At 40.7% G+C, this 288,358-nt stretch overlaps 2 protein-coding genes across 9 annotated transcripts; one reads left to right on the top strand and one right to left on the bottom strand.

Annotated features, from left to right (window-relative positions):
- Nucleotides 1-7,985: 7,985 nt before the first annotated feature.
- fam161a (FAM161 centrosomal protein A) lies at nucleotides 7,986-89,844 on the top strand. Of its 6 annotated transcripts, none has more exons than XM_039738042.1 (8): nucleotides 8,955-9,407; nucleotides 24,652-24,908; nucleotides 29,517-30,701; nucleotides 37,854-38,021; nucleotides 38,518-38,617; nucleotides 46,002-46,138; nucleotides 51,800-52,002; nucleotides 57,012-57,672. In XM_039738042.1, the coding sequence occupies exons 1-8, from the start codon at nucleotides 9,243-9,245 to the stop codon at nucleotides 57,071-57,073; spliced, it is 2,277 nt and encodes a 758-aa protein (XP_039593976.1). In that variant the 5' UTR covers nucleotides 8,955-9,242; the 3' UTR covers nucleotides 57,074-57,672. The 6 variants fall into 6 exon arrangements, 5 of the variants coding, with proteins under 5 accessions (XP_039593975.1, XP_039593976.1, XP_039593972.1 ...); XR_005630841.1 differs by lacking the exon at nucleotides 37,854-38,021 and adding an exon at nucleotides 89,822-89,844 and having other exon boundaries at nucleotides 8,956-9,407; nucleotides 57,012-57,131; XM_039738041.1 differs by lacking the exons at nucleotides 8,955-9,407; nucleotides 37,854-38,021 and adding an exon at nucleotides 7,986-8,036.
- Nucleotides 42,574-206,595, bottom strand: si:ch211-63b16.4 (kinesin heavy chain). Of its 3 annotated transcripts, XM_039738035.1 has the most exons (24): nucleotides 206,543-206,595; nucleotides 203,495-203,589; nucleotides 178,641-178,747; nucleotides 178,494-178,555; nucleotides 166,819-166,902; nucleotides 158,147-158,297; nucleotides 155,075-155,148; nucleotides 153,465-153,582; nucleotides 138,809-138,892; nucleotides 133,776-133,810; nucleotides 124,933-124,956; nucleotides 124,732-124,839; nucleotides 120,346-120,425; nucleotides 109,727-109,883; nucleotides 101,583-101,666; nucleotides 96,612-97,103; nucleotides 86,831-86,965; nucleotides 83,862-84,053; nucleotides 81,796-81,891; nucleotides 69,524-69,571; nucleotides 66,225-66,411; nucleotides 58,985-59,078; nucleotides 57,794-57,927; nucleotides 42,574-42,842 (listed from the first exon to the last, which is right to left on the bottom strand). In XM_039738035.1, exons 2-23 carry the CDS (start codon nucleotides 203,506-203,508, stop codon nucleotides 57,795-57,797), a joined length of 2,559 nt encoding a protein of 852 aa, XP_039593969.1. In that variant the 5' UTR covers nucleotides 203,509-203,589; nucleotides 206,543-206,595; the 3' UTR covers nucleotides 42,574-42,842; nucleotide 57,794. The 3 variants fall into 3 exon arrangements, with proteins under 3 accessions (XP_039593969.1, XP_039593970.1, XP_039593971.1); XM_039738036.1 differs by lacking the exon at nucleotides 42,574-42,842 and having other exon boundaries at nucleotides 57,684-57,927; nucleotides 86,831-86,962; XM_039738037.1 differs by lacking the exons at nucleotides 42,574-42,842; nucleotides 96,612-97,103 and having other exon boundaries at nucleotides 57,684-57,927.
- Nucleotides 206,596-288,358: the final 81,763 nt, after the last annotated feature.

Below are 288,358 nucleotides of genomic sequence, written 5' to 3' on the forward strand. Positions count from 1 at the left end.
ACCAGAGACATGAATGTCACTGCCAGGGTAAGTAAACCTCTCGACAAGGTCGACACTCTCTCTGCAAACAGACACACTGCTGATGGCTGTGCCCAAGAGGTTATTAAAGGCCTGGATCTTGGTTTTTATCCAGGACATTCGCTAGCCCCTTACACTCAGACTCTTCATTCAATCTCTTCGAGAGGCCCAATCAGAGTCTCCATTGACTCCACAAAGATCACAGCATCATTAGCAAAGTCAAGATCCGTGAATCTTTCTTTACCAACAGATACCCCACGACCTTGCACAACACTCGGTCCATCCAAGCATTTAACAGACTAGGAGCAAAAACACACCCCTGATGAACCCCAGAGTCAACTGGGGGAAAAAACACAGTTCTGCCTTCACTCTGCACAGCACTCGCAGTACCAATGTACAGGCCGGCCATGATATCCAGCAACCTTGAGGGGATCCTGCAATCCCTAAAGATGTCCCACAGGGTAGCTCGATCAACTGAGTCAAACGCTTTATGAAAATTGGGAAAGGCTGCAAAGAAACTCTACCGGTATTTGCGTTCATGAGAACCCTCCGTGCCAGGATTCAGTTGATGGTTGATGACGACAAGTCCTGTTTCCTAGTCAGTTGGTATGATGCCAGTCTCCCAAATGGAAGCAAAGATTGCTTGCAATGCCAGGAGGACAGCCTTACCACCACCCTGGAGAAGTTCACCCCGGATACCACAGATCCCTGCAGCCTTCCCTACCCTCTGCTGGTTCACCACCTGGGTGGATCACAGCTAATTGGAGGATCAGCCTCAAAAACCGCGGACCCAGAGATATCCAACGTCTTAGCCGGAGGATCAGCTTTGAACAGCTGCCCAAAGTACCCAGCCCAGCGGGTCACAGCCACAGTAATACAAAATATTGTGGAAATGCGTCTTAAAAACAGTTAATTAATTACAATTTGAATCTTCATACTCTAAAAACTGTGCATCAAAGCACCATAATTTGTTAAATGAACTAATATTACTTAAAGCCTACAAACTGTGAGGATGTAACGACACGTTAACAGTTCATTTAAACAAAAGACAGCAGAAAGATGGTCGTTCTAAAAGGCATAACTTTATATTTTGGGGCTTACGCCTCAAACAGAGTAAAACTGCAGACCGTAATACCTCTGGTGTCAGACACGGAACGGCCATAGCGTCAGACAGGAAAACGAAGAAGTGCTTTGGCTGGGCGACACACCACTCCCACAATACTATCCACCTGCAGAGCCACAGCACCATACGTCACCGCAGTTGTAGACCCGGAAGTGACGTCTCTGTCGTTTCAGGACTGACTTTGTAAAATTACTTTTGGAAGGTTTCGGCAAAGCCTGGAAAGTAACGTCGGGTCAAAAGACCCGTTCAGAAACCAAATAATACGCATCATTGTGAAGTTCAGAGGGTTTCTGCCATCACGTCGTGTCATATATCAAACTAAACAATACGAATCGTTTCTGTGAAATACAGCATTAACATTTACATTGTGTTCGGGTCTGTGGGAACCATTTAACATGTCGACAAAATTAAAATCATCAAGATCTGTGTTAATTAAAAATAGTTTAAGTATACAGTATAATTATAATGTTTACACCACTTTAGAGTTTAGTAAAACGTTAATAATGAAAGTGATTACGTTTTTTAAAATGTACTATACATGTGTGCAATATTGTTCTTAACCAATTTAGAATAAACATTTAAGCCAATCTCATATTTTTGAACATGTGAAGAAAACGGCAATACATATTCTTCACTGAATTATGCTATATATTAATTGCCTTATATAGAACTGCTCTAGTTTTTGTCACTTATTATTATAAATGATGGGCCATCAAAAGAAAAATACTACTAAGAACACAATTTATATAGCACCCGGCCCAAAATTCAGAGAGAACAACAAGACCGATATAACATTGAAGATATTAATACCTTCACTAAATAAAGATAAATACAGGATATACAAAACCTTCAAATAGAATAAAAGACAATAATGCAGACTGAAATACGACATATAATACTACAAAAAATTCAAACCCTGAGTACCTGGACAGATAAAGGGAGTAAACTGAAAGAAGGGGCAGAATGTCAGGTCTGTTTAATGTCCTCCTAAACAAATGAAGTGAGTCAGCCGATGTGATTCATTTTGGGAGGTCAGTCCACAGTCTGGATGCTGTATGAAGCTGAAGGCCCTGCTGTCACCCACAGAGTGCAGGTTAGTGTGGGGGGCACAGAATGAGAGGACCTTAGTGGGCAGGTCAAGAACAGAATTTGATATTCAGTCCTGTAAGACACCAGGAGCAGTGAAGGTGCAGCAGGATGGCAGGATGGTGGTCCGTGTCAGGATTCACGCAGTTGGCTTTTGAATCAGTGATATAAGATTATATGATTATAATATTAAGATAACTTAATTATTACATTATAAATTAAGGCATGAGGGTTGCCCTGGACATGACATAAGCTACATAGGGTCTGATAATGGGTCCAAGGATTTCATCCCGATACCTAATGGCAGCCAAGGTGCCATTGTCTAGCCTGTTGTCCCTCCATGGATGTGCCTCCCCAGACCATCACTGACCCACCACCAAAGCGGTCATGCTGAACAATGTTACAGGCAGCATAACGTTCTCCACGGCTTCTCCAGACGCTTTCACGTCTGTCACATGTGCTCAGGGTGAACCTGCTCTCATCTGTGAAAAGCCAATTCTGGTATTCTATGGCAAATGCCAATCAAGCTCCACGGGGCCCACAAGAGAACGTCGGGCCCTCAGGCCACCCTCATGAGGTCTGTTTCTTTTTGTCAGAGGTCAGAGACATTCGCACCAGTGGCCTGCCTGTGGGAGGTCATTTTGTAGGCTCTGGCAGTGCTCATTCTGTTCCTCTGGTCCTGCTGATGGGTTAATCGACCATCTACTGCCCTGTCCAGCTCTCCTAGAGTAACTAACTGCCTGTCTCCTGGAATCTCTTCCATGGCCCCGAGACTGTGCTGGGAGACACAGCAAACCTTCTGGCAATGACACGTATTGATGTGCCTGCCATCCTGAAGAAGTTGGACTACCTGTGCCAGCTCTGTAGGGTCCACCTCATGCTACCAGTAGTGACACTGACCATAGCAAATGCAAAACGAGTGACAAAACAGATGACGAGGGAAAAATGTCAGTGGCCTCCCTCCACCTGTTAAACCATTCATTCCTGTTTTGGGGGTCATCTCATTGTTGAGCCCCCCACTAGTGCACCAAAGCAGCTGAAACTGATGAACAATCCCCTCTGCTACTTCACTGACCAGGTCGATAACCCACAAGTGTCACTGACTTGATGCTGTACTCCCATTTTTTTAATGTACTATTGTGGCTTTCTAAGTCACTACATAAATTACTGAAATACACTCAATGATAGTTTTCGATAGCCCCACACTTCAGTCCTTCACAAATGCAGTAGTTTACGAACATTGTATTTTAATTTTTCTTTGAGAAGCATGAAAAAATAATGGTGTTGAATCTCAACTTACGATTACACTTTTGCTACGTATGTACTATTGAGGGACTTTTTTTTAATTAGGTGGTCACTTTATTTTAACAAGCAATGTAAATAACCTGTTTACTCTTTACCCTCAGATCACATTCTATTTGTTTATCAAGCAGAACTGATTTTTTTTTTTTCATTTTCTACACAATATTGTAACAGTTCACACAATGAGACACACAAACACACTCGCTATTCAAACACACTGCAGGTGCCATGTGGATTGGACTGTTGAATTGACACAATGGCTGTAGATGTGGGGGTCTTTGGCACATGTCGTCCCAGTTTACCCTGCTCCTCTCCTCCTCCCTGTTCCAGTCTCAGTTCAAGGTTGTCCAGGTGGCAAAAGTATTTTTTTCTGAGATGTTCAATATGTTGAAAAAATTGCCTGTGGCCAGCATCCAGCGTAATCTGTATATATAAAGGAGAGTTGGGATCCGAGAGACTGTGTTTGTGTGTTTGTGGAGGGATGAAGAGTTAAGGCGGGTAGGGGAGTCACGTGATCATCTCCCCTCCCATTCACGTCATTTCATTCATTTTTAAATCATTTCGCTCTAGTGATGGGAAGTTCGGATCATTTTACTAACTCGGATCTTTGAGTCTCGTTCAGCAAAATGAACGAATCATTTTTCGAGTCATTTCGTTCAATTCTGTTTCCGGCTCAGACTGCATACTAGGTTAAGCTTATGGGGCTGTCACGTGATGAACGAACGACTCAAACCCGAAGACTCGAGAGATGAACTAATCAATTCTGTTTCCAGCTCAGACTGAGTTGGTTAAGCTTATGGGGCTGTCACGTGATGAACGAACGACTCGAAAACCCAAGACTCAAACAGGTGAATCAATTCCAATACAGAAACTATAGGAAGTTGCGCAAATGCGCATGCGCGACTGAACGAATCACTCCCATGAGACGACTCGTTCTTCCCGAGTCACATTAAAGATTCGTTCAAAGGAAGTTCGGATCATTTTACCGACTCGGACCTTTGAGTCTCGTTCAGCAAAATGAACGAATCATTTTTCGAGTCATTTCGTTCAATTCTGTTTCCGGCTCAGAATGCGTAGGTTAAGCTTATGGGGCTGTCACAAGATGAACGAACGACTCGAACCCGAAGACTCGAGAGATGAACTAGTCAATTCTGTTTCCGGCTCAGACTGAGTTGGTTAAGCTTATAGGGCTGCCACGTGATGAACAAACGACTCGAAAAACCCGAAAACTCGAAACAGGTGAATCAATTCCAATACAGAAACTATTAGGAAGTTGCGCAACTGAACGAATCACTCCCACGAGACGACTCGTTCTTCCCGAATCACATTAAAGATTCGTTCAAAATCGACCCATCACTAATTTCGCTCCGAGCTGAGCTCTGCAGCTGACGTGGTCTTGCCGTTCTTTTTCCTTAGTGTTTAGTCCTTTCTCCTTTACTAATTTGCTGTTTAGTACACGCGGTACTTACACAGTCACTTATAAAAAGGGAGAAATCTCCGTGCAAGAAACGGATATTGAAACTACCTTGAAAGACATGCAATCAATGAGGCCATTAAACGGATCCCAAGATAGGTCTTCTAGGTTGGAAAAAAAAAAGGGCTTGGCTGCCAAAACCAGCGCAACAAGAAACGACTTCTACGTTAGAAAAAAAACGATTCGCTGACAAAATCAGGCAGTTAAACGAATCTAAAGAAGACAGGATTTCAAGATTTTCAAAAGGACGACTGGCTGCCGAAACCAGGCGGTTAAAAGAATCTGAAAAAGACAGGACGTCTAGATTGGTAAAACCACGATCCGCTGCCGAAACTAGCCGGTTAAACGTGCAGCGAAGCGCGCCAGGTCTGCTAGTGTTTTGTCTAAATTCTCCACTCCTCTTTTTGTAGCATTATAGTCCATTATCATTTCTGGCCATGGAATCTCCTATCCCTATGCAGGTCACATTGTGCACCAAGGATGTGTCATTTGTTTAGACAAACGTGAAGGTCTTCCATGGCCTATTCTGTGTGGCCAGCAGTTGAGGTGGGAGTTCTGGCTTATTTGTTCTTATTGTGCTAAGCATTGTTACCTTCCCCTCGAGGAGCTACTGTCCCGGTTTGTGTAAAAGTAAGTTATTGCATATGGCGTTGTGGCCATGCAGCTTATGTCATGTCCAGGGCAACCCTTGTGCCTTAGTTTCTCGCAGGAGTTCCTCCATCTGACTTCCCCTTGTTAATAAAATGAAATCCTCTGCTCTTCCCCTTGAGCAAGTTATTTGTAGCTTATCTTTTTATGCAGATGATGCTTAGATCTATTTCAGTGTTAAAAGTGCCTCAGTGAAAGTAAATTAAAACCTGAACAGAGAAAAACTGTTTAAAATTAAACTGCAACATAACTGAACTCCTGCAAAGTGGCACTAAAGTGTAACTTAAGAAAACAAACTCCTCTTCAGCCATTCTGGGTGATGATCTCATCTTTTACTGCAAAGAATCTCGGTGTCACTTTGAATCCTCCGTTTCTTCTTTCACCCATGTAAGCCACATTAAGAAACTTCCACCAGTGCCACATTCCTTATGTTTGCTCATTCCTCTCCTTTTCTAAGGCTGAGAATCTTGTCCCTGCTTTTATCACATCCCGCATTGATTATTGTAAGTCACTACTGGCAGCTGCCCCTTCAGATCTTCTATCACAGCTCCAGCTGTTTCAAAACTCAACTGTAAGAGTCCTACCTGACACGGACCACCACCAAAAGCGAGAACATCCCAGCCATCCTGCTGCACCTTCACTGCTCCCTGGGTCTTACAGGACTGAATATCAAATTCTGTTCTTGAACTGCCCACTAAGGTCCTCTCATTCTGTGCCCCCCACACTAACCTGCACTCTGTGGGTGACAGCAGGGCCTTCAGTTCATATAGCGTCCAGAATGAATCACATCAGCTGACTCACTTCATTTGTTTAGGAGGACATTAAACAGACCTGACATTCTGCCCCTTCTTTCAGTTTACTCCCTTTATCTGTCCAGGTACTGAGGGTTTGAATTTTTAGCCCAATTTATGCTATTTGTTCAAGATTTTTTGTAGTATTATATGTTGTATTTCAGTCTGCATTATTGTCTTTTATTCTGTTTTAATATTTTGCATATCCTGTATTTATCTTTATTTAGTGAAGATATGATTTGTGTCCTGCGGTGGGTTGGCACCCTGCCCAGGATTGGTTCCTGCCTTGCGCCCTGTGTTGGCTGGGATTGGCTCCAGCAGACCCCCGTGACCCTGTGTTCGGATTCAGCGGGTTGGAAAATGGATGGATGGATGGATGATTTGCAGCCAATGTTATATCGGTCCTGTTGTTCTTTCTGAATTCTGGGCATAGGAAGGGTGCTATATACAGTGCTCAGCATAAATGAGTACACCCCACTACATTTGTCAGAAAACCTTTAGTTTCCTTTCAGTATCAACATTTTCTATGAGATACTGTACTACAAAATACTCCCACAAACGTCGGCCATTGATTACAAACAAGATTTGTTAATTTGCACACACAAAAAAGTGATTTTCCTAACAAATTCATTCAAGCCCATGTTGAAAAACTGAGTACACCCCAATTGTAGTCTTAGGAGAAAAGCCACACTTAAGACTACAAAATTCCAATTAACAGGCATTCAACCACAGGTGAGTCTAATGATTCATTTAAGAGGTGCCCAGCAGACAGGTGACTATACTTAACAAAGAAAAGCCCTTCCCAATCATGCTGTCAGCAATGGCTCCACATGGAAGAGAAATGTCAAAACATCTGAGAAAGGAAATCATTACTTTACACAAAAAAGGTGAGGGCTACAAGAAGATCAGCAAAGCATTAGATATCAGTCAAAATACTGTAGCAAAAGTGATCCAAAAATTTAAGAAAGATGTAAGTGCGCGTGGAGTTTGCATGTTCTCCCCGTGTCTGCGTGGGTTTCCTCCCACAATCCAAAGACATGCAGGTTAGGTGGATTGGCAATTCTAAATTGGCCCTAGTGTGTGCTGGGTGTGTTGGGTGTGTTTGTGTGTGTCTTGTGGTGGGTTGGCACCCTGCCCAGGATTGCTTCCTGCCTTGTGCCATGTGTTGGCTGGGATTGGCTCCAGCAGACCCCGTGCCCCTGTATTCGGATTCAGCGGGTTAGAAAATGGATGGATGGAAGTGCAACCATCTTACAGAGACGTCCAGGCCGTCCACGGAAGTTAACATCTCAACAGGAGCGTCTTCTGATGAGAAGGGTTGAAGAAAACCGCCATGCAAGTTCACTGCAGTTAGCTAAAGCAGTAGAAAGCCAAACTGGAGTGACCGTTTCCCGTGACACCATACGGCGCACACTGCTGAGGAATGGCATGCATGGGTATCGTCCATGAAGGAAGCCTCTCCTAAAGCCCATGCAAAAAAAAAAGCACGCCTAGAATTTGCTAGGGCCTATGCTGAAAAAGACAGTCTGGAGTGATGAGACAAAGATCACTGTTTTTGGAACTAATGGTTTCAAAACTGTATGGCGTCGTAAAGGTGAGGATTTCAAAGAAAAATGCATGATGCCTACAGTGAAACGGCACAAAAGATGGTATGTGAGACTTAAGATGTATCGTGTCATTACGATCGGGAATATCCGACGCTTGAATATAAAAGCACCACGAATGCGTCTGTATGTCGGCATTTTGCTTCACCACACGGTAGGATCTGTCACATGTAAATAGTTCCCGAACGTAATGATACGATACATTTTAAAAGTCTCACATACCATCTTTTGTGTCGTCTTTTTTATTTTTGCAACTTAACAACAGCGCCATAATGTATAGCGCTGTATTTGAGCCACTAAAAAAAAATAAAGGACATGGTGAAAACGTGTATTTTGTGATTAAAGTGGAAATTTCGGCTTTAATCTCGAAATGTTCACTTTAACCTCGTAGTTTACTTTATCATTAAAGCAGACCGTCGTAAACGTCATCCCAGTTTTTAATCGCTACGAGCTACTTGGACCTGACAGCAGCGGCAAGCAGCAATAGATCACCACACAGAACAAATTAAATTATTGATATTCCAACTCTCTGCACATTTAAAATCTTTAGATGTGTACTTGATGCTACGTTCATTATGTGAAAGCGTAATTCACACGTGTAAAATGCAAGTTTGTCGTAAAGTATTGCAATTTATTTTTTAGCGATGTCAATCCATAAGCAGGCGCCTACATCAGCCTAATCAACCGTCGCGATCAATAGAATCGGTCAGTCACACCCAACACGCCTCACATCCAAAATATTTAATTCTATTGTCATTTAGCGTTAACATCGAACTTCTTGTTTTCGCATCAGTCACTTTACTCCGTAGTTAAAAGTTTTTTAACCGAGCTTTTTAGCGAGAAGTGGTGCTTCACAGCGAATCCACACAGTGTTTTTATAAAACTAGAGAAAACGTTCACCATTCATTGCTTCGTGCGTCATGGGAAAGCGTTCGGCTTCTGTCATCAATTTGTTCTTCATCATTTCCACACACTTGCAAGAACCGTAAACGACCAGCTCGTGTCGTTGCGGTAGGGCTTTTATTTTGAAACACGCCCTTGTCCATACGACGGGAAGTGGTGCTTTCGTGTTGCTTATTGTTGCCAGTGGTTTCGAACTGACGCTTCACTCCGGCCTGGGTGTGTCCAAACGGAGGTGTGTTCTGAATCTGTTCATTCATTCGACTTTCCGTTGACTACGGCAGTGGTCGACTGAAATGGATGATTTACACCGGACTAGCGTACTGGTCACCTCCTGCTTCAAAACTCCGGTTCACCCACAAACAAAAACGCCGGTTGCTCTGTACGAGCGGAAGAAAGTCTGCAAAGCATGTAGCTGCTTCCAGGAGTCGCTGCATGACATGCGGGGTCACGAGAAAGAGGTACGTGCATCTGTCTACTCGGTAGCTTTAGAGCAGCAAGTGTTCCTCGTGTGATATCTCGTTTTAGTGCGATAGAAGACGCCTGCCTAACGACGCTAAACTTCTGTTGGAGGTATGGTGACACGCGCCACCAAATAACAAGTTGGTCAAACCTGATAATCAACGAATATAACATGACCTACAAGACTGTAAACACCCGTTAGCGATCTCCATTTTATGAATTCGGGAAAATCTGCCGACGAGCACTTTCTTAGAGAAACCGACCCGCTCAGCAAGAAAGCCTTCAGTCAGTCAGTCAGGGCTGGGGCCAGAAATAGTCGTCGATGCAAAGCTGAATGTAACTCAGATGAGGGACTGAGGCATCCAGACAGCAACGGTTTAAAGGATACTTTGGGGTTTTATCCCAGTTGTTTACTTTATTGTTTCTTAAAAATGTATTTTAATTCCAGGCCTTGATTTACTTTGAACAGATTTGGAAAGCAAATAACTTAGCTGTAGAATCCAAACAATTTTAAATGAAGAATCTTTTCTTTTATCTACAAAATACTCAATTTTTAGCTTCCAAGGTAATCTTGTGACAATGTAAGCTAAAGGATTTTTTCAGTAATTTTCAACAATAGCTTTATTTCTGAACACCCTGCTTGTCAGTACAGGATCCTCCTGATCATTAAGCATGTTTGGGTCTGGCCTGGAACAGTTAGGAACTTTTTGGGTTGTTCCTGGAAGCAAGTATTTGGGAGTTGATTCCAATGGCTGCCAACTGAGCAAACTTCAGACTTCTAGAGCTTAAGGTTAGGGTTGTGTGAGGGTTGCCTAGCTTCAATAACAACTGTCCCTTAAGTCAGCTCCAGGTACTTGGAGCTCCAGGGTGGATGGTGTACACTGAAGAGATATCAGACTCGCTTGAAGAGGTGTTGGTGAAGCCTGCAGGGGATGCTTACATTGTGGTCTGTGTATAAATCCCTGTGCCCCAGGACAGTAATGGGGATACTGTGCTGTCCTTCAGATGAGAAGTAAAATCGAGGTTCTGCCCTGTAGGCATAAAAGATCTGTGGGCATCTTTCAAAAAGAGTAGGGTGTTTGCCCAGTGGCCTGGCTAAATTGCCTACTTGTCTCTGGTCATTCTGGCCCCCCTAATCATTCCTTGTCACTAACTGCCTGTCTCTCACTGCCTTATAGCTAATGTGTGGTGCGCATACAGGCACATAAATGGCTGCTGTCATATCATCCAGGTGATTGAATCACATTCATGGGGGTTAAAGTGGTGAAACCTGTGAAAAATCTTTTGGTGAAAATAGGCTCAAATGGTGTAGATCTGCATGCTAGACAAATGAGTGAGAGATTATCAAAATGAATATAGAGACATAAAACAGCTTTAAATATTATTCAGAAATACCATAGATAAACAAAACAAAAAGTAGCTAAAATAAATGGAAGTGAACTATATCGCTATATCCTAACTACAGGGTTACATGGGTCTGCTGGAGCCAATCCCAGCCAACAATAGGGTGCAAGGCAGGAAACAAACCCCGGGCAGGGTGCCAGCCCACCACAGGACACACACACACACACACACTAGTGACAATTTAGAATCGCCAATGCACCTAACCTGCATGTCTTTAGACTGTCGGAGGAAACCCACGCAAACATGGGGAGAACATGCAAACCCCACACAGGGAGGACCCAGAAAGCCAACCCGGGTCTCCTAACTGCAAGGTGGCAGCGCTACCCACTGCGCCACCGTGCCGCTCCGCAATGCAAAATGACTTTGAAAATAACATGCTTCGTCCCAGAAAAGTTTATAATAGGGTAATCTATTACACTAATATACTAAAATACACTAAAATGCTAACTTGTTCACCTACTGTTTTCAGCTCTCATGGACAGCAGGCTTCTTTGAATCACACGTTTGTGTGTGCTTTTATATGACAGACAATAATGAATATTTCTGGACTGTAAGTTTTCAAATATGTTCTTTGGCCATTCAGAGAAGATACTGACTAAGCAATTCCTATTTAGAACTATAACACACTGTACTCTCTTCTATTGTCTTTGCGCATGGCTTTTTTTTTTTTTTTTAAACACTGTTAATGTAAGAATAAAGCTGCACACAAACGTCACTCTGACAAGTTAGAAAGATTTTGAGAGTTTGTGGCTAATACATGTAAAGAATTTTACTCTGTTCACATGACTACTGCTGCTACAATCTGAAATTACAGGTAGTGTAGCAGGGCAGGAGTTGCAACTTTTCAATGCATAAATACTAATAAAAGGAGACTAATGTGGGTTATACTCTATTTTAATGTCCCTTTTATACACTGAGCACCATTTATCTCAAGATTGGTTATAACTGCAATAAACCCATATGAGCCATTTTTTAGTAAAGATGTGTTTAAATTGATTTTTTTATGTTATGTTAATGTTTGCCTAAATATATTGGAGCATTGACAATGGACGGTTCTATTATAAACCCCACAAGCTAATCTGTTAATGGAATATTCGGGTCTTGTTCAGAAAGCGGACGCCACTTGAGACGGCATTCCCCTAAACCAAACACTAACCTTAAGGTCAATAAAATAGGTCCCTGATGTTAAGTCACTATTTTAGGGCTAAAATGATAACAGAAATGTGAAACCTACTTATACCTAATCTTAATTATTGTGAAACAACCAAGTGGTGTCCACTTTCTTAACAAGAGCCAAATATTCTAATTACTTCTATAAAATAGTCCCAGTTTATGATCTACCTTGTAGTTGATAAGGCATGGAGAGTAAACTGTTTCAAACCGAACATACTAATTGTATTAAGTGAAGCCTATTCAAGTTTGCCATAAAGCAGCGGTCCTCAACTCCAGTTCTGGAGGGCACCAGTGGCTATAGGTTTTCATTCTAACCCTTAATTAGTGCACTATTCTTGCTGCTAATTAACTTCTTTTGCATTAATTTTAAATGACTTGTTTTTTTAAGATTTGTTGCCCTGAATTTCTTCGCCGTTCCTCTGAATTGCTTCATTTGTTTCCTTAAAAGGCACCCAAACAGAAATAAAATGTGAAGTGAGTGAGCCAACAGAAGACCAACGAAGTCAGGGCCTCAAACTCCAACCAATTTCACTCCAGCCAGTTGCCTAATTAGGCTCTGATTCTTGTCGTTAATTAAACCCGTTCTTTAATTCCATGGCTTGTTGCTGCTCTCATTGTGAAATTGTGAAAATCAACAATTTCAGAAATATATGCTAAGAGCTTTGTTAAAATGTTTTGAGGACCTGAGCGGATCAGCATTCCTGAGACCTTCACCTTTCTTTATTTCCAGATATTGTATGATCAACACAGTTTGCTGGTCATATTTTGGTTAATTTCGTATCTCATTCTTGTTTGGCTGCTAATTAAGGAAAAAGAAACAATTAAGGGGTTTGAGTCTTTAAGAGCAAGTCACATAAAAGTAATTCAAAACCAGTTAATTAGCAGGAAAAACAGGTCATTAATTAAGAAAAAAGTTAGAATGAACACCTGCGGCCACTGGGGCCCTCCAGGACAGGAGTTGGAGACCCCTGCCATAGAGAAATCAATCAACTTTTAAGTATTGAAAGTAACTGAAGTTTAACAAGAAAAAGCTACGATTGTAGAAGAAACCCTTTTTCTCTTTGTGCCTTTTATTCTGTGTGTGCAGTAACGTTTTTGTGATTTGTTCCTTTTTATGTTTGCACTAAATTTTTAAAACTAACTTTATTGTGCTGAGAAATGTCTTTTGTTATGCGTTTGACTCAAGCTGAATGCTACCTTGCTAACTCGGGAGCTGCTCGAGTTTTGGGAATGTGGAAAAGACGCAGCTACAAAATATAAAACATGAGCGCTCTGATAGAGGTACACAATTAGATCTGTTCACTGACTTATGGGTATTCTGTTCCATATGGCCCTTTAGCCAAACCCAGCCTCTTAATAGGCTTTGCTCACTAGCTAAGAAGATGTGGAGATACTATTTTTACACTTGCATAACCTCTTAGTATTATTGTATAAGTCACAGATGGCAGACTCAATTTTGAGGGGGTCTTCACTTTTCTCATTAATGATGGGGTTGCCTAAGATTTGCAACAAAATGTTTTATATATTTGTTCCAAGATGAAAATACTTTTTACATTTTTACACTGTATTTGCTTTCCATTTTCCCGTCTTTAATTAGTAATTTCAAGCAAATGTTTTAATTTCTTATATTAGTATTTAAAAATGTTTAACCTTGAAGATGTTTATTATATGATATTTTAAAGGCTTTTGTTATTTTATCTTGTTAGTATTGAAGTTAATCTTTTAAGAAGGTAATTTTAAGAAAGCTACTATGCATACATACAATTTATTATTTGGTAAAAAAAAAAAAAATGCATAAACACCAGGGGCCTCATGCATAATGCCGTGCGTAGAATTCGCACTATAACATGACGTAAGCACAAAAGCCGAAATGTGCTTACGCACAGAAAAATCCAGATGCAGGAATCTCTGTGTTCGTCAACTTCCGCGTTCTTCCGCTACATAAATTCCGGTCAGCGTGAAAAGTAACGCTTGTGCACGTGCCTTCTGTCCTGCCCCAACTCCTTCCAGAATTACGCCTCTTTGAATATGCAAATCAATATAAATAGCCCTTAAGCTCAACATTCTGTGAAAAGACAATGGGAAAAGCAAGAGGGGAAAATGGAACAATTTCAGCGAATACCAAGTGGAGGCAAAGAAAAACGTACTATTTGTTGGTTTAAACAGTGGTATAAACAAGAAAAGGAGGCTGATCGAGTGACAGCGCGTCGGAGAAACTCGAAAGCTCAAGTTCACAAAGTCGCACAGTGCTCGAAATAAAAAAAGTTGTCAGATATCAAAGTCGCCGTGAAAAGGCGAGTCATAGCCCACCGTCTTAGTGTCATATGAAAGATTATTAGGGTACAGAGAAAAAAAAAATGGCGCACAGTGGGGAAAAAATACGAAATGCCAACTTCAATCTCGACATTTCCACTTTAATCACGTAGTTTATTTTGTCATTAAAAGGCGTGTCGTAGCCCACTGTTAGAGTGTCGTATGAAGGCTTATTAGGGTACAGAGAAAAGAAAAAAAATAGGGACACAGTGGGGAAAAAAGCTTGAAATGTCAACTTTAATCTCAAAATTTCCACTTTAATCGCATAGTTTATTTTGTCATTAAAGTAGAACATCATAAACTTCATCTTAAAATCATTTACCTAGTTTCTCAAATCCCATCGTAACTAAGTTAGCACGTTAAATGCTTTGTTTTGTATTTGATCTTCTATGTGTTCAGTGTGTGTGTGTGTGTGTGTGTGTGTGTGTGTGTGAATCACTGCGTTCTTCTTAAACCGATTTTCTTCCTCCGACAGGACACAGAATCCATTACATTTGTGATATTACAGCTCTCTGAATAACTAAAATACTGAGATGTATACGTGATATTTTCATGATGATAGAAGTTAAAGCACGTTATTAAACATGGGACCACGGTGGCGCAGTGATTGTGCGCGACCTTCGATGAAATAATTTATTGCAGCAGTACTTCGGGATGGTTCTAGGCTCGTGGCGGCCCTGGGCAAAGAAAGAATCGGTGGCTCCTTCGCCCACCAATATCAATATGGTATTTTATGCACGCCGGATGGCCACGTTTGTTGCAGACACTGCATAGCCGCCTCGTGCTCTTGACACAAGCGTTTAACTTTTGTCAAAATTTGCCGCTGCGTTTTTAGCTGTGTTGTTGTTTTCTCTTTCTGTTTTATACTCAATATATATTGAGGTGGCGGCCCTGTGCAGGTGCACAGTTTGCACATGCCTAAGGCCGCCCCTGCAGTACTTTGTCTTTCAAACGTACTAACCTCCAATTCCTGTCCTTCCTTTTCTTTCTTCAAGTAACCGATCGCCAGACAATCAGCTCTGTAATGGACGTTTAGCCATCTGCAAGGTTATAATGCCCATTCTTCAAAACTTTTAAGGAACATTGAAATATCTTCGTATAACATGTTTAATTATTCTATCCTTCACGCCAGTCCCAGTGAAGCATACGGTGCAAGGCAGAAACAATCGTAAGTGGAGCGCCAGATCCTTGATAGCGTAGCAACACCGTGTCCTTTAATTATTAACAATATAGATTATTTCAATGAAGTTAAAGTTTTATCTGTATAATATAATAAACATAATTTGCTGCATTTCATCTTAACAATGATATTGTCAGCATATGTAAATGCACTCTTTATAAAGTGGCTCAGGTTGTGCAATATTGTAACTGTTGTGCAAGTTTACAGTGAGGTGATTGTACTTATAAGTACAGACAGTTCTACAAGGAGCAGTTTGTCATATGAGAGCAGTTCAAATAGGACGCATGGCAGAGGCAGCGTGTGCTTGATGCTGTGTACCGATAATTCTCTTTCCGATCAGCTTCTCCGAGTGGTGCAGTGAGAGTAATATGGAAAAAGATGATCCACAGCTGAAAGAAGAAAAAGAAGGTGCAGTGCGAGTAACAACACTAAAGCAACTATGGTGTTTAGAATAGTTTGACCATTTCGTGGACCATTATATTGTTATAGGTTAATTACAATCGGATGCATTAAACTAATAAACAATATGCGGTTTATTTCAGTGTATTTATAAAGCCGTGTCAGGAAAAGAAAGGATAACCACACAGGAACAGTAGCACTGCTTTGACACCGGGTGCCGCCAGTCTGCAAAACCGAGCGGAGAACTTGCGTACGACAGGGTATGAGGTACCATGGAAATGTGCGTGGCTTTACGCCAGGTTTAGGTTTTATACATCGCGATTTGAACGTGGAAATGTTTGTATGCAACATTTCTGTGCGTATGCACTGTTTATACATGAGGCCCCAGGTAATATCTGGCATGTCAGTAATTTTAAAATATTTTGTGGGTGGTCAATAGGTTAAAGAAAGAGGCCTTTAATGTAGCAGGGGGATGTCTTCATTTGGATAAAAGAAAAATGTTGTCCTTTTTTCACTGAGAGGAACTGGCCACCCAAAAGGGTAGTGGCGGCAGCAGCAGCAGCTGAAAGGTGTATGGGGAAGTTGTAATGTGTTAAACCTTGAATACATTTTGTGTGTCCTCAAAGTTCAGGATTACCATTTAGTGACTTGAGTAGAACAAACTGGATGTTGTCCAGGTGTTCTTGACAAGGGTGGGGGAAACTTCAGCTCTGAAGTTTATCAAAATGGAAGGAGTGCTAGGAAGAACTTATTAACGGGGCACACTGCATCCTCCAAGAAAGCAGTACTGTAAGCATTAATTGTTTTTTGTTGTCTTCTCTGTGGCCAAGGTCACGCAGTGTTTGCAAGTATATACAAAAGTGAGTTGGTTGTGGTGACTCATAGAGATAAGCTGATAATGGCACTGATGGTTGTAGGGTTCTCTTGTTTCTAGGGCTTATAATTTTAAGTGGGACACTGTACTGCAATTTTATTGCGATACTTTTGTCACAATATGATACAGTTGCTTTAAAAAAAAATAGTGTAAAAAAGTAAATAATAGTTTTATTTCGATATTTCAAATGTAGTAAAAACTGTGGTGCCCGGCCGGGACGCCCAGGAGGACGAGAGGAGGGCTTGTGCCTCCTCCACACCGCGAGGGGGCGTCCGTCCTGGTTTTGTTGGGAGCCACGGGTCGAGGGCATGGAAGCCCTACCCTGTAGGGGCCCGTGGTTACCGCCAGGCGGCGCCCCGATGCCAGTTTATCCCATGCAGTCGCCGGCCGGAGCTGGAGCCCGGCCGGGACGCCTTGGAGGACAAGAGGAGGGCGAGTGCCTCCTCCAGACAGAGTGGGGGCGTCCGTCCTGGTTAGGCAGGGGGCCTCGGGTACAGGGCATGGAAGCCCAGCCCTGTAGGGACCCGTGGCCACCGCCAGGCGGCACCCCAGGGCCTAATTATCCCGGGAGCCCGGCACTTCCGCCACACCAGGAAGTGCCGGGGGGAGGACTTTGTGTGGCGCCCGGAGAGCTGCCAGGAAGGCAGCCAACACTTCCGCCACGCTGGGGCGTGGCCAAGGAACGGATGCCGGAAACACCTGGGGCTCATCCGGGGCATTATTTAAGGGGCCACCTCCCTCCAGTCAGTTGGTGGAAGTCGGGAGGAAGCAGACAGAGCTGGAGAGAGGACAGGAGGCGGCCAGAGGAAAGGCACAGTGACTGTGGGCCCTGGACTTTTGGGGGATTCGGTGCTGAAGGCACTGGGGTTGTGTGAGTGCACGTGACATTTATATAATTGTATATATTGTTAATAAACAGTGTGTGGTGCAAAATATGTCGTCCGTCTGTCTGTGCTGGGGCCAGCGTTCACAAAACATTACACCATCCATCCATTATCCAGCCATTCAATTCCAAATCAAAGCATTAACACATTTTATTAAGTCTGCATTATTTTTTACAGGAAGCAAAGAAAATGAATATTAATCAGTCAAAAATAGCAATGTAGACATTTTTGTCTTCAAGCTGAAGTTCTCTTCAAGTTACTGTGAATTTTTGGGGTTTGCTTCAGAAACTGCATTTTTAATGGGCTGACCACTCTGTTATCTCAATCTTTTTAGTCAGAAACCAAGATGTTGCCTGCTCACTCTTGTGTTTGGGGTCTTTGTCTTATTGAAACACCCATTTTGGGGGGCATTTCCTCTTTGGTATATGGCAACATAAATAATCTCTTTTAGTATTTTGATGTACAGTATTCAAATTGATCCATGATCTCTTGTATATAATAAATAGGCCCAATACCATAGTATGGAAAAACATCCCCATACCATGATTTTTGCACCACCATTCTTTACAGTGTTCTGTGGCTTGAGTTCAGTACCCTGGTGGATGTCTGACATACTATTCATGACCACTAGACCCGAAAAGAACAATTCTACTCCCATCAGTCCACAGAATGTTGCTCCATTTCCCTTTGGGCCAATCAATGTGTTCTTTGGCAAATTTTAACTGATTCTGCAAAGGCCATTATTTATTTTTTTTTACAACAATGGTGCTTTATGGGGTGTTCTTGATCATAGCTCAGCTTTGATCAAACGTCTTCTGACTGTAACAGTACTTACAGGTTATTTCAGATCATTTTAGAGTAGTTGCTCATTTTCTTCTGTGTTTTGGGTTTTTGTTGCCATTCTAAAATATTTAAGATCATTTTAGCAGACTGTCCTGTAATTTGCTGAACTTCTTTTTACATTCTCCCCTCTACAATCAACTTTTTATTCAACTTACTTACGTTGTGCATCTGAACAATGTTTGGAATGGCCAATTTTACTTAGTAATTCAGAAGGAAATATAACAATGTGTAAAATATTTACTCCCCTTCTTCTTTAATAAAGGACAATTAGTGACACTTGTTACTTTCACAGAATGAATGAATTCTGTAATTAAACTGCACACTGCTATTATTTTGAACATAAATGAGTCAGTTCCTCAGAACAAGCAGTGTGCATGTCATGACAGTTGGGTCTGTTGTCTTCTGTTACACTACTGTGTCTACAAGTAAATTATTTTCCATGCAGAAATATCACTACTACTACCTTTCAGACAGCCTTGGACTCACAATCCCTCCTAACCCATTAACAGCTGTGTTTGGGGTTCTTCCAGAGGGGCTTAAAGTGGAGAAGGACAAACAAACTGTGATTGCATTTACTACACTCTTGGCACGCAGACTTATTCTGATAAACTGGAAGAACCCAAACTCTCCTCTTTTAAGTCAGTGGGAAACTGATGTGTCATACTATTTGAAATTGGAAAAAATCAAATACTCAGAGGATCCGTACAGACTTTTTTCAAAACATGGCAGGATCTAATCAGTAATATTTTAAAATAATCTCATAAAGCACAGAGAATTTATTAATTTAGGTATGGTTACAAGCCTTAAATTTCACGCCGTTTGCCTTGCGCTCTCTCTCTCTCTCAGTGGTGGGGATCGATTTGTCCTTAACTTAATTTTTCTTTTTGTAAAAACTTGATTGATTTGAATGGATTGCAATAAAATTAATAAAAAAAAAGAAATATCACTACTACTAACAACAATGGTTCATCAGGTCACTGGTGTTTGCACTGCTGTTTTTTGAACACATATATTGTATTGTGTGTATATATACTGAAGTTTGTAATTTAAGTCTATAACACAATTTATTATTTTTTCTGTTTTTGAAGTTTACACGTTTAAGCATAAATATGTCCGCTTATTATATCTCAGAACAGTTCTTGACTTAATTCATCCCATTTGAAATCCATTTCCACATTTAAAAAGTTTTTATGTGTCTTCTTGTTTTCACAGTAAGAATGCAAATACTCTGGTACAGTAGACAACACACACATCTTCTGACCAGATTCCTGGTCTAATAAATGTTTAAGTTTGTAGTAGGGCTGTCAGGAAATTATTGGGATTGGAATGTTTCATGTTTAAAATACATTTTTTGCATATATTTGTATTTAAATGCCTGAAGTTGTACATACCTCTAAATCGCTAAGGTGTTTTTTTTTTTTCTTTCTAACAGTTAAGCTTTAATATATAAATAAAATTTGCTAACAACTATTAATTCTGATATACTGATAAAGCTTTTATGTTGTCCATTTTAGGAACAATATCCAGTTGTGCTCCACATTTTGTTAATTCTTCTTTTACAGTCTTTAACCTTTTTTTTTTGTACAGTGCATCCCAGACTTTCATTTTATGCGCAGTCAAATTTTAACAAATCCGGACACTTACACAGGTGGATTTTATAGCCAAATGTGAAGAGTACTAGCTACAGATGTTTATCTTTGATTATATTAAAAAAAAAATGAAAAAGCAATGCTTGGAAATGCCATGCGTTGTGTGAAACTGTTACTTCTCGTCATATTATGGGGACTTCCATTGAACGTGGACAGTGCTTTTTGTATCAGAATTTCTACAGGGTTTGTAAATGAAGCCCCAGTTGTGGCCATGTAGACGCGAGGTGTAATGTTATGTCAGTTTCTCGAGGATCAAACTTCTTTAGCCTCTCCTGGAAAGTACTGTACATGCAGCTTTGCATGAATGTAACCTCTTAAGAGACCTTGTCCATTGTCCTGGATGTGGAATAGAATACAGAAGCTCTGAACTGCACAGTGAAAAAAACTATGGGATAGCCCTTATCTCCTACGTATGGGATGCTTGCACGTATGTCCCTGATGTATTAAAAAATTTCAAAAGTGCGCTTTGGGGCCATCTAATTACGCCATTACTAAGGCTACAGTGCTACAGTTTGTCGCTTCCAGTTGTGTGGTGATATAAAAAGCAGACCGGGGGTCTTTTATTTATTAAAGGAATGTGGTCTCGATGGTTGGAGATGAGTTTAACTGCAGCCTACCCAGGTAATGCTCACAATGTCAGTCCCAAAATGCCCATCACATGCCCTGTGGCACTGTGGTTAAGATTAGGGTTGTGGGAGGGTTATCTGACCCTAAGCGTTTAGGGACGTACTTTATGTTTACAGGTATCCATCTACACACTCGTTTGGAGCCCCTGGGGGTGGGTGGGTATGGTGCTTTTTTTTTTTTTCTTCCTAGGAAGCCATTTGGTGCATACAACTTACTATCCCGTGCCCACCACTTACCTTAGGCTGCTCACCAGGTACTTTAAGGTTGCATTAGCTAATACTGCGTGTGCTCCGCATGCATTCAGATCAGCACCACATACCATTACACATACATCATTTTCTGGAAACGGGACATATCACTAAATGGTTTGAGGTTTTCCTCACACAATTACATTCCACAGAAGTGGATATTAGCAAATTTATAAAAGCAGGTTATACATTTAAGCCCAGGTCATTGGGGCCATGAAGCAGCAGCACTTAATACCTGCACGAATTTATAGTAAGAGATAATAACATTAGTTAGCTAACTACTCACTTACTAGCTCACTGACAGCTTCCTATTAGCGCAAGTTACAAAAGGAGTTCATATTTCACATATTGATTGCATGTGCAGTTTGCCCAGTCCAATGCGGGTATACTAATTTAATTCTCTGGTAAACTAGGCACACTTGAATCCCTCATCTACACCTGTGTGATTTGACATGCATCTAAAGAGTTAAATTCAATTCCCACTGTGTTCAGACATATCCTAGTCAAATCCACTGGCAAACCAGGCACACTAGGTCATCCGTTGCACTGTGCAAAACGAGCTGTGATATGTAAAGGGTGTAGCAGAGAGCTAAAATCATGTTGCGGCTGTTTTTATCACGTTTTTTGCACGATGAATCCCTAAGTTAAATTGCAAGTGATGCTTAATCTCAGATCACAGTACTCTGTTTCAGAAAAAAATATAATAGTTTTGTTTTCCAGAAGTGAATCACTATAATGTGGAGCATTTGAAATACCTGTGTGTCTTGCTGTTGGACCAGTATCAAATCATAAACTTGTATTGTAGAATTACCTGGATGGGTTGGGTAGTCAGTTGGAATGTGTTAACCAGACTATAACTGTGACCTGTGGCCATAATCAGCAAAATGAAAAGAAATAAACGCTTGAAATATATCACTCTTTGTGTAATGAATCTATATAATAGGAGTTTCATGTTTTGAATTGCATTTTTGAAATTAACTTTTTGATGATATTCTTATTATTGAGATGCACCTGTACTCTATGAAACTTTTGACCATTCCTCCATGAAAAATGAATTCTTTTGCTAGGTTTTGTGTGTTGTCTTGCATATACTTCCCGTCTCAAATCCCCCCACAATGTTTCAATGGGATTTAACTCGGAGCTTTGACTGGCCATTTTATTGCCCTTAATTTCTCCTTGCGTCATTACTTGGCAGATTTGCTAGTGTGCTTTGAATCATTATCGCCATGAAAGGTCCATTACCAATTCAATTCCCAGCATTCAGACAGATGGCCTCACATTCTCTTCAAAACTCGGTCCGATTATGATGCTGATTGCATTGTTAACTCTTAACTGCAAGCTGTCCAGACCCTGAGGCAGCAAGGCAACCCTAAACCATATCATTTCTACCGCTATGTCCACTCTAAACTAACATACTTAAAATGGCATAAAAGATAGTATAATCAGATGAAACGTTGTAATATCTACTTGCATCTGATTTTAAAAGACCTAAAATAGCACTTCCTGAAACACTGTTGTAAAACTAGCCAATGTTATGAATGTGCTCTTCAGGGTCACCAAGTTGTCATGTAGAGGGTGTAAGGCGTTGGGTCATGAAAGCCAGTGGCTCACCCAACATCCTGCTTTCTGGCACAGCCTTCAGGCTCATCCTTGGGACACAACCATCCTTCCTGATCAAGTTAAGTTTTTTGGCATCTCCTGCTCTTCTGCTACTGGTCCAAAATACCACTGCAAAAAAAGGGCAAACTAGCAACAACAAATTGACATGCAGGTGAGTGTGGTCCTTTTTGCGTATGTCAGACCTGTTTATATAGGGCAGGCAAATCCAGTTTCTGTACAGGTAAACTCCCAGGTCCTTAAACACCAGCCTTGCCTGAAATTCTGCTTTGTATAAAATGAGTGATTTATTCAGACCTCTCCTGTGTGGGTAAAGTTTGTAGAGATTTCTTCTAATTATGAATAAGCATGGCTGGTTATCAGGTGTAATTCAAATAAGAGATTAACAAATGTTGACAAATAAACATATTAAAAAGAATCTTAGTTCAACTCATGGAAAACAAAAGTGAAGGTCTGCCAGCCTTCTGCTATGACGGGCCCTGCGCCTGTTCCTTTCTTTAGTATGTTGTAGCAGCAATGGTCCAGTGTACTACTGAAAGACAAAAGGGGCGATGCCAATGTAGTTCCTCAGCATTACGTGAGATGCCTTATTTCCACTCCGCAGTGATAGCTATTTTATACTTACAATTAATCAAAAATCAATCTTCATTATTATCTCTCGATTGACCACAAGCAAGCAGATGCTAGTCAGCCTTTGATGAAAGCAGCAATTTCAGTACTCTTGCTCACTCTGGGCTGACTGCAACATTAAACTGATGTTGCTCACTAAATACCAGGTCTGCTGCATTTTGTTCGCATCCAGGAATCTTGCGCTGCTTTTAAAACTTGCTTACAATAAAATGTTGTCTCTCATGTCTAGTAAATGCCTAAGATGCTGATGTATTAAATTGTGCTCTAGCTCCACTACTGCTGGTTCTTATTCTCATGTCTCAAGTTTGTCTACCAACATAGGCCAATTAACCATTACAGCTTCGCTTCTTCTTTCTTTTTTTTTTTTCTTCCTCTTAAATTTAAATGCAATTATACTAATGTAAATTTTGAAAGCAGTTGGGCTCACAAACCATTTTGGTGCATTATTGATTGATTCATTTCAGCCTAAGTACTATTGTTAAATTGCTGGAAATCTAAATGATTTTTGACATGAAGGTGACTCCTCAACACAGGTAAACAATGAGGGAAAGCATCATTTTTACAGTTACTTATTAATACTTTGCAGTCATGCCTTTCTGAAACTGTCATTTAGATAGATAGATAGATAGATACTTTATTAATCCCAAGGGGAAATTCACATAATCCAGCAGCAGTATACTGATACAAAGAAACAATATTAAATTAAATAGTAATAAAAATGAAAAAAAAATTTAAATAAAATTAACGTTCGCATTTACTCCCCCGGGTGGAATTGAAGAGTCGCATAGTGTGGGGGAGGAACAATCTCCTCAGTCTGTCAGTGGAGCAGGACGGTGACAAAAGTCTGTCACTGAAGCTACTCCTCTGCCTGGAGATGACACTGTTAAGTGGATGCAGTGGATTCTTCATGATTGACAGGAGTTTGCTTAATGCCCGTCGCTCTGCTACAGATGTTAAACTGTCCAACTTTACTCCTAAAATAGAGCCTGCCTTCTTAACAAGTTTGTCCAGGCGTGAGGCGTCTTTCATCTTTATGCTGCCACCCCAGCACACCACCGCGTAGAAGAGGGCACTCGCCACAACCGTCTGGTAGAACATCTGCAGCATCTTACTGCAGATGTTGAAGGATGCCAACCTTCTCAGAAAGTATAGTCGGCTCTGACCTTTCTTACACAGAGCATCAGTATTGGCAGTCCAGTCCAATTTGTCATCCAGCTGCACTCCCAGATATTTAAAGGTCTGCACCCTCTGCACACAGTCACCTCTGATGATCACGGGGTCCATGAGGGGCCTGGGCCTCCTAAAATCCACCACCAGCTCCTTGGTCTTGCTGGTGTTTAAATTGGTGTTAATTTACATCTGTATGAAAGTCTTTCTTCATTCTCCATTTTTTTTTTTTCAGAATAAATGTCAGCATTATTTGGATGGAGAAGATTCAAAGAACTACCTCGCATCATCAAAAAATTACAGGCCGGTTCAAAGTCATTTAGATATAAGAAAAATGTTGATCTCCAATGAAGAGTATTACAGGAAACTGGAAGAGCTTAAAAATGCCCATTTAGACACAATGGCTCAGCTTGAAGGCATGTACAAAACTAAACTGAAGTTGAGAGAAGAGGAGCAGGACAGTGATACCGATGAAGCAGAATTAAATTACAGGTACTGTGTACATAGCTATTATTCTGCAGCTGATTTTCTGACATGGTTTCAGATAAATCAGTTTGTTGTTATGTCTGTTGTAATGGTAAGATGCCCTTGTGCCATGTCTGTACACCAAGAATGGTGCCCTGTGATCTCCGTCAGTTTGTTTATAGTCTAAGTAATGCACACAAGTGGATAAATATGAACACAAAGATACATTCACACTGCTGCTCAATTCAAATGTTTTCATTCTAATGTGTCATAGATCTGTCTTTTTAGAGAAGTGTTAACAGCAAAGAACACATGAAATTCAGATTGGAATGAACTGATGCAGATATGTACCCTAGGTTGCCTTCTCGGGGCAGGAGTATCCCTTTATGCTTTATCGGCATAAGTCCTGGAGGACCACAGTTTCAAATGATTTTTTCCCCTTTTTTATTCAAGTAAAGGCCAATTGTTTCTTGTTTGGTGAATTGTATTATCTGATTTTTACAGCTTTGTTGTTTTTTTTTTCCTCTTCTAGATATTACTTTTTCAGTAGCATCCTTAGGGTATTTTGCGGCACAGAGCAGATTAGTCATTCTTAACTTTGAAGAAAACTCGATAAGAAGTATCTTATTAAAATATATTTAGTTCTGAACATTCTGTTGTTTATGTGAGCCGTTGGGTTTCCTAACCATTTTCGTTTAATTGGTGAAGTTGGTTAAGAAAATAAGCAAAGAGATACTAAGAGCAGAATTGAGTGAATATTCTGGATTTTGACAAATAACTAAAACAAATCTTAAGGTATATTTTGTTAGCAGCAGTAATTAGTTTCTAATTAAGAAATTGGCTGAAATGGAAACTTGCATCCACTGTGGCCCTATATATTATAAGTAAAAACCACAGGTTTACCATGACTGGACTGTGCTGTATTTCACTTTTTTTTTTTTTTTTTTTATTTATTAATTTTATTACAATCAATACATAGCAATCACGTTTTTACAAAAAAAAAAAAAGAATTATGCTAAGAACAGATCGATCCCCACCCTTGAGAGAGAGAGCAAGCCAAACGGTGTAAAATTTAAGGCTTTTAAAAATACCTAAATCAACAAATTCTCTGTGCTTTATAAAATCATTTCAAAATATTACTGATTAGATCCTGCCATGTTTTGAAAAAAGTCTGCACAGATCCTCTGAGTATTTGATTTTTTCCAATTTTAAATAATATAACACATCAGTTTCCCACTGACTTAAAAGAGGAGAGTTTGGGTTCTTCCAGTTTATCAGAATAAGTCTGCGTGCCAACAGTGTAGTGAATGCCATCACAATTTGTTTGTCCTTCTCCACTTTAAGCCCCTCTGGAAGAACCCCAAACACAGCTGTTAATGGGTTAGGAGGGATTGTGAGTCCAAGACTGTCTGAGAGGTAATTAAACATTTTTGTCCAGAATAATGTTAATTTGGAGCAGGCCCAGAACATGTGACCTAGTGAGGCTGGAGCTAATTTGCAGCGTTCACAGGTTGGATCATGTCCTGGAAACATTTTGGAGAGTTTTAGTCAAGACAGATGTGCTCGATATATAATTTTGAGTTGTATAATTGTATGCTTTGCGCATATGGAGCTCGAGTGAATTCTCTGCATTGCTACTTTCCACTCCTTTTCTGATATATTAATTGAGAGATCATTCTCCCAGTGTCCTCTTGGATCTTTGAAAGGAAGGGATTGTAAAAGGATTTTATATATTGTAGAGATGGAGTCTAACTCCTTGAAATTGAGCAATAATTTTTCCAGCGTGGATGAGGGTGCAAGATGAGGAAAATCTGGAAGGTTCTGTTTAACAAAGTTCCTGATTTGAAGATAGTGAAAGAATGTATTTCACTCTTATGGTTCCTCTTACATCACTGAGTCATTTCAGCCGGCTGAATGATCTGGTTGGTCAGACAGTTTCTGAGCTTCCAGTTTTTATCAGGGTAACTCAGTCTTGATTCTTCCCAGCTGAGGACCTGTATGCAGCCTCCTAATGGTCTGGAGGGTAATGTCGGGCATCCTGCAATTTCCCCGCCGATTTGACATTGAAAAGGGCAATATGGTTTGAAGTCTTATTACTTAGGATCATATACCACTGATGTCATTGTGGAGATAATGAGACTCAAGAGCCTTCTGTGACCAGTTCTGGTTAGATAGTCCAGCATATTTAGAGAAAGTTGGGTTGGCTCCCTCCTAATTGTCTCTCCATTTCTTTCGGGAAAGAAGTGTTTTAAGGACATACCATACCTTTTACGTGGTTTTACTACACCTGTTTATGCTCCTTTTCCCACATTATCATGTAGATTTACATTCCCTAAGCCAATGCAGGTTCCATGTCACTTGCCAAGCTCCTGTACCACTCTGGTAACCTCTTGCTAATGGTGCAATTTATCATAATATATTGGATTTTATTTTCAAGTAATTTTCACCAGTGGTAGGCTGATTTCAAGGGCATCTGGATGGTAGGGTTTCCTCAATAACTTTGGAACATAATGTTTTCATTTGTATTATTTTTTAGCCAGTTATTAAAGTTACATTTAACATAATCATTTATTTAGATATTATATTATTGATTTAGAAATTTAATGTTTTTTGCCAAAAGTAGCAATGCAGGCAGTCTCTACATTGAATTCACAACCCTCTCCAGATGTGCCCACCCACACCTCCACTGTTATGCTGTCTGGAGCTCACAAGCTTGACTGGAAGTATGATCATCTTAGTAACCAACGTTAAAAGCATTTTCATATTGCTTAATTTAAAATATTGAAGCCAAATTCTGGGTTTCAGAGATGAAAGGCAAGACAAACTTAAATGAGACAAGAAAGGGCAACAGTTATCCACTTAAAGTTTCTTAAAAGAAAGGTCAGCTTATTAACATTTTTCCATTTATTGTGCCAGTGAAGCCGTTTACAGGGTCGTCCACTCTTAAGTCAGCAACTAAAACATCATAAAACTCTTAATTAGAACCAGTTTGAATAAGCCATGCAGGCATAGCCTTATTATTAAGGAATGTGTTACTCCAGACACTCTGGCAAATCACATCACTTCCACAATCAGCTTTTTTGTAATTTTGAATTGTTACTTTATCTTCATTAGTAAAACTTATAGCCGCAGCCTATTCACAATGAAGTTTGTGACTGTTTTTTTTTTTTTTCTTTTCCTATTCTACAATCCCGCTTTTGTGATCAGGTGTACTCTAATATCCTAAAAGTATTGTTCTGCATTTGATCCTGTTGTCTATTATATGCTAAGTTGTTCTCATTAATGCAAATGGAATCTAACTTTCATCATTCAGATTTTCCTTTTATTACTGTGATAGTTTAAAGAGCCTCTTTAGTGTCAGTAATGCATGTTTAGCTACCTCCAACAGAATGCAATGTCACACAATTACTTGCATGGTTGCCGACTTGACACATTATGTCGCATTGTTTTAGCCACCTTTTTTATAATTTTGCTGAATGTATAAAGGAGACAAAAATGTTTATTCATTGACTGCTGGCTCCACTCAACTGGCATCCTGGACTAAAAGGTTACGAAGTTGGGGTTCACGCAATCTGTCTACTTGCACCATTTGCTTTTTTTTTTTTTTTAAACTAAGCAATGGTATCATTTAGGGACTTTCAGGGCTTTAGCCCTTGACCTTTGATAGCCCACCCATCCTTCCTCCCACTTGTGTAAAACTCCACCGACTCTTAGACTGCAAGAAACTCCTCCATCTATTATCAGCAACATTCTCAGAAGGGGGCTATGCCCCTAATAAACACTAAAGTGACATGCCTGAAACTAACCATCCTACACTTCTTGTGATTTCTTCAAAATATTTTGCTTTGTATCATTGATTAATTTTGTACTTTTTTGGTAAACACTTAAACTCATTTTACTGTTTTAAGTTGCTTTGAAAATGTCTGCTAACTAAATCTTGTAATGAGAATTAAACAGGTGCAACATTTAGTATATTCAGTTACTTAATTTGTGAGACACAAACACTGGCATCAGTCACTACCTTATTTTATGGAAAAAAAAATGACTTCTGGCCTCAAGTAGCAAAAAGACACTTGGCTGGGGAAAAATAAAATGACTGCATTAGATTGCTTAAGTAATTCTGAGCAATTTTTGTTGGGGCTTCATATGTGCATTATCATCAGTAATTCACATGCACACATTTTATTTTTGATCACGTCACTTAGTATAGACACAAAAAGGGGTTTTCAGTTATCTTGTTGATTCAGTGGGCCTCTCATAAAGTGATATTACTAGCCCAGCACACCAAAGCATAGAAAATTATACTAGCCTCTACAGTATTATAGAAGAAGCCATTGCACAGAGTTGGTTTGGTTAAGGTGGTGACCCTTATATATAATACCAAAATCTCTAGCAACACAACAACCTTGAAAGGAAGATTGTACTGCGGAAATAGGACAGTCCCATCTCAATTTTTTGGATAAGTAGTGTCCTCTAATATTGTAGATTTTGTGTGGACCGCACCTTTCACATGAGCTTAGAAATGTGAGGCTTCATAAACCTATTGTGCACATCTTTTTTTGGTTTAGTGTTCACATTTATTTAATTTTTTGAAGTTGTGCAAGCTGTCAACACTTTTTTTTCTATTTTTATTAGTAGGCAGGAGTGGAAGACTCAAAACCACATAACCATTTGTGAGAAGAATTATTTGGACAATGAAACCCACTACAGCCATTGCTCAAGTTACTCAGATGTCTCAGATGTTGTTGTCATAGACATTGAGGCAGAAAACAATGAGAAAGGAGTTCTTCTGTCTCCAAGGGAACATATAAAAAGCATGTGGGATGACTTTTCTATACATGACTATATAGCACATGAAAAATTGAGAGCACAGCTTTCTCCAAAAAGACATAAAATGAAAGGAAAGTCAAAAGAATGGAGCCCAGCAGTCACCGTTCCCGAGCCTTTTCAGATGACTATCAGGGAAGAGAAGAAGAAGAAGAAAAACATCAAATCTAGGTCTGAGATTGAATTGGAGAACTTCATGTTGAAGAAACAAATGGAGGAAGTGATGGAGTGTCAGAAGAAATTTAAGGCAAACCCAGTGCCTGCCCATGTGTTTTTACCATTGTATGAAGAACTCACAGAAAGGAATGAGGAGCGGAGACAGTTTGTGAAGGAGAGAAGTAAGGAACTTTTGTTGGCCTCACAAAAACCTTTCACTTTTATTGAAAGAGAGGCAAAAAAGAAGGAAACAAGAAAAACACAGTTAAAAGTCTTGATGGTTAAAAAGAAAAAAAGCACATTTAAAGCAAAGCCTGTTCCAAAATCAATTTATGATTCGACTTTTAATGATCGATTAGAGGAGGAAGAACTTTATCGAGAAATTAGGATGCAAATGAGAGCACAGGAGCTGTTGTACAGCTCCTCTTTACCAAAAAATATGGTTAATCAGCTGACTTCAAAGAAGAGAAAAGTTAAAGGAGGAGAAAATGAAAAGGAATTTGAATTTCAACCAAAAATAACAGCAGATGTCCCAGATTTTGAGGCAAAATACAGAAAGTTCCAAAAACAGATGATGAAAATGAAGGACATTAAACCAGTCACTGTGTGTGAGCCCTTTAAGCTAAGAACATCAATGATTCAGTCCAATCGGGAGAAGATTCTTGCAGATATAGAAGCTGAGGAAAGTAAGCGGGGGGATTCTCGTTGGCCTTACATCACCTCAACCAAACAAACAAAGCTGGAATACAGCAGTACAAACTCCTCCTTGTGTGGCAGTCAAGAACTGTGTCCTGCTAAAGCTACTGAAACATGCAGAAGGCGCCAGGAAGCAATAAGGTACTGGAAAATGAAATGCTTTGTAATAATACTTTTTACATTTGTTTTACTGCTGTTTTGAAAGTCATGTCTGAAGTTATCATTTCCTTTGGAAACATGGTCTTATTTTTAAGAATCTATTACAGTCAGAAGGATGTCAGCTTTGGTTGCATCTGTAAAGGAAGATGGAGTCAAGAAGTAAAAGATGACTTGCAGCAATGTCAAAGGCTGAGCTGGGATTTAAAACAAAATCCTCCAGGTTTCTTTTTCCTGCTTATCCTGGGTCATCTGACTTTGTCACTTTTTAGTAGTTATAGCATAAAGGTATACATTTTCAAAGAAAATTTAATTCCCTTATTGTGTTGTTCATTCAATAAGTTAATTATTTTTATTAAGGAAAACACTCTGTTTAAAAGTATAACTTTCATGAAGTGTGCTTTTTAGGTACCAATTTTCAAAGGTTTCTGCTTTATGGTTTTTAGCAGTGTAGTGCCATGGTTAAGACTTAATACTTCAAACCCTGAGGTTGTGGGTTCAAATCGCACTACTGACACTGTGTGACCCTGAGCAAGTCACTTCACCTGCCTGTACTCTAATTGGGGGGGGATAAAAAAAGAAATGCAACCAATTATATCTCAAATGTTGTAAGTCTTTTTGGATAAAAGTTTCGGCCAAATAAGTACAGTGGAACCTCGGTTTACAACCAAAAAGTTCGCCAAACTTTTGCCTCAGTTCACGACCGCACACTCGGTATACGAATAAGCCAGTTTCCCTTTCGGTTTGTGCGTGCTGATGATTTCCGCACGTTTTGCATTGTTCTTCGTCAGACGTGCATGCTTGCATATGCGTGCATGATTTCGCTGCGAACTGTTTGTGCTCTATTTAATTTCCCTTCCGGTTCGTGCACGCTGATTACTGTATTTAAGCACGTGTTGAGCCGCTCCCTGTTCATTGTTCTCATTCAGACGTGCGTGCTCTATCTGTGATCTCTTTGTGCTCTACAATATTTCGTGCGCTTTTGCAGTTAACTATGGCTTCTAAGCAAGTGAAGAGTGGTGAGAAGAAAGTTTTGCAGAAAATTGAAATCGAAGTAAAGAAAGAAATTATTGAAAAGTATTGAGCGTGGCATTCGTGTTACTGATCTTGCCGCTGAGTACAAGAAGTCAAAACCTACGATTTCGACTATTCTAGAGCAGAAAGAATCTAGCAGCTGTTGTTGCAATAGGAGTTACAGCGTTAACCAGGCAGAGACCTCAAGTGCTGGAAGAGGTGGAAAAACTGTTTACCAGTTTACTCATTTACCAATTTGAAAACCCTCGTGCTTTCAAGCAGCACAATGTAATCAAAGCCAGACTGCCAGTAATGTGGAGGGCAAACACGAAGGGTTGGGTCACAAGGACTTTGTTTTTGGAATGGCTGCATGAGGCTTTTGCTCCCACCAGCTAAATGGCTAAAAACACCAGAAACCCAAGAAATCACATGAGAGAAAACACCTGAAGGAAAACATTCCTCCATCGTGGAGTCAGACTCTCCCTCAAAACTGTAAGCTCCTCTCCACCCAGTTCCTCCTCACTTCATGCCAGAACTCGACTCATGCAAGGTTAGTTTTCTTGGGGGTTTGTTAGTTTTTGTATTACGGATTTTTCAAATGTTCATTTTTCGATTCGTAGCATGAATTGTTGCGGTGTTACTTTTTCACTTTTTTCAAATGTTCATTTTTTCCCCCTGTACTTAAAACTCATTAAAAAAGTGTTTATACAGCGATTGGTTGCAAGGCTATAGCGCGAACTCCTGTAATGTTATTTTCTTGGTTGCTTGTGGTTGGTTTTTAAATAAATGTCGGATTTGTTCAAATGTTCCTAAACCGCCCCCGGTGCTTAAAACTCATTAAAATAAGGTGTTTATACAGCGATAGGCTTGCAAGGCTATAGCACGAACTGCTGTAATGTTACAGAGAGCGCTTACAGAGAGAGAGAGAGAGGTGCTTAGAGAGAGAGAGAGAGAGAGAGAGAGGGTGCTGCTGCTGAGAGAGAGAGAGAGAGAGAGAGAGAGAGGGGGAGAAGGTGCGTGCCTCTGAGAGAGAGAGGAGAAGGTGCGAGCTGCTGAGAGAGAGAGAGAGAGAGAGAGAGAGAGAGGGTGCGTGCTGCTGAGAGAGAGAGAGAGAGGGTGCCTGCTGCTGAGAGAGAGCGAGCCAGCGCCTGCAGCTGAGTAGGGAGCATGGGTGCTTTGTGTCAGTTTAATTCAATATTTTTACATTAGTTTACTATTACACTGTGCATTCTATGGTGTAATTAACTATATTTGTGCTCAATCTTTAAAAAAAAATATATTTACATTCAGTTTGTACGGTCTGGAACGGATTAATTGTATTTACATACAGTCCTATGGGGGAAATTGATTCGGGGTTGGAAAATGGATGGATGGATGGATGGTTTGGAACGAATTATGGTCGTGAACCGAGGATCCACTGTACATATAAATGAATTGACAGTTCTAAATTGGCCCTGTTGGTTTGTGCAAGAATGGGCCCAATGATGAACTTTTGTTCCATCCAGAGTTGCCTATTGTTGCCGGGATAAGTTCTCCAACTCTGACACCCTGAACTCTGGACTAACTGTGTTTTAGAAATGGCCTACTGCATACATTTATAAACAAACCGATGATAAAAGTATGTCTTTGGCAGAACTTGAATTTTTCAGTTGATTACTAATGCCCATGCTTTTTGACAGCTACAGCAAATCTTCTAAAAGGAATTAGTTTAAATCACCTCAAAACAAAGAAGACGAATTGCTGAAAATCACTTCAATGCAGAATGTAGTAAACACTAACCTGATTTCAAAAAATACAGAAAAGGCTAGCTCCACTAGGCATTAGTAAAAGAGATCTGACTAATTACACAGGAAAACAATTTTTTTATTAATTATTTTGATTCCTGCACACTTCTTGGTGATCATGAAAGAGACCTTTAAGCCAAACACAAATATAATTTCAGATTGACTATCACTTAGGCATTTGGAGAACCATGAAGTTAAATAACTTTTATTGAATTTAGAGTTTGTAATCACTTAATGATTCTTACACATTGCATTAGAACTAAAATGTTTTGCTGCTGATTTTTGTTTCTGCTCTGCATCTGATGCTTCTTGTTTGAGTGTCCAACAATAGTCAATCAGCATTGATGGATTCCACTTGCCCTGATTCCACTTCATTGTAATCTCCTTGTGAAAACTTTCACTATGTTCCTCACTGACTGCATCAAAATTAGAAGGGAAGAAATTCAAGTGTGAATGGTGAAAATAATTTTTAGTGGCATATTGCACTTTATGGTTTTGTATGCTTGAAGCATGTTGTCATAAAACTGGATGTAGTTTGCAAAACAATTCTCATTTACATCCTTGAATGCCTTCCATGCAATTTCTACCCACCTTACTGAGCAGATCTTCAAACTGCTCATCATTAATGCTTTGTCTGATTTGTGGACCAACAAGAATGCCTTTGTTAATCCTGACGTAAGTTATTTGTTGTAACGCCTGTCTCTTTCACTTTCCTTGTTCATTGCTTTTACAAAATATTTCACTAATTCAAGATTTTATAAAAAGGATGCTTGAGAACCACTTGAATTGCCAAGTGGTTTATGTTCCGTTCTTTTCTTCCCGTTGACCAAATGCGTAGGCAGCGGCCAGTTCTTTTCAATGAAATGACAATCTTTAGCTTGGCTGTCCCATTTGCAAATGAAAAAGGACTTGGTATATCCGAGCTGCATTCCTTGTAGAGGTGCCACTTCCTCTACCTTTTAGATTAACACCGATGTTGTAGTTGTTGTATTTTTAATGTATACTTCTACTATAAAAAGAAATCACAAAAATAGGCAATTGCAGTATGTCATAGGAATATTTTTAAGGGAGATTTTTGTGATCAGCTGGTCAAAATCCATGAGATATACCCAAAAGTGTTCAGGAAATAAAATGTTCTTAAAAGTGTTTGTGCATGTAAACCCATCTGCATGGCAGTGTGTGTTGACTCTCTTTGAAGCGAGCAACCTTCTCTGCTAATCCCACAAAGACGTGATTTTTTGCGCACGTAGTTGTCAGATTTCTCCATTGATTGAAGTATAAATTAGTCTTGACTGAAAACACAGTGCATTTCAAGTTTTTATATTAAAATTTGAAGTTTGTAGATTGGTAATCATTTTTTTTTTAATCAATAATTCATATTCATCCATCTCTAGTGAAAACGAGGTGCACCCATACACTTAATAAACATAACAAAATATGCTGTTTTAGTGGTATTACCACAGCTCGGTGGCTAGCAGTCGCAGCTCCGTTGCTCCCAGTTTGATTCAGGGCCTAATTGGATCCTCTTAGCATCCTTGTGGATTATTTTTTTAGTTTCTTCCCACTTCCCAAATAAATTCTCAGACCAGTTTGAGGGTGCATGATTTTGTCCTGCAGTGGGCTGGTGTCCAGTATGAGGCCAATTCCTGTCTTCCACTTAATTCTACTTGAATTTGTCACCGCTGACTGTTAATATTTTAAATGAGTTGATTAAATAATACAAGATTAATTTTTATTACTGCGGTAGGCTGGCGCCCTGCCTGGGATTTGTTCCTGCCTTGTGCCCTATGTTGGCTGGGATTGGCTCCAACAGACCCCCATGACCCTGTGTTGGGATATAGCGGGTTGGATAATGACTGGCTGAATAATTTTTATTACTAGGGGGCTTTGCCCTCTGCTTGCTTCGCTCACCAACCCCCTCGCCTGTACTACATGCCAGCCACTTTGCATCTCTGCCACTCACGTGTGTGGATTTCATTTTCACTAAACGACAAATCTTTTAATTCTCATGGATGCGCCTCTTCATTGGGAAGAAACACTACTTTCCCCCGATGGCAACACGAATTAGACGATCTACAAATCTACAAAGATTTGGGGAGGCATTGAATTGAATAGCAGTGTTTATTGTTAAATACAAAATGCAACACTCTCAGCAACATTTGAACAAATATGCAAAGTCTGTCAAGAGTGTCACCTTGAAAACATAAGTCACCACACTTGACTTTTATGATTATTCTGTGGCATTTACCTTTTAAACAGAAAATTAAAAACTGTGTTGTTTTTATTTTTTTTTTTTTTGCCTGCCTTTTGGATGTGGCCTGGTAATCTCACATCATTTCAGTAGCCTGTAAATAGTGGGTTAAAAAACGAGCTATATTAAGTATGTTAAGTTAATAAACACAGTGAAAATGGTCTCTCTATTGTATAAAAAAAGTCCTGCGATGAGACGAGACTTTTTTGAAGAGATTTTTTTCCAAGTCCTGTCCTCCTCTCAACCATATTCAACCACGCACATGGTCCTTTCACCTCTCATTCGGGTGAATGCTTTTGACAGACACAGTTCCTGCTCTCTTAGCTTTTATAAATTTTTATGTTTTCCTCACTCTAAGTTCCCAATTAAAGAAGACGTATTGTGTCACGAAGGGTTATCAACAGAAAAAATGAGTACACGGATAATCCTAGCACTGAGAGACGATAAAGTCAAACAAATTAACGCCAAAAATGTCAATCGGTTACACGGCAAATTGGTTAAATTCGTGTCAACAGACTTTGCTGAAACAGTTGGTGGTGATTGTGCGGAAGATGAAAACATCAATTTACAATATCCCGAAGAATATCTACAACCGTTAACACCATCCGGTCTTCCATTGGCTGAATTACTGTAGAAAGAAGGATGTATCCATGAAAGGTAATATAGTAAATCTTCCACGGATAACATTAGACAACAAAGGAGATCTTGATATGCCATTTGTAGTAAAACGTTAACAGTTTCCAATTAGAATAACTTTTGCAAAGACAATTAAATCTCACAGCCAAACATTCGAAAAAGTCATTCTATTTAATAGAGAGAAAGAAACGAAATTCAATCACGGGTGGTTATACGTTGTGTTGTTACAATGAAAGTCCAAACACATAATCAAAATTCAATGCAATATTGATGAAAATTTAATTCAAGAAATTGTTTTTACTGAAGTTTTACAGTTAAAGTGTAAGTTTAAAAAGTATTTGCATGTTAAATTCAAAACCAAACGGAACAAAATCGTATTACGCAACGAATAACTCTTAACGCAACATGAAACATAATTTTCTTTCAATTTATTACGTTTGACTGTTTTTTATAATGGTTAATTACTCGCTGTAATGTAAAATTGTTCTATTATGCATATGTAATAATTCCCATGAAAATAAAAATCTGTTTAAATTGCACATCCACTTCCCCATACGTGAGCGACAGAACTGCAAAGAGGCTAGCGTAGGCCTAGGGGTTGGCAAATGAAGCGAGTAGGGGACAAAGCACTCTATTAAATACTAATGTTCGGCTTTGGCAGGGACCCCATAACATCTCCATCTTGGCATACGCAAGCTTCTAGAGATGAGCAAACATTATTGTATTTTACAATGTGTCCATTCTTCCCAAAAAAGATTTTTGTAAGTCTGGAAATGAATGGTAACATCATAGTGCTGTATGCAGTACCTGAGGATATCTCAAATGTTTTATTTGAAAAATAATGTTATAAAATCCTAATGCATGTGCTGCATTTTGGGGACTTTGGGGCACTGCAACTGCCTTAAATTTGTTGTTTGGCGCCTGTCAAAAAATACACATCTGAGAGGACAAAAGTGGCACCCGCAGTGGTGGGATTGAGGTGTGCAGAGACGAATAGAAGTAAAAGGCCATCACTGGTAGTGACATTGTGGTTTTATGTTTCATTTGCGATTCTGTAGGAAATGCCCAAAATGAACTGTTATGTATAATCCTCCTATGACACGCACATTAAGTGGCATACATTTTGTTTAATTATTTTTTGTAAGTCCGATGTTTCTTGCACTGAAATGTATTGCCAGGGCTGTGATAGTTTTATAAGTGTGTGTCGTATTATGGCTTTAAAAATAAAGGCTTCTTCTTTTAGCCTTAGAACAGGGAATTGAAATCATGTGACCCAATGTGTTTGATGTGTAATAATTAAAATTGTCAAACTTAGAAATTCTCCTTTTGCATTTCCATCCTCAGTCCTAAGACACACATCCTCCTTCCTACACCTCCCATTGTTCCCTTCACTGCCCTGCACACTTTTCTCCACTAAGACGCTTTGAGCACTAGGCTTGTCTTTTTAATCAGGAACTCGCTTGAAGAGAAGAAAAAGTTGGAGGATGAAGAAAATAAGTGGAGAGCAAAGCGGAAACAGAGAATGAAAATGCTGCAGAAAATTATTGCAAAACGTGCTCAAGCCAATGACCCCCTTCAGAGTCTGGCTCGGATATCTGAGTTAAAAGTAAAGCAGTTCAGGTACAATGGACATCAAAAGTAGTTTGTAGATATTGAACATTTTCACTGCATAACAATGGTACAGAACTTAGATGAGCTAAAGTCCTTGGACGTGGATGTTAATGTACTGAAGACAGCAGCAGAGTAACTAATTGATTGCAGTGTTTAGAGAAGTATGAAGGGCTTTGTTTTGAATTCTAGGATCATTGCACAGTGCTTAAAGTTTCAGTGTGAAGGCTGACCGTATCAGTTTTAATCGATGACACGCGAGGGTGTGTTTTGACATTTTTATTTTACACTTAGATATTGAAAGGACCACCTTTAACTTTCACAGGTAGCGTATGCATTTATAAATTCTATTTTTGCAAACTGGCCTTCAAGCTAATTTATGTGAATTATGTAGTTTACATTACTGCTACAAATAGTTTCAAGTGTGTAAATTGTAAGGAATGTTTTGGTATACTGAGCATTTGGATTAACTTAAACACAAGTTTCATTTGATCTTTTTTATTTTAAGGAAACAAGAAAGACAGAGAAGAAAAGAGTATCTGGAGGAATTAAAAGAAATACAAGAGCGAGTGAAGGAAAGGCCATTATTGCTGGAACAAGTTGCTAAGGTACACCTTGTGTCATAATTATATTAAAATTTAAAATAGCAACATCAATAATTTATTTGAATGACAAGGTAACAAACTTACCCAAGTAAAAATGAACTAATAGATCAAAGTAAAAAGAGTAAATGGGCAGTTTGAGATGAGAAGTTTAAGAGGTGACATGATTTAAGTTTTTAAAATCATGAAAGGTTCAACGGAATCCAGTCTTTTACTTTAAAATGAGTCCAACATGAATGGACACAGTTGGAAACTTGCTAAGGGTAGATTTTGAATAGGTATTAGGATATTTTTCTTAACACAGAGAACCACAGACACAAGAAATAAATTCACATGTAGTGTGGTCGATTTGATGTTATTTTGATGAAATGACATGGATAGTATTGGCAAACTTTGTTGGGCTGAATGGCCTTTTATCATCAAACTTTTTATAATGATCTAATGACCAAGGTCAACACAGTTGGCACCGAGTGTGGCTACTGATAAAGCATTCACCAAGAATGTCCGAAATGGTGTGAAGAACCCACTACAGCCCTCAGAGGATAACATTATTCAGGCAGATTGATATGAGGCAGGCAGTGATGACCGGTAATCCAAGGAGGTTTGTAGGTCACTAGATGAGCTTTAAATGCAATACCATATCACACAGTAGGCCAGTATAGTTGAGCCAGAAGTCTGACCGCAGCATTTTGACCACCTTGTAATCTGTTGATGCTTCTAACAGGAAGGACATTGATAAATGAATTGCATTAACCCAATCAAGAGCTGATGAAGGATTGGCAGAGTAAGGCTGAACGAATCTCTCAAAGGGAGGAATCTTTGGAGGCTAGCAGAGTTCCTTTAGTGGTAGGAAGACCTCCTGCCTGCTTCACAGAAGTGATCTGCTAAAACTCTTGGATATCCTACAGAACTGTTGGGCAGATGGCTGTGGATGATGGTAAAAAGTATGCAGGACATGAAATCTAGTGAAAAGGAGACGAGCTGGAAATCCCTGTAGAGGCTTTGTTTTAATGGTATTCTGCTGTAAGACGCTGGCGAACATCCGTAGTCGGAGGTCATTAAAGTAGGCCATGAGCTAAATTTAATGTGATGAGTTTTCAAAGTCACCTTCTTACAGAACTGGGCATCAATTGCAAAAAAAAAGGAACCTTAAGTTGTAACACAAGAGAGAGGAGAGGTTGCAGTGAGCTAATTTCCCAAAATTCACATACCACATATATCCAGAGAGGTAAGAGCACACCCAAGAAAAGCGTGGCCTAGCAGACTAACCTGTGGCATGTAATGTATACGCTGAATTGTTTTAGAGGGAATGGTTACCTTTAGAGAAATAGGCTCATTTTAAGTTTTTTTTATGTGTCATTAAGCTGACATCTACTTCAAAAAGGACTACTGGATCCATTAGAAGCAGGGGGACATATCAGACAGATTTGGTTTGACACTGAATAAATTTCCTACAGCCGCAGCCTTATCGAAGTCAATTCAATTTTTTTTAAAGCGCTATAGCAATTTCTCAAGCAAGATAAAATTACAAACTTTATGAACACATAAAATACACACAGCAAAGCAAATATTATTTTTAGATATGACCTGTTGATAATGGGGGTTGTTAGCGGGGCAAAAACACACCAGTCATCAGCATCCCTGGAGAAAGTAAACACTTGGAATGTCCGTGATTAGCTACAGTTGAAGGATTTGACAGTTATGTTCCTGCAGGTATCTAGGCCAACAACAGTTACTCCTGTAAGATCATGGCTAATGGAGTTTACTTATTTCTAGGGTTTGGTAAGGCCCAGATGTTAGTTTATGTCCTGATGTGTTGATCCACAGTACTGAAAGACAATGTACCTCCTACATCACTTGAATTTTATACAAGATAATAATGGATATGAAAATGATTTAGGATAGAAGTACTGCGTTTTAGGTTTACGTTTTCTGTGCTGTGCTTAAGCATTAACTTTAGATTTATTATATAATTTTTATCTTCTGCATTAGTTTCAGGCAAGAAATATCAAATTTCATACTAATTGTTTTTATTAATTTTATTTCAAGAAAGTAACAGTATACAATCTAACAGATTAATATTGTAGAGTGTATGCAACAACCAATAACTCAAAGTCGATCTTGGAAAAAAACAGAAAATTTTAAAAGGAGAAACAAAAAAAAAGAAGTCAACTTCCCGCAGAGAGACAAAGAGAGGAGAGCCAGGAGCAGAGAACCCCATATATGAATGCTTATTCTGAATTTTTTTAAACAAGTTTTGCCATGTTTAAAAGTTTTTAAACAGATCAATTTCAAATAATATAGAACATCATTTACCCAGAATTATAAAATGTGGGTTGGGATTCTTCCAGTTAAGCAAGATAAATCTTATGTGTAGTTAGTGTGGTATAGGCTGTTACAATCGGTGTGTCTTCGTCCACTTTAAGTCCATCTGGGAGTACACCAAACACAGCTGTTAATGGGCTAAAAGTGACTGTGACACTGAGGCTGTTTGATAAGCGTTCAGAGATGTTTGACCAAAATTATGTTTGTTTGGTGCACTCCCAAAACCTACCCCAGTGATGCTGGAGCTTGATGGGAGAGCTTGTAGGTTGGATCTTGCCCTGGATACATTTTGGACAATTTTATCCAAAATAAATTTTAGTTGATGAAAGATTTTAAGTTGAATTATTGAGTGCATATTAGGCTAGAGCGTATTCTATGAATGACTGAATCCCACTCATTTTCTGAGATGTTAATTGAAAGGTCCTTTTCCCAGATGGGTGGGTGATCTGGAAAATTGTTTAGGTTTTTTAACAACATTTCTAATTTGAACAAAGTGGAAAAATTGTGTTGCTGAAAAGTTAAATTTGAAGCGTGATTGTTCAGAAGATGCAAATACACTATCTATATACTGCTCTCAAAGTGTTAATCCTGGACATTTTCCAAAGATTAAATACTGTGTAGGTTGAAGAAGGCTGAAAAAGGTTATCGTGTAGAGGAGAAATAGATAAACATTTCTCTGCCTCGAAGTGTGTCCTGCATTGGTTCCATATTCTGAGTGATTGGTGAATGGCTCAATTATTGGTATATTGATGAAAGTTCGTATTTACTGGGGCACAGATTTAAGACAAGTGTATATATAGGCTTTGTATACTTATATGCACATGCTTGTATACTTGCACATAATCTTTGATATATAAGTATATGAAAATACTTTATAATTCCAGTTGCTTTTCATTACACCATAGAAGGGGAAAATTACAAGATAAAGTCTATAGATACTCAATGTGTAGTATATTCTTTATATAGTGTATCTTGCAGACCTATAAATATCTGGGAGTGCAGCTAGATGACAAATTGGACTGGACTGCCAATACTGATGCTCTGTGTAAGAAAGGTCAAAGCCGACAATACTTTCTTAGAAGGTTGGCGTCCTTCAACATCTGCAATAAGATGCTGCAGATGTTCTACCAGACTGTTGTGGCGAGTGCCCTCTTCTACGCGGTGGTGTGCTGGGGAGGCAGCATAAAGATGAAAGACGCCTCACGCCTGGACAAACTTGTTAAGAAGGCAGGCTCTATTGTAGGAGTAAAGTTGGACAGTTTAACATCTGTGGCAGAGCGACAGGCACTGAGCAAACTCCTGTCAATCATGAAGAATCCATTGCATCCACTTAACAGGATCATCTCCAGACAGAGGAGTAGCTTCACTGACAGACTGAGGAGATCGTTCCTCCCCCACACTATGCGACTCTTCAATTTCACCCGGGGGAGTAAATGCTAACATTATTCAAAGTTATTGTCTGCTTTTACATGCATTTTTATTACTATTTAATATTGTTTTTTTGTATCGGTATACTGCTGCTGGATTATGTAAATTTCCCCTTGGGATTAATAAAGTATCTATCTATCTATGTATCTATCTTGCAAAATCTATTCCAGTTAAACAAACATTTTTTTTTTTTCTTGTTCTTCTTCTACTTTGGTTACTATTACTACTAGGTTTATTTTATCTAGACAGTACCACTATATGATATTTCAATTTAATCCTTTGCGACACCGCTGCTGGGTTTTTCTTTTTGTTTTGGTTGTGTCCTGTTTTCTTGGCATGTCAGAGGACTGGACTCTGAAGTGTGGTCTAGCCTCACTTGGAGGTGGGAATGAGAGCATCCATCTATCCATCCATCCATCCATCCATCCCTACAATTGTAGGTCGGGACATCCATAATAAGCTCCGTACCAATAATACCCTGTAATAATCATAGGAAATCAGTGTTAAAACTGAATTCTAAAATAACACACTACTTTTACTTAAAATTACAAAATGTTGCCAAAAATTCAGAAGTAGTGTTTCTCAGACCAACCTTTGTAAGTTGCAATGTTAAAAGCCTCGGTCATAATCTAAACAAAAAAAAAAAAAAAGTATTCTCCCACCTCACAGATCTTAAGGCTAAGACAGTATTTTTATAGGAAACTTGCATAGTAAGTAAGGACCAGTCTTGACTGCAAAGAAGCTGGATTGGCCAAACTTTTAATTCCAGCTATATAAAGAAAACCAGAGGTGTGGGAATTTTAATGCATAAAGCAGTTCCATTTGTAACATCAGATGTAGTATCTGATCCTGAATGGTGCTATGTTATGGGATGGGCAAGTTAATGAATTCTAAAGCAATTTTGATAAATATATATTCACCTAATGTGGATGCCTAAATATGTTTGGAGATTTTATCCAAAACATATTTGAACCTATTCCCCTATATGGGCATTCATAAAATTATAATGGCTGGAGATATTAATTGTGTTTTAAATCTAGAGGTGGATAGATCATCAACTACAGTCAGGTCAGGTTGGGGAACATGCACTGGTATAGCGCATTGCCGCACCCACCACATGATGAAACAGCTTGGGATCCTGGTTGTCCACTCCCCAGGCAGACACCCGGTTCAGTCGCACCTGCCGGAAATGACCGTCTATCTGCACCAGCCAGGTGTTATCTGGGGCATCCCCTTGGCCTGGTCCAGCCATTCGCATCTTTAGCAGTGGAGGACCCTGTAAGCCTGATCACCCACAGGGAATCGCACCACCTGGCCATAGTGCTGTAACTGACGCTCCCTCACAGTGCAGGTAATGCATCTCATTTGGGACTCCATGAGCAACTGCTCATTCGACTCAGTGTCAAACCAGTGGTACCCAAGGATTCTCTGAAGAGACACGGTACCAAAGGAGTCCAGTCTTAGTCTCAGGTGACTGGATAGCGTCCACGTCATGCAACAAAACAGGAAGCACCAGGCTTCTAGGAACTTGGACCTTCATCCTTCTGCATAGATATCAGGAGACCCACAAACCCCCTTTCCAGCGACCTCATCAGCCCCCATGCTCTTTCAATCCATCTACTGACTTCATAGGAAGAGTCACCAGAGACATGAATGTCACTACCGTGGTAAGTAAATTTCTTTACAAGGTCAACCGTATCTGCAGAAAGACTACAGTGACAATAACATCTAATACTACAAAGGCAATCACACAGTTGGTAATGGATCAGAATTTATCAGACCCATGGAGATTCTTAAATCCAAATTCAAAAGAATATTTCTCCTCCTCACTGTTACATCATAATTACTCAAGAACTGATTATTTCTTCATCAACAATAATTTATTGCCTACTGTCAAATCTTGAAAGCACAATACTATTATCTATGTTCATGCTCCTCTTGTCTTGGAGCTTGAATCTTAATGCCCTACACACTCCCCTCGTAACTGGTATCTTTGCTGAGTTTACAGTTTTTCTGCAAACAGAACAATCATTTTTCTGAGATCCTGTGAGGTTTCCGCAGGAATACTTTGGGAAACTTTGAATGTGTTTTTTCTCTCTCTCTCATAAAAATAAGAGACTGTGAAGGCATCAGAGTTAATCAGTGAGATTTCCAGAATAGAGCATGAATACACCAGGGGCCTCATGTATAAATGGTGCGTACGTACAAAAATGTTGCACGCGCCCGTTTCCACGCTCACATCCCGATATATAAAAACTAAACTTGGCATAAAGCCACGCACATTCTCACGGCAGCACAGTCCCTTGCGTACACACATTTTCTGCTCAGTTTTGCAAACAATACTACTGTTCCTGTGTGGTTTCCCTTTCTTTTTTTAGATTCACACCTCTGACATGGCTTTATCAAATACGCTGAAATTAACTGCAAATCGTTTATAAATTTAAGCCATCTGATTGTAATCAACCTGTAACAATATAATGGCCAATGGAATGGCCAAACTATTTCAAATACCTTAACTTCTTTATCATTGTTACTCTCAGTGAACCACTCAGAGTATTTTAATCCACTGTATCTGAGCGTCGAATATGTACACGGAATGCCTGCAGCCAACAGTGAAGCACAGGAGATATTTCTGTAGGTTTGGGCTGCATTCTTGCAAATGGATTTGGTGATCTGTCAGTGCTGAGGAGTAAAAGCAGATCCTGTGATTCACACAGTATCATCAAGGAGGAGTCTGATCAGTCACAGTTTCATTCTGCAGCAGGACAATACTGTAACTCCAAACACAGGGCCAAGGTCATAAAGAACTCTTTGACAAAAAGGAGTTCTGTAACAGTTTTGGAGCCCTGATCTCAACATTGAGTCTGTCTAGAATTACCTGGAGAGACTGAAGAAGCACGACGGCCAAAGTCTGCCGACAGTGTGGCCAGTTCTCTAAAGACGTGCCAAGCCAAACTGCATGACATTGTGTCCATGAGAAATGGTCCAGTCATAAAGGAAAATTTGATTGTGTTTATAGTAATTGTTTTGATATTGGAAAGGTTTCATTATTTTTGAAAGTGTCTTCAGTTTACAAAGTTTTTTTTTTGTGTGCCTTAGACTTTGGCGCAGTACTGTATGTGAAAGGACCAACATTTAGAGATTTAGAGTAGCATCATGAAATGAATAATATTTCAATTCATCTTGTGTTTAAAAGCGTGGTACAGTGGTTAGTGCTGCCTCACAGCTCCACAGCCATGTGTTTGAAGCCTAAGCAGAGTCCCTGCGTGATTGAAGTCCGCACATTTCTTCCACATTTGTGTGACTCTTACTCTTGAATCCCATAGACGTGCAGAAAAGTGAAATGGCAACTCTGAGTTGGCCTGGTGTGTGCGTGCATGTGTGTGTGTGCCCAGCAGTGGACTGGCAGAGAGGCCAGAAATAGGATTTGCCTTTTGCCCAGTGCTGCAAGGAGAAGCACTGACACTGCACGCCCTTTAACTTGTTGACTGGGTAAGAAAATGGATGGATTTTTTTTAATTTGATAAAAATGTTATGTAGAGTATGTATTTCTGTATTTTTTCTGGTTTCCATTATTAAAACACGAGTCTTTAATTATAATATTACAGTATTTTTCTAATTTTTTTTATATCAACAGAGGAATGCTACAATGGCAGCAGAGAAACACTACGCAGAAACCCTAAAACATCACGGACTAAGCGAGGATTTCCTCCACAGTAAAGTGGCGAGAGTACTCAAGGTGTTTAATGATTCGCTGATGGAGCACGAACAAAGGTAACTTCCAATTGTGGGCAAAGTAAAGTGACATATGCAGTATGATAGATGAGCAAAACTTTTTCCAGTTGAGCACAATAAGATGTCATCTGTTTGTATGTCCATTGATAAGACATCAGAACAGTTGTAGGACAGACGTTAAAGGAATACACCAACCAAAAATTATATTTTATATGGAACTTTCCCTATGTAGTTTATATTGATGGCAAAGAAAAAATGTTTGATTTCATATTTTCATGAAGAACAGTGAATATGACGTTTCTTATAGAGCAGGGCCAGTGGTAATGCATGTGAAGAGTTAACTGTACCTCTTTTGCACAACTTAGGGATCAGTGATAAACTTTTTAGTCTTGCGTTGTAAAGCACACAATTTCTTTGAAGATGTTGCCAAACAATATTCTCTCAGCCAATGTCTTTAGTGAATGCCACTTTTGATCAGCAAAATTCTGCAAAGCATTTTTTTGTAGGGAATATGCAGTGTTTGACAGTGACCTTGTTTGCCAAATATTTTCTTGGCAATTCATCTCGGGCTGGCTTAAACAAATATTTTTTTTTTCCTAGTGCCCCATGATTGCTAATGAGGCCAGCTTGACATCATAGAACTGTAGTAGCCATGCGCAAAACTTTCACACAGGCCTATTGAGCTCATTCCTGTCACAACCCAATCAGTACTCCAGCCACATTTTCATCTCGTATGTGTTTGAACAAAAAAAAAACAAACTTGGTGTTTTTAAGTTGAGGGGTATATTGAGGATGCAAGGAGTAGAGCTGGCGAAGGCGAGTGAGTTTAAATACTTGGGATCAACAGTACAGAGTAATGGGGATTGTGGAAGAGAGGTGAAGAAGAGAGTGCAGGCAGGGTGGAGCGGGTGGAGAAGAGAGTCAGGAGTGATTTGTGACAGACGAGTATCAGCAAGAGTGAAAGGGAAGGTCTACAGGATGGTAGTGAGACCAGCTATGTTATATGGGCTGGAGACTGTGGTACTGACCAGAAAGCAGGAGACAGAGCTGGAGGTGACAGAGTTAAAGATGCTAAGATTTGCATTGGGTGTGACAGGATTAGAAATGAGGACATTAGAGGGTCAGCTCAAGTTGGATGGTTGGGAGACAAAGTCAGAGAGGCGAGATTGCGTTGGTTTGGACATGTGCAGAGGAGAGATGCTGGGTATATTGGGAGAAGGATGCTAAGGATAGAGCTGCCAAGTAAGAGGAAAAGAGGAAGGCCTAAGCGAAGGTTTATGGATGTAGTAAGAGAGGACATGCAGGTGATAGGTGTGACCGAAAGATATGGAAGAAGTTGATCCACTGTGGCAACCCCTAACGGGAGCAGAAAGGAGTGGAAAGAAGATGATTAGCTCAGTGTTTCTCAGCCACTGGGTTGCAGCGCACTTTTAGATCACAGGTTGCCACCAGTGGGTTGTGGGTTGCCATCGAGTTGATTTGCGATTGGTCTCCTAAGCGATCGACAGTGCTGCATGATACATTTCCCCTGCTCTTCCAATTGTGCTCATTTCACCAAGTGGGAACAACCATTGCGACCCCTGCTCTGCCGATTGCACTCATTTTCACTAATGGGGCTGTTTGCATTGGCTTGCCAGTGGGTCGTCAATGAATTTTAAAAAGCAACAGTGAGAATATTATGATTACTTCCACTGGATAGATGCCCAGCTACAATCTCAAAATGAGCTTTAAAGGACCAAATTCTCATGTTAGAATGGACCCCATTAAATAATAATAACGAAAGATTTATCTATACTAATAAAAGGCAAAGCCCTCACGGACTGACTCAGTGACTGACTCTCTGACTGACTCACTGACTCATCACTAATTCTCCAAGTTCCCGTGTGGGTAGAAGGCTGACATTTGTCAGGCTCATTCCTTACAGCTTACTTACAAAAGTTAGGCAGGTTTCATTTCTATTTTTCTCCATATAATGTAATGGAGTTGAGCTGGATGGCCGTGGGGGGCGGAGTTTCGTGTGACATCATCACGCCTCCCACGTAATCACGTGAACTGACTATCAACGCAGTACGTAGAAAACCAGGAAGAGCTCCAAAAATTGCTGAAGAAAACATGCATTATATAATTGAGAAGGCAGGGAAACAATAAGAAGCGAGCGACTGACATTTACAACCATATTCATGAGTGCTGCTACTTCGGAAGCAAAGCACGGTGTAAACTTAAAGTTTAAATTAATTTCATAGACAGGCTGCCGCTGGTGTTTGTCATGCCCACGGGTAATGCGGGATACAAGTTTAATGAGAGGACGCAGGATATAAACGAGAGTTTTGATCACTTTGTAACTAAGTTAAAATTGCAGGTGAAGGGCTGTGCTTATGCAAATGTATTCCTGGCATCACCGTTATATCCCCTGATCTCCCATTTCAATTGAAATGCCTCAAATTTCCAGTAAGGCTCTGCTTCGCGATGACAATTAAGTCTCAGGGACACACCCTACAAAAGGTTGCCATTGATTTGAGGCAACATTGCTTTCCTCCTGGACAAAACTATACGTTGCCTTCTCAAAAGTTATATATATATATACAGTATATATTTATACACCCGATCTACATACTGTCAAATAAACGAACCACACACCCTAGCGCAACATGAGAGGCTTCGCCTTTAGTGCTGACATCTGAGGTTCGATTCGCGAGAGTAGGTGCAGTGCGTGTGTACTGCCTGATGAGCCCATCAGGCAGTTGGATTTAGTCTTTAAATTTCTATGGTGAAGAAAAATTTATGCAATGATGATTAAATTTAACTTTCATTCCTACTAAACATATTTCTGTCGACCAAATAAAAATTACTTATATTTAAAATTTAAATAGAACTTCAACAAATATGATAGTTCATAATACCCACGCAGCACTAAGTGCACGTAAGATTAGGAGTCATCCGTTTTAACAAACAGCGTATTGCACTGATACGAAATAGCCTGCCCATTTAATTATTTAGGAATGGATAAATAGATTAGGATTTTGTACAAATAATGTTTTAAATTTTTCTTCCTCAATGGATTCTGGCACCCCCAGCAACAGCTGCTCGCACCCCAAAGGAGGGAGATATATATATAATACACTGCTCACAAAAATTAAAGGAACACTTTAAAGAAACACATTAGATACATCAGATCTCAATATGAAGTTGGATATCTATACAAATAACGACAGGGCAAAATGTCTTAGGAACAAAAGGATGCCAAGTCTTTTAATGGAAATAAAAGTTTTCTGCCTACAGAGGGCTCAATTGTGTAGACACCCTAAAATCAGAGTGAAATGAAGATGTGGCAGGCTAGTTCATTTTTTCAAAAATTTAATTTCTGCTACTCAAAATGCTTTTCAGTATCTTGTGTGGCCCCCACGAGCTTGTATGCATGCTTGACAACGTCGGGGCATGCTACCAATGAGACGACGGATGGTGTCTTGTGGCATTTCCTCCCAGATCTGTATGAGGGCATCCCTGAGCTGTTGTACAGTCTGAGGAGCAACCTGGCGGCGCCTAATGGACCGAAACATAATGTCCCACAGATGTTCTATTGGGTTTAAGTCAGGGGATCGTAAAGGCCATTCAATTGTTTCAATTCCTTCATCCTCCAGGTACTGCCTGCATACTCTTGCCACATGAGGCCGGGCATTGTCGTGCATTAGGAGGAAACCAGGACCTACTGCACCAGCGTAGGGTCTGACAATGGGTCCAAGGATTTCATCCTGATACCTAATGGCAGTGAAGATGCTGTTGTCTAGCCTGTAGAGGTCTGTGAGTCGCTCCATGGATATGCCTCCAAGATCATCACTGACCCACCACCAAACCAGTCATGCTAAACGATGTTACAGGCAGCATAATATTCTTCACGGCTTCTCCTGACCCTTTCACTTCTGTCACGTGCTCAGGGTGAACCTGCTCTCATCTGTGAAAAGCACAGGACGCCAGTGGTGGACCTGCCAATTCTGGTATTCTATGGCAAATGCCAATTGAGCTCCCGGTGCTGTGCAGTGAGCACAGGGTGCAGTAGACATTTGGGCCCTCAGGCAACCCTCATGAAGTCTGTTTCTGATTGTTTGGTCAGAGACATTCACACCAGTGGCCTACTGGAGGTCATTTTGTAGGGCTCTGGCAGTGCTCATCCTGTTCCTCCTTGCCCAAAGGAGCAGATACTGGTCCTGCTGATGGGTTATGGACCTTCTATGGCCCTCTCCAGCTCTCCTAGAGTAACTGCTTGTCTCCTAGAATCTCCTCCATGCCCTTGAGACTGTGCAGGGAGACACAGCAAACCTTCTGGCAATGACACGTATTGATGTGCCATCCTGGAGAAGTTGGACTACCTGTGCAACCTCTGTAGGGTCCAGGTATCGCCTCATGCTACCAGTAGTGACACTGACTGTAGCCAAATGCAAAACTAGTGAAGAAACAGTCAGAAAAGATGAGGAGGGAAAAATGTCAGTGGCCTCCACCTGTTAAACCATTCCTGTTTTGGGGGTCATCTCCATTGTTGCCCCTCTAGTGCATCTGTTGTTAATTTCATTAACACCACAGCAGCTGAAACTGATTAACAACCCCCTCTGCTACTTAACTGACCAGATTAATATCCCATAAGTTTCATTGACTTTATGCTATACTCTGATTAAAAAGTGTTCCTTTAATTCTTTTGAGCAGTATATATAGATAGATAAATGTTTCCGTTTCTTTTTCATAACTTCTTTAACATACTACTTCTCCGCTGCGAAGCGCGGGTATTCTGCTAGTTACTATTTATAAAGCGTTTATTTCTTAATGGAAGAAAAAAGTGCAGAGCACCTGCACAGGTACATGGGACGCTATATCCGGTGCTGCCACTTCTACCAATGGAATAAGCCAGTCCCACACTGTCGATTTGTTACATGGCCAAAGTGTGCCCCAAGATTGGAACTCTGTGAGCGCAGTGATCAATATTTAATTTACTTAATGCAGTTTTGAGGCAGTTTGTTGTATTTTGTCTCTGCTTATTGTTCCATCTGTGTCTTTTGTTTGAGGCACAATAGCGCAGTAATTAGCATTGCTGCCTTACAGATCAGATCACGTTTATTGGTGCAATAGCTGGTCCAGCATAGTTAGCAGATGCTTCCCTAGCCCTTGGGGGCAATTTTGACCATTGAGCCATTATATTTACTCAAAACTAGCTTGGCACTTCCTTCCAAATTGATTTCAACGCATTTTGCCGAGTTTGGTGAAGTTCCCGACAGTTCTGTCATTTCACTGAACTCCTAGTGATGCGAACTCTGCAGGGGACACTCCTCACTAGTGAACCCCATTCCCAAAAGTGCTGAACAGTAATGTGTACTTGTTTGGAGCTGTAGTTTGGTTAGGTGGCTAATGCGGTGTGAAGCTGTGAGTCAGAGCTGGGGAGTGACCTGCTCTGAGGTTTACAGCTCATCTTCTTACTCACAAGGCCATACTGTCTACATGTTTCTTTTTTAAATGAATGTTTTAGTTTTGAAACGCACTGTGCTTTAATTATTTGTCATTCCGGATTATACACAAACTTCACTGCTCGCATAGTTAGTTAGCCACTGAGTTTGCAGCTTCATAACAAAATGTTGGGTATCTTCTGTATCTTAAGATTACAGGAAAAATACAGTGCAACGTGAACAGTCAAATCCTATGCTTTTTTTTTTCCCCTAGTTTCCCCAAAGATTCATCCAAAGAGATCCCTGAAGCTTATGTGTACACAGAATATCCAGATGATTATGAAGATTTTGATGAAAATGATGATAAAGAAATCAATCATAAAGTGCTACATCACAGTGAAAACGATGACAGTGAAAGAGAAGATGCCATTATAGATCACTACAAAGAAAGTGATAATGATGATCCTCAATATGACAGTTAAGTTTCACCTCAATTCACCAATGATATATATGTTTACTGTTGATTCCAAGTGTCATCTTTCATTTGATGTCAGTCTATTCTAAAATGGCAGGTCCTCTACTTCAGTTGGATGACACCTTTCTGTTGATACGGACTGGTCTTTCCTCATCAGTCATGCGTCTTTATCACTTCCTTTAAATAATAAACTGATGGTAATAGTAAGACGTGAAATGTAAACCTACTGCAAATTTTGTTTTATTGATATTAATGCTGTACTAAGGATCAGTAGACTCGCCAATAAACAACTAGATAACATTTTTATAGTATTGCTGCACATTTATTCCAGTGAAATTAACAAAACTTTTTATATTTATATATAAAAAAAAGACCTTGCTATTGTAACTACTGAATGTCAGGTCAGTAAAAGATTAATGTTGCCCTGCTACACAATTGTTGCTAACTGTAGTTTGTTGTTGTCACTGTGCATATAAAACTGAGCCAGCGATAAAATAATATGTGATGGTTCAGTTTAGGTACTGCAGAAATGCAGTCAATTTACTCTTCTGTAACAAAACCTAAAGAAAGGCTTCATTGGGTCTTCGTAACACTTTTTTTTTTAAATAATTTTATTGTAATCATTCCATACAAATCGATCAATTTTTACAAAAAGTAGGATTGAGAACAAGTCGACCCCCACCCCTGAGAGAGAGAGAGCCTGGCCAATGGGGTAAAACGTAAGGCTTCTAAACAGACCTAAATTGATGAGTTTGATAAGCCACTAGAGATGAATGGAGAAGAAAAAGAAATGCAGAAATAATTGCTTCCTCTGTGCTTTAAGAGCTTATTCTAAAATATTACTGATCAGATCCTCTAACTGAATATTTGATTTTTTTCCAATTTCAAATAATATAAAACATTGGTTTCCCACTGACTTAAAAGAGGAGAGTTTGGATTCTTCCAGTTTAGCAGAATAAGTCTGCGTGCCAAAAGAGTAGTAAATGCAATCACAGTTTGTTTGTCCTTCTCCACTTTAAACCCATCTGGAAGAACACCAAACACAGCTGTTAATGGGTTAGGAGGGATTGTGACACCAAGGCTGTCCTGAAAGGCACTTAAAAATTTTTGTCCAGAATGACGTTAATTTGGTGCAGGCCCAAGTGAGGCTGGGACTTGATTGCAGCGTTCGCAGGTTGCGTCCTGCCCTTGAAACATTTTGGAGAGTTTTAGTCGAGACAGATGTGCTCGATATATAATTCTGAGTTGTATAATTGTTTGCTTTGCACATATGGAGCTCGAGTGAATTCTCTGCATTGCTACCACTCCTTTTCTGATATATTGAGTAAGAGATCTTTTTCCCAGTGTCCTCCTGGATCTTTGAAAGGGAAGGACTGTAAAATTATTTTATATATTGTAGAGATGGTGTCTAAGTCCTTGAAATTGAGCAATATTTTTCCAGCATGGATGAGGGTGCAAGATGAGGAAAATCTGGAAGGTTCTGTTTAACAAAGTTTCTAATTTGAAGATAGTGAAAGAAATGTGTAGCTGGAATGTTAAATTTGGAATGTAATTGTTCATAGGATGCAAAGACGTTGTCTATATAAAGATCTCTAAGCAAGTTAATCCCAAATCTTTTCCAGATATTAAAAACTGCATATGTTTGTGAAGGTTGAAAGAGGTGGTTCTCATTCAAAGGTGCCACAGATAAAAGATTCTCCATCTTAAAATGCTTTCTACATTGATTCCATATTCTGAGTGAGTGAAGCACAATTGGGTTATTAGTATATTGTAGATAACTTGCATTTATTACGGCACAAAGCAGGAAATATAAAGAAGTACTGCAGGATTTTACTTCTATTGCGGACAAGGCCTGTGTATGTTCATCTATTTGTGTCCAGGTTCTTATCGCCTGTATGTTTGCTGCCAAGTAATAAAACTGAAAGTTGGGTAGTGCCATGCCACCTTCTAAAATATAACATTAGACTGGTCACATATATTTGTGGAGTGTGGCACATTGACATGACTTACGGAGGATACACAGGCCTTATACTAAATACATGATTATATCAAGAGAAACGTCCCAGTTGAGCCGCCTCAGACCCTCCAAAGTGATGTTTTGTTAGGTGGTCACTTTGCAGAGATGGTAAAACACTTTAGGGTTGCTTAGCAAGTGTTATGAAGACCCAAAGATCTTACTATAAGAGTAAACGAATAATAGATGCATTTTTGCAGTACCTAAAATAAAGTATTAACAAATCGTAATATATAAAACAAAGCAGACTGTAATTTGTTTAAAATTGTAAATCAGTTTTGTTAAAGGTCTTGAAAAGGATCAAATGGAAATAAATTTCACATTTATGAGTATAGCACCAAGGCACGAGCGAGTTCAGGGCATAAAAAGTGTTTTTGTTGATTTACCAGATAATTCTTTTATCTATAATCTGTTTCTTGTAAAATGTATTTTTATATTTTATTTTGGACTTTAAACACCTGAAGTCATGACTGTAAATGTTTAAAATTGAAAGATATATTTGTTCAAACATGGAAATGATTTTAATAATTTATTGTGTAAAATATTATACATGTTGGGTAAGTGTGCTTTTTCTGTATGTGTGTTTGAACATTAGAAATAAACTCCTTTGTCAATTAAAGTTTGTTTTGCATTGAAGTTGATGATCCCAGTATTCTTCAATATGTACAGACTCATGCCAACTGTAAACAGACTGAATAATGAGTTCTCAAAAAATGACTGGATTGGTGATTTTGAATTATTTTTTACGAAGCTGCTGTATTAATAACTATCTATCTACAGTATTTATCTACACTGTCAGCTATTGAATTATCTAAAGATTACTTAACATGCCTTGCTCTTTTCAAAAATCTAAGCAATTGGAACACAGGAACCCTGATTTGTAATAATTCATACAAATATTCTAACTATTTTCATAATATAAAGGCTAATATAATATGAAAAAATATGACCTCTCAGAAAAATACTTCTGGCTTGCAGTCAGTTGAAATAAGATATTTACGTCAGGCCGTCTGCTTCCCAGCACTCTGTGCTCCTTGAATTGCTGTCCTCAATTTTTCATTGCTGGATAGCTTGTGATTTTTGGAAATGTTTCATGTGCTTACAAAAAGCAGTAAATAAAATACTTTGTTGTAAAAAAAATCTGATAATACATGACGATCTTTATAGAAATGTAGGACATGAGATTGTCTGTCTGAGAACACTGAACTGCAACAAATTTAATCCAGGCAAAGTCATCCTGCCATGCTTTGTATTGATTTAGGTGGGATAGATCAATTTCTGAAACTGGAAATTCTTTATCACAAACCATGTCTGTGAAATATCAGAATATTTGAAAAATGCATTGTATTAAATTAAGTTATGTTTGTTTTATGGCACAAATATTTTCCGTTCAAAATGTTCTTTGAAGTATTTGTTGATTAGAAAAATGTCAGTTTTCCTCGTTCTTAGCGTGATCTGAAGTAGAAGCGACCCAAAATCAAGTATTTCCTAAACATTTTTTGCTCTTGATCAGTAATTTTTCCTCACTTCCTATTCCTTCAAAATGGACAGGTGTGTACACTTGGAAGGTTGGAAAGGTGCCTTTTCATTGTGCAGAAAAACTAGGGTGTTGTACCGTGTTAGCCATTAGGAATGTAGTGAAAAGCCAAGCAAAATGACCCCTTTAATTGGCTAACTAAAAAGATTACAATATGCAACTCCGGGCTCCTTCTTCAGGCAAGATGATTAGGGCCCTGAGGTTAAAACAGATTTATTACTTGGGTCCCTAAGGTTAAGGTCTGGTTGTGTTTTGAGTTTTTTAGATTGTCTTGCCCTTCCCTTTACCCTTCCCTTAACCCCACTATACTGAGGCCCTGAGGTTAAGGTTTCCCTTTTGTATGTATTAACTTTTTAGATTGTGTTGTTTTCCCTTTTTCCTGTATGATGTTGTCTGTCTGTTGATCTGATGTAGTTGCAAAAGCCCTAATTTTAACTTGCAGAAGGGTATCAGAAGATTATTTATCAGGCCCATTATCTCCTTGTAATTTTATTGAAAAAAGATTACCTTATTAACTTTTATGTACATCTTGCCTGAAGAAGGGGGCCCAAGTTGCCATGAAAGCTTGCATATTGTAATCTTTTTAGTTAGCCAATAAAAGGGGTCATTTTGCTTGACTTCTCACTATTGTGCAGAAGGGTAAGAGTTGCAGTTTAAATGGATTTTGCAGAAATGTTGAAGGACAGGCTTGATCCATCCATTGTCTTGACGAGGTAAAAGGGAAGCTAAACAGAAAAGGAATTCATAGCCTTCCTTTATTGTGCCACAGTTTTACTGGGAATATAAAGGTCGAAAACTGGGAGGAACTTCTCTCCACCTAGCTTGGGTGAAACATCCATTTTCATACACTCCAAAACACCGAGAACAGGTGAGCAGTCTCCTCTGAGCATGGGTAGAGGTTCCATCGAGACATTGGTCAGATGTAGAGACTTGATGGAAAGTGGAGTGAATGGATGTTAGCAGACATCTGTCGGACATTTCACTGTGAAACACCTTCACAGGATTAGAAGGAAGCAATCTGCCAAGTGGCTACTTTTTGTAAGAAATAACTCCCATTTGTGAAGAACGGCTAAAATATTTAACAGGAGTTAAAAACTGTTCATCATCGTTCTTGGCTTGCGATCTGCACTTTGTAATGTTCAAATTTCATGGGCTAGCATTAATAAAGCCTGAACATACCGAAAATAAAGCTCATTTGAAAGGGCTGCTTCCAATAAAACTGAGCACTCCTGCTTTTACTTATTTAACTTTTGTACAGGGTGGCACATGATAAAAGTTGCCCCGTGTATGGTGAAGAGGCCCACCCTGGTCTTAGTAGCTGTATATGATGTCCAGTGAAGCCCGCAGACCATCCCACTAGAGGTTTGTTTTTTTTGTTGAGCTATTTATTTAAATGTATTTATTATTTGATTGATTGAACACTTGAGATACAATTGATTGCATTTGTTTTGTTTTTCCAGGTGAATCACGGGCAGGTGACGTGACTTGTTCAATGTATCACAGTGTTGGGAGCAGGATTTGAAGCCTAAGTCAAAGCTTAAACCACTACACCTTGGATAAAGGTGTTGTCCAAATACTAGGTAATAATATTGAACCACAGTTGATTTGTTGTTTGTTTTCTGCACATTTGCTAAAGTTTAGCTGTGTAATCATCTGGAAGGAGGTTTTCACAAGTCAACACTGTAGTTTTCACAAACAGACAGGCTGAGGCCTTCTTTCATGTACACGTTATTTCGAGTAGAGCTTTGCATCTTTCCCTGTGGATCATTTTTGGCACATGCTTGCTTTTTTTTTCTTGTGGTCAGTAACATATAATTTAATAATGTACACTACCATTACAATTGAAAAGTTACTAACATCTGTTATTCTCTGATTACATACTAAACCTCTTAAAAGCTGTGATACTGAGACCGGCCACTGTCTTGTGCATGCCCTGTGTCACCTATCAGACTTGTGTGTGCTGAGAGTGAGGCTAAGATACACGAGGGCTGTGCTCGCCCCTCACTAAAACACAACCAATAAAAGTCCCCAGTGGGTGCCTACTGGTTCAGTGCTACTGGCCTGACGAATGCTGACATCTGAGATCAGCACATGGGCAGATTTTGAACACTTAAATCCAGGTTTCTATAAATTCATTGTTAATGTGATTTAGAATTTTCTCTCATAGTTCCTTTATTCTACTTACTAATGTAAAATACCTTTTTAGACCTGTATATGTATAAAAACAGAACAAATGTGACACCTTAGTCTGTGTCTTCCAGCCTCATGCCACACTTCTTTAACGTTCTTTTGATATGCGGCACGGCTTCTTCAACAAACCATTTTCTAGTGAACATAATGACCATCATGTCCAGGAGCAGGGTGTGTTCCCTTTTTCTGTTAAAAAAAAGAATAAAAATAATGTAGTACAACTGAGTACACACTGTGTGGCCACCAGTGGGCGCTCCATCTCCCCTAACAGCCAACACAACACAGGCCCTAGAAACAAGTCTCAAACAAACAGATTTTATTATGGGAAACTCTTATCGAAAGCTTTTCCCACACCACAGCCACAATACAGTAAATACGAAACACACAGCAAGAATGTCATCTCTTTCTCTTTCTCTCTGCCTCCCACGCTTCTCTCAGCAAGCTTCGTCTTCCACGCTCCCATAATTGTGGCACGGGAGCACTTCAGGTTTGGCTGGAGCCCGACAAGCTAGGGCTCGTTATTCCCCACAGGATCCAAAAGGGCTAAACTAAAGAACTCCAATTCCCATGAAGCCCTGTGGGAATCTGTGGCACTGCTGCAACCCAGGTGGGCTGCCACTTGGCTCATCCTGGGGAGACAATGCCCTGTGCATGATATCTCCCCTGGTACTTCCATTGTGAGGGTGTCCTGGCTGTGGAGGGGTCCCAGCCGTCCCTCAGAATGGTTACCTTTTGAATTATTTAAAACAAATCCCTAGATTTTCCAGCCATATTGTTTCACGTAGCGTTTCCACCAGACATACATCACCAACTGTGCTTAGGTACCCCCCTGGTCATAAAGATGATCAGTGCTGCACTGGGTCGGTTTCTGTCTAACAAACATGTCCATCCATTTATCTCTCTGTTCAGTGAACCACTTTATCTGGGAGCTGTAGCTAGGGGCACAAGCCCACCACCAATCTTAGACAGGCTATTAATCCATTACCAATCTCACTTGGCACTCTAATAACCCAATTTAGGTCTTATGGTTGTCGGGCAAGGGTCCTAGGATGAAATACACATGTACTGCACATACAACAGAGAGAACATGCAACCTCCGAACTCTAGCCATGACTTGCAGTCCATGCAGTCAGTGTCGCCAGTGCTTACAGCTGTGCCACTATGCTTGTATTTTCTTTACTAGATATCAAGATAAGCAGGAGCAGCTATGTATTTTTTCAACTGTATTTTAATGTTCTCTTACACTTGTTTAAGCATGTCCTTCATCTTCATTATTTCATAATCTCTTACGAAATGTGCCTCCGTGCTTTCAGACTGCAGAGTAGAAGGACTTTCTACTGTAAGAAAGAAAAAAGGAATAAGGAGTAAAACAAGTAGTAAAAAACAAACAAATGGCTACTTCACACAAAGCTTTACCCTCACTTCAAGCTTTTCTTTAATCTTAGCTGTGGCAGTTGGTTTTCTAACAGGAGTTACACTGGCATCATATTACACGTGTTGGAGGCAGAGGAGATGTCAAACATCACAAGTGCAGTCTTGTCGTTTGAGGTTGTAAAATTACATAATTAGACATTGCATAAATTAAACTACTGCGCAATGCTTTTCCAACACAGTTTGACACTTCCATAGTATCACAAGTTCTTCCTGATTTCTGATAGCCACTAACATGCTGCCCGACAGAGTTGGCACGGAAGGATGCCTTTACAGGACAAGCGAGTTCAGCTGCAATCTCTGCCCTTTTTTCCCCCCAATGCATCAAGCCTTTCTTCTGCTTGTAAGGCCCAAAAACCGCTGCATTTCTTATTTCCTCATAGCTGCAGTCTGTGCATTGTCTGGCCAGTGCTCATTGGTTCTTCACTTGCGCATGCACGCGGCGGTCACTGCTACGACTTAAGACAAACTCGGACCTGTTTGATTATGAGGGGGCGAGTTGCAGACTCTTGGACTGAGTTGCTGGGGATGTCAGACTACATGACAGCTAAAGTTACATAAATGAAGAAATGAAGCCTGTGACTGAAAATGCAGCAAAGTTTAAGGAGGATGAACTGGGACAAGCTTTTAAGTGTGGAGATGGTTGAGGAGCAGTAGAACAGGTTTAAAAATGTTTTACTTATAATCCAGGATAGGTATATCCCAAAATTTAGTGGGTAAGATGGTAAAAAAGAAGATGTAAAGGAAAAAACAATTTATATAAAGTGTGTGAGACTGATAATTGCAAAGTGAAATGGAGGACGTTTGAGAGCATGAGGGCAGCCATCAAGAAAGATATTAGGGAAATTAAAAAGCAATTAGAGAGGAATATAGAAGATAAGATGACCCAAAGATATTCTTTCAGTATTTTAGTAGTACTAGGGGGCTCCGCCCCCTGCTCGCTTCGCTTGCCCACCCCTGGGTTTCGTTTACCAGATATGCAAATTGACACTAGAATTACCAGAGCCTGCAAAAAAACTCGTAATTCCGTCCCACCTTAAACTGCTTCTTAAATCCCTTCACACCTCTCCGCCAGCGCCCTTTGTCTTCTAAATGTGCTGATAAAGAGAAGCTTGGAGCAGCCGGCTATTCCATCCCCACCAATTTAGAACGTGCACGAACTTCTCTCAGCTCATGCCTTGATTGAGTATCTGGGAGTGAAGTGGAGTTTTAGAGTGGAAATAATAGATCGTTGTTTGGAACACACGCATTTCATGTCTGTTCCGTTTCTACAGTAATCTGTGTCAACACATTGTTAAAACAGAAACTTTTTTATATTCTAGTAGTAGATGACAAAATGTAGGCATAAACTATATAATGTATGAAGCCTGAAGTCCAAATAGCAAAGAAACATTTTCACAAGAATAACACAATTGCACTTTTATTCAAAATATAACTGCAGAAACCAAAAGCCGCCTTAACATGCGACATTGACAGCACTTTATCGTAACTGCCTCCGTGGTTCAAGAGACTCAGCCCTGGCTTGGGAATCAAGAGGTCGAGTTCGATCCTGCCCTCCGTTTTGAGAAGTAAACTGCTCTTAGTCTTACTGTTTTAGAATAAAAGCATACATTTGATTTCAGTCTGTAACAGCCGGTGCAATTTATGATCCTTGTAAAGGTTAGCTTTTTTTTTTTATTCACTTTTCATTCTCTCAGTCGCGTTCAGAATCAATCCATACAACCCCATCTGACACGGCTGTTTTCACTAAAGACGCTATAGCTCTGCAGTGTACCACGATGCATACTAACGCCAAACCCACCCCACCCCACATCCCCGGGTTCTGACACACAAACGCTGGCTTAAGCTGCCTTCTTCGATCTCACCGTCACTTGCTTTTCTTTTTATTCAGTTTTATTGAGTGTTCCTGCCAGTCCCCGCATGTTGCTGTATGCTGTTTCTTTTGTACTCCAGGACATGCAGAGGAAAGAATGGTAAAGACCAGTAACTTCGGCGCTATATGCAATCATCAGACACTCCCCATCTGCCCGTGTCGTTCAAACACAGGAACATATATTGGTGTAAAAGTATAACAAAAGTGCACTTTTATTCAAGTGCACTTTTTCCATCGCCTTTTCCTGTAAGAAGCAATGTACACACTTCTCTCTATGCTGTGGTTTCTATTACACACCTGAAAGAAAGAGACAATATATGTGAAAATATAATCGCACTAATGCAATATTATTTGAAAACGAACAGCGTCAGATCGGGTGTGAATTTATGCAGGAACTGGAAATTCTCTGATGCGGGACCTTCCCCCAGGGAAGAAAGTACAGTGTCAGGTGCTCATTCAGTGTAATAGAAACCATAGCACAGAGAGGTGTGTACACGGCAACAAGTACACGTCGTGAAATGTAGGAAGGACGGTCCTTGGGTGTGTGGGAACTGTTAATATTTGAATGTGATGATTTTATATAGCACGGAATGAAAATCTGCACTTCTTAGCATTGCACCATGCAAGCTGTCGATCAATCGCCTACTGTAACTTGCTTTCTTTTTCTTGGTTATACAGGTAGTTTTGAATAAAAGTGCACTTGTTTTGTTTGCGAAATGAAGTGTCTGCGTGCACTTTTCGTGGCATTACACGTGTATTTTTGAGCATGCCCGCTTGAGCAGTATAAAAGTATTGAAAAGTATAACAAAACAACGGGCAGATGGGGAGTGTCTGATGATTGCATATAGCGCCGAACTTACTGCTCTTTACTATTCTCTCCTCTGCATGCCCTGGAGTACAAAAGAAACAGAATACAGGCGCTATAGCTCTGTGTTGTACCACGATGCATACTAACGCCCCACCGGTTCTGACACACAGACGCTGGCGAAGCTGCCTTCTTCGTATCTCACCGTCACTTGATTTTCTTTTTATTCAGTTTTATTGAGTGTTCCTGCCAGTCCCGCATGTTGCTGTATGCTGGATATTTTCACATGTATTGTCTCTTTCTTTCAGGTGTGTAATAGAAACCACAGCATAGAGAGAAGTGTGTACATTGCTTCTTACAGGAAAAGGCGATGGAAAAAGTGCACTTGAATAAAAGTGCACTTTTGTTATACTTTTACACCAATATATGTTCCTGTGTTTGAACGACACGGGCAGATGGGGAGTGTCTGATGATTGCATATAGCGCCGAAGTTACTGGTCTTTACCATTCTTTCCTCTGCATGTCCTGGAGTACAAAAGAAACAGCATACAGCAACATGCGGGACTGGCAGGAACACTCAATAAAACTGAATAAAAAGAAAAGCAAGTGACGGCGAGATACGAAGAAGGCAGCTTCGCCAGCGTTTGTGTGTCAGAACCCGGGGGGTTGGGGGGGGTGTAGGGCGTTAGTATGCATCGTGGTACACTGCAGAGCTATAGCGCGTCTTTAGTGAAAACAGCCGTGTCAGATGGGGTTGTATGGATTGATTCTGAACGCGACTGAGAGAATGAAAAGTGAATAAAAAAAAAAAGCTAACCTTTACAAGGATCATAAATTGCACCGGCTGTTACAGACTGAAATCAAATGTATGCTTTTATTCTAAAACAGTAAGACTAAGAGCAGTTTACTTCTCAAAACGGAGGGGTGCAGGATCGAACTCGTGACCTCTTGATTCCCAAGCGGGGGCTGAGTCTATTGAACCACGGAGGCAGTTACAATAAACTGCTGTCAATGTCGCATGTTAAGGCGGCTTTTTGTTTCTGCAGTTATATTTTTGAATAAAAGCGCAATTGTGTTATTCTTGTGAAAATGTTTCTTTGCTATTTGGACTTCAGGCTTCATACATTATATAGTTTATGCCTACATTTTGTCATCTACTACTAGAATATAAAAAACGTTTCTGTTTTAACAATGTGTTGACACAGATTACTGTAGAAACGGAACAGACATGAAATGCGTGTTTTCCAAACAACGATCTATTATTTCCACTCTAAAACTCCACTTCACTCCCAGATACTCAATCAAGGCATGAGCTGAGAGAAGTTCGTGCACGTTCTAAATTGGTGGGGGGATGGAATAGCCGGCTGCTCCAAGCTTCTCTTTATCAGCACATTTAGAAGACAAAGGGCGCTGGCAGAGAGGTGTGAAGGGATTTAAGAAGCGATTTAAGGTGGGACGGAATTACGAGTTTTTTCGTAGGCTCTGGTAATTCTAGTGTTAAAGAGATTGTTATTTTCATGGGAACTGTTACATATGCTTTATTTTCACTTTTACTTTAAAATTTTTGTAAAAACAATACTTGTCCTTTATTTCCGGCCCCAGGCGTGGTTAAATATTTCTCTCAGGACTTATAATGCTGCTTGTGTTGTGAAGGGGCGGGGCTGAAAGCACGCTAAAGAATTGCAGTCGGATCATTTGCTGGCTTGTTGCTGCTGGGAAGCTATGTTTTCTGCTTGTCGTGCATTGCGTCGATCATTTCAAAGCCTGTACAGCAGCTTTCCTTTTGCCACTTCAGGTCTCTGCTGCTTGCATAAATGGGGGGGTTTGGGTTTTGGTTCGGGTCGGGGCTGAACGCACGCTAAGGAGAAGCGGTCGGATCATCTGCTGGCTTCCTGCTGCTGCTGCTGCTGGTAAGCACGTGTTCTACTTGTCACTTCTTGTTTTAAGCACATGATATCTGTCTGCCAAAAGCATTCCAACAACTGCTTGGTTAGATGTCCGTGAACATGTTTTAAATGTTTTCTCACTGCCTTGTCTTGAGGGGTGACGTCAAATTGTCTTTGCGTGATGTTAAAGTGTCTCTCACAGGACGTCAAATTGTCTTCCAAGAAGATCACGTCTCATCTCCCTAGTCTCCCTGCCAGGATTTTTTTTTTTTATAATAGAGAGAAAAGAACAGTCAAGGAGGAGGTAAAGTGCATCGGGAATAGTAAAGGGGAATTAAAAAATACAGACCGTGAATACAGCTAATACTATAACAGTGTGTTTTTCTGAGGTCCTTCTGAGGAAGTAGATAACATCCCAGTGGTAACAGGGACTGCTAAAGAGCTACCAAGTGCTTTTGAAATTGTGGAGGGAGAAGTACTGCTCTGATTAAATAGGCTAAAATCAAACCGTTCACCAGGACCAGACAATATTTATCCTTGAGTTCTTAAGGTTAATGAGTACATACAGTATATAAACCCTGCAGCAAATGTTCTCAAAGCAAACAGGCCTTGCTGTATAATTTTAAGGTAAAGAGTGGGGTGAGTCAGTAAAAGAAAGATATGATGAAACGAGAAAATATTTATAGGAAGAATATCCATCCATCCATTTTCCAACCCGCTGAATCCAAACACAGGGTCACGGGGGGGTCTACTGGAGCCAATCCCAGCCAACACAGGGCACAAGGCAGGAACAAACCCCAGGCAGGGTGCACACACACACACACTAGGGCCAATTTAGAATCTCCAATCCACCTAACCTGCATGTCTTTGGACTGTGGGAGGAAACCGGAGCGCCCGGAGGAAACCCACGCAGACACGGGGAGAACATGCAAACTCCACGCAGGGAGGACCCGGGAGGTGAACCCGGTTCTCCTAACTGCGAGGCAGCAGCGCTATTACTGTGCCACCGTGCTGCCCATATGGAAGAATAGGATTTAGAAATGTAAAACATTTTTAACCAGAGAACTGAAACCAAGTGGCCAAACCAAAACCTACGCTTGTAGGTACCTGGGGCATTTCCGTCTTAGAAGAGATAGCAGGAATCTTGAGTGAAGCCCATACACAACATTTATAACGAGTGACTTTTAATTGATGTATTGAATAGGGAGATCCCGCTTGAAGATCAACTTCCTAAGTATTTAAATTGTTTAGCTATAGAAACTGATAAATGGGAAGAGCATTGCTAACAGGGCTGATTTAAGAGCAGTGGGCCTGACTTAGGCCATACATTTAACAGCCAGAGAGGTTCAGAAAGAGTTAACAGATGCTCCAAATTTTGGGGAGTACAGATGGGGTGCTTCCAAAGAACAGTGCAATGTCATCAGTGTACAGGAGTATTTTATGCCAACATTGGAACATTAATTACAGGTATTGTAATATTAATGTATAACAAGCAGCTTTCTTTATTTGGAAAGGCCCAGATCCATTAGAGTTAGTGAGAATCACTGCCATGGGTACTGAATACAATGTATTCACCATATTATGAAATATTTTCCCATAGCCTGCTGTAAGCTCTAGCTGCTATAAATATTCCCAATTCATATTGGATTTCTTACGTATCTAATGATTAGAGGGATATTTGTCAAGATGCAGTTGTGGGCAGTGTCAGTCAAATAGAACAGATGGCTGACATTGTCTGCAAATATTTGAGAAAAAATAAAAACCAATTTGATCTTGTTGCATAATTTTAGTAATAGTTGACCATAATTGTAATGATAACACTTTTGCTAATAATTTTGTATTTATATTTATCAAGGAAGCAGGCCAATAATTTGAGCACTCAGTCAGATGTTTGTCCTGTTTCAAAAAGCCAAATGATCAAAGTGAAGTTAATTGCTGAATTTAATATACAGTAGTTGAAGTAATTGCCATATTTTACATCTTCTGTAAATATACAGATGCTCATTGAGCCCAGAATGCAGAAAAAAGTTCGGAAGGTAACACATCTGGACCTGGAGATTTCCCAGAAGTCACAGACTCCAAGGCCTATGGGTTGGCTGGTTATTGTTGTATGTGTATTTTTTTCTGGCCCTTCTCATTTAGAAAGTTTTAAATGCTGCTACATGATTAACTTTTACCAATGCAATGTTCATAATTTGCTATAAAAAAGGGTGTTTGGGTGAGAGACGGGTGACCATCAAGCAACCAGCGTAGCAAGAGCATTTTGAAACTATCAATATTCTCAACCACTAAGCACGAGCATCCATAAGCACCTCTGCATTTCACCATAAAACTCCTCACGTATCAGGAGAAGGTGTTTATTAAGATATTTACATTTATGTGCTAAATTATATTTTCATATTTTTCTACCACAATGGCTACTCTACCATTTTTTTTTTACAATTGTTATTAACATTACAAGTGAAATAAGTGTAAATTATAGGCAAACCTGATTTCTTCCTTGATGCTGCAGGTCCTTGGTCCTGTGAAATCAGCAACATCTCGGCATCTTTGGGGTGTCCTGAGAATGGCAGCGGGTGGCCAGGGAGGAACTGACAGCTGGAACACTTCTGAGAGCACAGCTGCTGTTCCAGCACACATATCCTTGCCAAAAGGGCATCATTTGCCGTTTTTAGCTATTTAAACACACAAGCAATTGAATAAATGAGTCAAAATGAAAATATTCAATAGTAAAATATTCTTTGAAATTAGTTGCTCCTACATCTGTCTGAATTGTCTTTTTTTCTGTCTGGAGGAACTTGGATCTAAACATTCTGCCACCAGCAACAGAATTGTATCCATTGATTTATTTTTTTTTTTACTGAACCCACAAAATCAAATGTAATGGTCGCTGCGGTGTCACAGTCTGTCCCTGCCAGCAAGTAGGTAGTGGAGGACACCCTGGTGCACAGGGTATCAGTTTGATTCTGATATCTGATGTATTTTTTTGTGGCATTTCAATATTCTTCCTTCGTTCATGGCAATTTCCACAAGACACCTCACTTTCATTAAGCTGTCAAACTCCCAAAAAAAAAACTGTCTTATGCAATTTACAAAAATGGATGGATGAGGCTCTGTGTTAAAGGGATCCCTGTGTATGTCCTGACATTGCCACCATCACCTAAAGTGGTACTTCAAAGAGACTGTGCAAGCAAGTACATATTCCCATCAGGTGGCCTGTATTAAGTTTTTCTTATGATGGCTTTATTTAAAGTATTTCTGGATTAACGCTGGGTATAAATATCAAAAATGTCATGGCAACTCCCAACTATCTGTTTTTTTTCTAACTCGCTTATCCAGTTCAGCAGCTTTAGGAAAACATGATCAACCCTGGACCCAGTGACGTAGCACAAAATTTGTATGCCCCCCTGCAACAGTGGATGTTGGAACGTCACACCTCCAACCTCCCTTTTTTTTAAGAGTCTAAATTAAATTAAACCTATACTGTGCATGGTCAGTCTATTGCAATTCAAGGGGAAAACAGCTGTGTTGTTACTAATAATTGAACATTTTCAGCCTCAGAGTATTTTTATGTACTTGTTTCTATTCAAATACCACATCTTGTTACTTCTACGTGCGTCTGGAGCTGGTGGGTTTCTAGGCACATCTTTATTAATAGGCCCAGGAGAATAAGGAGAAGAAGCCCTGTTCTGTCCAGCTCACCACAATAATACACTCACTTGGCATGATCTGCTCTGGTGAGTATCTGGAGCTCCCACCTCCACTGGTGACAAACATTTTTGGCGGTTTGGTAGTGGCTTGTGGTGCCAAGTTCTGCTTAGCGTGATCTTTCAGTGCCAATTAGATGTTTTCTTTTTCTTGCCATCATGGACCTCCTCATTCTGCGTATTTACATGCGCTTCAATAACCTGATTATTCACAGAAATCTCGTTTCAAGAATGCTATGTAAATCCTTATTCCTATTAGAGAAAAAGGGTTATATAAGCCTCTGAGAAACCTGATCAACAGAGGTAGATTTCTCAACCAATAATCCGATTATGTGTTGATGTAAACCCTTAACCAGATTACTGTTAAGGACTGTCTGCGCATGTGTTTGCTTCACACACACACACACTTTCAACCAAGGGTAGAAGTGGCCACAAAATACATTTAAAGAGGCAAGTGTTCAGGTGATCAGGTAATCACATTATTGCTTCTAATGATTGAATATTTCAGAAATTGCTAAATATATGTTGATGAGCTGAACATACGGTGCGAAGCTCAGCAATACATTAAAACTAATGTACATTAAGTACTGTAACAAGTAAAATAACGCATATCTTATTGAATTAAAAATACCTGTGTTGTTATTATTCCAGCAGCACTGGGAGTAAGGAAAAGAACTTCAAGGGCACAATTGCACAGTCAAGCAGAAAAGTGTTTGCTATGTGCAATCCACCAGCAGAAACCTATAAGTAAACTGGTAATTTGACTAAACATATTTATAAAACACAAGAAAATTACCACAAATATCATGCTTGTTTTTGAATTCATGTTGTAGTTACAGTAAATGATGTTGGAGCGTTATGCCAAAGAAGCATTCATGAGGATTTCTTGCGCATGTAAATGTGAATTATTAAGAAACCATGTTGCTCCCTTACCTGTGTTATTCACCTTAACTCAACAATGTGTGTGGACGTAAGCGCACGGATTGTCTACTAGCTAACCTATGCAGACTTTTGGTATTGTTGTGCCCACCCGTGTTTTGCCTGTGACATCAAACAGCACTTCAGTCCAGTTTCTTTCTGTTTTATTTAGTCTAAAAATGCACAAAATATTTAATTCTACCCTCTCTGTGGATTGCATTTTGTTTTGTTATTTTTTTCTTGATTTTTTTAAATAGTTATTTGTTTGACTAAATAGAATGCCTTTGCAATGATTCTGGTTTATATATTGTCAGACATACAATTGTATGGTGTACCTTACAAGTACGGTCAGGTCAGGTTGGGGAGTATGCGCTAGTACAGCACGTTGCTGCACCCACCCTATGACGACAGCTCGGGATCCTGGTTAGCAGCTCTCCAGGCAGACATGCAGTCCAGTCCCACCTCTGGGAATGACCATCTATCTGCCACAGCCAGGTGTTACATGGGCATCCCCTTGGCCTGCTCCAGCTGCTCGGGTCCTCAACAGTGAGGATCCAATGAGCGGAATCATCCTCGGGGAATCGTGCCACACGGCTGTAATTTCATATGACATTGTGGCCGACAACCAGGGACCTTGCCCCACCAGGACGCATGGAGCAGTGAAGGAACGGGAAAGGGCCAATATATTCCCCTAGACACAAGAGGACAGCCCCCCTGGATTCCGTCAGGGCCACGCATACAGAGCTGGGAAGATCATCCCTGTGGGTGTCCGTGGCCGCCGCCATGGTGTGGCTGGATGGTTCCTGAGCCACCAAACCAGGAAGGGCTGCCAGAAGATCATCAGGGAGCACCTGGAGCACATCTGGGTGTGCCATAAAAGGGGCCGCCTCACTCCATTCGGGGAGCCGGAGTCGGGTGGAAGAGGACGAAGCTTGCGAATGAGGAGTTGGAGGCGGCAGAGAGAAGAAGGAAGTCTAAAGGACTGTTATTTGTGATTGATGCACTGTTGTTGTGTTGTGCAGGTGCAGAGAAGAATAAAACGTGTGTATTTTGGGACATTCTGTGTCTGCCCGTTTGTGTCTGGGTATATATAGATATAGATATATAATTCTTAACAGAAGTTAGACTTGTGTAGTGAAGTCAATATTTGAGTGCCTCTTACCATGTCTCTTAAATTCCTAGCATCTTCCATGTCCATGAAAAGGCGTTCCTACAAAGAAGTAATGGTCCATTATTAATTCACATTTTTATTCTCTTCATGTGAAGAAAGCCCACTCTACTTTGATATGCTGTCCACTGAAGAAGCGGCCCATTAAGAGCACATGCACTTGGCGGGACACAAACGTTTTCTACTGCATTTGAGTCGCTGATTAGGACAGAACTGAGTTTTTTCCACCTTTACCAACAGTACCCACCACCCATTCTGTTGAAGTTTACTCCATAAGAATCCCCCCATTTTTATAATGTTGAGGGCAAGGAATCGAGTATTTTCCCCTCCTTCTGAGGTCAAGGGTCAGGTTTATGAAGTTTTTAAAAGCAGGTTTGTTTGTTTGACATCAACTGGAGAATAAACAAGATGCCCATTTTTGAAAACCAACAGGTACATTTATATCTAAGGTGAAGTTGGAATAAATTACTTAGATTTTTTTTTTCAATAACATCCATACCATAGTACTTTTTAAAACAAATAAACTTTAAAAGAATGAACAATAGCTGTTTTTGAACAACGGTTAATTTTGTCCGCTTGCTCATTCCTTTAAATAGCTGTTGAAAGTTCCAGCATTCCTGGATTCAGATGGTATCACACACACACACACACACTCCTCCTCCTACAGTCACAATTGTGTCACTTTAGTTTCTAGTTAAGCTGACCTCCATGTCTTTAGGAATATGAAAGTAATAAGAGGAACCAGGAAAAATTCACATACACACGGGTTTGAACTCCACACAAACGCGCAATCAAACCACAGTGCCTAACCACGTCAGTACTCCGATGTTAACTCAAAACTATCCATCCATCTTTCTATGATCTGAACCACATCATATTTTAATCAGTTAAAGGGATCTGGAGCTTGACACCAATTCAGGTTGGGACTCCAGAGTCCACTCTGTCACAAGATAATCTCGCACTTGAAACCCACAATCCCTCAAACTGGACCAATTTAGAGTCCCCAGTACATTTTCTGGGGGATATGGGGCTCTTAAACTGGCAATACAGATTATAAAAATAGGCTGGAAATCAATTCCTGATACTTTGTGACACCTCCTGTCAGAAATGATGGCAATTCCTGTGTAACATGACCAACTTGTTTATTTATTTGTATTTTGTGTTTGTATTTATTCTGTATTTGCTGTTCAGCGCTCTGTGACCTCTTGTCTGTGAAGGGCGCTATATAAATAAACTACTACTACTACTACTACTACTAACTCTTATTAAGTCAAAAATGTTAAGGAAATTGGAACGATTCAGCTGGTAGTTAGCTTAGCTTTAACATATTCAGTAATTTAATGGATTTTGTTGACCTTCTGATGAACACCTTAGCAGGTGTGTAGTACTCACTGGGAACGAATTAAAATTTTAAAAACTAACCAGGAGTTGAAACAAGTTTCTAGGACAATGTAAAAGGACAGGCAAAGAACAGAATACCGGAGAATGGGGGGGAAAAAAACACAAGGGTTAAAATGTCTGAGCAAACGATCTAAACCAACCTAGAAGTTAAAGCCATAGCCAAAAATTAATAATGTTGTCAACAAAAGAGTTTATTTAAAGAATGGATAATAGCAACAGGTGTCATAGTGTTTGTGAAAAGAAAATTCAAAGACAAATACATTACAAAATGGCTCTGACTGGCATCATCCTAATTATAAAATGTAAATGTCCCAAAAATAACATAAACCACTGCAACATTGCGTAAAAAAGAAGCCCAGAATGGCAAAACCAAGAAAAATGGCAATTAGTATTCAATAGTAAAATATTCTACCTAAGCCTTTATTGGTATTCATGATATCACAATTGTCATTTTGTAATGTACCTGTTATGCTATGTTCTGATTATCAGCACTGGTACAAGCATGGCACCACATAAATCTGTCTTGACAGACTATGCCGAACAATTACACAACAAAGCAAGGGTCCCAGTCAGCAGCCATCTTGGTGTCATTTTTGTTTTCATATGTACTGTATTGTTCTGCTTGGCAGGCAAATCTTTTGATGTTTCCCAGCACCCAGATGACTGTGCAAAGTGACATCAAGTGGTAGGCCATTGGTTGAAAAGTGGACGTGGCAGAGATAAAGTAGAAAATAAATAAAATGGGAAATTCTTGGAAAGGCAGGGAAAACAAAAACACAGATTGGGGAAGAAAAGTAAACAATGACTTTTAAACTAGGATTGCCAACTAAAACAAAGCTTTCAAAATCAACCTTAAAAGGTAACCTTTACTTTTCTTTTAATTCTGTAAGACTGGGGTGCCTAATGCGTCCATCGCGATTGAGCGGTAGATTGCGTTGCATTCAAAAAATTTTTTTTTAGATGTTAGTCTATCATGTATCCTCTCTATGGCATTTGCCACTTGATTGACATACAGGGCGGCCAGTCTGAGATCTCTACACTCTCTAATCTTCCTAAGGGCTCATTTATACTTCACGCGACGCGACGCATGGTGCAGCGGACGCTCCTGCTACGCAAGTGTTGTAGTGTTTATACTTGCGCGCGTACTTTACGTAAATCTGGAGGAATCCACCAGGTGGCAGTGCGAGATATTATCGTGGTGAGAACATGTTCGGCTTCTCTGTGTTGTGAATTGCCTAAAACACCTATTAAATTCCGATAACACCTTACCGCAATATCTCTGAAAAAGGTGTTTATTGGTTAAATCCATAAATCCAGGGATGTATGTGTCCATTCCAGGAAGCATTGGGCACGAGTGAGAAACAGTCCCTTGATGAGGCCTCAGCTCATCGCAAGGTGAATACAAGCACACACATACACTAGCGTCATTTTAGCGGCACCAAATCCCCAAGTCTGCATATCTTTGGAAGGAAACCGGAGCACAGTGTGGAATACAAGCAGGAAATACCAGCAACATAACTCCCTGCGAGACAGCAGTGCTATTGCTCCGCCACCATGTCACCCCCATGTGTGTAATTATTAACAGTATTCATTATTTAAACGAAATTATATGTAAAATGTAACATACACATTTTAATGCATTTCATCATGAAAGTGATATCAAGTATAAATCTAAAGATTCTAAATGTGCAGAGAGTTGGAATATCAGACATTTAATTTGTTCTGTTTGGTGATCTATTGCTGCTTGCCGCTGCTGAAGCAAAATGCTGACATACAGATGCATTCGTGGTGCTTTTATATTCAAGCGTCACATATTCCCGATCGTAATGACACGATACATTTTAAAAGTCTCACATACCATCTTTTGTGCCATCTATTTTTTACTGTTTCACTTTAAATGCAGTCAGGTCCAAGAAGCTCGTAGCGATTAAAAACTGGGATGACGTTTACGATGGTCTGCATTAGTGATAAAGTAAACTACGAGGTTAAAGTGGACATTTCGAGATTAAAGCCAAAATTTCCACTTTAATCACAAAATACACGTTTTCACCGTGTCCTTTATTTTTTTCTCAGTGGCTCAAATATAACGCTATACATTATGTTGCTGTTGTTAAGTTGCAAAAATTAAAAAATAAAGACATATATAAATTACACGATACATTTTAAAAGTCTCACATACCATCTTTTGTACTTCACATCGGCTACATAATGTATAGTGCTGTATTTGAGCCATACATCAAACAGCAAAGCACGCACATCGATCCCCGAAGGATCTCCATAGAGGCTTGCTGTCACATGTAGATAGTAAACAGAGACTCTGACGTCACTTTCCGACTTTTAGCACACTGCGCCCCCCGACTTTTTGCTGGTACTGCAACTCAAGACGCCGACGCGTTAATTTCTGAGGACCTGCTCAGAGGACGCATGAAATGAACGCTGGGAACGCGTGGCAGCCATGATGCGGCCCGTATGCGTTCTGAGTGTGAAGTATAAATGAGCCCTAACAATTACGGAAGCCTTTTTGTTTGCCAGTGGAGTTTTAAAAATAATTTTCCTGCTAACAAGGTTGGGTGTTCAAAATGCATTATACAGTAGCTGAACTTGAGTAACATTTGGCTATGAAAGGCTCAGGAATGGTGTGAGTAACCCCTGCCATACATTTACGTGTTGAGATTTATAAGCGCCTCTGCGTTATACAAGAAGCAGCTAAGGAGTTAATTTATTATCTAGATAAAAACAAAAAGGGTTTATTCTGGTCTGTACCAAGATGTTCAGGATATGTCCCACTAATGCATAGCCCTGTGGTGCTTAGAGGACAGCCAAATGTTACATAGCCATGACAGGTTATGACTGCTGTTGTACACGATATATGACCACTACTGAGACGTAGCCATTTCACCAATAAAAAGAGCACAGGGGGAGTCATGGAAATCCTGTAATCATTTGTTAATCCCAGGTTATCTGCATTCTGAGCTGATGTCGCGTGTGCTTCATCATACACATAGGTAGACAGACAGAGAATTTCTGTGGCTGCTGCACAAACTGATATTACTGTTAGTTGCGATGTGAATCCTTTTCAACTGATTACTGCTTGTTATCTCAATGTGTCAAACACAAGGTTGGATTAAGACCCCTTAAGACCCCTGAGTGACTTAGCTCCCTAACAGAGAGTTGTTCATACTTTTAACAATACAGTACACAAAGAGCAGGTTGTTTAAATTAGCAAAGCATTTCTCAGTCTTGATTTTGGTGTGAGGCTCAATCGCTTCAAGGCCCTGTGGTGTTATGGGTCCACAGCTCGTGAAGAAAAGGCCATTGATTTTAAATAAATAATCAATGTGCTCGCGGCTTAGTGAGGGGACGTTGGGCCATAGTGGGCCGTGGGGCGATCCGTAGGGTGTGGGCGTTTCTCACCTAGTGCACAGGTGAGGAACTGCCCACATTCATGATTGTCCCGCGGCTAATGCTGCAGCTGCTGTGGCCCTCGTCATTTTAAAAAGAAGCGCGAGTCGGTTTTAGGGGAAGAAAAGAAACGTTCAGGAAGAGAGAAAGAAACGTTCGGGAAGAAAAAAAACGATCGGAGAGAAAAAGGAAAGGAAAGGAGAGGAAGCAGGTCGGTGAGAGGGAGAGAGCCGCGAAGAGCGAGCGGACGTGCGGCGAATGAGCCGTGGACAGCTGCATGGAAGCTGGGTGTTAGGCCGACACCCACGTGTTTGTGTTGATGTCGCTCCCGTTGAGCGAGCAGGTAGCGGGAGTGACCAAGGTGAAAGCGACGAGCCGCAGAAGGCCGCAGAAAGGCAGCGGAAGTCGGGAGGCTTGGAGTGGCAGTCCTTGGTGTGAGCGTCCTGGAGACCAAGGAGTTCAAGTCTCGAGGCTGGGATGAGAGCCAAACCGAAGCCAGGGATCGGGAGGTCTCCAGTCTTGCGTGTGTTTGAGGAGGGCAGCTGTAGAGAGCGTCTTGCCTGCTGCTTGGCCCATACGGGATAAGCAGGTGAGACGCTAACAGAAGAGCACCGTATTTGTTGATGGTTTTAAGACTGCTTCCTAAAAAGATTTTAACCTCTCGTTTTAAGGATTGTTTTTTCTATTTATTGGTTTTACTCCACGTTCTTTTTATGGATTATTTATTTAATGAATTTGAAGATCTGCACTATTTATGAACACTGTTTTTGTTTTGTTGACTGCTTTTAATAAAAGCACTATTGCACTTTTTGTATACCACCCCTTGCTCAATTGTTTATTTGCCTCCATTGACTAGCTCACTCGGCAACATTATCGACGGTGTTGGGTTCATGTGCTTCCAATATCAAAGGGAGTGTGGAGCCTGAACCCACATCGTCACAGGCCCCAGGGTGGTTGTCCCCCTTAGTTATTTCAACTCACGGATTCTCAAAGTTTTTATCAAGATTGGGAAGGTGATTTCACTTGGTAATTTCAAATTGCAGATATTCAATTGTTTTATTGGGGAAGGGGGGAATTGGTGAAAAGGCCCCTTGACATCATGGACCTGGGCATGCACCCAGCATACCCTTATGGTAGATCTGTCCATGGTCAGACATATATAGGGTGGTCTAGATCTAATTATGCAATTTTCATTACGCTATAACTTATTAAGTTTATTACGTAGAAAATCACCCAAAAAATCCCGGACCATCGAGAAGTGTGTGAACTGACGACATGAAGAATCTTCTTTGCACCGAACTGGAATCGTCCCCGCATAAATCAAAGTCATCCAGACGATCTGGATCTACATCAATAGCACCTGATGACCCCGATTCTCTTGATTCACTAACACAATGTCTGACTTGTATCTCAGAATGGATGAATAGTAACTTGAGAAAGTTAAATAAAGAGAAAACTGAAATCTTAGTGATTGGCAATAATGGATACAATGAGGATATTAGAAATAAACTGGATACATTAGGATTAAAAGTCAAGATGGAGGCAAAAAGCTTAGGGGTGATTGTTGACTGTAATCTGAATTTTAAATCGCATATTAATCAGATCATTAGGACAGCATTTTTTCACTTAAGAAACATAGCAAACGTTAGACCTCTTATATCACTGAAAGATGCGGAGAAATTAGTTCACGCGTTTGTTTTCAGTCGACTAGATTACTGTAACGCACTCCTCTCAGGACCACCCAAAAAAGACATAAATCGTTTGCAACGAGTGCAGAATGCAGCTGCTAGAATCCTAACTAGGAAAAGAAAATCCGAACACATCACACCAGTTCTGATGTCACTACACTGGTTACCTGTGTCATTCAGAATTGACTTTAAAATTCTGCTTATCTATACTAATAAAAGGCAAAGCCCTCACTCACTCACTCACTCACTCACTCACTCATCACTAATTCTCCAACTTCCCGTGTGGGTGGAAGGCTGAAATTTGGCAGGTTCATTCCTTACAGCTTCCTTACAAAAGTTGGGCAGGTTTTATATCGAAATTCTACGCGTAATGGTCATAACTGGAAGCAGTTTTTCTCCATTTACTGTAATGGAGATGAGCTTCAACGCCGTGGGGGAGTTTCGTGTGACATCATCACGCCTCCCACGTAATCACGCAGTACATAGAAAACCAGGAAGACCTCAAAAAAGCGCTGAAGAAAACATGCATTATATAATTGAGAAGGCAGCGAAACAATAAGAAGCGGCGAAAGTGACATATACAACCATATTCATGAGTTCTGCTACTTGAAACAAAGCACGATGTAAACCTACACTTTAAATTAAGTTCATAGACAGGCTGCCGCTGGCGTTTGTAATTTAGTGCCTGCCCATATAAGGCCGTCAGTCAGCGGCAATCCAATAGCAAACTGCCACGGGTAAATATTCACGGGTGAAGGACTGTGCTTATGGAGAGGAAGATGAGATGGTCAGGGTGGTGTTTGACACAAACTCAGCGAAACTGAGTTTTAAGTGCCAGGACTAAGGTCACATTAAATACAGCCATGGACATAGCACGAGATGGCACCAGCACAGCTGGGAACCTTCGATGCATGTACACCGAGTGGCTCACGTGAACTGACGCGTGCACAGATAAAAGCAACAGTTCCAAAGAGCTGAACAAAACCGAATTACACAATTGAAAAGGCAGCAAAAATATGAAGCGTCTCATACATACAAGCATATTCATAAATCCAACTACTGCGGAAACAAAGCACACGTGGAAAAGTCAATGTCCCGCTAAAGGAAGACAGTGTAAAAAACCCGTGCATGCAGTGTGTCAGGTCTCAGATAAAGAAGAAGACGAGCTGTTTATTGATGCAGTAAGAAACGAATCGATGAATGAAACCTGTCATCTTTACAACGATTGACAAACACGGAATGTAACTTGAACACAACACATCCTACAAATACGAACCTGATTGAAAGAAATAATGATAATCAAATCCTTGATGACAGCAACACTCAGTAACACTCACAAAACAAATACTGTATATTGACAGTCATGTTACGTTATTTTTAAAATGTTCCCTTTTCTTTTCTAGCTTTTTAACACACTACTTCTCGCTGCGATCGCTGGTATATATATATATATGTATATATATATAACCCGATCTACATACTCGAATAATGGATACTTTATTCGCCATCAATGGTTGTTTTGGTAAAGCCATACTCAGTGTATTCATTAGATGAACGGTAAAAAGTAAGGGCGAGGGAGGATGACTTATTGAGGCATGCAGGCTGTAGTCGTCAACTCTATCTGAATTGCGCGATCACATTTGAAAAAATATATCTTTTCAAGTTCTATTTAGTCCATATGTGTCAAACTCAAGGGCAGCAGGCCACATCCGGCCCGGCGTGTAATTATATCCGGCCCGAGATCATTTTATATACTGTATTATTGTTATTAAAGCCCGGGTATATGAAGCGCTGGTAACACAATAAACTACAGATCCCATAATGCAGCGCTTCAGCTGCCTTGCCGAACACTTACCGCGTTAATCAAGTCTACCTTATGATGCTGCAAGTTATTGCGGCTAGCTCACACGATGCTGAAGAGAAAAGTTGATTCTGAAAATAGAGCCTTTAAAAACCGATGGGAGGCTGAGTATATGTTTACTGAACCCGTGTCTCATTTGTGGAGCTAATGTGGCTGTAATTACAGAATTTAATCTAAGACGGCACTATGAGACAAAACATCAGGGTAACCTGAAAGACCTGAATGCAATGCAGAAGATACAGAAAGCAGAAGAATTAAATAAGAATCTGACACTTCAGCGGACGTTTTTACCCGTGCACAGTCACAAAGTGATTTCAATTGAGGCTGCTTTTATGGGAGACACAACAACTTGCCCCACTTTCCCTATTACCAAGTAATGTTAAACCAAGTCGTCACTACGGTGTTCCCAAATACGCACTTTGCTGATAAACTGAGCGCACTGAGTTTGCACGGCGCTTTGGTGACTTTGAAGAACAAAAAAAGTCCGTCTACATGCGGCTCGAACCTTGTGCATGTTTGGTAGCACATATCTGTGTGAGAAGCTCTTCTCAGTGATAAAGACTAACAAAACAGCACACAGGAGTCGCCTCACTGATGAGCACCTGCAATCCATCCTGAGAATCTCCACAACACAGAACCTCACACCAAACAGAAACGAACCTGTTGCCAAAAAGATGCCAGGCGTCCAGCTCTAAAATGACATATGAGCAAAGACAACTGAATGATTTGATTTGTTATTGCTGAAAGGAACACATTTTATTTATATTTCCAGGTTTTGTTATGCAGCATGTTCATATTTGAATTTGTATAATTTTGACAGGATATATTTTTATGGAGAGCAAAATCTTTTGGGATATTTAAAATCTAAGTTTATTTTTTATAAAATTTAAAATTACATAAGAGTAAAGAAATTTGAATGTTTGTTCTTTTAATGTTTACTTTATTTCTAACTTGTATAATTTAGACAGGATATATTTTTATGGAGAGCAAAATATTATAAGTTGTTTAAGGTTTGAGTTGATTTATTCAGGAATAATATTCCTGTCTGTTTTTACCATTCCTACCAAAGATATTTCTGTTGACTAAATAAAAATTCCTTCTATTTAAAATTTAAAATAGAACTTGAACAAATACGATAGTTCATAATATCCACGCAGACTTGCACGTAAGAGCGGGAGTTATCCGTTTTAACAAGCAGCGTATTGCACTGATATGAAATAGCTGTGTGTGTATATATGTAGATATGTATGTATATGTATATATATGTTTATATATGTGTGTGTGTATGTATATATATATATATGTATTTGTGTGTGTATATGTATGTGTATGTATATTGTATGTGTATATGTATAGATATGTGTATATATATGTTTATGTGTGTGTGTGTAAATATATATATATGACAACAACACTCATCACTCACAACAGTGACAAAACAATAACATTGACAATCATTTTACGTTATTTTCAAAATGTTTCCTTTTCTTTTTCATTGCTTCTTTAACACACTACTTCTCCGCTGCGAAGCGCGGGTATTTTGCTAGTGGTTTATAAAGCCTTAAATAATCTCGCCCCATCTTATATATCGGAAAGTCTGACACGTTATATTCCAAATCATAACCTCAGATCCTGAAATGAGTGTCTCCTTAGAATTCCAAGAACAAAACTTAAAAGAAGTGGTGAGGCGGCCTTCTGCTGTTATGCACCTAAAATCTGGAATAGCCTGCCAATAGGAATTCGCCAGGCTGATACAGTAGAGCAGTTTAAAACACTGCTGAAAGCACATTACTTTAACATGGCCTTTTATAACTTCAATTTAACTTAATCCTGATACTCTGTATGTTCAATTCATCATAATAACTATTCATGGTGGCTCTAAAATCCGTACTGACCCCTACTCTTTTCTGTTTCTTTTTCCGGTTTCTTTGTGGTGGTGGCCTGCGCCACCACCACCTACTCAAAGCTTCATGATGCTCCAACAATGATGGACGGATTAAAAGGCAGAAGTCTACGTGACCATCATCATCATCAAGCCCTTCCGTGAGAACCCTAAATCCAAAGAGGACTGTTTCATTTATGTTAGGTAGAATACCCAGAGGGGACTGGGCGGTCTCATGGTCTGGAATCCCTAAAGATTTTATTTTTTTCTCCAGTCGTCTGGAGTTTTTTTTGTTTTTTCTGTCCCCCCTGGCCATTGGACCTTACTCTTATTCTGTGTTAATGTTGACTTATTTTATTTTCTTACTGTGTCTTTTATTTTTCTATTCTTCATTATGTAAAGCACTTTGAGATACTTTTTGTATGAAAATGTGCTATATAAATAAATGTTGTTGTTGTTGCATAATTAGATCTGGACCACCCTGTACATGATACGTTGAAGTGTAGTCCAAGACACTCATTTGAGGTCTGTATATTCCAATTAATTAAGTGTGCAATGATTGACACAAGATTTTTACATCAGTAACTTCAATACATTTTGTGACTTTTTCCATAAAACTTTGAAAACTTCTTCCCGATCCTTTTGTATATTAGGGGTCCTTGTTCACAGTCCTGGAGGGCCGCAGTGGCTGCAGCTTTTTGTTCTAACCTGGTTGCTTAATTAGAAAGCAATTCGTGCCAATAATTTAATTTCATGGCTTGTTAGTGCTTTAACTCTGCTATGTCAGGTAATTCTCACATCCTAGATTTTCTTCCCCTTTCTAAGGATATCATCCTAATGATTTGAAGGCTAAAATGGAGGAGTAATTCTCAGTCCTTCGCTTTTTTCTCTTCACTTTCCTTCCAACTATTTAATTAAACCCAATAGTGCATGATAAATACACACAGAGGTGTAAATGGTAACAAGCTAAATGGAGAAACGGTGGTCTCTTTTGTCATTTACATGTCATTGCTAATTAGGAACAACTAAACACCAAGAATACAGCTGTTTTAAGACTTAAATATGCAATAAGGGCTCAACATCTTAACGAGGAGACAACTAAAGTGAAGCAGAGGTGTTACTTGAGCAATAAGTGCTTTTTATTAATCAATTGGGTTGGAGCAAAAACCTGCAGCCTCTGTGGCCCTCCAGGACCAGGATTGAGGACCCCTGATGTACATACTATAATGATTTATTTTTGTGGATCAGTGTCATCATTAGTGCACAACTTGCCAAAAACAGTGTAAGGTCTTCATGGTGTGTTCATTTCTATTTATATCAACTTAAACATATTTTCTGCTAATGTTCAGATGCCTTAGATGCTTCAACATGGACAAAGCGCTAAGGTACTGTAACATTTTACTTAATTGCCATTTATAGTTAAACTAAACCTAACACAAGAACACAAATCAGAATGATCTTCAGCATCACTTGATGCTGAGTCTACATAGAAATCTGACTATTAGAAAAAAGACTAAAAAAAAAAAAAGAAATGCCTTTGATACATTTTAATAAGTAACACAAGCACATGATTATAGGGATTTGAGTTAATTTTCTTTTGCCTTCGACTCTTCCTATGTCCACATGGTTTTTCTCTGGGGTTTCCAGGTTCGTCCCTCTTCCAAAGACACACATGTTAAGTTCTTTGGCTGCTCTCACCTGGTTTGCCATGTGTGAGTGTGGGTGGGTTTGTTCCTGCAGTGTGGTTGGAATGGGCTTCAGCTTCTCATGACCCTGTAATGGATGCAGCAGGACCATAAAATCTGTTTTATTATAATTAAATAATGTGAGTATTGAGGATTAACACATTTAAAAAACAGTTGTGAATTCAATGCAATGTTGTCATGTGCATCAGTAATTAGGCATGTATTTAATTTAAATATAATAAAAGCAAAACATTCCCTGAAGTAACCTGCTTTAAAAAGTTGGAAGAAAATATTACTGTTTATTTATAACTCCAGGTGAAATCATTTTATTTAAAGATTTATTTTACCTTTTCTCTTTGGAGACCACCTACAATCACCCGAATTTCATCTTTGAATCTTTCCAACTCCAATTTGCTGGCCTTCAGTTCTAACAAAGCGACCTCCTACAAAGAAAAAAGAAAATAAATGTCCTCATGCTTAACATCTTAGTAAACTCTTAGGTCTGAAGACCTATAATTTACTGGAGCTGGATATCTGTAAATGACAAAGACAGGCATATATTGAGCTCTTTGGTTGTTTGATAGTCAGATCAAACAGGAATTATCTTCATTGCTATTTAGGAAATTCATTTTCTTAACTTGCTTCATTCAGTACTGGGTCATCAGGGACCACAGTGCATCTTGACTGCATTTCTGGTTTCAAATACACATTCAAATACACATTCACTTACATATGAGCACACAGAAAGTGATTGTCTATATATCTACCAACCGGGAGCTAGGCCACTATATATATATATATATATATATATATATACCTATGGGCCTATTATGACCTCCCTGAGGAGGAGGCGCTAATTACGACCTCCTCAGGTGCAAATGTAAAGTCGCCAGTCTATCAAACATGCAGATTTTTGATACATGGAGGAAACTGACATAAAGCCCATGTTGATGCAGGACGTATGAAAAAAACTGCACACAGAAAGTGATTGTCTATATATCTATAACTATATATATAGATATATATATATATATATATATATATATATATATATATATACACACAGGCCTGGGTGCCGTGCTGAGCCAAAGCGTATGTGTATACATATTGTGATAAGAATGAGTCCATTAAGGAGACATCATAAAGATTTGGGGCAGCCACCCATAATTGAAACGGCTGCAAAAGTAGTTGTAAATAGCAGTAGGAGGCGATGTGCTTAGTTCAGAGTCCAGAACAGAACTGCCTGTACTGAGGCAAGATGGCAGTTTTAAAGGGCTGGAAGGGAAGTGATGTCATCTATGCAGCCACCGGAACTGGGAGTGGTGTCCTTGTGCCCGGAAGTGACATCATCCTTGGGGCCGGCAACAGGGGATTTCCGGGAAAGGTCTGCAAGGGACCGAGAGAAAGTCAGTACACTCCGCCACCCCTGGCCTGGCGTAGAATTACTAGTGTTTAGGCCCTTCAGCTGGTTCCCATGCGCGTATATGTGACAAAATATATATATACAGTATATATATATATATATATATATATATATATGCATTTATCATATTTCTATAATCCTTGTTTTTATTAATTAATTGTAATATTGTTTCTTAAAACAAGTGTGCCTTAGTTACTTTGATAAAAGTCTAAAGGCCAGAGAATAAAATAACAGCCTTGCTGAAGTATATGAATAAATAATAGTATTGCCAAAGGCAAAACTATTAATGAATTAACCAACTTAAAATTCTCTTAATTCCTGCACTAAAAATATTTTCCAAATCCTTCAACAGTAAAATATGTTAATTTTCAGAATCTCCTACACCCAAAAACATGGTCAACAGTTTGATTGGTGTACTTACAAAGGACATGTGGCTGTTTTTTTGCACCTTTATAACAACTAGTTGTGGTTACTTACTATAATATTTTTAAATACAGTTATTACCGTATTTTAGAGGGAAGGTTAGAATTTCAAGTCTTTTTACAGTGGTGGTCGAGTGTTTAGTGCGGCTGCCGCCTCTAATTTCAAATACCAAGCTTGTTTATAAGTTTATAAAATTAGTGACTGCAACAAGCCTACCATGAAACTCCTGTCTTCCTTATCTGATAACTCTCTGAACATATTTACATTTAATGTACTGTAAATAAGGTTTAATTTAATATTAAATGTAAGGAGATTGCAAGAATATCAGGTGAACCAGAAATGCATAATCTGTGAGTGTATGCACGGCCCTTGTGGGGTTTCTCCCTAGAGTTATGTATATTGGATTAACTGGTGACTCCAGATTGACCTGGCATGATGGCAGAGTGGCACACCATCCAGAGTTGGTTTCTCCCTTTCATTAAGGTTTAGTATCCTTGTATTAGAATATTCAACTTCAGAAAATGAATGTTTTTGAATATTTCATATAATTTCCACAGAATGGCACACCTTTTCATTCTCTAACTGTCTCAGTCTCTGTTTTTCTGCTTCCTTCATTTTATCAAATTGGCACCTGTAGTCCTTTGCTTCACTGGCTGTTTTTTGCTGCTCTTCCTTTAACCTTTGGAGCAGAATATTCTCTTTGTCCATTGCTTTCTGGAGCTGGGTTTTATTCAGCTCAGTCTCATGAAGCAAATCATCCTGGGAGAGAAGAATGGTATATTAGACTTGTCTTGAAAATAGCAACATTCACTTATTTCAGATTTCCACTTAATATTATAATTATTTAAATTACTGTATGCTTAATCAATAATGAGTTTTTATTTTATATTTGGCCTCTTTTGAGCTTTTCAACTCTCATTTCCAGTCTATAAAAAATGCACCAAATAATCACAACTAAAAGGTATTGGACAAACGTCTGGCACAGGTGGTCAAGCAAGTTTCTTTATATTGTGACTGCTATAAGTAAGGAAATTTTATTTATAGAGCACTTTTTCGGAACAAATGTCACAAAGTTCTTTATAAACATTCATCACAGGCACACAAAAATGAGCTAATATATACACATAAAACACAAGCCTGAACAAATTAAGACTAGGAAGAAATGCATAGACATTTGCAGTAAAACACAGGAATGTTATAAAAGTGAGCTTGAACAAATTAAAACCAGAAAAAAATGCATAAAGTTACACAGTAAAGTCACATAAAAGTAAGCCTGAATAAATGGATTTTAAGCTTCCTTTTAAAAACGTCCACGGAGTGCGCTGATCTCACATCTATAGGAACAGAGTCCCACAGTTTAGCGGCCACAGCCTGAAACACATAGTCTCCAGTAGTCTTATGTCTGGTTTACGGGACAGTTAATAAACCCTGGTCAGAAGAGCTCAGAGACCACCATGTGATATAAGGCTGCAGTAACTCAGTAATACTGCTAGGTGTCTGACCATGTAGTAAGAACCAGGATTTTAAAACGAACTCTGAATTTCTTGGGAAACCAGTGCAAAGATATCTGGGTGGGTGTGACATCAGATCTTTTAGATGATCTAGCTGCCACTGGTATCACTCCTAAGCTCAATGACCCAAACTGAAAAGTCCCAAAACCAACAGCATGGCATAAACTCGTCATAAATGCAGGAGACTAAACAGGGTCAGGATACTGCAGAAGGAACATGTCAGGTCTTCTCAGCATTGATAATTTCTTCCAGTTGTGAATTTCTAAAAATATTTCAAACAAACATGGTATATATTTTTATTCCCATCCATTTTAACTTTAAAATGTTTTTTCTGAAATACTTAGTGCCAAAAGGGTTCTAACATTTCAGGATTGTTTTCTTGTTTTTTTTTTTGTTTTTTTTTTTTAAGAGTGCCGTAATTGACTGTACTCAGTTGATCTGTTCACGAGTTGAAGGTGCTACAAACACACAGCAACGAATGTCTAAAATGGGGATGTCTATGTCAAATTTAAAGTCACAATGTTGACTCCATTGCAGTACTTTCTTACATGCCATGTAAAGACAAAATCAAACAATTTCAGGAAGTCTAATAATGTTGTCATTAAAAACCAAACTGTTATAAGTCATTGAGAATCTAAAACATATAAACCAACGCTACTGCAAATTATTAAGGGAATACATAAAAATATAGGCCATCTATAAACTGAATTCTTAAATCTTATCTTTGAACTTTACAGAGAGAAAGAGGCAGCTCAGATAGAGCAGTAGTTCTTAAGTTCTGTCCTGAGGGCCCACTGTGGCTGCAGGTTTTAGTTTTGGCCAGTTTCGTCATCTTGCTTTTTACTGATTTAATTCATTCAAATACTACTCTTTTTTTTTTTTCTTCTTCTTTTTCTGATCTGCATTCCGAAAAGCAGACGGTCACGATTTGGCATTTGTCTTTAATTTTTTATAGTTGCACCCTGACTTCTAAAAATATTTGACATATCATGTTGTTGTTTTAAAGGTAAAGACTTTGTTACAGGGTGGCACGGTGGTAGAGCTGCTGCCTCGCAGTTAGGAGATCTGGGTTCGCTTCCCGGGTCCTCCCTGTATGGAGTTTGCATGTTCTCCCCGTGTCTGCGTGGGTTTCCTCCGGGTGCTCCGGTTTCCTCTCACAGTCCAGAGACATGCAGGTTAGGTGGATTGGTGATTCTGAATTGTCCCTAGTGTGTGCATGGTGTGTAGGGTGTGGGTGTGTGTGTCCTGCGGTGGGTTGACTGGTTCCTGCCTTGCCCCCTGTATTGGCTGGGATTGGCTCCAGCAGACCCCCGTGACCCTGTGTTCGGATTCAATGGGTTGGGAAATGGATGGATGGATGGATGGACTTTGTTACATCCTAACTATCATCTGTTGCCACTGATTTTGGACTGTGTAATGGACTTGATTGTTAGTGTTTATTGTAAGATGTTTATTGTGTTTGGTGCTGTATCGAGTTAATTTGTGGATAGCCAATTGGTTGCTGGGGAAGGATTGTGGTTTCATTTTATTGTTTAGATATATTTTACTGTCTATTTTTGTTTAATATATTCAGTTTGATTATTAGTTAAGCCCTTTTGTTTCCATGTCTCTGTATTTGAGTGGTATAAGTCAAGTCAAGTGTTTCTGGAGCCCCCCACTGAAAAAATAAATAAATCACCGTCCTTGCAGTGATGTGAATCTTAGCGGCACTGCGTCTGATACAACATAAATGAGTTAAATATTTCAAATGATGTCGGTCATCTAAAACATTGAACACCTTCTGTCTGAAATTAACAGTGGAGAACAAGCCAACATTCTACCCATGGCTACAGAACGCTGTTTTTATTTATAAGCTCATTGGTAGTGAGGGGGAAGCACAGATTATCACGCAAATAAATACAACTGGACCCTGCATGATATGGAATGTTTTATATGAGGTTCTGCATATTTTCAAATCTTATAGTTGCTCTAGATAAATTACTTTTTAAAACGGGGGAAAAAAATTCATAATTATTTTGTACTCACAATTGTTTGCTGCTTTGTTTTATTTTCTTCTATTAGTTTGCTCAGCTCACTTTTGTCCACCATATGGCTCATTTTTGTTTTGTACATTTCTACTTTTCCTTTCAGACGATGAATTTCTTCCATCTCCAGTCCCTGCTTGAAAGGCACATTTGTCATATTACTAAAATGTCTGATATCATTGATAAAGTAATTCTGAAACTCATTTAAGCTAAAGACAGCTATTACAGAAACAGCATTAAAATAACTGAGTGTTAATATCATATGTCCTAACATGCAGAAGCAATTTCACATCCAGTACATAAAGATAAGAATTTTATGATAAAGTAAACCCAACAGAAATAAGAGTGCTGTATGTTAGTAAGTAAAACCTCAGAGGTATCCATGAATATAAGGCGAAGAACAGTTTGTTATGTAGTCTCCAGTTGTGCATACGATAGAGCGACCCTAATACTAGCCCAGTGATTCTCAGTCTTTTCTATGCCCCCTCACCTTAAGGAAATGTTTGATTTAAGTTTGCAACCCCTACAAAAGTAACATCACATTTGAAGAAGTCAGATTTCTAATTTTTGAACCATGTACAGTACTGTGGGTGAAAAAATTGAACTAACAAAATAAGCTGTTAACTCAGTACACAAAATTTAAATAGAAGTTCTCAAAAATCTTGTAAATGTGTCCACTGTGAAGTTTAGGGCACTTGATCCTGTGAAGCATCAACCACCGTGACAAAATGACACACGGTCCATGATTGAGGGATTTGGGGGATTGGAGACCCCCGTGAGGCAGCAGGTGTCGGTGTGCAATTAAGTAATGAAACACCGTTGACGAGCGTTGTCTCTCGATAAAACCTCCATGCAGCTGAAAAACAGATGTGCTGCAGAGATAAAATTGCTGCGCTACTGCCAGGACCACCAGCAGGAGAGTGTAAGCAGCAGGTGTTGCATCTAATTTAGTCCCCCATGTCACCCCCTGGCGAAATACTAGACCTTGCACTTTTCTACAGATCATTGCAAGGTCCAAATTCCTTTCTCCTAACAAAAAGGTACTCTCCTTTACAAACACTTCACCCACAACAAGGAGCCTGTGAGAACATGCATTTCTGTGGCTCATTGACAGGTGACATATGCGCATGCAGTGCTTCTTTCCTTTCATACCGTAGAACAGGAGCACTAACAAATGCATGACCTACAAATGACAGCACACTGCAAGACAGTGATAAAGTTGGACAACGCATCCTACTCAATTTTGGTGAATTGCAACGCAGCCTTCCTCTTTGTTGCATCCTCTAAAATGCCATCTTGTTCCCCCGAAGGGCACAAGAACCCCTGTACTAGGCTAAGAGGGTTCTGAAAATGTACAGATGGAGAAATACCATGTGCTGGTTAACCTGCTTGCAGGTAATGGAACATTAGAACAATCTACAGTAATCCCTCGCTATATCGCGCTTCGACTTTCGCGGCTTCACTCCATCGCAGATTTTAAATGTAAGCATATCTAAATATATATCACGGATTTTTCGCTGGTTCGTGGATTTCTGAGGACAATGTGTCTTTTAATTTATGGTACATGCTTCCTCAGTTTGTTTGCCCAGTTGATTTCATACAAGGGATGCTATTGGCGGATGGCTGAGAAGCTACCCAATCAGAGCACGTATTACATATTAAATAAAACTCCTCAATGATATACGATATGCTTCCCACGCGCTGCTTCGCACACTTAAAAGCTCTAACAGCCCGTATTGATTTTTCATTGTTTGCTTTTCTCTGTCTCTCACTCTCTCTGAGAAATACAGGCAGATACTTATCCATCATGCAATACCATCAGGGAGGCGTATGATTGGCCCCATTAACTGTTTCTGACGGAGGGGGTGTAAGCAGAAGGGCTGTTTGCACAGTGGCTGTTTGCTTAGAAGATACGGAACGTGCCTGTAAAAAAAAATGCTGAAAGGCTACCTTCACATTGATCCCTTCATTGCGCCGCTTTATCACGGTGCTCATACTTAAAAGCGCAACAGCCCTATTGATTTTTGATTGTTTACTTTACTCTCTCTCTGACATTCTCTGCTCCTGACGACACTCGTTTGAAGAGAAGATATGTTTGCATTCTTTTAATTGTGAGAAAGAACTGTCATCTCTGTCTTGTCATGGAGCACAGTTTAAACTTTTGACTAAAGGGGGTTACTTCATGTCTAGAGGGCTCTAATAATGTTAAAAAACGTATTTAGAAGGTCGTAAACAGGTTTTCAATGCTCTAACTACGAAAATATTAGATTTATAAATAAAGAATCCTACTTCTTGGAAATCCATTTATCTGTCTGGAGCGTATCAACTGCTATAAATGAGGGTTTACTGTATAACTGTGCGGAGAATATTTATAAACAGTGTGGGAGAGTTTCTAAAAGCTTAAAATATATAAAAATAACCATACAAACATATGGTCTCTTCGCGGATTTTCACCTATCGCGGGGGGGTCTGGAACGCAACCCCCGCGATCGAGGAGGGATTACTGTAGATGAGAACAGGCCATTCAGCTCATTATAGCTCGCCATTCCTATCCGCTTAACTGTTCTAAAATAACATCAAGTCAAGTTTTGAAAGCCCCAAATGACCTACTGTCTACGACACTTCATGGTTCTCGAGGGACTCCTTTTAAGTAATAGTTTTGATCCACAGGACTAATTTCTTTCGTAATTTTGAACAGTTCGATCATGTTTCCTTTTAATCTTCTTTTGTTTAAACTGAATAGCCTCAGCTCTCTTTTCATAACTCATCCCCTGCAGTCCTGGAATCAGTCTAGTCGCTGTCCAGTGGACTTTTTCTAGTGCTGGTATGTCCATTCTTGTAGTCTGGAGACCAAAACTGTACACTGTAGTCCAGGTGAGCCCTCACCAATGTCTTAAAAAGTTTTTTTTTGAATTGTTTTGATTCTCTGGCTTCTCGGAGTCCAGTCCTGTCAGCTTTTTCAGATGGCTCTTCTCTCTCTCTTTTTTTGTAGACCTTCAATTAGGGAGCCTGAACTCAAAGCCACATGCACACCCAGTCTACTATAGATGGTCTTTCATGGCTTAGGCACTAGGATTTCTCTTGGATTAGAAGGTTGCTAAGCCTTTTCTTACAGAACAGGGGGCTGTGCAGAGGAGAGCAGAGCTGATGCAGCGACAGCAGGGAACTATGGCTGACAAAGGTAGTGAAAATGTACTTTTTCTCCATTGATTATTGATGGAAAAATATGAGTTATGGTCATTCAACATTTCAGTCTCTGAAACATGGCACCTGTAAGAGCTTCATTCAATTGTGATTGATGCTATCTTATCAGATAGTGAGATACAAACGTCGGTCACTCAATTGCATGAGAACCTCACCCTTTTGCTTCTAAGGAATTTCACTTTGGCCGAGGTGTTGTTAAATGATAGCTTAGGTGCCGAAGTGAGTCTTTTGTGCCATTTCAAAGTAAGGAGGGCAATTTATCTCACATGGAAAAGTTACAACATAACAGATTGATTCAATGCAAAAGACCAAACTTTCCCCTCTGTTTTTTAAGATCTGTTCTTCCTGCATGTCATAACTTCTTTAAAAATGTACGCTACAATGTTCAATTCAGCATACAGATCAACCAAACAAAGAGCCAGACATTAAAAAAAATTTAGACAAAAACAACCTGAAAATTACAATTGTAATTCTTAATTAAACCTAGGCCAAAGACAAAAATGACCGTTTCATCATGTAGATCATGACAGGATTAAAAACACTACAACCTTTGCTTAATATATTTTGCAAGGGCCGTCTTTGTACTGTCAAGCTTGGGTCACAAACTTGCACAGGAGACTGGAAAAGGGAACAGGTTTCCAAGAAACAAAATCTTTATTGCTGAACTGGCAGGTACAAACACAAGACCTTATTCAGAAGGGGCTTGTCAATAGCAGAAAAGCACACAGTTTGTAGTTGTCAAATGTGGCAGTCCAGCGCCCATCGCCAGGTCAAAAGAACACAAAGTCCTCCTCATCAAGCAGGTTCAACAGCTTGGAAGCAGTGACTGGAGCAGACACAGTCTGAGGGACAGAGGACAGGAAAGTAAGCTTTTAGGATGGCTGGGGCTCGGTCTTTTAAATGTTCCAAACTTAGTGCGAGAAGCACTATTTGCCAAAAGCCTGCAAGTCTGAAGATGATCCCGCAAAGGGGAAATGGGTAAGAGTGTGCTGGAGCAGAGGAACTACTGACTTGCACATGAGAGATGGTTGCCACCATTAAGTGCAACTAACCAGCAGCGACTCCAGTCACAGTACATTACGGGGAAAGACAAGATGTTGTCTGAAATGAACTGAATGCTGGCTGCATTGAGCGCTAAACCCTCAAGCATTCCAACTAACGCAAACGCACAAAGTTTAATGTGCCATTGATAAGACAACCTAATGCTGGTATTTTAATTTGTATTCTGACAGATTAATGAGTGTTTGCTGGCTTTTGCACATTTGGCAATACTGGCACAACTAATTCTAACAATTATTGAAATTCTGTTCCTTGCAAGCACATGGCTCTGATTAAATAATTTTAAGGTCAACTCATAGTTTCAAAAGTCTAAATAAAATTATGAAAGCATAATGCACAATGCACAGTGTAAAAGAAACTGAACAGTGCTTCTAAATCTTGGGGCCTTATACGTGACATTCACTTATAGATGTAGACCTATAATTTGTCAGTGTGCTGAAAGTGAAACACCAGACGTAAAGACAATGGCACTTGTCATATCTGCTTTCCAGTCACAGAGCCAATAGATAATCGGCAGAAGATCTTAATTACTACTTCAGAACAAATAATAGAATTAATGATAAACAAATAAAACAAACCGAATGCTAAAAAAGTTTCAGTGACACTGTAAGTTAAAATGCACCAAAACAGCTTATTATAGCAACTGACCTGGAAATATATCATGTTTACTTGTTTTATCGGCAGTTGATCTAAATTTATTCAGCAGAGGATTCAATTAATCCGTTTAAATAAAAGAAAAAGATTTTCAAGAACTTCAATGAACTGCCACTTGCATTGTGACAATGCCCCTGAAATTTTTGTTGCTTTTAATTCTGAAAGGTCTTGCTAGTCACATTATTAAGATGGTCATCCCCACATCTTCTATAAATCTGTTATCTGATTCCGCTTTATCTGGCACTGGCTTAGGGGGAGTTGGTGTTTATTCCAGCAGCACTGGCTGCAAGGTGGATGCCATCCCTGGAGGGGCAGCCTGTTCTGCTCTTATTGCTGCTGGCACAGTTTAGAGCAGCTGATGGAACTGACTTGATGTCTTTAGACTGTGAATTAAAACCAGTTTCGATGCACTGAAGTCATTTTAATTTTAAGGGTTTCCTCCGGGCGCTCCGGTTTCCTCCCACAGTCCAAAGACATGCAGGTTAGGTGCATTGGCAATTCTAAATTTTCCCTAGTTGTGTGTGTGTGTGCTTGGTGTGTGGGTGTGTGTGCCCTGCGGTGGGCTGGCGCCCTGTCCAGGGTTTGTTTCCTGCCTTGTGCCCTGTGTTGGCTGGGATTGGCTCCAGTAGACCCCCGTGACCCTGTAGTTTAGATATAGCGGGTTGGATAATGGATGGATGGAAGTTCTTATTTGATGCACTTAGAACTTATGACCCCAGTGTTAGATAGATAGATAGATAGATAGATAGATACTTTATTAATCCCAAGGGGAAATTCATATAATCCAGCAGCAGCATACTGATACAAAAAACAAAAGAACAATTATTAAATTTAAGAGTAATAAAAATGCATGTAAAAACAGACAATAACTTTGAATAATGTTAGTATCTACTCCCTCGGGTGGAATTGAACAGTCGCATAGTGTAGGGGAGGAACGATCTCCTCAGTCTGTCAGTGGAGCAAGGAAGTGACAAAAGTCTGTCACTGAAGCTACTCCTCTGCCTGGAGATGACACGTGGCCGAACAGGCGAGCAACTCTCATCTCGTACAACTTCTTTCATGGCACACACTGTTACAGGGCACTTTATAAATGCAGCTCTTTGTAAAGATCTTTGCTAGTACACCAGTCATTTTTTTTTGCTTAATCAAGTGATAATAAAAAGGTTACAGTCATGGTAAAAACGGGCACACGGCAATTGATGATGCTTAATGAAAAACCATGCAACGTTTCCTTTTGAATATTCTGCTGTCTGAAAAACTGGGTAAACTCAGGGTCAAGGGCTACATTACAGTAAATGATAGATCCCTCATCTTACAGAATGAATGTTTTATAAAGAAGAATGAAGTCATTTCACAAAATTTAAATAAAAAGCCGCATGATTACCTGTGGTTCTGCTTGTGCTTATATATCTGGCAAAGCTCTCAGCAAGCTAGCATGGTAGAAACTTTGGAAAATTAGTGAAGTGAAATGAGCTATGAGAAGTGATGTGACCATAACTACACATATGAGTTTATATCCTCATAGGGAGATCAAGCCTGGAATAAATAAGTACTTTGTCATGCATGCATGCTTAGAGATCTTCCAGTGTCCAGTATATTTTTCCGAAAATCATCCGTCTCCATTTAGAATGAATACTTTCTAAGGGGTCCTATACTCTAAAAACAGTCCAGCAAATCTGGGATATTGGTTGCAAATGAGATCTGTCAGCATTAAAAACAAAATTTGAATATTGCAAAAATACGTACATCCCAGTGAAGGTCTTAGGGCAAACTCTTGATAAAATGCTATTTAATGGGAATTCAACAATAGATAAGTCTAATCAGTCATCACACGGGTGACCAGCAGATAACTGACAAGTGTCGTATTTAACAAGTAACATCACTTCTCACTCAATGACGATAATGGTGCCATATGGAAGAGAAATATCAGAAGTCTTGGAAAAAGAAAGTCATTTCTTTACACAAAAAAGGTCTAGGCTACAAGAGAAGTAGTAAAGCATCGATAATCAGAGTACAGTAGCAAAGTGACTTAGAAATTAAAAAAAATAGGAGAATGTTTTCTGATAAGAACAGTTGAGGAAAAACGCCACAGTTGGCTAAACCGGTAGAAAGCCGAATTGGGGTGACTGCTTCCTGTGTCACAATACAATGTGTGCTGCAGAGGAGTGGCATGTAAGGGTGTCGTCCATCAACAACAACAACATTTATTTATATAGCACATTTTCATACAAAAAAGTAGCTCAAAGTGCTTTACATAATGAAGACAAAATAAGAAATTAAAATAAGACAACATTAGTTAACATAGAAAAAGAGTAAGGTCCGATGGCCAGGCTGAACAGAAAAAACAAAAAAATCTCCAGACGGCTGGAGAAAAAAATAAAAAAATCCATTGCAAAATCCCATGTACAAAAAAGCCCATTTAGCATTTGCCAGGGCCCGTGATGACAAAGGTGAAGACTATGTGGTACCCACAGTAACGTAAGGTGGTGACAGTGTTCTTCTATGGGCTTGTCTGAGTGCTGCAAGTATCAGGGAATTGCAGTTCATTGACAGCATCACCACTTCACAGATGTACTGCAAAATACTGAATGAGACGATGCTACCACCTCTCTGTGTCCTGGATCAAAATGACAATGACCCAAAACATACATCCAAGGCCATTGCTGCATTTCTGAGGAAGACCAAGGTAAAAGTGGCTTGGGCAAATTTGTGGTGCATGAAATTTAATGTCAGCAAATGTAACATATTACACATAGGAAATAAAAATGTTAGGTTTGAATGCAGGTCTGGAAGCCTGAACTTTTTGAGAAGGAAGTCATAGTGGACTCGACACAGTCAACTGACAAGACAGTGTTCCAATGTCATTAAGAAGGCTAACAGAATGTCAGGTTATATAGCATGACGTGTGGAGTACAAGTCCAAGGAGGTTCTGCTCAGTCTTTATAACACACCAATGAGGCCTCATCTGGAGTTCTGTGTGCACCTTTGGCCTCCAGGCTACAAATGGGACACACAAGTGCTAGAAGAAGTCCAGAGAAGAGTGACTAGGCTGATTCCAGGACTACAGGGGGTTAATTACGAGAGAAGATTAAAAGAATTGAGCCTTTTCAGATTAAGCAAAAAGAGACTTAGAGGAGACATGATTGAAGTATTTAAAATTATGCAGGGAATTAGTCCAGTGGATCGAGACGGTGACTTTAAAATGAGTTCATCAAGAACACGAGGACACAATTTATAAACTTGTTAAGCGTAAATTTTGCATAAACATTAGGATGTTTTTCTTCATACAGAGAACCATAGACACTTGGAATTAAGTTATAAAGCTATCAGTAGTGTGGTAGACAGTAGGACTTTAGGGATCTTCAAACCTTGATTTGATGTCATTTTGGAAGAATTAAGCAGATAGGTCTGGCGAGCTTTGCTGGACTGAATGGCCTCTTCTCGTCTTGATTATTTACTGTTCTAATGTTCTCTGCAAAGACTTTTGTGAGGTTACATGAGGCAGAAGGCACTATAGAGACTACAGACTGATTCACTAGGTCAGCAAGAAGCCTAACTGAGAGAATATTTAACTCTTTTTGGATTAAATATCACTTTGTTAGATCCAAGTAATTTGACTGCTCAGTCACATGTATTTTAGTATAAAAAACAGCTTGCTACTCTAGCCCTTCATTGTTTTTTAATAACCAAGAGTAGTAAAAAGTGCAGTTCAACCTGGAAGAAATGAAGGAAAAAAAGTAACAGCTTATAAGAAAACACTCAAAATTAGCATTGTTCTAGTGCCCACAATGAAGAAAAGTTACTGTACTTCAAAACATATTTTTGAGCTCTGGACGGCAGGTATAATTCACTTGCCACGTTTCATCAAAGTCAAAAAACTTTTTTGAAAATTTACTGAATTAAAAATGGGACGACCCAAGCAAAACGGCAAAGTCAAATTTAAAATAATCAATAAGCAAAATTAAACACTGTACAATTGCAACTAGAATGTGATATTTACAGAAATATCTGAAACCTCCACATTGACAGAGAACCCGAGTCTATCCCAGCAGCACTGGACGTAAGGCTGACACCAAGCACTGAACATTTTCAAAGAATATTTAACATTAATTTATCCATTTCTGAGCCTACAATCTCCAATGATTGCTGTGGGGAGACAGAGCAATTCTTACAGGTTACAAGACACAATGGAATGCCAATGCATCTCAGGGCATCCTCATTCTTGCTGAACCAATTTGGCTTTGTCTATGAACTGAAGTCGCATCCATCCATCCATTGTCCAACCCGCTGAATCCGAACACAGGGTCACGGGGGTCTGCTGGAGCCAATCCCAGCCAACACAGGGCACAAGGCAGGAACCAATCCCGGGCCGGGTGCCAACCCACCGCAGGACACACACAAACACACCCACACACCAAGCACACACTAGGGCCAATTTAGAATCGCCAATCCACCTAACCTGGATGTCTTTGGACTGTGGGAGGAAACCTGAGCGCCCAGAGGAAACCCACACAGACACGGGGAGAACATGCAAACTCCACGCAGGGAGGACCTGGGAAGCGAACCTGGGTCTCCTAACTGCGAGGCAGCAGCGCTACCCACTGCGCCACCGCCCCCCTGAAGTCGCATGTGTCTGGGAACCACAGCGCCAGCACAACAAACTGTGATCCCTCAAGCTATGACCTACCATCTAAGCACTGTGACAGCCAGAATGAAACCAAGAGTAACAGTAAGTGTTCTGTTCATTATATAGAATAAGCGGGGTTCACTCTCTCTCTACATATGAAATCTAAGAGGATTTTCAACATGCTGTAGTTATCAATCCGATTTATTTGCACAGCTTCCCTGGTGTGTTAAAACAGTACCTCTCTGCTGGTTGCTATCACCTGCTTCTCTTCTTTGCACCTCCTCAGCTCAGCCTCTAAATTTATAATCTTATCTTGGAGAGAATCCTTATCTCGCTTCAGCTGAAGTAAGTACTTATCATATTCTTCCCGGATTTTTCTCTCTTTTTTGCAATTCATGCATTCATCATGGATCTTCTCTGATGTAACTCTTGGGGACAACTGCTTTTCCCTACCAGGCTCCATGTGTCCTCCAAGGCAGCTGGGTGGAGACTGTAAGTCCCTTGCTTGTCCTTCCATGGCTTTGTTTTTTTCCAACAATGGAGGGACTCTGGAGATGTAATACACTTTGTCATTCGTTTTCTCCAACAGGGGCAGTGAAATTTTCATTTCCCTTGAATCTCTGGATTCCTCTTGTTTCTGAAGAGATTCATTTGGTCGCTTGTCAATTGACACTGAAGAAGGACTTGGGCAGAAATGAATTGGAGGAAGGCAAGTCTGAATCTGAAGAACCTTAAACAACATTCAACACATTTGCTTTAAAACAACTGCCACAAACAGTTAGCCTGAAAAAGCACTAACTGAATTAATGAAGTAAATTCAAAATTTAATTTCACTTACATTTTCTTTAAACAGATTAAACATTTATTTAAACATATTTTTTATATTTATAAACATATAAACATATTTGAATATATTTTGATTTTTATTGCACTAATGAGCATATTTTAATCATTAAATTAGATTTTGTGTTTTGTGGACTTGGAAAAGGCATTCGACCGTGTCCCTCGTGGAATCCTGTGGGGGGTGCTCCGGGAGTATGGGGTACCGGACCCCCTGATAAGAGCTGTTCGGTCTCTGTACAACCGGTGTCAGAGCTTGGTCCGCATTGCCGGCAGTAAGTCGAACCCGTTTCCAGTGAGAGTTGGACTCCCCCAGGGCTGCCCTTTGTCACCGATTCTGTTCATAACTTTTATGGACAGAATTTCTAGGTGCAGCCAGGGCGTTGAGGGGTTCCGGTTTGTTGAACTCGGGGTTAGGTCACTGCTTTTTGCAGATTATGTTGTCCTGTTTGCTTCATCAGGCCGTGATCTTCAGCTCTCTCTGGATCGGTTCGCAGCTGAGTGTGAAGCGGCTGGGATGGGAATCAGCACCTCCAAATCCGAGAGCATGGTCCTCAGCCGGAAAAGGGTGGAGTGCCCTCTCAGGTTTGGGAGTGAGATCCTGCCCCAAGTGGAGGAGTTCAAGTATCTCGTGGTCTTGTTCATGAGTGAGGGAAGAATGGATCGTGAGATCGACAGGCGGATCGGTGCAGCGTCTGCAGTGATGCGGGCTCTGCATCGGTCAGTCATGGTGAAAAAAGAGCTGAGCCGTAAGGCAAAGCGCTCAATTTACTGGTCGATCTACGCTCCTACCCTCACCTATGGTCATGAGCTATGGGTAGAGACCGAAAGAATGAGATCGTGGATACAAGCAGCTGAAATGAGTTTCCTCCGCAGGGTGTCTGGGCTTTCCCTTAAAGATAAGATGAGAAGCCATCCGGGAGGGACTCAGAGTAGAGCTGCTGCTCCTCCGCATCGAGAGGAGTCAGATGAGGTGGCTCGGGCATCTAATCAGGATGCCTCCTCGACGCCTCCCTGGCGAGGTGTTCCAGGGCACGTCCAACCAGGAGGTGGCCCCGGGGAAGACCCAGAACATGCTGGAAGGACTATGTCTCCCGGCTGGCCTGGGAATGCCTCGGGATTCTCCCGGAAGAGCTGGAAGAAGTGGCCGAGGAGAGGGAAGTCTGGGCCTCTCTGCTCAAACTGCTGCCCCCGCGACCCGACCGCAGATAAGCGGAAGAGGATGGATGGATGGATGGATGGATAGATTAGATAAACTTTATTGATCCCATAGGAAATTCAGAAATGCATACAGCAGCAGAAAATAGAAACAAGGAGACAGACTTAGAGGACAAATAATACAAATAAAACAAATATTACAGCCAATCTAACAATCAACCAACCCATAAATAAATAAATATTGTGCAGATATTTCAAAAAGAACAGTGTCCTTCTTGTCTGCTCTTCAAAGCAAGTAAAGTTGTATGCTGTTAATGGTGCTACACAAATGCAGACTGGTTGATTGACTTTCTGTAAAGTTCAGTATTTATGTTTTCAACAAAAACAGAACATAAATCACAGCTTGGTTTTCTCTACTCTTTTTCAAAAGTGCACAGGTCAGTAGTTTTCAAAGTACTGTATTTCAGACTATGTACTGCTTAACAAAAGACCTGCTAGAGCACCAATAGTCAGTAGTCATTTTTTACAGTAAATTCTGCATATTAATTTTACTACACTAATTTACATGAAAATATTAACTCCAATATTCCTGGATTTGTATTTCAGAGCTCAGGATTTCATCCAGCAGTCCACAGTATTGTGTAGATTCAGTCCAACTGAAAACACCGAAGCATCAGAAGCAGAGAAATCCTAAATCTGCTGGGGATCAGCGTGTTTCCTTCCTGACTCCCACAAGTGATTCATAATCTCCCAGTAATTGTCCCTTTCTCCTTAAAGCAATACATAACGTACTGCTAATCACCACCACCATGATTATGATTAGCACACTTCTGTCAGTGAAGTATTTCATGGCAAGTTTTTCACAGCATGGACAATCCCCAATTTGAAATCAATTATTCAAACTTGGGATGACTGGAAAGATATGTGTCAGCAGCCATTTTGTTTTATTCCATCCATCCATTTTCCAACCCGTTGAATCCGAACACAGGGTCATGGGGGGTCTGCTGGAGCCAATCCCAGCCAACACAGGGCGCAAGGCAGGAACCAATCCTGGGCAGGGCGCCAACCCACCGCAGCATTTTTTTATTGAATCAAAGAATTGAACACACACATAAAAAGGTCAGCTGAAAAGGGGAAAATATATATATCCCCATATGGAACTTAATATTCTCTAATGCCATCCCAAACAAATCAAACTGAGCTCACCACACACCACCCAAAGAAAACACAGTAGCAAAATCAAAACCAACAAAGGACATACAAGAGAGGGAGTAGGAGAAAATAAATCAGCAAGAAAAGCATGAAGCATGCTGCTAAATGAACCTGGGTGTGCATAATAATGATGTAAATAGACCACAGATTTCATTTTCATTTTCAGGATAGAAGTGAGTCACTTCTGAACAGGTTCCAAGGACACCCCATTAATTCCAAGTGAATTAAATAAGAAAACAATGTGTTAAAATGACAGTACATCTTGCAATGAGAGATGGGCAGCTAAATCAGATTCCATAATGAGTGAGTGATTCAGGTGAATGAGAAGGGTGGCAAAGCCTGACCCAGACAGGGTTCAGGGTGATGGGCCAATGGTTCAACTTGTGTTCAGAGATGGAAGTGACAGAGACCAATTGAACTAGAGAAAGAGAGCAGGAGGAATTGCTTCATCTGAACAAGTGCTGAGTGGGAAGGAGTGGAGTGCTCGCAAGTTACTGTCTTCAAGAAAGTAGAACAAAGCTCTCTGTATTGGTTGCTTTTATGCTGCCCTCTGTGGCCATAACAGTGGGGATGTTCACTTAGGAACTTGAAGGTTGGGTAGCAGCATGATTGTTTTTTAAAAGTAAATGCCTAAATAAGTATGTAATGGACTTGTATGTGTGGATATAATATATTCAGGGTGGTCCAGATCTAATTATGCAGATCCAGATCGTCTGGATGACTTTGATTTATGTGGGGAAGATTCCAATTCAGCGCCAAGACGATTCTTCTTGTCGTCAATTCACACACTTCTCAATAAACTTAATAAGTTATAGCGTAATGAAAATTGCATAATTGGATCTGGACCACCCTATATAATATGCAATTTAAACATCTGCTTGCTCAGATGTAATTTTTGTCACCTTGTAGACCACCTGACTCAGATGGGTAGTGTATGGACCAGATTTTGAAAACCACTAGCTTAGGTCATTCAGATTCTAGAATAAGCACAGTGTTATTTTTCACTGAATAGCATAATGTGCACAAAGCAGGTCCACAATAATTACAAGAACCATGCAGACTAAAAAGTGTTACTGCATCTGCGTATCGCCACCAAGAAAATGTGTCTTATGTAGCAGTACGTGCTGACAATTTCACTGGTTTGCTTTGATGCATTTTTCATGTGCTTAAAGTTTTCAGTCAGCAGATACAAACATTTTACAAGCCCAACATTTGTTTTGCTTAGGCCACATTTTTTGGTGAAGGTGTGAATGCAAAATGCTGCTTCAGATGTTAACTTAAGATGGTAGTGGCGGTGGTGGTGGGGTTAGTTAAAAAAGAGCCGGCCAATCCATTATGCAACATCTCAGTAGCATCATTTATCAAAGTTAAAGGGAGTGTGCTCCGGACACTCCCCAGTCACAGAAGTATGATAATAACGTCTGTGGTATGTAGACAAAGGGGCACTTGTGCTCCAGACACTGACGGGGACATCCCCTTTCCACTTGATTGGCAGTGGGCACCACTTTTGAAAGTAAAAGGGCTCACACTCCGTACACCAAGGGGTGTGTGCCTCTTATAGTCCACAGCATATGCACAAAGGGGGTTCAGTTTGTGCTATCGAAGGGGTGCACAATCTGGACACTGTTGGGGACTACCCCCAAGTGCACAGGTCATCAAACTCTGAACTCCTACTACTCACTATTTAGAAGGAGGGGCGACATTCATTAACCCCACCTAGGGCTCCAAATGGGCTTTCACCAGCCCCGAGTTGAAATTAAAACTTTTACATATGTGAGGTGGCTCATGCCCAGTCTAAATGGAATGAAAATGTTCACTGATTTAGTCCAAAAATATTGTTAGTTGGCTTGGTAATGATTGGTAACCTTTTTTTTTTTGTATCATTCATTACAATATTTTATTTTGTGACATACTATAGCTATGCAGCGTGAAACTGAAAACTGGTCAGATTAAATATTTAATAAGAAATATAATGCTGACAAAATGTTAAAGGGTTTACCTTTTTATCACTTAAAAACTGAAATCCCATCAGTGGCTGGCCTTGACTTGCTTTACCTTTTTCATTCTGTTTAGACGTGTTTGCCTGTATAAAGAAAAAAATAATACTGTAAAATGTTTTAGATAGATAGATAGATAGAGAGATAGATACTTTATTAATCCCAAGGGGAAATTCACATAATCCAGCAGCTTTACATGGTAATAAACATTTTTTTTTGCTGGACACACACAATTTCAAGAACAAAGTATCTATTGTGTGCTAAGTGCCATCATGTAGTCTCTATTCTCACGTACAAATACATAAAGCACGCGGAGGCCTGCTTTTATATTTTACTCTATAAACAGCTAAACCATCTACTGTAATCATAACACTTCCCACTCTTCTTGTTCTCTGATTTTACTTTTAAAGTGTTTCTAGAAAGGTAGCAAGAAAACTGCAAATACCTACAATCCAAACAGAGGTTTTGGCCTGGCTACCACAGATATAGTTTTAATCTTTTACTGCCTGACCACCAGTATTTCACACAATTTAAAACACAAAAACATAATAAAATTAATCAGTTTTATTGACCAGGCAACAGATCACAACAGGGAGACAAAGTGGTCATCAGGTTCAATGTGAAGAGAATACATGAGAGGAACATCTCCCACATTAACAATCAGTCCACAGCCGGGCCTAATTGATTATTGCAATACAGAAGGCCCACTTTCTTCATAAAATCTCACTTTCCCTGTTGAGGTTAGCCTTAGGTGTGACAGCGCTTGCAATTTCAATTGTAATGTTATTTATATTTGTATCCCTCTTTGTGGTGTTATGGGTCCACAGCTCTCTCAGCAAAGACCTGTTTTTTTAAATAAGTAATCACCGCCCTCGTGGCTTAGCGAAGGGGCCGTGTTGGCTGTAGCGGATCTCAGGGCGATCTGCGGTGTGGGCGTTTCTCACCTAAGTGCACAGGTGAGAGACTGCCCACATCGGTGATTGTTCCTGAGAATGCTAATGTGCTGCAGCCGCTATGTCCTCTCGGCATATATAGGAGCGTGAGTCGGATAGAAAGGATGGAAGAAAAAAGGAAAGAGAAAAAGAAGAGAAGGAAACGGAGGTTGCAGGAGGAAGCAGGATGCGAGCGAGCAAGCAAGTTGGTGCAGGAGAGCGAGTGAGAGCAGGCTCGCGGCAGCTGAGCAGGCAGCCTGGGTGTTTGGCCAACACTTGGGAGAAGTAGTAGTTGTGGTCGCTCCCGCAGAGTTTGCTTTGGAGAGCGGGAGTGACCGGAAGGTGGGTGATTCTCCGCTTAAGGCCACGGAAGGCAGCGGGAGTCGGGACTTGGGATGTTATGTCCCAAGCGTGAGAGCCCTGGTCGCGGGGGAATTCCCAAGTCGCTGTCCGAAGGAGCCGACCGGAGCCAAGGATCGGTGAGGCAATCGTGACAGCAGAAATATAAATTGAGAAGTTCAGCTGCATGTAGGGCGACTGACCTATTGAGAAGTCCAGACGGGAGAAGTAGGGGGCCGCCAGTAGTAGAAACAGGATGCACCAGATTTTTAAAAGGACAGCTTCCAGCATGGTTTTAACCTCGTTTTTTTAAAGGTGTTTTTTCTATTGATTTTAACCTCCACGATTCACTTCTGCTTTTATTGTATTATTTATTTATTGAACTTTTTGAACCACTGCACTTTAACTTTGAACATTGTTTTGTTTTATTGTTTTAAATAAAAGCACATTGTACTATGTACCATCCCCTTGCTTTGTTGTTTCCTCACTGTCTAGCTCATCGGTAGCATTACCGACGGTGTAGGGTTCAAGGGCTCCCCAATAGCGGATGGGAGCAGGCAGCAAAACCCACATCGTCACACTCTTTCGACAGAGTATAGTTACTAGGTACTTGCATAACTTTATAACTATAATGTGTTAAGAATAAAATGCTATATCTTTTAACATAACATACAGTACATTACTGCATAGTACAACTTTGTTTTCAGTTCTATTGACATAATCAAATTATGACAATATTATCTACATTTACACTATAAATAATACAAGGCCATTTCACAATAGTGTTTCTGATATGAATGTGAGCAATACTGGAGCACCACAAGGAACTGTCTTGTCTCCTTTTGTCTTGATTCTGCACACCTCAGAGTATAAATATAAGATGGTCATGTCAATTTGCAAAAATTCTCAGATGATTCTACACTTCTGCACAATACTGGGATGTATTAATAAAGGGGCTGAGACAGAGTATAGGAGTCAGGTGGACAACTATTTCTTGGTGCAAAAAGAATTGTTTGCATCTTAACATCAGCAAAACCAAGGAACCAGTTACTAGCTTTCATTGCACCAAATAGTTTCTATGACTGGTCACTATTCTGTTACACTTCTACAAGTACTTGGGGGTCCACATCAATGACAGATTGGGCTGGTCTCATAGTACAGAGCAACTATAGAAGAAGAGGAAGAGCTGTTTTTTCTTGTTTTTTTTTTTTAAATTACTAGGGGGCTTCGCTCGCCCACCCCCGTGTTTCGTTTACCGGATATACAATTTAAAGAGATTGTTATTTTCTTGGGAATTGTTACATATGCATTATTTTCACTTTTACTTTAAAAACTTTTGTAAAAACAATATTTTTCCTTTATTTCCAGCCCTGGGTGTGGTTACACCTCTTTCTCGCAAGACGTATAACGCTGCTTGCGTTGTGAGGGGGAGGGGCGTCTGAACGCACACTAAGGAGATGTCGTTGGATCATCTGCTGTCTTTTTCTGCTGCTGGCGAGCTGCTTGTTCTGCTTATCGCATGTCGTTGTGAGCACATGATGTGTGTCTGGCAAAAGCAATCCAACAACTGCTAGGTTAGATGTCTGTGGACTTGTTTTAAATGATGGCTCACTGCCTTGTCTCGTGTGACGTTGTAAAAACAATACTTGTCCTTTATTTCCGGCCCCAGGCGTGGTCAAAACTCTTTCTTGCAGGACGTATAACACTACTCACGCTGTGAAGGGGGAGCCTGTTGATCACTTTAAAGCCTGTACAGCCGCTGTCCTTTTTGCCACTTTGTGTCTCTGCTGCCCACGTTGTGAAGGGGGGTATGTGCTTTAGGGTGGCTGAATGCACGAAAGGAGAAGTGGTCGGATCATCTGCTGTGAGCAGCATGTTTTGCTTGTCGCTTGTCATTGTTTCAAGAGCTGGGAGCAAGTTAAAGTGTCTTTCGCGGGTAATCGGATATACAATTTTAAAAGCTTTTTTTGGTCTTTGGAATTTTCAATTTCATTATTTGCACTTTTACTTTAAAGCTTCATTAAAAACGATATTTGGAATTACCTTTTCTTCAAGATCGCATTGAATTTTGATTCCGTGTTTGGAGTTATATCGTGACAAAGCAACGTATAACTGCCCGTGAGTGAATATTGTTTGTTTCTCTAATAAATAATCCGACTGGGATTGTGTTAAGAAAATGCTTTAGTTGCCTCACATTTTTATGCATCCCACTGAATTAAAGCTGAAAGTCTGCACTTCAACTGCATCTGAGTTCTTTCATTTAAAATTCATTGTGGTAATGTACAGAACCAAAATTAGAAAAATGTTGTCTCTGTCCAAATATTTATGGACCTAACTGTAGGTCTGCACTCTCTGCACACAGTCACCTCTGATGATCACGGGGTCCATGGGGGGCCTGGTCCTCCTAAAATCCACCACCAGCTCTTGGGTTTTGCTGGTGTTCAGTTGTAGGTGGTTTTGAGTCGCACCATTTAACAAAGTCCTTGAGTAGGTTCCTCCTGCCCACTCTTAATGCAGCCCACGATAGCAGTGTCGTCATCGAACTTTTGCACATGGCAGGACTCCGATTTGAATTGGAAGTCCGATGTATACAGGCTGAACAGGACCGGAGAAAGTACAGTCCCCTGCAATGCTCCTGTGTTTCTGACCACAATGACAGACCTGCAGTTCCCGAGACGCACATACTGAGGTCTGTCTGTAAGATAGTCCACGATCCATGCCACCAGGTGTGAGTCTACTCCCATCTCACTCAGCTTGTCCCTAAGGAGCAGAGGTTGGATGGTGTTGAAGGCGCTAGAGAAGTCCAAAAACATAATTCTTACAGCACCACTGCCTCTGTCCAAGTGGGAGAGGGATCGGTGTAGCATATAGATGGTGGCATCTATTACCCTCTGCTCCCACCTTCTCCTGGTATGTGAACTGCAGAGGGTCGAGGGCATGGTGGACCTGTGGCCTCAGGTGGTGAAGCAGCAGCCGCTCCATGCTCTTCATCACATGTGATGTCAGAGTGACAGGCCGGAAGTCATTCAACTCATTAGGATGTGATACCTTTGGGACTGGGGCGATGCAAGATGTTTTCCAAAGCCTTGGGACTCTCCCCTGTTCCAGGCTCAGGCTGAATTTGCGCTGTAGAGGACTCCCCAGCTCCAGTGCACAGGCCTTCAGCAGTCGTGGTGATACACCATCTGGACCCACTGCTTTGCTGGCACGATGTCTCCTCAGCTTTCTGCTTACCTGGGCTGCTGTAATTGTGGGTGGGGATGTCTCTCCTATGCTGGTATTAGCAGAAGGATGGATGGAGGATGCAGTACTCCGAGGTGAGAGTGGGTTAGGGTGGTAAAACCTGTTTAAAGAAGTTGTTCATTTGGTTTGCTCTCTCCACGTCTCTCTCAATGGTGGCACCCCGCTTTAAGCTGCCGCCAGTGATGATCTTCATCCCATCCCACACTTCCTTCATGCTGTTATTCTGCAACTTTTGCTCCAGCTTTCTCCTGTACTGCTCCTTCGCCGCACTAATCTGGACTTGGAGTTCCTTCTGCACGCGCTTGAGCTCATGCTGATCACCGCCTTTAAAAGCCCTTTTCTTCTGCTTCAAAAGGCCCTTGATGTCACTTGTAATTCATGGCCTGTTGTTAGCATAGCAGCGTACTGTTCTTACTGGAACTACAATGTCCATACAGAAGTTGATGCTGTCAGTAGTGCAGTCAACAACCTCCTCAATGTTCTCACTATATGATCCCTGCAGGATATCCCAGTCCGTAGTTCCAAAGCAGTCTCTCAGAGCCTGCTCTACCACAGGGGACCACTTCCTGAATGAGCGTGTACAGTAGTTGTAGGTAGCTCCCTCACTCTTGGTTTGTAGTGAAGCTGGAGCAGAACCAGGTTATGATCTGCTTTCCCAAGCGCAGGCAGCGGGGTGGCGCTATATGCGTCTTTAACGTTTGAATAAAGTAGGTCAATAGTCCTATTTCCCCAGGTGTTACAATCCACATACTGGGAGAAGGTAGGTAATGTTTTGTCCAGCGTCACATGGTTAAAGTCTCCAGCGATTAGCACAAGTGCCTTGAGGTGCTGCGCTTGTAGTTTAGCAACAGCAGAGTGGATGAGGTCACCCGCTATCTCCACGTCCGCCCGAGGAGGGATGTAAACAATAACAACAATGATGTGTCCAAACTCTCTGGGCAAGTAATAGGGACGCAGACATACGACCAACAGTTCGCTGTCCCTGCAGCAAGTGGAGATTTTGATGTTGATATGTCCAGAGTTGCACCAACTTGTATTCACATAGAGAGCGAGTTCTCCTCCTTTCCGCTTCCCGCAGGTATTTGCGTCTCTGTCCGCTCTAACTGTTTTAAACCCGGGTAGCTCCACATTAGCATCTGGGATGGTAGTTGTTAGCCACGTTTCACAAAACCACAACAGACTGCATTCTCTGTAGGTCCTGACATTTTTCACCAGTGCAGCCAGTTCGTCAATCTTATTTGGTAGTGAGTTCACATTTCCCAGGATCACAGAAGGCACCGAAGGCTTGTATCACCACTTTCTTGCTAGCCTTTTAGCTTTTAGCTTAGTGCCGGCTCTGCTGCCACGATATGACCTTCTTACCTCATCGGGTAAATAGGGAACCACACCGGCGCAGGCCTTTGTTCTCAGCTTGAAGTTGGCTACCTGAATAGATGAGTCTTGGCGTGTAAAAATCCATGTCCAAGTAGTAAAAAGTAGTAAAATGTGTCCAGGGAACGAGTACACATAAAAGAAAGTGGTAGGAGTAATCAGTGAAATAGAGAAAAATAGAGAAAAAGGTAGAAATATAAAGTCATACACGGAGCTGCTGGAAAGGCTGCCACTCGCGACGGCACCCGAGTCATTGTTTAAAGCTAAAGTTCTATCTATCTATCTATCTATCTATATGTCTGTCTAAACAAATGTGAGGAAAATAAAATCTGAAGGGCTTACACAGTTCATTATTACAGATAGGATCATAGCTTAAATCAAAGAAAAAGTCACAGTTCAGATCACAATAGGCCAACTGGCCACCAGTTTTCTTCTGGGTCATCTGCAATATCAGAGATGCATCCTGGACAGTGTAAATAGTTTTTTGAATCCTTTCATCATTGAATCCAAAGCTTGCAATATCTCTAGTGTCACTTCCAGTGGACAGGAGTAGTGGATTGGCAAAGTAACTGTGAAATCAAGAATGCATTTTAGGAGACTATGGTGAACCTTGGACTTTCTATTCCATGCTCCTTGATGTTAGATGACATCTCACTGTTAAACTGAGTAACACAATGGTTTTTATCTCAGAACATGAGCTGTGCAACTTTCAAGTGTTGTGTTAATGCCTGGATTTTTTTAATAACACTCCTTTGTCTGATAGCTGCATTGGCAAAAACAATGACATGAAACTATTATTTTGTCAGACATAAAAACTCTGAACTAAGTGTCACTGTATTTCTGTCTTGCACCCTCTTTTTTTGCAGCTTTTTATGCATTACACCGGCCGATATACCAAGAATGCCTTGGGGGTTTGCCAAATTTTGCAACCACAGTTACCGATTGTATCACTACAATATGTCAATGTAAACAACTGAAAAGCATTGGCCGGATCAGATTTAGCAATCTTGAACTAACTAGTTGCTTGATGGAGCCAGCGCTGTACAAAGTGTTAAAGGTATGGTGAGCTCAGCAGTAGTCTTGATCCTTTTTTTTCTTTTCCGTCCTGTCATGGTACGTAAAACACTAAACATCAGACAGACAAGCTTTTTTTCTTTTTCGTTTGTGAGGTTCAAAACACCCACATTCCTTATTCCTTGTTGCTGTGTTATATTTGTTGCACTTCGAGATGAGTATTCATTGGTTGCCAACTCTCATGTACACAGAACCTGCCCCTAAAACTAAGGACAAAATTAAATCGGTTTGATTTTATTGGAGCAAATCAAAGACTAGTTGGAATGACTGGCTGGGCATATCACAATACATGCCTGGCTCCACGGGAGCACACTGCCGACTGCCTCTAGCTCACCAAGATTATGTAAATGAAAACCACAAAAAAAAGACATGGAATGTGACATAGCCTTAGTCATGAACTAGGGAGTTCCTTAGCACAAATTCACAAAAACTGTATCTAAAAGCACCATAAGTGTTCGCCCCGTAAGGAAAAAGGTTTCATCAGCCTTCTGCTTGTAAACAAAAAAGGGCAAAGCTATATATGAATTATTTATTTTTCAGACTACTGATTTAATTGTATTATTTGCCCTGTGAGTCTGTATCTTTGTTTCTGCTGCTGAATGCACCTAAATTTTACCTTGGGATCAATAAAGTTAATCTAATTTTCCACATAGATGGTGACTGGACAGAAAAAGCCTGGTCCCTTGCACCACCATTTCACTCACTCTTGAAACTCAAATAAAAAAATGATTTAAAACAACAATTACCCATACAGTATGTATAATGAATACTGTTCCAGCCTTTTGATACAAAATAACTGCATGGAATTACTTAATCTTGAGACTTTTTACACCTTATATGAGTTATTTACTGCTTTAAAGAATTAGATTGTTAATACACAGGCATATCTAAAAATGTAATCAAATGAATTTCTACCATGCCCTTATAACATAACAAAATACACACTTTTCTAAATGTTTGTTCTGTGTTTTGATGTGGTTTATATCAATCATCAATCTTAATTTTAAATAGCACCTCTTATAGACTAAACAATGCCGAGGTGCTTCATAAAGTAGACAAAAATACATTTCAAAATAAAAACGCAAAACTCAAGATCTTTCACTAAAGAATGAAGTTACAAGAACCAAATTTAAGTGTACATAAGTGGAGATGAACTAGCCAATTACATTCCAAAATGTCCACTGTACCTGCAGGACACAGGTTTGCGTGTAGGCAGTCTTGACAGAGCGATTTGGCACAGACATGGCTCGGGACGCAAACTGAAGCATACTTAGGGTCTCGTGTACACTGGAGATGTCTGAAGAGATGGTCACAATTAGGGAAGTCAAATAATTTCCTCCAAGGCTACAAAACAATAAAGCTTTATTTAGAAGTTTTTCAGCAGTGACTTCACAATGAGAAGCTGCAAAATGTTAATAATGATCCTTATAAATAAAAATGACAAAGAATGAACACACACAGGTTAACACACATGCACTGCACATGCACATAAACACAATTTTTCTCCTATCCACTCCTTTCCTGGACCTTCTTTATCTAGCACAGGCTTCATAGGAAGCATCAGACCTCAACACTGAACTCCTCTCCATTTGGATCTGGTGCTGACCAAGAGAATTGACATGATGGATCATGGAGATATTTGAATCTCACTAGGGAGTTGTTAATGGATTCTGAACCTGTTATGAATTGTTCAGATTATTTGAGCATGGTGTTTATTATGAGAAGTTAATATGCTAACAGGGGTGTCCAGCTCGGTTCCAGGAGGGCTGCAGTGGCTGCAGGTTTTAATTTGAACCAATTATTACTTAATTAGTAACCTGTTTTTGCTGCCAATACTTTTACCTTGCAAGAGCTGAATTTGAACCCTGGTCCAATGTGTGCCTGGAATGTGTCTGAGTCTCATATCCTTCCAAGCTTATGCTTAAAAGCTGATGCTGTTATTTTATTATTCACTATGATAAATGTATTTCTTGTTATTCTATATAACCCCTTAAGAGAGGGAGAAGTGCTGCTCAGATTAAATAAGATGAAATCAAACAAATCACCAGGACCAGATAATATTTATCCTCGTGTTCTTAAGGAGGCTAGTGAGTACATATATAAACCCTTGACACATATTTTTAGGAAGTGACTGTGCACTGGAGAGATTCCGAAGGACTGGAAAATGGCAAATATCATCCCATTATATAAAAAGGGTGACAGGGAAGATCCAAGCAACTATAGGCCAGTAAGCTTAACAAGCATCACAGGAAAATCAATGGAAAGAATTATTAAGGATAAGATTGAGCAACACATGGCAAGGACAGGAGTTATTCTGAACAGTCAGCATGGGTTCAGAAGAGGGAGGTCGTGTTTTACTAACATGCTGGAATTCTATGAGGTTGCAACAAAAGGATACGATCAAAGTGGAGCTTATGATATTATTTATCTGCACTTTCAGAAAGCATTTGATAAGGTGCCACATGAGAGGTTGGGCATCAAATTAAAAGAAGTGGGAGTTCAGGGTGATGTTTTTAGATGGGTGCAGAATTGGCTGAGACACAGGAAGCAGAGGGTGATGGTGCGAGGAACCTCATCAGAACTGGCCGATATTAAGAGTGGTGTTCCACAGGGGTCAGTGCTAGGGCTGCTGCTATTTTTAATACATATAAATGATTTAGATAGGAATACGAGGGATATCCAGAAAAAAAGGTTACAAGTGCCCTGGAGGGTGCAGGGAATTTTTTTTTTCGAAGGTTGGCATACCTGCGTGTAGGGGGGTCCTAACGGTCAAAATAAGCCCGGGACCGCGTCAGTCAGTTGTGAAATGTCATCACAGCAAGCGAGTTCGTCAACCTCTGCTGAGGCCGTTTGCTCCACCTACCGCCGATGCGAGATTCGTTCGGTCATCAAGTTCCTCACTTTGCGTCGCGAATCCGCGGCCGAGATCCATCGTCAGCTTGTGGAAACTTATGGACCTGAGGTAATGTCACGTCAGCATGTTTACAAGTGGGTTAGGTCGTTCAAAGAAGGTCGCACTGACACTCATGACGAAGAAAGGAGTGGGAGGCCTTTTTTTTCGTTTCAGAAGAGCTTCTGCAGCAAGTTGATGAAAAAATTCGCAGTGATCGTCGTGTGACGATTGACACCCTTCATGAAATGTTCCCACACATCTCACAAAGTCTCATGGGTGAAATTGTCTTAGAAAAACTTGATTACAGGAAGCTGAGTACAAGATAAGTGCCAAAAATGTTGACTCCAGAACATCGCCAAAATTGCGTTTTGGCTGCACGTGAATTTCTTCAGCGTTATGAAATCGTGTGCGAGGTGTTTCTTGACTCTATTGTGACTGGAGACGAAACTTGGGTATGTCACTATACTCCTGAGTCCAAAAGGCAGTCCCAACAATGGCACCATACCCATTCCCCATCAGCCAAAAAATTCAAAGTTCAGTTTTCAGAGCAGAAGATTATGGCATTTGTCTTTTGGGACAGAAAAGGGGTTTTGTTGGTGGATTTCATGGCCAAAGGGACCACCATCAATGCTGAAACATATTGTGAGACCCTAAAAAAATTGAAAAAAAAGATTAAAGACAAAAGGAGGGGAATGCTGACTCGTGGTGTGTCCCTCCTTCACGACAACGCCAGTCCCCATACCGCTCATGTGACTCAGAATCTGCTTGTGTCCTTTGGATGGGATATTGTTACCCACCCACCCTATTCCCCGGACCTTGCGCCCTCAGATTTTCACCTTTTCACCAAACTGAAAGAATTCTTGGGTGGAAAACGTTTTTCCAACGATGAGGAGGTGAAGGAGACAGTGGAGAAGTGGCTTTCGGAGGTGGAGCGGAGCGTATTCGACGAGGGTATAAAAAAGCTGGTGCCCAGGCTGAAGAAGTACATCGAAGTTGATGGCGATTATTTTGAGAAATAAACACATATTTTGGAACATACCCTGTAAATTTGGTTGAAATATATTCATTTTTCGATTTTTAACAGCTGTTGTAACCTTTTTTTCTGGATATCCCTCGTATAAGTAACAAGCTGGTTAAGTTTGCAGATGATACCAAGATTGGTGGATTAGCAGATAATTTGGAATCTGTTATATCATCACAGGAGGACTTGGATAGCATACAGGCTTGGGCAGATTTGTGGCAGATGAAATTTAATGTCAGTAAATGTAAAGTATTACACATAGGAAGTAAAAATATTAGGTTTGAATACACAATGGGCGGTCGGAAAATCGAGAGTACACCTTATGAGAAAGATTTAGGAGTCATAGTGGACTCTAAGCTATCAACTTCCCAACAGTGTTCAGAAGCCATTAAGAAGGCTAACAGAATGTCAGGATATATAGCACGATGTGTGGAGTACAAGTCCAAGGAGGTTCTGCTCAACCTTTATAATGCACTGCTGAGGCCTCATCTGGAGTACTGGGTGCAGTTTTGGTCTCCAGGCTACAAAGAGGACATAGCAGCGCTAGAAAATGTCAAGAGAAGAGCGACTAGGCTGATTCTAGGACTACAGGGGTTGAATTATGAGGAAAGATTAAAAGAGCTGAGCCTTTAAAGTTTAAGCAAAAGAATATTAAGAGGTGACATGATTGAAGTGGCACCCTGCCCAGGATTGGTTCCTGCCTTGTGCCCTGTGTTGGCTGGGATTGGCTCCAGCAGACCCCCGTGACCCTATTCGGATTCAGCGGGTTAGAAAATGGATGGATGGATGGATGATTGAAGTGTTTAAAATTATGAAGGGAATTAGTACAGTGGATCGAGACTTATTTTAAAATGAGTTCATCAAGAACACGGGGAAACAGTTGGAAACTTGTTAAGGGTAAATTTCGCACAAACATTAGGAAGTTTTTCTTTACACAAAGAACGATAGACACTTGGAATAAGCTACCAAGTAGTGTGGTAGACAGTAAGAAGTTAGGGGCTTTCAAAGCTCGACTTGATGTTTTTTTGAAGGAAACAAGTGGATAGGACTGGCGAGCTTTGTTGGGCTTCTATAATACTAAGTTTCCTGTTTTTGTACCGAGCTCAATCATAATGTATATAGGCCATTGTTCTTTACTTTTAAACCATGAGAAACAGGGTGTACGTGGTGAAATTCACACATCTCCCAAAATAAGAATAATAATACAGTAAACCCTCGTTTATCGCAGTTAATCCGTTCCAGACTCTACCGCGATAAATGAATTTCCGTGAAGTAGGATTCTTTATTTATAAATCTAATATTTTTGCAGTTAGAGCATAGCAAACCTGTTTACGACCTTCTAAATACGTTTTTTTAACATTATTAGAGCCCTCTAGACATGAAATAACACCCTTTAGTCAAAAGTTTAAACTGTGCTCCATGACAAGACAGAGATGGCAGTTCTTTCTCACAATTAAAAGAATGCAAACATATCTTCCTCTTCAAAGAAGTGCGTGTCAGGAGCAGAGAATGTCAGAGAGAGAGAGAGAGAAAAGCAAACAATCAAAAATCAATACGGGCTGTTAGAGCTTTGAAGTGTGCGAAGCACTGCGAGGGAAGCATATCTTATATCATTGAGGATTTTTATTTAATACGTGCTCTGATTGGGTAGCTTCTCAGCCATCCACCAATAGCGTCCCTTATATGAAATCAACTGGGCAAACAAACTGAGGAAGCATGTACCATAAATTAAAAGACCCATTGTCCGCAGAAATCCGCGAACCAGCGAAAAATCTGTGATATATATTTAGATATGCTTACATTTAAAATCCGTGATATATATTTAGATATGCTTACATTTAAAATCCATGATATATATTTAGATATGCTTACATTTAAAAGCCGCGAAAGTCGAAGCGCGATATAGAGAGGGATCACTGTACATTTAAAATGTCATTTATATCCTAAGCAAACAGAACTATCAATCAAATTATGGTCATCTAAGGTATCAACATCTGCCATATCCTGCTAGCAACTAGGTGTAATCAATCATGTTAAAAGTTTTCTGAATTTGTAATGAATTCCTTTGAAAGAATAGTGACCTAATCAATGGATTGTATAAATATAGCACAGAGGACACTTTTATCTTGATAAAAACATTAATATGATGCTTCAGTTCAAGTTCAAGCACTTTATTGTCATTGTGTAACACAACGAAATTACTTTTTGTGACAGCCCCAAGGAGCATTTAAAGAAAAGTCAAATAATTCCAAATATGTCGTATACAATGTTAAGTGATCAAGTAACCAGAGCAAATTATTATTGCTTAAAGTACAGCAGCATAAATTGTTATTGCACCTGTTAATGAATAGTACATTACGTATTCTACAGTATATTGTATTACATTAGTATATTGCAAATTACCAAAATAGCTTATTGCACATGTTCAATTAGAAATAATCTCAGACTGAGGAGATTCAGAGTTCAGGAAGTTTGTGACAGATGGGAAAAAGCTATTTTTTAGTCTGTTTGTGTGTACACAGATTGACCTAAAGTGTCTGCCTGACGGGAGGAGCTCAAACAAAGAATTTCCAGGATGAGTTTTGTCCTTGAGAATGTGTTTGGCCCTTCTCACACAGCGAGGGTTCGAGTGATGGCAGTTCAGTCCCAATAATGGCCTCTGCTGTTTTTACGACCCGCTGCAGGGCGTCTTCAGCAGCCTTGGTGCAGCTGTTGTACCTGCAGGCCATCATGCAGTTACTTAAGATGCTCTCTATAGTGCATCTATAGAAATTAACCAGCAGCTTCTGGGGGAGGTCAGCTCTCCTTAGCTTCCTGAGAAAATAGAGGTGTTGTTGTGCTTTGCCAATTATAGCCAAGTTGTTGTCAGCCCAGGACAGGTCCTCCGAGATGGTGACTCCTAGAAACGTAAAGCTGTAAACTCTCTCTACAAGCATCTGCATTGATTGATATCGGAGGCTTTTTGCCTCTTCCGAGCTTTAGATAAAGAATAATGATTGATGCTTTCTCCTGCCTTTGTTTTATTGCTTAAATCGGGACATTCCAGTGGAGGGTGTCTGCATTCATAATTTTATTCCACAACCTTCATTTTAATTGACTTGCTATTTAAGACTCAAACCCCTTGACTATTTCTTTTATTCATTAATTACAAGCCAAAAAATAATGATATACAAAACAAGCCAGCACATGACCAGCTAACCTGTGTCCATCATACAATATCTGAAAATAATGAAAGGGGAAGGTCTCAGTAGTGTCGATCTGCTCAGGTCCACAAAACAGTTAGATGATGCTTCCTGCTGTGGTCGAATGAGAGCACCAAACACGCCATGGAATTCAATAATAAGTTAAATCAACAACAAGAATCATCATCTAATTACGAAATTGGTTGGAGTTTGAGGCCCCTGACTTCACAAATCATTTTTGTTTGGCTGCCATTTAAGGAGAAAAGAAGCAATTCAGGAGATTGAGTCTTAAAAACAAAGTCAATTAAAATGAAGTGCAAAGAAGGCAATTAACAGCAGAAATGGGTTACTAATTAAGAAACTGGAAGGAAGTAAAACCTGCAGCCACGGCAGCCCTCCAGGGTTGGAGTTGGACACCCTTGTGGTAGAAGAACACGAAAGGTCAAAGTAATGTTGTCATTGGATTGGAGACCACATGTTCTAGATACTTGGGTAAGGAAAATGTTGAGTAATTTACTGATTAACAATATCAGGTGACCTGCCTCAGATGGTCAAAACATTAGTTGGAAAGACACAAGAGACACAGAGAGGTAGAGAGGACATGTTACTAACTTGGGGAAGATTAAGGATGCAGAGTGTGATTGGATTCTGCAGAAAATCTGTAATGGAGGTGGCTTCATGATGTACGTTGTTTGATCCGTGTTATTATAGTGACAGGCACGGGCACCAGTGGTGAAGAAAGGGGCCATCTTAGCAAAATTAGCAGAATGGTATTTTTATCTGAATAGAAAAAAGAAGTTACCATCTGAGGTGACGCCTATGTCTTTCAGGCGCCTTATGATGTCAATGTTTGTTTTTTTGTGGGTGCGCTTTAATTTTTTTTTTCTAGAAATGCAGGCTTCCTGCAACATTGTGCCACCATAGATGTGGCCTTATCACTGAAAGTGATTTGTATGCTTTATTCACTTAAGTTTGTCAACAGAATATGGAACAGAATAGCTGTTGTTATACCATTTCTTAAAGCACAAGTTCTTTCATCTGTTCATTTTGGACCCTCTTTGGCCAATTCAGGGCTGCGGGTGGTTCTTTGTATACTTGATTTGATTTTGTAAGTACAGTAGATGAGTGTTAGCAATACAGCTTTACAACTCTAGCAGTTCTGTTTGTATGGATTAAGCACATTTGTTCTCTGCCCAAGTGGGTTTTCCTCTAACATCCCAAAAGTAGGTGGTTTAATTGTTGTTATAGGTTTGCAAGCTGATAAGGATGTGTCAAGAACAGAAAGGCCATTGAGCTGAGATATGACAAAAGGAAGTACTGCCAGGTAGTATAAAACAGAAGCCCAAACTGGTAACTGGAGTGCCCTTCCAAAGAGGGGTACATGGATACCTTTTTGTGTTCAAAGAGTGCACTGTAATTCTATGAGGAATTATATAACAGAGGGGTCATGAGTAATGGGTAGAGAACTGTGAGAGTTTCCCCACACCCTTGGGTGTCAACATTGGGCTTCTATGTTGGCACCTGATCCTTTAACTATGCATTGAGGTCCATGCTAACAGTGCAACCTATGGTGAGAGGACCTCAGAACTTTAAAGGGCCTTCCTTAATTATGGATGTAATCCTAGGTGTTGTCCCAGATTTAGCTTCAGGAATTCTGCCAGTGGCCCATAAACCTTGGTATGGTACATTGTGGCAATGTATGTACAGAGCAGCTCACACACAGTCCATAGCTGCAGAGCACACAATTCATTACAGCAGTATACACTAAACAAATCAAATATACAAGTTGATTGAATGGCTCAGTCTTCTGACTGGAGATCAACACAATTGATGGACATATAACAAGATTACAAGATAGTTACTAAGCATATGTACTGTATACATACCAAAAAATGGCCTCTATAGGTATTCCTTTTACATACCTAAGAGTGGCTATCAGCTTGAACCCTATCTGTTTCATGTGACAGAGTAGATAGGAGAGCATAAACAGCTGTGTTTTCTGGATTTATGACATTGACGTCCATTACTGCACACACACAACATTTTGCCTCTTTGTCATGTCACTGGAAGTTCAGTCTTGGCTGTAATCATTTCCTTCTTTGGAAGCCACCAGTGAACCCTCTTCAACATGGAGACTATTCATAAGCATAGAGGAACTGACAATTATTTTTTATTTTTTGATATTGTAATTTTTCCTTTATGAACCGTAAAGCACTCTGAGCTACAACTGCTTATGTAAAACAGACTATATAAATAAATGCTGTTATTTGCTAATTAGAAAGGCATAAGCGGCCAGCCACATTTCAGATTCATGAAAGTGACATCCAGAGAGGGAAAGAAAAAGAATAACAAAAACTAAGGGAACAGGCAATGATACAGTCAACGACCGTGACATTAAGGTCAAAATCTTAGCAAGTAAAATACTATCAAAAGAAAAACATTATGAAATGTGATCCAGGAGAATAGCAAGGGTCAAAGTGTTTGTAGAAACAGATGCTGGTAAAAAAAAAAAAAAGAACGGGAGAGACTTGATAACTGATCCAAGATTAAAAGCCAGGCTCCTCTTTAACTACACCTGCAGAGAGGAAAAAATGAATTCAGGTGGCTGTTGGGTCATTGAGGGTGCCTCACAAATGAATACTGGAGAACTGGGCAAAGCAGGGCATGGAAGAGTGCTTAAACTACAATGGATTTGAAACAAAGCGATCATTATGTGATTAAAGTCTAGACGTTCAGCTTTAATTCAAGGGTTTAACAAAAATATCGTATGAGCTGTTTAGAAAAGAAAGACATTTTTATACCTTGTCTCCCATATTTTCAGGGGCTCAAAAGTATTTGGACAAACTAACATAATCAAGAATATAATGATCATTTTCAATGTTTGCTTGAAATTCTTTTACAGTCAATGACTGCCTGAAGTCTGAACCCATGGCCACCTGGTTTCCACCCTAGTAATACTTTGCCAGACCTTTAATGCGTTCGTCTTCAGTTTCTGCTTGTTCGTTGGGCTTTCTAGCCTTCACGTTTGTCTTCAGCAAGTCCAATTGGGTTGAGGTCAGTTGATTGACTTGGACATTTTAGAACATTTTCACTACTTTTCCTTGAAAAGCCCTTGGTTTGCTTTCACAGTATGTTTTGGCTCATTGTCCATCTGTACGGTGAAGCATTGTCCTATCTGTTTTGAAGAATTTGGCTGAGTCTGAGAGGATAGTGTCGCCCTGTACACTTCAGAATTCATCCTGCTACTTCTGCCAGCAGTCATATCATCAATAAATACTAGTGAATGACTTCCATTGGCAGACATGCATGATCATGCCACCATGCCTCCACCATGTTTCACAGATGATGTGGTATTCATTGGGTCATGAACAATGTCTTCTCTTCTCCATATAACATTCTGGTATATATTGATCTTACGTTTTGTGGTTCCCGGCCGGACGCCCAGGAGGACCGGAGGAGGGCTTGTGCCTCCTCCAGACTGCGAGGGAGCGTCCGCCCCGGTTATGTTGAGGGCCTCGGGTGAAGGGCTTGGAAGCTCAGCCCTGTAGGGACCCGTGGCCGCGCCCCGGTGCCTGGATATCCCTGGGGGGATAACGACGGGGGACACTCGGACGGCTTCCGGGTGTGCAGCCGGCACTTCCGCCACACTGGGGCGTGTCTGCGGAGGAGTGCCGGGAAGCAGCTGGAGCCCATCTGGGTTCCTATTTAAGGGGCCGCCTCCCTCCACTCATTGGTGGATGTCGGGTGGAAGAGGAAAGAGCTGGAGAGAGGACGGGAGGCGGCCAGGAAGGCATAAGGACTGTGAGGCCTGGACATTGGGGGAAATCGGTGCAAGAGGCACTGGGGAGTGCACGGTAAACTGTAAATATATTGTAAATAAAGAGTGTGTGGTGAGACACAACGATGTCCGTCTGCCTGTGTCCGGGTTCAAGTCCACAGTTTCCTTTGTCCAAAGAAAATGGTTGCAGAACTGCTTCCACCTTCTGCTATCTCTCTAAAGGGTTGGTTTTGTTTTCTCTGCCTAATGACTGACTGTTTTTACTTGTATGGTCAACTCTTTAAACCTCATATTGAGAGTCCACAGTGACAAGCTTCAAAGTGCAAATTCCACAATTGGAATCAGTAACACAGACCTTTTACCTGTCTAATAGTTAATGAAATAATGAGGGAACTGCTCCCACCTAGAAATGGGGGGGCTATGCAGTAAAATGGCAGTCATTCCTAAACGGTCCATACAATATTTTTGGTAAACTCCTTAAATTAAAGCTGAAAGTCTACACCTCATTCACATAATGATTACTTGATTCCATATCCATTGTGGTCGGGTACAGAGTCAAAATTCTGAAAAATGTATCACTGCACAAATACATATGGACCCGACTGTATGTCTTTTATTAAGTGCACAAAGTAATCCAACACTAACTGGCACTGTATGAAAAACAAATTGACTCCACTCCTTACACTTTACTGGTTGCAATGGCTTTGCCTGCAGTGACTGCAACCAACCTTTTATAATTCGAAATTATTCCTCCACACCACTGTAACGGCTTATCTGCTTTTTTGTAACCCCTCTTGCTCAGACATCTCCACCCATGACAAATGAGTCACTGTTCTTTAGTTGTGGCTCTTTGCCTTTTAATCAGACGTTGTTCACCAAGGCTCACATGGCATTACCATATTTTTATCAAAAAAAGTGCAAATATATCTTACCAGTCTCTTAAAACTCTGGTCAATTTAGACTCTCTGTAAGGTATGTGCTGGCAACCTGGTGTGCTAAGTGCAAAAATGACCTGAAATGAGAAGAGAGACTTTAATAGTCTGACTCTGATGAAACTGAAAAATAAAAATAGAGAAGATTACATAACGGATCAAAATTTCTCCATTAAAAACACGTTTCTATTTTCATAATTTATTATTTTACAAGTCATTGGTATTTATTAATGAACTATTGAAAACTGGAGTTGTCGGTGGCTGGCCCAGTGACACAACAAGTAGACCACAGTGCCTGGACAGTGGTTCAGGTCTGCATATTCACTGCATGTCCACGCCAGTTTGTTTCACAGACTGTTTTCTTCCTACAGTCCAAAGTCATGTTGTCAGATTGTCTCTAAACGTCTTCAGTGTAAGTACAAGTTTGCCTTTGGGCTAAGTTATTTGATTTTAAATAACATTGACGTCAATTCAATGTGTGAGTGAATTTGCCAATTGGTACTCCAATTCTAAAAACCTTTGAATTGAAAAGGGGTAGGTTTCAGCTTCCTGTACTGGAAAAGGCAGGTCAAATGACGAACAGATGAATGGAAGCTAAGCTGGACCTAAAGGAATGGTTCATGCAATCATTTAACTCTTTCAGGGTGGATGTCAACTTTTGTCGAAATTCAGGGTTAGGGGACAGTAATCAGTTGTGAACTGCTACCAAACTTGCTGTTACATTTTAATTTGACTCTCTTTGCTAGAAGGAAAGTTAGCTTTGTTGATTTGCCCTCGATTTCCTGCATGTGTATGACTTAGCGAAGAGCAAACCGTCTCTAAAATAGCATCAACATATGGTGAGTGACCAAAGCGAATGCGCAGAGCAAAAAACTCTGTGGACGTCGTTTTTCGTATTATGACTGAATCGGACCCTGACCTGTCGGTCCTCTGATTTTGATGCTAGTGATCAGGAGATAGAGATTGAAAACTAAAGTGAAGTGTCAGCATTAGCCGATTGTTTCCCAGCTGATCGTGGTACTGAACACGTTTGTGTAGCTGATGCGCAAATGGAGGTAGGCCTGGGAGGTCAGCCACTTATGTTGAAAAGAAGTACAAACCATATTGCATCACACTGCAACCTCCAACGCTACCCACCTGCTGCATGAAGACAACCAGGCTGCCAGTTCATCATACATTTCTGCTGGCCCTTGAACCAACCCCGCGCAGCCTCCAGAGGTGGCAAACAAGTGCCAACAGCTGCCACATCACTGTGTAACAGTAGATTTATGTGTGAAACCATTGCTTTGTGTGCTTTTAAGAAAACCGAGTTTTGTAAAAAAAAAAAAAAAAAAATATTCAGCCTTCAAAGAGTTAATGGACTCAATTCAATTCAAGGCTCCAGGGGGTTCTGATTGGACACAAGGCACAAATCAGTCCTGGGCAAGTGTGACAGTATGGAGCAAACAAAAATTGGAAAAACTCAAAGGGTGCTGAAGATTTAAAGGGTCGATGCCAGATGCTCTGCAGTGTATCCTGGTTTGTCTATTCTACGTCAAATCCTGGTTTCGCTGAGTGGGGAAAAGCACACTTTATTTACATTGCAAAGGTCCGATATGAAATATATAGATGTTATACATTTTTTTTCTTGTTGGTCATCTGGTGCTTCAAGACTGGGAAGCCAGCAAAGAAAACAAGTGAACCAAAATGACATTGGTCTCCCACAGTATTGTGGTGACATGTGTACCGGGTTTGTGATGGTTAGCCCTGACATAACTTGCATCTGGAACTGTCGATAACGTGACCTGAATGAACCGAGCAATGAGGACACATAATATTCAATAGAAGGTGCAAAGGTGCTTCAGTGCTTTTATTACAAAAATAAACAGTCGAAGGGTCAAAAACCTCAAAGTGTCCAAAGCGCAGAGCAGTTCTTCATAATGATTAAATAAATAAATAAATAATTCAGTAAAAGCAGGTCTTCAGTTTGGAGGATAAAAATCCCTAAATAAAAGGATCTATAAAACTGAGGTTAAAACTAAATGGCAGGTTCCATCCATTAAAACAATCTCAAGCTGCAGTGCGTCCCACTAAAATCAGCGTCTCACCAACTCACCTTGAAAGGGTCTCTCCTGGGAGAGGAGATGTCCACCGACTTTAACAGGCTCGAATCCACACCACCAGTGCTTCAGCATCTGTGGGGCACCACACCAAGCCTTGCTCCTGTCTCCTGCGTTTGCTGTTCCGTTGGTATTCCTGGCATGACCCTTCTTTAAACAATGGTTCATTCCTGCCCCGAGTATTCACAGCAGGAGTGACCCTCTTCCCCCTTTGAGTGTCAGCCACATGCTCCTCTTCTGAGGTTCATAAATCCAGCTATCTACTTCCCCTCATCATCAGCGCTGGCTCCCTTCTCATCCTGCCTTCTCTCTTACACTTTCACTTCAATGTCCAAGTACACCTGTGGCTTCTTTTCTTTCCATCATCAGCTTAGGATGCTCTTTAAACATCCACTGGGTGAAGGTGTCGCAGTCACAAACTCCATAGTACTAACAAGGAAATTGTCCGCTGCACACATTCACTTGTCATCTCCCTATCAACATTCTGGAGATACCCCACCATGCTGCCACATGCACTGGCACCTGTCTGGAACCTGAGTGCTCTGTATTTATTTATTTAAAATGTGGACGTGCCATGGACTTCATTACTCACTATACAACAGTGGTCCGTGGCGAATCTGAGCAGGTGCAGCTGCTTTTAAAAGAACAGTGACGCTCAGACCTCACGAGTGAAGGTGTGGGAGAGGAAAGCCGTGTGGCGGCAGTGAACTAAATGGGAGAATGACAAGCATAGTTGGCACAGCCACCCCTCTCTGGGGCTCTGTGGAAAGTTCAGTTCAGCTGTGCTCACACGGTTATAAAAAGGTCTGAGTAGGTCAGAAAGGTGAGGAAGCAATCAGAATGGAGCAGGGCTGAATGGAGCATAGGCTGAATGCCAGCACGGGTTGAAGGAGGCACGCGGTCAGGGAAGCCCCTTGGAGTAGCGTAGGCAGAGGCATTCCAGGGGCGGGACAACTCTTGGATGATCAAGTGCCTCAGGGGTGCTACTGGACTGAAAAAAAGGTGGCAGGAGATAGAGGTCAGGCTCAGAGCATCCCAGCAAGCACCGATTCCTAAGTTAGGTTTTATGGACCGCATTTGCCAGTGTCTCAGTCCTGCTGAGCATGTCTGCTGGGTGAGCAGGGCGAGATGGGAGAGAGAAAGAGAGCACTAGGGAATAGAATGGAAGGAAACTGATTCTGACTGATTTTATCCTTGATTTTAGCTACATATTTATTAGATTTATTTATTGGACTTTTAACCTCCTGCACTGCACTGTTTTGTATGGATTATTTATTGAAGACTTTGTTTAAGCACCACATTTTGGACACTTTTTACTAAAAGCACATTTCCACTTTTGTACCATAACTGTTTTTGTGTCCTCATTCGCTCTAGGTATGACTATCAATATCATAGGAAAAGAAACAAACCCGTGGATGCAGGCACTGGGAGCATCACAAGTATACTAAGAAAAATGTAATTATTATTTCTATTTTGTCCTTTTCTTGGCTATAATATTGTAACAAAACTACATACAGCAGTAAAATATGTATACATTAAATATGATATTCTGTATATATATTTGTATTTGTATATGACAGTCTGCGTCTGCGCTGTCATGTTTCATTTTCTTTTGTAATATAAATGAAGAAGTTATACAATAGCAGTCCAGAGAATTTTGAGCTGTGAGTGAGTTGAGATCTGCCAAGAGGGATATCAAGACCTGAAGCGCCAGGAGAAGGGGGGGCTATTTGGAATAGTGGAGAAGGGTCTTAACATTCTTGCCCAGTGGACTGACAATCAATGTGTTTCTGGATTTACATAACTGTTACTGATGAGGTTTATCTACAGGAACTGTGGGAGTAGAACTTCATTAACTTAGGACTGAAACGTTTTGGAGGCCACACTCCCTAGCAACTGTTGCCCCTGGTTAATGCATTTTTGGTGAGATTAATGCTTCTGCTTTTCAAGGATTCTCTCTTTGTCTATCAAACCTTAAGCCTCGAACCTGAACAAAATAGTTAACTCATTATTATGGAATCAACTCTTTAAATTGCGATGGTGTTTTTTGTGCCTTAATATGTCGATAATATATTTGTCATTATATGTGTTGGTAATGTTTACTTAATTTAATACAGTACATTTTATTGAACATTACTGTGAAAAATCTTACTTAACTGGGTAGATGATGGTAATCAATGCCAGGATTATATCGAACAAAGTCAGCTCCTTAACTTTTTTCAGGAGTCTTATCTGAGTCTTTTTATGTGCTGACCTGGTGTTGAGTAAAAATTATTGGGTTATTTACATTTCCAAATATTGTAATTGATCGCTTGAGACTTTTCAGCTCCTGTGGGTTTTCATGCATTGTCTGGAAACTCCTCCTTCCTTCATCAAAAGCTCTATGACCAGATACCTGAAAACAAAAATCATTTCTTATATGACTTTATATTATATAGTGTTAACTGAAGGAAAACTTAACAAATGTATCTCATAGAAAAGTACTTACTCTGCCACAGCTCGCTAATTCAACCTGAAATGAACAAGAAAAGGGAAAACACTTTTAATGGCTTTTAATTTTCAAGAGAAAGGCTGAAATCTGCCTTAGCTAGGACACCAGTCCATTGTACTCTACACTTTCATAAAAATACACGTACAGTATCTATACTCACTCATACAAGGCCAGGTCAACCTAAATTTCAAACCCTTGTGATGAGTAAAATTAGAAAACCCACAGAGGCATAAGGAGAACATATTCTACATAACCACACCAATCATGAATGACCACATCTAGATTGAGGGTGACAGCCTCCTCTGCAGAGGCTTGTCCCGTTTAGAAATTTTTGCCACAAGCGGATGAGGAATCTTAATTGGTGCCAAGCTAGTATGGATAAGAGGATAGTTAGAAGGTCTGTTCTCTCTCCCCCCACCCCAATACTACAGGTTTGAACTACCATCACACTTATAAATGTACCCAAATCGTGGTTAAATTCCTTCTCTAATCAGACATGGCATGATAATGGTGACATACAAACCACTATGATGTCAAAGTGTGATTCCTGTCTGCAAACAAATGTTTTCATTTGGAATTGCTGATGAGGATTGTAATACGTTTCTGGGGTAGAAAGGTTAAGTGTACTTTTAAATTTAAATCTGTAAGAGGACCATTTCAAACCAACCAAAAGCAATATCATACTGTCTCATGATGAATCCAGCAGGGGGTGTACGCTCCCTGGGAATATATGTTCATTATAGATTGCAGCTCCCCTAGTGGTTCGGTGGTAATTCTGAGATGAAGAATAAAAATTACACTGAAGAAAGGATACACTTGGCTGGTTTTAATATCGACAGGCACTCACTGTGGTGTTCCTTCCATGTGCAGTAGAGGGCAGTGGGCATGGAGGAAAGGAGGAGAAGTGGGGAGAGGATCGTAGAGTGGGGTTGGAGTTGAGCATTAAAGAGGATTGTGGTAAAGAAGACTACGTGCTGTTTGTATTGTCTGAATATACACACTCACAATAATACAATTTCTAAGGAAAGCTCTTGACAAAGCATTATGCAGTCAGTTCTGGTCGCTTCGATAATGTGGGAGGCATTTTTCCTAGGTACAGGCAGGTATGATGTGTTCCATCCATCTGCAGGTCAGCTTCAATGTTCAGTGCAATTGCCAGAGCTTTTATACTTTTCTCACAGGCTTTGGTTCCAAAATAAAAACATGCAATTTCCAAATATGGGATACAATCTTTTGCTGACACAGTTTAAATTTAAATAGTAGACAGTAACTGGTAACCATAAAATGACCATCAAACCACAAGAATACACCTTCTATCCTTTAATAGCCTGCCTAAGTTGTCTCTCCTTGTCTCTTCCCATCTCAGTTTTGACTTTCCCTGTCAGTTTGCTTACATGGCAATAAAGCTTTTTCCCTGTCAGTTGGCTCCCATGGCTTAAATGCTTTAGCTGTGTCTATTCATGACCTCAGTTACCCATTTTTGAGTAAAATTAAGTATTACGGAATAAAACTCGCAGATCATAGTGGCACACTTTAAACTTTGACTTTGGCCACAAAATAGAAAGTGTCAGGGATGCCAGGGGCAACGACCCGGCCGGGACACTGTGAGGGACCGGATGTGGGTCTGCGCCCACCCTGGATCACGTGGGAGCCGCCGCCCTGGTTGCTTTGGGGGCCACGGGTTGAGGGCATGGAAGCCCCATCCTGCAGGGGCCCGTGGTCACCGCCAGGAGGCGCCCCAATGTCTTGGGGACCCGTTACCTCAGGACTTCGGCCACACCCGGAAGTGCTGGGGGGAAGATTAAAGAGGACACCCGGTGAACTGCCGGGAGAACAGCTGGCACTTCCGCCACGCTGGGGCGTGGCCAACGGGGAAGTGTCGGGAACACCTGGAGCTCATCCGGGATATGAATAAAAGGGGCCGTCTCCCTTCATTCAGGGCTGGAGTCGGGTGGAAGAAGGACGAGGCACAAGAGGAGTGTGGAGGTGGCCCGGAGAAGAAGGCATTGAGTGGCCAGGACTGTGGATTGGGGTTTGTTGTGCACAGACTGTGTCTGAGTGAGGTAAAATATTGTAAATAGTTGTGAAAATAAACACGTGTGGTGGTAATAAACAACATCTGGCGTAGTCGACAGGATGCTCCGCCTGTTTCAAGGCGGGGACCTGATAGAAAAAATCTTGTTGTGGACGGCCCGGCGCAGCAGGGGACCCCACCCACGTGCCGCGGGAGTGGAGTGCACACAACCCGAAGGGGTGAGAGTACCCCACGGACCGCCAGGGGTCCGCGAGAAGGCCGTTTTTCCCTGTTGTGGGCTGGCGGCTTGCATGGCAAGGGGGCAGTGGTCTTCACCATGCCCGCCGTGGCCGGAGGCGCCCGGGACGGCATGGCGTCAAGAGAGGCTACGCCGAGGACGTTTCCTCGGTTGGACGAGTCCAGGGATGCGAGTGCCCTGCTTAACGGCAGCCGGCCCTTGGGGGCCGCGCGTGTTTTCTATCTTCCAGGCAGAGACTTCCCGGATTTGCGTTGGTGGCGGGCGCTTGCCGGTCTGCGGGCTCCGACAGCACGGCGGCAGCCGCGAGGGCTGCGGAGGAGGAGACGCTGCAGCTCGAGAGGCGCTGGCAACAGCAAGGCTGCTGGCAAGCACGTCGCCGCCGCAGAAGGGGAGGCAAGATGGCCGTGGACCAGGAGTCCCTCCCCCTGACAGGCACGCGATTGGATGGTGTGTCTTGCGCGCCTGCCAATGACTGTATAGAGGCGGGACCAAGGAATGTCCATCACGTGCAGGGGGGAGACCCGATTGGGCCAGAGGAAGAGGCCCACAGGAAGTTGCCGGCGTCCGGGGCTGACGGACAGGTAGGCTCCGCATCGGTTAACTTCCTGCCTTTGCCGGCTGCTCTGTCGGAGCTGGAGGCGTGCCTTCAGCCCACAGAGCAGCATTTGTTTCAGGTGCTACGTGCCCTCTGGGCAGAGATGCAGGTACTGGAGAGGAAGGCAGTCGCGTCCATAGAAGAGCTTCGATTGGCGATCCGACGGCGCGGCGCTGGATTCTCCAGCCGGAAGTGCAGGCCGGGGAAGGTAGGTTCAGCCGTCCCTGTACACCATGAGGGAGGGTCTGCTGAACACGGCTGTGACTCACAGGATCAGCTTCAAGTAAGCAGCCCTCCGACAGTAGGTGTGGCGCAGGAGGCTGTGCGCGCGGCGAGGGGGGAGTCCGTGAGGACGCTGGTTGGACCACGGGCTGCTAAGTGCCCCGGGTCCTAGCGCCCTCCGCCCCGAATCGGCCGCAGTCTCGTGCCGCTCTGTAGGGATGCAGACAGGAAGGAGTCCCTTTCTTTTTCATAAGGGGACTCAGACCATCAGGCCGTCCCAGAGAGACAGGAGGAATTGGAGGCTGAGTGCCGGTTCCTCCGATAGGTTTGGACGTGATGCTGGGTGCACGCGTCCGGGTGCTGGCCGCCCTCTGCGGGGGCAGAGGGAATGCCTGAGGCCGGTGGAGAGGAAAAGAGTGCAGGCGGTGCCGGCGTTTCCAACACCAGGAGGGACATGAAACCCGCGGAGAGGGGTGCCGAATGGAGGGGGGAACTCTGCCAGTGTGTGGCACAGGAAGGGTGCCCAGGCAGCGGTTCTGCCCCTGTGTTTCTCTTTGTTACAGGGACGGACCCCGGACAAGCAGTAGGACCCACTTCATCGGGGACCTGCCCTCAGGAGTCGGACCGTCTGTCAAAAGATCTCTCCGCTGGTGTGCGGGTGCCACCACGGCTGGAGGAGGCTGCAAGGGAGCGAGTGGCTCCGAACAAAGGGGCGCGGAGGCCTCGGAGGGGGTGCCGAACGAGGGGGCCCCAGGGTGCCGGTAAGAGGGGGGAGCGCAATCTGTGCGAGGCACAGGAGGGCATGAAGTGGTGGAGCTCAGGCCGCGTCTCCGCCCCTATTCCTGTTTAGAGAGCAGGACCAGACCCCGGCTGTTCTGGAGTAGGACCCGCTTCGGGGATATGCTGCCCTCGCGGGACGTGTCGCTCTTCCCAAGTGGTCTTCGCTGACTGTGGGGCACTGTCAGGGATGCCAGAGGCAACGACCCGGCCGGGACGCCGTGAGGGACCGGATGTGGGTCTGCGCCCACCCTGGATCACGTGGGGGCAGCCGCCCTGGTTGCTTTGGGTTGCATGGAAGCCCCACCCTGCAGGGGCCCGTGGTCACTGCCAGGAGGTGCTCCAATGTCTTGGGGACCTGTTACCTCAGCACTTCCGCCACACCCGGAGGTGCTGGGGGGAAGATTAAAGAGGACACCCGGTGAGCTGCCGGGAGAACAGCCGGCCAACGGGGGAGTGTTGGGAACACCTGGAGCTCATCCGGGAAATGTATAAAAGGGGCCGTCTCCCTTCATTGAGGCTGGAGTTGGGTGGAAGAAGGACGAGGCACGAGAGGAGTGTGGAGGCGGCTCGGAGAAGAAGGCATTGAGTGGCCAGGACTGTGGATTGGGGTTTGTTGTGCACGGACTGCGTCTGAGTGACGTAAAATATTGTAAATAGTGATGAAAATAAACACGTGTGGTGGTGATAAACAACATGTTCGCCTGTCTGTGTCCGGGCCGGTTCCACAAAAGTTATCTTTATAAGGAGCAGTATTGTCATAGAGATTCAAGTCTCTCCAGCGAATAACAGGAGTAGTATCAGTTATGATGTCCTTGAAGTGAGGGGACTTGAAATGCTTTAATTGAGACTGAAAAGTCAAAATTACGCTAAACCAGTTAACCATTTCCTGAAGAAGCCACAAATTTACTCTGACTATTCTCTAATGCCACTGCATTTAAATAACTGCTTGCTCTGGCATATGGCTGTAATTTAAATGACTTTACTTCAGAAGTACAAACCTTGTGTCAATCCTCATCATCAATACTGTACGTGTGCACAGATGCCACTGCGTTTACTTCTTTCAGAATAACCTTTTCTGTGGTGTTTATTTGAGTATGTCATTTATTTATTTTAGTAATCAAAAAAAAGTATGTGTGACCTTAATGCTTTAAGCATTTTGTAATCCATTACTTAACAGATCCTAAAATCAATAAAAAAATAAATATTGAGAAAACAACAACTACTAAAGTATGTACTTTATAATGTTCTGGGTGCTTACGTGCAATGAGAATTTCAATGTAGGGATATCATGCTCCCCTGCACACTTATTCATCACATTTGAATCCTCAGATTTCACACAGCACCAATGTGATTACCACAGTTACAGGGATCTTGTTCTTTTAAGGTGGGGTTTTAATATATTTTTTCCAGTTTATAGTTTAGCTTTGGGTTTGATAAGGAGAAGTACAAGGCAGTGCACGTTTTATAATAATACAGTGCATTTATGTTCAGGTTGTGACATAAGTGAGTGGTAGCGTAGCGGAGTGACTTTAAGGTGTAGGTGCGGCATTGCATAAGCATTCACATACGAAGGTCTGCGGCAGCCAACTGCCTCATTAGCACCTTGGGATTTGTGATTATGGCACCTACTCCTGGAAATGAGTCTTAAGAAGAATGATGTGGGTGGAGAAAGTTCTTGGAAGGAAAAATCAGATGCAAGATTGGTAGAACAAATGAACGAATGAGTGAAGTAGTGAGGAGGCAGTGTGGTCAGGCCCCTGAGAGGAACTGAAACGATGGAACTCCAAATCATGTCCCTGCTAAGGCAATTGGATTAGAGCAGGGACCAGGATCAAAGCCTCTCAGGGATCTAAGAAGCGCTGAGGAAGTGTGATGGGATGTTGGAGATTCAACTCCATGTGTCTGGGCTGATGCCTGTACAAGGAGAGAGGACAGGTGTTAGTGTCTCCACCAGCTGGGAAGACCTGCTAAGATGAACTGGGGAGACAGAGAGTGAGCTGCTATGAATGGATTAATGATTGGCACAGGAAACCTAGTTTGGATTTTAATTATTTATTGTGGCTTTTAACCTGCACATGAGCACTGGATTTTATCACTATGTATTTATTTATATTATAAGAAGATTTGATCTTTGCCCTCTTTAAACTTTGTGGTTTCTTTAACCCTGTATAGATTTAATTGGAATAAAAGCACTTTTCGCTGTTTTGTACCATCTCTCTTGTGTAAGTGTCCTCATTGCACCGGCTCATCTTGGTTGACAACTATCAATAGATTGAGCTCAAGAGGGATTTGACAGCTGCTACAATCCTGGACAAGTCACAGTTTCCATACATCCTACAATTATGTTGATAATTTGGAACATGTTATATTTTGGTGAGATGCTACAAGACAAAGTTATTCATCCACTCAAAGATTTGTCACAGCATGTGTCTCAGTGTGGTGCTTATTTCTTTCAAATTGAAATTGCCACACCTTTTATCTGAATGTAGCATTTATCTATATGTGAAGAGGTGATTCATTCAGAGTTACTTTACTTCCTATTGATAAAGAAACATCTGTCTATTACAGGCATGTTATACAGTATAATAAAGAATACACTGAGGTAAGGGGAATGCACATCTCACATTCTACCAGCAGACTTTATGCTTCTGCCCCAGTCAAAAAACAGAACTGCAGGTTATTAAAACATTAGACACACTTGCACTAGAACAGGCCATTCAGCTCAACAATAGCTCGCAAGTCCTATTCATTTAATTCTTCCAAAATAACATCAAGTTCAGTTTTGAAAGTCCCTAAAGTGCTATTGTCTATCAAACTACTTGGTCACTTATTCCATGTGTCTTTGGTTCTCTGTGTGAAGAAAAACTCCGTAATATTTGTGAAAATATTTACCCTTAACGAGTGTCCAAATGTATCCCGTTGTTTTTCATGTAGTCATTTCAAAATAAGTCTCAATCCACTGTACTGATTCTTTTCATAATTGTAAACACTTCAATCATGTCTTCTCTCAATCTTCTGTTGTTTAAATCTTTTAGGGCGAATGTCGAACTTTGTCAACACGAGGGGTCGAGGGTGGTAATCAACTGTAAACAGTGACATAACCAACCATTACATTTTGGTTTGACTCTCGTTGCTAGAAGGAAAGTTTACTTAGTTGGTCCAGCCGAGATTCCTTGTGCTCATATGAAGAGCATACAATAGCAAACATGATATCGTCATCTGGTGAGAGATCGAAGCGAAAATACCCCGTGGATGACGTTTTGCATATTATCACTGAATTGGACTCTGACTTGTTGAACTCCGATTTTGATGCAAGTGATCTGAAGATTGCAATCAAAAACGAAAGTGAGGTACCCGTATCAGCTGATCATGTTCCTCTAGCTGATGCACCTATGGGAATGTTCGCCTGGGTGGACCGTCACTTATAATGACAAGAGGTAGAAACCAGACTGCACTGCAACCGTGACCGCCGCTGCCACCCCAGCATCGCAAAGACAATCTGGCAGCCAGCCTGCCGCTCATCCCTGCCAGCCGTCATGCCGCCCGTGAGCGGCTTGAGCCACAAGAGATGGCAAACTGGTGGCCACAGCACACGGCAACAGACATTTTATGTGCTGCGCCACCACCACCTACTCCAAGCATCATGAGGCTCCAAAAATGATGGATGGATTAAAAGCCAGAAATCTACGTGACCATCATCATCAAGTCCTTCCGTGAGAACCCTAAATCCAAAGAGGACTATTTCATTTATGGTTAGGTAGAATGGCCAGAGGGGACTGGGCAGTCTCATGGTCTGGAACCCCTACAGATTTTATTTTTTTCTCCAGCAGTCTGGAGTTTTATTTTTTTTGTTTTCTCTGTCCGCCCTGGCCATTGGACCTTACTCTTATTCTATGTTAATTAATGTTGACTTATTTTATTTTCTTACTTTGTCTTTTATTTTTCTATTCTTCATTATATAAAACACTTTGAGCTACTTTTTGTATGAAAATGTGCTATATAAATAAATGTTGTTGTTGTTGTTGATTTACATGTGAAACTGTTGCTTTGTATGCTTTTCAGAAAACTTCATTTTTTGGAAAAATATTCAGCCCTCAAAGAGTTAAACTTAAAAGGCTCAGTTCTTTAAATCTTTCTTAATAATTCATCCCCTTTACCCCTAGAATCAGCCTAGTCGCTCATCTCTTGGCTTTCTGCAGTGCTGCTATGTCCTTTTCGGAGCCTGGAGGTCAAAACTATGCACAGTACTCCAGATGAGGCCTAACCAGTGCATATTAAAGCATCAGCATATCCTCCTTGGACTTGTATTGTACATATCAGGGCACTATATAACAACATTTGATAATGTCAAGTCCACTAGTGTATTCATTGTAGTACAGTCATTGCATATTCAAATGGGATTTAAGTCTGTCAGCATGCAATTTGTACATTTTTGCCAGGTCTGTGTGAGTTTTACCCTGACACTTCAAAGATGTATAGTTAGATTGACTGGCAACTCTAAATTGCCTCTGGATGCATAAGTGTGCCCTGAGAAAGCTGTCCCTGCCTAGCACCAAGCATCTTGCAACTCAGAATTAAATTAAACTGGCTTAGCAAATCTGTAGATGGATAGGGCACATGAAACACAAGATCAGAGTGACTAAACTAACAACTTTGTGCTATACAGTACAATATCTAATCAACAATTAGGCCACACTATGGCTCACTCACACCAGGCCTCTTCACATTCTGAAGTTAGTTGATATTTTATCTTTGGGATCAAACTGGAGGCCTTCACAACATTCATGAGCAAAGTTTCATCGTGCCATATAGAAAACAGTCCCAGGTCTCTGGAGGTGTAGGGCACACAAATCATTTTTTTAAAGGGAGTTACCTAAGCTAATTTGATTACAAATATATTTGCTTTTGTTTAGTATTTAACTCTACTGGTTACATAACTGAATTAAAATGTATAAAGATTTCAGCCTTACCAGGGTGAGTCTGCTTGTCATTGTTCTTTCCTTTGCTAAAAGAGTTCAAATGTCAAGATTAATCTTTTTTGCTCTTGAAAGAATCAACATAGTTGTAAGGACACTACTTCAATTATAAATATTAAACTATAATAAAAAATAATATAAAAGCAGAGACAGTCTTGGCTCCAAAGAGTCACTGATTTAACTTACTTATTAATTTCTGATTGATGACTAAATGTTTTCTTTAGGGGCGGCACGGTGGCGCAGTGGTAGCGCTGCTGCCTCGCAGTTAGGAGACCTGGGTTCGCTTCCCAGGTCCTCCCTGCGTGGAGTTTGCATGTTCTCCCCGTGTCTGCGTGGGTTTCCTCCAGGCACTCCGGTTTCCTCCCACAATCCAAAGACATGCAGGTTAGGTGGATTGGCGATTCTAAATTGGGCTTGGTGTGTGGGTGTGTTTGTGTGTGTCCTGCGGTGGGTTGGCACCCTGCCCGGGATTGGTTCCTGCCTTGTGCCCTGTGTTGGCTGGGATTGGCTCCAGCAGACCCCCGTGACCCTGTATTCGGATTCAGCGGGTTAGAAAATGGATGGATGGATGTTTTCTTTAGTGTCCTTCTCACTTACCTTGTATTTAAATTTACCTGTACTGATTTGTAAACTTTTAATTAAAAAAATCAAAGACTCTAAAACGGCCCTGAATGCTAATAAAAATAATAAATTACATTTATATAGTACTTTTCTGAAACTAAGTACTCAAAACAATTTACATAGACAGAGGGGAGCCACTTTGACTGCCACAAATGTGTAGCACCCACCTGGATGATGCAATGGCAGCCATTATTGCACCAGTATAATCACCACACATTACCTATTGGGAGGTGAAGAGATGAAAGAGACAGCCAATCAGAGACAGGGGATGATTAGGGGGCCAGAATGGGCATTTTAGCCTGAAAATCAGGATACGCTCTAGTAGTTGTTAGAGTTAATGGGCCTGGACATGATTAGGCACTGTGACATGAACGTGTCCTAGTTTGGTTCCTGCCCTGTGCGTAGTTCTACCTGTAGAGACTCAGAATCACCAGAACTCTGTGATGTTTTTGAAAATGTCTGTCTTTAGTTTCACGTACTACTGTTTAAAAAGACATTTCTGACATTGACAGCATACGGGTCTAAATGACAAACGTAATTCCTCTCATTGCTAACCTTGCCCACTCTTGGTCATTAGAAACAAACTAATCAGTTCTGTCCAGGCATCAAACAAATATTAGAGAGAGATCAACACTTCTATGTTAAGAATTTGTTTTTACTTTATATCATAGTTAGATATTTTTCCACAAGATGACATCCATTTTATTCTCATTACCTAATTGTCTGACTATTTTGTGATTTTCTGTTGGTGCAGTATTGTCTTAAAGAAGACTGTAAATAGACAAAGAGGTTAAGTGTGAGGAATGAATCGGCTTAGTGTTTTAAGTCTTTTCCCACAGTGATTTGTGGGTCTTGAATGAATCTTGATTATTGTGTGTATATGTTAAAACCAGGATTTAGGAGGTAGTGAAAAATGTTTTTCGTGAGTGAGAAGTGAATTCGTGATTTGTGGATCCAGTTGTGTCAATAGAACAGAACAAGTGTTTTGCCAGGTGTGAGATGCTCCTCTGAAGCCTTCTTCCTAAACTATTACTGATCTTGAACCAGCCCATTGCACTTCTATATGTCATAGAGTATTCATACATGTCTTCCTGTTCCCATCATCCATCTGTTTCAAACCTGGACTGTAAATATTGTAAGGAAGGGGTACTCAGCTCTGGTCCTGGAGGTCCGCAGTGGCTGTAGGTTTTTGTTTCAACCAGTTTTGTAATTAGAAGCTAGGCCTAAATGATAATGAAAGTTGGTATTCAACTCTATCACTGGTTTGTACTTTCATTCTTCTAAGACAAAAACTAAATTTTTCTGATAACTTTATCCACATTTTTATGGACCACATTTTTAGGGATCTAAGTCTTAAGCACTAGCCACTGCCCACAATGATTATTTTCCTCACCTTACTCTTATTACCCATAAACAGGACCTCATACCAGGCCAGAAATGTGAAGGTCTGTATGTTTTTGGTATCTGTATCCTGTATCTATATCCTGTATAAAGCTGTGCTCCTTAGCAAACATCAGTGCTGCTGACACTTTCTGTAGGTATGCTGTCAGTATTGTCATTGAAATTGTATCTGCTGTCCAGCACAATTTCTGATCTCATGTTTGATCAAAATCCTTCTCTGGCTGAATTTGTTTCAATCGACATGCACTGAGCTGATTCATGTATTTTGTTTAGTCTATTTTACCATTCCTTGTTCTCTATGGCCAAGGCTGAAATATGCTGCCTTTGCTTTTGTTGTAAATCTGACTTTGGCCTGTGCCATTTGTTTCATCCAAACTGTTGTACCTCTGTTTATGCAGTAAATCTAATTTGCTCACAAGACATCAAGTTTTCTAATTTACCACTATTTAGATTATGTTGTAAAAACATATTAGCACTCTTTACTACAATGGTGAGCAGAAGGGTATCTCTGTGCACACAACATACAGTGGGATGCAAAAGTTTGGGCAACCTTGTTAATAGTCATTATTTTCCTGTATGAATCGTTGGTTGTTACGATAAAAAATGTCAGTTAAATATATCATATAGGAGACACACACAGTGATATTTGAGAAGTGAAATGAAGTTTATTGGATTTACAGAAAGTGTGCAATAATTGTTCAAACGAAATCAGGCAGGTGCATAAATTTGGGCACCACAAAAAAGAAATGAAATCAATATTTAGTAGATCCGCCTTTTGCAGAAATTACAGCCTCTAAACGCTTCCTGTAGGTTCCAATGAGAGTCTGGATTGTGGTTGAAGGTATTTTGGACCATTCCTCTTTACAAAACATCTCTAGTTCATTCAGGTTTGATGGCTTCCGAGCATGGACAGCTCTCTTTAACTCACACCACAGATTTTCAATTATATTCAGGTCTGGGGACTGAGATGGCCATTCCAGAACGTTGTACTTGTTCCTCTGCATGAATGCCTTAGTGAATTTTGAGCAGTGTTTCGGGTCGTTGTCTTGTTGAAAGATCCAGCCCCGGCGCAGCTTCAGCTTTGTCACTGATTCCTGGACATTGGTCTCCAGAATCTGCTGATACTGAGTGGAATCCATGCGTCCCTCAACTTTGACAAGATTCCCAGTCCCTGCACTGGCCACACAGCCCCACAGCATGATGGAACCACCACCATATTTTACTGTAGGTAGCAGGTGTTTTTCTTGGAATGCTGTGTTCTTTTTCCTCCATGCATAACGCCCCCCAAATAACTCAATTTTAGTTTCATCAGTCCACAGCACCTTATTCCAAAATGAAGCTGGCTTGTCCAAATGTGCTTGAGCAGACCTCAAGCGGCTCTGTTTGTGCTTCCTCTGCATCACTCTCGCATACAGCATCTCCTTGTGTAAAGTGCGCCGAATGGTTGAACGATGCACAGTGACTCCATCTGCTGCAAGATGATGTTGTAGGTCTTTGGTGCTGGTCTGTGGGTTGACTCTGACTGTTCTCACCATTCGTCGCTTCTGTCTATCCGAAATCTTTCTTGGTCTGCCACTTCGAGCCTTAACTTGAACTGAGCCTGTGGTCTTCCATTTCCTCAATATGTTCCTAACTGTGGAAACAGACAGCTTAAATCTCTGGGACAGCTTTCTGTATCCTTCCCCTAAACCATGATGGTGAACAATCTTTGTCTTCAGGTCATTTGAGAGTTGTTTTGTGACCCCCATGTTGCTACTCTTCAGAGAAAATTAAAGGAGGAGGGAAACTTACAGTTGACCCCCTTAAATACTCTTTCTCATTATAGGATTCACCTGTGTATGCAGGTCAGGGGTCACTGAGCTTACCAAGCCAATCTGAGTTCCAATAATTAGTTCTAAAAGTTTTGGAATCAATAAAATGACAACGGTGCCTAAATTTATGCACCTGCCTGATTTTGTTTGAACAATTATTGCACACTTTCTGTAAATCCAATAAACTTCATTTCACTTCTCAAATATTACTGTGTGTGTCTCCTATATGATATATTTAACTGACATTTTTTATCGTAACAACCAACGATTTATACAGGAAAATAATGACTATTAACAAGGTTGCCCAAACTTTTGCATTCCACTGTATGACCTATACCAGCAGAACAACACTCTGGTTTCCACTCCTGTCAGATAAGAAGAGGAGAATAAGACCACAATGGACACATGATCATCTAAACTTGCCTTTGATAATCCATGTTTGAAAAATGTCAGGTGGTCTTTTGCTAAATGCAGATGGCTGTATCAGAACCTGGTATGAACAGAATTAATTTATGGATCATGTTAAAATTGTACACATTTCTGCTAATAACTGGCACTTCAGGATAGTGGGCTCTATGATATCCATAGGTATTTTCAAATTAAATTCATTTTTACATATTCCCTGAATGATATCAAGTAATTCTGCATGTGAAAATCTAATGAACTCTCTTAACGTCATTCACTTATTTTCAAACAAAACAACTAAAAGAAGAAAAGCAAACAACACAAGACACAGCGACTGCCCTAAGCAGTGCATGGCCCCATTATCTATCAGTGATTTTTCTGTCTTCTTTAAAATGTAATCACACATTTCCAATAATAATGCTACTGAAATTGTTTAAACATTTACAAAGGCAAATATTAATAACTTTGATTATTTTAATACATTATTTTAATTTATCTTCATATGACCTTAAATTAGAATACACTATATATCTCTGAAAGGACTTATGAACAATCAGTTAAAAATTCACTGTTAACAAAAAGCGAATCTACAAGTGTATTCTTCAAAAGATACATTATATATAATGGTAATTACAATCAGAATTAGAATTATTAATAATTATCAATAATTAAAGAATACTAAATTGAACTACTGTATATTGCAGTCACTTAATATATTTAAGAAATCTTTATATTAGAAAATACTTTTTAAAATTTGATCATATGGGAATTTGGATATTTATTTCTTACCATTGGCTGTGTCCACTTTGGTGTGGTCAACAATAATATTAAATATTGTGTGGCTCCTCCTGGCAAAGTCACTCTTTGAAACTCCTAAAAATAAAAATGACAATTGACGCTAGGTTAGCTTGTATCAAAGAAACACATGTTAAATGGTAAAACCAGTTTTCTTGGGGTACAGAGCCATTCAGAACAAAATTCAGGTGCCAGGGCTTCCCACCAAAAAAGATCAGTGCAAAAACACCCTCATAACGATTGTATTTTGGACAGAGATTTTCTTATATTTATGTGTGCTGGATACACAAGCTGCTGATGTAAATAAACTCCATGATAGCCACAAAAAAGAATCCATCTACATCTGTACTGCTAGCGTGTCACAGGAACCAGAGCCTATCTCGGGGGATTTAAGTGGTAGGCAGGCACCAAATCTGAACAGGGCCCCATTCCATCCCTTAACCTGCAATGTCCCAAGTGGTTTTTGTTTTAAATTTCTAGCCTTAAGCAGGCTGTTATTTCCCAGATTTGGAGTCAATGTAGAAATTATAAAAGTTTTGTAAATTTTTATATAATCAAATTTTATTTGTCACATATTAGATATACAGTACAACATGAGGTGAAATGCTTGGTTGCTCAACTCAGATGGCCATTTGTAGGAAGAATCCCGGTGGTTCTGGTCTTCTTCCATTTCACAATTTTTGAGGCCACTGTGCTCCTGGGAAAAGTCAATGCTGTGGGGGGGAATCATGTTCCTGGTGCTCCCTGCCTGGAGTTTGCTTGTTTTCCTGGTGGGTTTCCACAGTGTGCTGTGGTATCTTTCCAAAGACATGCAGTTTTCAGTTAAAGCTGAACATTGTTTTCTCACCATGATGATATCTTACACTGCCACCAAGTGGAATCCTCCAGATTTACATAAAGTGCGTGTGCAAGTATAAACAGTTACACTGCTTGCGTAGCTGTAGCATCTGCGAAGTGTCGCATTGCCTGAAGTATAAACCTGGCCTTAAAGTAAATAGAATGCACCTGAGCACAATCTGGAGTGACACTGCAAAAGGTCTGCATACGGACATGAATGAGAGACTGCAGTTCTCAGCTTTTAATAAACCTGAAAATTTTTCTGAAAACACATTTTCACTTTGTCATAATGGTTATTGAGTGTATATTGATGGGCAAAAATTGCCATGCAATAAAGTGTGCAGAAAGGGGTCTGAATACTTTCCAAATCCACTGTTTATTATGTATTTAATAAGCTACCTGTGAAATGTTTTAGAACACCTCAGTTTTTCCAATTTTTATTCAAATTAATCAGATGAAATGCAGTGAAGGACTGAAAATGGTGAAAATAGTTAAGCACTAAACTGGCAGAGGTTTAAATTTAAAAGTCAGGGTTGTAAAAACTGAAAAAAAGGAAATATCAAAATATTACAAATGGGCCTTCTTCAGGGAACGACTAATCGGTTACAGTCTAAAACTAAGGTTCCCAACGGGGGTGGTACCGCCTACCAGTGGGCGCTGAAGAAATCTAAGGGGGCATTTCTGGTCCAAGACATATTAAGGGGGCATTGAGGACCAGCCACAACCCCCTTGGGCAATACTTGTAAGAATGCACTGAAAAGTTTGATTAATACTAAAAATCATCAAATGCATGTTTTCAACCAATTATTCTAAATGTCCATTAAGAAATACCCGTTCATATTAAATACTACGTATTGGTACATTTAATTTACAAGTTTGCACAAGTCATGCATTCTCAGATCATGCAAGTCCTTACGAGATTAATGCACGTGTGGAGGACCGAATCTATTCATGTTTTGACAGGTTCATTGAACATTACTATAAATACGTGAGAAGTTTTTTTATCAATACCAGATTGTTTCAGAATTCCCTCAAAGCAAGTGTAAACCTAAAATTACAGTGCGATACGTATAGATCACATTGAAAGGAAAACTTACATGGACTTACTTATTAAAAACTAGGGGGCTCCGCTCACCATCACCCCGGCCTGCGCTACGCACCAGCCACTTCATGTCTCTGCCACACACGTATGTGGATTTCACTTTCACCAAACAACAAATCTTTTAATTCTTGTATATAGGCCTCTTCATTGGGAAGAAACACTACTTCTACCCTGATGGCAACATGCATTAGACGGTCTACAAGTCTCCTATCATCATATTTAGCCGAATGAAGATTTAGCATGGTCAACAATCTATTAACAAAGAAAAGAAAGAGATTGTCAATAGTGGAATGCGGCAATTTAAGATTGCTGATAAGAAAAATGGTACCAAACATCGAAAAATTAGTGTCATCACACCAAGCTCAGCCCTCTCACTTTTTTAATAATATATATATTTTTAATCATTATTTGAGTAATACACCAATATTATTATCTTCTAATAAAATCATTTTAAAAAATCTGTCCTTGTTTTTCAAAATATACTGTAGTATAGTATAGTTCACCCAAGGGGGGGCGCTATCGAATCACTCCTTGACAAAGTAGGCTCTGACTCAAAAGAGGTTAAGAACCTATGGTCTAGAAGTTCTGCAGAAAATAAAGCAAGTTAAGCTTTTCAAGATGAAACAAACAATTGGTACAGGTGTCCCAACTTCTGTTGATTACTTAAAAACCCTCTCTCTTTCTTAAAGCCAAGTTGGAACAGAATGTGTTACTACACCCTCTGAAGTTCTACTTGGACAATATTCCAGTGATAAGGGCAAGAAAACGACAATTAACAAATGAAATGAGACAGAGCATTATTTCCCTTACAAGTGTGGGCCATTTGTAGATACTGTATATATTTTTATATCTATGTACAACTCACAGAGGAAGTATTAGATTTCACAATTTTGAAATTTGAATCTGATGCATGTATTTCCAAACAGCAAATATCATAAAGTTGTGCAATATGCGAAAATCAACACAGTGAGAATATGTAGAAAGTAATAAACACACACCAGAAACTCCAAATTGGACAACCTGTGTAAACAATACAGATTTTCAGGCAGATGCAAGATGTGTGTTTTATAACAGTATTATTCTATTCATTTTCTTGGTACATTTTGGAGTGCCATTTCCTTCATCTCCATTGCTCGGTAATCTTTAGATATTTTTGGTATTTATTTATCATCACCAGTTTTTGCACATGGTCAAACACATACTAATTTGTCGAGAGCGACCTCAACAGCAAAAGTAAAAGTTCTTGATACAGTAAAGTGATGAAGACAGAGTGTTGCATCAAAGTATTGTGATTGAGGAAGTATTTTATGATAAAATATGTTATTTACTTCAATAAGGGGTTACGCAAGTATATACAGTACAGGCCAAAAGTTTGGACACACCTCCTCATTCAATATGTTTTCTTTATTTTCATGACCATTTCCAGCACTCCATCACTCTCCTTCTTGGTCAAATAGCCCTTACACAGCCTGGAGGTGTGTTTGGGGTCATTGTCCTGTTGAAAAATAAATGATCGTCCAACTAACCTGACTTCTGCACAACACAACTGCTGGTCCCAACCCCATTGATAAAGCAAGAAGTTCCACTAAATAACCCTGATAAGGCACACCTGTGACGTGAAAACCATTTCAGGTGACTACCCGTTGAAGGTCATCGAGAGAATGCCAAGAGTGTGTAAAGCAGTAATCAGAGCAAAGGGTGGCTATTTTGAAAAACTAGAATATAAAACATGTTTTCAGTTATTTCACCTTTTATTGTTAAGTAAATAACTCCACGTGTGTTCATTCATAGTTTTGATGCCTTCAGTGAGAATCTACCAATGTAAATGGTCATGAAAATAAAGAAAACACATTGAATGAGGAGGTGTGTCCAAACTTTTGGCCTGTACTGTATACAACAAGCATTTAAGCATACAAGTTTCTTTTATACTTAAAAACATATATGCATATTAGTCATGCATTTCCTTTTTCTCATTTTCATGCTGTGCATCTGTCTAATATTACAGCCTTATTTCCATGGTTGGCAGGATCTGGTGCTACGGCCAATTTTATATGTACTGTATATTTGTCATTATGTAATGTTGTTCAGTAAACTTCTACCCTGTGTGTACAAACTATCCCTGAATCTACTGGTGTGAGTCCCAACAGCCCTGAACCTTCTGACAGAGGGAAGAAATGAGAAAAGCGACTGTGAAGGATGGCTGAGGTCTTTCATTTTACCATTTGCCTTTCTAAGGCAGTAAGTGTAACATATACCCTGACCAAGAGGCAGCTAGTAAAATTCTGTGCTGCTTTCTGCACCCTCTGTGGGGCTTTACAGTCTTGAGCTATGCAGGTGCCATAACAGGATGTGATGAAAGCCTGTGACAACAGACTCTATTGTGCCCTTGCGCTAGTGAGAACAAATAAAGGAGTCTGAGGAAGCAGTGTAATTGGTGAGACAGCTTTGTGTCATCATGCTGCCTTTCGATTTCTACATAATCCTGCCAATCACAAGACATAAGCACGGACCAAGGAAGAAATTGAAAATGTGAGATAGAAATTTCAAGGAAAGAATTAATATCTCATTTTTTGTCAAAATTCTTCAGGAGCCTGAGATTGATAGTCCAAAAGGTGAAATGAGTGAATTATTAAATTTTAGTCTATGCTACTTGCTTACACTACAAAACATGGAATTACAGGATAAACTGAACATCAGAACAACTTACTTAACTTACAATGATGTTTCAGTAAAGAGTGAATAATATTGAAAGTATAATTATAGATATGCATGAGTGTCTTAACCTGCAATTGCTCTGTCCTGGGTATGATGTTAATCTGCACCCAGCCCTGCATGTAGGCCCTACAACCTGCAGAGAAACACATGGGGGTTGTGGCAGTATTGGCACTCCAGCCACCATAAAAAACCTTGCATTGTTCCATTCCATCTAAACTAGTGTGGTGCTGAGGTATCACCCGTTGCATGCCTGCATTAGGGTCCGAATCTGGATCCTGAGTTGGTTTGTCATGTGGTGGGTGCGTCAATGCACTGTATCAGTGTGTGCTCCTAACCTCATCATCATCATGAGTGTGATTACTAGCAGAGGCTCTAGATATGGTGTTATATACAATGCACGACATGAACCTTGGGTAGTAGTCCTGTGCAAAGCATTTGTCTGTCTGATATTGGAAGCTCTTCTCTGGGTACTCCTGCTCTCCATCCATGTTCCAAAGACATGCACATTAGCTCAACTTGCCCCTTGTTGGATGTGTGGGTGAGTGTGCTATGAAATGGACCAAAGTCGGTTCCTGCTTTACACCCGGTCCTGCTCCAATAGCCTCTGGACAACTTGGAGCTTAATTACGGAGATTTGTAGATTGATTGAGATCTTGTGTGCATGCATTATTTTTTATTATTCTCCGCCTTTTTAGGAATTATTTTTAACCAGAATTTTAAATATTAATCTCTGGAGGATTTTTAATCCAAGCAAACTTGGATTGAAAAGGATCACAAGTGTAAAAATGCATAAGATAAAAATAAATAAGCTCACAAATCAATTTATATATTACTTGCACAAGCTCTGTGCTTACATAAGACAGCCACAAAAAAATGTGATCACCTCTGCCAGTCATTACACAGCAGCCTCGCATCATCTCAATAAGACTACATTACTGCAGGGTGATCACGATTTCCTCCCACATAATAACATAAAAGAAAATGACCAGAGCAAAAAAACAGCACGAGTCCTGAATCCACTGGGATAACTGCAGATGACTAATGCAGTGAGCTGTTGTGCTGATGTCATTTATGCTACTCTAGCTAGGAGTTTATTGTCACAGTAGTCATGAATTTGCACTTCTGCTAAAAAAAAATAATAAAAAACTGTAAACAAAAATGAAGTTAGGCATTTTAAATAATTCAGCAATAAGTAATTCGGCCTTCTTGTCACAAATCTGCTACAGCATTTCAATATTTTCATATTAATCAGCTAAGGATCTCAAACTTGGAGTGTGCTGCTCTTCGTGCTTGCAAGCATCACATCACAACAGCTTACAGGTAGAACAGAAGGTTTGAAACAAATAAAAGGTTTATTACCACAATTAAAAGCCAAGCATGCTGCTTTCCTTAAACTTTTTGTCGATTTTACTGACACTGGCCATCTACAAGTAAAATGCCTGTTGTCAGCCGAGGATACTTGCTCTATTCTTTACTTTGTACATGTGTTGATATTCGTACTATTACTACTACTACTACTTTAATTAAAAACAACACTTCAGTCTTTTCAAGGTCACTCTGTCTCACTGGCCTTTCCCAAGATGACATTCTTGAAAATAATTAAAGGGTTTCTGTTAAATGACATTCACAGGGAGCAATAAAATTTGATTTTAAAGATGAAAAAATAAAACATTTACCAGCAAAAATGTTACAAGCAACCATTAAAACAGAAGATGGAAATTATGTTTGAAAAAAGAAAAAATTAGAAGGATCTAGAAAACATAAAACAAAATAAAATGCAAAACCATGTTAGTGCAGCCAGACTGTCTTCTAGATGACACTGTAAGGTCATCCTACACTCTGTGACAGATTGGGGGCACTATCGCTTCCTTGAACCCTCAGACTTGACTCCAGACACCAGGTAAAAGTCCAAATGTTGACAAACAGTGCACAAAGCACCTCTCCACAATACTCATTCAATAAATCAATAATCACAATAATAAACTCTCCACCACTCCCAGACACACTGCCACACTTCCACCCAACTGAGCTCAATGTCTGGGATTTCCCATCGTCCTTTTATAGTCCCTGACCCGGAAGTGTTTCAAATCCCCCAGTCCATGTGATCTCCTATCACTTCCGGGTCAGATAAAAAGTCTTCTTCCTCATCCCGGAAGTACGTCATTCCTATTGTCCATGTGACTCGGACGTGTAGGGCAAATACGACTCTCTGGGCCTCCCTGGAGTGTCCTCTGTTGGCCTCTGTGGTATCTAGCAGGGCTGTAGGGGAAAACTCCATCGTCCATGATTCCCTGCTGGTATCCGGGGCACCTCCATACTGCAGGGAGCGCTCCATCTGGCGGCCTGGGGGTATTGGCTGGGATGACAAGCTGGCCATAGACCACAACTCTTAAAAATAAGGTGCCAGATTGGCTTTTCATGGTGATGCAATAGGCGAACCATTTTTAGTTCCCAAATGAACCATCCCCAAGAAGGTTCCAGAAAGAACTTTTAAATAAATAAAGTTCTATACAAGTCCCATACAGTAAATAACCACGAGATGGTTACAGATTTGTGAAATACCAATGGCTCATGATTTTCAAAGGACTCTTGCTGCATACAATAATTCAAGCTCAGTCCAGGTTTTCTTAATCTGTAAGTATCCTGCTAGGTAGCCTACCATACATTAAAAATTTCAGGTTTCTTCTACATATTAGTAAGTTTTTCAGAATGCAAAGACCCAACTTCATATGCAACAAACCATTTTCAGAATGTTACAGTATGGTTCTTTGTCAAGCAATAGTTCTATGAGGAACCACATAACCCAGTATAGAACCATAAAGTGCCACTTAAAATCCAGAATTTTAACAGTGTATTCTAATGAACGATATGACAGAGGACCAGTTCTGAATATTTGAGTTTGAGGATCCATTGATTACCACAGCAGATTGTTCAAGTATCAAAACTCTATGAAAGGAAGAATCCTACAGATTCGGGGTAAAAAGAGTGTCCCTCTCTTCAACGAGATGCAAGAACCAATATACCAGATAAAGTTCCCAAAGAAAAGATTTTCTTATGGCCAGAGGTGAGAGACAGGGAATAAAAGTCCAGTATAAGATACGTATGAGGAGAAAAGGGAATGTTTGTACTCAGAATTGAGCAGAGAAGATAAAATATAAGAACAATAATGAGAAATAGAAGCAACAAAACATAAAATGGGCTACAAGGAATGGATCAGGAGAACAGCCCATAGGAAAGCCCTTGCAGGGGTCGATGTATAGTTAATATACAATTTGAAAATTGGGTGAGTTGGTTATTTGGATTTCTCGATATAAATCTTATACTTTTAAAAATGGTATCTTCGATATAGGGTTAATTTGGGAGAAAGGTCTCAATGCCTAATAGAATTTAAAGGAATGGGTCTTAAGAAGACTTTGCAGAACTCAGCATAAAGAGAAGAGACTGGCTTTTTAAAAGGAGAGAGGGAAAGCAAAAAAACAAAACAATGAGATGTGTAGAGGGGTAAGAGGAGAAGATTGAGTCACTTCACAAGTTTTGAAGACCAACCTACTCTGAAGACAGAAGGATAAAGAAGAACAGGAGTACCTGAATTTTAAAGAATGAAAATATCTGCAACTCCCTTATCAGCCCAGGCAGAAAAAGAAATTGGGTGCTCCTAATACAGAGAGCTTCCTTATCAAACATTGGGGTGCAGGTGTGCCAGAGCATAGCTGGGCCTAAAAGCTCTGCTACCTGATGCCAGATTTTCAATGAGTATGGAATAATAAGGGAATGACTTCAGTTTCAGAAGAGTACAAAAACACAGCTTACTTTACATTTATTTGCTTACCAGATAATTTTATTAAAATTGACTTACAAGGAAGGTGAACATAATCAAGGAAAAATCAGTCTGGGGTGTTTGGGAAACAAATGTCACAAGACATGGGCAAAAAATGATCATCACAATTGAAGAGCTCAGAGCAAAATACATATTAAATTTCTAGATTACAAAACCTAACAACTATAGATGGAAATTGCCCAAACAAAAGATTATTCAAATGCTTTGAAAGAAATTGAGGGTGTCAGCAGTTAGGATGGAGGTGGGAAGCTCACTCCACTAGGCAGGAGCTACACATAAAACGGTCTGAACTGAAATGTAATACTATACAGAGGTGGCATCACCAAACGCTGTTTGACAGCAGATCTGAGTGGTTGAGAAGGTGTCTCCAAATACAGAACCATTGACTAGTCTGTAGGGATGCATCAAGGATTCAAACTTAGTACCACTATAGGAAGCTAGTGAAATGATCTGAAGAGAGAAGTGACGTGCCCATCAAGGTTGGTTGAACACCAGAGGTTGCTCTTCATTTTGAATATTCTACTGCAGATTGGTTACACATGCTGGTGTTTCTGCCAGCAGACATGATAAGACCAAAGCCTGGACCAGGAGCTGAGCTGCATATCCTGTCAGATATGGTCTAATCTTGCAAATATTACAGAGTAAATCAGCAAGCTCAAATAAATTAGCAATATGTCCATGAAAGACAGGTGGTTTTCAATCACCACACCAAGGTTGCATACCCAACGTGGTAGGTGTTCGTGATTATAAGCCAAGCTGAACAGATATGGGATACGAGTAGCTGGGATAACAAGAAGGTCTGTCTCTGCCAGGCTGAACTGGAGATGGAGGTTCTTCATCCACTCTAACAGCACTCTGCGCATGGCAGATGATTCCTCGCTTGGGTCAGTTGTTTCAATGTGACACTCTGTTGATCTGCTTTGGGCAGCACCATCAACCGTAGATGGTTTTGGATGTTGTTGGATATTAAAATTCTAAGAACTTGTAAAAGTGATTATGAGGAATTAGCTACTAACTTAAGTGAAGCAGCTAATATCAGCAAATGAAAGTGAGTGAATCAAGTTTAAAAGTTAGCTAAGGAAAAATACATTCAGAACAGCTTCTGAATCCTGATACAAATAAAACTGAACAAAAGTGGAAATGAAAGTGGAAAATGTACATGTAATACTTGAGAATATTTATTTTGCATCAGACCTGAAGCGTGGGAATAGTCCAGTCAATCAGAAAAAATGAAAATGAATCCTTTTTCTTAACAGAAATTCTCTTCTTTATGTTTGTAGTTGTTCACTGTCTGATTGGAAAGTGTACTGCTGTGGACTCACTGCGGACCTCTTCTCTGTTTGCAGATTTGCACCATTACAATGTTGGTGAGTAGCCACTAACCTGTGACACCAGAATTATAATGGCCCTGAGAAGCAGCCACTTTAGAGCTTTAGGTAAAGGAAGACTCGGAGAAGATGCTGCTTCTACACACTGCAAGCAGAGCATTTTCTCTCTCTCGCTCTCTCTCTCCAAATGAGCAAATCCCAGCCCAAACCCCAAAGCCCATTGTGACATCTCTGGGTCCCTTTTTATGTATCATGCTCCTTATATCACATGACTACCACCTGATTAATGCTACACAGCAACAGACACAATAGAAGGGACCAAAGATAACTAGCTTCTTCTGCCACTGCCAGTCAAGAAATATGAAACAAAATCAAAAGTAAAATAAACTTTGCTTAAAATACAACATTAACATACATGGGTTTTCAGCAATTCTAGAACATTGTGTGCCTTCAGCAAAACTCACAATACTGGTATGCCAAATAAGACCATCATTCTCAAACATCTTTCAGGGAGATCTGTTTGAGATCTTCAGTAGTTCACCACAGGACACACAGGCAATAGTGGTACTCACAAACACAATATTGTCATTGCAAACAAAACCTATGGGAACAAAAACTGCACATCTGGTGGCTGTTATGAATCCCAATTCCGTACACATAGGAATCTATTTTTCCTATTTTTGAATTTTTCCATGATTTGTTATTTATTTGAACTTTTTTCTGTAAACTCGACACTTTACCATTTTGCCAGGAGCTTTCCTTGGTTGAGAGCTGCCATTTTTCACATGAACCCACAAACACAGAATACTGTCTTAGAAAATGACCCAATTGCTAGCCTGCCTCTTATCAGAGATGGCTGGGGTGGCGACCCGGCCGGGATGCCTAGGAAGACCGGAGGAGAGCTTATGCCTTCCCCAGACCACGTGGGGGTGACCTCCCTGGTTCCTTTGGGGGCCACGGGTACAGAGCTTTGAAGCTCCACCCTGTAGGGGCCCGTGGTCACCGCCAGGGGGCACCCCAATGCCTTTGGAGCCCTGGACCTCAGCACTTCTGCCACACCCGGAAGTGCTGGGGGGAAGAAGACTGGGGACACCCGGAGTGCTTCCGGGTGTGCAGCCGGCACTTCCGCCACACGGGGGCGTGTCGGTGGGAGATTGCTAGGAAGCACCTGGAGCACATCCGGGTGTGTATAAAAGGGGCCGCCTCCCTTCATACGATGGCGAGAGTCGGGAGTGGAGTGGACCAAGCAGGAGAAGGGAGAGGAGGCGGTCTGAAGAGAAAGTGAGGCATTGTTGTGGCCAGGACTTTGTGGGGTCTTTTGGGTTGTCTGCACTTTAATAATTGTAAATAATGTATAATAAGTGTGTGTGTGGTGAAACCAACGTGTCTCCCTGTCTGTGGCCGGGCCAGTCTCCACACTCTTTAAACCATGTCTTCTGCTTTTCATCTCCTAGTAATTAAGTCTCTTTTTCTCTCTCTGGACACCTAGGCATTAAATGATTCAGAACAGCAGTAGTGAGTTAAGGCAAACAATGTCACTTTGATGCTCAATATAAAAAAAAGATGTTGTACAGTGTAACTTGGAACTGCCAACCTGAAATCTGCTATCCCACACACATCTCAGACATTTGCATGTCCTTTTAAGTACTGATTCTAAAACTGTCCAGGTTGAGACAAAAGGTGTGTGCATGTCAGGTCTATAATGTTCTAGTGTCCAACTTCAAGTCAGTTCCTGCCTTGCATATGATGTTCCTGGGATAGACTCCTGCAACTCTGAGACAGAAAATGAAGGTTTGGAAAATAGATAGATAGCTGTAGTAAATGGCTCGTTCATATTACCTCTTCAAAATGTCAACTAGAAATTTTATAATAATAAAAGTAGAAATTAGAAAACAGAGACATAATATTCATAAGTTTCCATAACTTAATTCAGGGTGCTGGAGCCTATTCCTAGCAGCACTTGGGTACAAAGCATGAAACAGTCCTGGACAGGCCACCAGTCCATCACAGGGTCTATGCATACTGTAGACATTCACAGGGAGCTAATTCAGAATCTCTCATTAATTCAACGAGTACAACAATCAGAGTACCCAAATAACAACTCAAGTCATTATGGTGGAATAAGTCAAATCAGCAAAAGACATTTTGCAGTTCAGAAATTATCCACAGTTAACTTCATAATGAAAAGATGGCCCAGGAATGTAGAAAATTATTCAAAGAAAAAAAACTGAATTATCATGCGATATCAACGGACTTTTTTTGTTGCTATATTTAAGTAGTATAAGGACAAGTAACCTCCTTAGTGTTATGTTTACCCATAGAAAAACAGGCCAAAAATGTTGCATTTTTTGAACAAGTAAAAAGATATTACATTTATTACATATAACAAAAACATGCAAATACCAAGGTGGTGACATAAATATGACAGGAGAGGTGTGTTTAGTATGGAGTGTCATACTGATGCAGACTTAGTACACGTCCTTTGTGATATGTTTTGAAACAGTCATCAACGCACAGCCTGGCATCACAATTAGGACAGTACAAGTGTGTTTCTTTGTGCACTTTTCTGATATATTTTCTGTTGTCTGCACATGAGTGAGAAGAATGTCAGTACAACCAAAGCACAAGACGTACACATTTCCCCTGACACAAACATTGATAGTTGCTGCATTATGAACAGTGCTTAGGGGAATAACATCTTTCTTAAAAGTCTTTCTACTTGGTCGCAATTATTTTGCCTTTTTACCACACACCTAACTGCACTGTGGTGAAAGTTCGGGCAAATTAATTTGCGAGGCATATTAAAGCAGTTGAGTTGTGCAGTACCATATACATCACTTTCAATAACCATATCAACATCTGATGACCAAGTCACATTGTCATTACTATTGCTTGATTCAACTAATGGTTCAGATTCAGTCTTTTCTAAAATTGGCTTTACAACTTCTTGCTTACATTCCATTGTGTTCTAGTTGAAGGCTCCACCTCACTCATTAATACTGATGAATTACCACAGAGTCACAAGACACAGAAATGTTTATTCTTTTTTTCATCACTAGGGGGCTTCGCCCCCTGCTCGCTTCGCTCACCCACCCCCGTGTTTGGTTTACCAGATATATACGATTTAAAGAGATTGTTATTTTCATGGGAATTGTTACATATACATTATTTTCACTTTTAATTTAAAAATCTTTTGTAAAAACAATATTTGTCCTTCATTTCCGGCCCCGGGCATAGTTACATCTCTTACTCACAGGACGTATAACGCTGCCCGCGTTGTGATGGGGGGGCAACTGAACACATGCTGAGGAGATACCGTCGGATCATCTGCTGTCTTTCTGCTACTGGCGAGCTGCCTGTTCTGCTTGTCGTATGTCGTTGTTTTAAGAGCTGGGAGCACATGATGCGTGTCGAACTGCTAGGTTAGATGTCCGTGGACTTGTTTTAAATGATGGCTCACTGCCTTGTCTCGCGTGACGTTGTAAAACCAATGCTTGTCGTTTATTTCTGACCCCGGGCGTGGTTAAATGTCTTTCTTGCAGGACGTATAAAGCTGGTTGTGTTTTGCTGGCTGTGCTCTCTTATTTGATATTGTTTGCGTCTCGCGGGTCTTTTAAGTGTCTTTCGAGAAGATCATGTCTCGTTTCCCTGCTTTTCCTTTCCAGGATATTTTTTTATAATCGTGAGATAATTTTATTTTAATCACTAGATGGCAGCAGAGTATTGTCCCTTGAGTTATTTGGGTTTAACATTGTACATGGGATCATAATAGCTTATCCTGAGAGATACTTGGGGTTAACCATTCTTATACAGAATTCCGAGCTCAAGAGACACTCAAGGTTAATGCCAAGGAGGCTAGGTGAAGTGATTTAAGAAAAGGTAAAATACCCAATGATATAAAAAATGCAAGATTTTTAGAAGTTTATATCAATCAGTACCTATACATATGTATATGAAGCTGCAGGCAGTATTCCTAATCATTAATTCAGTGAAACTGCTATAATCTATTATGAAAACATTAACAGTTAAAAATAATTAAATCAGTGTTTTAGCTCAGTGTATAAACTTTCTAAATTTTAGTAAATAACTTATAAGTAGCTGCAGAAACTTCTATAACAGACAAACTGGGTCATGTTTAGGTACAGAGACAATCTAAGAGTAGAATTAATAGTATATTACATACAATGTAGGACATGTTAAATCCAAAAATTTAGAAGCATTAGGAAATTATTTTAAAAATGCTCTGTGGTGTGTGAAAGAAAAATTAACTGCTTCCAATCTACTAAGGGCTAAAAGCTGACAAAGCTGTTTTGCTATGACGACAGGTCTGTCATAAGACAGAGTGCAGTAAGCTGACCTAGGACAACTTCCTCTTTAGGAGCATGTCTGTTCGACACAGGAAAGATGACCTTTCCTTCTTTAGGGCCCCATCTGACACGTACACAAAACAGAAATGGTTGGCCGATTTGTGCAATATAAGAAGAAATGCTTAGATAAACGATATTATGCTTATTGATAAGTGGGGGAGGGGGGAATATAAAGCAGATCGAAAAGGGGAATCTGTGCTCTTCTCTCTTGCAACGCATGAATCCATGTACTCATCTGTAATTGGATAAAAGCTGATTGGTTGAACTATTCCGGTCTTCCTCTGAGCTTTCTTCCACAGGTGTATAAGTATGGAGCTAAGAACGAAACTATAAAAGAAAATAACAGCTGTGTGGCATGTACTAGATACTGTATACAGCCCCAACACTGACAGTAGGACTAATCAGCACAATGTGAACAGTGATATATAAAAATGAAACTTCACACTGACAAATGCACCTGTACCTCTTCTGTAAAGCTGTAGCAAGGATTCTGGTGATGAAACTTCTATTTCTGTCAGCCCTTCAAGCAAAATACTTTCTTCTGTCTCGTGGATGCGGTTTACTTCAGCATGATTGATGTCCTGTTCCAATTAAAAAAGAAAACACACACACAAGTCAATAAATAAATCTACATTTCCAACATGCCCTCTGCCGGGTGGTAACACCATGTGGTATTCAAGTGTATGCATTTGTGCTCATGAACAGTTATTGACTTTGAGTACATTGTTTCAGTTTATGTCTGGGGTGTTTGGGTGTGAGACTCTGACATGCAATGTCCTTGCTGCTCAGAAAAACAGTGACCCTGAATTGGATAGGTGGGTCAGTAAGTGGCCAGATGGAGTGATTAAAAATGTGTTTTTGATTCTTTTCTGGTGTTCTCAAAACTGTTTGCTTAATTTCAGCACTTCTGAATGGGCAGTACATAAAAAACTTACTTTTGTTTTACAGCCTGGGTTTTTATTATTTGCTGATTTATTATTTTTTTCCATGTATTTAAATGTACCACGATCTGCCTGGACTTCATCAGATAACAAAGGTTTAAATCAGAGTTGCACTAACAACTCTCCAGAGGCCCCTCTGCAGGCTTATTGAACCAAAAGGTGTGCAAAGATCTTAAGCAAGAACATAGAGCTGTAGATCAATGAATGACAAACCTGATTGACAGAAGAACTCGCCTATGAGGACACACTGATTTTGTAACTGGAAGTGAATTAAATCCAATCAGAAGAAGTTATACATTCTCTTATAACTAGTTACACTCCTCTCTCTCTGGGATATTCTCCAGACACTCTCACTAAACTCACGGGGAATCCTATTGGGATACCCTCGCTGGGATTCTCTCAGGGATGGGTAACTCTGCAAAATGACTGAAAACCTCTGAAACTAAAATCTGATGAGCCATCCTCTGTTTGGGGAGCAGTGGAGTGAGAACCTCTATCTATTTGTGGATCAGAAGTAGACCATCTCTCTGCCAGGTCAAGCTGTGGGCCAGTGGGCTGAAAAGGTTGAGAAGCAGCCATCGTAAGATAAGAATGGCCTCAAATTCAGGTGTGTGGAGACTCCAGTCTTTAATGGCTGCAAAAAGGGGCTACAGCTGAATAAATCTGAACACTTGTGTCAATGTTATAGTTCAGTTTTTAATTTTTACTAAATTTGAAGAAAAAATATAAAATTCTATTTTTGTTTTGTCATTTTGGAGGTATGGAGTATTGTTTATTAATGAGAGAAAAATGAATTTAAATTATTTCAGCACAAGGCTGCAACATTACAAAATGCCACACTGTGTACCCTGTATTATATTTTTATGTAGGTTCATTGTTGAGAAAATGGACTGCACATTTCCTATGTAATCACACAACAGTGGGACTACCAGCTGATCTGATAACTTACAGTCATTACATAAATTAGAAATGAGAAATAATTTCTAACTTTGATTTTTGACTTTCAGTTAGTTATGGAAAAAATAATCGTGATTGAGCTGCTTCATCTTGATAAAAGATAGAGTACTTCACAATACTGTAATTACAGATAAATGAATTATTTTTAAACACTTGTACAAAAAAAAGTACTTACCAACAGGTCATAAATTTTCTCATTTGAAATGTGAATAAATGAAGCTCGGATTCGATAATGTAAGTTTACAGCTTCTGAGAGTAATGGCTAAGGTAGATATATTTGTTCATAGCCGTGACTGATTAGTACATGAGCAGAATAGTTTAAAAAGTTGTTTTTTTTGACCAGTTATCCTCAGGCTCAAACAACAGAAAAAATAATGAAGGTTTTATTGCTGTGTAGATATTAAAAAGAAAAGGAATTTTATTTATGTATTTCTTTGCAGGTAAGTAATTCTTATTTTAGATTCAGCAAGCAAGTTACTGCATATTTGGTGGCTCAGCTTTTTTCAAAACACTGTGGTTCACAAATCAGTAATTTATTTGTTCAGAACCTTGTCTAAAATTTAAAGTACAAGATAAAAATCATGGCCAGATATGCTCAAGCACAGAAGGAGTTACAAAAGTGTTTTATTTATTTAGGTTATGCTAATTAGCACTTGCAAATTGTCACTGTGTGTGAATACGGTGTGTGTGTGTGTGTGTGTGTTTGTGAGTGAGAGTGGTCCCTGTGATGGACTAGGTGGAATAGCATTTTACACATCACAACCCTGAAAAGGACTTAGTTCTAGAAACGAACTACTAAACCCAGTCCATTGAGGGCTATAGTGCTTGCACAGTCCTCTAATGCACCTAAATGTTATGTCGTGTATTTTTTTTTTTAACTTTGGGGTAGCACAGTGACGCAGCCAGTACTGCTCCCTCACAGCTCTAAGAGAGTGTCTTTGAACCCTGGCTTGGTGTTCCTGTGTCTGCATGGAATTTCCTACCACATTTCAAAGATGTGCAATTTAGGCTACCTTTTAACACTAAACTTGATCCATGTGGAAGTTTACCATATGGAGGACTTGCAGCCTATCTTGAGCTGCCTTGTACTTCTAGGAAACTGTCAAGTTATACCAAAGTGTGAATGATGTGAAATGCAAAAGGAGATTCAACTTTAAACCAGAGTATGCCAGATTTGGGATCGGATGCCTATAACTAATTTCAGTTTGTTGTTCTTTGTTTCTCCTTAAGAAAACTTGGTTCCTAACTGCTTCTATTTATGTCTTCCTTCTTTGAGCATTTTTAGACTCTTCAGTGTTCTGTTCCAAGAATGTTTCAAAAATCAACATGCCATAATGCCCATTTTCTTCCCTTGAAAGAACATAATGGATCTATAATGCTCACAGTTGCTGGACCCAGCTATCTGCACACTGGCAACGGAAAAAGATGCTTCACTTATGCGGTTCTTTGGATGACAATGGAGCTGGGAGCTACTTGGAAGGGGCTCCCATGTCATAATGGAATCCAATCTGATCTGAAGTGGTTCTTGGCCACACCTTAGATGCACCAGAAATGTTTCAGCCAGGTGATTTTGAGTCAAGAATTGAGTTGGTCAAAGTACTGACAATATCTACTGGTGTGGATTGGAATTTATGAGATGGTTTATGGGAAATAAAATGTGTTTTTGGTCCAGAAGGTCATATTTCTAAGAAGTCTGGGTTTAGGGTGTGGATTTCCCCTACATGGCCCAATATACATATTTATCTATATTTTCTTTAATGTTTCTTTGCTGGTTTCAACATTCTTTTGTGTTAATAATGGATTACTGTTTTCTTACTCGATCTGTTAAGATTTGAAAGCATACTCATAAGTGAAAGTGAGCTTTATGAAAAGAAATTGAAAACTGAAATTAAAACGAGGGATAAAGAGAAAGATACACAGAACTAATTATGATCTGTTAAAATTCCAACTAAGGAAGCACTTCAGGCAGCTCTTCCTTGGCCCCATTTTCCCTCTGCAGGAAAAGCCTCTAGAAAATGCTGGGTTGGTGGGTGTGTCTCCCATGTTATCCTGCTTGGGCAAAAACATTTTCCATCAGACCAAAAATTGCAACATCCTTTTAATCAACTGTGCCGTCACCAGGGGTTAGCAGTCCTGTTCTAAAAGGCCAAAGTGACACCAGCTACTCCTCATTTAATTAAGTTAGTTCTCAGGTTGCATTGTAATAAGTTGTCAATGCTATGGGTTTTATGCTTTTATGAAATTCGGGGGTGGCACGATGGCGCAGTGGGTAGCGCTGCTGCCTTGCAATTAGGAGACCCAGGTTCACTTCCTGGGTCCTCCCTGCGTGGAGTTTGCATGTTCTCCCCGTGTCTGCGTGGGTTTCCTCAGGTGCTCTGGTTTCCTCCCACAGTCCAAAGACATGCAGGTTAGGTGGACTGGCGATCCTAAATTGTCCCGTGTGTGTGTGCGCGCCCTGTGGTGGGCTGGTGCCCTGCCCAGGGTTTGTTTCCTGCCTTGCGCCCTGTGTTGGCTGGGATTGGCTCCAGCAGACCCCTGTGTTAGGATATAGCAGGTTGGATAATGGATGGATGGATGAAATTCGGGGAGATGTGTACAGTTTTCACACCGTTACCTGCATAGATATTGATTCCTTCTGCACATTTTTGGTTAGTTTAGCTCATTTTTTTGCTCATTTTCTTAATTTTCATAAGTGGCCAATAGCCAGTGAACAATGAGGAACCGAAAACCTACCCTCCTGACTGAGTATCACCTGTACCTGTGCGTGTTTGTCACAAAGCAGCTGAGGTTAAAAAAAAAAAAAAGTATTTACAAAGCAAACAGCTTTTGATTGATAGAAGCTAATTCACTTTTATTTGTTTTGGTTGATTTTTCTTAGGAAAGCCTTTGCCAAATCAATGGGAATTTGTAACGTGGCAGAGGAAAAGCAGGACCAAGCAAAACTTTACCAGCAAAAATTGATTTCCACGTAATTAAGAAACTGTTTAAAACCTGCAATCTCTGGTGCACTTCAGGACAGGAGTGGTCCACCACTATTTCACATAGAAATTTTTTTTTTTTTAATTTTAACTTTATTAACTTTATACTGTTACAAAATCTATTCCTGCAAATGTGGTTATATTGTGACTTTCAGTTGATTTCTTAAAGTCTAAGCCACATTTCTCTATCATTCATTAAAATACCACATCATCATGTTAAAGGAATAAAATCATGCTGGACTAATCCATGTTTGCAATAAAAAGGATACTTTGAAAAATATCTTCAGCAGCTCTAGCAATAATTCCTCTTTGTTTTCCAGAGAGACCTCCACCTTGCATAGTGAATGTTTTTCCACTTGATGGGGATCCATATGTTATGACACATCCATTATACCCTTGTAATGCCAAAGCTACAAGTGGCTGGGAAAAAAAAATGACAAATGATGTTGTAATTTGGTTTTCTCTGCAATAAACCACAAGGCAAATCAACACATACACATCAGAGGAAGGAATAAAGCTGCTGTTTTCAAATAATATATGATGCCATTTAAAAAAACAAGAAAGATTTAACAGTATCATCCTCAGGAACAATATTTATCTCAAACATCAATTGTGTACGTTTACTCAAATATTACAGCAGACTGTCATATTAAGAGTATTCTCACAGGATATACTCAGGAATATGGATAACTAAAGAATATACAGTTGTGCTTGAAAGTTTGTGAACCCTTTAGAATTTTCTATATTTCTGCATAAATATGACCTAAAACATCATCAGATTTTCACTCAAGTCCTAAAAGGAGATAAAGAGAAGCCAGTTAAACAAATGAGACAAAAAGATTCTACTTGGTCATTTATTTATTGAGGAAAATGATCGAATATTACATATTTGTGAGTGGCAAAAGTATGTGAACCTCTAGGATTAGCAGTTAGTTTGAAGGTGAAATTTGAGTCAGATGTTTTCAATCAATGGGATGCCAATTTAGGTGTGAGTGGGCACCCTGTGTTATTTAAAGAACAGGATCTATCAAAGTCTGCTCTTCACAACACATGTGAGTGGAAGTGTACCATGGCACGAACAAAGGAGATTTCTGAGGACCTCAGAAAAAGAGTTGTTGATGCTCATTAGGCTGGAAAAGGTTAGAAAACCATCTCTAAAGAGTTTGGACTCCACCAATCTACAGTCAGACAGATTGTGTACAAATGGAGGAAATTCAAGACCATTGTTACCCTCCCCAGGAGTGGTCGACCAACAAAGATCACTCCAAGAGCAAGGTGTGTAATAGTCGGCGAGGTCACAAAGGACCCCAGGGTAACTTCTAAGCAACTGAAGGCCTCTCTCACATTGGCTAATGTTCATGTTCATGTTCATGAGTCCACCATCAGGAGAACACTGAACAACAATGGTGTGCATGGCAGGGTTGCAAGGAGAAAGCCACTGCTCTCCAAAAAAAACATTGCTGCTCGTCTGCAGCTTGCTAAAGATCATGTGGACAAACCAGAAGGCTATTGGAAGAATGTTTTGTGGACGGATGAGACCAAAATAGAACTTTTTGGTTTAAATGAAAAGTGTTAGGTTTGGAGAAAGTAAAACACTGCATTCCAGCATAAGAACCTTATCCCATCTGTGAAACATGGTGGTGGTAGTATCATGGTTTGGGCCTGTTTTGTTGCATCTGGGCCAGGACGGCTTGCCTTCATTGATGGAACAATGAATTCTGAATTATATCAGAGAATTCTAAAGGAAAATGTCAGGACATCTGTCCATGAACTGAATCTCAAGAAAAGGTGGGTCATGCAGCAAGACAACGACCCTAAGCACACAAGTCGTTCTACCAAAGAATGGTTAAAGAAGAATAAAGTTAATGTTTTGGAATGGCCAAGTCAAAGTCCTGACCTTAATCCAATCGAAATGTTGTGGAAGGACCTGAAGTGAGCAGTTCATGTGAGGAAACCCACCAACATCCCAGAGTTGAAGCTGTTCTGTACGGAGGAATGGGCTAAAATTCCTCAAATCCGGTGTGCAGGAACGATCAAAAGTTACCGGAAACATGTAGTTGCAGTTATTGGGGTGTCACACCAGATACTGAAAGCAAAGGTTCACATACTTCTGCCACTCACTAATATGTAATATGTGATCATTTTCCTTAATAAATAAATGACCAAGTATAATATTTTGTCTCATTTATTTAACTGGTTTCTCTTTATCTACTTTTAGGACTTGAGTGAAAATCTGATGATGTTTTAGGTCATATTTATACAGAAATATAGAAAATTCTAAAGGGTTCACAAACTTTCAAGCACAACTTGAAAGTTAATGTAACTTGTAAGGTAAGGTGACTTGTAAGGTAATATAACTTGTAACTTAATGTAACTTGATGATTGATTTCTGTATACATATGTCCTATAAACATTAGAAAAGAAAAAAAATTAAATGTTTCCATCAACCCCTTACCATTTTCTGGCTTTATGATCAAATCTTACCAGCGTGGGCTACATCTGATATGCCTTAAGTCAATGGTTCTGATGACATACTGTATAGTCTGCAATTGCTCTCTTTTCATCTTCTCATAAAAGAAAGGATGAAAAAGGGAGACAATTTGTTCAGTGAGTGAGGTGGAGATTACACTGAAGGGCAAAAACAGAGAGTAGTCTGGTCAAGCAGAGTTCTTAAAACAAAGTTTGAGACCACCACTGTTATGCCCAGCAAGCACGAGACTTTAGTGGGTGACAGAAAGACAAGGATGTAGTTGAAAAATCATAGCGAGGGTCAGAAGCAAGAAAACAACTATTAGTAACCTTAGCCTTAGCCTCTCCCAGCGGAGAGTTCAAAAACCGGCAAAACATAACAAAACAAATATTTTTTTCAAAAAGGTTTGAAGAGTTTTGGGATCGGATAGTCAGATAGGGAAGAATACCCCTGGTTGACTCTTTATCTCATCATGTCATGAATGACAGTCCATAACCACATATTCTGGAGGGGTCTTAGCAATAGAAATCAACAATAATGCCATTAGAATATTGACAATATAACATCTTGAATCAAAATTAAAACTATATATTTTGAAAGCAAACTAACCCAATGGATACCTTAAGGCAAAAAAATCCTCCAACCAAAGCAAACAATATTCAAAATAAGAGTCACAAGCACCCAATTAAAAAAGCAAAACAAGATTACAGTTAAAGAAAAAAGAAAAAAAAACAGGCAAGAGTAAAAACAACATAAACCGAACCTTAAAAAGGAAAAGGGCTTTCTTTTATTTGAAAGAAAGTGCATAAACTTAAACAGCATACACCTTTCCTTCGAAAAAGATGACTTCCTAAAACGACGTGACTACACCCCATCAATATATGTGTGCATATGAGACAAACTCCATTGTATTATTAACAATGCAGAAAAATGACTATAAATTTCTCTTAAATTTGAATTTTAATGGACAAAATGGGAAAAAAATCCCCAAATTGTTCTGAAAATTTTACAGAATATAGCTAGGAGTGGAAGGCACTAAAGAGCAACATGAAGCAAGAATCAACTCAGACACAAGTTAAAACCAGTCAACTCACTTAGGTATTAATCATCAAAAATCGCAAAGAGCAAAACAGTTCCAATGAGGTTATTTTATTTGTCCCTCCTGATCTTTCCTAAAGGCAGAATAGTCTCTACTTGGTTCCTTGTGGTCACCTACAGTACAGCAGAATGCCATTGGGCTTCTCCAACCCACACATCTTCACAGTTTCTGCCTGATGGAGCAGATGAAAAGCTTTGGAAATTTGTGAGAACAAATAGGATAGAGACCAGGATATGTTAAAGTAATAAGGCAATGGCATTGTCATGGACAGGCACACGTGAAAACCAGAAAAGTCAAAGTGAAAATGATCATGAAAAAGGCCAAACAAACCTCATGGACTATAAAAGCAAAAGTAGGAGACACAAAGTAAATGAACCTGATTAGAACTACAACAATTTTAAAAACTTGCACTAAGGAAGATTTTACTGAGATGACTTTAATCCATCATAGCATACTTGAGAATCTGGGGGCTGCCATTTAGCAACCTCAATGAAGTCACACACTGCATCAATACCAGTCATGTGACAGCAATTGCATCTGGTTGCCAAAACAACTGGTCAGCCTCTAAGAACACAAAATGGCATCAAAAAAAGACATCAAAGTAGTTTCAGAGTAATATCAAAAAATATGAAAGAAAATTTCTGACTACCTTGTCCTGCATTCAATTGCTCCTGCTCTCTACTATTCAGCAGGAGCAATTCAGTCCACCCCAGGAGTGTCTGTCACTCAGCTCCTTTGCATGGCTTCCCCTGATTCTGTTCTCTCAAATTTCCTCCTTACTTCCACAATTATACTTTGCTTTTGATTTGCTCCCTTCTCCGGCGACTGTGTTGCCCCAATAAAGACCCACAAAGTGGAATAGCTGAATTGATCAATCAACCTCCACACTAAACATCATGCAGCAGTCCTCTTTCACAGCTGTTCATACTTACAGAGCCCTAGATGCACTATTTTACTCTAAACCCCACACACTGCTATGTACCCTTTACTAACTTTACCAGACTCTAACTCATCTATACTCAACATTTCAATGAAATGGTGATCAAGTAGGGAAATGCAGCTAAACCAGTTAAATGACAACTCATGCTTATAATTCATTTCACTGAGCAGTTATTAGAATGTGTATTGACATGACAGACATATTAGAGCTCAAAAATGATAATTATGACGTACAAACTATATTTTAGTTCCCTTTGAAGAGGGTCAAAGCTGCATCTTTACACTGAAGAACTTTTTTGGTTCTTCACCAGTTTATATCGGATGCCTGTTGTCATTTTTTAGGAAACTGGCCGACAGGTCAGGAGTATCTCAGCCAAGATTTACTCCAGCATAACCACTGCGCTGGAAGCTATTAACCAACCAGTGAGGCAATACATTCAATTTTTGTATGGTGTGGGTGCACATATATAAAACATAACAAGTGTGGTTTCCAGGGAGTGCTGCAGCTCTCCAAACACCCGACACAAATGGCTTGGACACAAGTTGCCAATGAATAAGGATTTTATTGTGTTTCCCAAACCACAACTACAACTACAAGCACAGGTAGCACTCCCTCTGTCTCCTCCCGACTCTGTGTCTCTCTGCTCCTTTTACTGTATATAAAACCCAGAAATACTTACGGTGTCCCAAAGCCATGGCCCAGGAACACTTCCTGGTAAGGCTAGAGCTTGACTAAGCAGGGCTCTCTAGTCCCTTCTGCATCACCTGGTGGCACCCACAGAACCCAACAGAGCTGAGGCAATGAACTACAATTCCCAGTATTCCCCGTGGGAATCAGTGGAGGCACTATAGCCCAGGGGGCTGCCATTTAGCATTCTGGGAGAGACAATGTCCTGCACAGGTTGTCTCCCCGAGTCCTTCCACGTTGTGGGCATCCCAGTCAAGCAAGGTTCCCAGTACAACTCCAGTTAGGTTGCCAGTCTCCATGTGGCATCTTCCACATGTTTTTGCCAATATAAAAAAAGGCAATTTGCAGGAGTGTTTAGTTTTACTAACGTAATTGGAGCAACTTACTGAAGTCGTAGAAAGAATGAAGTTGCTTTTTTCCAACCGTAAGCAGTATGGCTACCACCAATCGTAGAAGGTCCCCCGTTACCCACTGTGAAAACATCATCTATATTCTTGGGAATTCTTCCCATCTTTGAAGATGACTCAGGTTACACCTTGTTAGTATTTAGCGACCCAATGTCACTCAATAAGATATTTGCTTTGTTGTCATTGAAATTCTCCATTTGAACTCCTTTTAATAAAAATAAATAAAATTATCACAATCAGGAATTGAACTTTGCACTGCCAAAGTATCTCTTCATCATCCCTACCACCGAGCCACCAAAGCTAAACTGACCAATCAGACCACAGCTGAACTGACCAATCAGAGTGCTTGAAGGGGCCAGACACACACAACCAGACTCTAGAATTTTATTGCATAGCAGATAGAATCTGGTGTTTCATATGTTCATCATCACCTTTTAGTAATGAACTGATGATTCTTTAATCATACAACATTTTTATTTATTAATTCGCTATTTTTTTCTTTAATAATTACATTTACTGTATATAGCACTTTCCTAACTTCAACCACCACTAATGTGCAGCATACACTTGGACGATGTGACAGCAGTGATTTTTGCATTAGTGCACTCACCTCACATTAGCTATTAGGTGCTGAAGTAGTTAGAGTTAGCTTATGAGGGACAAGGGATGATTAGGGGACCAAAATGACAAGGTCAAGGTGGACAGTTTAGCCAGGACATCGAGGAACACACTACTCTTTTCAAAAGATACCCAGGGATCTTTTATGACCACAGAGAGTCAGGACCTCAGTTTTTTCTCTCATCCGAAGGACGACACCATTTTTGCAGAACAGCATTCCCATTACTGCAGTGGGTCACAGGGATTCACATCTAGACCAGAGGGTAAGCACCCCCTGAAGGCCTCACCAACACTTCTTCCAACAGTAACCCCAAGCTAAGATGGTCTGCCATTCAAGTGCTGGCCAAGCCCAACATGCATAGCTTCAGGTGGCTTACCTGAAATGCACATGATATGGCACTGAGTGTACACATTCAAGGCATATTGTCACATCTATCCTGTTACACTTTTGGAGGATGACTTCCTTGCTTGCCTTGATGTTTGATGGAGAGCAACTTGTATCTTCAAAATTTCCCAATGGTGCTCAATAGAGTTGATTTTGGGTGACAATACTAGGCCACTCCAGCACTTTTCACTTTGTTCATTCTTATGAATGTAGCAGTGGCTTTGGAAGAATGTTTGGGTCATTGTCACACTGAAAAATAGCCCGACAACCCAGGGTATGGAGAGAAGCATCTTTTGTTTCAAGATTTTGAAGTACCTCTATGAATTCATTATGTCATTTATGAAATATAGTTTTTCCATTCTGCAATCATGCACCCTCATATGTGGCAATCGTGAAACCTTTGCTGTGCTCCTTCTCCTTGCAACTCCAAACATTGTAGGCAGCATTGTGTCTAAAAAGTTTGATTTTGGTGTCATCACACCAGAGAGCAGATTTCCAAAAGTCTTTACTATTGTTAATACAGGTTTTATCAAAGGCTAAACTTCCTTTACTTTGACTTCAGCTGTGGCTTCCTGTGTGGACCACAACAGTGAACTCTACTTCTGTGCAGGGTACATCTTACTGCATGGGATGAAATTGGCACTCCAGTTATGCTTTCCACAGCTTTTGCCAGCCAACCCTGAAGCACTTGTTCTGTGGTTTTCTTGTGCTTTTCCATAGCTAAAAATCTTCCTCATGAGGTGATATCTTACAACAACAGCCTGAAAATGTCAGTGTACTTATCACAAGTCCATACTTCTCGAATTTCTGGAACACTGTGATACTGTATCGTGGCTTAATAACAGTGACTTGCTAATGTTCTTGTACCCTTGTCCTCTTTTGTGTAATGAAATAATTTTCCAACCTAAGTTTCCAGACAATTTTCTCCCATATGTTGTCACTGTTAAGGCACTAAATCCAGGGGTCATTCAGTGGGTTAAGTGTCACTTTAGTTGAAGGTGAACTTATTACACCTGTTTGAGTGTTCAACATACTTATCTGCTGATAAATTACCTTTAATGTGTCTCGGAAAAAATGTTTTGAGTATTCAATGCCATTTTACAGGGGTGAATTCATTTTTGCAAGCTGGCCTTTTTACTATTTTGTAAAAAATAAAATCATACTTTACTTATTAGTATTGACTTGTGTCATTTGTAGCTGATAAACCAGTATTGCTGACACACTTCCATTATATTGGAACCTCAAATGTTTCTTACGTTGTAAAGAGAGATGTCTGGATTCGTTAGCTTTCAAAGGGGGTGTACTCTTTTATGCTGTCTGCTTTACCTCAGGGTGCAACATAATTTTCACTTTATTTATATCTTATACTGTGTTAAAATGTGTAGATAAATTATTCCATGGACAAAGCAACATGTCACCACTAATTTACAAAATAAAAATCAGCAGTAGGGCACTGTTGATTAACATATAGATACATCCGTTTCCTTCATAAAGTTGTTCCAGCAGACACCCACCATTAGCACAGCCGTTAATTAAGAAAATATGGAAGCCCCCATTTAAAACAGACAGACAAAGAACAACAGAAAAATCACAATTCAATCACAAATGAGTTTCCGGAGAGTATGGTGATGCTGAACAGCACAGCTTGGGTTCAGATTCTGGCCTGGGCAGTGGCTGTGTGGAGTTTACATTTTCTTGTTCATATACAGTGTCCTCCATAATGTCTGGGAAAAAGACACGTTTTCCTTGATTTACCCTGTGCTGCACATTTTTAAATTACAAATCAAACAATTCAGACATGAGCAAAATGCACATTGCAGACTTTCATATAAGGGTATTGTCATTTATATATGGTGTGACCAAAATGTATGCTAACACTTTTTCTGTATGCCCCCCCCCATTTTAGGACACCATGTATGGGACACAGCAATGGCAGGTCTATTAAAGCAGTCACATTAACTTCTTTTTTGCATATCCCTCCCATGCAAAGAGATAAATCAAGGGAAAATGTGTCTTTGCCCCAGACATTATGGAGGGCATGGTACATATGTGAGTTATGCTTACACATCCCAGTTTCCTTTCACACTGCAAATATGCTGGGCTTACTGGGCACTCCAACCTGGCCGGGTATGTGTGTCTACATGAGTGTGCCAATTTGTTTGGAACCGACATCTTGCATTCAATCATACAGTTAAAGGTTTCACGTTCTAATGACTCGGTATAGGAACAAGTGTATTATGGGAGGGAGTAAAGAGTGATGAACGTAAGCTTGACCTAAGTTTCTTGTTTATTTCGACTAAATGTTTAAAAGCATCACCAAGTAAAAAGAGCTTACCTTGGCAGTAGACTCATAGACATCCCTCTGAGAAGCATTCTCATCCCAAATGGCATCAAACTCCATCATGTGAGGCTGATGTCCCTTTTATTAAAAAAAAAAATTTGGAAAAAAGAAAAATCACAGTATAATTTGCTTTGTATGACTTCACATATATACATAGAAATACTGCAAACTACAAAAAAAGGTATATTTGATAAGTCATTTTCTGAATTCTGCTTTGTGAAGTGCTAATTTCACTAGGAACTGACACCTCTCCAGACACCATTAAGAGGCAAACAAAGCCATCCATAGATGGCTTATAAAGTGACAAGTGCACATATGACCCTACTCAGTTGAGGCGGGCTAACTTACAGTCACCAGGTATCATGCACACCGTTTTCAATTACACTGTTATTTCTCACTGGCAATTAACCCCATCCCTTCTATATGGACAGCTATAAAAACCCGACTCTACCAAAGGAGGAAGTCTTATTTAGACCTGGACGAACCTTGAGGGTGGAATTCCGTGATCCTTAAAGAGCCATTGCTTTCAAAGCCAAGAAAACTGCTTTTTGTTCTGTTTTGTGTCCATGAGAACCTGTTTTGTTGTTTATTGCCCCAAAATTAAAAGGGGCAACCCAGCTGTCACTCCAACATTTTCTGTGGGTTCCTGTATTCCTTCCACCCATCCACACCTTTATACCAAAGACAAAAGTGGACTATCTTAGTAACTACAGATCAGAGGTACTTACTCCCATTGAGGTGAAAGGCTGTGTGAGACTGGTGCTAAAACTGAATATTTCAGATAGTTTGGATCTTCACTAGTTTATTGCCACAACTATACACAAAGAATGCCATGATCTTATTCACTTCATATGTGTTGGCAAACACCCTGCTGTGCATAAGTACTGTTTATAGACCATGGCTTTGCATTTAAAACTGTTGTACTCTTAAACCACACTACTAGACTTGAAACATAGTTCAACTCTCTTCTTCGGCAGCAGACCCTGGTATACATGGGTTGGTTACCAGCATCACTTTCTGTACATTAATCTTCAACAAGGACACCCCACAGAGTAGTGTGTCCCCAGCTGTACTCCTTATTCATCTCTAATTGTGGAGTCAGACACCGCTCCAGCTATATCGTTGCCTTTGCTGATGACACCACTATTACAGGCCTGCTCACCAACAATGTGAAAGATGGCTTATAGAAAAGAGATCAGATTCTCACAAGGTTTTGCGGGATTCATGAAACAATATCATGTTGTGAGTTATCCCGCGAACGGCACAATTTAGCAATGAGAAAAAAAAGTGGTGGGTTTTACTTTATTTTACAACACTAAAACCGAGAAACCCTTCTGTTCATACCGATGAGGTTATCACCAGCATTGTAATTCCAATGGAAAAAAGTCCTCATAAGTCAACATGGCAATTATCATAACACAGGGGTTGATGTCTGTCATGATAATTATATTTGAATACTAACCCTCACCTATTCTGTTTCTTTTCTCGGTACCCAAATGTGGCCATTGGTGCCACGGCCCACCTGCCAAGTTGTTTGCCTGCCAAAGGTAAAGTCATCCCTGATGGAGGATCACAGGAATCATGGGAAAGAGGGGTCCTTTCATCGGAGCAATGTTTCAGCCGTGGCATGGCCAAATGGAGATGCAGCTAGATGGATGAGGTCTCCAGGACTCTAAAAATATCCAAACCTAATTATGTCATATCATCTACTGTTAAACCGTAATTCTAAAATTTTTATTATGCTGTCTTAAGGAATTGTTCTGTTGTGTATATTGTATTGTATTGACCCCCTACTTTTGACACCTACTGCACGCCCAACCTACCTGGAAAGGGGTCTCTCTTTGAACTGCTTTTCCCGAGGTTTCTTCCATTTTTCCCTACAAGGTTTTTATTGGGAGTTTTTCCTTGTCTTCTCAGAGAGTCAAGGCTGGGGGGCTGTCAAAAGGCAGGGCCTGTTAAAGCCCATTGCGGCACTTCCTGTGTGATTTTGGGCTATACAAAAATAAACTGTATTGTATTGTATTGTATTGTTACCATGAACATGATATACCACTTGGAAGTTTGCACCACTGCCAGTGAAAAACATTTCAGGCTTTAAAATGGTAAGTAACATCCATTTTTATAAAATACTCTGATAATAATAAAATAACTTTGCACGTGGAACATAAGATTTGATCCTAAATTGTCTCTAGTGTGTGCTTGGTGTGTGGGTGTGCGTGTGTGTGCGCCCTGCCTGGGATTTGTTCCTGCCTTGCACCCTGTGTTGGCTGGGATTGGTTCCAGCAGACCCCCATGACCCTGTGTTAGGATCTAGCGGGTTGGATAATGACTGATTGACTGACTGACATAAGATTTGTTATTCTACCAATAAATATAGTATATGTAAAAAATATACATATAGATTATGTAAATAGTGGCTTGCTAAAGGATGAGTCTGTTGATCACTGAAATGCTATGTAACAAGGCGCCATATAAGCGCCCGGCCCGACAGAGATTCACACTGGTGGCACGTATAAAATAAAAAGACTTTTACTGTTTCTTCACCTGTGGGGCACGTTTTCCCTGTAATCCCCACAGGCACAACAAATAAAAAATAAACACACCAAAACACACCACACACTGTCCTTTCCTCCTTCTCTTCCACCACCACTCCTCCTCCAAGCTTTGTCCTCCTCCTCCCGACTCTGACCAATGAGTGGTGGTTGCTGGCTCCTTTTATTGGGCACCCAGAAGTGCTCCAGGTGCTTGATTGCCGACATCCAGCTGTACTCCCAGGTGTGGTGAAACTAGTGCCAACAACTCCTGCTGCAGCACCCCCTGGCAGCGCCTGTAGAACCCAACAGGGCTGCACCAAGCTCCAACTCCCATGAAGCCCTGCGGGAGTCCGAGGCACCGCTGCAACTCAGGGAGGCTGCCATCTAGTGTCCAGGGGGAAATACTGGGTGTCCCATGCTTAGTCCCCTGCAACATAAGCTGCAGGGGCGTCCCGGCCGGGAATGGGCCCCGGCCACTCATCACAGCTGTTTTGTGATTTATTTACTTCAAAGCTCTGAAACTCAAAATTAGTTTTGTTTTTTTTCTGTGACTTTCTAAAAGTAACATACTGTATGTATTCAGTCCCCACACTTTAGTATTTTGTACAGCCACCTTTTGCAGCAATAAGATCTTTTGGTCTTATAATGTAAATATGTACAGCTGTGCAGTGTTCATAGTGACTTTGGTGCCTTCTTCTGGGCAGATTTGCTCCAAGTTGACCCTGCTGCAGTGCAGTTTTTAAATAGTGTCACAGATTCTAATCAAACTGATCTTTAGCTAGGCCACTGTAAGACAATCACCTTTTTTTCTTCAAATTACAAAAAGACTACTTTGGCCCACTCTATAGAAAGACTGCTCTACCACAAGAATAACTTTCACACAAGCTTCAGTTTTGTAGCAGACTAAAAGCAGGTCTCTAAAACTAATTCTTTCTTCATTTTGTAACCAGATATCCCATTCCTACTGATGAAAAGCAGCCCCACAGCATAACACAGCCACCATCAAACTTCATTGTAGTTTTCATTTTCTGTCAAATCAAAGTTTGCACAATTAATGGGTGAAAAGCACCCAATGTGTCCAAAGAGCTACTGGAGCATCAAACATGGGAAAGCAAATTAATTACTTTGTTGTAATTAAACCATTTATATGAACCTCCCAAGAAAGAACATGCAATTTAATGGACAAGTCATAGGAATTCCAGTTTTCTGTCATTGTCCAAAAAAAAAAAAAATCCTGATAGGAGCCAAACTTGGGACATTTGTATACCATCTGAAAATGTATTCTTTTTTTCTCCACTGCTGCACATCCTAGTGTGGCAAAGCATGGCAGCCACACTCACACCTGGTCAGAGTGTGCATGCAGTAGTGAAATGAATGTATTAAAATAAAAAAAAAATATTTTAAAAGGTTTATATGTTTAGCAATATAAAAAAATAACCTACAATAATTCCCTTTGTTTTTAAAGTTCATTAACAACATGCCCATTTACTGTACACATGCAGAAAGCTATTTCTGTTCATCTCTATCTGTACTGATTTGCTTGGGTTGGTCACCTAGAAACAAAAAAGCATGCATAGCTACGGTGGTATCCGCAAAACACCATAAAAAAGCTGACTGGTTCATTAAGCTACTTACTAACTAAAACAAGGGGGCTGCTATTTTTCTTGGAGAGGTTACTGTTTCTCATGTTTTCCCTCTCTTAACGTTGTACAAATGCACGGATTACTTTCAGCCTGCAGTTCTGGGCTCTGGTGATGTGCAGAGTTTGGCTATTTCCTTATTATGGGGATTATCAAAGAGTGAATGGACACCACTCATTGCCCAAATCTTTATACATAAGTCGTATATTCAAACAAGGTTTTGAAGAAAAGTGAAGCAGATGAACAAGAAGAAACATGTCAATGGTCCAATAAGTATTCAAGAGGCATGACTGCAAAATCCACAAGAAAAGCTCAGAAAACTCCATGTTTGATGATTGGGATGAATGGCTGAAGCATTTCAGGAGCCTCACCATCCATTCAAAACCAGTGGTTTGAAATGACCAACTAAAGCAATATTACCATAAAAACTGATCCATATTGAATCACATAATATGAATATAAGAGATTGTTATATGATACATGCAATCTCCAGTCATTTCACATATGCTAAACATCCAATCTCTGAATTAGATTATCCACCCCCGTCCTACATGAAGCAATTTTAACAATCATTTACTTCACCACAAAGCTTTGTGGAAATTTAACTCTTTAGACATGAATTAGTTAAATGATTTTTTTATATGTAAATGCATCCACTTCCATATCTAGCTCTTTGCTTCTTCTTGCTCTTATTTCATTACCGCATGGTCTGACACTGGAAACTCTCCCAGACGATCTTTGCTAATCCTTTAATTTTCCCTCAGTTTCTGTAACTTCTTGTAAGGATATTTGCAGTATATTATTGATATTTTATTTTACATTATATTCTCTAAGTTTCATTCACCCCATTCTCCACACTACAATTCTGTTGTTATTATAAGAGGTATGATTTATTGTGTTTTCAGCTTACCTGTGTTATACACCTAACATGAAAGATGCCAAATCACCTCTTAGGTTCGCTACTTAATGGGGGGTTAGGAAGAAACATGAAAACCTGCCATGTAACTGTTATCTATAACCTCTCACCTGTCCCACTGTCCAAATTGTACCCCACCTATTCAAACCTTGGGACCTCTATCAGCAGGCTGCTTTGCTGATTGTCACTGTCTTTTACATAAGTTACAGTTCACATTTATTTATTTTGCTGAGGCCTCTATACAAGGCAAATGACAACATTTGAGATACAGTTTGTTACATTTGTTTTGTTTTTTCAATTGGAGCACAAGCAGGTGAAGTGACTTGCTCATGGTCACATAGTGTCAGTACCAGGACCTCAGGGTTGGAAGTCCAAATCCATGTCTTTGGATTTTTCAATTTAATAAAGTTTCTACAATATGGTTATCATTTAAAGGTAACTGGTATAATTTTTTTCTTTCTTTTGAGATGCATATTAATTTAATAATGGGTACTTTATCATTTGCTTCCTGGTGTTGGTGTGTGATTTAATATGGATTAGTTTTTATGATTGTATTAGTTTAGTTGCTACTTTCAAACTGCTGGCCCTGAAATGGAGGTATCTTAAAAATGTATCAGCCATTCAAGCTGGGCACTGAATACAGAGCTTCCTGAGCTTTTCTTGTGGACTCTGAAGTCATGGACTGTTAATCAATTTTGTTTATTATATATGATGGACAGGTGGGACCCTTGCCTAAATGGGAAGTACTCATGGTGGAAGTCCCCCCCGGACTGGTAGGTGGCAGCCCCCCTGGGTTGCTGGTCGAAGTTTACTGGGAGCAGCAGAGTAGTCAGTGACTGAAAGAGAGAGAGGAGAAGAAGGAAGAACAGTGCTGTGCAGTATATTGCTGTATTTAGCACTACTTGATCCTTGGCATGGGAAATGCTTATAAATTAAATGTTTCCTACAATACAAAAGTTCATTGCGTCTGCAACTTGTGGCCACCGAGGGCGCTCCAGCTCCCCAAACACCTGGCACAGACAGGCTCTGGATGTAAGTCACAGGAAACAAAGGTTTTTATTGTGTGAAACTCTTCTTTTATAAACATTTCCCACGCCACAGTACAAGTAAGCTAAGAACAGCAATATATAGCACTCTGTGATTCTTGGTCATCTTCTTTCTTTTTCTTCTCTGTCTCTTTTGGTCACTGCCTCCTCCGCTCCACCCAGCAAGCTTCATCCTCCTTCCCCCTGAAACGCTGCCTCCCCGAGTTAAGACAGGCAACTTTTTTTATGTTATGCCCGGAAGCACTTCAAGTAAGGCGGAAGCCCAATGAAGCAGGGCTCAGTAGTCTCTGCGCCACCCCCGGTGGCACCCACAGAACCAAATAGGGCTCAGCCAAAGAACTCCACTTTCCATCATGCCCTGTGGGAATCCAGGGGACTGCCATCTATCAGTCCGGGGGTGACAATGCCCTGTGCATGCTATCTCTCCCTGTCCTTCCACCATGAGGGCGTTCTGGTTGAGCAAGGGTCTGGCTGGCTGACCCTCACAATATTAATAATAATATTAATTATAACTAGGGGGCTTTGCCCCCTGCTCGCTTTACTTGACAACCCCCCCCACTCGCTTTGCTCACCAATACCCCCCATCTCAGCAGCTTGCGTTGTGAAGAGGAGGGCTGAACGTACCCCAAGGACACACGGTCGATCCTCCGAAACTCCCTCTTAAACGGTGATACAATGGGAAACAAATAGTTTTCTTTACCTCCTCTTTGCTCAATCAGCTGCTGGCTTGCTGTTGCCATGCTGTGTGATCTGCATCTCACACTGTGCACTTTTGTCATATCACCTATGTCCATATATTCAATCTTTTTTCGCTTTTACCTTTTCATCAATAACACTTTGAATTTTGATTCCGTGTTTGGAATTACAATGTGAATGAAAATTGTTTCTTTCTCTCTACAATAGCATTTACACAAATGACAATTGATTTCTCTTGCGGTATTTCATTTTTACCAAACAACAAATCTTTTACTTCTCCCGGATACGCCTCATCATTGAGAAGAAACACTACTTTTTTTCTCCTGATGGCAACACGAATTAGTTAATTTACAAGTCTCTGACTTATATATATTCGACAACAATATATTCAATCTCTTTTCGCTGTTCTGTTATTTCACAGAGTAATAATTTCCATTTGTTTGTGCTAATGCGATCTTTACCATCCATTTTTTGAGACTTTCGAATTTTTGTACTTCCATTACTTCTAACCTGCTCTGCATGTGTACCGCACTAACGTTTTTGGAATCTTTTCATTCTCACGGATACGCCTCTTCTCTAGGAATAAACACTACTTTTTTTTCCCCTGATGGTAACACGAATTAGTCGATCTACAAGTCTCTGACTTAAAGTTTAAATCCGAACAATATGTTCGATCTCTTTTCGCTGTTCTGTTATTTCACTGAATAATAATTTTCATTTGTTTGCACTAATGCGATATTTACTATCCTTTTTTAGAGACTTTCAACTTTTCGTACTTCCATTATCTCTAACCTGCTCTGCATGTGTACCACTCCAACGTTTTTCCATTCTTTACGACGTTCTACTTTGTCATCTACTGTTTGTTTTATTTCTGGCCCTGGGCGTGGTTAAATCTCTTGGCACAAAGACTTGTCTCGTGGGATGTGAAAGTGCCTCTGTGAGAAAATCACATCTTGTCTCCTTCGAACCTACCATATTTTTTTATAATAGATAGTAATAATAGATTACATTTATATACCACATTTCTCACATCTCAAAGCACTTTAAATAGACAAAGAGGAACCACTTTGACTGCCACCAATGTATAGCACCCACCTGGATGATGCAACAGCAGCCATTTTTGCACCAGTACACTTACCACACATTAGCACTTAGGAGGTGAAGGGGTGAGAGAGAAAGAGCGAGACAATCAGAGAGAGGGGATGATTAGGGGGCCAGAATGGACAAGGCTGTGATGGGCAATTTAGTCAGGATATGATGATAAATGCTACTCTTTTCAAAAGATATCCAGGGATCTTTTATTACCATAGAGAGTCAGGACCTTGGTTTTACGTCTCAACTGAAGGATGGCACCATATTTAAAGCTAAGTGTCCCCATCACTGCACGGGACATTGGGATCCGTACACAGACCACAGGGTAAGCACCCCCTGCTGACCTTGCTAACACCTCTTCCAGCAGCAACACAAGCTTCTTCTAGATGATCTCCCATCCAAGTACTGGCAGGGCCTAAACATGCTTAGCTTCAGGTGGATGACCTGTTCTGAAGTGCAAGTGGTATGGCTGCTGGTTGGTGTGATTGTTCTCATCCCAAGAAAATTCTCTTCATCATCTTTCTTTAAACCTTATTCTTGTTTGAATATTTCAAATCCCGTTGGAATATTGCACTCTCTGTATATAACTGTGGTGTTCATTTTAAAAGTATTGTTCCAAATGAATATAAAATTGTTCCTTTACTGTATGTTTTTATAGTAACCTGCTCCTCTTTCTTCTGATAACGTGTTCAAACCTGCTTAATTCAGTTCAAGGTCAAGGGGTAGGGTGGAGTCCATCCTAAAAGCATTGAGCATAAAGTTCTGGTGTGAGTCCATTATAGGGTATGGCGGACAGGCAGTGCCCATACCCGGCCGGGACTCCCCTTCAGAATATGTCCTGGGGAAGCAAGCATGGGCTACCCAATACCTCCCCTGGGACACTAGATGGCAACCCCCTTGGGTTGCAATGGTGCCTCGGACTCCTGCAGGGCTGTGGTGTTATGGGTCCACAGCTCGCTGAGCAAGGGCCGTTTTTTTAAATAAATAATCACCGCACTCGCGGCGGCTTAGTGAGGGGGCGTGGTGGCCATAGCAAGCCGTGGGGCGATCTGCGGTGTGGGCGTTTCTTACCTAGTGCCAAGGTGAGGAACTGCCCACATCCGTGATTGTTTCCGTGGCTAATGTGCTGCAGCTGCTATGGCCCCTCGCTGTATAAAAGAAGCGCGAGTCGGTTGAGAGGGGAAAAACAGAGAGATCAGAAAAACAAAAGAAAAAGAAAGGATGGAGGTTGCAGGAAGCAGGAAGTGCATGTACAAGTCGGTGCAGGAGAACAAGCATGTGAGAGGGCGAGCGAGAGTTAGGCTCGCAGGCAGCTGGACAGTGAGCTCTAGCGGGGTGTTTGGCTGACACCCGTGGGCTGTAGTTAGTGGTCGCTCCCGCTGAGCATGTTTTGAAGAGCGGAAGTGACGGGAAGAAGAATGACTGGCCGCGTAAGGCCGAGAAGGCTGCGGGAGTCGGGAGGCTTGGGCGGTAAAATCCCTGGCGTGAGCGTCCTGGTCGTCAGGGAAGCCAAGTCTCGGTCTGGAGGGAGCGGAACCGAAGGTCAGCTGCAGATAGAGTGGCTCCCCTGTTGCGAAGCCTGGACAGGGAGAAGCAGGGGAGTCACCAATTAAAAGACGACACCGGACTTGTTATTGATTTTAAAGACTGCTTCCTGTTGAATGTTTTAACCTCGTTTTAAAAGGATTGTTTTTGTATGTTTTTAACCTCCACATTTCCTTTATGGGATTATTTATTTAATGACTCTTTTTTGAAAGCACTGCACTTTACTTGGAACACTGTTTTTGATTTGTTGACCATTTTTAATAAAAGCACCTTTGCACATTAGTACCATCCCCTTGTTCAATTGTTATTGCCTCAACTGTCTAGCTCATCTCGGTGACATTATCGACGGTGTTGGGTTCAAGGGCTCCTCAACACCAATGGGACCATGGAGCCGAACCCACATCGTCACAAGGGCTTCATGGGAGTTGGAGTTTGGTGCAACCCTGTTAGGATCCGCAGGCTCTGCCAAGGGGTGCTGCAGCAGGAGCTGCTAAACCCTTATGGGCAGTGTTTTCGCCACACCCAGAAGTGCAGCTGGAAATTGGCAATCAAGCCCTTGGAGCACTTCCAAGTGCCTTATAAAAGGAGGCAGCAGCCACCACTTGAGGAGCCAGAGTCGGGAGGAGGGAGACAAAGCTGCCAGGGAGGAGTGGAGGATTCAAAAGGAGAAGATTTGTGCTTGTGCTTTTGTGTGTTAGTGGGACTGTGTTGTGCTTGAGGGAAATGGGGCAGACGTGGTCCCCAGGTGAAGAAAAAAAAATGTTATTTATTTTATGTGTGCATCTGGTGTCAAAACCAAAGCAATCAATTGCTTAATTTGGTGATGCATGAAGAAACTAGCACTAGATGATCACCCTACCCAAAACTATTGGGTGTTTACCATGTGACTGACCAATATATGGCACAGTTTTAGTTCCTACTTCACACAGGAAAAAGTTATAGTAAAGCCCTGTAGCTACAAAGCTTCTGAGGTGCTGTTCACTACAGAAAATGACAACATTTAATAACTTGTCAAAACTGTAGCACGCCTAGTGCCCAGCGCTGGCATCCACTTCATTCACTCAGAGCTTGCTTAACCTGAATATCTATGTTAAGTCATAATGCAAGAATGCAATGTGAATAATGCAACAAAGCAGTAGAAAGGTAACATGAAAAACATATAGAATATCTAATTGATCTCAAGGTACTGGGCATGCATGCTTACCAATCCAGTAAAATTATCAAGCGAAAGAATACATTTTTCTCTTTACTTATTTTTATCTCATATTTGAATTTGCTCCAATAACACCCAGCGACCACAACTGATATACAGTGGACCCTTGACTTACAAACTCAATTCGTTCTCGAGGGCTGGTTGTAACTCAAGTTGGTTGTAAGTCAAGACTATTTTTCCCATAAGAAATAAAGGAAATACCCATAATGCGCTCCGAACCTCCCACAGCGACACTTACTTAACCATTTCATAATAAAAAGGGTTGTATAATGTGCATAATTTACCAAAAACACCAATAATTTTTTTAATGTACTAACCAAAAAGTTATAAAAAGTGCCTAGCCTACCAGAAACAACAATTTCATACTGTGCTCACCATTTAAGTTGACATCTTTGGCTTGCAGGAAGGGAGGAGGAGGAGAATGAAATGGAAAGTGGTTATTGTTTGGAAGGAGCTTCCTTATAAAAATCTTTTCTTTGTAAAATTGTCGAGATGGTGAATTTCGACATGCTGTACATACAGTATTACCGAGATCAGTCACACGAACGCCACTCTCATATTTCCACAAAATTTCCTTCTTTGTTTCGATTGTGATTGCTTTCTTTACCTTCGTTGCCTTCTCTTCCTTCCTTAGCAATTATCAAAATAAATTATCTAAATCACTGCACTGACTGAAATTACGTCCACAAACACATGTATCTGGGCTCCGACTGACGCTTACGAACGCTCTCGGCTGTTTGTTTACAATCGCATAAGCGGATACACGTGACTGCATTCAGGTCGTAACGCAAGATGTTGGTCGTAATTCAAAACAAAAATTTTGGTCATAAAGCAAGATGTTCACATGTCAGGCCAGTCGTATATCAAGGGTCGACTGTATGTAGTGTCTTATTGATATGAAGATGCCAGACATACATAGATACTTACCAATCCAGTAAAACTGTTGTGTCAAGGAATAAATAGTTACTTGACACAATATTAACTTACCCTTCCTGTGTCAATTATTAGACGGTTTGGCTCCTGCACCTTAAGAGATCGTTTACTTTCATCTGAAATTGAGCAAAAGGTTCAATGAATATTAAATACAGTTTAATCACACAGAGTTACAGATGAAATCACTGTAAAGCTGAATACCATGTTTCTGTTCTTGGGGACAAATCCTAATCACTACTTGAAAGCTTTTGCTGAATGTTCTCTCTTTTGTTCCAAGACAACTGCTCTTAATTTCTTTACATTTACTTCTGCAAAAAAAAAAAAAAAAAACACATTTTAGAAACTGAACACGCATACCTTTGTGTTATGGGGGGAATGGTGGCTTTGAGGCTAAAGGATCTGCATTGGTATCTAGAAGATTGTCGGTTCAAATCCCATTACTGCCAGAAGAAATCCTATTCTGTTGGGCAAGGCCCTTAACCTGAAAATTGCTACAGGGGCACTGTACAATAGCTGACCCTGCTCTCTGACCCCCAAAGTTCATGCAGAAGGACAATTTCACCTAAGGGATTCACAAAGTATATCAAAAAATAAGCCACTGAAATCCCTCCGTCCATTTTCTAAAACCATTTAATCCACTTGAGGGTCACTAGAGGTTGGAGTTTGTCCCAGCAGGTCCAGCAGTAAGTCAGGAATCACAGCTGCCTGGAGTACTGATGTAAACACCCTCAACTCACTGACATAGCAGGAATTTAGTGTAAAAAACTAAACTAACCAGTGGGCTGGATGGGGAAAAAACACATGCATACTGGGAACACATGTAAACTACAAAGGCAAACCTAAACACATCCTCTGGAAACTGTAAGGCAACCTACTGTATACTACCTGCTGTACCACAGTGGCAAACATTCTTGATATCTAATTAATTAACTAAATTTGTGTTTTGTACCAAAAAAACAGCTGGTTAAATTTTTGAGAAATGTGGACTGCATTTGTAAAATAGCCCAACTTAGGCACTGACACAGCGTGTTGCCGCATCCACTAGGCCAAGCTATTAAAATATATTGTCTATCATCCTGAAACAAAATAGCAGCCCTGAACTCACAATGAAGCATACTACAAAAAGCTAGACTAAGACATCTACTTTCTTAACACTGCCAAGCATATCTATTAATCATTTTAAACCATCCAAAACTGTGCAAAGGGGCAATACTTCAAGTTAAAATACTTCATCAAAAATAATAAAAATAATTCAGGAAGCAAGTTCAATAGGATGTGTTAAAGAGGAATTAGTACTCATCTCCAGAATTCCCTTACCACTAGCTTAGTGCCACACTTAGTTCAAATGCCACCAGTTATTGGTATGCCATACCATGACCATTAAGGTGCCGGGTTAGGATGAATCTATCGGAATGCCCGGCATCAACCTGACTCGGGCTACTTCTTCCATGGTTGGCATTGTGTGGCATATTCAACTTTTCATTTGTGCCCCGAGCTCATTCAGTGGTTAGCTTTTACTTTATTTTCTGTACTATAACAGATTGGAATTTCTGATACAGTTACTTTCTATTTCAGTTCGATGTCTTAAGAAGAGAGAGTTCCTAAATGATTGTGTGCAGGTTAAACAAATTTCGTGATCAAAATTCAATTCAATATTCATCTCCATCTTTATCTGCTCATGTAGAAGACCCCACCTTAACTAAAAATAATACTTAACAGGAAGCACTGAACTAACATGTAACGGTGCTGACGAGTTGCATAAACCAGGGATGGATCACCCTTAGCACGAGCTAACATTCCATCACCAGTAGCAGGGGCACTTATATAAATGGCAAGCCTGCAAAGTCACAAACACTATTCCATCTGGTGCAGCAACAATGAACAGTCCTTTTAAGAATAGTGAGGCACCTAAAAGAGCAATGTAATGAGCAAAGGATCCATTTTAACAGTTGGCACTGACAATATTGTTATCAGCATTGAGATGAGTCTGATTTAGCAAAGCACCAAGCAGAGTGCCATGTGCAGCATGGGGTGAAAAATGGCCAATAGGCTACTAAGTCTGCAGCTCCATCAGCACTTTTCCACCTACTAAGACCCATTGGCCTGGGTGTGTGGACACCGGTGGAGCTTTCAGGTCATGCAGCTGGGAAAAAGTGTGGCACATTGAGTCGTCACTGACCCCATGTAAACCTTGTAAAGCAGGGTAGGTGGTAAAACTGCAGAGAGCAAGGACGGGGCAGATCACAGAGGCAATAAAGAGCAGCAGTGGAGGAAGAAGCTCCAAGCCAAGATCCATACTGGGAATGGTGTCTGAGCATCAGTTCAATGAAGGAAAATAGCCAAGAGACCGGTACACACAAGGTGGTTCACCTGATCCTTGTAATCAACAGATCACCACACAGATGTGTAGTATTTAACACCTCTACTGCACTGATGGACAGAGCAGCACTCAATGTTGTTGTTGCATCACTTAACCGCAAAAAGCTCAAGATCCCTGCTAATGTGCTTTTGCTACCAGCCACAAGACCACAGCAGAAGCAAAGACCAACCCACTGTTTCAAGGAGTTGGCAGATACTTTTAAGGGAGGGCTATGTAAAGGTGCTGACAAGGCGCATCAGCCAGGGATCAGTCATTCCTAGTATGAGCTGACATCCCACTACCAGTGGCAGAGGTGCTTTGAAACATAATGATGAAGGCTAAATGTTGTTTTCTTTAGCCTTCTTTCCTTTTCAGCATGAAAGTAACCTTTAAACATTTTTCCTTTGTTCTCTGACACAGTCCTGTTTTGAATTTGTTGCAATGCCATTTTGCTTTTCTAGCTGCCGCTGCCATATTGTGGTGTCATTGTTCTAATACAGCATCATGTTTACAGAGGCTGCGATCCATGACAGCACCGCCACTACTATATAAAGGTTGGTGCTTCAGACCTCTCATTGTCCAAGGTTGTGGATACTTCAGATCATTTCTGAATTGATTGTGTATGTTAGTAAAACATTAACGACTGTGACTGTTGCTTTGATTTTAAAGGATTTTTTTTGTCCATTGTGATTTTTACAATCTTCCACCTACTAGTGCTTTTGCATTGTTTAAATGATGTACGTATGAAACTGTGCATGTATGTCAACTGTGCATATGTGTATGTCAGAATTCTCTTTAAATGTGTTGCCACTCATCATGGAGGAGTGAAAAGGGGTTCCTGTATAGACAGGAAGCCATTCCGTATCGGTCATGTTTAAAGGGAGTATGGTAATTAATCAGGAAGAGGGAAAAAAAAAAAACATGAAGGATGACTGGAGAAAGTTGGTATTGAGATGAAAGAAAGCCGGAAGGTAAAGAATTACAGGTACAGTTTCAAATGGAGGATTATATACTAAAGAGGACCTTACGGATGGAAATGGATGTATGCTTCTGAAGTCATCATGGTTGAATCTGATATTCGCCTCATTGGAAATGGAACTGGTATGAACTGCCTAATCTATTTTAAGGCTGTTCATCTTGAACCGAAGTGCTGATTTTTTAATGTTTATAAATATGTTTAGTCCAATTTATTTATATGTTTCTGTTACCAGATTGTTTGGTTGAGTGACTGAGCTCTGTAAAGGACTGGCATAATGGTACATGCGTTTCTTGCTTTTCATCCAGTGCTGTTTGAATAATAACGACACAGGTATTTTTACTCAATAAGATAAGTATTGCATTAGGTTACTCATTACTTTAAAAAGTAACCAGACCATGTTACAGGCGTTACTTTTAACATGTCACCTTATTGCTCTCAAGATTGAGTTGCCAAGATTAGCAGCTTAATGACCACCTCAATAAACATGCTATTCTTAATAAGTTTCAGTTGGGTTTCAGAACAAATCACAGTACAGAAACTGCACTTGTTAAAGTAGTAAATGACTTGCGGGTAAATGCAGACAGAGGCCATTTATCTGTTCTCATCCTATTAGATGTGAGTGTCGCATTTGATAACATTGATCACAATATTCTTAGAAATCGCCTTAGTCAATGGGTGGACCTCTCTAGCAGTGTCTTAAATTGGTTTGAATCCTACCTGGCAGGTAGAAAATTTTTTGTTAGTTGTGGTAATTATACTTTGACGACACATGATATTCTATATGGTGTTCCACAAGGCTCTATCTTGTGTCTGCTGCTCTTTTCGATTTACATGCTTCCATTAGGTCAGATTATCTCGGGGCATAACGTGAGCTACCATAGCTATGCTGATGACACACAAATGTACTTATCAATAGTGCCTGACGACCCCAACTTTCTTGATTCTCTAACACAATGTCTTACTTGTGTTTCTGAATGGATGAGTAGTAAATAAAGAGAAAACAGAAATTTTAGTGATTGGCAATAATGGATATAATGAGGTTATTAGAAATAAACTTGATGCATTAGGATTAAAAGTCAAGACAGTGGTAAAGAATTTAGCAGTAACTATTGACTCTGACCTGAATTTTAAATCACATATTAATCAGATTACTAGGACAGAATTAATCCACTTAAGAAATATAGCAAAAGTTAGACCTCTTATAACATTGCAAGATGCTGAGAAATTAGTTCACGCTTTTGTTTTCAGTCGACTAGATTACTGTAACGCATTCCTCTCAGGACAACCCAAAAAAACATCAATCAATTGCAATGAGTGCAGAATGCAGCTCCTAGAATCTTCACTAGGAAAAGACAATCTGAGCACATCTCTCCAGTTTTGATGTCACTACACTGGTTACCTGTGTTATTTAGAATTGACTTTAAAATCCTGCTCATGGTTTACAAAGCCTTAAATAATATCGCTCATAACCTTAGATCTTCAAATGAGTTTCTGCTTAGAATTCCAAGAGCTAAACTTAAAAGAAGTGGTGAGGCGGCCTTCTGCTATTATGCACCTAAAATTTGGAATAGCTTGCCAATAGGAATTCGCCAGGCTAATACAGTGGAGCACTTTAAAAAAAACTGCTGAAAACACATTACTTTAACATGACTTTCTCATAGCTCCATCTTAGTTTAATCCTGATGCTCTGTATATTCAATTAATTATCATTACTATTCATGGTATTCATATTCAAAATCCGTACTAACCCCTACTTTCTCTTCTGTTCTTTTTTCGGTTTTCTGGGGTGGCAACCTGCGCCACCACCACTTAATCAAAGCACCGTGCTGTCCCTAAATTGATGGATTAAAGGCCAGCAAGTCCACATGACCGTCATCATCAAGTTCTTCCATGAGAACCCTGAACACCATGAGGACTCATGGCCTGGAACCCCTGCAAATTTTATTTTTTTCTCCAGCCATCTGGGTTTTTTTTTTTTTGTCTATCTTCCCTGGCCATCGGACCTTACTTTTATTCTATGTTAATTAGTGTTCCCTTATTTTAATTCTTATTTTTTTTTGTCTTTTTTCTCTTTCTTCATCATGTAAAGCACTTTGAGCTGCATTATTTGTATGAAAATGTGCTATATAAATAAATGTTGTTGTTGTTCAGCTCATCAACATAAATTTAGCGATTTCTAAAATATTGAGACAGCCAGAGGAAGAAATAATACGATCACCTAAACGTTTCCCTCTAGAAATATATTTTATGGATGCTTCTACCCATGGCTGCCAAAAGTGTGAAGCAAAAACATGTACAGTATAGGCTGAAAGAGTGCAACAGACATAAGCAGACTACAAAATCCTTAACAATTGCCCAGTTACGGGTTAACATGGTGACATAATCAGGTTATTCCCAGAGAAATCAACCTCTGTTAATTTGGCTTCTTTGACGCCGTAATGCTATTGAAAAATTCTGCTTTTTTATTATGCTATAGGCTTAATTTTAGTGTGTTTTTATTTTGGAATTATTTAGATAATGCTCTTAAACTAAGTGACCAAGCCTATAATTATTTTAGGGTTCATATGACATTCTGTAATCAAAATGTTCTAATCAAAACTGAAATAACCAGCATGTGCAAATGAGCTCATTTGTACATTAATATTCATAAGGTAGTTTACCAGAGTGTTGAATTTTTGAAGTAGATAAAATTCTGGGGTACAGTATATAGAAATTAAAATAAGTGGTGTGATAGACATGGAAGGATCAGGAGAATGTGTTGCCTCCCCGGGACACGAGAGGGCAACTGCCCTGGGGTGCAGGGGAGCCACAGGATCAGAGCTTGGAGGCTCCACCCTGTTGGGGCATGTGGCCCCCGCCAAGGGACACCCAAATGTTCCAGGGAACATGGACTGCAGCACTTCCGTCACAACAGAAAATGCTGCTAAGCCCAAAGGCATATACACCCAGTGTGCTTCTGGGTGCATATGCAGCACTTTCGTCACACCCGGAAGTGCTGCAGGAAGCTCATCAGGAAACACCTGAAGCACATCCAGGTACTGGATAAAAGGGGCTGCCTCACTCCATTCCTTGAGCTGGAGTTGGGAGGTAGTGTGATGGACATTTGCGAGAGGGGAGTGGAGGCGGCAAGAGAAGAAAGTAATAAGGACTGTGAGTGATTTGTGCTGTAGTGGAAGAAGAAAAATAAAAGAGTGTGTTTTTGTCGAAGCTGTCTTGGTGTCTGTTCGTGGTCGAGGCCGGTCTTTCACAGTGCTTAAAGAGTGTCATTGTTTACTAGAATGTATATGCTTAAGTTTAGATAAAGTAACCAGTATGTGCATGCTTATAAGAATGTGATATGGAGGCTTGGGACATTAAAATTAACATGATCCATGTTTAGCCAAAAGTAAATTAATCAGCAATCAACTAAACCGTGGGAACTTATTGGTTGTCCCAAATTTTTGACTGATGCAATATCTTTCATAAGGCAGTCAGCAAGACACTATAAAAAATAATTAAAAAAGGGCACTATGAAAGAAAGAGAGGCTTTGTCATCAAAAGGAAGAGAGGAGACAGCTTTTTACTACCTACCATGCCAACGCTCACTAGCATCACAGATGAAAAAAAACAGACTATAAAACCTAAAGTGGCCACCTGCTTGCTGTGTGACTCTGATTTGAATCATTCAGGTTGTATGTCTTTATATCTAACATTTATTCCTGGGTTTTCTGCAAATAAAATAATAAGTAATAATAAGAGCAAAAATTTGGGTATTGCTTTATTGGAGTTGTCTGGTTGTTTATGGACACCTGGCAAAAACTAATATAATACAGGTGCTGGTCATAATATTAGAATATCATGACAAAGTTGATTTATTTCAGTAATTCCATTCAAAACGTGAAACTTGCATATTAGATTCATTCATTACACACAAACTCATGTATTTCAAATGTTTATTTCTTTTAATTTTGATGATTATAACTGACAACTAATGAAAGTCCCAAATTGAGTATCTCAGAACATTAGAATATCAGTTAAGACTAATGCAAAAAAAGGATTTTTAGAAATGTTGGCCAACTGAAAGGTATGAACATGAAAAGTATGAGCATGTACAGCACTCAATATTTAGTTGGGGCTCCTTTGGCCTGGATTACTGCAGCAATGCGGCGTGGCATGGAGTCGATCAGTCTGTGGCACTTCTCAGGTGTTATGAGAGCCCATGTTGCTCTGACAGTGGCCTTCAGCTCTTCTGAATTGTTGGGTCTGGCGTATTGCATCTTCCTCTTCACAATACCCCAAAGATTTTCTATGCGGTTAAGGTCAGGCGAGTTTGCTGGCCAATCAAGAACAAGGATACCATGGTCCTTAAACCAGCTACTGGTAGCTTTGGCACTGTGTGCAGGTGCCAGGTCCTGTTAGAAAATGAAATCTGCATCTCCATAAAGTTCGTCAGCAGCAGGAAGCATGAAGTGCTCTAAAACTTCCTGGTAGACGGCTGCGTTGATCTTGGACCTCAGAAAACACAATGGACCAACACCAGCAGATGACATGGCACCCCAAACCATCACTGACTGTGGAAACTTTACACTGGACCTCAAGCAACGTGGATTCTGTGCCTCTCCTCTCTTCCTCCAGACTCTGGGACCTTGATTTCCAAAGGAAATACAAAATTTACTTTCATCAGAGCACAAAACTTTGGAGCACTCAGCAGCAGTCCAGTCCTTTTTGTCTTTAGCCCAGGCGAGACGCTTCTGACGCTGTCTCTTGTTCAAGAGTGGCTTGACACAAGGAATGCGACAGCCGAAACCCTTGTCTTGCATACGTCTGTGCGTGGTGGGTCTTGACGCACTGACTCCAGCTGCAGTCCACTCTTTGTGAATCTCCCCCACAGTTTTGAAAGGGTTTTGATTTACAGTCCTCTCCAGGGTACAAGCGGTTATCCCTATTGCTTATACACTTTTTTCTACCACATCTTGTCCTTCCCTTCGCCTCTCTATTAATGTGCTTGGACACAGAGCTCTGTGAACAGCCAGCCTCTTTAGCAATGACCTTTTGTTTCTTGCCCTCCTTGTGCAAGGTGTCAATTGTCGTCTTTTGGACAACTGTCAAGTCAGCAGTCTTCCCCATTATTGTGAAGCCTACAGAACTAGACTGAGAGACCATTTAAAGGCTTTTGCAGGTGTTTTGAGTTAATTAGCTGATTAGAGTGTGGCACCAGGTGTCTTCAATATTGAACTTTTCACAATATTCAAATTTTCCGAGATATTGAATTTGGGACTTTCATTAGTTGTCAGTTATAATCATCACAATTAAAAGAAATAAACATTTGAAATACATCAGTCTGTGTGTAATGAATGAATCTAATAGTTTCACTTTTTGAATGGAATTACTGAAATAAATCAACTTTGTCATGATATTCTAATTTTATGACAGGCACCTGTATATATGTCTAATATATAATGCAGAGTCGATGTATGTTTGTTTGTCCGCCATACAAATCTGCACCGGGTGTCCGATCACCACCAAACTGGGCCTGAGGCTCCTTTGTGACCAGGAGGAGGTCATGGGGTATGTTTGGTTGGGAAAAATGTTCGGGGTGAAGTGCAGGGCACCTTTTCACTGACAGTTCCACACACATCCCCGTACTGCCAACAGGAGAAGGGCTGCTGATGCAAGACTGGATGAAACATCTGAAGAAAGGGAAGGGAGGCTGTAGTCGATGTATGTTTGTTTGTCCGCCATACAACTCTGCACCAGGCGTCCGATCGCCACCAAACTGGGCATGGGGCTCCTTTGTGACCAGGAGGAGGTCATGGGGTATGTTTGGTTGGGAAAAATGTCTGATGCAAGAGCGGATGAAACGTCTCAAGAAAGGGAAACCAGGATTTCTGCCAACAGGTGAAGGGGTGCTGACAAGGCAACACGTGGACAAATGCAGCACGATTTAAAAAATATGGCTTTCGCATATAACCGTCAGGTTGCATATCATGAACATCCTGTCGCTGTTATTGGCTGAATGGATCATATCTGTGTTCATTGTAGAGCTCTAAAATGGAAAGGAGAGTCACCGGGATTGTGTTGCTCAAATGGGAAGGTGAAACTGCCATCTCTACTTCGTCCATCTGAACCTCTACACTCTTTGATGTCAGGATCAACACCAATTTCAAAGCATTTCTTGAATAACATCAGGAAGTACAATTTCTGTTTTCAAATGACTTCTTTTGGTGCAACTAAACAAATACAAAAGGATGGGTTCATGCCCACATTCAAAGTGCAAGGTCAAATTTACCATACAATAGGATCATTACTTCCATTAACTGATAGGACAATTGAGTTCCTTCAGATCTTCTTCATGGGAGATATTTCCATAACAGCGCATCATTAACACAGCAGAATACCAAACGTGAGACTGGACATTGTGATGGATTTAGATCGATTCTTTCATGAGAACAACGCATATGTCACCCTTTTCAAGACTGCACTTCAACGTATTTCAAAAGATGACTATAAAGTTGTCATAAGAGCTGACAAAATGCCACAGGGACAGCATCACCGACGATTCAATGCTCCAACACTTGACAAGGTTGCCATTGTAATGGTAGGCAATGACTTTGGGAAGCGGGACATTATCATTGAGAAAAGGAACTGAAGTCTTCAGCGTGTGGCAGACACACACAGGTTGTATGATGCCCTTCAGTATCCATTAATCTTTTGGCAAGGCGAAAATGGGTATTACTTTGGAATTCCACAAACAGATCCATCTACGGGCAACTCTGTTGCTGGCTAGAAACTCAGTGCAATGGACTTTTATGCTTACCAACTAATGAGTAGAGTTTCTGAAGAGAATCACATCTTGAAATGCCGGCAACTTTTCCATCAATACATGTTATTGAAGCAACTATCATAACAGGTTGCGCATGACGTGAAAATGTTTTCATACCAAGAATACCGCTGATTCCGAATGATTAACCCTTTGATTTCAAATGGCTACAATTTCCTGTTTGTTTGGCTTTTGCTATGTGATTTGATAAGGCTCAAGAGCAATCACTGCAAGTTGCAGGCATCAATTTGGAAAATCCAAGCTTTTCACACAGACAACTCTATGTAGCATTTTCTAGAGTGAGCAATCCTCAGAATTTGTTCATTTTCGCACCACAAGGAAAAAAAATATATAGTGTATCCAAAGGCTCTGGAATAACCACTTGTATTACCGATTACAATAAAATGTGATTCAGAAAAATGTTTTTTCTATTTCTATGTTGTGTTTCTTTCATTTGGGAAATTCATTATACATTCCCGGGCAACGCCAAGTATGCCTGCTAGTAATAATATAAAGCTGTGTTTGTTCATGGTAAATTCTTTCAGAAGGAGCGATTTGAATGTGGCTCAAAGTGGTTCAGCAAGGGAAGGCTTTCAAGCATGCTCTTGGCTTCTGTTAGATTGTATAGCCCCTTTCAAAGGTAGCTTGTCTTGGAGAAATAAACTCAGCAGGAGCAGCATTCACAATGTCTCTTGGCTTTTGCTAGGGTATTCCGAAGCGTAACACTTACAGTTGGGGAAGCAATCAGAAGACAGATCAACAAGTCAGCGAATCCTGGTAGGAATGTCTTGCGAGTGAGCCACTTCCAGGCCGTGGTATTATTTTTTATTACAATTTATTAAAACCATACAAACAAGGTCAAACTTAAAACTAAATTCAGTTCAACCCCCACCCAAGAGAAAGACCGGAAGGCTAACAGCCAGAGTAAAACTTTAAGAGTAGAAAAGAGGGTGGAGAGTTTTTCTCCCCAATATAAAAGCTTATTCTAAAATGTTATTGATTAGATCCTGTCAGGTTTTAAAAAGATTTGAACAGATCCACTAAATGAAAATTAGATTTTTTCCAATTTCAAATAGTACATAACATCAGTTACCCACTGACTTAAAAGAGGTGGGCTGGATTCGTCCAGCTGAGCAAGGTAAGTCTCTATGCTAGTACTGAAGTAAAGGCAATTACAGTTTGTCCATCTCCAATTTAAGCCCATCTGGGAGTACACCAAACATGGCTGGTAATGGATTAGGAGGGATTGTGACACCAAGGCTGTCTGATAGGCATTTAAAAATGTTTGTCCAGAATGATGTTAATTTAGTACATGCCCAAAACATATGGCCCAGTGAAGCTGGAGCTCAATTGCAAAGTTCGCAGGTTGGATTTTGCCCATGCTCATCAACACGTAGTGTTATATTGTAAATTTTGATCATTTGTGTTACCATGGAAAGGCTGTTTTTTAGACAATGTATTTTTTCTGAGCCCTTGTATGTTTATTTTATATATGAAACGTGAAAAAGCTGTCTAAACACTTTATATTGACATTTGCCTTACTTCTCTATTTCATCTGAACCAGTCATCCACTGACAGAAATGTAGTTCTTTTTACGGTGTTTGTAAGCCAGGGTAGACTCTACTAAAAATTTAGGCTAGATATCAATAATTCAACTTATCTTTCAGATGCCATAACTCAACACATTTAAAGCCTATGCATTACAGTGGAGCAAGACTTTGATAATCATTCTCCATACTGGCATAGCAGAAACTAACACGTGTTTATTGGGTGTCTTTGTCCTTGCCAAAAGATATCATTCATGTGTGTAAGGAATAGACCTGTGGTTTAGGGCTCTCTCTCTCTCAGAGCTCTCTTTTGCTTGTGAAATGCGTTTTTTTATTGTTTCTTTATCACAGTGAATGTTGTTGGAGCCTACACATTTATTTTAAAATTTGTCCGTTTGCCTCATGTAATCAGAGAACTATAATATATTATAAACTGACACATGGACTGAAACATGGTTCCTTTAGGTCATATTTGGAACTACAAACTCGTTTAGTGAAGCAGCATTGCAAAAAGCAATCAGAGGAGGTAAAGTCTTCAGAAGTATAATATTCATTTAGGAAAACATTTGCTAAACAAGTAAAACTGCCAATTGTCCTTTTCAGAATTGTTTGTTAAATCAAATGTGTATAAAACCTTTAGTGCACAAAGAAACCATAATCATAATTCTTGTATATTAGAGAACCTTAAGGCAGAGCTTGTTCCATGCTGCATACCATCACATAGTGATCAAGAATAAGTAAATATTGATCCATAAACAAATGATAAAGGTGAAAAGGTTGAAGGTCAGAGTAACAATGAAAGCTCAGTGGAAAATTGAATTGTCTCTGTGCTCCTTCGAACGCAAACAGTTTTAGATTTTTCTAATACTGATATACAAGAAATAACTGATGAATTAAATGATATCTGTTTATTTTCAGGACAAATCGTTAAGAGTCATATTGAAAATATGCTTCAGCAACACAACTGTCATGAGGATGCTTTAGTTGTAGATTTAGTTACAGAATTAACACAGGAATTCCTGAAGCTTATGATTTTTTTCATTGTCCCTGACCTCCTTAAATTTTCCTGACATAAGGCAAGAAGCTCGTAGCTCTTTATCACTGCACTGTTAACCCGCTTTTGTGTTACAAATATGTGGATTAGCAGAACACAGCCTGCTACAGATTCAAGTCAGATGAAGGCATCACTCTGCTGAAATCCTCACAGTTTAAGTTTGTGTCAAAGCGTTTACCTGGCGATGCTTTGTAAGGAATTATATACGTAATGAAATAACGTGATTTGAAATGCATACAATTCATGTGTATTCCGTGTCTACAATGATCTGTGTAAATATAGAATGACAGAGGAAAAGCGAGGCAAGAAATGGTGAACACACAGCTAAAACAGAAAATATCTTTAAGTAATAACAACATAATTTGAATCTCAAAAGTTATAACGAAACAAGTATGCTTTAATTTAACAATAAAACCGAACAAAATAAATTGCTCAACTGACATGTTGCTGAAGCCCAACTATCAGTCGGGACAAAGTAAAAGAAGTTTGCATATGTGTGTGTTTGTGTAGTTCATTTTCAATCAGCTGTCACAGTGGTAACACTGATCCAACAGGGGTCTGTATTGATGGCGTAATGGATAAGCTACTGTTTAGCAATGGCGAGGTAACAGGTTTGAATCCTGCATCGGCTTTGCATTTAGAGTTTTGAGTACTGAGCTGTTTATTATTATCATCATATAACAAATACACACATTTGATGTGAGTTTATAACATCCTGTGTAAATTTATGGTCCTTCTAAAGGATATTACTTTTCCTTGCACATGGACATTTGTATCAACAAGTCATTTGAACAATTTTTTTTTTTAACTTATACAAAAAAATAAGGCAGACAGGGAACTTGTTTCTCTGTGTTCACGTAACTGACATTTTAGTATGATATTGTTCTTAAAACTAGTAACAAGAAGTTGACCCAATTGGAATTCTGAGCCATGACAATAGTTGAGTCAGCTTAAAGTTATAGTTTAAATTAGTAACTGAAAAATCCTCGTTACTGTTAGAAGAACTCTTAATATTCATTCATGACAACAAAGTATTAGTGTTAGCAGATCACAAGATCAGATGTTTGGTCAACGAAGTATAACTAAGTATAAAATTCGGATCAAATTCATCCAAATAATTATTTTTAGCAAATACGAGGTGAGACACAAAAATAAGCGTATTGGTAAAAAAAAACAAAAACATTTATTGATGAATTACTGCATTCTAAACATTATCACCTTCTCTATACTGCCCCACCCGATCTCTACACTGCTCCATATGTATCTTCCATTGACTGAAACAGAGCTGGAAGTCTTCTTGCTTGGGGCTCTTCAACAGGCTTGTCGTTTTTGTCTTCACTTCATCCATTGAAGAAAAATGTGTTCCCTTCAGGTCAGTTTTGATTTTCGGGAACAAATTACAGGAAGCGAAATCGGGCAAATAGGGAGGATGATCGAGGACAGGAATGTTTTTGTCAGTCAAAAACTGCTTTACGGAAAAAGAAAAATTCGTGAGAAATTTGATGTTGATTCGCTGTTCGATTTTTTTCACCCGACATTATTGCGGCAACTCATGTAACGGTTGTTGTGCAAATACTGACTGGGCTATTCACAGGATACACTTAGCCAGTCGGCGGTTTGAAAGGGTGTTTAGGAGGGGATATAGTTCAATGATTCACGTCCAGCTGACCTCCAGACGGTTTTCCAGGAAAGCCCCAAGCCCAGCCCGTTTATTTTTGTGTCTCACCTCGTATAATACCATTATACCATTGGGTCAACTTTTATTTTGACATTGACCTTATTGAACATTTTAAGGCAGACAGGTAACTTTTTTTATTCAAATCACAGTGGCAGTTGCAGGAATGTTATGTCCAAGATGAAGTATGGGCAAGAATTTGCCAGCAATACAAACATTTCTGCTTTGCAAGACAAGTGGCAGGGGTGTGGAAATCAATTTTTTTTCTACTTGTCCATGGACAAGTAAACTTAGAAAATCCACTTGTCCGCCAGCTAAATTCACTTGCCCATAAACAAATAACAAAAGTGAAAAAGAGTTTATTTTTTCTGATCTCTTTTATTGATGCCAAAGCTGCCTTCTATTTTAAAACTGAAAAAAGTTCTTTCCGGGAGTAGTATTTTGCCACCTTGCTCTAGAACATTATTTAAATGATTCCCTTATCGTTTTAACTCATTAAAAAACAATGCATTCATTATAGCTACACTAGTTCTGTTTCACATATTACAGTTACATAACAGAACACTGTCCTGATTCATTTTCTGCCATGTTCTTCAGCTTTTGTCTTGCAACATCTTCTCCCCCAAGAATCTTTACCATCTCAGACAGCATGGGCTGAATGCTGTTCATTTCTGCTTGTGCTGAACTGCATGGTTCCTGGTACTGATACTGACGGCAAATTTGGCAAAAAACAGAGTCAGCGTCGTCTGCATTTACCCATGGAAACTCTTTGAGCTATTGCGTTTGAAAAGACCGTTTTCGTTTTTTTATCATACTCATGGTCCCTTTCAGCTTTTGTTTTTCTTTTCTTGTCCTCATTGTCAGTTTTTTCAGGGCCTGTTTTGCCAGTTTTAATCAAGTAATGATCCATTTCTTATCCGCGATGCTACTTGCTTCAGTTTCAGCAACACGCATATAGCGAGAAGAACGTGCTTACCACAGTGCATTATGGGTTACACAGGTAATTCCTAATGACGTATTCGAAATTCCGCAAGATGGTACATTTCCAAAGAAGTAAATATTACCGATGTTGTCGGGAAAAAATAATCGCATCTAAGTGAAGATTTTTATAGATATTTCATAACATTGGGAAACCGTTAGAATGTTTTCTTCTTTATTTTTAATAAACTGACAGCGCGAAACCAACTTGTTTTATATGAAAAATTCTCTAATCAACGATCTATAGACAGCTCATCAGAATTGATGTTGTCACGCAATAAATTTCTTAACTCCTCAATATATCACAACCTACGCGAAATCGCAAATTTCAGGAAAGATTAACTGCCTAACAAGCTTTGTTATGTGGTGAAAACATTTACATTGTAAGTAGAATGACCGCATTTTTATGTAGAAACAATGAATATTATCAATAATATATAAAAGTTATCGATTATAATGAAAAAATCATCAGTTTACATCGTAATGTCGGCATGAAAAAATGACAGCATCTCCAAGCGTGTAAATAGTAGGGTAAAATACTTATGTAAGACCGTAAGAGTGATTCCACTTTGAAAAATCAGCCGTCATTTTGTAAACAATATTGAAGACCAATCTGAGACATGAAGAACATGCCTAAGTAGGCTGTTTCCGCACGAAGTACATACCCAAATGTTTAAAGTTTGAAAGTAGTGGTAAAAATGTGCCCTGCATAGCACATACTGTATAATTCTTTTTTCTCCAGAAAATTGCACTTGTCTGCGGACAATTGAAACCAGAAAAACATGCTTGTCCGATGGTCAATGTACCCGTGTCGGACGAGTCGGGCGTTGGATTTCCGCTCCCCTGAGTGGGAAACTATAGCTTATGATATTGAGGAAAATGAAGACAGAAGGGCACGACTAGCCGACCTACTTGATTTTCTACATAGACAGGCTGAAAAAAATCTTTGCATCCTCTGCATGGAAAAAAATGGCCCTGGAAAGTGGCCAGAGAAGAAGCAGTTTTGCTACAAACATTACAGTTGCTGCTGAAAAAGGGAGTCAAGAAACCATGGTCAAAAAGGGAATGATGGCTGTCTATAAGTTCAGTACACTCTTTCTGTTTTGCAATGAAAGTCATACCCTTGCTGAATGCAGTAAGATCGAGAAACTACCAAATGAAGGTAGGATTGACTTCTTGAAATCTAAAGTTTTATGTTTCAAATGCCTTAGTATTAAGGATACCTTAGTAAAAAAAAAACTGTGCAAACAATTAAATGTCAAATACAGTATGTTCTCAGTTACGTCCAGATGTTTTGCATATGATTTAAGAAAATAAAGCCAAGTCCACTACAAAAAGATGACAACAATGCTGTAAAGAAAGATATCTTCTACTCGTATATGTCTGAGGAATCATAGACATGCACTTCCACCCAACTGCATGCTAGCTGTGGTCCCAGTCAACGTCAAGTCTAAAACAAGTGAAATGTATGTAGAAACCTATACCCTTATAGATTCTGCCAGTACAGCAACATTCAGCACAGAAGACCTCCAAAGAACCTCAAACCTCCAAGGAAAAACAACTCAGATTCACATTTGCATAGTAGAAATAGATAAGGTTAACAAACAAACTGTAAAATGTTCTGTCCTATCAGATTTACAAGTATGCGGAGTTGAAGAAATTGTATTCATAGGATTACCAGAAGTTTACACACTGAACTTTCGGTGAAAAAGAAAAACATTCAAAAGCAAGAGAAATACTGCTAGATGGTTTTATCTCAAAGATGTACATCTACCTCAGATAGAAGCAGAAGTGGGCTTGTTGATAGTGTGGGATACAGCCCGGACACAGACAGGTAGACATCGTTTAAATGCACCACACTATATTTACACTATTATTTACAGAAGTGAAACAGCGCACAATCCAATACTCCCCCAAAGTCCTGGCCTCACACGATGCCTCTCTCTCTCTCTCTCTAGGTCTGCCTCCACTTCTCTCCTCTGAGCTCTGTCCTTCTACTCTCCCGACTCCAACCATCGAATGGAGGGAGGCAGCCCCTTTTAGACCCACCCGGACATGCTCCAGGTGCCTCCCAATGAGCTCCTGACAGCAGTCCCTGGTGTAGTGGAAGTGCCGGTTGTGCACCCGGAAGTGCCTGGGTGTGGCGGAAGTGCTGAGGGCCAGGGCTCCTCAGGCATCTGGGTGCCCCTGGTGGTGACCACGGGCCCCTATAGGGTTGAGCTTCCATGCTCTTTTCCTGTGGTCCCCATAGCCACCAGGGTGGTTGCCCCTCATGGTCCAGAGGAGGTGTAATCCTTCCTTCGGTCCTTCCGGGCATCCAGGCTGGGTACCACCTGCAAGCTGAGACCCATAGGGGCCAGTGGCCCGTCCCGCGAGGGCAGGTCTCCCACGACGGGAAGCTGACACACTCCACTCCAGAGCCCGGTCCTGCAAAACATAAGTTGGAACAAGGGGAGGAGACATTGCCCTGATGCCACCACTCAGCGTCTCTTTGTCACCCCCATACCGGCAATGCTCCCCCCTCTGACCGGCACCCCAGCACTTACCACTTCGGCCCCCCTTCCAAGACCTCCGTGCCCCCTGTGTTGGGACATCTGACGGGACCGCACGCACCCCCATCATCTCAACTGGCTTTGAAGTTTCCCTCTGCCTCTGCAAAGGACAGCCTTCTCTGGAGGTGAGCATCCTGCCTCATGTCCTCCCTTATCGGAGGAACCAGCTCTCTTCCTTCAATTCCTCCTCTTTCTCTGGGATGCAGCGACGTTTTGGGTCTCCCTATGGGAAAGGTATAGACCCTGTCCCGTCTGCGTCCCTGTAGAGCGACGTGAGACTGACGCTGGCTTGGGGCATAGGGCACTTATAAGTTTCTCTTTTAAATAATTATTTTGTAAATGCTTGTCAAGATTTTCATCTGTCACAGTTAACTGATTTTTACATAAATGTATTTATGTATTGATTGATTGTTTGATGTGAGCAATGTAATGAAAGCACCGTTTGTATTGTGTTTTGTAGTTTTACAACCAAGAATTAAATATTTGCCAGTAAAAGCTTTACTCTAAGCAATAAATGAGTTTAGTGACATTTAGTTGTTTGATATCTGTCTAGCTTTGCACGGACACGCAATATAATCATTGTATTGCAGAACAGTGTCTTACTGGCCTCAAGACAAACCTTAAAAGGAATCCAGCACTCCATTTTCCTTTTCATGAAAGGCATCTTAGATAAGGGATATGCTATTAAGACACCCAAAGAACAGATGCCACTCAAAGATGACACAGTGTGGTACATTCCTCATCATGGAGTATATCATCTAAAGAAAAACAAAAATTTAGTGTTTTTTTTGATTGCAAGACCACTTACCAAGGGATTTCTCTTAATGAACAATTCCTGAAAGAACCTGACAGAGAGGAGGCAGTATAGCATTAATGGTAGACATTTAAATTGATGTTCTACCAAGTAAATGTTCCAGATGAAGACACTACTCTTCTTTGTTTCTTGTGATGGCCAGAAGGTAACCTGAATGATGAGCTGGAAGAATTCAAAATATCAGTACATCTCTTTGGAGCTACATCCTCGCCCAGTTGCCTTATGCTTTGCAAAGAACAGCCGAGGATGCAAGGAAAGCAGCTTCAGAAGATGCAATCAACACTATGCTTCACAATTTCTATGTGGGTGACACTCTAGAGTCAATTACAACAGAAAACCAAGCCACACAATTGGCTGGAGATCTTCAAGCCTTGTGTTACAGAGGAGGGTTCAACCTGACCGAATTGGTAGTCTTGTTGTCTATACCTGAAGAAGACAGAGCTATGGAGCAAAAGGACTTCAACATAATTTCTATAAGGGTCACTAAGCCATAATGTCCTACCTATAGAATGTGCCCTGGGTGTTCAATGGTGCACAGAAACAGACAGTTTCAAGTTCCAGATAAAAGCTGCTGTTCTGTCAGTTGTCAGTTCAGTACATGACCCCCCTTGGATTTTTAGCACTAGCTATATTGCCTGCTAAGCTTATCCTAAGAGACCTGTGCAAGGAGAAACATGGATGGGATGAAGAAGTGAAAGTTAAGGTTTTCAAGCAATGGACAATACAGATGGATGACTTGAAAGTACTTGTTGATTATAATATAAACAAGCACATCAAACCCACAGGGTTTGGCACATAAAATCTGCATAAATTAATCATTTTGGAGATGCTTCCGAAGACAGTTATAGCACTGCATCTTACTTCCTCCTAACTGACCAAAAACACATTTTTAGTACGGAAATCAAGATTGGCAACACTAAAACCTGTCACTGTACGAAGGTTAGGATTAACTGCAGCTGTTGAGGCAGTCAAAATACATAAGATGCTAAGGCATGACCTTCAAATACCCTTGGAAGAATCAACTTTTTGAACTGATAGCACCACTGTATTAAGGTACATTAAAAATCAAAGTATTTGTTTCAAAACCTTTGTTGCCAACAGAGTCAAAGTGATAAGGTAACAATCACAGCCAACGCAATGGAGGTATGTCACATCTGCATTAAATCCAGCTGACCAAGCATCTTGAGGATTGACATTAGGAACTTTCATCAAAAGACATGGATTCAAGGCCCAAACTTCCTACTAAGGCCAGAATATGAATAGCCAAAAAGACCTGATGAAGTGGACTTGCTCACTGAAGATGATCTAGAAATCAAAAACCGTGTAGTAAACTCAACAAGAGATGAAGAGAGAACTGAAACCATAAAGGAACTCATAGACTACTACTCAGAGTGGGCATGCTTGAAGAAAGCAGTGACATGGTTTCTCAGATTCAAAGGAATGCTGTTTCACTTGAAAGATGAAAGAAAGGCATTCAAATTTATGGTCAGTCAACTTGAATGTGATCCAGCAGGACACAAAACACTTATCACAGAACATATGAGGGAGTATAAAACGTCAATAAAGTCAAAATCACTTTCACTAAAAGACTTGTGTAAAGCTGAAGCAGAGCTTATACACTTCAATCAATTACAAGCTTATCCACAAGAGATAAAAACTTCACAGAAAATTCACTGCATAAAGAAAAATAGCCAAATCTATAAACTAGACCCAGTCGTGCAAAGCAGAATTCTAAAAGTCGGAGGCAGACTCAGCAAAGCTGCTATGGGCAAAGGAAGCTAAACATCTCACATTTCTTCACAAGAATTCACAGGTAACTTGTCTTATTTTGCAGCACATCCACAAGGAAAATGGACACTGTGGAGTTAAATATATGCTAGCACAATTACATCAGAAATATTGGATCCCTTAAGCTAATTCAGATATCAGAAGAATCATTTGAAAGGGTACAACTTTTCAAAGATGCAATGCAAAAACAGGCAAGTAAAAAGTGTTAGATTTGCCAGAAGATCGTCTGCTCCCTGACCAGCCACCTTTCACCAATATTGGAGTTTACTATGTTGGACCTTTTCAAGTTAAAAAGAGGACAAAGCTTAGTCATGAGGTATGGAGTAATTTTCATTTTCATAAGAGCTACACACACTGAGGTTGCCTACAGCTTAGGCACCAATGTCTGGCATCAACGCAATATGTTGCTTCATTGGCAGAAAAGGACAAATTAAAGTCATACTCTTAGATAATGGGGCAAACTTTGTTGGTACTGAAAAAGAGCTACATAAGGCAATCAAAAACATTTATCAGGACAAATAAACCAATGTGATGATTAAGAAAGAAAATAAATGGATTTTCAACCCACCATCAGCTTTGCATCACGACGCAATATGGGAAAGACAAATGAGAAGCATAAGAAAAGCCCTAAACTCAAATATTATATATGAAAATCTTCAGAACGAATCCATCAACAACAATGGGCTCCCAACGAATGTTGTAGATGACCTGAATGACTTGGAAGCGCTGACACCCAATCACTTTACTGTTACTTAAGTTTCAACCCAGCATACCTCCAAGACTTTTTTCTAAAAATTACTATACACAAACACGCTGGAAACAAGGTCAAAACATTGCTGATTTGTTTTGGAAAAGATAGACTAAAGAGCATTTACCAATACCTTTAGAACATCAAAAATGGTTTACACCAAGAAGTAAGTTTGAATCATGAGGCATCATTTTGATTGCAGATGATGCTGCACCTCTCAATTCTTGGATAATGGGCCGAGTCTTCAAGATAATGACAGAAGCTAAAGGTGCAGTCAGAAACGTTTCTGTGCAGACCAAAACCAGCACACTGGACAGACATGTAAACTGCTTGTCTGTTGCAAGAAGCAGAAACTAAATGAAATGAATGGTCCTGAAATTTAGTCACTCAACAAAGTTTGTTTTTTTTTTACATGTAGTGTCTATAATTAAATTATCCAAATCAAAATTGCAGTAATTGTCTGAGACCTTTTCATAAAAAATTAGGGACAAAAACGTAACAGCCATTTGTTAGTTAGGTAATGTTAATTGACATACGTATTTTCCTAATTATGTTACAATGTTTGCCCATATGCAAGTCCATAGTTAATGGAATTTTATATTATAACCCCTACAAGCTAACTTGTAAATGGACTGTCTGACTGAGACTAGTTCAGTCTATGATCTGCCTTGCAGTTGGTAAGGCATGGAAGGCAAACCGTTTCAAACCGTACTGAACTTCCTGAACATATTGAAGTGAAGCCTTTGTAAGTTCACCATAGAAAAGTAACACAACTTTCAAGTATAGAAAGTAACTGAAGTTTAACATGAGAAAGCTAAGATTGTAATGAAACAGAGAATAAACCTTTTTTCCTTTTATTCTGTGTGTTGTCACACACATGTGCATGGGAAACAGCTAAAGGGCCTAAATAAGTGTAATTCTATGCCAGACCAGGGGGCAGCAGAGTGTGCTAACTGTCTCTCTCAGTCTCTTGCAGACCATTCTCGGGAAATCCCGCTTGGTTTTGGTGCCGACGACGATGCCACTTCCGGTCATGAAGACGTCACTTCTGGTTCCGCCGCCAATGATGTCATTTCCAGTTCTATCTGTTAAAACCGCCAACTTGTCTCAATGAAAGTCAGTCTGTTTTGGACTCTGTTCTTTGAACATTGCTCATTTAAAAAAATCAACTTTTGCAGCCAGGAAAACAATATACAGGTGGCTGCCCCAAAACTTCATGATGTCTGTGACTCTTTTGTTTGACAGTGTATAATAATTTTTTTCAGATTTTTTATGATTTCTTCTTTTTTACATCTTCATTAAACTTTTTGAAAGCAAACTTTATTGGACTTTGGAATTTCTTTTGGTATATGCTTGACTAATGCTTTTCCAACTCAATAGCTGCTTGATTTTGGCTACCTGGAAAAGACACAGCTACACATAGGCCAAATTACAACACAGACAACAAATAGGAGTGAGATTCGAAACCCTAGACTCATGAGGTAACAGTGCTAACCACTGCGCTGCCATGTAGGGTTGTAGGGGAGCTTCATATGTCCTAGCAGCATCAGGTATAATACAGGACCCAGCTCTGGGTGGAGTGCCACCTCATTTATTCACTCATGCACACACCTAAGACGGAGAAAATTTCATGTTGTGAATTAACTTAACCTGCATGTCCTTGGGATTTGGGAGAAAAATTGAAGTAACAGGAGAAAAACCAGGATCAGAAATAGAGAAGCATGTAAGCTACAATACAAATAGTAACTGGGTGCAAGATTCGGACCCAGGGCACTAAATCCTTAAGACAACACTGCAGTATCCATTTATTCAAATTATGATTGTCTAACAACCAGTCCTACTATTATGACTTTAAATTTCACTGCAATAACTAGACATGGTTAATTTTAACATCTATGATCTTCTAGTCAGGGCGGCACGGTGGCACAGTGGTAGCGCTGCTGCCTCGCAGTAAGGAGGCCCGTGTTCGCTTCCTGGGTCCTCCCTGCGTGGAGTTTGCATGTTCTCCCTGTGTCTGCGTGGGTTTCCTCCGGGTGCTCCGGTTTCCTCCCACAGTCCAAAGACATGCTGGTTAGGTGGATTGGCGATTCCAAATTGGCCCCAGTATGTGTGATTGGTGTGTGGGTGTGTTTGTGTGTGTCCTGCGGTGGGTTGGCACCCTGCCTGGGTTTGTTTCCTGCCTTGTGCCCTGTGTTGGCTGGGATTGGCTCCAGCAGACCCCCGTGACCCTGTGTTTGGATTCAGTGGGTTGGAAAATGGATGGATCTTCTAGTCTCACTAAAGCCAGAAATATATACTGTATTGTATGTCTGGAGGCAACCATGAATGAATTTTGATTAAAAGTGAGCAGGAACAATTAGATGCCTCAATGAGTTTCACCTTTCTGAAACTATCCAGTGCCTCAAGAAGATGATGCTCAAAGTTGGAGAAGAGATTTCAAACTGCAAAGAGCTGCAGTGTCTTGTCCAACAGACAGCAAGCTCTCATTATGATGAATCATACAGTTGAAAAGTCTCCTAAAAACCTTATTAGATATATAAATGTGTGTCTCAGCACATTGTACATTTTAAAAATAAACATAACTTGTTTCAAGTAAAAAGCCTTTCTGTAAAATCAGATTATACATTTGCATTCAAAGACAACAACACATGAGTGGAGAATATGTTGTCGCAAGCGCTGTGTGTGCTCACTGTTGTTCAGCTTTATGACAATAGTGTAGAAGTCGATGTGAGTTTGAAAGAAATACGTAGCAGCAATGTTTGTGAAAATATAAACTGCAAAATATGCATTTAAAGTAAACATGTGTCACACGGCATCAAAAAGACAGCTGTTAAGAGGGCTGATAATGAAGATGTAGATTTCAGTACTCAAAACACCCAAATCCACAAATGTGCCAAGACACACAAGGGGAACATGAACAGCACAGCATCCACATTCTGGCTGCACATAAACAAATAACTAAATGAAGTTAACATTAGAGTCTAACTGTAAATGCAAAATATAGTGATACAATGGTGAAAATGACAAAGATACCGCAGCAAACAGTAGCACTTCTCAAGCGCGTGAAGCAGTGGTGGTCTAAATGTGTGTGTGTTAGACATGAGGGAAGACACGCAGCAGGATATAAGAAAAAAAAAAAACTGCAGCTTGCAATGGTAAGCAGATTTGAAAACTATTTTGCAGAAGTGGCCCAACAAAACAAGTGTTTGATACCGTAAGTTATAATTAGACTCAATAAGGATTAATCAAATGGCCCACTCAGGAGAAAAAAAATCTCCCTATTTTTATATTGGTAGGAAAACATACGTCAGATGATCAATTCAATGATTACCATTTACCATAAACATATCAGTACAAACTCAATAAAGGTTTCTATCAGTTCATCTTCTATCCAGTACTGCAACTCACTTTCAACTGTTTACCTCTTCATGTATTGTTTCCATCACAAGAAAGTGTATTCTGTACATTTTTGCCACATTTCCCACAACAAATGACACTCTTCCCCCTTCCCAAGAACCTACCATACTACTCAACCTGGGGTCCAAGCTGTCGCAGAAAGAGCACTGTAGCATGGCAATACATCTCTTTTTGGTGAATGGAACAAAAATATCTCAAGTTGTGGACAGGAATGCATGTTTACCAAAGAAAACTAAATTCTGGCAGGAGAAAGAAAAAACCTACATGACTGCCAGAAGAGCTCTGCTGGAAACCAATCTAGCAGAAGCCACGTTTAAACACAAAGGAACATTTTAGTTACTTAACTCTGCCTCATCCATCCCATCCTTCAAAGGACGTGTCACTGGCTTAGACGACGACTGCTGCGCTATCTCCTTCTGTCATTCAGCAAGTAGATAAAGCTGTGAGGAAGAGAGCAAAACAGTTCATTCCAATGCTACATTTTACAAACAAATCTATGCAGCCAACAGTATCTCTGTTGCTGTCAGATTACCTTCATTATTCACTCCTTGGATATACGCATCCTTGACACATTGTAAAATACTTAAACGAGGCCTTTTATCAGTATAGAGAGAAGAAAAATATGTTTGTGTAACCTGACAGCCTTACATATAAAGACAACATCTGGCAGCGGTAAGGGAGAGGTCTATCCATGAGCAAACCTGATAATGAATGGAGTCATGACATTTAGTTTTATGCAGTAAATAATCCAAACAAAACGCTCAGGACTGGTGAGGCAGCAGTGCTGGTTGATCTTGATCTCATCAGCTTTCTGCTTTTCCTGGAACAAAACCAAACTTGTTTCAGAAATACCATTCACCTTTAACCAATCAACTTCAAAGTTAGAATCTGATGTCATTAAAGAGGGATTTAGAGATCAGAATGGCACAGTTTTTAATGACAGACTTAAAAAAAAAAAATGTTTCTTAGAAAAGTATACGGTGAGTTGTTTTTTTTTTTTTTAAGTTCAAAGTATTTTTCACACCTTTTTCCAACAAATGGGGGATTTAGAGTTCTTTTGTATGACTTTACTGGTTTTTGATGTCAGAGGCCAAATTTGAAGCTAATTGGTTGAAGGTGATTTCCCTGGAACAGCAGAACCCCAATGATATCAAATTCAAATAGCCAGCATTAATAGTGCACCACCATATCTAAAGGGCCCATTTTAGTGTACGTCACTAAATGTTTCAGAGAATAACGTCTGTACAACTAGCTGTAATCCAGCTGTGCTCATTTCCCATAATCCAGCTTTGTTCAAACCATGGTTGCAGAAGCGAGAGCCTATCCAGTCAGAATCTGATACTAGGCAAGAACTAGTTCTGCATCAGACGTATTCATGCTCATCCATTCAGTCACATGTTAACCCAATCTGCATATCAGAGATCAACTCATTATCTCATGACTCTGAAATCCACTATAAGACCTATGGTTTGAAAGTTTCAAATTGTGTACCATTAAAAGAAGAAGAAAAACAAAGTGCCATTCTTTTATTCACATCATTACAATCTGCAAGGATGTATTAATTTACCAGTATATAAATTTGTACTTCACAATAAAATGAAAATATCTATCTTACATACCGGTAATTTTTTATGCATAGCAGGGAGCCTATCCCAACGCCAATGAGTGCTAGGCAGGAATCTGAATTGATCTATTGCTCTAAGGGTGTTCCCAAAAATCAAGCCAACATAAGTCACCAGTCAACCAAAAAAGTGTCTCCAGGAAAAACTCAGGGCAAAGATCAGCTAAACAACAACAAACAACAGTTGGGAGTAAGGAATTGAACCCAAGGCTCTTGAGCTGCGAGGCAACAGAACTAAGCCACATTTCTGCATGCACAAACTCCATCATCTAGAATAAACATATTGTAAATGAAGAAATAAAAAAGACTGGAATTTAATTTCTAAAGCAATGTGAATGTAAATGAAAAATTAGGTGATATGACAAACCAATAAAACAGTATCATTTAAGTGAGTAGGATCCCAACCATGGCTTAATGGATTTTGGTTCCACGTTTTAATATTTAGTACTGCAGTTAATTTAAAAACAACACTGTCTTATTACTAATATTCTTGTCTAACAACACCTAGAATACGCTCTGTCATGCTTCAGTTATTTTGTTATTATAGCTATTGCTGTAACATTCATTTTCTTTGAGGCAGCTTGATTTACAATTTTATATTACAGCACATCAGTCAAACAAACTTTGCTGCAACATTTTAAATATTCTTCTAGGCATTTCCATTTGTTTACCTGTTAATATTAAAACTGATCAGCATCTTCATATTTACAGTTATCACAAACGTATTCAACCTTATACAAAGCAGTCCACCTCTAAACAGTTACAGATTGTTGGAGTTAAAAGCAAAGCCCAACTGACAGGCTAATAAGTGTCTGTATACAGAGTAGACAGCCCATAAAAGTAGTCAACCATCCATAGAAATGTGGGCTGGTAGCCACGGGAAACCGCTGACTTTTGATTACTCTACCGGAGCAGCATTTCTCAGTTAAGAAAGCAATATTTTATGTTATGAAAAATACCTTCATTTTGAACGGGACATCTGAAAAAAGAGATAAATGTCGTGTCTATGAGAACTTTTCCTTCCAAAGTGCGAACTCTGTTATTCATCTTAAAATGAACATGACCTAACTGTAAGCCATCATTAATAGTACCTACCAACAAGCTCAGACTTCCCATTCTATTTATTATAGCCAATTGTAATTGCTTTGAAATGAGCAACTTTAATTGTAAATGCAGTGGTTATTACAAGTTTATCGGAGTAAAGTGGGAGACAACCGTGGCACAGCACGCTTGTAGCCTACACTACATTACACTTTCCGTACACACGCGCAGTGCACTATCACTAATACGAAAGTCTTAACGGTGAGAGGCGACTATGAAAAGTCAGCGTTTTTCAAACTATTATCTTAAACACCTGTCATTTCCTTCACGTATCTGTGGATTGGTATCCCGTCCGGGGCTGCCCTTTAATACCGGATGCAGGTAATTAATGAATGCTAGCAATGCATTAAGACCAAACTGCAGTTGAATAAAAATGTTACATGTTACATCCTCAGTTAGAAGATATATTTTTTTAACAATCTACTAAGGAAATACCCCAACACGAATTGCGCGTACTTCCAAAAGATTTATTTCCTTTTGTTTGCACGATGAAACAGGAATCAAAAATGAATTCTGGTGTCTTCCAGTTTTAAACCATTTTTTTAAATTTGATATCGGTCTTTCTGCAATATTGATAAGTAATAATTCCAGAGATTTTAGTGCACGTGTTTAGTCATCTTGCTTGTTTAGAATTTTATAGATATTTATTATATCTGAAATGCTGGTCATACCTCAACGGAGGAGAAGCTCTGCTGCTGATGACGAGAAGCTACACCGACTGAATGCTTTCGAACTTCACGCGCCTTCGTGCTGCTTTTGCGCAAGCGCAGTAACTCCGTCCGAACTCCTACAGTGAGGGAGTCGTTAGGGAATGACCGCTATATGGTTACCCGGCAACCACCAAGCTGCAATTAAAGCCTCATTTTATTTAAAACAAAATATGCATTTCGCAAATATTTGACTAGATTGAATTGCCATCTGAAAGAATTGCTTTTTCTGTTTATGTTAAAAATGAAAAAATGGCAAGCCAGTAGCCAGCGATATGCCCAATGAAGCCTTTAAAAAGGTTCCCCGTTATTCTGAATGGCATTAGTGGAGTTGGGAAATTAATGCTTTAAACTCTGCAGTTATTCTTACATTAGCTATTCAAATACATTGCGCAGGTATACACTGAAAAAAATGTTTTGATTATTTCATGTGGTTTTTATATTTTGGGGCTCTGAATTAAAAACATGACAATTTTTTTCTCTATTTTTTCACAAAATACATATTTTAGCTGTATTGTTTTTTGCACTATAAATAACTAAATCTCAATATTTTATTTTAATGATCATTTGTTTTAATGTAACATTATATAATTTAATAAGGCAAAGCAGTTCTTTTGTTTCACTTGCTCTTGAGGCAGCAGCTCTGGTTCATTTTTCTGATTCTAGTCTCACGGGGCCAGTTGTGTTTCTCAAACGAGAATACACATCTTGGGACAACCCGTTAAAATATGTGTAGTGAGTATAGCGTTGAAATCCTGCACTGCAATGGCTACACTCAGTACCGTTACTAGGTTATTTGCTCCCTAGGCCAGGCTTATTAGTGTGCGGTATCTAACCCGTCTGGCTGGCCCCTTATGATGTCTGCCCTAGGCAAATGCCTAATTTGCCTTAACAGTGACACTGGCCCTGGCTACACCCACACAACTTCTTCCTAAAACACCTGCTGCCAGTTTCTCCAGTCTGTGCATTTTAAACCACCATCAGAGTATGAGGAAGATAGCAAAAGAGATTGAACAAAAAACTGGACACTGAGAGAAAATAAGAAGCTGTCATCCAATCAAGAGGTCAGTAGCACAAGGTAACTGAAACTTAATAACTAATCTGCATGTTCTAATGACAAAGTGGAATATGTTTGCCAAATTTAACTCAGATTGGACCAAGGATGTGGAATTGTATAAAGAACAAACATCTGCTTTATATATTAGATAAGGACAGAATATACTGTACATTAGCTGGTAATGAACACAGTAACTAGCCCGTGTTTTTGCTGTGAGTGAGACAGCAGAGTCAAGAATTGATGTTGAGTTCAGAAGAAATGGCAAGCTAGAAAAATGCTACAGGTTGGTACCAAAAACATCATCAGACTTTGCTTAGTGCCACTACCATTGCTTGAAGTTGTTAGTCAAAGTTGTATCAAACAATGGAGCCTGTTGTATTTATTTGTGCTGTGAGTTTTTGGATTTGTCTAGGGCTAAACTGAAAGAGGGCATTATTGTTGGAACTGATATAAGAAAACTGGCTTCTGATGCAAAACCTGATGATGTGATCAGTAACCTGGAATTATAGACTCAGCAACATTCAAAGAAGCAATTTATACATTTTTAGGTAACAATAAAGATCCACATTAAAAAGAAATTGTTAAAAATGTGTTAGATAAGTCTGCGGTGGGTTGGCACCCTACCTGGGATTGTTTCCTGCCTTGTGCCCTGTGTTGGCTGAGATTGGCTTCAGCAGACGCCCGTGAGCCTGTGTTTGGATTCAGCGGGTTGGAAAATGGATGGATGGATGTTAGTTAAGTTTAAGAAATTGGGTTGTGATATGAGTCTCAAAGTTCATTTATTTGGATTCACATTTGCAATTTCTTCCCTGAAAGTCTTGAAGTGGTGAGTGAAGAACAGGGTGAAAGATTCCATCAGAATATCAAACATGTAGAAAGAAGGTACCAGGAATGTTGGGATGTCAGTATGATGGTGGACCACTACTGGATGATTCATAGGAACACACTAGTAAAAGTGTACAGATGACGGGTAACCAAATGAAAAAACTAGGAAGTGACAAAAACTAGAGGCGTTGTAAGTTAATGAATGCGTATTGTTGTTTTCTTTACATATCTGTTAAAAAATATTAGATCGACTACATTTTTTCATGTTAAATCGATTTAAACAATGTTGTGTATAAGCATAAATTGTATCATTTATTTAATTTTAATTACATTTTTATTTATTTACAAAGAAGTTCAACATAATCGAGTAACATCAGTATAGGGACAATTCTGAACAAGTACAGCAGGACAGTGTACAAAAGTTGATCACCTCAAGTTAAGATTTTTGATTTTTTTTTTACTTGACTAGGGGACTTCGCCCCCCGCTCACTTCACTCACTCACCACCTTCCCCCTCCTCCACTCAGCCTGTGGAACGCACCCCAAGGAGATGTGGTCGCTCCTAAGAAACCCCCTCTTAAACGGTGATACAATGGGAAAGAAATACAGTTTTTTATACCTCTTCTTTGCTCGATCAGCTGCTGGTTTTCTGTTGCTGCCATGCCGTGTGATCTACATCTCATGCAGTGCACTTCTGTCATATCACCTATGTCCATATATTCAATCTCTTTTCGCTTTTACCTTTTCGTCAATATCACATTGAATTTTGATTCCGTGTTTGGAATTACATCATGACAATGCAGCATATAACTGCCCGTGAGTGAATATCGTTTCTTTCTCTCTACAAGAAATCCATCCATTATCCAACCCGCTATATCCTAACAACAGGGTCACGGGGGTCTGCAGGAGCCAATCCCAGCCAACACAGGGAGCAAGGCAGGAACAAACCCCAGGCAGGGCGCCAGCCCACCACAGTCTACAAGAATGTGTCTGACAATAGCATTCACAGAAATGACTGAACCGTGTGCGTGCTTGAAATTTAGATTTGATACCATGCAAAGGTATCAGATCATTCATTTAAATTTATTTTCAATTTTGTACTTCAGTGTGACATGATGGAAACATTCAAATTATATATTTTTTATTTTGTTCATGAATGCAAATAAAAATAACTATTCACAAATAAAAGTAATTTTTATGAGTTTAATATTGCAGACCTGTGAATTATAGTTATAGTCTCTCCCACTATGTAAAACAGTTTTGAAATATTTAGTTGCCATTTTGTGCTCCTGTTCCATGTGCACTTCCATTTTGTTTAGCTATCACCAACAGATCATGAGGCTAACATCATGTAACATGTGAAGTCACAAATGTGTGCATGTAAAACATACTATTTTTGGAAAAATTACAAAAGACTCGTGATTGTATTGCACTAATTGTGCTACCTTGAATCCTTCAGATTAATTGTTTGTCTATCAGTTTGGATGAGTAATTTGATTTTCTTGTTCAGATCAATTGATTTCTTGGAAATTCATTTTTGACTACTCAGTTGCCTAGCCCCTCATTTCCTGATTACTTTTCTAAAAATGTCCTTTTATAAGATAAAGTTATTTTGTATAATAAAAGAGAACAGGACAAGATTAAGAGTTGGATCACCTTGCAGCAAGTCCCATATAATTGTGTAGCAGACTAGGCCAAATTTCAATGGCCCCGAAAAGCAAGTGACAAAAAATTTAAAGGTGTGACCAAATAAATCAATAAGAAAGAAAATAATAGTGACTTCTTTAGTCAGGGATTCTGTGCATGATCTCCATAGTTCACAGTTGCTTGTCCAAAAGTGAACAATGACTTACAGCGTTGCACAATTTTATATACTGTATGTATGCAGGCCCGCCGCCAGAAATATTTGGGCCCCAGACAACTGGGTACATGTGGGCCCCTCTGCCTTCCCCGGGTCTCCAAATACACAAAAAAATCAAGCGTGGCCCCGGACCAGAGTCCTGTTTGTCCCCCCCCTGGCGGCGGGCCTGACGTATGGGTCATTTCACATGGAGCGGAGCTTCCAGGAGGGAGATGGAAATGATGTCAGTCTTCTGGTCGGATGTCCTCATAGTATTACAGTTTGGTTTAGACTCGTGAAGATGCCCAATAAGCTCACATGTCTGACTATATACTTGTGTGGAGTTCTTATGTTCTTCCAGTGCTTTTGTGTTTTTCCATGCACTCTAGTTTCCTTCCACACCCCCAAAATCATGCCTATTTGGTTCTAAATTGGCCGTGTGTATAAAAGTATCATGAACCCTTTGGTAAATAAAGAATATAAAATGTAGAAGAAAAACTGCTCGATTTGAAATTTTATTACCAAGCAATGACAGGATATCTGAAGACAAACCAGGAGAATTATTGCTAAGCAAGCAGGCTCCAGAGAACATTAAAACTGGAAATCCAAAAAACAAAAAAATAAATCCAAAACTTAATGTTAGGAACAAAGTAACAGTCAAAATCCTAAAACCTGTTTCATTTTATCTCATTTTAAATCTAACAGACTCCCGCCTCTACTGCAAATGTTTTAAAGATGGTTGTCCAGTTGTACAGATGTGAAATTTTAAGTTAGGAGCATAGCTTCAGTAAAGGACAACTCCAAAGTGTGGGAAAAAAAATGAAATCCTTAGTAAAGTCTTGTGATGCACAAAAGAAATAATTATACTTTTGACCAATTTTGTTTCAAAGATTTAGCCAACCTTGGAGGCTATTTTGTGAGTGTTATTGCTTCGCTGCTACAGCTGCTGTAGCCATATTTGACACTGGAATCTTCTGCCACTGCTCCCCCAGGTTATCATTCGCTGGATAGTAGTTAAGGTATGATGGAGAGGACATTTTGGAAATGAGGAGATGAGATGAGCAGAGTATGAGCTTGAGACAGAGAACACAAAGTCTTGATTAATTAAAAACAATATAGCAATCGATGCCGAAATAGGGGTGTAAAAAGCAGGTGAGGATGCTGTCAGAATAAAAACTTTCATTGAATGAATCTTGGGAAAAAAAAATATTTTCAGTCACTTTTGTCTCAGGTGACTGGTTTGAGCTATGTCCAAAATTCATGAAACATTTATTCCCGTTTCTGTAGGTTGATGGATGAACTGACTAAGTCTGAAACTGAAATCTTTTGCTATTTTTTCTTTGGGCTACCTCTCTTAGGGAGGTCCACACACCACTTTAAAGTGGACCTTTCAAAGCTGACATAACCCACAGGACAACAGTAAGCTGGAGAACACAGAGGCATGAATGAGAATATAAGCTAATATCCAAAATGAGGAAATAAAGCAGTAGGTTGTAAGAAAGAGTCAGAAAGAGAAGACTTTTTTGATTTGATGCACTTTATTAATCACTGAGGGGAAATTGTCTTGTCATATGACCTATATGGGTCACAGTGCAGGGTCAGCCATTGTACAGCACCAGTGAGCAATTTTCCAGTTAAAGGCCTTGCTCAAGGTCCCAATTTAAACTGGCAACCTTCCAGATACCAGCGCAGATCCTAGCCACAGACCCACCACCACTCGGTATGAATTGGGTAAAAAATTCATTTTAATCAATTTTGTTTCAGATGTTCAGGTCCCAGTTCATGAATAATATGGTTTTTTTTTTCTCTGCAGGTTAAAGAACATAATAACCTCTTTTGAAACCAGGACCTTCTGCCATTCTTTCCCTTGAAATACTTTGCCTCCCGTCAGATGGTTGGTAGGCAAAGCACATTAGAATTAAGTAAGTGGAAATAAGAATGATAATATGATGAAAACATTAAAAAGAGAAGTCATTGTGGCAAAAATTGAAGACAATGCACAAACTAAGATGAAGGCAGACTCAGAAAATTAAAAAAAATGACAAAACTAGAAAGCTATAATCATCTTCTTCTTCTTTCTGCTGCCCCCGTTAGGGGTTGCCACAGCGGATCATCTTCTTCCATATCTTTCTGTCCTCTGCATCTTGTTCTGTTACACCCATCACCTGCATGTCCTCTCTCACCACATCCATAAACCTTCTCGTAGGCCTTCCTCTTTTCCTCTTCCCTGGCAGCTCTATCCTTAGCATCCTTCTCCCATCAAAAAAGACAAAAAAAAACAAAATACAATGGGAAGGTCAAAAATCACACAAAAAAGCTTGCAAATGATGTGGTGCTAAACACTGAGAGAGGATTCAATGGTCGAGTGGCAACAAATATCCAGGAGCAACAATCAGAACTGCAAACACGTCTCAGGTGTTATAATTGGCTTTTATGTTTAATATTATGTGGCTTTATTGAGGTATTCTCTGAAAACAAATTTGTTGTGAGGAACGGCTGGGACTCTTGCCCACCTGGAACACCCTCATCGTGGAAGGGTGGAGGAGACACATGTACAGGGCATTGTCTCTCCCAGAATGCTAGATAGCAGCCACCCTGGGTTGAAGCAGTGCCCTGGATTCCTACAGGGCCTCATGGGAAGTGGAGTTGGTTGGCTCAGCCCTTTTGGGTTCAGTGGGTGCTGCTAGGGGGTGCTACGGGGACTAACAAACCTACTTCAAGGGGCTTCCACCTTTCCCGTAAGTGTTCTTAGGCCAAGCCTTAGGGACACCAGAAGCACTTCGTGGGATTGCTTAAAAGGAAATGCCTGCCACAACTATGGGAGCCAGAATTTGGAGGAAGGAGACAAAGCTTGTGGAGAGGAGCAGAGGAGGCAGTAGCTGAGAGAGAGAGAGAGAGAGAAAAGAAGATGACAAAGACAAGGGCATTACTGTGTGCTGTCCTTAACTGCGCATGTGGTGGGAAACGCTTGGCACGAATTAAAAGCCTTTTATTTCAAGTGCTTGTGTCCAAGCCTGGCTGTGTTGTGTATTTGGGGAGCTGGAGTGCCCCCTGGTAGTCACATTGCATAAGCAAGGCATTTTAACCCAAGATTTCTATATTTGATATTAGTTTGCATTCAGAAAGTGTTACCTTTTCCATGATGTAATTTTCTTGATTATTGACATTGTCATTTTGTGGAGTGGCTGTTGCCATGTTGCTAGTGTTTAACCATGTGGGTCATGGGTATAAAGTTCACAACAAACACTTCCTATTCATTCAGGTTTACAGAGTGAAAACATTTACAGTCATGGCTGAAATTATTGGCACCCCTGAAATTTTCCTAGAAAATGCACCATTTCTCCCAGAAAATTGTTGCAACTACAAATGTTTCGGTATACACGTTTATTTCTCTTATGTGCATTGGAACAACACAAAAAAACAGAGAAAAAAGGCCAAATCTGACATCATTTCACACAAAACTCAAAAACCGGGCTGGACAAGATTATTGGCACCCTCAACTTAATATTTGGTTGCATGCCCTTTGGAAAAAAATAACTGAAATCAAGCGCTTCCTATAACCATCAACAAGCTTGTTACACCTCTCAACTCGAATTTCTGACCAATGTAAACTGCTCAAGGTCTCTTAGATTTGAAGGGCGCCTTCTCCCAACAGCAATTTTGAGATCTCTCCATAAGTGTTCCAGCGGATTTAGATCCAAACTCATTGCTGGCCACTTCAGAACTCTCCAGCGCTTTGCCTTCAACCATTTCTGGGTGCTTTTAGAGGTATGTTTGGGGTCATTGTCCTGCTGGAACACCCATGACCTCTGACACAGACCCAGCTTTCTGACACTGGGCCCTACATTGCACCCCAATATCTTTTGGTAGTCTTCAGATTTCATGATGTCTTGCACACAGTCAAGGCATCCAGTGCCAGAGGCAGCAAAACATCCCCAAAACATCTTAGAACCTCCACCATGTTTGACTGTAGGTACTGTGTTCTTTTCTTTGTAGGCCTCATTCCGTTTTCTATAAACAGTAGAATGATGAGCTTTACCAAAAAGCTCTACCTTGGTCTCATCTGTCCACAAGATGTTCACCCAGAAGGATTTTGGCTTCCTCAAGTATATTTTCGCAAACTCCAGTCTGGCTTTTTTATGTTTCTGTGTCAACAATGGGGTCCTCCTGGCTCTACTGCCATAGAGTTTCATTTCATTCAGATGTTGACGGATAGTTCGCGCTGACACTGTTGCATCCTGAGTCTGCAGAACAACTTGAATATGTTTTGAAGTTGATTGGGGCTGTTTATCCACCATTCGGACTATCCTTTGTTGCAGTCTTTTATCAATTTTTCTCTTCCGTCCATGTCCAGGGAGATTAGCTACAGTGCCATGTGTTGTGAACTTCTTGATTATGTTGCGCACAGTGGACAAAGGAACATGAAGATCTCTGGAGATGGACTTGTAGCCTTGAGATTGTTGATATTTTTCCACAATGTTTGTTCTCAAGTCCTCAGACAATTCTCTGTCCTTCTTTCTGTTCTCCATGCTTTGTGTGGCACACTCAGACACACAACAGAAAGGTTGAGTCAACTTTTCTCAATTTTAACTAGCTTCAGGTGTGATTGCTATATTGCCAGCACCTGTTTCTTGCCACAGGTGAGTTCAAACAAGCATCATATGCTTGAAATAAAACGATTTACCCACAATTTTGAAAAGGTGCCAATAATTTTGTCCAGCCCATTTTTGGAGTTTTATGTGACATGATGTCAGATTTGGCACATAAAGGAAATAAACAGGTCTATACCAAAACATTTGTAATTACAACAATTGTCTGGTACAAATGGTGCATTTTCTGGGAAAATTCCAGGGGTGCCGATAATTTTGGCCATGACTGTAGGCCTGTTATTCTTAAGATAGTTTTCTTGGCATTTGAATCCTTGCAAATCTATTTTTCACTATGATTTAGAATTTCAATTTTTGCCTTGAGGACTGTGTTTCTGACTCCCAGTTATGAACCTTGCATGTTTTCTGATTCAGGTTGATTCTTCTAACCCTTAACTAATATAGTAAAGGAATGTCATGTGATGTGGTTAAGAAAGAGAGCAGTTTACAATATTTCTTTTTAATGCTTGAGCTATTTTACAATTAACAACACTATCCTATGAGTGAAGAATAATGGAAAAGTCAAAATAAAACTAAAATGTATTGTACCTGCCACCAATTTGGTATAGTAAATATACTGTATGTGGAATGTTGCTAAAAAAAGGTGGCCCCATCTCTCAGGGCCATAATACAGTACATTAAAAAAGACTTTCCTTTAGCCAGTTGTAAAACATACTGAGAGACTTGCAAAGAAGCAATAAAGCCTGTAAGTATAATGGGGACGAGGTGGAGTGGGGAAGAGAACTTCCTGCAATAAAGAGCCACCTTCTTTTACATTGCAGGTTTGAATACATTTTTGTCCTTTAAAGCTGTCGACCCTAATAAAATCTGTCTTTTTAAAGGTATAGAATGTTAAGACTCCACATATGTGGTGATCTCACTAGAAATAGTCTTTACTTCCACATACAGTACACCCGTTTTACATACTAAAACATTTCCAAAACACAGTAGTGCAGATCTGCCTCATTTAAGATTCTGATTTGTGGTCAGTTTTGCAAGTGTTTAAAGAGTTGAGCCTCTCATTCAGTTGAGGTGACATCAGAGTTAGAGGTGTTTACTTTCTGCAAATGTATACGACTTAAAATATGTTGTTTTTTCATTGCTTTTCTGGAATTCCTAACCTGTTGCCTTGACACATGTTGACATTTTGCATTTTGTGTGCTGAAATAAGAAACGCTGGTCTAATCTCTAAGGCAGATGCATTAAGATTGCCTGCTTGTTTATTAGATAGATAGATAGATAGATAGATAGATAGATAGATAGATAGATGCAAGTAAAAACGGACAATAACTTTGTATAATGTTAACGTTTACCCCCCCAGGTGGAATTGAAGAGTTGCATAGTGTGGGGTCTCTTCAGTCTGTCAGTAAAGTAGGACGGAGACAGCAGTCTGTCACTGAAGCTGCTCCTCTGTCTGGAGATGATCCTGTTCAGTGGATGCAGTGGATTCTCCATGATTGACAGGAGTCTGCTCAGCGCCCGTCGCTCTTCCACAGATGTTAAACTGTCCAGCTCCGTGCCTACAATAGAGCCTGCCTTCCTAACAAGTTTGTCCAGGTGTGAGGTGTCCCTCTTCTTTATGCTGCCACCCCAGCACACCACCGCGTAGAAGAGGGCACTCACCACAACCGTCTGATAGAACATCTGCAGCATCTTATTGCAGATGTTGAAGGACGCCAGCCTTCTAAGGAAGTATATTTGGCTCTGACTTTTCTTGCACAGAGCATCAGTATTGGCAGTCCAGTCCAATTTATCATCCAGCTGCACTCCCAGATATTTATAGGTCTGTACCCTCTGCACACAGTCTCCTCTGATGATCACGGGGTCCATGAGGGGCCTGGGCCTCCTAAAATCCACCACCAGTTCCTTGGTCTTGCTGGTGTTCAGGTGTAAGCACCATTTAACAAAGTCCTTGATTAGCTTCCTATACTCCTCCTCCTGCCCATTCCTGATGCAGCCCATGATAGCAGTGTCGTCAGCGAACTTTTGCACATGACAGGACTCCGAGTCGTATTGGAAGTCTGATGTATGTTGGCTGAACAGGACCGGAGAAAGCACAGTCCCCTGCGGCGCTCCTGTGTTGCTGACCACAATGTCAGACCTGCAGTTCCCGAGACGCACATACTGAGGTCTGTCTGTAAGATAGTCCACGATCCATGCCACCAGGTGTGAATCTACTCCCATCTCTGTCAGCTTGTCCCTAAGGAGCAGAGGTTGGCTTATTATATGTTATAATAACTGCCACAAAGTGGACAGATAAGATAAAGTTCAGCCTTTTACTAGGTTTAATCAGACTGTTAACCCTGGGGGAAATGCGCATTTTGTATTGCATTAGACTTTTTAATAGTGATCAAAAACAAAGCTTCACTGCCTATTTCATCAGTTCCCCTAGATGTGATGAATCATATGGCCATTTAAAACAACACAGAATTTAGTTTGCTTAAATAAATTTATTTTAGGGTGGCAGGATGGTTAGCACTGTTGCTAGACAGATTCAGAGACCAGATTTTAAAATGCTGGGTATTTGCGCTTGACTGGCAGCAATCTGTCTAGCAAGGAAAGGAAGCACCTTGAGAGGATTCCAGAAAGTGGGCACAGACTTTTAGGTTACATCCAACACTACTACATTTTATTTTAAAAACTGAGACATTATTTTCACCTTTCATCCACACTACCACAGTAGGGTTTTTTTTTTATACTTTTCAAAAATGTTGTCCAGAACCTTATACTTCTGAAAATGCTGTTGATGCGTGAAAATGTAGAGATTATGATAACACAGAAAACTAATCACACTCTGATTTGTTCATGCTTAGTACATAACCCTTTTCTGATTGGATCCAGTTACAATGTCTCATTCCCTGATTGGCTGCCCTTCATTGAAGAAAACCATATTCCAACTTAGCAGACATAGAGAAGTTTATTTCCATGGTACTTAATGTGTTGCTAAATTATATGAATATAAATAGTTTTTTGAACAGTTTGAAAGTTGCACACATGCACAACGGGCAACTAATTTACCAGTTGCTATAGTTTTGTGATAAATTCTCATGGCTGAGGGTGTTACCATCCCTTCAAGGATTTTTCTGATGATGCGCACATGCCCAGTGTGGGTGACTGGCTACATCATATACACTTTCAGAACTTTAGTGTGGACAAAGCTACTTTCGTAAATGATGTGACCATGCTAGTGTGGACAAGAAATCTTTCCATTTAAAAGCACAGGTTTGACAGTGATGCCATCAGGGGCCCATCTGTTAATCATTCTTTCTGTTAGTGGGAAATAAAGGAGATGACAGCACCAGCTCCTGGTGCGGAGGGTAACTACTATCAACTGAGTCCTGAGGTTGTCTCCGAATCATAAGTGTGTGACAGCAGAAAACATTCAATTCATACATGTGTAAAACATGTTTTTCAAAATTTGTGTTACTGTATCCTGACAACCAGACAGACATCACTCTGAAAGCGGTGGCAGCACATCTTTGGAGTTGCTCAGGTTTACATTCACCAAGGGCCCCAGGAAACACTCCGGGGAGCTCCAGGAAAGCAGTCTCAGTGTTTATGTGTGTAGTCAGATTAGAGCTCATCTGGAATAGTGGAAGAGGAGGAAGAGACTGAAGGTAAAGCAGGAAAGGTGCCCGTTTTTTAGAAAACCTGTGCAATAAATGTTATTATCTTTACCTGAGACATGTGCATCCAGCGGTGTTTCGGCTTGGGGTGTGCTAGACAACTCCACATACTGTATATTCAGTTTGATTTGTTATTAAAAACTTCAGTCAGCAGCATTCATGGAAGAAATAGACCTCTGAAGGGTCAAAGTCACAGTCCTGGAGGTCTGTGCTGGGGGATCCAATCTGGCCACAAAATCTTTACATCTGTTGATTCCAAGATTCTCGGGGTCTATGAAAATACAGAAGATAATAAATTGAAAGACAATCCGGCTGAGTGGAGACATCAGATATTTCATTGCATTCAACACTAGCCCCCGCTCCCCCATAATGTGTGAAGCAGGGTCAGTTCATGGATGAATGGATGGATGAATGAACAGTTGAATGGAACATTGTGGGTACAGTATATAAGAATGCCAAAGCATTAAATAATGAGAGTTACAAAGTCCAGTCTTTACCTTTGTGCAACTTCCATGCTTTCATACAATTATGTTGCTTCCATAACTCAAATGTGTGTGTTTGGTTTACTGGTGAGTGTGGGTGGGTTCTGGGAAGTTGAGTAAGCTCTGCAACCCTGTAACAGAAACTGGTATACAGCATGGGTGGATGAAGCTGGTGATAATCTTGACTGTGGAGGTTTTATGGATGTAGAAAATGATGAAAATGCATCACTTCCCCAAAATATAGACCAGCTTATTACACATTTGAACTAACATGTATAATAAGCAACAAACCTTTCCCTTACAGTTCCATTGTAAATGCTACAAACTAAGCACAGAGGGCATCGATCTAACCAAAGGTTGCCCTCTCTTGTGCACAAGGTGTCTCCATTTACTGTATCGGACCTCGATCTTTGAAAATCTGGTTCCTTAACACGGTTCATCTCGCTTTTCTATGTCTGGAGCATATTTTAACCCCAAAACCTAACAGATTTGTCAAAAAAATTGAAGGCAATTATTTGTATTTTAATGTCTGCCAAATATAAACTGAAATACTAAATATTTACAGCCTGTTTCCCAGGTTGGGTACTGGAATGTTAGCTTCAGAGCAAATAACCTCACAACTTTTCTTTTTTTTCCTCATGGGTCAGTTTTTATTGTTTATTTTATGTGGGATACTTGGAGAAAGAATTCATTTTAAGAGTTTAGCGTTTTATTATATGTCTAATAAAAGCCAAGCAAAATCCTTACATTCTGCCGTATTGCATGAGCACTCATGTCATCTGCAGTAAATTATCACCTTCTTACTCAAAATATGGAGATGAATACAATAAGTCCGGCCTGGTAATGGCAGATTTCAGTTATAGCCGACATATATAGATGGTGACCGACAGTAAACAGATTGCTAGCTCTGAAATGCCAGAACCAGCTGTGAAAAGGTCATGTGGCACAATGATGAATTGGAAGTTGGTGTTTCCTCCATAAGATGGCCATTATCATTACGGATTTACTTTCTTCTATAAACACTTCATTGTGTTGAACTGGAGTTGATTAAGTGTCTGTAGGAGCCTGAAAAAATGCAGAGACATGGAAGATAGTCCTAGAGGGAATACATCAGGGTCTAAAGTCTACAGAGAACAGGGTGCTTACTGATGGTTAAGAAAGCTGATAATAACATCCTCTGCCAGAACTTCAAATCATTTGGAGGACTTCATGGTAGTTACAAAGTCCAGTCTTTACCTTTGTGCAACTTCCATTATTTCATACGATTATGCTGCTTCCATAACTCAAATGTGTGTGTTTGGTTTACTGGTGAGTGTGGGTGGGTTCTGGGCCGTTGAGTAAGCTCTGCAACCCTGTAACAGAAGAAGCATGGCCACAAAACTGGTATACAGCATGGGTGGATGAAGCTGGTGATAATCTTGATTGTGGAGGTTTTCTGGATGTAGAAAATGATGAAAATGCATTACTTCCCCAAAATATACAGTAGACTATCTTATTACACATTTGAACTAACATTTATAATAAGCGACAACCCTTTCCCATACAGTTCCATTGCTTATGCTACAAACTAAGCACAGAGGGCATTGATCTAGACAAAGGTGCCCTCTCTTGTGTCTCCATTTATGTGACCTCGATCTTTGAACATTTGTTTCCCTAACACGGTTCCTCTCGCTTTTCTAAGTCTGGAGCATATGTTAACCCAAAAACCTAACAGATTTGCCAAAAAATTGTATGAAATTATTTGTGTTTTAATGTCTGCCAAATGTGTCGATTATATTCAATTCAAGCTCAGGAGGACCCCTGGGCACATGAAAATAAAGTCCATCACAAGCACATTCTAATATACGGCAGGCATGTATCATTTATAAGGTGGAGATGAATTTGTGTGACAACTTCAGTGGTGTGGCTACATTACCTGGTATCACACTGTTGTGTCTGTAAATTGATTTGAAATTCACGATCATTTTCACAGACTCCTTTACAAAGAAAAAAGAAATCTATCTATCAAGTCTGGCCACTGTATGTAAGAACTCTGCATGTTCTCTTTGTTTTCATATGGGGTTTTCATTTGGTGCTCCTATTTACTTCACACATTCAACCATCTGTAGTAAGGGGTGAATATCTCAGTGTTGGTTGGCACACATTGGTTTCCATTTACCTCTTTCTCAATTTATATTACAGTGTACAGAAGTGATCAAGAAGGCTAACAGGATGTCAGGATATGTGGAATACAAGTACAAGAGGTGACACGGTGGTGCAGTGAGTAGCGCTGCTGCCTCACAGTAAGGAGACTTGCGTTCACTTCCCAGGTCCCACCTGCGTGGAGTTTGCATGTTCTCCCTGTGTCTGCATGGGTGTCCAAAGACATGCAGGTTAGGTGCATTGGCGATCCTAAATTGTGGTGTCCTAAAAGTGGTGGTTTGACACCCTGCCCAAGATTGATTCCTGCCTTGTCCCCTGGGATTGGCTGCCTGTGACCCTGTGTTTGGATTCAGAAGGTTGAAAAATGGATGGGAAGTACAAGAGGTTATGTTTTTATTTAATATACTTTGTTAATCCCAGAGGGAAAATTTTCTTCTCACTGACAGCCATTGTACAGCACCCTTTGAGCCAATATTTAAATTAAATAATACACTAGTTAGACTTCACCTGGAGTACTGTGTGCAGTTTTGGTCTCTGTGTCACAAAAAAGACATACGAGGGATATCCAGAAAAAAAGGTTACAACAGCTGTTAAAAATCGAAAATGAATATATTTCAACCAAATTTACAGGGTATGTTCCAAAATATGTGTTTATTTCTCAACATAATCGCCGTCAACTTCGATGCACTTCTTCAGCCTGGGCACCAGCTTTTTTATACCCTCGTCGAATACGCTCCGCTCCACCTCCGAAAGTCACTTCTCCACTGTCTCCTTCACCTCCTCATCGTTGGAAAAACGTTTCCCACCCAAGAATTCTTTCCATAAGTTTCCACAAGCTGACGATGGATTCGCGACGCAAAGTGAGGAACTTTATGACCGAACGAATCTCGCATCGGCGGTAGGTGGAGCAAACAGCTTTAGCAGAGGTTGACAGACTCGCTTGCTGTGATGACATTTCACAACTGACTGACGCGGTCCCGGGCTTATTTTGACCGTTAGGACCCCCCTACACGTAGGTATGCCAACCTTCGAAAAAAAAAAATTCCTTGCATCCTCCAGGGCACTTGTAACCTTTTTTTCTGGATATCCCTCGTAGCAGTGCTAGAAAAAGTCCAGAGGAGAGCGACTAGTCAGATTCCGGGACTGTAAAATATGACCTATGAGGAGAGATTGGAAGAGTTGAACATTTTCAGTTTAAACAAACAGACATTAAGAGGTGACGTGACTGAAATGTTTAAGATTATAAAAGGAATTAGTGCAGTAGATTCCAGCTGTTACTTTAAAATACATTTTTCAACAAGAACATGGGAGTGCATTTAGAAACTGGTAAAAGGCAGATTTCATTCAACTATCACAAAGTTCTTTTTCAAACAAAGAAACACAGAAAGGCAGAATACAGTAAATTAACCAAGTGATGGGGGCAGAGAGTAGAACTGTAGGGATCTTTAAATCTTGACTTGATGCTATTTTAGACACTCTACCTGAATAGGATGGATGAGCGTGTTGGGTTAAAATTCCTGTTCTTGTCACAGTTGTTCTAGCATTGCAATCCTTGTTACTAAGAACGCTACATACCAGGACATTCACTTATCATCTCCTGTAATTGTGATTGCTGTTGTTTGATTTCTCTTGGTCCTTGTGTACATGAAGGATTCAATCACATTGTGGACTAATATTCCATTGTCTACTCAGTCTCTGGTAGGTATTGCTAAAATTAACTTTTTTGACTAATTTTACTTGTAAGTTTTACAATTCCCCTACCTTTTTGTTTGAAGGTTTGCTCTCTGCTATCTGTGTTTAATTGAAATATCAGAAGGCCAATATTTAAACACTGTGTCCTAATAGGTGACACCAATAACACAGGAGTGTCCCTAGGAGATCTGGAACTATATCATGAGCTATAGGCTGTGGTCCAATGTGGTTAAGATTAATATCTTGCCCTATCAGCACAGTTTCATGTTGAGTCATCTCCCTTATTTAATGCATGGCACTTCACTGCCTCTCTGACTTATATTAACTTGGGGGCGGCACAGTGGCCCAGTGGTAGCTATGCTGCCTCGCAGTAATGAGACCTGGGTTCACTCCCTGCATGGAGTTTGCATGTTCTCCTCGTGTCTGCGTGGGTTTCCTCCGGGTGCTCCAGTTTCCCTACACAGTCTAAAGACATGCAGGTTAGGTGCATTGGCAATGCTAAATTGGTGTGTGTGTGTGCCCTGCCTAGGGATTGTTCCTGCCTTGTGCCCTGTGTTGGCTGGGATTGGCTCCAACAGACCCCCATGACCCTGTGTTAGGATATAGCAGAATGGATGGATGGATGGATATGGACTTGGCATTGATGCTTGGTGATTTGTTTGGTAGTTCTACTTTCAGTTTCATTTCACTTACTGTTACATGGCTGTTATTATTTATTTTATTACATGGCTCCACCTGCTAATTAATTTTGTGGATTACTTTTATTCCACAGTATTAATATCAGAAGAAATGAATGAAATGTCTCAGACAGAAGCAAAATGAGTTCATATTTGTACAGATTGTAAATGGAGCAATGATATGTGCTTCAGGTCCTAAATTCATTCAAGACTAAAAATAATACAGGGCCTGAAGAGAATTTGCAGAAATTTAAGAAGTTACTTTAGATGTTTACTAATTATATTCTGGCTATTGCCATCGAAGGGAAAAACATCTGATGGCTGGAAAGTTGCCAGTGTGACTCGATTAAAAAAGAAGGAGACAAAATGGACTCCATGTAGTAATTCAGAACATTAGGAAAATGGTGACAAGAACCCAGTCACATGGGATGCAGAAACCAGTGTGTTTCTTCGTGCCGGTCCAAAGCCTGGATAAATGGGGAGGGTTATGTCAGGAAGGGCATCCGGTGTAAAATTGTGCCAAATCAATATGCAGACAATGATACAAATGTCTATACCAGATCAGTCAAGGCCCGGGTTAACAACGGCTGCCACCAGTACTGTTAGCCAACAGGGTGCTGGCGGAAACTGGGCTACTGTTGGCCGAAGAAGGAGAAGAAGAGGGAAGACGTGTCCAGAGGCAGAAGGACAGGAGGAAAGTAAAGAGAGTGGAACTGAGGGTAGGAACTTTGAATGTTGGCAGTATGACTGGTAAGGGGAGAGAGTTAGCAGATATGATGGAGAGAAGGAAGGTTGGTATATTGTGCATACAAGAGAACAAATGGATTGGGGTTAAGGCCAGGTGGATTGGAGGTGAATTCAAATTGTTCTATCATGGTGCGGATGGGAGGAGAAATGGGGTAGGGATTATTCTAAAGGAGCAGTATGTCAAGAGTGTTTTGGATGTGAAAAGAGTGTCAAACAGAATAATGATTATGAAGCTGGAAATTGGAGGTGTGATGATGAATGTTGTTAGTGCATATGCCCTGCAAGTTGGGTGTGCAATGGTTGAGAAAGAAGATTTTTGGAGTGAGTTGGATGAGGTGATGGACAGTGTACCCAAGGGACAGAAAGTGGTGATTGGGACGGACTTCAATGGACATATTGCTGAAGGGAACAGAAGAGACAAGGAGGTGATGGGTAGGTATGGTGTCAAGGAGAGGAATGAAGAAGATCAGATGATAGTGGATTTTGCCAAGAGGATGGACATGGCTGTGGTGAATAAATATTTTAAGATGAGGGAGGAACATAGGGTGACATACAAGAGTGAAGGAAGATTCACACAGGTAGATTATATCCCATGCAGAAGAGTCAATCTGAAGGAGCTTGAAGACTGCAAAGTGGTGGCAGAGGAAAGTGTAGTTAGGCAGCATAGAATGGTGGTCTGTAGGATGACATCGGAGATCAAGAAGAGGGAGAGAGTGAGGGCAGAGCCAAGGATCAAATGGTGGAATTTGAAAAAGGAAGACTGCAAGGTTGAGTTTAGGGTGGAGATAAGACAGGCACTGGGTGGCAGTGAAGAGTTACCAGACAGCTGGGCAACTACAGCAGATGTAGTAAGGGTGACAGCAAGAAGGGTGCTTGATGTGACATCTGGAACGAGGAAGGAGGAAAAAGAAACCAGAGGGGACTGGGCGGTCTCATGGTCTGGAATCCCTACAGATTTTATTTTTTCTCCAGCCGTCTTGGAGTTTTTTTGTTTTTTCTGTCCCCCCTGGCCATTGAACCTTACTCTTATTCGATGTTAATTAATGTTGATTTATTTTTTTTTATAATTGTGTCTTTCATTTTTCTATTCTTTAATATGTAAAGCACTTTGAGCTACTGTTTGTATGAAAATGTGCTATATAAATAAATGTTGTTGTTGTTGTTGTTGGTGGTGGTGGAATGGGGAAGTACAGGAGAGTATACAGAGGAAGAGGATGGTGAAGAAGAAGTGGGATAGTCAGAGAGATGCAGAAAGTAGACAAGAGTACAAGGAGATAAGGCACAAAGTGAAGAGAGAGGTGGCGAAGACTAAAGAAAAGGCATATGATGAATCGTATGGGAGGGTGGACACTAAGGAGGGAGAAAAGGACCTGTACTGATTGGCTAGACAGAGGGACCGAGCTGGGAAAGATGTGCAACAGGTTAGGGTAATAAAGGATAAAGGTGGAAATGTACTCACAAGCGAGGAGAGTGTGTTGAGCAGATGGAAAGAGTACTTTGAGAGGCTGATGAATGAAGAGAATGAGAGAGAGAAGAGGTTGGATAATGGGGAGATAGTGAATCAGGAAGTAAGGACAGCTATGAAGAGGATGAAGATGGAAAGGCCGTTGTGCAGATGACATACCTGTGGAAACAAGGAGGTGTTTAGGAGAGATGGCAGTAGAGTTTTTAACAAGATTGTTTAATGGAATCTAGGAAAGTGAGAGGATGCCTGAGCAATGAAGAAGGAGTGTGCTAGTACCGATTTTTAAGAATAAGAGGGATGTGCAGAGCTGTAGTAACTACAGCGGGATAAAATTGATGAGCCACAGCATGAAGTTATGGGAAAGAGCAGTGGAAGCTAGGTTAAGAAGTGAGGTGATGATTAGTGAGCAGCAGTATGGTTTCATGCCAGGAAAGAGCACCACAGATGCAATGTTTGCTCTGAGGTTGTTGATGGACACTTATAGAGAATGCCAGAAGGAGTTGCATTGTGTCTTTGAAAACTTGGCGAAAGCATATGACAGGGTGCCTCGAAAGGAGTTGTGGTATTGTATGAGGCAGTTGGGAGTGGCAGAGAAGTATGTGAGAGTTGTACAGTGTGAAAGTGGTGAGAACTGCAGTAGGAGTGACAGATGCATTCAACGTGGAGGTGGACGGTGATGGACAGGTTGACAGATGAAATTAGACAGGAGTCCCCATGGACTATGATGTTTGCTGATGACATTGTGATCAGTAGCGATAGTAGGGAGCAGGTTGAGGAGACCCTGGAGAGGTGGAGATATGCTCTAGAGAGGAGAGGAATGAAGGTCAGTAGGAACAAGACAGAATACATGTGTGTAAATGAGAGGGAGGTCAGTGGGATGGTGAGGATGCAGGGAGTAGAGTTGGTGAAGGTGGATGAGTTTAAACACTTGGGATAAACAATTCAGAGTAACAGGGATTGTGGAAGAGAGGTGAAAAAGAGAGTGCAGGCAGGATGGAATGGGTGGAGAATAGTGTCAGTAGTGATTTGTGACAGTAAGAGTGAAAGGGAAGGTCTACAGGACGGTAGTGAGACCAGCTATGTTATATGGGTTGGAGACGGTGGCACTGACCAGAAAGCAGGAGACAGAGCTGGAGGTGGCAGAGTTAAAGATGCTAAGATTTGCATTGGGTGTGACGAGGATGGACAGGATTAGAAATAAGGACATTAGAGGGTCAGCTCAGGTTGGATTGTTGGGAGACAAAGTCAGAGTGGTGTGATTGCGTTGGTCTGGACATGTGCAGAGGAGAGATTATGAGTATATTGAGAGAAGGATGTTAAGGATAGAGCTGCCAGGTAAGAGGAAAAGAGGAAGGCCTAAGAGAAGGTTTATAGATAGAGAGGACATGCAGGTGATGGGTGTGACCGAGCAAGATGCAGAAGACAGGACGATATGGAAGAAGATGATCTGCTGTGCAACCCCTAATGGGAGTAGCCGAAAGAAGAAGAAGAAGAAAAATGGTGACAAGAAACACATATGCCCCGAGATATTAAGGTTAGAGTTATGGGTTTTTGTGTTTGCAAGGGGATTTATTTAAACTGTTTTGTTCAAGTTCTGACATCCTTTTCTCAGTTATGAACATCAATGTGGCATTTTCATTCGGTATTATTCTTTTTGGTGTAATATGGTACCAACTTAATACAGCTGTGGACAAATTTGTTGGTTCCCTTCCAGTTCATTGACAAAGAGATGTATTCCCCCTGAAAAGTGATGAAATGAAAAGTAATTTCCCCTGTATGTCTGCATGCCTTTGATACGTCATCAAATAAAGCAAAGCAAGTGTAAGAAGAGATCAAGTATTTCTTATTTTTCAAAGAGATTCTAAAATGGCCTGGTGCCCCCAGAAAAGATTATAAATAATTGTGATTTTTCAAATTATCTGTTTTCTTGAATTAGTATCATACATGTCTCATGCAACCAGCTTTTCATACTATTTAAATGGAGAAAAGTAATCACTCTACTGTCATTTCTGGCATCATCGTGTGTCCCGCACTGATCATGGACTATAGAAAGCAAAGAAGAGAGTTGCCTAAAGAGATTAGAAAGAAAATGATAGACAAATAGGTGTAAGGCAAAGTCTAGAAGACCAGCCTGATGTTCTGTGACAACAGTTGAAAATATTATTAAAAAGTGTGAGGTCCATGGGACTGTAGTTAACCTCTTGGGATATGGCCACAAGAGGAAAATCAACCATAGAATGGGCATAAGGATAGTCAGAATGGTAGACAAAAAGCTAAGGACAATTTCCAAACAGATACAAGCACCATCTGTTGCTTTTTGAGAAGACAGTGGGCTCAAAGGAAGAAGACCCAGTAGGACGTCTCTGTTGAAAGAAAAACATAAAAAAGTAATATTAGAATTTGCTAGAATAGATATTGACTGGCCACAGTGCTCCTTTGGACAGATGAGACAAAACTGGGGCTTTTTGGCAAGTCACATCAGCTGTATGTCCAGAGAAGAAAAAATGAAACTTTCACATAAAAGAACATCATACCTACTGTGAATCATGGAGGAGTCTCGGTTATGTTTTGGGGCTGCTTTGCTGCGTCTAGGAACAATGAAATCTCAAGACTACGAAAACATTCTGAAGTGAAACGCACTGCCCGTTTGTGTCAGAAAGCTCTGTCTCAGTTGCAAGTTACAAGTTTTCCCTCAGTTTCAAGTCATGGATCCTCCAAAAGGATGATGAGCTAAAACATACAGCTAAAAGCACCAAAGAATGGTTAAGTACAAAACATTGGACTATACACAAGAGTGGCCTTCTATGAGCCCAGATTTGAATCCTATTGAACATTTATGGGAAGAGCAGAAACACGCAGTGTGGAGACTACCTCCTTCAAACCTGACATAGCTGGACCAGTTTGCTCAGATACTGATTACCTTATCAGCTTGTTAATAAAATCAAAGTTATACATACTTAGCTCCATCTCCTGGTATGGTGGGTAATTACCTTGAGCAAAGCCCTGAGGTCGTCCACCATGTGCACACCTGTGACTATATGCAGAACCCCCCGCGATAGACGAAAATCCGCGAAGTAGAAACCATATGTTTGTGTAGTTATTTTTATATATTTTAAGCCCTTATAAACTCTCCCACACTGTTAACATTATTAGAGCCCTCTAGACATGAAATAACACCCTTTAGTCAAAAGTTTAAACTGTCCTCTATGACAAGACAGAGATGACAGTTCTTTCTCACAATTAAAAGAATGCAAATAGATCTTCTTCTCTTCAGGAGCAGATTCAGGAGCAGCAATTTCAGAGGGAGAGAGAGATAGCGCTCGCAAAGAAAAGCAAACAATCAAAAAATCAATACTTGTGCTTTTAAGTTTGCCGCGGCATTTTTAGAGGAGCATTCGTATCTTCTAAGCAAACAGCCTCTGTGCAAACAGCCCCTCTGCTCACATCTCCTCCGTCAGGCACAGAGAACGTCAGAGAGAGAAAGCGAGATTAAAGCAACAATCAAAAAATCAATACGTGTGCTTTTGTGCTTTTAAATATGACGAGCACCGCAATAAAGCAGCATTTTTTTAGAGGAGCGTCAGTATCTTTTAAGCAAACAGCACCTCTGCTCACACCACCTCCGTCAGGCGCAGAGAATGTCAGAGAGGGTGAGAGAGAGGCAGAGACAAGCAAACAATCAAGCTCCGCGCGGGATGCATATCTTATAGCATTGAGGAGTTTTAGTTAATATGTAATACATGCTCTGATTGGGTAGCTTCTAAGCCATCCGCCAATAGCGTCCCTTGTATGAAATCAACAGGGCAAACAAACTGAGGAAGCATGTACCATAAATTAAAAGACCCACTGTCTGCAGAAATCCAGAACCAGCGAAAAATCTGTGATATATATTTAGATGTGCTTACATTTAAAATCCGCAATAGAGTGAAACGCGAAAGTCAAAGCGCGATATAGCGAGGGATTACTATATATATATATATATATATATATATATATATATATATATATATATATATATATATATATATATATATATATATATATATATATATATATATATATATATATATATATATATATATTTTGGCCACCTGGTGGAACTCCAAACACCTGACTCAAAGGTTTGGACATACGTATAAAATGAAAGAGTTTTATTATGTTAAACTCTTCAGGTAAGTGTTTCCCACGCACCAAGCACAGTCTCATACAGCTATACTTGTCTTTTCTGTCTCTTTTCTTTCTCTTTCTTGGTTCATGCCTCCACTCCACCACGCAAGCTTCGTCCTCATACTTCCCGAATCTGTCTCTTTTCAAGTATAGCAGGCAACTCTTTTTATGTTACACCCAGAAGCACTTCTGGTGTTCTGAAGCTATAGCTCGAAAGCACTTCAAGGTGAGGTGAGAACTCGCCAAATTAGGACTCTCCAATTCCTACAGCACTGGCTGGCGGCACCCATGGATCCTAACAAGGCTGAGTCCAAGAACTCCAGTTTCCATGATGCCCTGTGGGAAAAAGTGATGCTGTCGAAAACCAGGGGAGCTGCTGTCTAGCAGTCTGGGGGGAGACAATACCCAGTACATGCTGTCTCCCTCTGTGGGGCATCCCAACCAGATAAGGATACCAGCTCTCCCTCACAACACTGTATATACAGTAAATTATACTGTACTACTGTTCTACAACTATTCTCATTGAGACATAGACAGCACACAGTATTATTCTCATTTAAGAATTTACCAGCTTCACTCTCTCTCTCCGGAAATAAAGTTTGAAGAACTTGGCACCTCTTCCTTTTCATCTCTTTATCTCTTCCTTCTCTGTTACCACCTCACTGACTGTCAATGATGCCACCACTGCTCATTCCCTTTCTTTTTTGCTTTTAGTTTGTTTGGTAAGCTTGATAGTGATGGCTTATTTCCCTTTCTCTTTACTACACACTTTCCGTTACTTTTTTAAAATTAAAATACAAATGTTGTTCATATAAACAGTAAGTATCATATCGTATGAGCACCACCAACAATAACAGCAGTAAGAGCAGTGGCAGCAGCCAGTGCACCACCAAATGCAAGAGTGCGTAATCTAAATAGCATGCCTGCTCCCAAAATCTGCCCGAGGACAACTCATATATAAGACAGGCTGTCACCACAAAGCCACTGTTAGTCATCCACAGAAGCTGAGACAATTTTTCTTTTTAGGAAAATTCCTTAAAAAGATTATCTATTTTACATTCAATCACTCTATGCTGGCTCAGTGTTTGCCAACAATTTGTTTGCCTCCTTTGCAAATATAAATGTGCTCCTGTTGCCTATCCACCCCTTGTGTTATCCACCTTTGTGTATTTTGGTCATTTTTCTATGTCAATGGACCCGAGTGCAGACATGCAATGGGTGACACCTCAACACTACACTGGAATAGTGTGAGATTTTTTACAGTGGGTGGTTTGTCATGTGGTGGGTGCCGCAACACGCAGTAAGCAGCACACACTCCTAACCCATCCCCATCCATCCAAAGGGCCTAATCATTCACATAATCCCAGTGCAAATAAGATATAAGCTCAAACTGAGAAGGAGCTGTGACGCTTACACTTACAATAAACAGAAACATGTGGTGGGTTACAGCTTTGTACTAATTATTTATAAAATTTATTAATAGCCTACTTTCTTGCGTTTGCTTTCACATTTTCCATACAGTTCTTTTAAACTGTTTTGTGTGTTTTTGTCAGAATCAAATGCATATCACATGTGGACGACATGCATTTTGATATAAGGTTTTATACTTGCTAATCATGGTGCTAGAAAGTGGCAGTGTGTTCCATGTTGATTAGCACACCTAAGTAAGAAATTCACATGAAAATATCAAACTGGATGGATTGGCATCCCGACTGGGGTTGAAGAAGGAATCATACTTGGCCAGGAGGCCATAATGGAGAGAGACGGAGCTTGGCTGGGATAGTCCTTGAAGTAAGTCACAGTGAGAATGACAACATGGAAGGTTATAGTATTCTGCTGAGCTTGGACAACTTCAGGGTTGCCTGGGACTTGCAGTATGGAAGGATGGCAGGATGGCCCTGTCGGGGTCCTTGGACGCTGCAAGGAGGTGCTGTGAGGAATGGGCCTCCATACTGTGGTTAACTTCCATGTGACCTTGAAGTAGTAATTGCAAGACACATGGTGAAACTCAAAGTGCTCCTGGGATCAAGACAATAAGGGAATGTCTCTGTTCATTAGGGGGGTGGAGTGGGGAGGTAGTGGGTAATGCTTGAGAGAGAGGAGGAGTAAAGGAGTTTGCCTATTTATTCATTTATTAGTTGAGCATAAGGTACTGGACTGCCTTGAACCAAGATACATGTCTGCAATAAATATAATTTTATTTCACCTAAATTTGTGTCTGTCTGAGTTGTGTCTAGTGTTAGGGGCTCAGGGACGCCCACTAGTTTTCCGCACACTGTACTTTGTACATGTGGTAATAGTGACCATATAAATGTGTATGTGTACTTTGTCTGATACTGGAGCTACAAGTAAGCTTAATGGAAGATGGTAAACAGTCATATTAGTCAGCCAGTCATTAATGGAGATTAAAATGTCTCCTAAGAGTGTGTTTTGATAACTTATATTGTAGCAAGGCTACATAACTTGACAGTCGGGTTGGCATCCTGGACTGTCTGTCACTTTATTATGTTGGCTGGTAGGGTTTTGTAAATAGCCCTTCAGGCACCTTTGGTGACGTTTCTAGTCTGGGAGGACCCCGCCCGGTAAATATTCCAGCTGCCTGTTGCCGGCTTGAGGTTGCCCTAACAACCGAGAGGGGCAAGGATGTTTCTTTTTCTATTTAAGGGGAATGGCAGATCAAGGCAGGAGGGAAGGAAAAGGCTGAAGGCAAGAAGAGACTATCCACGCTCAAAGGATCATTCAGGATCTTTCTTTACCCAGGGACGTCTGCTATTTGAGGGTGGCGACCCCGAAGAAATAATCTGGTGACAAATCCCCGAGAAGAGGCCAGGTTCTGGTGTTTTTCTTATATGTGGATTAAGTAAATTTTTCTTTTTTGGCGTTTTCGGAGAACATTTTTTTTTTATTATTTTCTTTTGTTTATTGTCTACGTCAAACCGGGGATTCGGATTTGGGCGCTGGGGAGGGCGTCTGGAAAAGGGTTTCACTAATGAGCACTCAGGCACCGGGCAAGTAAATGTAAATAGTAAATGTTAATATATTTTTCAGTCCCACTTTCCTTTGCGTGAGATTTTTTGCCAGTTATATAAGGACGTGCATAGGGGACAAGAGGGGCCGAGGACCGAATATGGTAATGCTACTTTAACCTTCTATTATCGTCCACTTCCCTTTGGGTTGTGAAGTGTAGGAATCGCCTGCCCATATCTTGCGGTTGCTACAATATTACTGACTTAAGTAACTGTGTTCATTTTCATGGAATTTTGTGCTATTTTAGGAAAAAACTGGTGTCAGTTTTGGGACTTAGAAATGGGATTTTTTTCCCATTGAAATAACAACGATTATATTTTCAAAATTCAACACTTCATGTTATCAGGGTTTTTTAATACTCATAAAAACAATAATTACAGACAAAATAAGCCTTACCATGACCATCCCATGCAAACTAAATAAATTATTATTAAAAGTCTAATTACATAAAACAACATACTTAATAACGGTCATGACGGCATCATGAAAGTACAGTACGGCTAATTTGACATGTTAGATGTTTATGAACAGACAACTGTAGCGGTAGACGAGAACAAAGTATGCTTTATAATTAACTTAGACTTTCAAAAAGCCTCTGACTCTCCTACAACAAAGATTTATTTGGAAACAGAAGACATTAGCATTAGCATTAAAGGTAACTAACAAAACTGGATTTTAAGTTGGTTCAGTTGCAGGAGACAGAGAGTAAAGATGAGAAGTGAAAGCACCACAGACATTGACATCGTCAGTGGAGCTATCAGCGGTCTGTTGTTGGACATCTAACCGATGTCAAACACGCAAGTTGGAGGTGTGAGAGTTGGCTTTAGGGCATATCATGTTAGAGGTGAAGGATTTTGCCTAGAATGGAGGAGCACAATCTGGTGGGACCGTGATGTCACTTCCGCTCAGCCTCATTAATGCTCCACCCCTTCTGCTTCCACCTCTTTATTTAACACTAGAATTACCAGACCCTACGAAAAAACTCATAGATCCGTCCCACCTTAAATCACTTCTTAAATCCGTTCACACCTCTCCACCAGCGTCTTTTGTCTTTTAAATGTGCCGATAAAGACAAGCTGCAAACAGCTGGCTATTCCATCCCCCCACTGACTTAGAATGTGCACGAACTTCTCCCAGCTCATGCCTTGATTGATTATCTGGGAGTTTTAGAGTAGAAATAATAGATCATTATTTGAAACACACGCATTTCATGTGTGATCCGTTTCTACAGTAATCTGTGTAAACACAATTTTTAAACAGAAACGTTTTTCATATTCTAGTAGTAAATGACAAAATGTAGACATAAACTACTGAAGTCCAAATATCAAAGAAACACTTTCACAGAAGGTACAAATATAACAGAACAAATACGCTTTTATTCAAAAATATAATTGCAGAAAAAAAGCTGCGTCAGCATGCCACATTGACACACATTTATAACAACTGCCTCGGTGGCGTAATGGTATCAACTCCTGAATGGTAATCAAAAGGTCACAAATTTGATCTAGCACAACTCCGTTTTGAGAAGTGAACTGCTCTTATTCTTACTATTTTAGAATAAAAACATACATTTGTAACAGCCGGTGTAAATGTATGATAATTGTAAAGGTTAACTTTTTTTTTTAATTCAGTTTCATTCTCTTAGTCGCGTTCACAATCCTCACCCCCTCTCTCTGCTGATTTCACATAAAGATGCTCTATAGCTCGCATGTTATTTATTTGGATCACATAAAGACGCGCTTGTTATAATACATTTTTCTTTAATATTTTATGTCACTGTCCTGAACAACACTGTTAAAGTCTCCATTCACATGTGCATACTAAGTTTGGCACACAGGGGCTCAGCATTTAGAATTGCCAACCAAGCATTGGATTAGATAGCCAAAGACAACTGGAGGATTGTATAGTCAGCCTAAACACAGAACAGTATTCCTGTCCTCTGTCAGTACAAAATCTTCTTTCCTTGTTGGGAGAATGAGAACCGGCATGTAAGCATTATGATATTTCTGTATTTTGTGGAGGAGGAGTTCAGTCTCTACCTGTCCTTGTTTGGAGACAGAGAAATCCAGCAAGTGACGCAGACAGTATTAAAAGGCTTGGACAACAGCCAAACCCTTTGAAGCTGTGTCGGACCTCCGTCTGAAAACCCTCTCAGCGTGGTGACGAAAAAATGGCAGACTGCGTAGATCCAGATTCCCACCTGGATAAAAGTCTGTCATATGCTTCCCGTCTGTAACTGCGTCAACCGTAAAGTACATTTTTCTCATGTGATTCTTATATCGCTGTAAGCACGATGGGAGGGATATCGCCTTTTCTGTCATATTACTATATTGTTTAGTTACTTAATGTGCCGCAATTTCAAAAGAACACATTTTCGGGGAGCTAATGACTCTTAAGGAAACAGCGCTATAGCTCGAATGTTATTTATGCAGAGAAGAAAGTACAGTGTCAGATGCTCATTCAGTGTAATAGGAACCATAGTACAGAGAGGTGTGTACACTTCAACAAGTACACATGTCGTAAATGTAGGAAGGGTGGTCCTTGGGTGTGTGGGAACTGTTAATATTTGAAAATGATGATTTTATATAGCATGGATCGGAAATCAGCAGTCCTTAGCATTGCACCACGCAAGCTGTCGTATCAACGTCTACTGTAACTTGCTTTCTTTTTTCATTGATGATAGTCTTGAATAAAAGTGCACTTGTTTTGTTATAGACCAAGGACTTCTCTGAAGGATGGACATGCTGCCTGCTAACTGGCATGGTGTACTATTCAAGAGATACTGGAAGATGTGCGTAAAAGAAACAAAACAAAAATAAACAAATAAAGAAGTGGCAGGTGAGGCCCAAATGTGAGGAAAAATTCAAAGTCAATAGAATAAGCCAGAGGTCAAAACCGAATGAAGCTCTTAAGACAAAATACACCAAAGGTTTTTGGTAGATTTTTGTTATCCACAGATCGGATAAGAAAGATAATCCCCCTGCAGATCTGATTATGAAGAGATTATGACCTCCGAGGCCAGCTTCCTGGAGACACGTGACATGGACCTAATGACAAGTGCTCCAACATGATGGTGACTGGTGGACCTAACATGACGTCAAACAAGTTACACACACACACAAAAAAAAGCACATCCCTTACAGTATATCATTATGGAAAATGAGCAAATAATAACAGAAATGGAACCCTTGACCTCAGTTCAAGTACGAAATATAACTGGTTATATCTGAATGAGCCAAAAAGAAACCACGACAAAACAAGATCATGACAGTTGAAACCAAACTGCTTACATCAACTTGACGTCACCAAATGATCTTGTTGTTTTACTCTTTTCATTCCAACCAAACCCAGGATGTTAAATGTGAACCTCCACAGTGCACAGCCCTCCTTTTGAGTGTCTTGTTTGCTCTTTTTTCATACCTGTCTAAAGCATATTAAAAACTTCCATTCTGATAGTTAATAAAATAGTGAAATTTGCATATGATGCTGAAATCAGATGGATACCAAATAGTGAGAAGGTCGCAAAAGCAATTCAGAAAAACTTTAAGACTGGATGATATGGTTGGAATCCATTCATGAATGAGCTCATCAGTTCCAGTTCCAATGAGGAACTGGAACTGGAACTGAAAAAAATGATAGGAATGAGCAATGGGATTCAATTGGAATTTCAGGAAGTTGAATTTAATTCAATGTAATTCTGCACTATTCCATGTTTGTTGTTTTATTATCTGAGATTACATACAGTATATTCCAATACTCAATATCATAAAGGCGTGTTTCAAGCAGTTTATGGTGAATTGAAGATTAGTTAAAATGCCATAATGAGTAGGAGGAAACCCACACACGGGGAGAACATACAAACTCTATGCAGGGAGGACCTGGATCTCCTAACTGCGAGGCAGCAGCGCTACCCACTGCGCCACCGTGCCATCCCAGGAATTTATTTCTTATATTAATTCCTTGCTACAATGTGAGCTACAGAGTGAGCAAATGTGTCATTGAAAAGACTAGGGTTGGTTCCCATCTTGTGTTCAGAGCTGCCTGGATTGGTTCTGATTCTCTGCAATCCAAAAGTTGGATTAGGTAGGTTGAGAAAATGAACGCGTATTATAGACATTGTTATGCGTGTGCACTTTAGAAGAAGCCCGAAAGCTCTGGTGATGATAATAACCCACTGAAGCAGGAGGTGGTCCTGTTGTCTTCTCTCTTCCTCCCACTGCAGACCGGAAAACCTCTAGCCATTCCACTTCTGACCTCACTTCTGTTGTCTGTCCTCCTGGACCTGCCCCTTCCTGTGGGGCTAAGTTAAAACTGCAGAATCAGTTCTGCTCTGAACTGGCATCTGAAAAGCCATCCTTTCAGTGTTGCTGACAACTTTATTGTTTTTTTTTTCTTTACAAATCATACCAGTTGGTAACCTCAACTCTTTATTGATGTCTGTGCTTTGAGGGGAGAGGTGAATCCATCTTGTTTACAGCAATTGACTTTTTACTGTAACACACATTACAGTATTATAAACACGTTTGGAAAGTGCCAGGACCAAAGTATATTCATCATTCAAATGTTCATACATTTTTAAATATGATTAAACAATAGCTTTAAAACACTTTAAGGCTTTGGAAGATTGTAGTTATAGGCTGCTCAGATTTCTCAGACAATTACAGTAGACATGAAGCATACCACTAAAACTCATTAGTCTATGTGTGCGATGTTGAGTGACATGCATGTTAGCTTGCCTGTAGATAGATAGATAGATAGATAGATAGATAGATAGATAGATAGATAGATATGAAAGGTACTATATAATAGATAGATAGATAGATAGATAGATAGATAGATAGATAGATAGATAGATAGATAGATAGATAGATAGATAGATAGATAGATAGATAGATAGATAGACAGATACTTTATTAATCCCAAGAGGAAATTCACATACTCCAGAAGCAGCATACATTAAATTAAAGAGTGATAAAAATGAAGGTATAACAGACAATAACTTTGTATAATGTTAACGTTGAACCCCCCAAGAGTGTAATTGAAGAGTCGCATAGTGTTGGGGAGGAACGATCTCCTCAGTCTGTCAGTGGAGCAGGACGGTGACAGCAGTCTGTCGCTGAAGCTGCTCCTCTGTCTGGAGATGATCCTGTTCAGTGGATGCAGTGGATTCTCCATTACTGACAGGAGCCTGCTCAGTGCCCATCGCTCTGCCATGGATGTCAAACTGTCCAGCTCCGCGCCTACAATAGAGCCTGCCTTCCTCACCAGTTTGTCCAGGCGTGAGGCGTCCCTCTTCTTTATGCTGCCTCCCCAGAAGAGGGCACTCACCACAACCGTCTGATAGAACATCTGCAGCATCTAACTGCAAATGTTGAAGGATGCCAGCCTTCTAAGGAAGTATAGTCGGCTCTGTCCGCTATTGCAGAGAGGAGTACTGAGTATCAGTATTGGCAGTCCAGTTCAATTTATCATCCCAGGTATTTAAAGGTCTGTACCCTCTGTACACAGTCTCCATGAGGGGCCTGGTCCTCCAAAAATCCACTACCAGCTCTTTGGTCTTGCTGGTGTTCAGGTGTAAGTGGTTTGAGTCGCACCATTTAACAAAGTCCTTGATTAGGTTCCTATACTCCTCCTCCTGCCCACTCCTAATGCTCCCACGAAAGCAGTGTCATCAGCGAACTTTTGCACGTGGCAGGACTCCGAGTTGTATTGGAAGTCCATGGCACTATGTGGTAGAAGAATGATACTGCTCAGAGGCTTCCCTTTGGAATTGCGATAGTTTATACTAAACTGCAGTTATTTTTAAAGCAGAGGGTCATTATTATGCACCAGCATCAACTGATCAAAATCTGAAAGTGTGAACAGTCACTCAACTCAAATTCCTTTTCATTACACAGGCGATTACTGCTTTTCGTTAAGCCGGAGTAACCCCTTTAGTTATGACACGTTGCTCTTTTCTCTTTCCTTTTTAAAATTCCTGCATTTTTTTCTTGTTGATCGGTGCTGTCCTTCATGTGTCTGACATAATCAAGGCTGTGTGGTTTGTGCCTGGATTACTGTTGTGCTGCTCAGTCCAGTCTTACATGTGTGCTCGTAGAATTAAATCCAGGGTCGTGTGGCGGTTAAAATAAAACACATTAAAAATAATGAAATACAACCTTTTGAAAAGTTAAAGAAAAAAATGAGAGTTATTGTTACTGATATCAGTAGGAAAAAATACTGTGGTTTACACCAATTGGGATTTTCATTATAATTTTGGGAAATTCACTTTAATGCACCACTATAGTGAGAAGTCAAACAAAATGACACCTTTTATTGGCTAACTAAAAAGATTACAATATTCAAGCAACTCAGACCTCTTCTTCAGGCAAGATGTAATGAGTTGCCTTGAAAGCTTGCATATTACAATCTTTTTAGTTAGCCAATAAAAGATGTCATTTTGTTTGACTTCTCACTACATTCATAATAGCTAACACGGTGCAACACCTTAGTACTACAGACATGCATCACTATGAAATACATCTAGAAACTGTTTAAAAAAATGAAATGTATTTGTCACTGTTTCTGTCAATTCATTTTTTTATCCTTTTCTCTCTGAATGCTAAAGGATTATCTGTCATTGATTTTCTGCCATTTTGTGCTAGATGACCTTTCAGAATACGCATGGCAGGTGGTAAAGACAAGGAGGCAAAATGGCTTGCAGAACAAAAAGTTCTTCAACAGATGCAAAGCTTCACCATTTTAGTGTCTCCAGGTTTAAATGCTCAGCAATAGCATCGCCTCTAAGAACATTATGTTCATTTTTTTGCCTTATTTACATTTTTTTCCAGATTTCTTTTTATCCTATTTAGAGATTTCAATGTAAGAGACTCTTTGGGTTAATGTGTTTCTTTTAGTTTGGGAAATGCCAGATATTTTAATGTTGTGTGCTTTGAATCTTTTGTAATGTGTGTCTGTTATCGGGGGAGAGGGTGTGTGTGTCCTAGAAGTCACATGATATGGTGCAGTGTAACAGTTTATAAGCGCTGCGTGTCCTCCAGTATCTAAGATTGTGGATAAAACATACAAAGCCTCCTAGTGCTAAAATCATTTAGCATTATAATTAACGGTACTGACTTTTGCTTTCTATGTAGTCTTTAAGTTTAATATATCGAATAACCTTCTGGTTTAGACACTTTGGATTTGTTATGTTGTAGCGGCGCTACTGGGGAGTGAAAACGTCAACTCCCAGCAGTCCCTGCAATGGCTCTGATTGGTCGTCTGCCGAGAATGCAGGGGCTGCTGGGGATAAGGAGGCCGGCGCGAGATTTAAAAGGAGGCCAGTTATACAGAGTAAGGGAGTTTTTTGTTGGTTCGTGTCTGGAGTTACCTGTCTGTTTGCCTTCCTGTTTTGCTACCTGTGGAACCTTGTTTTGTCTTGGATCGTCTCCTGTTCGGTGTATGGACTGTCTGTTGTCTTCCTGCTGCATGATAATTGTATTAGGATTGGTTGTCGACCTGCAAAGAAAGGAGCGCTCCTGATCCAATTCACACGTCATCATCAGGATGGTGGAGAGGCTTGCGTGCTTCAAAGACCCTAAGAGCTATGCTGGGAGGAGCCTTGGCTCCTAGTAGGTCCAACCTTACCAGATTGGTCTTAGGCGAGTAGCCAGATGAAAGACAGCACACTGGTCCTCCAGGTTGGGGGTTGGGCATGGCACTAACAACGCCACCCTGTAAAATAGTTACAGAAACTACAATGAGCAAATCCATTGTCAGCAGGCCCATAACAGTTCTCCGCCACTATGGCAGTATTGACCACCCCTGATGAAAGCCGAAAGGAAGTCTGGGGTGCAATGGGGGGACTGCTTGGGCCAAAGACCAAGATCTGCCTGGGAGCATGGAATGTCCGAACCATGTTCGAGACCTCCAAGATAGCACAAGTCCCCGGTGAAATAAGAGATACCACCTGGACATCCTGGGGCTTAGTGAAAGTCACTGGAAGGGCTCCAAACGCCAAATTCTACAAGATGGATCCATCATCCTCCACTCAGGCCATGAGAGCGCCCATACACATGGAGCAGCCATCATAATCTACAAAGAGAAAGCTAAAACCTTGCTGGAATGGGAACCAGTAAGTGAAAGGATTATCCGAGTGCGTCTCAACTCCAAGTTCTGCAAATTCACCATCTTGCAGTGCTACGCACCAACAAATGAGGCTGAAGAGGAGGCCAAAGAGGATTGGTATGAACAGCTCCAAATGGTAGTCTCTAAGGTACCCCAACACGACATGCTACTGATAACTGCCGACATGAATGCCAAAGTGGGAACCGACAATTCCAACTACGAGAGGGCAATGGGGAAACATGGGCATGGCACTAGAAACAACAATGGCGAATGCCTTGTTGATTTCTGTTTGAACAACAACCTTGTTATTGGTGGAACTATTTTTTTACACAAGAACATCCACAAGCTCACATGGAAGTCACCTGATGGAAGTACTACTTACCAGATTAACCACATTATAATCAATGGAAAGTGGCGCAGGTCATTACAAGACATGAGAGCATATCGAGGTGCAGATGCCTACAGTGATCATTACCTGCTCATTGCCACCATCAAGCTCAAGCTGAAGAGGTCGATGCCACAAGGCCAGCGGCAGAAGGTGTTAGATATTGTAAAGCTCCATTATCCAAAAGAAAATAAGGAATTTGTGCTGGAACAGTTGTGCTGGAACTGAGGAACCGTTTTAGCACACAACAGAAGAGCCCTCTGTAAACCACAAATGGAACATCATTAAAAACATATACTTTGAAACAGCAGAAAAAGTCTTAGGCTATAAACAGAGAGGAGCCAAAGAATGGATATCCGCTAAGACATAGCAGAAAATTGAGGAGAGAAAACAGATAAAAGCAAAGCTATTGAGTCTTAAGTCCCAATGACTCATTGAAAAAGCCAAGCTGTCCTATAAAAACAAGGACAAAGAAGTGAAGAGGAGTGCAAGGAGAGACAAGTGCTACCTTTGCAGAAAGCCTGGCAAAGGAAGCAGAGAAGGCCACAGCCTTGGGGAACCTAGGGACTGTATATAGGATCACCAAACGTCTCTGTGGAAATCACACAAGCCAAAGTACCCACATTAGGGATAAGAACGGCAACATTTGCTCATCAGAGCGAGAGCAAGAAGCCAGATGGGTCCAGCATTTCCAGGAAGTGCTCAATCACTCTGAGCCAGAACAACCTGCCAACATCACAACAACAGACTACACCCTGGATATCAACATCAATCCCCCTGACCTTTCCGAGGTTAAAACTGGCATTCTATTACTAAAGTGTGGCAAGGCATGTGGCCTGGATGCAACATTTCAACATCAACTAAAGTCCTTATCGATCTCTTTCAAAACATCTGGAACAGTGATACCATCCCTGAAGACTGGTCTAAGGGCCTCATTGTCAAAATCCCAAAGAAAGGCGACACCAAAAACTGTGACATCTGGAGAGGAATCAACCTTCTGGCCATCCCAAGCAAAGTGTTCTGCAGAGTCCTCCTTAACAGAATGGAGCCAGCCATTGCCTCCAAGCTTAGACAAGAACAAGCAGGCTTTAGGAAAAGAAGAGGATGTACAGACCAGATCTTTGCATTGCGAAACATCCTAGAGCAGTGCTTAGAATGGAACACACCCTTTTACATGAACTTTGTTGATTTCAAGAAAGCATTTGATAGTGTCCATCGTAACACTCTTTGGAAGATACTCCAGTACTACAGGATCCCAAATAAGATAATTACAATCATAAAAATCTTCTATGAAAAATTTGAGTGTAGTGTATGGGCAACACTCTCACTGAATGGTTCCCTGTACAGTCCGGAGTGAGACAAGGGTGCATCATCTCTCCCATCCTCTTCCTACTTGCAATAGACTGACTGGATCACAACCAATACATAGCAGATAAACCTAGAGGCATCCAATGGACCCTGTCCTCTCAATTGGAAGACCTTGACTTTGCAGACGACCTTGCTCTCCTTTCAACAAACCACTCCAACATGCAATCGAAAACTGACAGGCTTCACAAATATGCCAGACAGGTTGGACTTAACATCAACACCTCCAAAACCCAAGTGATGTGCATAAACTCCATCCCCACAGCACCCATCCAGGTGAATGGAGCACCACTCCAGTTTGTGGAGGACTTCACCTACCTTGGCAGCCTTATCAGCAAGGACAGCGCTGTCTATAAAGACATTAGAGCAAGGCTGGGAAAGGCTGAGGGTGCCTTTTCCCAACTCAGTTCCATCTGGAGGTCTAAACAATACAGCCTAAAAACAAAGATGCTCCTGTACAACAGCAACGTAAAGTCTGTCCTCCTGTATGGTTCAGAGTGTCAGTACAGGCATAAGGAGACTTGAGGTCTTCCACAACAGATGTCTCAGATGAATCTGCCAGATCTTTTGACCCAACAAAATATCAAACCAACAATTATACAAGAAAACAAGCAGTCAATGCATCATCAAGGACATTACATTAAGGCCTTGGACAACAAAACTGGATCCCAAGAGTTGCCTTAAGATGGACACCACCTGGAAAAAGAAAAACTGGAAGACCCAAAAACACCTGGCGTAGAATGGTGGTACATCATGGGGAGAAGCACAACATGCTGCAAAGGACCGCATGCCATGGAGGGAGCTCATTGAAGCCTTATGTCCCACTAGGGACAAAGAGGATTGATTGATTGATTGATCAGGAAATACCAACAATTATACAAGAAAACACAGGAAGGGAACTGGGGTGGGATCATTGTAGTCTGAGTAATTATATTTAATTTATTATTATTTAATATATTCTTCAATTTCTGTTTTATTATTGTTTGCTTTTTATCTCTATGACGGAGTGTTTGTGACTCGGGCCAAGGCTGACACCCAGCCTGTGTGTTCCTGGGATCCCCACCGAAAAAATAAATAAAGGAGAGTGTAAATCTTAGCTTTGTAGTCCGCTACAATGTATGACTGTGATTTTATGTGTATTTCATGTTTCATTGTTGTTTTGTTAATTTTAAGATATTATTTTTCATGTTTTATGCTTTTGCTCTTGGTAGAATTTCTAATTTTATAGTAACTCTTTCTCCTTAAATATTCTGCTGTTCCATGTTCTTTGGGAAGGAAACAGGAAGCGGATATAGTGAACAGAGCTAAAATGGTGATAGATCAAAAGAGCAGAAAAATTCCTTAATCAGCACTTAGAATTCTTTTCCACAACAAACAAAATAATGATTTGTCAAGTAGAATTCTATCATTTTCATCTGAAAGCTAAGTTGCAAGAACATTCACGTCACCATCTTCTGTAGAGACCACAAAATTATGTAAAACATCATGAGATGGGTGTCACCACTGTAAACAACATGGTCACCACCATAAAATGGGAGTCCCAAGATTGTGATGACAGAGAGAGAAAAATAATGGTGACCAGAAACAGGAAAGGGAATAATGCTAAATAATAATAAAGACAATGTATACAGGTCAAATCCCATAGCAGTTAATACTAAAGTAACGGAATTTTCCAAATAACAAATACTTTTTTGTTGACCTGGACAAACGTTCATACAATATCATGTTTAACAGATTTCAGTATATCCATCCATCCATTATCCAACCCGCCATATCCTAACTACAGGGTCACGGGGGTCTGCTGGAGCCAATCCCAGCCAACACATGGCACAAGGCAGGAAACAAACCCCAGCCCAACGAAGGGCACACACACCAAGCACAATTTAGGATTGTCAATGCACCTAACCTGCATGTCTTTGGACTGTGGGAGGAAACCCATGCAGACACGGGGAGAACATGCAAACTCCACACAGGGAGTACCCAGGAAGCGAACCCAGGTCTCCTAACTGCAAGGCAGCAGCACTACCCACTGCGCCACTGTGCCAGCTGAAATTTTCATTATAATGAAATATTTTTATGGTCTCATGAATTTCGTTATGTAAAAATGTACAAAAAATGACACCAAGAACTGAGCAGTCATAAAGCCATGAGGATAACCATTGGCATAAACAGTGGCAGCTCAGGCTTCTTTCTCACTCCAACAAGGGAGTTGCTAGGTGTTGCCCCTGTCCTCTTACTCATCTTATTAATGAAACCTATTCGTTCACTGAGTGTTGGTGGCAGGAACAAAAGTGAATTTAATCAAAGTGAATTGGAAAATTAAGTAATTAAGCTTTACCCATACACAGCACTTGATCACCATCCAAAGTGTGAAGCAATCACATTGACACTAAGATTTACGCCATCGAAGGGAGGGTGATTTATAAATTTTTTTGGTGGGGACACCAGGAACGCACCCAACCATGGCGCGATTCACAGACACTCACTCACATAGACAATTTTAAAACAGCTAACCCTCCCTCCCCTACAGCGATAACAAATAATAGCATAACTCAACAGCAACAAATCTGAGCAATAAACACTAATGACACAAGTCCAAAACACATGACAGTTCTTGTGAACGGTTAACTGTAAGTAATGCAAAGTTCGTCCTACAGGTATCCCGATACAGTGAACGGTGATTAAATTGGTAGTGCTCCTGCTGATAAAGACAAGACCAATCCTTTCAATACTCACATAACTGGCAGGCACAAGTCATCCAGACAAGAACAGTAATCCTGGACAAGAAACGATAATCCAAACGTGTGACGGTGGTGAAAAGATAGATAAATTCAATCCTCATATCTTGGGCATAAGACCTCAGCTCCTTTCCTCTTTAAAGGGATAACTGGCCCAGTCCTCTTCACAACAGCCCCTATGTCCTCCACTATCATCAAATAGAGTAAAACTGCTGGGACCGCAGGGATATGTAGTCCATTTTTTTTCCATAGCGCTGCCTCATTCCATACCCCCAGGGCATTGTACATGGCCAAAACCAAGGAAGATGGTAGTGTTCACTGTGTCTACTTTTTGAGTCCCTGGTAATCCCAACTCTACTAAATAGGTCACCGGACCTTTCTGCTGGACCACTATGGCAGGGTCAAGCCACTTCTGAGCCAGTTTTGCTGCAAATTTTCTTTCAATCAGACTGATCTGATTGTTAAAGCTAACAATGCAAGTGTCTGACCTGTAACCTTGCGCACCACCAAATTCAATGCATACCGAAATTGAAGCAGCCACCTAGTCAATTTCTGATGATGTTTTTTGACAAAAAATGGTATCATTGTGGTCAGAGTCCAGTTTGCCCACTCAGTGTAATTCGATTGATGATGGTCTTTGTGACGGATGGCCAAGGCCCAAGGGGGAAGGGATTGGTATCTCCCCCTGGACTCTAGGTGGCAGCCTCCCTGGGTTGCAGCAGTGCCTCGGACTCCTCCAGGGCATCATGGGGGTTGGAGTTCTGTGCAGCCCTGTTGGGTTCCGCAGGCACCGCCAGGCAGTGTTGCAGCAGGAGCTGCTGGCCCCTTTTGGGCACTGGTTTCGCCACACCCGGAAGTGCAGCCGGATGTCGGCAATAAAGCACCTGGGGTACCCAATAAAAGGACCACCACTCAGTGGCCAGAGTCGGGTGGAGGAGGACAAGGTTGCCTAGGAGGAGTAGTGGTGGAACAAAGAGAGGAGCACGATTTATTTGTGTGTTGTTTGGGACTGTGTTGTGCCTGTGGAGATTATGGGGAAGACGTGCCCCACAGGTGAAGAGAAATAAATAGTTTATTTATTTTACATATGTCTCCGTGTGAATCTGTGTCGGGTCAGGCACATATATAGCGCCTTTCTTACATCACCTTCGGGTGGACCACCTTCCATTGTTTCAGTAACTCTGTCACCACCGAGCTAGTAAACTGTGGTCTCCTGTCTGTTAAGATATTCTTTAGTATGGACCGGCAGTGATAGCAGGGCCTTCTTAAATGCTTCAAAGGAATCCTGGAATGCTAGTGTCCATTCCTGTGGGGACCCTTTATGCAGCAGCTGGAACAATGTAGTGGCGAGGTCAATGAACCCTTCAACAAATTTGTGGAACCACCCACCCATTCCCTCTTTTTACCTCCAGGGGCGCTGGGTAGTCCACTATAGGTTTAAACTTCTTCGGGTCCACCTGGATCTCGTCTGCTGACACCACATGGCCGAGGAAGGTAAGCTGGCTATGTAAAATCTACGCTTTTGATGTTGAGTGAGAGATGAGCCTTGTGTACTTACTGGAAGATAGTGTCAAGGTCCTTTAGATGCTGTGGGGCAGATGGGGAAAATACGACGATGTCATCATTGTACACAAAACAGTAATTCAAAATGAGCTCCCGGAGGACCTTCTCCATAAGCTGTTAGAATAATGCCCCCACATTTTTCTTTCCAAAGGGCATCACCCGAAACTAGAACAACCCCTCTGGGGTGATGATGGTGGTTTTCTCAATGTTATTGTTCCCCATCCTCACCTGCCAATACCCAGACTCCCGGTCCAGGGAGCCAACTACTGACGTCCCATGCAAAGACTCTAAGATGTCATGGTTTAGTGGTATGGGGTCAGCATGTTGTAGGGCCTTTTTTTTCAACTCTCAGTAGACCAGACAGAATCAGTAGGCCCCATCGGGTTTTGGCTCGAGCATTGCAGGACTAGCCCACAGTGAGGTGGAAGGTTCATTCCCTGGACATCACCCCCTGGCAACTCATACTCCAGCCATGACAGGTGGATGGTAATCCCTACCGACACTAGTGAGTCCATTCCGAGTAACAAGGACATTAACAGGTGACAGACTTCAAGGACATACACTTCTGTCTCCCAGTATGTCTCATGTTAGCAAAGCCACAGAGGAACTTTGCCCTTTGTCCCATGCGCCCTCTCATCAGTGAGAAAGAATTTTACTTTTGCACTTTCCTAAGTGGCTAATGAGGCACTTTTTCCCACAAGCTGTATTTCAGGAGGGCACAAGTGCTGTCTGTATCTACAACTGCCTGTCCTGTGATACCTCGCACGTGTATGGGCACCACTAAGAGGAGCAAGGTGGCATGCACAAAAGTGACATCGGCATTGGGTTCCACTGAAGCTTTCCCTCATGGCTTAGGATAGGGGGACCTCCCAAGGTGTGGCATCCTTACGAGACCCACTAACCCCAATGGCTACCCAGTCCTTCTTCACTCGGGACCCCAACTTCACCAACTCATCCAACAATTTCATGACCCCCCTCCCTCAGAATGGCTGCCACACAAGGGTCATGTGTATGAAGTACACGTTGCACTATCTCTTCCCTCGTGCATGTCAGAATGGCACTTCAGCACAACACCTGGAATTCAAAGACAAACTCTCTTAGACTCTGCAATGGCTTTTTGCACAAAGGTCCGGCACTTATTTTCTAACAGTGCCCGGTATTCATTAGAGACGAATGCATTCTGAAAGGCACTGTGAAACCTGTTGTGGAAAAATGTCCTCCATTTTCAAAGAAGTCATTCACAGAGCAGAGGCATAGCTAGGGTTTTCAGCGCCCGGGGACAACTGAAGATTTCACGCCCCCTCCTGTTTGCCAAAATGCAATGGGGAAGGAAAAGAAATAAAAAAAAAATGTATTTAAAATAATAGTATTTAAAAAAAAAATTTCATAGCAGTCTCCGAAAATTATAATGCTGCCTCGTGTTCTTTAAAATCTAAATCCATCATTAGTTTTTGTAAGAAAAAATTTGTTTTCCGCATTTAAAAATGATTTTAAAGAAAGTATATAGCAAATTATAAAGTAAAATAATTATATATTTATAAAAACTGCATTATAATTTATTCGATGCGAAAATATGATGGCGAAACATCTAGACTTTTGCAGCCACCTACTAGAATACTTCACCATAGCCCAATCAATTTTCTATCAAACACATAAACACAAATCATTTGGCACACAGAAATGGCGTTTACAACAACTTAGACAATGATAAACTAATGCCTCGTGTCAGTCGCGCGACCTGTTTAATAACGTCAAAAATGTTTCTGGGTGGGAGTCAAGCATGTTAGAGTAGTGGAGGGGATAAATAATTGTCTGTTGGGTATAAAAAAATAATATGTGCTTCGAAATCAGAAAGAGACAAAAAACATAGGAAAAAGATATCCTCATACTGATAGAGTGATGGACTGAGTATGCGAATGTTTTTTATTTACGTTTTAGTGCATTTAAGAATGGAAAACATTTCATTATAAAATTTTGTAACATCAATTTGGCGCCCCCTGGATGTTGCCCCCCACCAGCTACGCCACTGTCACAGAGACCAAATGAGAATGCAGAACAATTCTTATATGTACACAGATATGCACAAATGTCTTAGTCCATGGAGGCGCAATTAATTAAACAGTTCACTTGCTTTTATACTTTTTAACTACCTTACCTCACCTAATACATCATATCATCTGACTCTTAATATGCATAGCTCTGTTATTTCATCCAATCATCTGGACCCACCAATATTTTCAGACTCCTGTAGACCTGAGTTTACCTGAATGCTGCCTCTTTGAAAGGAGACTTTACTGTCGACTTAGTGCCAGTTCCTAGGAAGGGTCTTTGGGCTTTCTGATTAGTTTATCCTCGCTATGCAGAAGGGTGTTCATTACTCCTTTACCTTATTTTAACCTTAGTAAGTACTTTGCTTTCTCCTCTAAGATGAGGCAAACGCCTCATGTGCCTAGGCTTAAAACAACATTTAGGTAACCCTTTGGTTACATTCAATTCTTTTCCTTATGTTTCAATAATTTGTTGTTGCAAAATCATTTAAGTATATACTATGATAGATGGCCAGGAACCCTGCCTAATCAGGATGCCTGGAGGAAGGAGGAACTGGGAGAATGGCACTTCTTTTCCTGGGTACCCGGCCGGTTCTTGATCCCTTGGGGACAGCACTTCCAGGACACCAGGAAGTGCTAACAGATCAGGGATGGTTTATGTCCAGAGTGCATCTGGGTACAAGGGCAGCACTTCCGCCATACTGGGGAGTGCTGCGGAAGACCATCATCAGGCACCTGGAGCACATCCGGGACAGGATAAAAGGGGCCACCTCACTCCAATCAAGGAGCCGGAGTTGGGAGAAGGAAGATGGAGCTTGTGAGAGAGGAGTGGATGCGGCCAAAGAGAGACAAAGGACTGGAGGAGTCGTGTGTGAGTTGCTGGAACCTGTAAATAGTGTATAAATACAACCCATGTGTTTTGGACATTGGTTTCGTGTCTGTCTGTGGCCGGGCTATCTATTACAATACTTATAACAGATTGTAAAAGATTATATATTAACTAAGAATTCCATAAACTCTGCCCAGTTGTTACATTTGTGCCATTCTCCAAACCACCAACTGTAATCCGGACCATTCAGTGCTGTGTTCAGGAACACCTGCAGCTCAGCACCGCTCAGTGAATGCAGCTCTACAAACAGGTCAACCTCCACTACAAAGTTGATGATGCTTGTGGGTGCACACTGAGAGGTGAGCCTAGGGAACTCCATCTGTGGGACCCCAACCGAAAAAGACAAGACCAATCCTTTCAATACTCACATAACTGGCAGGCACAAGTCATCCAGACAAGAACAGTAATCCTGGACAAGAAACGATAATCCAAACGGGTGTGACGGTGGTGAAAAGATAGATAAATTCAATCCTCATATCTTGGGCATAAGACCTCAGCTCCTTTCCTCTTTAAAGGGATAACTGGCCCAGTCCTCTTCACAACAGCCCCTATGTCCTCCACTATCATCAAATAGAGTAAAACTGCTGGGACCGCAGGGATATGTAGTCCATTTTTTTTCCATAGCGCTGCCTCATTCCATACCCCCAGGGCATTGTACATGGCCAAAACCAAGGAAGATGGTAGTGTTCACTGTGTCTACTTTTTGAGTCCCTGGTAATCCCAACTCTACTAAATAGGTCACCGGACCTTTCTGCTGGACCACTATGGCAGGGTCAAGCCACTTCTGAGCCAGTTTTGCTGCAAATTTTCTTTCAATCAGACTGATCTGATTGTTAAAGCTAACAATGCAAGTGTCTGACCTGTAACCTTGCGCACCACCAAATTCAATGCATACCGAAATTGAAGCAGCCACCTAGTCAATTTCTGATGATGTTTTTTGACAAAAAATGGTATCATTGTGGTCAGAGTCCAGTTTGCCCACTCAGTGTAATTCGATTGATGATGGTCTTTGTGACGGATGGCCAAGGCCCAAGGGGGAAGGGATTGGTATCTCCCCCTGGACTCTAGGTGGCAGCCTCCCTGGGTTGCAGCAGTGCCTCGGACTCCTCCAGGGCATCATGGGGGTTGGAGTTCTGTGCAGCCCTGTTGGGTTCCGCAGGCACCGCCAGGCAGTGTTGCAGCAGGAGCTGCTGGCCCCTTTTGGGCACTGGTTTCGCCACACCCGGAAGTGCAGCCGGATGTCGGCAATAAAGCACCTGGGGTACCCAATAAAAGGACCACCACTCAGTGGCCAGAGTCGGGTGGAGGAGGACAAGGTTGCCTAGGAGGAGTAGTGGTGGAACAAAAGAGAGGAGCACGATTTATTTGTGTGTTGTTTGGGACTGTGTTGTGCCTGTGGAGATTATGGGGAAGACGTGCCCCACAGGTGAAGAGAAATAAATAGTTTATTTATTTTACATGTGTCTCCGTGTGAATCTGTGTCGGGTCAGGCACATATATAGCGCCTTTCTTACATCACCTTCGGGTGGACCACCTTCCATTGTTTCAGTAACTCTGTCACCACCGAGCTAGTAAACTGTGGTCTCCTGTCTGTTAAGATATTCTTTAGTATGGACCGGCAGTGATAGCAGGGCCTTCTTAAATGCTTCAAAGGAATCCTGGAATGCTAGTGTCCATTCCTGTGGGGACCCTTTATGCAGCAGCTGGAACAATGTAGTGGCGAGGTCAATGAACCCTTCAACAAATTTGTGGAACCACCCACCCATTCCCTCTTTTTACCTCCAGGGGCGCTGGGTAGTCCACTATAGGTTTAAACTTCTTCGGGTCCACCTGGATCTCGTCTGCTGACACCACATGGCCGAGGAAGGTAAGCTGGCTATGTAAAAATCTACGCTTTTTGATGTTGAGTGAGAGATGAGCCTTGTGTACTTACTGGAAGATAGTGTCAAGGTCCTTTAGATGCTGTGGGGCAGATGGGGAAAATACGACGATGTCATCATTGTACACAAAACAGTAATTCAAAATGAGCTCCCGGAGGACCTTCTCCATAAGCTGTTAGAATAATGCCCCCACATTTTTCTTTCCAAAGGGCATCACCCGAAACTAGAACAACCCCTCTGGGGTGATGATGGTGGTTTTCTCAATGTTATTGTTCCCCATCCTCACCTGCCAATACTCAGACTCCAGGTCCAGGGAGCCAACTACTGACGTCCCATGCAAAGACTCTAAGATGTCATGGTTTAGTGGTATGGGGTCAGCATGTTGTAGGGCCTTTTTTTTCAACTCTCAGTAGACCAGACAGAATCAGTAGGCCCCATCGGGTTTTGGCTCGAGCATTGCAGGACTAGCCCACAGTGAGGTGGAAGGTTCATTCCCTGGACATCACCCCCTGGCAACTCATACTCCAGCCATGACAGGTGGATGGTAATCCCTACCGACACTAGTGAGTCCATTCCGAGTAACAAGGACATTAACAGGTGACAGACTTCAAGGACATACACTTCTGTCTCCCAGTATGTCTCATGTTAGCAAAGCCACAGAGGAACTTTGCCCTTTGTCCCATGCGCCCTCTCATCAGTGAGAAAGAATTTTACTTTTGCACTTTCCCTAAGTGGCTAATGAGGCACTTCTTCCCACAAGCTGTATTTCAGGAGGGCACAAGTGCTGTCTGTATCTACAACTGCCTGTCCTGTGATACCTCGCACGTGTATGGGCACCACTAAGAGGAGCAAGGTGGCATGCACAAAAGTGACATCGGCATTGGGTTCCACTGAAGCTTTCCCTCATGGCTTAGGATAGGGGGACCTCCCAAGGTGTGGCATCCTTACGAGACCCACTAACCCCAATGGCTACCCAGTCCTTCTTCACTGGGACCCCAACTTCACCAACTCATCCAACAATTTCATGACCCCCCTCCCTCAGAATGGCTGCCACACAAGGGTCATGTGTATGAAGTACACGTTGCACTATCTCTTCCCTCGTGCATGTCAGAATGGCACTTCAGCACAACACCTGGAATTCAAAGACAAACTCTCTTAGACTCTGCAATGGCTTTTGCACAAAGGTCCGGCACTTATTTTCTAACAGTGCCCGGTATTCATTAGAGACGAATGCATTCTGAAAGGCACTGTGAAACCTGTTGTGGAAAAAATGTCCTCCATTTTCAAAGAAGTCATTCACAGAGCAGAGGCATAGCTAGGGTTTTCAGCGCCCGGGGACAACTGAAGATTTCACGCCCCCTCCTGTTTGCCAAAATGCAATGGGGAAGGAAAAGAAATAAAAAAAAAATGTATTTAAAATAATAGTATTTAAAAAAAATTTCATAGCAGTCTCCGAAAATTATAATGCTGCCTCGTGTTCTTTAAAATCTAAATCCATCATTAGTTTTTGTAAGAAAAAAATTGTTTTCCGCATTTAAAAATGATTTTAAAGAAAGTATATAGCAAATTATAAAGTAAAATAATTATATATTTATAAAAACTGCATTATAATTTATTCGTACGAAAATATGATGGCGAAACATCTAGACTTTTGCAGCCACCTACTAGAATACTTCACCATAGCCCAATCAATTTTCTATCAAACACATAAACACAAATCATTTGGCACACAGAAATGGCGTTTACAACAACTTAGACAATGATAAACTAATGCCTCGTGTCAGTCGCGCGACCTGTTTAATAACGTCAAAAATGTTTCTGGGTGGGAGTCAAGCATGTTAGAGTAGTGGAGGGGATAAATAATTGTCTGTTGGGTATAAAAATAATATGTGCTTCGAAATCAGAAAGAGACAAAAAACATAGGAAAAAGATATCCTCATACTGATAGAGTGATGGACTGAGTATGCGAATGTTTTTTATTTACGTTTTAGTGCATTTAAGAATGGAAAACATTTAATTATAAAATTTTGTAACATCAATTTGGCACCCCCTGGATGTTGCCCCCACCAGCTACGCCACTGTCACAGAGACCAAATGAGAATGCAGAACAATTCTTATATGTACACAGATATGCACAAATGTCTTAGTCCATGGAGAGCGCAATTAATTAAACAGTTCACTTGCTTTTATACTTTTTAACTACCTTACCTCACCTAATACATCATATCATCTGACTCTTAATATGCATAGCTCTGTTATTTCATCCAATCATCTGGACCCACCAATATTTTCAGACTCCTGTAGACCTGAGTTTACCTGAATGCTGCCTCTTTGAAAGGAGACTTTACTGTCGACTTAGTGCCAGTTCCTAGGAAGGGTCTTTGGGCTTTCTGATTAGTTTATCCTCGCTATGCAGAAGGGTGTTCATTACTCCTTTACCTTATTTTAACCTTAGTAAGTACTTTGCTTTCTCCTCTAAGATGAGGCAAACGCCTCATGTGCCTAGGCTTAAAACAACATTTAGGTAACCCTTTGGTTACATTCAATTCTTTTCCTTATGTTTCAATAATTTGTTGTTGCAAAATCATTTAAGTATATACTATGATAGATGGCCAGGAACCCTGCCTAAGCGGGATGCCTGGAGGAAGGAGGAACCGGGAAAATGGCACTTCTTTTCCCTGGGTACCCGGCCGGTTCTTGATCCCTTGGGGACAGCACTTCCAGGACACCAGGAAGTGCTAACAGATCAGGGATGGTTTATGTCCAGAGTGCATCTGGGTACAAGGGCAGCACTTCCGCCATACTGGGGAGTGCTGCCGGAAGACCATCATCAGGCACCTGGAGCACATCCGGGACAGGATAAAAGGGGCCACCTCACTCCAATCAAGGAGCCGGAGTTGGGAGAAGGAAGATGGAGCTTGTGAGAGAGGAGTGGATGCGGCCAAAGAGAGACAAAGGACTGGAGGAGTCGTGTGTGAGTTGCTGGAACCTGTAAATAGTGTATAAATACAACCCATGTGTTTTGGACATTGGTTTCGTGTCTGTCTGTGGCCGGGCTATCTATTACAATACTTATAACAGATTGTAAAAGATTATATATTAACTAAGAATTCCATAAACTCTGCCCAGTTGTTACATTTGTGCCATTCTCCAAACCACCAACTGTAATCCGGACCATTCAGTGCTGTGTTCAGGAACACCTGCAGCTCAGCACCGCTCAGTGAATGCAGCTCTACAAACAGGTCAACCTCCACTACAAAGTTGATGATGCTTGTGGGTGCACACTGAGAGGTGAGCCTAGGGAAATCCATCTGTGGGACCCCAACCGAAAAAGATGTTCCCCACCCCTGTTATAGGGCTTGACTGCCTAAGCTGCTGTGAGATGGCACTCCAGCCCTCTTGTACATGCCTCCTGATCTCCTCACTCATATTATTAGCAAAGTACAATTACCTGATGCACAAATAATATATATTAATAAGCAATGAGAACCAGTAAGTATTAAATTTGCTCAACAGTCGTAAATGAAAAGTGAGTACATCTGTGTGAGTTGACATTCCCGTGAAGGGGCCCAGGCCCCTCATGGACCCCGTGGTCATCAGAGGTGACTGTGTGCAGAGGGTACAGACCTATTAATACTTGGGAGTGCAGCTGGATGATAAATTGGACTGGACTGCCAATACTGATGCTCTGTGTAAGAAAGGTCAGAGCCGACTATACTTCCTTAGAAGGCTGGCGTCCTTCAACATCTGCAATAAGATGGTGCAGATGTTCTACCAGACGGTTGTGGTGAGCGCCCTCTTCTACGCGGTGGTGTGCTGGGGAGGCAGCATAAAGATGAAGGACACCTCACACCTGGACAAACTTGTTAGGAAGGCAGGCTCTATTGTAGGAATGAAGCTGGACAGTTTAACATTTGTGGCAGAGCGACGGGCGCTGAGCAGGCTCCTGTCAATCATAGAGAATCCACTGCATCCACTGAACAGGATCATCTCCAGAAAGAGGAGAAGCTTCAGCGACAGACTGCTATCACTGTCCTGCTCCACTGACAGTCTGAGGAGATCGTTCCTTCCCCACACTATGCGACTCTTCAATTCCACCTGGGGTAAACGTTAACATTATTCAAAGTTATTGTCTGTTTTTACATGCATTTTTATTACTCTTTAATTTAATATTGTTTTTTGTATCAGTATACTGCTTCTGGATTATGTGAATTTCCCCTTGGGATTAATAAAGTATCTATCTATCTATCTAGACTTTTATTCTAACCTGCCACCACCAACATGAAGCTGTATGATGAATCGATAGCTCGCTTGTTTTGCAAACACCGTAATGTGACACTATACAAATCAAACAAAAACTTGCTGGTTTTCTAATGTGTTGCACACCAGGTGAGCAACTGTCAGTAACACGAAGGTAATACAATGGTAATAAAGAGCAAAAGGACCAAATGTTCTGCCAGGAGCTGGAATAAGCAGACGGTGGAAATGTGCACCACGGGTTTAGTGATATTATTCATTTTTGTCTTGTTTTTAGTTTTTTTTATTTTTAAAGGTGCACATATTGCTGGAATCGCAATTCCCATACTGGTCTCATTTTTATTGAATAATGCCACTGGTCCTCTGCATGGAAAGGAGCCAGCTGAAGGGGTTTCAGGCATGTCTAATGAGCAGTGCAGATCGAGACAGACCTAGGACTTTACGAAGAGATTGCATTTCCCAGCTGGCCTGGAAACTCCTCATTACACCCCCTGTTGAGTTAGAAGAGGTGGCAGAGAAAAGGGTCATTTGGGCATCTTTGCTACTTGGACAGGATTATTAGTAGAAAATGGATAGATGGGTGGAATATGGGTATATCGCGACACTTGGTTTAAGAGGAACCCACAATGATGATGAGAGCTGATAGGCAAATTGGGGAGACCAGAGGATGGTGAATTCTGTAAATGTAGAGAGTAGTTCAACATCGAGGTCTATGAGCACATCATGACTCTGGGAAATCAACAGGGAATTAGTCCAGTTTCCCAAAATGAACTATACTACAACTGTGAGAAAAATGAGGGTCCTTGTGTTTTAATTTTAGACCAAGCTCCTGATTTTTTTTTCTTTAATAAAACAGGGTTTGAAGTGTTGAGGAACTCTTTAGGGAGCTAAGGGATCCCAGATGAAAATCCAGTGTGGAATCCCTGGTGTGTCAGAAACGTGACCCACAGCAAAGGATCACTGGCATTGAGACAGTGCATGTAGAATGGAAGGAGGTGGTGAGAGTGGCTGGTGCTTCAGAGGATGATTCACCAAACAGAACATGAGCCACCTCATATGGCACTTGGGTTAGAACCGTAGACCCAGTAGGTCAGCAGGATTTTGTTAATATTTCTATTTACTTTTACATTAATTTTATGATTCCCTTTCCATGTATCTTGTGGTCTCTTTCATTTCAGGTGTGAGCAACAGTAGGAGGCGCTCAAGTACAATGGTGTTTTGGGAGATTACATACTGTATTGGCTCTGGTGCCATTGGTAATAAATGCAGGCCCCAGAAAGTGCAGCAGCACTTAATTTATTGGCACAAATGCGACTGCTTTACTCTGCCCTTTGATGTGCAACTTGCTGATTCACAAGAAATGCCGCGCTCTCCCGGCGCATTAATGTGAAAGATTGCTTTCTGTTTGCAAACTGAAAAGCAAAGGGTAAATTATGAAGCAGACAAAGGATTCAGCAACAGGCTTGACTGAACAAAGCTTTTCATCTCCATCCAGAATATCCTGCTCAAAAGGGAATGGCATCTGACTTGTAAGTCCGGGCCTGAAAGGACATTTCAGAAAGAAATAGGGAGCAATTGATTGATGATTCTAGTGGGCATTCCGACTGACATTTTGTGCTTCCATCACATGTCAAGACTACTGAAAACCTGAATTCTGGGTGACCTTGGCATTTTCACACAGACTTAAGAACTTAAGCATCAGAATTTATGAAAGGAAGGTAAAAATAAGCATTCCAGCCAATTAAGACTTAACCCCTGAAGTTCAGGTTGAACTGTTATCTGGCCAATAAGATGCGGAAAGCCCAATAATACAACAGAAGAATGACACAATCTCCTCATTGTAAAATAATCTGTGAGAAACATAGATCCGGAAATGTTAAAACAACCCACAGTGAGACAAAACATTAACGGTAGGTTCAGCATTGATATAGAAACATACAGTGAATATCTCTGCTTTCATGATGTCATCCAGCTATAAAGCTGTAAAGAGGAAATTAACTAAATCAAAGGGGCATGTAGATAAGATAAAATCCATTATTATCAACATAAATAATGGCCAACCAACCATGAACGACTCCGTGCATTTATTATTGAACCCATTGTCACACACGTGCAAGTAGGGGGACGTTGTGTGGACCAAGTAAAGGCAATTCCATGCCAGGCCAGGGGAGGGCAGGTTGCACTAAACCTTCTCCTGTTATCTCTGCAGACCAGCCGCGGGAAAACCTATCTGAACCAAGAACGTCACTTCCGATTCCGGCACCCATAAAAACATCACTTCTGGTCACCCTACATCACTTCCTGTCTGATCACTTAAAAGCGCCATCTTTTCCATCCTTCATCAGTTCTGTCTTGGACTATCTACAGTCAACTTCATTGTTGCTTAAAAAACCAAACCTTTGCAGCTAGGGATATTATACGGGTGGCTGCCCCAAACTTTTTTACGTGTGTCAAATCTCTTCCTTTTACACCATGCGTAATATTTCAGAGGAGCTGGGCGTAGTTTGTGTTTATGTTTTATTGTGAAAACCATTTTTTCCATCACATAAAACTATTTTCACAAAAACACATTTTTTTACCTGTTATAGTTTTTTATTATTTTTGCACTATAGTTAATTAAATACCAATATTTTACTTTAATTATAGTTTGTTTAAATTTAATGTTTTCTAATATTAATAAAGCAAATGAGTTCTTTTATCTATATATATAAAATTCTTTTTGCGTTTGAAACGGAAATGACATATAACCACGCGAAACGGAAATTGCATACGACCACAGAATATATTATAATACAGGAACTAATCACTTCGTTTGTGGACGCTTTTTTTATGTCATCTTTACGAACTGTTATTATTTGTGTGAGAGTTATTTTACTGATATTGAAGAGAAGTAAACACAAACATGCTGATCTATCCCATAGAAGTGTGCCCCACGTCACCCACTCCCAGCCCTCATCTCTGGACTCCAGCACTCAGCCGTCCGCCGCCAGGCGTGTTCTGACAGAGAAGTTTTATTTATTCATCCACGTGACTGTCGCAGAAACTGCCACATTATAACTTTTTTTAATTGCAGTACTTGATAGTAGATAGATGAGGAAAACAGCTTTGCGTCTTTCTACTTTTTAACTGTGCCGAGCTGTAAACAATGTGAAGACTACACCACCTTCAGCAGCGAGGGGTCGTGAGAACAAAGTGGATGCTCGGAGGCGTGGAATGTCGGACTGCTCTGCCGGGTCGAGAGCTTCGCAGTTTTGGGTGGTGTCCTCTCTTCTCGCATTGTTTTTGACACTTCAAGTGCCCCATCGGCTCCTGGGAGAGTGGAAATCTTTGCGAATGAGTGTGATCGGCGCCATCGAAGCAAAAGTCTCTTTGTAAACTGCGCTGCACGACTACATACTGTCCGTTGAGGTGAGTTCAGGTCACTAAAACCCCGCAACATTCAAGGTTGCTTTTGTGATAAATTCTTTTAAGATGATGGAGGGTGTGAACGATGGGGGGCGCTCTCGCTCCCTTGAACCCCTGTCCACGACTCCAGACACCAGGTAAAAGTCCAAATGTTGACTTTATTTTTCTTCCACAGTGCACAAAGCACACTCTCCACCACAATACTCATATAAATCACAATAATTCAATAATACACAATCCTCCAATCTCCCAGACGCGTTGCCACCCTTCTACCCAGTTCAGCTCATTGTCTGTGAGTTCCCATAGTCCTTTTATACTCCCTGACCCGGAGGTGTTTCTGCCCAACAGTCCACAAGTCCTTATTCCTTCCGGGTCAGGGTAAATAGTCCTTTTCTTCAACCCGGAAGTCCGTCACTCTTCCTATGACGAACCTCCGGGTCACAGGGCACGAAGAAGCCCTCGGTCCTCCCTGCAGCTCCCTCCTGTGGCCCCCACGTCATCCAGCAGGGCTTTGCATAAAAACTCCATTGTCCATGATGCCCTGCTGGTCTTCTGGGGACCTCCATGCTGCAAGGAGGGCTCCACCTGGCGGCTTGGGGGTATTGGCCGGGACAAATGGCCGGCCATCCTTCACAAGGGTTATCATCTAAGAAGATGTAAAGATGTAAGATGTTAAGTTTTGGACTTGGGAATTGTTTGGACCTTCTGCCCGTTATGCACGGAAGGGCAGCGTCCACACTTCTCAGAATAATTTTTCTCTTAAATCACAGGCACGTAGTGCAAGGTTGTCAGACAGAAATTTGCAGGATCGCATAGAAAATGTAATTTCTATACCACAGCGGTCGTGTAGCACCTTTCATAAGGGATCTGCTACCAAGAGATGATCCAAATACATTTAAGCTGCTGTTAGTGCGACTTACCTGTTATGTTACAGCACCTTTAAAATCTACTTTACCCAAAAGCACTTCAGTACTGGCTCAATGTATCTTTACTTCTTACATGTTAATATTTTACTGTTTAATAATTTATATACTACATTTTATTTTTTCCCTTGCACTCAGTGAGCAAAGCCACTGGGTAATCAGGTACTTTGATAATATCACAATAACTATTCATAGTGGCTTTAAAATTCGTACTGTCCCCTACTCTCTCTTCTGTTTCTTTTTCCGGTTTCTTTGTGGTGGCGGCCTGCGCCACCACCACCTACTCAAAGCATCATGATGCACCAACATTGATGGACTGAAAGCCAGAAGTCTACGTGACCATCATCATCAGGTCCTTCCATGAAAACCCTAAATACAAAGAGGACTGTTTGACTTATGTTAGGTAGATTGCCCAGAGGAGACTGGGCGGTCTCTTGGTCTGGAACCCCTACAGATTTAATTTTTTTCTCCAGCTTTTGGAGTTTTTTTTTTCTGTCCACCCTGGCCATCGGACCTTACTTATTCTATGTTAATTAATGTTGACTTATGTTTATTTTTTATTGTGTCTTCTATTTTTCTATTCATTTTGTAAAACACTCTGAGCTACATTTTTTTGTATGAATATGTGCTATATAAATAAATGTTGATTGATTGATTAATTGATAATAAGATTAGAATATACGTAACTATCAGTGTTTGATCACACAATCCGTAATTTTTTGAGTGACAGTGGGCACAATGGAAGAAGACCCAGTAGGACTTTGCTAAAATGCATATTGACACGTCACAGTGCTTCTGGGGGAAAGTCCTTTGAAGAAATGAGGGAAAATTGGAAATTTTTGGCAAGTCACATCAGCTCCATCTCCAGAGACTAACAAATGAAGCCTTCTAAGAAATGAACATCACACCTACCGTGAAACATAGAGGGGGCTCAGTTACGTTTTGTGCCTGCTTTGCAGGGTCTGACATGGGGTGCCTTGAGTGTGTACAGGGGATAATGAAATCTGAAGGCTATCAAGACATTCTGGGGAGAAAACGGACTGCTCAGTAATAACTCTTTACATTTATATAGCGCTTTACTGACTACTCAAAGTGTTCTCAATGCTGGGAGGATCCGGGATGCAAATCCATCATCTCCTTACTGTGAGACAACAGTGCTACCACTGCATCACCTACATGGTGTCAGACAGCTTTGTCTCAGTCACAGGTCACACAAGGTAATGACCCAAACACACAACTTTAAGCACTAAAGAAAGGCTAAGAACAAAACATTCTGAAATGGCCTTCATGAGCCCTGATTTGAATCTTATAGGACATTAATGGAAAGAGCTGAAACATGCAGTCTGGAGAAGACCTGACCCAGCTGGACCAGTGGGTCAAATGACTTGTTGACAGGAACACAAGTCTCATGAAGAGCTCGAGGAATTGCTTGTTTGCAGTGATGGCCTCTAAAGGCTTTTTTCTCCATGCTATTTATGCTATTTTCATTTGTGTTATTATTTGAAATATTCAATTGAATCAAAACTCTACAGCAAAGCCTGATTTGTGCTAAATACTGAATAAACAATGATAGGTACCAATTACTTTTGTAAGTTTCAGAGAGATATGCAGGTTGTTTTGTTTAGTGGTACCAACACATTTGTCTGTGTCTGTAAATCCAGGATGAAAACGGATCTTTCCTTTTGACTTTTATTTTGGAAGGTGTGACGATGTGGGTTCTGGCTCCACACTCCCTTTGATGTTTGGGAACCCTTGAACCCAACACCGTCGATAATGTTACCGAGTGAGCTAGTCAATGGAGGCAAATTACTGAGCAAGGGGAAGGTAGAAAGTGCAACAGTGCTTTTATTAAAAACCAACAAAAACAGTGTTCCATAAATAGTGCAGTACTTTCAAAGAGTCAATAAATAATCCATAAAAGAACGTGGCGGTTAAAACAATAAGAAAAAAACAATCCTTTAAAACGAGAGGTTAAAATCTTCTTTAGGAAGCAATCTTAAAACAATAACAAATCCGGTGCATCGTTTCTATTAGCGTCTCACCTGCTTATCCTGTTAGGGCTTAGCAGCAGGCAAGACGCTCTCTGCAGCTGCCCTCCTGAAACACACACATGAGACTGGAGACCTCCCGATCCCTGGCTCCGGTATGGCACTCATCCCAGTCCCGGAGAACTTGGTTTCCAACCAACGGCCAGGTCGCCCACGTTGGGGATTCCAGCACCAAGTCTCCCGACTTCCGCTGCCTTTCCATGGCCTCTCTGCGCCAGTCGCCTTCCCTGGTCACTCCCGCTACCTGATCGCTCAGCGGGAGCGACATCTACACAAACACCTGGGTGTCGGCCTAACACCCAGCTTCCACGCAGCTGTCCACGAGCGCTCGATCGCGCGCTCACCACACTCACGCACCGCCTGCTTTCTCTCCTGCTCCCGGTAACCTCCGTCCTCTCCTTTCCTTTTTTTCTCTCTCCATTTTTTTACACCGAACGTTTCTTTCTCCCCACACAACCGACTCGCGCTTCTTTTTAAAACGTGAGGGGCCATTACAGCTGTAGCATTAGCCACGGGAGCAATCACGAATGTGGGCAGTTCCTCACCTGTGCACACGGTGAGAAACGGCCACATCGACGACTGCCCCGCGACTCGCTACAACAACGCCCCCCTCATGAAGCCGCCTCGGGTGCGGTGATTATTTATTAAAATGAATGGCCTTTTCTCAACGAGCTGTGGACCCATAACACCACAGAAGGGTTCTTTTAATATCCCGTGTTTTAGGTTTTATAACTTTTTCTCAACCTTAACCTGTCTTAAAATATGGAAGCGTATTATGGCCACAGTGAAAAAAAAAAAATACGTACACAGTGAAGAAAAAAAACTATGTGCCGAGAATAAAGTCGACATGTTGACTTTATTCTCAACATTTCCATTTTAATCTTGGCCCTTATGATGAGAATAATGTCGACATGTCGACTTTATTCTCAACATTTCCACTTTATTCTCATTTATGTTGAGATTAAAGTCGACGTTTCCACTTTATTCTCGTAGTTTATTTTGGCAGTAGAATGTCGTAAACGAAACTTCATCTTAAAATCAATGTTTAATTTACTAGATTTTCTCAAACCCCGTCACACATTAAATGCTTTGTGTTAAGCGTCCCGACCCAGTTCTTAATCACTATGCGCTTCCTAAACTGACTTCCTCTTACACTGAGGAGGCGCTGGCAGCGATCACTGCACGGAATCCATTCACTTCATGATATTCCTGCTCTCTGAACATATAGAATGCTAAGATAAATACTTGATATCATTTTCATGATGAAATGCATTAAAGCAGGTATTACACATGCACGGTAGTGAGGCGGTAGTGCTGCTCCCTCGCAGTAAGGGGTCCTCAGGTCTACGTTCAGTGTAGAGAACTTTATGGCAGGTGTGACGAGTCTTCAAAAAACTGGATGTATGAATGGATATTGCACAGGTTTAACTTAAATATTGTTTAAATGTTGGGTTTGTGATCTGGTGGTCGGAGACACGAACACAGAATTCAATGGATGTTCATCTGAGCGGGCTTTCTTTATTGCACGCGTGCTGTCTCTGTCTGACGTACCAAACCCCCAGTTCCTATCCTTCCTTTTTCTTTCTCCACATAACTAATCAGCGCACAATAAACGTCTTTGTGAAATTAAAACTAGTTATAAACGTAGCCCATGAAGTGTTCAGGACTTTTAAAGAAAGCTTTGTTATACATGTTTAATTATGCCATCCATTCAGGGTTGCGCCCATCTCAGCAAGCATCGTGTACGAGGCAGGAGCAAATCCTGAACGAGGCGCCAGCACATCGCAAGGTGAATACGAGCAATACATACACTAGCAGGGTCAATATAGCACAACAAAACCCCACATCCTACATGACTTTGAAAGGAAACTGAAGCACGCCGAGTAAACCCACCAGAAAAACATGCAAATGCAAGGCAGAGAACACCTGGGACCCCCTTGCTGTAAGGCAGCAGTGCAACCTCCATGCCACTGTGACCCCACATGTTTAATACCTGCTTTAATGCATTTCATCATGAAATCATATCAAATATTTATCTTAGCATTCTAAATGTTCAGGGAGCAGGAATATCATGAAGTGAATGTATTCTGTGCAGCGACCGCTGCCGGCGCCTCCTCAGTACAAGAGAAAGTCAGTTTAAGAAGCACATAGCGATTAACATGGCTCGGGGAACACAACACAAAGCATTCAATGTGCTACATAACTTATGACGGGGTTTGAGAAAATCTAGGAAATTGAATATTCATTTTAAGATGACGTTTAGTTTACGTTGTTCTACTTTAATGACAAACTACGAGAACAAAGTCAACATGTCGACTTTATTCTCGACATATAGTTTGTTTTTTTTTTCTCCACTGTGGCAGCTCTTTAAATGTGCTTTATTAATAAACTAAACTAAACTAAATTGAAGGAGGGCATTTTTGCCAGGCCTGATATTAGAAAACTGGTTTCTGATGCAGAATTTAATGGTGTGGTGAATGACCCAGAATGAGAGGCTTGGGTATCTATACTAATAAAAGGCAAAGCCCTCACTGACTCACTGACTGACTCACTCACTCACTTATCACTAATTCTCCAACTTCCCGTGTAGGTAGAAGGCTGAAATTTGGCAGGCTCATTCCTTACAGCTTACTTACAAAAGTCGGGCAGATTTCATTTCGAAATTCTACGCGTAATGGTAATAACTGGAAGCTATTTTTCTGCATACGCTGTAATAGAGTTCAGCTGGAAAGCTGTGGGGGGCGGAGTTTCTTGTGACATCATCACGCCTCCCACGTAATCACGTGAACTGACTGTCAACGCACTACGTAGAAAACCAGGAAGAGCTCCAAAACGCGCTGAAGAAAACATGCAGTATATAATTGAGAAGGAAGCGAAACAATAAGAAGCGAGCGAGTGACATATACAGTGGTGTGAAAAACTATTTGCCCCCTTCCTGATTTCTTATTCTTTTGCATGTTTGTCACACAAAATGTTTCTGATCATCAAACACATTTAACCATTAGTCAAATATAACACAAGTAAACACAAAATGCAGTTTTTAAATGATGGTTTTTATTATTTAGGGAGAAAAAAAAATCCAAACCTACATGGCCCTGTGTGAAAAAGTAATTGCCCCCTGAACCTAATAACTGGTTGGGCCACCCTTATCAGCAATAACTGCAATCAAGTGTTTGCGATAACTTGCAATGAGTCTTTTACAGCGCTCTGGAGGAATTTTGGCCCACTCATCTTTGCAGAATTGTTGTAATTCAGCTTTATTTGAGGGTTTTCTAGCATGAACCGCCTTTTTAAGGTCATGCCATAGCATCTCAATTGGATTCAGGTCAGGACTTTGACTAGGCCACTCCAAAGTCTTCATTTTGTTTTTCTTCAGCCATTCAGAGGTGGATTTGCTGGTGTGTTTTGGGTCATTGTCTTGTTGCAGCACCCAAGATCGCTTCAGCTTGAGTAGACGAACAGATGGCCGGACATTCTCCTTCAGGATTTTTTGGTAGACAGTAGAATTCATGGTTCCATCTATCACAGCAAGCCTTCCAGGTCCTGAAGCAGCAAAACAACCCCAGACCATCACACTACCACCACCATATTTTACTGTTGGTATGATGTTCTTTTTCTGAAATGCTGTGTTCCTTTTACGCCAGATGTAACTGGACATTTGCCTTCCAAAAAGTTTAACTTTTGTCTCATCAGTCCACAAGGTATTTTCCCAAAAGTCTTGGCAATCATTGAGATGTTTCTTAGCAAAATTGAGACGAGCCCTAATGTTCTTTTTGCTTAACAGTGGTTTGCGTCTTGGACATCTGCCATGTAGGCTGTTTTTGCCCAGTCTCTTTCTTATGGTGGAGTCGTGAACACTGACCTTAATTGAGGCAAGTGAGGCCTGCAGTTCTTTAGACGTTGTCCTGGGGTCTTTTGTGACCTCTCCGATGAGTCATCTCTGCGCTCTTGGGGTAATTTTGGTCGGCCACTCCTGGGAAGGTTCACCACTGTTCCATGTTTTTGCCATTTGTGGATAATGGCTCTCACTGTGGTTCGCTGGAGTCCCCAAGCTTTAGAAATGGCTTTATAACCTTTACCAGACTGATAGATCTCAATTACTTCTGTTCTCATTTGTTCCTTAATTTCTTTGGATCTTGGCATGATGTCTAGCTTTTGAGGTGCTTTTAAAAAAAGGTTACATTGGGGAACTTGTGTCAATGCATGATTTCCTGGTACACCGATTACATTGATCAGCGCTTCCCAAAACCTGACGGTTATAACTAGAACCTTCTTTCCTATACAGTACTGTATACGGCCATAGCGGGCAGCTCGCTCGCCATGGGAGGCGTGGCGGCTGAAGGAATGTGCTTAGCATATTCATAAGTAAGGCTGCTGCGCAACTCAGCACGCCTCGACAATCGCACAAATGAGAAGCTTCGATGCATGTGCTCCATAACGCATTAAAAAAAAATTATGCATTTAATCACAGTTTCAATTCCAAGCAAAGAGGAACTTGTGTCAATGCATGATTTCCTGGTACACCGATTACATTGATCAGCGCTTCCCAAAACCTCAGTATATAAAGACGGTCTTGGAATATTTCGGAATATATAATGTAAGCGCTGGATGGTCAAAACTTTATGCAATGATGCCTACATTTAACTTACATTCCTACCAAAGACATTTCTATCGACTAAATAAAAATTCCTTCTATTTAAAATTTAAATAGAACTTGGAACAGACGTTCATAATATCCACGCAGACTTGCACGTAAGAGCGGGAGTCATCCGTTTTAAATAAATTAAGATTTTGTACAAATAATATTTTTCATTTTTCTTCCTTGATGGATTCTGGCAGCCTCAGCAACAGTTGCTCATATGGCAAAGTGTAAAATGTTATCTATAATTTTATTTTTTTTTGTTATGAACTTCCCCAAAACTGTTGATCCCTGTAAATAGTTTATAGTATAACACTATAATCTGTTGTAGCACGAGCGTTAATTAGCGTCACACCTCACAACCTGCGTGTACCACGTTTTTGGCTCTAACGCTAGAAGCGCGTGGATGCTGTGGGGTAAGTTCTGGTTTCTGTTTCTTTCCCGATATTTTTTTTTCATTTACTTTGTGTTAATAATTTATAATCGATTTAATTAATTACTTAATAGGCAGAGGAAAGAAGACGTGTATGTGACGCTCTATTTCTTTCTTTTTGTTTTGCAGAGATATGCTATATAAATATATATATATTTTTTCTTTTCATTTGTTAGGAATAGATATGACAACAACACTCATATCAATGACAAAACAATTACATTAACAATCATGTTATGTTATTTTTAAAATTTTTCCTTTTCTTTTTCATAACTTCTTTTACACACTGCTTCTCCGCTGCGAAGCGCAGGTGTTCTGCTAGTCATTCATAAATGTAATCTGTAAGTTTTTTAGGTAACAATAAAGATCCATATTCCAAATAAAATTAGCTTAGTCAATCAATCAATCAATCAACATTTATTTATATAGCACATATTCATACAAAAAAAATGTAGCTCAAAGTGCTTTACAAAATGAATAGAAAAATAGAAGACACAAAAAATAAACATAAGTCAACATTAATTAACATAGAATAAGAGTAAGGTCCAATGGCCAGGGTGGACAGAAAAAACAAAAAAAAAAACTCCAAAGGCTGGAGAAAAAAATAAAATCTGTAGGGGTTCCAGACCACGAGACCGCCCAGTCCCCTCTGGACATTCTACCTAACATAAGTCAAACAGTCCTCTTTGTATTTAGGGTTTTCATGGAAGGACCTGATGATGATGGTCACATAGACTTCTGGCTTTCACTCCATCATTGTTGGAGCATCATGATGCTTTGAGTAGGTGGTGGTGGCGCAGGCCGCCACCACAAAGAAACCGGAAAAAGAAACAGAGGAGAGAGTTGGGGTCAGTATGGATTTTGGAGCCACTGTGAATAGTTATTATGAAGAATTGAACATACAGAGTATCAGGATTAAGTTAAAGTGAAGTTATAAAAAGGCCATGTTAAAGTAATGTGTTTTAGTTTAGTTTAGTATTAGTTATGTTTAACAAACTAGGTTACAACGAACACGAGTTTCAAAGTTCACTTTTTCGATTGCCATTTGGACTTTTTCCCTGAAAATCTTGGAGCAGTGAGTGAAGAGTAGGGTGAAAAATTCCATCAGGATATCAAAAATATGGAAAGAAGGTACCAAGGGATGCCAGTGTGATGGCGGACTACTACTGGATGAAAAATAATACAATTGATAGACACCCAAAGCCAGTTTTGGATCAAAAAACATTAAGAAGTGATCAAAATTAGAGATATTAAATGTATAGTCAATGAATATGTTGCATTCTCTACATACTGTATATGTTTAAAAATATTGACAAAATATTTTCATGTTACATTGATTTCAAACAATATCGTAAATACAAAACATTTTAATTCAATTTATTTTCTGTTTTGTACTTAAATATGATGTGATCAAAACATTATAATTCATTTTTATTGGTTTCATGAATGCAAATAAAAATAACTATTCATGATTAAAAAAAATTATGAATTTATTTTTGCATGTACACCCTGCATTATTTACCACTGGAAGTCTTAATGACGGCTGGCTACCTTTATAAACGACTCAACGCTAAACCTCTGAAATATGTCAATAATGGAAAAGACCGACTTTGTTTTCAGTTTCCCTCACTGCAACTGCTTAGCTTCTGAATACCCAAGCAAAGGCCAGGAGCAGCCTGCTCTTGCCAGAATTACAGAATGCAGCCTTCTCCCAGTCTGAATGAGCCCAGCTTGTGGTATTGCTATCAATCATAACGCTTATGGCCTGGGTTTCACTGCTAATGTCTGTAAACAACAAGGTAGTTTCAGTGAGATAATATCCATACTTTATATCAACTTATGTTTATTTCATGACAAACCAGACATATGTCCGAAACGTTAGATAAAATAATGGAGGAAAACATAAAACCCAAACAATTCAAATCACAGTCACACAGCAGGCTCCACGTTAAGGTGTTGCTTGGCCTTTAGTTACTACAGTGTAAGTCTCCTTAGAGTAGACATGATGCTTGTCCTCCCTTTTCCTCTTGTGAGGTCTCTCTTTTTCTATATGTCAGTTGTGATGTCTCTGACAATACTTTTCAAATCATTTTCCTTTACAGAGTGCCCTGGTGGCTGCATCAGCCGAAATTAGAAAAGCGATAATTTCCAATGGTCTTGTTACTTGTCACTGAAGTTTCTTTTAGCTAAATATGATAAGTTTGACGGCAAAGTCTCAAGCGCCTAATTTGCATCTTCCAACAAGCATATACACCCTGGTTAGTTTATCTGACCTTAATTGTGTAGTGAAGCTACATAAAATACCAGTTGTGTTTGTTCAATGTTTATAAGTGCTGTGTTTGTCTGTCCTTTTTCTTGTAAAAAAAAATATATAAATACAGTTAGGTCCATAAATATTTTGACAGAGACAACTTTTTTCTAATTTTGATTCTGTACATTACCATAATGAATTTTAAATGAAACAACTCAGATGCAGTTGAAGTGCAGACTTTCAGCTTTACTTCAGTGGGTTGAACAAAAAGATTACATAAAAATGTGAGGCAACTAAAGTATTTTTTTAACACAATCCCTTTATTTCAGGGGCTCAAAGGTAATTGGACAAATTAAATAACTGGAAATAAAATGTTCATTTCTAATACTTGGTTGAAAACCCTTTGCTGACAATGACAGCCTGAAGTCTTGAACTCATGGACATCACCAGATGCTGGGTTTCCTCCTTTTTAATGCTCTGCCAGGCCTTTACTGCAGTGGCTTTCAGTTGCTGTTTGTTTGTGGGCCTTCCTGTCCGAAGTTTAGTCTTCAACAAGTGAAATGCCTGCTCAATTGGGTTAAGATCAGGTGACTGACTTGGCCATTCAAGAATTTTCAACTTCTTTGCTTTAATAAACTCTTGGATTGCTTTGGCTGTATGTTTTGGGTCATTGTCCATCTGTATCATGAAACGCCACCCAATCAAAACTGCATTTAGCTGGATTTGAGCAGACAGTACGTCTCTGAACACCTCAGAATTCATTCGGCTGCTTCTGTCCTGTGTCACATCATCAATGAACACTAGTGTCCGGGTGCCACTGGCAGCCATGCACACACAAGCCATTACACTGCCTCCACCGTGTTTTACAGATGATGTGGTATGCTTTGGATGATGAGCTGTTCCACGCCTTCTCCATACTTTTTTCTTGCCATCATTCTGGTAGAGGTTGATCTTGGTTTCATCTCTCCAAAGAATGTTTTTCCAGAACTGTGTTGGCTTTTTTAGATGTTCTTTAGCAAAGTCCAATCTAGCCTTTCTATTCTTGAGGCTTATGAGTGGCTTGCACCTTGCAGTGCACCTTCTATATTTACTTTCATGCCGTCTTCTCTTTATGGTAGACTTGGATATCGATACGCCGACCCCCTGGAGAGTGTTGTTCACTTGATTGGCTGTTGTGAAGGGGTTTCTCTTCACCATGTCTCCGGTGAGACTGTTTTGGATAACATTTCAGAATATCCCCATTTGAACTGTGTTTTGCTGTCATTTCATCATTTAGGACTTTGCCAGCTTCCATCCATTTTTCAATCCCTGTGGTCACCGTGTATTCACATTATACTCTGTGTGTATATGGAAGTATGTTTTTCATTTTGTAATCTATATATGTTTCATAATTAAGACAATGGAGGTCGAGTCTGTTTCATGTTTTTTTCTGTCACTAAATATTTGCATCTGCATTGGGATTGGAAATTTGGGTTATGTGTGTTATATTTTATCCTATTTTAATGTATCCATTTTACACCTATTTAATTTTTACTTTTGACTAATTGATCTGTTTTTGTCCATCAACTGGGGGAACTAGTAAGTACAGTTTGAAGGGTCAGTACGGTTTTCTGCGGCTGAGACCCGACTCCACTCCAGCATAGCCAGAGTGTGGAACTTGCCGCCATCCGAGTGAACATGCTGTTGTTATAAGTGTATACAATCTAATAACAACTTTTAAGTTGTTAAGTTTTTTATGTTATCCAGTGTCTTTTCTATTATACTATGAATCAGTCATGTGTTTGTGTCTCTCCAAAAGGCCACCTGCCTGCTAAACTCATGTTTAAATACACACAATCAAAAATATTGCTAGCTTTCCCCATTGAACTTTACAATAGTCTTGTTTACACAGTTTTATTTACTTAAATGCTGCATCTTATATAAATAAGTCTATAATAATCCTAATATTCACACAAATTTTCATTTTCGTGCAAGGTGTTAGCTGATCACAGGCTCCTTCTAAAGAACTTAAAAGTAATCTGCAAAAATGGTACATAAAGAGAAACCATATTTTTGAAATAAAAATTAAATATAATGTTAAATGTGATAAAAATGTAAATTTGTGTGTAATATTTAATTTTAAAAATTAACTAAATATTACTATAAATGTAATGCATTCTGCCAGTAATTGCCCAAATGACAATCTGGTGTATTAAAGCTTCCTCCATTACCCCTTTAAACTCAGCCTCATTTATATCTGTTTTCTGCTACTTTGATTTAACTGGCTATAATTTTATCATCGTTCACTCAATGTTCATGTTGTACCCCTCAAAATAAAAGTCAGACATTTTTGTTATGTTTTACACATATGTTGCAGCAGAATAAGTTGCACAGTTTAGTAACATTTTAACCAAAAACACACTTTGAATGTTATTCTTGTTTCCATAGGTGTTGGAATGGACCACCATAAAAGTATCAGTGAATGCATCAGGAACACTCAGAAAAAAATTGTTATGAAATATCTGGAAGTAATATTTCTAGTTTTACTGTTTTGATGCAGTATTGTTTTTCTCTGCTTTTTACTGTTTTCAAATAAGTATCCATAGCATAAATATCCATCATGGAAGACTCCTGAGCTATGAATCATTGTGAAGGGCAGATCTTACTCTGTCAAAATATATATCGAGTTGACAAAGAAATGATACTCTGCATCCAAATCACAACACTAATAGTTCCAAGATTAAAAAACATCATCACAAAAAAAAATTCTAAATAACACCTTAGAATTATGAGAATTGTTGGAGATGATATCCGAAAATATTGTGCCCTAATGGTTTTAATATATTGCTGATAATTAGCCAGACACATTTTTAAAAGTCCATAGGAATTCTGGAGTTTATCTTTCTTCCGTTCTTTCTCCGCCTTTCTGCACTTTTAGCTAAGTGCATGAGCCTCATGAATGAGCCAGGGCTGAGCTCTGTGCTTAAGCCTTTTGACTTTGAGTCGAGCAACAAGGTCATGTATCTTCCACTCCCTGGTATGAAGATGAACCCTCAACTAGAAGTGATGAAGAGACAGTGCTGAAGGCATCTGAAAAAGGGGGGTTAAAGGGTGTGGTATTTCAGCCCCCGTACACCACAGACAAACAGACACCAAATGTCCAAAAAACACACACGTTTAATTATAGTCTTCAGCACCACACAATACTCAGACCAGCCAAGCTCAGTCTCTTTCCCCTCTCCCTTCTTCTCTTTTACTGCCGCCTTCTCTCCTTCACACACAAGCTCTGTCTTCTTCCTCCCGACTCCTGCTCATCTAATGGAGTGTGGCGGCCCCTTTTATAACGCCCAGGATGTGCTCCAGGTGCTTCCTGATGATCTTCTGACATCACTTCCTGGTGTGGCAAAAGTGTCGCATGAGCACCCGGAAGCACTCTCTTTCAGTTGTGGCAGAAGTGCTGCAGTCCAGGGCTCCATAATCTTCCGGGCGCCCCCTGGCAGGGGCCATGGCCCTCAACAAGGATAAGCTTCTAAGCTCTGATCCCATGCTCCCATGCAGACGTGGGCAGCTGCCATCTCGTGGCCCAGGGGAGGTATTGTCCCTCTCCCAGTCCTTTCAGGTGTCCCGGCTGGGCAGAATCACAAGCTGTCTGCCACACTGCCCCTCCCTCAGCTGAGGCCCGTAGGGCAAAGCGGCCCATTCCACGAGGGCTGGTTTTCCTCAATGGCGGGGTGCCAGCAAACTTCAGGCCATGGTCCGTCCTGAAATACAAAAACAGGAAAAAGGCGCAGAGACGTTGCCTCAACGAAATCTCCAGGCGTCCTCCATCCTGCCATATGGACAACGTCTCCACCCATGACCGGTACCATGGCATTCATAAAACCGGCGATTCCCCTTTTTCACCTGTGCCCTTGGAACATGAAAGCAGGATGGGAACGCCTGCCCCATCATTTCCTCAACTGAGTTCAGGGCTTCTCTCTGCCCCTGCAGAGAGGGACCTCTCGGGCTCACGTTTCTTATTATTGGCTGACCGCGTCTTTCCTTTCTGGGTTCTCCTCTTTCTCTGGGGTGTCCTAATGGTCTGGGTCTTCTTGTGGAAGAAAAAGAGACACCGTGCTGTGCTGTCTGCACCTCTGTAGAGCAGTGTGAGACTGTCATCAGTTATTGGAGCGGGGCGCTTTGACAACCAGCACTCACCAGCCGGTGTCATGTATGCACCCTTGCTGTTTCTGCCCCCACTACACGATCAGCACTCACCACCACATCCACTGTAGGATGCGTGGCTACTTGGCAACAATATGATACTGGTGTCCCTTCGCTCACACCTCCTGTTTTATGTACGATACAGGTGTTGCTTACCTGCACCGCCGTGTCCCTAAGACTGGAAAATCCAGCGCCACACTGCTCATTCCACTCTTGTAGAGCCATCAGAGGTGCAATTGCCTTTTCCTCCAGCTTCTCCACTGTCTCCCGAAGGACGCATATTATCTGTAGAAGCGACTGTACAGGCTGAAGGACCCCCTCTAGCTCATGTACAGCTGCGATCAGATTCAAAATATTGTTCGTCCCTACCTGCTGGCTGTGAGCCGTGGAGCCTCTGCGCAGGCTCAGTCGGGTCATCTTCTGCCTCAGGATTGACGTTCGTTGGTCCCGCTCTCAACCAATCATCAGAGGGCACACAACACACTACGTCCAATCCCTTGCCTGTGTCGGGGAGGCACTTCTGGTCTTCAACCCCCTCCTCCACCCTTCGCTTTGTTTCGATGAGGAGTTGAGCTTACAGATACCCTCCACTCTGCCTTTCTTCTTCAGTGTGCGGCAATCATTCTCCTTCTTCTGCTGCTGTCCCGCCGTCACTCCACAGGTCGGCCTGCTTCGACCAAAGATGTGGATTCACGCAGTCCCCTTCTAAAACACAAGCATAGGGGACAAGCAGGTAATATCTGCCCGGCCAACCACCATTTGGCGCAGTTCTTCCCTGTTGGATCCTGTCTCCCAGAGTGTCCTTCCTCTGGGTGGTCTCTTCAGCCACTACGCTGACCCAGGTGTCCATGATGGTGACGTGGGTTTGGGCTTTTGCCTCTTTCAGAGCTTGCCTGTTCTTCCTCTTCACTATTAGCCTGGAAATAGACATCTCCCAAGACTTCTGGCAACAGCTGAGATGAGCGGCTGTTAGTGGGGTGGGTGTGCTGTGTCGTGTGTGCTCCTTCGTCTGCTGTGGGGGCTGTCCCCACAAAATTATTTTTACGACGGGTCCCCCAATTTTAGCAGGCAGAAGGTCCCATCTGGGATGCCATAGTGATAAGACAGCCCCTGTACATAGACAAACACCAAATGTCCAAAATACACATGTTTAGTAACATTTTTCTGCACACACAATGCTCAAACCAGCCAAGGTCAGTCTCTTTTTCTGTCTCTTCTTCTCTTTCTGCCACCTTCACTCCACACACAAGCTCTGTCTTCTTCCTCCCGACTCCTGCTCATCTAATGGAGTGAGGCAGCCCCTTTTATAATGCCCCGGACGTGCTCCAGGTGCTTCCTGATGATCTTCTGACAGCACTTCCTAGTGTGGCGGAAGTGCCGCATGAGCACCCGGAAGCACTCCAGGTGTGCCTGGAATCTCTTCCAGCAGCACTTCCGGTTGTGGCAGAAGTGCTGCAGTCCAGGACTCCATAATCTTCCAAGCACTCCCTGACGGGGGCCATGGACCTCAACAGGGATGAGCGTCTAAGCTCTGATCCCATGGCCCCCATGCATACCTTGGCGGCTGCCCTCGCGTGGCCCAGGTGAGATATTGTCCTTCTCCCAGTCCTTCCTGATGATCTTCTGACGACACTTCCTGGTGTAGCAGAAGTGCCCAATGAGTACCCGAAAACTGTTCGTCACAAGGGGTTAAAAAGTGGGAGCAGTAGGAGGACACTTGAGGCATAGAGACCACACTAGGAAGAGTTGCCTCAAACACAACAGGACTTTGATCAGATACAGTATGTAGGCTTCAAGTAATTCGTACATTGCGGACAGGAAGGTCTACTGACAAAATAAGGTCAAGTCTATGACCATGGACATATATAGGTTCAAGCGGAAGGATTCAATTAACTGCAGAAATTCTTCAATTAATGTACAATTCTAATAGATGCAGTAGATTACAACTGATTAGCTAAGTTAAAAGAAATATAACTCTACTAAAAGTACAGTATATGTTAGATCACTTACCTCTATATGTTGTTTCAAGTTGGAAGTAGAATTCTCAGATTTCAGCAGTGCTCAGCAAGAATAGTTTTTGGTACCTATCACTTGAAACATTTGGCCATGGATGAGAAACATCTTGTGATGGCAATGTTCCTTTGAGAACATTGGCTTGTTCAGCATTGCTTAAATTATCCCTGCTGCGGCCTTCTGAATCTACTGTGGTCACTCTACAGCTGAACTCGCTAATCACTTTTCTAGCCTCTACTTCTCTTTCCTTCTTAGCTTTCTCATTGTTAGAAGGAAACGCACTTGCATCAATCAGCATGTGGATGTATGAGATAAATCATAGAAAGTGCAAGTCTATGTCTCAAGTGATTGTCAACTTACCTGTACTGTTATCACTTTCATTCATATGTAGATTTGTTGGTATTTGCCGTTTCATAGTGGAAAGGATTTTTTTTTTTTTTAAATACAAGATTTTACTTTTTTTGATTGTGGCACAGTGGTAGCGCTGCTGCCTCGCAGTAAGGAGACCAGGGTTCGCTTCCCAGGCCCTCCCTGTGTGGAGTTTGTATGTTCTCCCCGTATCTGCGTGGGTTTGCTCTCTGTGCTCCGGTTTCCTCCCACAGTCCAAAGACATGCAGGTTAGGTGCATTGGTGATCCAAAATTGTCCCTAGTGTGTGTGCTTGGTGTGTGTGCCCTGTGGTGGGCTGGTGCCCTGCCTGGGGTTTGTTCCTGTCTTGTGCTCTGTGCTGGCTGGGATTGGCTCCAGCCGACCCCCGTGACCTTGTAGTTAGGATATAGAGAGATGGAAAATGACTGACTTTTTTGAGTGAAATAATAGTGTAAAACATATTTTTTAATGTATTGATTAGGAAATATAAATAATTCTTTTGAAATGTAGTGAGTAAAAGCAAAATGTATTAAGGGGGAAAAAAACTCAAGTAAAGTACAAATAATTCACAGACATACTTAAGTACAGTAACAGAGTTGTTTTAGTTTGTTACTTCCCACCTCTTTTAAAATGGCAAGGAAACAAAAATAACAAAATTAGATTCTCCACAAAAAAAATATATTGAACAGTTAAATAAAATCCAAATGAGCATTGTCACGCAAGTGTGTGGGTGCATCTGAGGTAAGTACTACCACTCCAGGACACCAGGGGGTGCAAGGGCTAACTCTTGTATCTCCCTTATCACCTACAACTCTGAGATTATGCCCACTGAGGGCAATTCACCACACCCCTTCGAGTCTGGGAGCAATAAAAATGAGGCTCTCTCAAGGAATGGCATCTAATTCAGGAGATAAGTGTACCGCCTTACAGAGCTCCGATCCTGTGAAAAGAACAGCCTCCAGAGCCAATTGTCGTGTGGCCAATGGCTAAAGCCTTAGCATTTGTTTTCAGTATTCAAGTAAACATGGTGGCCTAGTTGGCACCCCAACATTCCACTGAGTCCTGTCCTTCTCTCGACCGACTACAACATATAACCTGAAAATAAAGAGAGAAAGAAAGTACAATCGTACAACCTGCTTTCCTTCTTTCTTGTTTTCCGTACTGACCCCTACTGTCTCTTCTGTTTCCTTTTCTGGTTTCTCTGTGGTGGTGGCCTGCGCCACCTCCACCTACTCAAAGCTTCATGATGCTCCAACAATGATGGATGGATTAAAAGGCAGAAGTCTACATGACCATCATCATCAAGTCCTTCTGTGAGAACCCTAAATCCAAAGAGGACTGTTTCATTTATGTTAGGTAGAATGCCCAGAGGGGACTGGGTGGTCTCATGGTCTGGAATCCCTACAGATTTTATTTCTTTCTCCAGCTGTCTGGAGTTTTTTTTTTGTTTTTTCTGTCCCCCCCTGGCCATTGAATCTTACTCTTATTTGATGTTAATTAATGTTGACTTATTTTGTTTTCTTGTGTCTTTTATTTTTCTATTCTTTATTATGTAAAGCACTTTGAGCTACTGTGTGTATGAAAATGTGCTATAGAAATAAATGTTGTTGTTGTTTCTCTCACACCCTTTCCTGCATCAGTGACAGAGTGAGCATGTGAGAGAAGATATGTTGCTTGGCAGGTGATGTGCCACTCGACACACAAGGGATATCAGCTGAGCATGAGAAAGGGGAGCAGAAATAACAGTTTGGTACATGTGAAGGACCGTAGCCCTGCAAACAGAGAGCCCCATGCTATTACAGTGTTCCCAACTCGAGCAAGATAAGTTACGGGTCATGAACAGAAATATATTATTCTCCCAAACTAGTCATTCAACAGCAAAAATACATGTGCATGCTGGATTGAATTTGTATAAATTAAACAAATTAGGACTGAAACCAGGCTCAAGTAGGTAGAAAAAACAAAGAAGAAGGAGCAAAGAAATGCAAACTCAAAGCTGAGGAGCCTAAAGGAACTATATTTATCATGAGAAGTCCAACCCACCTTCTACATACCTGCTTGCTTCTATGGCCAAACCAACATGCAGCCAATCCTTACTGCCTGGCGATCCAAATCCTAACAGCAGAGTACAAAAATGAGCCAAGGACATATCCCAGTTCAAAGACTCTTCAAGCGGAGACAACCAAGTTACTCCCCATCCCTTGCTCTTGCTCATTAGGGAATGATGTTTTTAATGGTTCGCACAAGCTACGGCAAAAAATAATGTTCATCTAAGCTGGCCACAAGGCGAGTTTCCAAAAAAATATTCACCGAACCAGGTCACCATTGTGGTCTGACATTATGGTCAGCAACACAGGAGCACTGCAAGGGACTGTACTTTCTCCGGTCCTGTTCAATCTATATACATCAGACTTCCAATACGACTCGGAGTCCTGCCACGTGCAAAAGTTTGCTGACGACACTGCTATTGTGGGCTGCATTAGGTGTGGGCAGGAGGACGAGTATAGGAAGCTAATCAAGGACTTTGTTAAATGGTGCAACTCAAACCACCTACAATGAACTCCAGCAAAACCAAGCAGCTGGTGGTGGATTTTAGGAGGCCCAGGCCCCTCATAGACCCCATGGTCATCAGAGGTGACTGTGCAGAGGGTGCAGACCTATAAATACCTGGGAGTGAAGCTGGATGATAAATTGGACTGGACTGCCAATATTGATGCTCTGTGCAAGAGAGGACAGAGCCGACTATACTTCCTTAGAAGGCTGGCGTCCTTCAACATCTGTAATAAGATGCTGCAGATGTTCTATCAGAAGGTTGTGGCGAGTGCCCTCTTCTACACGGTGGTGTGCTGGTGAGGCAGCATAAAGATGAGAGACACCTCACACCTGGACAAACTTAGGAAGGTAGGCTCTATTGTAGGCACGGAGCTGGACAGTTCAAGATCTGTGGCAGAGCGGCGGGCGCTGAGCAGACTCCTGTCAATCATGAAGAATCCACTGCATCCACTGAAGAGGATCATCTCCAGACAGAGGAGCAGCTTCAGCGACAGACTGATGTCACCGTCCTGCTCTACTGACGGACTTAGGAGACCCCACACTATGCGACTCTTCAATTCCACCTGGGGGGTTAAACGCTAACATTATTCAAAGTCATTGTCTGTTTTTACATGCATTTTTATTACTCTTTAATTTAATTATTTTTTTTTTGTATCAGTATACTGCTGCTGGATATGTGAATTTCCCCTTGGAATTAATAAAGTATCTATCTATCTATCTATCTATCTATCTATCTATCTATCTATCTATCTATCTATCTATCTATCTATCTCATATAGTGTATTTTCTATCTATCTATCTATCTATCTATCATATAGTGCGTTTTCTATCTATCTATCTATCTATCTATCTATCTATCTATCTATCTATCTATCTATCTATCTATCTATCTATCATATAGTGCGTTTTCTATCTATCTATCTATCTATCTATCTATCTATCTATCTATCTATCTATCTATCTATCTATCTATCTATCTATCACCAGCGAATAAGAATATTTGCTATGAAAAACACTTTGGCGAATTTCGCCTATCAACCTATAAAAACGAATGTTTGAAATTTTGGAATTGAAGAATTGTTATTTGAGTAGAAGAGTCTACTAAGCCTAATTTGGCTCATACAGCTCTGTTCTCTTAACTCTTTAAAATGCTGTCAAGTTGAGAACCAAAGGTGTTCTTGTGATAAGCCAAGTTCAGTGGTTGTAAATAAAGCAAATATAGAGACAGCCTCTTGGCTTGTCATGGACATTGGGAAAAAATGTTGAAGAAATAAAGCTTTTAGCACCCCCTTCCCAGATTAACATGGCAGCAGCACAAAAGTTTCACTGGTGTTTGAGCACAAGGTTGCTGAAAGGACTGCCTGGAGGCCTACAGGTTCTCCGACAGCAAGCCGTGGAAGTCGAACTAGCCGACGATGAGGCATGCGTCTGAAGTCATCTTTCAATCGCGTTCACGATTTCTGGAGGCCAAGTGCAGAGGTGTTCTCCTGTAAAAGTTGCAGGAAAGAAGGTGAAAGTGGAAAATTCAGAGGAACAGGTTAGAAGGAAGGGCGGTGGGTAGCGCTGCTGCCTCGCAGTTAGGAGACCCGGGTTCGCTTCCCGGGTCCTCCCTGTGTGGAGTTTGCATGTTCTCCCCGTGTCTGTGTGGGTTTCCTCCCACAGTCCAAAGACATGCAGGTTAGTTGGATTGGCGATTCTGAATTGACCCTAGTGTGTGCTCGGTGTGTGGGTGTGTTTTTTGTGTGTCCTGCGGTGGGTTGGCACCCTGCCCAGGATTGGTTCCTGCCTTGTGCCCTGTGTTGGCTGGGATTGGCTCCAGCAGACCCCCTTGACCCTGTGTTCGGATGCAGCGGGTTGCAAAATGGATGGATGGATGGAAGTTAGAAGGATAGAGAGCACAGTTTCAGAGTATCCGGAAAAAGAGAACAGAAGTGAAAGAGGGAGAAAGTAAAACAGAACTCACTTACTAGAGGCTGAACGAGGAGGCTTCATATCACCAAGACGGATGATGATGAGCGAGTGCGGGAACATTTAAATAGAGTGGACTGCACCTGAGCAGGTGTTGACGAACAGTGGATGTCCTGACGTGATGGTTTATTGGAAGTCTGCGGGTAACATAAATGAGGACTGGATGCACGAAAGGGCTTGTGGTATAAAACTATGGTCTGAACTCCAGGGGTCGTCATGAAGAGACATGAGGCATGGCAAGGGTTGGGGCAGCCCCCCGTTTAATTCGGTTTCCTGGCTGCAAAGGTAATCGGTTCATAAGAGTCAAGTTTACTCAACAGAGTCCAATACAGAACTGCCTGCCAGAGCAAAGGCAGGAGGCTTTATAGGCCGGAGGGCGGAAGTGATGTCGTCCTTGGTGCCGGAACCGGAAGTGATGTCGTCCTCGGGGCGGGGACCGGAACTGATGTGTCCCGCTTCGAGGTGTCGGCTCCTGGTGGGATTTCCCGGGAAAGACCTGTAGAGAACTCAGAAGAAAGAGCGTTAGCGTCAGATGTATAATCAGTCCTCTCTAAGCCCTTCAGCTGCCTCCCATGCACACGTGTGTGACACCATGTTAGCTTAGCTTAGTAGTAGAGATACGTACTGACCTTTGTGCATATAGTAGGTGCTAAGATTTTCATTTTTTTAATTAATTTTTCAGTCTGTCCTTTGGAAACTGTCTTGTAGATGGACGAAAGAGGAGGAAGAGTTTTTTTTTTGTTGTTATTGTTTTTTCTTCACTTTTGTGTTGGAAATGTCTTTTCACGTTGGACTTTGTAAATATTTTTGCAAGACATTTGGTTGTAAAGTAGTTTGGGTACCGCTGGAATAAAACAGAATCCTGGTTTTGAATAGTCTTTTTCAGTCTGAGTCTCTCTTACCCTGGTTACTTGGTTTCATCTACTGGCACCCCAAGTCGGGAATTGTACAACAGGTTCCTGACAAGGGTTGTCACAGTCCTATTTACTGCAGTACTTGTCCATTTATTTCACGTCCATATATCTTCTGTTGGTATTTTCCATCTGTTTATACTTTTTAAGAGTTCATATATTTGTCTATGACTATTGTTCTGTTAATTTAATTTCTTTTAATTGTATTATTTTGATCATGTATATATTAGCTCTTAATTTTATTAACCTTGTTTTCTGTATGTTGAGACTATATGGTCGAGGCCCCCCAAGCCTGTGCGTGTTTGGGGAATACTGAATGGCAGCCTGTGAATACTTCAGCTACTTGGCTCTTCCTTGGTCTTATGGCCTTCTCTCAGATTCTCTTGTTTTCAAAGTCATTAATCGGAGGGAGACGTCAGATACACCAGGAATAACACTCTTAAAGTATCATGTGATAGCACATAGTTTTAACTCAGATGATGCATCAGTAGACGAGATGACTTTTTTTACTTCACCTTTGATGATGTGACAAACATACCAATGGAGATGGTGTCACGACAAGACAAAATTATTTAAACTTTTAATGGAAACAATCTAGAGAAAACTAACATCTTTGGATTCCTGGGGGTAAACAACCCCTAACTGGAAGCATACTTTATCATAAAAAGGTCAGGAATACCTATAAAAACTTAAAGAAGACAGTCAATCACAATATTGGACTGTTTGTTGGTTATTTTTGAGGCAACACTTTGTCTTTTGTCATTTTTGATTGAACTTTTTTTTTTAATATTATCATTTTATAAACGTAAAGAAACTTTGTTACTGTGGGCCAGGGATTTTACAGTTCTTTTGAGTTTTTGAAGCTTTGACACTTATCTCTTTGGACTGTGTAGACCACAGGCTTGCATTTTGAGTTTGCTGTGAGATTTCATTGGAGATTTGAGGCAGAGTTTTGAGTTTTGTGTAGACCTGCAATTGTAACACTTGAAGAGGAAAATGCAGAACAGGATTGTAAGCAACCAAGCACTGGTAAATTACGCCAAAAGGTCAAAGATTTCCAAATGTACAAGGAGTCAAAAGCCAGCTTTCAAAATGAAGCCAAAAGTACCAAAACCAAAATGTTAACTAAACATCTGAGTGAAAATAACAGGCAAAAGTTGTAGCTGCTTTGAAGACTACTCATACCAATAAAGATTAACTTATATTCAGAAACTAGGACAAAATACAAAGTGCGTCACCATCTAAAAAAATCCAGGTCATGATGTTGTGCCTCAAAGCTTCTGGAGACCACGTGATATCAACACCAAGCTACTACTAACAAACAACCAAGGCTGCTAAAAAAGAACTGAAAATAGCAGCAATTATGACTCATCACTGAAAAGAAAATGGCAGTGTGGAGTCATCAGAAACATAAGAAAAACGTTTAGCCAACAATGAAGTTCAAAATGAAAAATCCATCCATCCATTATCCAACCCGCTATATCCTAACTACAGGGTCACAGGGGTCTGCTGGAGCCAATCCCAGCCAACACAGGGCGCAAGGCAGGAAACAAACCCCAGGCAGGGCGTCAGCCCACCACAGAAAATGAAAAATACACGAGAAAAATAAAGCAATAGGGAAATAACTGTAGAAATCTTAACACCACCTTTCGAGTTTCCTTCTCTCCTGTTTCCTTTTAATCTTGAATTGGTTAAACTGGAGACATTTAGCTCCTTCTCTCTTTTCTTACCGGTGACATACTGAAATCCGTTTTTATACCTGCAGTGTTTTATACCTAATAAACTCTGATCCTTCTGCACAGTTTTGCTCCTTCTTACTGGATTATTGAAAAATAGGATTACCATATATACTCACGTATAAGATGGGTCTTGAAACCCGTAGATCATAAAATCAGACCCTGACTTATACGCCCGTTCAAAAATGCAACACTAATTTTTTTTTTTACTTACATCTTCTTGCCTTCTCCAATCTCACATCAGTTTCTCAGACGCATCGAATTTTGTTGCAGCAGCGCAGTTACCAATTTCTTTCGCCACTTTAACAACTATTAATTGAAAAGCAGCTTCATGTTTTTTTCTGATCGAACACTCCATTGTAGATAAGGGATGCTCTTACGATAAAGGTGTATGAGGGTGTGAGATCCAAAAAACACAAATCAGTGCAAACATAGCTTTGGAATCGTTCCGGTATTACCGTGTGGTCACATAGGCACAACACATAGAAAAAAAGGCAGTGTGCTCCATGGTTCCCTCTCAGGTGGCTGATGGCATATTGGCATATCATAATCTCTTGGACCAATAGAGTGAGTTTTCCACATTCGACTTATACGACCGGCATTATAAAATACCAGAAATTATACTGCAAAATCAAGTCCCGTCTTATCCGCAGGAGAACTTATCCGCGAGTATATATATATTTATTACATTGGGTTTTGGTTGTGCCACCATTTGTTTACAGGTTGTCTTGATAACAACCCATAGACGCGTGACACGTAAAAATTCATCAGGGCAGTGACATAAAAGGTCATGTTTAGGGTCACGTCTCTCTCCAAGGTTACGGATCACAAGTTAAGATTCTTTCTGTGTTTAGGTGAGTTTACTTTGTACTTTGCTAATGAATTTTTGCCTCTCTCTGCGACAATTTCTACCTGCCTCCCAACTATGTGTCTTCACCTGATTCTCTTCCATTTTTCATGCTATCTTTTAATGTTAGTAAAGCATTAGCCTAGTTAGTCTCTTTTAGATTATCCCTAACACTGCTGTATCTATGTTGTGGTGGATTGCTGGCATTTTACTCCGGCCCTCACCCCCTGGCCGCTAGGAGGAGCTCTCCCGAGAGCATATACGGGCCCCGAATTCCAGCAGGGCCTCATGGACTATGCAGTTTTTATACACAGCCCTGCTGGAGACCTTGGGGGCCACTGGGAGTCGCTGTCGGGAGGCCAATGGACTCATTTGGGCACAATGACCCGGAAGTTCGTCACAGGAAGAGCGACGGGCTTCCGGGGTGAAGAAAAGTGGAGTTGGAAGGAATAAGGACTTGTGGAACTGTTGGGCAGAAAGACTTCTGGGTCAGGAGGAATAAAAGGACTCTGGGAACTCTCAGACAACGAGCTGAGCTGGGTGGTAGGAGGGCAACGTGTCTGGGAGTGGAGGATTGTTGATTATTGATTTATTATTGTGGTTATTGTGATTTATGAATAGTGTGGAGTGGAGGGTGCTTAGTGCACATTGTTATAATAAAAAGAATAATTGTAGCACTTTTACCAGGTGTTTGGCGTGGTACCTGAGGGTTCAAGGGAGCACTACTGCCCCCTACTGCGACAATGTCTATGCTGTGTTTTTGTAATATGGAGACCAAGACTGTAAATGATACTCCAGGTGAGGCCTCTGGACTGCTATATACAGCTTATCCGAAGCCTCCATTGATTTGTACTCAGCACAACATATAGCATAGCGTACACCCATCAGCCTGTAAGACTGGCTGGTTGTGAACAGCGGTACTCAGCTACTGTTATGACTAGGACACATAAGTGCCTAAAACAATTCCAAAGATGCCCCCTGGGGGTGGATTTCCAGTTGAAGCCTCACTAGATATAAGGGCAAATGCAGATCTTTCTAAAATAAAAAGTTTATTCTCACAAAATGCTCTGTTACATTGTGAAACTTCAAAGAGCACAAAAGCCATAAAGAAGCTGCCAGCAAAGGCAATCCAAGACAAAGTCCCAATACAGTCAGGTACAGTAAGGTCAAAAATCCAGAAAATCAAACAAGTAGAGCAAAACAATTAACACAAGTAAACATATTAGCGCATTCAAATGAACCGCCAGGAACTGTGGGAACCCCTCAGCTTTATAGGGTTGGAGGAGTCCCTGGTGGTGATTGGCACACGGCCCCACCTCTTCAGGAACTGCCCACAAAACACAAGAGACATAACAAAGGCAGCTTATACACAAAGGCATCAAACTATACCCGAGATTAATAAAACACAAACGTAACTTCACATTTGTAAAATAATATACAATATTAACATAAACCAAAGAATCAAAGATGAACCAAGAAGACATAAATCACAAGATCTGGACCCCAGCCAGCAGAGAAACACTGGCTGAAATTTAACAGCTACATGAAACAATGTCATAATTCCTGGGACATGATACAAAGTGTGGACTTTCAAAGAAAATGTAATAATTCAACAGAAGAAATATATTCTTGTATACAAAACATATACATTCGCTTGACAGAGTACAAAACATCAACATTTTCCATATTCGGCTTATATATAAATAAAATAGACTGAGAAAGTTGCAAGACAAAATGCTATAGTTAAAAAATAAAGCTTCATTCCACGGCATAAATTGTGCAGCAGATATTTTTCAAAAGGCTGGCCAGCACTAAAGGCCACATTCGATGCCAAAATTACAGAAAATACAAAAAGAAAAGAAACACAGACATTCAAAAACTAAACTAGTTTATAGCAGGGCTAAATACAGGTAAATATAAATGTGTTTTATTGTTTCTCGCTGCCCTTTTAAATGTTGTGACCTCCAAACACCCAGACACAACCGAACCATTTTGTTTTCTTCCTTTCCTTTCTTTTTCCACTCTGAATCTCCTCTGAGCTAGCGTTGCCCACCTTCTCCTGACACTGACTCCTGGATGAGGTGGAATGGCTGCTGTTCATCATGGACCCTGAAGTACTTCTGGTGCAACAGGATTGCCAACTGGAAGCACTTAAGGATCGAGTGGAAGCTCTTTTTATTAGGGGAGCCTGCTCTCAGAGGATCTCCCTAGCGGCACACAAGAACCCCAACATGGCTGCCTAGCAAAATTATAACCTGTCGGTGTCCAAACAGGAGCCATACTAGAGAGACAATGCCACCTGGTATACTGGGGGAATGTAAAGCCTCAGGAGGCAGTTGCCCTCCATCCTTCCCTCATAATGGCCCCCCACTTGGGATAGGTACCACTAACCAACCCGGTCAGCATGCCTGTCCATCCATGTCCTTCCTTTATCATGGCTTCCTGGTAAAGTAAGGAGCCATCCACAGTGGCTGGGGTGCCAGTCAACCCGTGTCACATATGGCAATATCTATGATTGCGTATGAATGTACAAAGGTCATTTTCTGTTAAACAGATGATGGAATGGAATGGCAGTAACATTCTGCATTTATCCCGTCTATTGACAAAACTTCCTGCCTTTCTTAAATGTGTGTTCCTGTCATTTGGATTTTAAATGCCTCCCAGCAAAGTCTGAGGCCAAATTTGTTTCTTCCATCTACTTGCATTTCAACAGTTTCCTGGTTTGATAGCACATATGCTGTAAGAAAAGCACAGAAGAAAGAAAATGATTTGGGGCATTTTGAACGCCAACCCCATGTTGAGTCTTTCCAGTATCCCTTAATCCGATTGCCAAAGATGGCGGTTCTTCCGCTCATATGGATGCCAGACAGGAAGAGGCGGGTCCAGGTGGAAAGACACCAAAAGCAACATCATTGGTGCAGTGCTGTCAATCTTCTAGTCTGCAGAGGGAGAAAAAGAGAGAATGTTATCACACAGTGCCACCCCCTGGATTGGTAGAGAATTACTATTATTTAAGCCCTTAAACTGTCTCATATGTGTGAAAATGCAATTTATTTATGTTGTCACAAATGTTTCTCCAGTCTAATGATAGACTTGTGTCTGTGAAGACGTTTCTATTATTACACGTTAATTCGTGTTTATTATTTTTGTTATTTAATGTGTGGGTTTTGTCTGAGGTTACTCCAAACCTTTAAGTTTTTTCTTTATTTCATTTACAATGTATATATTGCAATAACAACAAATGGAAGAGATTGTGAAGGGGTGGAGAGTGACTGAGTTTAATAGAAACAAAAGTATATTAAAGAAAAAGTTTAAATGAAACTCATGCATGTCTTGCATCCTGCCGGCTCTTAGCACCTTTCTCAGTTGTTGATTTTCTTGTCCTTCATGGAGCTCTGTGCTCATCAGATGCAGGTTCCCAAATGAACATTAAGGTCTGGTGTCATCATTCTTCAAATAGCTCTGATGGCAGAAGAGAAGAACATCCAAGTGACTTGTCCAACAGTGTGTGAGTGAAAAAGAGAAGCAGTCATTAGTGACTGTGGTACATGAGGTGTTTGGCGAGGTGGGTTTATCTTGCTAGAGCCCCGTAGATGCTCCTCATGTAAACACGTGTCAATATATATTGTCAGGGATGCCAGGAGCCATGACCCGGCCGGGACGCCAGGAGGGACCGGAAGAGGGTCAGAGCCCTGCCTGGATCACGTGGGGTTTGCCTTCCGGGTTGCTTTGGGGGCCACGGGTCAAGGGCATGGAAGCCCTTCCCTGTAGGAGCCCGTGGTCACCGCCAGGAGGCGCCCCAATGCCTTGGGGACTTGTTTCCCCAGCACTCCCGCCACACCAGGAAGTGCTGGGGGGAAGACTTTGGAGGATGCCCGGA

The sequence above is a fragment of the Polypterus senegalus genome, chromosome 16, assembly GCF_016835505.1.
Source record: "Polypterus senegalus isolate Bchr_013 chromosome 16, ASM1683550v1, whole genome shotgun sequence".
NCBI classification, from domain to species: domain Eukaryota; kingdom Metazoa; phylum Chordata; class Cladistia; order Polypteriformes; family Polypteridae; genus Polypterus; species Polypterus senegalus.

Coding starts and splice junctions, on each gene's coding strand:
- si:ch211-63b16.4 (XM_039738035.1), bottom strand. Junction 158,298..166,818: donor TCTATGAGTCTACTGCCAAG/GTAAGCTCTTTT, acceptor TTTTTTTCCCAG/CCACTTGTAGCTTTGGCATT. Junction 69,572..81,795: donor GTGGTCTCCAAAGAGAAAAG/GTAAAATAAATC, acceptor ACTTCTTTGTAG/GAACGCCTTTTCATGGACAT.
- fam161a (XM_039738042.1), top strand. CDS start 9,243: ATGGATGATTTACACCGGACTAGCGTACTGGTCACCTCCTGCTTCAAA. Junction 9,408..24,651: donor TGCGGGGTCACGAGAAAGAG/GTACGTGCATCT, acceptor TTTTTTTTTCAG/AATAAATGTCAGCATTATTT. Junction 38,022..38,517: donor TTAAAAGTAAAGCAGTTCAG/GTACAATGGACA, acceptor TTTTATTTTAAG/GAAACAAGAAAGACAGAGAA.